The sequence below is a fragment of the Lepisosteus platostomus genome, chromosome 13 (genome assembly GCF_059453375.1).
Source record: "Lepisosteus platostomus isolate fLepPlt1 chromosome 13, fLepPlt1.hap1, whole genome shotgun sequence".
Lineage (NCBI taxonomy): Eukaryota > Metazoa > Chordata > Actinopteri > Semionotiformes > Lepisosteidae > Lepisosteus > Lepisosteus platostomus.
The window spans coordinates 10,945,255-11,191,447 of NC_142623.1; the positions used below are offsets into that span (position 1 = coordinate 10,945,255).

The 246,193-nt window shown below is 42.1% G+C and overlaps 9 protein-coding genes and 2 long non-coding RNA genes across 13 annotated transcripts; 7 read left to right on the forward strand and 4 right to left on the reverse strand.

Annotated features, from left to right (window-relative positions):
• Positions 1 to 5,183: 5,183 nt before the first annotated feature.
• On the forward strand, positions 5,184 to 56,419 carry cnksr1 (connector enhancer of kinase suppressor of Ras 1). 2 transcript variants are annotated; one of them, XM_088603102.1, is made up of 21 exons: positions 5,186 to 5,413; positions 9,551 to 9,708; positions 12,879 to 13,081; positions 14,384 to 14,468; positions 24,102 to 24,143; positions 25,057 to 25,176; positions 31,308 to 31,367; positions 34,374 to 34,442; positions 35,973 to 36,101; positions 37,171 to 37,244; positions 38,233 to 38,384; positions 38,854 to 39,005; positions 41,323 to 41,347; positions 43,826 to 44,001; positions 45,961 to 46,034; positions 47,319 to 47,390; positions 49,286 to 49,359; positions 51,846 to 51,919; positions 52,766 to 52,886; positions 53,187 to 53,371; positions 54,966 to 56,419. In XM_088603102.1, the coding sequence occupies exons 1-21, from the start codon at positions 5,362 to 5,364 to the stop codon at positions 55,371 to 55,373; spliced, it is 2,505 nt and encodes an 834-aa protein (XP_088459228.1). In that variant the 5' UTR covers positions 5,186 to 5,361; the 3' UTR covers positions 55,374 to 56,419. The 2 variants fall into 2 exon arrangements, with proteins under 2 accessions (XP_088459229.1, XP_088459228.1); XM_088603103.1 differs by lacking the exon at positions 9,551 to 9,708 and having other exon boundaries at positions 5,184 to 5,413.
• A 1,623-nt stretch (positions 56,420 to 58,042) lies between these two features.
• LOC148649889 (cation channel sperm-associated protein 4-like) lies at positions 58,043 to 69,053 on the forward strand. 2 transcript variants are annotated; one of them, XM_088603105.1, is made up of 12 exons: positions 58,043 to 58,193; positions 59,567 to 59,659; positions 60,176 to 60,319; positions 60,410 to 60,511; positions 60,625 to 60,722; positions 61,727 to 61,856; positions 62,298 to 62,431; positions 63,142 to 63,316; positions 64,413 to 64,630; positions 65,075 to 65,237; positions 66,426 to 66,615; positions 68,855 to 69,053. In XM_088603105.1, the coding sequence occupies exons 1-11, from the start codon at positions 58,158 to 58,160 to the stop codon at positions 66,522 to 66,524; spliced, it is 1,392 nt and encodes a 463-aa protein (XP_088459231.1). In that variant the 5' UTR covers positions 58,043 to 58,157; the 3' UTR covers positions 66,525 to 66,615; positions 68,855 to 69,053. The 2 variants fall into 2 exon arrangements, with proteins under 2 accessions (XP_088459231.1, XP_088459232.1); XM_088603106.1 differs by lacking the exon at positions 60,410 to 60,511.
• Positions 69,054 to 69,058: 5 nt separating this feature from the next.
• On the reverse strand, positions 69,059 to 72,799 carry cldn23l (claudin 23-like). The gene is made up of 2 exons (XM_088603110.1): positions 72,607 to 72,799; positions 69,059 to 70,121 (listed from the first exon to the last, which is right to left on the reverse strand). Exon 2 carries the CDS (start codon positions 70,045 to 70,047, stop codon positions 69,445 to 69,447), a length of 603 nt encoding a protein of 200 aa, XP_088459236.1. The 5' UTR covers positions 70,048 to 70,121; positions 72,607 to 72,799; the 3' UTR covers positions 69,059 to 69,444.
• A 3,567-nt stretch (positions 72,800 to 76,366) lies between these two features.
• cldn35 (claudin 35) lies at positions 76,367 to 81,856 on the reverse strand. Its single transcript, XM_088603109.1, has one exon. It carries the CDS (start codon positions 81,338 to 81,340, stop codon positions 80,663 to 80,665), a length of 678 nt encoding a protein of 225 aa, XP_088459235.1. The 5' UTR covers positions 81,341 to 81,856; the 3' UTR covers positions 76,367 to 80,662.
• Positions 81,857 to 85,235: 3,379 nt separating this feature from the next.
• On the reverse strand, positions 85,236 to 94,608 carry LOC148649892 (pancreatic secretory granule membrane major glycoprotein GP2-like). Its single transcript, XM_088603104.1, has 11 exons — positions 94,456 to 94,608; positions 93,469 to 93,584; positions 92,281 to 93,036; positions 91,982 to 92,086; positions 91,527 to 91,729; positions 91,225 to 91,382; positions 89,729 to 89,974; positions 87,621 to 87,780; positions 86,591 to 86,657; positions 86,456 to 86,494; positions 85,236 to 85,463 (listed from the first exon to the last, which is right to left on the reverse strand). The coding sequence occupies exons 2-11, from the start codon at positions 93,536 to 93,538 to the stop codon at positions 85,399 to 85,401; spliced, it is 1,869 nt and encodes a 622-aa protein (XP_088459230.1). The 5' UTR covers positions 93,539 to 93,584; positions 94,456 to 94,608; the 3' UTR covers positions 85,236 to 85,398.
• A 3,961-nt stretch (positions 94,609 to 98,569) lies between these two features.
• On the forward strand, positions 98,570 to 118,558 carry dhdds (dehydrodolichyl diphosphate synthase). The gene is made up of 9 exons (XM_088603111.1): positions 98,570 to 98,658; positions 101,593 to 101,674; positions 104,805 to 104,921; positions 106,399 to 106,541; positions 107,361 to 107,477; positions 111,271 to 111,372; positions 113,446 to 113,560; positions 116,204 to 116,311; positions 118,130 to 118,558. The coding sequence occupies exons 2-9, from the start codon at positions 101,612 to 101,614 to the stop codon at positions 118,379 to 118,381; spliced, it is 1,017 nt and encodes a 338-aa protein (XP_088459237.1). The 5' UTR covers positions 98,570 to 98,658; positions 101,593 to 101,611; the 3' UTR covers positions 118,382 to 118,558.
• Positions 118,559 to 120,754: 2,196 nt separating this feature from the next.
• hmgn2 (high mobility group nucleosomal binding domain 2) lies at positions 120,755 to 130,834 on the forward strand. Its single transcript, XM_088603112.1, has 6 exons — positions 120,755 to 120,916; positions 122,771 to 122,806; positions 123,225 to 123,251; positions 123,546 to 123,596; positions 128,477 to 128,554; positions 130,137 to 130,834. The coding sequence occupies exons 1-6, from the start codon at positions 120,902 to 120,904 to the stop codon at positions 130,170 to 130,172; spliced, it is 243 nt and encodes an 80-aa protein (XP_088459238.1). The 5' UTR covers positions 120,755 to 120,901; the 3' UTR covers positions 130,173 to 130,834.
• On the forward strand, positions 123,603 to 127,644 carry LOC148649895 (uncharacterized). Its single transcript, XR_015925961.1, has 2 exons — positions 123,603 to 125,038; positions 125,411 to 127,644. It is a non-coding gene; the product is annotated as an uncharacterized LOC148649895 (long non-coding RNA).
• A 20,929-nt stretch (positions 130,835 to 151,763) lies between the features above and the next one.
• LOC148649896 (uncharacterized) lies at positions 151,764 to 162,600 on the forward strand. Its single transcript, XR_015925962.1, has 3 exons — positions 151,764 to 151,917; positions 153,367 to 153,496; positions 159,609 to 162,600. It is a non-coding gene; the product is annotated as an uncharacterized LOC148649896 (long non-coding RNA).
• Positions 162,601 to 175,801: 13,201 nt separating this feature from the next.
• Positions 175,802 to 186,860, forward strand: LOC148649897 (uncharacterized protein C1orf232). Its single transcript, XM_088603113.1, has 4 exons — positions 175,802 to 176,398; positions 181,381 to 181,458; positions 182,999 to 183,102; positions 185,260 to 186,860. Exons 1-4 carry the CDS (start codon positions 176,315 to 176,317, stop codon positions 185,564 to 185,566), a joined length of 573 nt encoding a protein of 190 aa, XP_088459239.1. The 5' UTR covers positions 175,802 to 176,314; the 3' UTR covers positions 185,567 to 186,860.
• Positions 186,861 to 203,434: 16,574 nt separating this feature from the next.
• fam110d (family with sequence similarity 110 member D) lies at positions 203,435 to 225,725 on the reverse strand. Its single transcript, XM_088603114.1, has 2 exons — positions 224,965 to 225,725; positions 203,435 to 208,418 (listed from the first exon to the last, which is right to left on the reverse strand). Exon 2 carries the CDS (start codon positions 207,685 to 207,687, stop codon positions 206,461 to 206,463), a length of 1,227 nt encoding a protein of 408 aa, XP_088459240.1. The 5' UTR covers positions 207,688 to 208,418; positions 224,965 to 225,725; the 3' UTR covers positions 203,435 to 206,460.
• Between the last annotated feature and the right edge of the window lie 20,468 nt (positions 225,726 to 246,193).

Sequence of the window (246,193 nt, forward strand, 5' to 3'; positions counted from 1 at the left end):
CGTTATTTTATTAAGTATATTTCTCGAGTCTTGAGAGCTGAGTGCAAACCGGTCTGAGCTGAAATTGCACAGAAGAAAAAAGAATGACAAAAATGAAATAATGAATCGCAGTGAGACCTAACTGATCTTCTGTCCCTTCATTTTCTAACTGATTCTTCCAATTCAGGATCTCAGTGGAGCCGGAGCTTATCCTGGCAAGCAATAGGCACACGGTGGGACACACCCTGGACAGGATGCCAGTCCATCGCAGGCAACACACAGATACAGATACACACACTCACGCCAGGGCCAATTTTCCCAGAAGTCAGTTACCCTACCAGTATGTCTTTGGACTGTGGGAGGAAACCGGAGCACCCAGAGGAAAGCCACACAAACACAGGGAGAACATATAAACTCCACACAGACAGCACCCCAGGAATTGAACCCAGGGCCCTGGCACTATAAGGCAACAATGCTTAACACTGTGCCGCCAATGCTACACCAAACTAATATTTTTGTGTTTCAAAAATACATTGAAATCCAGTACAGAATTTCAGTGATGTTGAGAGATTATTCCATCATTACCGAAAGCCTCGAGGAATCTCAGGATCTTCATTCGCATGAGGGTTATGACTCAGCCAGATCAGGATTCCCAGGGCTATGCCACGAGCTAGCATAAATGTGTACTGCGGGCTCCTCACTTCAGACTAGAAATGATGTGAGTTATATCGAATGCTATTTGTTATGGAAACACTATTGAATGCCACTGGACTAATAAGACTATCTGTCAGGTTTCTGCAGTTACTTTTTCAAATAGTATTATCTGGAATAAATTCGAATTTTTTTGTGTGTTGACTGGAAGAAGTGAGGCTGCCTCTTTGCATGTCAAAACTGAAAATATACACCCACAGGCATGGTAGGGGTCCAACTGCACCGAGACCCTTTCAGGATAAATGTAGGAAACAGGGCAATACAGAAAACTGGTTAGTTAGGGATAAAATACTGTGGAAGATTTCAAGTCATTTGTGTGATAACTGGGAGGAAATTATCATTAGAAAAAATAATAATATTAGCAAAGCTACTGTATATGTTCAGCTAGTCCATAATCAGCAGGATTTATAAGTAGCCATTAATCAGCTCTTTCTAAAAGCCTTAAACAATTTGTGATTAATGAGAGGTTACCTTACGTAATTATCTGAAGCCTAAAATATATGACCATTCAACCAATGAGGCCCAGAGTTCTATGAACAAATTGCTTGCTCCATTGATCATTATGGGTGTTCCTGCTCTTTAGAAGCAGGTACCCTTTGAGACAAACTGCACTGGGGCTCGTCTGCATCAGAGCGATCAAATGTCTTCAGACAATTGCACAAAAAAGAGAAACACGACACAGGTTCTCATTCTTGCTTTTGCTTTAGATGAGCTGTAACCTGGCAATCCAAATGAAAGAGCAGCTGTAGCCGGATGGGCAAAAGATCTGCACTTCACAGTTTTGCACTGGCAGGAACTAAACATTCTCAGAGCCTCTGATGGCTGGGAGTCCGAAAACCGTTTGGAAAGGCTTTGTGCTGAGGTCGAGCTTGTCTCGACGGGAGGAGGAATGTGTGGAATTTCAGAGCGATTCCCAACTTGCCAGGCAACACCTGGCAGGGTCAGACAGCTGAGACCACAGGGGAGGTAAATGTTGGTACCGGGGGAGGCAGACAAAGCTCTCTTGATAGATATGTCATTTTACCAGAAAAAAAAAGAAGCAATGAGAGAAAACGAGTAACACATAACAGCCCTTGTATTAATATTTATAGCTATGGTAGTTACAATAATGGTAGTTATTCAAGGGCATATACAACAAATATGTAAACAAGTTTACAAGAAAAATGAATGGCATGATAATAAGGCTGATGGAGCAGCGTGTGGAACAGTGGTTAGCGCTGCTGCCTCACACTTGCTGGGCTCTGTGTTCAGTTCCAGGACCTGGGGTGCTATCTATGTGGCGTTTTACACTCTCCTCTTGTTCACGTCGATTTGCTCTGGGTGCTCTGGTTCCCTCCCAGCAGTCCAAACACATACGGGTAGGTTAATGAGCTTGAGGTGTGACTGTGATCTTGTCTGTGTGTGTCCTGCAATAGACTAGCGTCCCATCCAGTCCTGATTGTAACGGAACGTTCTTTCAGGACCCTATGCAGACAACACAATCCGGGGAGGAGTGAGGAAAACACAGGGGGGAAAAAGCATGCAGGGTTCAGGAATTCAACTAGGGGGCGTGTCCATCGTGAGCAGGTGTTCTGGGGGGTGAGTCCGGGGCAAACAATCCAAAGCAGAAGAGCAGTGCAGGAGCTGTGCTGGATGAAACAAAAAAACAGCGTAATGGTATGTCATCTCAGTTCACAGTGATTCAGACCATGAAGCAAATCACATTGCCGGTTTAAAAGTTAAGCACATTGGTGCAATGCAGTGTTAAGAGTGACCAAACAACTAAATTGAGAGCTGAGAGATCACAGGTGCTGTCTGAGCAGGTGGGTCTTGAGCAATAGCAGAAAGGACAGAGCACTTCTGATTACTGAGGAACAAGGGTGGAGAATGAAGGGCTGTGGCAGTGGGAGAATGCAGAGGGGCCAACGGAAGTCTGGCGGAAGAGGGGGAGCGGAGAGGGGGTGTAGGGAGAGATAGGACCCTGAAGATAGGCAGAAGGAGACTGGGTGTGACAGTGAACAGGGGGTACTGAATTGGATGCATGCAACCATAGGAAGACAGTGGAGTAACTAGTGTAACACAGCAGTGTGTGAAAAATTAGGAAAAACAAGGAGATCTGCAGGATTCTGGATGTGTTAGAGATGGCAGATGGGCTCAAGAGTGAAGAGAGAGTTACGTTAGTCCAGGCAGGAGAATACCAGGGCCTGGACTAGGAGCTGAGTAGAAGAGCTGGTAAGGAAGGGGCGGCTTTTGTGAATTCAAGAAGAACCGGCACGAGAGTTCCATAGAGGAGACTGTGAGACAGGCAGAGATAAGTCAGGAGACATGAGTATCAGAGGAAAAAGAGAAGGAAATCTGAGCAGCATCAGTGTGTGAAAATCCATGGAGAGACAGCTGCAGAGACATCAAGAAGCGTTGAGATAGAGGGCAGGGAGACAGCTTGAGTGGAGTGAAGAGAATTGATAACAGAGAGGAAAACAAACCTAGCTGAACCTGCGGAATGAAAGCCAGACTGAAGTCTGTGAGTGAGGGCTGCACGAGGGCAGTGCAGAGCTGGCAGTGCACGGCCCGCCAGACGATTTTAGAGAGAAAGGGGAGGGGGAAGACAGGATGAAAGTTTGGATGGGATGAGGGATCAAGGGTATTTTTTTTAGGAGGCGTGCAATGCCGGGCTTTTTAGAAACAGAGGGAAAACAGCCTTGAGAAGAGGAAACACAGTATAGGGAAGGAGATCCTGGAGGGTTAGGAGTCGGAGAGGAGTGTGAAGGAGGAAAAGCAGAGAGAATGGAGGGAAGAGGAGGGGGTGGAGAATGGGAAGGCTGAGTCTGGTGGGTGAGGGAGGGGGGTAAAGATTTTTCTGTTGTGAGAGATATTGTAATGAATATATAGATAGATAATACTTTATTAATCCCGTAGGGAAATTGATGATATATGCATTTATCAATCACAGAGTCATGAATTAATTCGGTAATTAAAACACAGATTCAGTGGAAAACATCTGAGCAAGCATTTGAGGCGGTTTTGTAAAGAAAGACAGCACGAAAAAAATGAAATGTCTAGAGTATTCAGCTTGGAAAGGGTTCATGTTAATTCTAACGACTGACCCCTTGTTAATGATACTGGAGTACACAATGATAAGCTTATGGTTCATAAACTACTCAGATGACAGTGAGACCTATAATTTTCAATATTATTATTTATTTGCATAGCACATGGTCTTTTCCAAAGAGATTTGAGTGTTTTAAGCCTCATGACATTGTTCTGAAAACAGACCGACAGGAAAACAAAGCCAACACTAGGTGGAGCTCCATCTCAGCAGGGTTTCCTTCATGATAACCTTGTAAGAATCCCAGTCCTTAGCTGCCCTGTAGACTAGGACAATCCACGAGCACAGGTTGCGATACTGCACATGAGTGACAGCAGTATTACAACCAGGCTCTCCCCTCTGGACCGGCGTTGTCAAATCCATGTCCCGGGTATGCTGGCTGTTGACACTGAGCTGCGTGTGTCAACTTTGTGGTCCTGCCTGAATTCCACTCTGAGTTTACACAATCTGGCAGACTTGAAAGGTGTCCTTCTAATTTAGTAGGTCAAGAAGACTTCCCCACCTATTGTATCGGAACATAATGGGTGCTGTGCACCCGGGTGAGAGTTGCTCCTTATTGGTCGACAATATTTCCCTGCTGTATATAAAGCGACCCGTCATCTCTGGGGATTGAGAATAAATAGAATGAATCATTATCCGGACCAAGGGTGAATTACAGCATGCGCGATGATTTATACTGTCCCATAGGCAGATTAGCTTCACGATCACCCTTCACCACACACAGGCGATAATATAAACGTCGTGTAGCCCACTTTCTCGGTGGGATTAGACAGGAATTGAACCCTGAACCTTGGTGATACCAGAGCTATGCTCAACCCAGTTCCCTCAAAGAGCTGCGGCAGCCTCAGACCAAAGTAACAATAAAGGTGTGCCTCTTCTTTGGCGCTTTCGTGGGGAAGGTTTTTGAGAAGCTTTTGGGGTAGGTAATTACGAGCCCTGTGCTCTTTCCGAAAATCAAATAAATCATTAGTTTACCCGTACATTTTGTTGAATGACAGTATGCCAAGCGCTTGACAATACTACACGGCGAAGCTAACGCTATAATAATAATAATAATAATAATAATAATAATAATAATAATAATAATAATAATAATAATAGGCTATTGAAGAAAACTTTTATTAACTGGTTTGATTTCTTGAAGAGACGAAAGCCTTGTTAGTAGGTTGAGTTTTTTCCCACAGTCGCGAAACTACAGTATTAGCCCAGTGAATCAGAATATAATTTTCCACGCAAATCAAAACAGCTCGCTCAAGACAGAGGTTTGATCATGTAAATAAAACCCAACCCTTGTTCCCAAACTTACGCGCGTTCTCTAGCCGGGGGCTAGAAAACAGCCTAGAGAGAGAGAAGAAAGGTGGAAAAGTAACTTTTCAATTCCCTCCCTCAACGCATAACTCAAGGGTTTGGAGAATTGCTCCAGCCTGTAAGGAGACGTGACAGGGCGTAACATACCGCACAATTGGTCAGCCTGTGTGGATTACCTGCTGGTGGGAGTGCCGTGGGAAAGGCATTTTCCCTGAGGACTTTCGGGAGGGTCTGGTAAGGAATACAGTGGGGAGTTTTAAGTGTCCCGGACACAAGATATGGAGCCTATTGCGTCCTGGAGTCACGACAGAGTTAAGGACTGGCTAAAAGGTAAGTAAGAGCTGGATGTGGGGATCTGATTTATTTTTTTTACAAAATCGTGACATGTAACTTGACAGGAAAACCGATCTAAAACAGCAAAAACATATGGGACAGTTCTCGTCGGGACTGGAACGAGGAAGTGCTTTTAGTTATGCGCAGGCGTCGGTGCAGTAAACTCAGGATAGACGCACTAGGCAGGGAGCGCACAGACACTAATTTTTCAATTTCGTGCGAGCAACCGCCCCTCTTAAATTTAAAAAGCACCCCAGCTACTTTACACTTATACGGACGTTTTATTGATTGTTTGTCAAATATATTTGGGAAACGCTAGTACGAGCAACACGAATGTCAACATGAACTTTTTTGCCCAGCAGGATAGCATGTGGTATGTGTTCAAAGTTCATAATTGGGTTTTTGAATACAGAATTTAGTTTAATTCCTTTTGTCAACCCGCACATTTTAACCCAAACTGAGGTTAAGTTAACAGGTCGTATTTTCCTCATATGCAGTAGGTTATTTTTCTTCAATGAGGACTAGCTTTTTATTCAGCGTTATTGAAATTTAGGAGACTTTTTATAAATCCCACGTTTTTATTGTGGTTACTGCTAAGGAATTCATTTTTCGGAACTATTTTTGAATTTGCACCCCAAATTTCATCAACACAGTCCGTAATTTATTCCGAAAAGGGTAAGGGACCCAGTGCCTTCTGATTCATAGGATGAAATCTACAATTTAAAATGAAACCAATGAAACTGGTGATCTGCCTTGAACGTGCTAATGTTTAAAGGACTTTAAAGGTTTCATGAAAGTTTTCCACATTATAGGTCTTACCTTCTCTAAGGGTTATCTGCCAAGAACAAGTTTGTTTTTAGTTCAGGATATACTGGTCTGTTTTTAAAAAGCCTGTTGTGTGATCAGTACGTCAATCAAGCAGCTGCTACAAAGTCACTTTGAATTGCACCCCAGTTCCTATGTCACCTGAAGGGCTGGGGCCAATAACTTCAGTAATAACTTCAGTAAAGGTGACTTTGTTTCAGGACTAGAACTGCAGCTTGTGTCTGGAACGTCCTGGTAACCTTTAACCACATACCCACCCGAAGGCACCTGAATTCTGTTTTGCTGTAAACATGACTTTGAAAAGCATCTGTCTTTAGCCCGTTCTTGACTTACATTAGACACAAAGTCAAAACTTCGCCAATCCAGCTAGCTCAAGTAAAGTCCTTGTTGCTTAGTAACCAAACGTAAATCCTAAAGCCGTAAAGAAATGTAAGTTCATGTTCCTGTTTCATTTTCTGTACATAACTCTCTTTAAAACTGCATTTAAAATTAAGTTATAATCAATCTCAAACCTTTGAGAAGTGATTCCATAATTGTTTAAGAAAGCACATACAGTAGATAATTTTTAATTTACAAAACACATATAGGGCCATGTTTCATTAAAAAAAAACAACTGGTAAAGTGTTTTTGTTTTATTTCAAAATTCCTTGCCAACAATTTCAGTTTTCTGTTTTATCTTTTAATACCACAACTTTTTTGTCACTAAAATGTAATGTGAAGGTAGTGTAACAGCACTTTAGGGATACAGCTCTTACTGTGATATTGTGTCTGGTTTGTTATTTAAGTAGTAAATGATCTTCAACATCTTTGCACACGTGGAGGTACAGTACGTGATTACGGACACTTAGCTTCTGTATCTCTGTCTTGGTATAATATTCATCGTGGGCCTTGTCAACTGCATTTACTTTTTTATATAATGTGACCTCATTTGTGTGTGTGTGTGTGTGTGTGGGGGGGGGGGGGTCTCATTCCCCTGTGAAAAATCTGTCTTGGGTCTAGTTTTAATGCAAACTCTGATCTGCAGACCATTTGCAATTTACAGACATGGTTTGTGGTGAAGTTTGGCTTCTTTCAAGAGCCAGCTGGATGAGATCCTCCCATCAATTAGCTACTAGTTACCAAACCAGCTAGATGGGCCAAATGGCCTCCTGTCATTTGTGACCTATGTCCTGCTAATGTTTGATTAAATGATTAATCATTAAATGATTTTGTGTGTCTCTGATTGAAGGTCCCCTGTAATGGATTAAGTTATTTTTGAACCTGGTGGCATGGTGGCACAGTGGTTAGGCTTTCCGCCTCATAGTGCTGGGGCCCTGGGTTCAATTCCAGACCTGGCAAGCTGTCTGTGTGCTTGCACTGGGCTCCAGTGTCTTCCCACAGTCCACAGACGTATTGGTAGGTTAAATGACTTCTGCGATGGGCTGGCATCTCGTCCAGGGTGTGCCCTGCCTCATGCCTGTTGCATGCCAGGATAGGCTCTGGCTCCAGGATAGGCTTAACAATTTAAGATGATGCTATATAGACTTTAAAATACAGCCTGATATTCTATGAGGGAGGATTTTAGTGTAGAGATGTGTATGACACTTGGCCTATTTCAAAAAGCACAATATTTTTTTCAGGATGCTGCAGTAATTTGAAACTTTCTGTTGGAAAGATTAATGGGACTTTATTAGCTGTATCATGCTAAGTGCAGGTTTTTCATGTGTCCACCAAAGTGTGGTAATTTTACTATGGTGGGAAACTGATATATCTCCTGGTATGTGCCAGTGCTACATTCGTGAAAGACCTTTTTTTTACCAGGGTAACAGTTGATTCACCAAATGCCTTGGAATGTGAGTGTCCCCACTTTTTTGTAAACACACCCATCAAACTTTGATTTTGCTTTATCATACCCCCATGTAATCTTTATATTTCTGTTCTAAAGACTGAAGAACGGGCAAATTGAACCCTGTTAATCTTGACCTGACTGACCACTGTAGGATATGTCTTCATTCGGGCTCTTTGTTTTCAGCTCTTTGACTTCTTTGTAGTTGAATATTCTGTATCTTATCAGAACTATTTTAATATTAGTTTACCATCTAATATTTAGATTTTTGCAATCTTAAGAAATATAACTTGGTCTTGCGTAACCTAGTATTGTTGTGTATTATAATATAACACAGTGTATGTTATAATACACTTTCCCCTGTTATAACAATATAAATTCATAATAGGCCCAGTTAAATATTTCTTCTCTTGCCTGCCCTGGCTCAGAGTCATACTGTTTGTATACAAACAATAGAAAGGTGGCTGAAAGGAAGCTGTGCTCCGGTGTAGGCCCAAAAATGTTCTTTATCTGTTTTTCGACGTTCTTGAGCTTTAGGCAAAGATAAAAAAGGATGAGGAAGTAAACTGCTGAAATGCATGGTGCTAGTCAGCCCAAGGCACAGCTTTCTGATACTGAAATGAGTCTGCTCTGAGGGGCTTGTTGAGTAAATGGATTCCAGTTATCACACATCCTATTTTTTCTGCATTGTTTAAAACCCTTTGATTGCAATGCTCCTGTTGAAACAATAAAAAAATAGACTAACAAAAACCGGGAGTGGTGGTGCCTTTGTCTAGGGTTGAATTCCTCTCACACAAGGGACGAGTTTCCATGCGCAGAATGTGGGCGGTGTTGTTTGTGCTGTTAAGTGTACTGTGGTACAGCATTTTCCTAAGTTGGCAGTGAGTTCCCACTAGTTCCCACTATTCTCTGTATTACTTTTTGTTTTCAGATGCTTAATTGTAGATTCTGCTCCAGTAATAGAAAATGCTTTTTACTCGGGAACGTTATTAATAATCAGCCATTTTGCATTTTATCTCAAGTGGCTTACAGAGACCAAGGGGTGAAATTTACATTTGCAGTAGCACGCCTGAGGTCATGCCCAGTGCTTGAGAGGTGCGCACTTTACAGAAATGAAAAATAATGCTCAGATTAGGTCTCAGTGAGTCAGCAGGCTTTTATTTTACCTGAATCCCATAACTGGTAATTCTGAAAAGGGCATCGACTGACTGTAGCCTTTGGTTCCACTGGCTGTGCTGAATTGCCCAGGGCTTAAACAGACCCTGCTTATCACACAGTGCATACCTTGCCTACTGCACCACCTGGCCTCATGCATAGAATCAAATACCTACTGAAGGTGGGCTGATTCTCAAGATGGGATTGTTCCAAATTCAGCTCAGTGCTGCAGTGGAATCTCTTAGTGTGCCTAACGAGGATGGGCATGTAGGAATAGCATGCAGTCTTTGCAGAATTATGTTGCCAATGCTTGGCTGCTGTGCTTTCAGGTTTGGAGCCCAGCCTGCAGCAGTACCCCTTTGAAGAGTGGCACCTGACAGGGCAGGACTTACTGCAGCTGTCCTACAAGGATCTGGAAGGGCTGGGGGTGAAAAAGATTGGCCACCAGGAGCTCCTTCTGGAGGCCGTGGAAAAGCTCTGCTCACTGGTAAACGAAACCCTTTGCCGCTTTTATCGATCAGAAAATTCTTTTGCCATTCTGTTACAGCATGCACCATCTCTGACTTCGCACGGTGTCTCTGTACACCATGGCCGAGTGAATTCACAGCTCAAGAGTAGTAACATTAACCAGTGGGGAGCCAGTTTCAGGAATTGTAGGTAGTCTGTTTGCTATACATTTTCTAAAAATGGGGTTGTGGGGTTTGGTTAGAAAAGGTCATTACTGGATCTTCCTATGATCTACGAGAAATTGGATTTCTTCTTCATTTTACTAATTTAGTTTTCTAGATGTGGTCTAGCAATCACACAGAATGTGCACAGGCAGATTTACCGGAATCAAAATCGGAATCTTAAGAAGTCACAGGTAGTAATTATTTTATCTATTTTTCAGCAATGTAATTTCATGCAATGGTTGCGTGAAAATAATTCCTAGCAGATAATTCCTAGCAGATTCCTCTTTTAGTCATTTTCTTTGCAGAAACTGATATTAGCAAGTCATCAACCTTTCAGTTTACCTGAATTCCATAATGGCTAATTCTGAAAAGAGCATTGACCGATTGTAACCTTTGGCTCTTCTGGCTGTGTTGAATTTCAAGGCCATAAAGGAGCTACAGAGCATTAAATAGGACAGAGGACTAGTTAGCCATGCAAGTATTTTAACTCTGTGCAGCACTCTGTTTACCCAGCTGTTGCAGGCTTCAGGGTGAAAGATTTACACTCTGCTTCCTTTTTGCCACAACCTGCCACTTCGCACATTTAAATCCTTCACACTTTTATTTCTTTTAAAACTGTTTTCACCTTTCCTGTGATAAAAGTAAACAGGTCTTGGCACCTAGTACAATAGCTGACATCAGGTTGTCAGTTGCTCTCATCGCCTAGTCTGTGATTGGAGGAGAAATCTATTTTTCTCAGGTTTCTGAAGAGCTCTTTAGATTTTTACAGAAGTTCACTGTCAAGGACATTACATACCAATGTTAGTCAGGAATATGCTGAGTAGTGGCCCACAAAATATGCTTGGAGCTAAGATAATATCTAGTCCTTTTAAGTTGTTAGTTTATTCTTCTTATTTATGATAATAGCAGCTTTTTATTGCAAGTTTCCAGAATAAAATACAATAAAATATAAAATATATAAATATGTATCTTTCCAGTGATTTTCTAACCACTTCATCCAGTTCAGGGTTGCTGAAGAGTTGGAGCCTATCCTGGCAGGCAGTGGGTGCATAGCAAGATACACCCTGGCTAGTCCATCACAGGACACACACAGACACAAACACACACACTCACATCAGAGTCAATTTTTCCTGTTTAAGTCAGTTAACCAACCAGGAAGTTCTTTGGTCTGTGGAAGGAAACTGGCACACCTGGAGGAAACATGTGAACATGGGGAGAACATACAAGCTCCACATAGATATATGTGTATATATTTTAAATTACGTATATTAATTTCTTCAGTTTCAATAATAAATGAGAACACATCAAGAGCAAGAAGGCTTTACTTTTTTTTTTGCATTTCAAAATAGTGGAAAAGAATTTGCTGAGAAGTGTCAAGGGAAATTGCTTGCAAATTGTTTCCAGGTAGTACAAGCAGAACAAAAATAAATGAAAGGTTCTTTGAGTAATGAAAGAATTAGTCTTCATCTGTGAGTGTCACATGAGGACTGCACTAATGCCCTAATGACGTGGGAACTAGCAAGCTTATCTGATAACGTGTTTCTCCCAGATTCAGAATAAATATGAAAATTCTCCTGTTAAGGCTCTGCTGATTTGGTAAAAATTCGTTTTTAGTTCTGTACTTGTCTGTTCTTCTTATCCTGCTTTACCCTGTGCAGGGTGGCAGGGGGAGGCAGAGCCTATACTTATAAGCAGCAGGTGCAAAGCAGGATACACCCTGTTGTAAACCATTGTGAACCTGGGGAGAACATGCAAACTCCACACAGACAGCACCCCAGGTCCAGAATTGAACCCAGGGCTCCAAAACAGTTAGGCAGCAGTTCAATCCACTGCACCTCCATGCTGCTTGAGAATTCAACCTTTTATTTAATTCTTCATTTGGCTCAGCAGCATACAAGGATACTAAAATTCGAATGTATTATTAGATCACAAAGAAACGTTTTACACTCCTGGAAGTCTATGACGGTTTACCTTCTTGTTGAAAACTCCGTTCCACTCTCCGCTGTGTCTAGTTCTCTGTCCCAAATGACAGGTGACTGGGAGGGCACTGATCTTGAGTGAGAGAATAAAGTCGCACAGACAAGAGACTAGGCACCACGTAGTGATCATAGATACATCTGCCCCTGGGTGAGAGGGTCGGGCAGTGTGTCAATCATTTTTTTAGAACTGGGAAGAACCAAAGTTACTATTGTGTCTGCGGCATAATTTGGGACCTTAATCAGAACTGAAGCCCCCAGAAATTGCGGTATACTTCACAAGATGGCGGCTTTCTGTTTGGCTTGGAATGTGTGATTTATAGTTGGGTGTGGGAAGAAGGGGTTGGGGTGAGGGTGAATTGACATGGAGTTTAGACAAAAGCCTCTGAGAGAAAGCAAGACACAGCTTCTTAATGTGACGTCCTATATAGATAGGGACCATCAGTTGTTCTCTACCTCACCCGCCCTTGCAGTAAAGGCCCTTGTTCTGAGTACAGGTTGAGCTCAAGGATCCTGATACTGCATGTCGCGTCATAAGCCAGCTTTGACCAGAAGTCTGCAAGCTGCCACAATTGGCGGAGTGCTGGGAAGGGTCGGACTAGAACAGTAAGTTGTGCAATTTCCCAGAAGGCCGCAGGCTTGCAGTGATGTCAATGACGCACACCAACCCTCCTGACAGGTGCTGTGGAGCACTCATTGTGTCAGAAGATCTCCTTTTTCCATGTGAGCTACAGGAGTCATTGCTTTGAGCTGCTCCAAAAAGTTATACAACTGGCAGCTCCCAGTTACATAAAATGAAAGATCCCCCCCCCCAAAAAAAACTGTGAAAAATTGACTACCTTGTTCTCGTGGCCAGGTTGTTGCCCCTCAAATAATCAAGTCCATACCAAATAAAACTCTACTCCCTGGCGTCGCCTTGCAAACATGTTAAAATGGGGGATGATGTCTGCATTTCCTGGATAAGCGTGGAGAGCTGACAGCCCGCTGTGTGCTCTGTGTTTTGCGAACAGAATTACGGTATGTCTGGGGAGAGCATGCGCTCGGTGACGGAGAAGCTGCGCGGGATGGCCCACTCCCTCCAGATGGGCATTCAGAGCCGCTGGCGAGTCAACACCTACAACGGCCAATCGGTGTGCAAGCTGCCCTCCGAGACTCTCGTCTGTGTCATCGAGCTCATCGTGGCCGCCAGGGGCTGCTTCTCCTGGCTCAACAGGTATGCTTCTTTTAACGCACCTGCTTGAAGGGACCGGCCTTTTTTCTAGAAATTGTGTCAGTGTAACAGGACTCCATGACACTGAAGTGATATCTCCCCCATGAATTCCAGACAATGTAGGATTCTCCCTCTGCAGACAACCTGGTCTCTGCGCGTTGTGCAGTTTGCCACTTTGACCACGATCAGCTGCTCCCATCACACATGGACTAGTGTTAGAATTGCTCACAGCTCTGCAGAGCCTGAAATGCATCTATCTGCACATCTAAAAGTCTTTTTCATTCAGCTGTTCCTCTTTATGTTAATAAACCAAAGGAGAAGCAGGGAAAACAGGGCTACAACTTCAAAGACGGAGTGACCGAATTACAATCTTCTAAACTCTACATTTCGGGCATCTGGATTGCAGTGATGGTTGTTTGATCATATGACACACTTAAAAAATTTCTGTTCATTAAAATCCCTGAAGTCTTGAGAATCAAACAAAGTTCGTATCTCTTATGCTCGCAGAGAGTCTTTGCTGAGCCACTGGTTGTTTGCCCTTTTTTATTGGAACACAACTGCTCATCCTTGATCCTGTTTAACTCCTACTACCCATCTGCTTTAATAGGGGTCATATTGAGTGTTTTATATTTGCTCTTTATTTGTTTGCTCCCCTTGTTCAAAAAGGCAATGTTTGGAATTTGCAAATGTAGCGATTTTGGTAATTCATCGCAAGCCCGTCCGTTGTTTTAAGACTCTCCCGACAGCGAATTGCGTAAGACCTAGGGCAGAATGAGGCACATGGCACAGACATGCTCGTCTGACACGCCCACTTGTAGATTCACTTGTCATGTGACGCGCAAGCTTAGCTCCAGTCTTACTGACTTCACTGCCAGCCTTCGGCCTGATAAATCACAGAAGCTGAGTGGTGAGAAAGCTGAGAGCGCTGTAGCACACAAATCCCATCCCTGTACCCTCTGCCAATTGTGAACCACCACCCTTATGAATCCTAACCACAGCTGCTTTGAGTCATGACCCCAGATCAAGACCACAACATCGGGATAATAGAGCTCAGTGTGATAGAGTATAGTTTCTTTCACCCATCTTATAAATTTAATGATGGTCTTTTTGAATTTAGAAATATTCATTTTTGTTAGTATTCATTCATTCATTATTTTATTTTCTGCAGAATTTTTTTTTTATATAGACACTGTTCTTTTACTGAGGATATATTGGTCTAATTTCCCTTCCTGTAAAATATTGATATTAGGATGTGCTCACAACATTTTGAAGCCCACCTAATGGTGAAGTCTTTTCTTCTGTCAGGTACCTGTGTTCTCAGCCGAGTGACTACATTCCCATTAAAGACATTATCAGTCACTGCACGGAGCTGAGCTGTATTGTCCACAAGGTTAGTGCTTGGGGTTTTAATTCCAGGTTTCTTTATATATACAGTATATACTGTATGTGGTGTTAGGAGATTGAACCATACAGGCGAAGGCACACTCGTGTGGAGAGCCAGTTGGATTCACCAGTGTCAGTCATGGAGGTTCTGGTCTGTTTAATTCCTCATCTGCTACAAAATTGCCTGCAGTCACTCGAAAGCCATTATTAGATCTTAGTAAGGCAATGTCTTCAAAAACGAATTTCCTCAGGGGGAGTGAACAGGTACGGAGCTGTAACAGGATCTCCTGCTTCATCATGAGCCCTGGGGACACTCCATGGTAACGACAATTTAAAGGTGGCTGGCCTTGTGTAATTCAGTCACTGATCAAACACAGCGTTACTCTCTCTCCCCCAGCTAGCTGTGGGAGGCCGTTCATTTAAAATGGTAGGAGCTAACCTAGGACCTGCTGAGTAGGAGCACCCAGTGATCTCTGCTTTTTCAGGGCTTAATGAAGCTCCTTCTGCAATTCTAGCAAAATGAGGTTTAAACGTTAAAATAACCAGATGAAACTCACGCCTGTGACCCAAGATATACTACTGATGAGCTTGTTTAAAAGTAACTTTGTTTAGTGGTTTGCTAGTTTTTGTCATGGTCATAAGGATATAAAAAAGCATTGTGAGTGCGTAATGTGTATAGAGCAAAGGGTTTTTTTTACCAACAAAGTGTTTTTTTTTTTAAAGTACAGTAAAATCAAACAGCAGTTGTTTAGCATCTCTTTCTCTACACTTAAAGAGGTCAGTGGTGGTGCAATTTTGCAAAACTACCTCACCTACACAGATAGGGAGCGGAGGAGGAAATACAGTACAGTGCTGTACGGGAGTGTGTGTGTCTTGAATTCCTGGCATGATGTAACGCGTGCCCCCGTCAGAGTGGAGTGGCTGGCAGATCTGGGCCGTGGCTCTCTGCGCAGAGCAACACCCAGAATCTGGTTCGACAGGTTGGCAGGACAGCGATCCCAGGATGGTATTCACGAGGGAGTGTGCCTGGTTGTGTCGAGGGCGGCCTGTGGGATTAGGTCAGAAAAGAGCGATGGACTTTTCCATTGTAGTGGGGTACACAGCGAGGCTCGGCACTCTCTGTGACTGAGGGTACAATATTGCGAATGTCTGACTCGCCCCCTGCATATCTAGGGGGAGTTTTGTGTCAGGATTTGAACGCTAATGTGCCACAAACACCGACTGCCTGTGGGATATTGTAATAAGTTATTTAGTTAATTAGTATCCAGAGTGACTTACGGACACCAGGAGAATGTTAGATTCAGAGCGAGGGGAGAGAGAGCTGGAACTGTGTCTGGAGATGCTCTTCCACCTGGGGCCTCAATTCTTAGTCCTCAGAGCAGAAGATATTGTATTAGCTTTCACACACACACACCTGCAGTTTCACTGATTTCTCTGAGCCCTGATTCTGTGGTTTTTGCCTCTGGCCTGTGGGTTGGATGTCATTTTCACCTTGAATTGGTATCAGAAACTAAAAACTAAAAGCAGCCAGCAGCTACTATACATCACCCCACAGTATCTAACTGGCAGTCAACTGAAGCTCAGCAGGTGAGAGCCTGGTCAGTACCTGGATGAGAGACCTCCTGTTAAAGCTAAGGTTGTTGCTGGAAGCGGTGTTAGTGGAGCCAGCAGGGGGTGCTCATCCTGCAGTCTGTGTGGGTATAAATGCTCCAGTATAGTGATGGGGACACTGTAAAAGAAAAAAAGGCACCATTCTGTGGATGAGATGTAAGACTAAGGTCCTGACTCTCTGTGGTCATTAAAAATCACACTGCATTTCTTGAAAAGAGGAGGGGTGTATTAACCCGGTGTTCTGGCCAAAATTCCCTCTGGCCTTTACCAGTCATGGTCTCCTAATAATCTCCATCTATGAACGGGCTTATCACTCTGTTCTCCTCCCCACCGATAGCTGATGTGCGGTGAGCTGTCATTGCATCATCCAGGTGGGGCTGCACACTGGTGGTGGTGGAGGGGAGTCCTCACTACCTGTAAATTATTATTATTTTAAAAGGAGGGACATGAGCTTTGAAAAGCAAACAGAGATTTCTGCAATGCACATTGACACCTTTTGACAACTGTTTTTGTCTTTATTTTTGTCCAAGCCACAGACCTTTCTCCGTTTCTTTGCTGTTATATCTTTTTCACCCCAGATTACTTCTCTATCAATGCCCTGTGATTGTGCAGTATGAAAAGAATGTTCTGATGTGATTTTATGTTTCATGTCTGTGACCTGCAACATTCTCTCAGCTGTTCAGTCCTAGGGGAAGCAATTTCTTTTAATTTTTTACAGTAGTATGTGTAAAATAAATTTAATTTATTTAATTTCTTATAATTGCGTTCAGCATAAGTGCAAGAATTGTGAATACATTCAGTTTATTTTGTGAATAAATGTAATTCCTGGCTGTCCAGTAATTTAACCTTTCCAGTCCGCCCAGCTGTACGAGTGGGGACCAGCATTGCTGGGGTTAATTTCAGTGATGGTTGTGCGCCCCCTCCAGTTGGGAAGCCCCATACCCTCATGTCCACTTAACTGTACAGAACTCTGGCCCGATAAGCTACTGTGACTCTGGTGTTGACTCAACCTTTTTTCCCATACCCTCAGGCAGACTTAGCTCAGGTAGACTGCGTCGTTAGAAAACAGGCCATACGTGTCCTGGGTTGTACACAAGCTTCCAGCTGTCAAATGCAGACTTCCAGCCCAGTGCATCAAGGTGTCTTTCCCTTGTATGGACACAACATAAGAACAGGTTACAAATGAGAGGAGGCCATTTGGTCCAACTCGCCTGTTTGGTATGTAAATAGTTAATTGATCGAAGGACCTCATCCAGCCATTTCTTGAAGGAAGCCAAAGTATTGGCTGTAACCGCAGGCATTGGTGGGTTTTTTTTCACATTCCCAGAACTGTCAGTGCTGTTAAGAATTCTGAATACTTGTATCGGGTCTCCTCGTCATCCTATATGTTCAAGACGAATGAAGTTCAGTTCCTTCAGGCTGTCTGTCTAGAGCAGCAATATCTTGTTTTGTAACACAATGACCAAAATTGTACACAATATCCTAAATGAAGCCCAACTGGGATACCCTTTCAAAACAACATCACTTGATTCGAATTCTACACTTTTTGACTACGGTATGTAGCCTAACATTTTGTTTGCCTTTTTTTATGGCTTCCTCGCATTGTCTGGAAGGCATACAGTAAGTGATGTTTCAACACAAACATGTGAATCTTTTTCATAAGGAGAGACCCCTGGCAAACCGAACACGTCGTGAAGTTTGGAATTTCTGATTGCCAAGTTGGTCGAAGTTTTGTTTGCGATCTGAGAACTAGTGTGGGTTTTTGTTAAAGCCATGTCCTTTTTAATTTAATTGAATTAAACATCCCATAATCAGTTAATAGGATAATTGTTCCACTATAGGTCAAATGAGTTGGAAATAAGAATTAGATTAATTCACCCTTGTTGTGTTTTATTAAAAATGGCATGAATTGTAGACTTTTTCTTCTCTCTTTGTTTTCTTGTTGTCATGCAAAGCCCTGTACTGCACATGAAGTGAAGCTGAGCTTTTTCAGACAGATACGAGTTACAGCACATACTGCACCATGAGTGGGGAATTTAATTAGATTTGCAGAACAGAAATCTGCTAAAATTGTCCCAGCCTTCTCCATTGTGACTCGGTGCCCTTTGCAGGCTGTGTTTAACGTGTGTTTCCTGGAAAAACAAATATCTGCCGGATATTTTTAGAAACCTGCCCGGCCTCCGCTGTGTCCACTTTGTCCCCCTGATTAACAAGACTGAGGCTGTATAATTGTGGGATAATCTGGGTTCACATGTCACGTCTCTGGCAGAATAATGACGTGATGAAAGAGTGCCTCTTCACAGAAAGAGATGTTCTTCTGTGTAGGGCTATTAACCTGCGTAATAATCCTAATGTCATCTTTGTCTGTTTTGGGGAAAAGCACCAGAAAATGCCAACAGGTTTTTTTTGGAAAGGCTAACTAAGGCCACCATTTGTTTTAAAGATCACCCTGCCAAAGAGGCCCCTTTTTCCTCCTCCAAAATTCCAGCCCCCGTCTCTCATCGCGTGTTTATAACTTTCCCGGGTGACAGGAGCACCCAGACCATATTTATATCCCAGTGAGTCGGGACCAGCTTAAACAGGACGTCTCAGTTTTCCGAGCGGGACCGAGGCACTTGCAATATTTGTCCGAGGCTTGTCTTACACTCCAGCCACTTGGCTTGTCTTGCCAAAGGAGGAAAGCAGTCGTGGAACGAGAAATGTAAAATAGAACGAAAAAAGACAAAAAAGTCAAAATGACTTCTAGTAACCAAATGCCTCTGAAAAGCACTATTCTGAATAGCGTGTGGGTTCTTTAAACCAAGCAGCATGTTAACCTTCATGAGCTTCCTACTCAATTAGAAACTGCTGAAGAGTATTTGGCATCAAAAATAAGTGTGTCTTTCAGAAGTGACTTCAGAGTCCAGCTCAATATTACATCTTCAGGGTCTGTAGCAGAGGGTGCTTTCACCTGAAAGCCTTTTCTGAGGTCTTTTTCACTTGAAGGTCTACTAAGGATGTGAGACAAAAAAGAGGAAGATGAAAAAAGCCAAGAAAAATACACTCCTACTTTATAATGACTGACCTTTTCCTGTCAGTCATACGTGTACTGTAACTGTGGATTTCTGTGGATCGTACTTCTTTTAAAGCTTCTGTTCTGTGCCCTGCGTTGCATGAACTTTAAAAGAGGCTTTTAAATTTCACACAAAGGTGAGTTAGTGTCTCTTGCAATTACTTTATTTTAAAATTTCACTAGTGTCTTTTTGTATCTTTGCTGGAAATATCCAACGAGTTTTGTTTCTTAACCAGATGCATTGCACGTAATAATAGTAGGACTGTCTGCTTCAGATTCAAAAGTGATTTCCCTGCCTTTTTGTGTCAGGAGCAGCTACGAATGAGTCAGTTTTATATCTCAAAAGCTTTTTGTCTTTTGAAATCACTTTTTTGTTAATGACCCCCGCGTTTGAAATTTGTTTAATGTGTGAGAGTAGTGAATCATGCCGTGAGTTACTGTACAGTAAATGCTCCTTGTAGCTAATGTAGCTGAATAACTAATGTCATTGTTACAGTTGCAGTTGTTGGCAGATACTTATCCAAAATTGCTTAGAATTGAGTAGCAAAACATGCGAGAAACACTTAATAGAAATGCTGACTTCTGCTTGGTTGTTTTCTGCTGTTCTGTCGTGTTGTATGAGGTCTATGAAATATAACACCTTTGGCAGTTTCACAGCTTGATTTTCTAAAATGAGGTCAGGCTTGCTGAGGTCCTGTTGGAGAAGAAAGCTAGGGTCACCTTTTTATCTGTTTTCTAACATATGTGTGGCTGAAACAACCGTAGTCAATTATAGTAAAATAATTAAATACCAAACTACAGCGTTAATGTTGCTTTGTTTGTAGGTACCTGGTTTCAGGGGAAAAAAACTCTTCCTATACCTTAATGTCAAAAACGTGTTAAACAGTGAATTGGAATACGTAAGGCAGCACATAAATTAATTACATTTGAGCTACTTGTGGATGCGTCGTTTCTTCTTCTGGATGTGGAATGGTTTTTAATTTAACTGCAGACACTCTGTTCCATCAGTGAGTCAGCCCTGGCTATGCTAATCATTTCTGCTTTTAAATATAATGAAGTTCACCATTTTTAAACATTTTTTTTTAATTTCCTTTCGAGAGTAAATGCTTTAGGAAGTGCAATCAGCACTAGCTAATAGAATGTGTATATCTGCCTGTGCTTCCTACTCTGTGAGATTATAATGTCACATAAAAGATTGTGTGTAATCAGTCCAGCCATGTACTATAAAATAATATAATGTATCACTGCATTTCTTTGTTCACGGTTTTTGTCATAAAAATAGGAGTTGTCTTGGGAGAATGTTCTTCAGATCACTATCACACGCATTTTATAGCAGTTTGTAAGGAATTTTTCTGACAACAGGAAGGTAGTTTACCTAATTCAAATGCACCTGGTTATTATAGTCTTTATCGCAGTTCTTTGAAAAGATATTTGGACTTGAGTGGAATATCAAACCAGTACTTTGTGGAGTAAGTACCCTGGGCTTATGAAAGGCTGTGGAATACCTTCTCAGAGTAGTGCTGTACATGGTCACATGGTCTGTCTTTTCCCAGCATTATCTGTCATTGTCATTTATTGATTAAGTAACTCCTTATGCAGGGCAGTTTCCATTATAGGCTCCCATTATGTCTTAACGATGCCTGTAGAGGTCTCCTCCTGCAGGGCTGCAAGATCAGCGGGTTGATTCTGCACTACCTTAAGATTGAGGGAAAATTGTGCAACTGGTCCAATCAAGCCAGTCATGAATAGAGGTTTAGCAGATAGGAGCTGAAGTGGAGTTAAAAACCCGCAGACTGGGCAGCTCTGCTCTAATGTACCACATGATCACCAGCAGATTTACCACCCTTGGTTTGTTCAGCACACACATTTCTCCTCTGGTTTTAATCAAGCCCGGCAGTGAAGTACCGCATTGCGCATTGAACTATAATTAGAGACAAATCTATATCATTAAGTCACACTGTGAACCATCCATCCATTTTCGAACTGCTTTATCCAATTCAGGATATCCAATCTGGCACGGGAGAGCATGGGAGGTGCCTATTCTAGAAATCAACAAGCAACACGGGATGCCAGTCCATCACAGGTCACACACACACACACACACAAGGTCCACCCTTCCCAGAAGCCAGTTAACCTATCAGCATGTCTTTGGAGTGTGGAAGGAAACCAGGACACTCGAAGGAAACCCTCACGAGCACAGGGAGAACATAGTAACTCCATGCATATAGAACCCCATGTTCAGAATCGGTCCCAGGGCTCCAGCACTGAGAGGCAGCAATGCTAAACACTGGGAACCAGTGAAAGAGTAATCAGATTCTTAAAGCAAGCCAGGAAGCATAATCCCATGTATCCGCCTGTGCTGCACAGCCAGGAGATACTAACGCCCCCAACCCCCCATCAGGAAACATCCTTTGTTTTATAACATAAGTGGGATTTACCATGATGGCATGATGGTAGAGAAGAAAGAGGCATGGGGGTCAGGTGAACTGTGACACTTCGATTCTGTTTTTACCTCTTTGTGGGACAGAAATACTGAAGGCGTGAGCATGATGAAGGTTCAGATGGCACACACCATGGTTACTGGGTTTCCTATCTACCACCTGGCTTTCAGGAAACAGTTCTGGTTAGATAGGGGAACTTTGTTGTGCAAAACAAAACCTTTAGTATATCTCATTTCCTGTTGTTTTCAGGACTGAAGTCCCAATTATAACTGGAGTATAAAAAATGTGCAACCCTGTGGAACAAGAACACTTTCCTTCATGAGAAAAAAAGTCTCTTATTTCCCTCTGGCAAGTGGGGAAGAGATTCTGGATCTCTGTTGAATGTAACATGAGAAAAAACATCCACATTGAACAGGAAACACTGCACTTGTACATCGATAGCTGAGTAAAGATATTTAAGCCTTTAATGAGAGTTTACTAATCTTTCTGCTTGTCCCTAGGTAGTGTTGGTGTATCTGTTTGTAGGGATTAGATCTCTTGAGGAATTTGTGAAGTGTGGCAGATTTGGATAAGCAACATTGTGCTGGCACAAGAATTAGTGTCTGTGGGTGGCTCTGGCTGAACATCTTTGCCTTTGCATGGAAGGGAATTTATAGAAGAGCTCTGGGTCTCCATGCACCTGATGGTTTAACACAGAGGACCCTGACAATTTGATGGGATCCATTTCAGGTTTTACAAGCTGTAAACTCTCATACAGATTGCCTTGATAAAGAATGGACAATTCTATTGCAGCTTCGCAGGTCTGCCTGTGTAATCTTAACCAAATAGAGGTAAAAAGAAGGAAGAATCAAGCTCCCGCTATTGGTGTAGAGTGCAATATCAGGCTTGTTTTCATCAGGAAGAGCTCTGATAACAGGGGGTTAACTAATTCACAAGTTCCGTTGACAGATATGAATTTGAGAGGAGTCAATGAGAAAGAAAAATGCAATTTTTCTGCCTACCTGAGAGTCACAGTAAGTCTGAACAATCTTGACTTTTTCTCTACAGTTGCCACCAGCTTGCTATATTAGGGATCTTCTTTTTTAAATATCTTTTTATGTGCACCCTCTTTTAGCAATTCAATAATTTTCTAAAGGTTTTCTATTTTCATTTTAGAGAAATTTAGATTGAATTAATAATGCATTATGCTGGTGCATTTTAAGGTTCTTTAAGCCCTAGTGGGCTTTTTTGAGCTTGGTTTTGAATTACATGAATAAGAAAGTAATTTACTTTGCGAGAGCTTGTACAAATAGCAGCACAAGCCAATGTTATACTGTACAGTATGTGTGGTCTGACCCTACAGTATATGAGCCTATATTAGGGATGAGCCAAATTCTGCTCAGTTACCAATTTGTGTCCTAACTAGTAAGAGCCTAGGATGCTAACTGGTAATTTAGCTTATTTGATCCATATCCAAACAGAAAAAGAGAAAATGAAAGTGAACTAAAATGGGCAAGAAGACCTTTTCTTGGGTCAAGAGATTTCACTGGTAAAAAGAGAGATCTTGATTGTGGGATCAAGGTTTCCAAAAATATTGAGATTCAAAGCCAGCATCGCCTGTGTCTTTTTTTAGTATGGGGAGGCGTGACAAAGAAAAAAGCTTTTTTGAGCAATCCGACTTTTTTATGCCTTTGCAAACGAATATTCAAAAAAAGATATTATGTAATATATAATATTAAAAATATTACAAAGTAAGTGGGCTGACGGCAGTAGTCCCAGTCTGTGACCTTCTGTGTTATTGTGATTCAGTGTGTTTAGTGTAGAATCTGCCATTCAGAGGTGGAGGAAGGCCAGGTTTGCTATGAGCAGCTGCTGTGAAGTGAGGGGAGCCACCAAGCACAGCAAACTGAGATCGCTCGCTGTGAACATTTTTATCAGTGTTGTATCAGTGTATCAGAGCTGCTAGTCGCATCTGACAAGGGGGCTTGAACTGTAGCTGAACTGGCACTCTCTGCAATGGAAGAGGCTTTGATTGAATAAGCTGTTTCTGCGGAGTTATTTCTGATGTGTGGGCCATTGCATTCGAGATTACCCAGTGTTTTTTATCGCTTTTTTGTTTAGCTTTCTACACCACAGAGTGGTTCTCTATATGCTTCACCACTTCTGGCAAAGGATTAGTCCACTAGATCTAAACACAAAACATGCATGGTAGTATGTTGTCTGTTCTCAGCAGGGCCTGAGGTTGATGCTTATACACGAGGTACCTATGGGAGTCTGAAATCATTGTAAAAACTGTACAATTTAGCAAAGTTTTGATGGGGTGCTCACTAATACACCTGGGCTCTGTGCATATTTTGTTGACTAAAGTGTAAATATCAGTTATTAATAAAAGATAGTTAAACAATCCAATCTATTTGTTGAACCAAAACCCTTGGTTAGCTCCCTGGTAAAAATAATTTACTTTAACTTAGGCTGCAGGTTGATTCATTTTTCCTCTCTAAGACTCCTTGACTCCATTTTCTCTAACTCAACAAAATGCTCCTTTTCTCCTTTACAGGACATTAATGCCTATGAAAAAGAGAAAGACATCATATCGATTGTGAGTATCCTGAGTTTTATTCCATGACTTTCTGTTTTCTTTCTTTATACGAGTTGAATTGTGAGGATGAATTGTCCCGTCATTCCTTGTGTCTGTTAGGATTCCAGCAGACCTGGGAAACCATGACTATTCCTTCATTCAATTGCAAAGGAAAGGGACCAGATCCCAGCATAGCAGTGTGATCATTTATTCTCATTGATCATATTTCCTTCTCGACTGCAGCAGCCTGGGGGGATTAAGAGTTATTTGAAAAACCATTCCCAAACAGAAAATGAAAACGTTTCTTCTTTCTTAGTGATGCCAGTGAACCCACAGCCAGTATTGTACACACAAATGTATCTTGCAAGGAACACCTGTCAGATGGAGAGCAGATATTTGAAGAGCTAATAATATAAATAAGTAAGGTTCATATAAACACCCTCATAATTTAAAATGACTAATGCTTGCTCTTAGAAACACCATGGGAAAACTGAAATATGTTCTTCGTGCAATACAAATACACGCATATAGTATCACTGGCCAAAGTAAGGTGTGCTGCGTTGATAAGCTGTAATAAGCTGTCTGTGTTTGCTTGATTTGACTTTATACTCAGAAAGTTGAATTAGAAGTCTCTTTAGGTGGCTCTGCTTTCTAGTATTGTATAAAGGTCAGAGCTAATTAATATTCCCATTCACAAATTCATATGCTCTAGAGAAATCCCCATGGCATCTCACCAAGAGGAGTGCCTGAAAGTGCATCATGAAGTGCTGGGGTTCACATAGAGGGTGGTGGCAGTAGTGCAGGACAGTACAGCAGTGTGTGTAGAGGAGGCGTGAGGCAAGTGGGCCCCCGTGTGTGAGGTGCTTTTGGAGAGACAAGACCCTGTGCCCCCCCTCAATGGGACCTGATCGTGTTCCTTCTGCCCGTCCTGCAGTGCCGAAAGCTGGTGGCCATCTGTGACGACGTCCTCAGCAGCTGCCCAGAGAACCTCCTCAACCACACTACCAGCCTGGAGAGCGTTGACCTGGTGCCTGCTTCTCCAGGAGACAATCTGGTACCGTACCCCCCCCCCCCCTTCCCTTGCCTGTCTCCCCGGCTCTCTGCTGGACAAGCCGTGGAAACCTGGCAGAGCTTCTGTCTGGCTGCTCAAGGTTTCAGCCTCTGCAGATGACACCGCAGGACGATCTCGCCTCTCTCTGCGGGGGTGTGATGGGCGAGGGGCGAGAGGATTCTGAGACAGCAGCAGCCTACAAGAAGAACAACAGGCACATCTTTATCCAAAGGGTGGTGGGGGTGTGGAACAATCTACGCAGACATGTTGTTGAAGCTGATACCCTGGCTTCTTTCAAAAAACAGCTGGATGAGAAACTACCAACTAGCAAATTGGCGAGATGGGTGGATTGGCCTCCTACCATTTACAACCTTTCTTAAGATCAAACAAATGTAAAAGCAGCATAAAATGAAGTGTTTAACATCACTACATTACTACATTAAACTACATTTAAGAGTGGGATTTCTTCAGGTTTTATTCATTTTTCTGCTCTTCCTTTCCAGTTTAGGCTTTTAAAGAATTCTTACCTGCTTTCATCAGCTGTAACTTTAAAAATGAATTGAAACGCCCATACCCATACTCGCTCAAAAATGAAAATGTTCCTGAACGCGTTAAGAACTGAAAGGTTAATTCATGTTCGGTGGGGGTGACACATGGTGACACAGTGGTTAGTATTGCTCGCTTGCACCATTGAGGACCTGGGTTCCATTCTGGACTGGGGGTACTATCTGCATGGAGTTTGCATGTTCTCTCTAGTCTCTCGCATTGAGTTTCCTCTTACAGTTCAAATACATACTGGAATTGACTTCTGGAAAACTTGTCCTAGGTGTGAGTGTGTGTGTCTGTTCGTCTGCCCTGTAACTGACTGGTGTCCCAACCATGGTGTACCCCTGCTTGTGCCCATTGCTTGCCTGGATAGGCTCCAGCTCCCCTGTGACCTTGAACTGGATAAGGCGGTTTGAAAACTAATGGGTGTCTAGAGTGTGTCACAAGTCTAAAAGACCCTCTTTGCACATGGGGTATGGTTATGGAGTAACGCTGGGTGTATTTTTCCTTTTCGACTCTGTTGTTTTGAAGACTGATTACAATCAAGTGCATATACAGTCTAGAAAAGTATCTGTGATCTGGCACAGCTACAAGAACATAGCAACACCAGTATTCCCTGTGAGGCTCCACACAGTTACTGTATATGGAGAAATTCTCATTGCTTCATGTAAACACATATAACCCCAGTAGGAGTACTGTTATTAACCCTTTCAGCCTTGCAGGTTTTTTATGCACAATCATAGCGGTTTTCATTTCCACTGATACATTTCAAGTTACAAGACACCCTGTTTCTGTTATCCAAGTGAATTCTGCTCCCATGCTGTGATATCTGCCGCCCTGTTTGCAAATGGCTTCTGTTGCTGGGCTGCAAAAGAAAAGCTTTAATTTTATCTAGGTAAGATGCCAGGGCACCCCTTATCCTGGTAAGAGAATGGAGTGGTGGATGCAGTGAAAACGCATGCCAGGGAATGATTGCTTGGAATTTGTTCAAAAGCATCTTTACGGTAAAATGGCCAACATTGATGGGCTGAACTGTATCTTTTATTTTGTTCTTAATAGACATAAGTGAAAATTGACATGTTCTCCCAGTAAAGGTTTTATAAACACAGATTTGGCCTTGTTGGCACCAGTGATGCTCCCAGCATCAGACTCCGACATTGAAGTTATTTGTAGTATATAATTATATAAGCCATTTGATCCACATCAAGACATTTATTAAGTTTTCACTTTTTTAAGCAGAGAGTTTTCCCCTTATATTATTTTGTTCAGGTCAACTAGGCCAAACGTGTGTTTATTAAACATCTGGAGGAAGAACTTCAGTGTTCGCTTATGTCTATTAGGAATGAAAGAACAGATCGTGAAGACAACATACAGTTCAGCCCCTCACTGTTGGTTATTTTTCTTTAGACAGTGTCAGGCCTAGTTGTAAATGTTAGCAGCATTAATTATTTTAAGATAAAAATGCCTAGTAGGGAATTAGAACAAGTAATACCGTAGGTTTATTCCATGCTGAAAAGAGAAAAAAGAAAACACAACGTTTCGGCCGTGGAGCCTTCTTCAGTACTGAATTAGTAGTCTTTTAAAATATCTAGTAGTGCTAAATCACCTTTTAGTTTCCAGTTTCCAGCTGTGTACTGTTAACTGACCTTTAACTGTAATAACCAGAGGGACTTAAATTATTTTCTTTAAAATTTTAAGATCTTTACCAGATTCTCTCTCAGCCACCTTGTAATGCGACTGAAAAGTTTCTTCATCCTGTCCTCATAACTCATCTTTCAAAACCCTGGAGTTGCTCTTCTTTGGACTTCCTTCTGTATTTCTTGGTCCCCTTTGTAATGTTGTTTAACTACTGGAGACCAGAGCTATGTGCAGTACACCATATGTGTTCTAACTACTGGAGACCAGAGCTGTGTGCAGTATACCATATGTGTTCTAACTACTGGAGACCAGAGCTGTGTGCAGTACACCATATGTGTTCTAACTACTGGAGACCAGAGCTGTGTGCAGTACACCATATGTGTTCTAACTACTGGAGACCAGAGCTGTGTGTAGTACACCATATGTGTTCTAACTACTGGAGACCAGAGCTGTGTGCAGTACACCATACTGTATGTGGTCTAACTACTGGAGACCAGAGCTGTGTGCAGTACACCATACTGTATGTGGTCTAACTACTGGAGACCAGAGCTGTGTGCAGTACACCATACTGTATGTGGTCTAACTACTGGAGACCAGAGCTATGTGCAGTACACCATATGTGGTCTAACTACTGGAGACCAGAGCTGTGTGCAGTAGTTCAGATGTGGTGTAACTAATGCATTGTACAGTTTCAGCAGTCTCTCTCTTGACTTGTTTTCTATATCCAGAATGAAAGATTGGGTTACCAGCAGTGCAATCATTCCTGTCTAATAATAGTGGCCTCCAGGAGCTTAATGCGAAGCCCTGTCTGTCCAATGGTCTCTCAATGCAAACATTCTGAGGAAACGTGCGCCATCGTTAATGGATACAATAGAAATCACTGCCTGATAAGTGAATTTGTAATTTAATGTCGATCAGGGTGAACTAGCTTTTCTGTTTCACGTTATTCATCCTGGAATATGTTAAAAGCAGATTTGTAAACTTTCCTATATCAAGTTTGTTTTCAGTGTGCACTTTTTAGGATTTAAGGATTTGTTCTAGTGGTTTCTTATAAATTCTTCTAAAGAAATGTTTAGCGTTAGCTAAACGTTTTGCTTCCAGGAATGTGTGTAAGGTACAGTCTTATAAAATCTGACTGGGGTAAATTCACATGGTCATTTTCAAGTTTTCCTCTGCTTATATTGTGAATTTGCAGTGCCGTACCATAGACTCCATCATGTTTTTTATACTTCTACGTTATTTCACATTGCTTTTACCAGGAGTTTACTGCTTACATTTTGATTTTTCTGTTATATACACCAGTATTGTTAGGGATTTGTAAGCATCATGATATTCAAGAGACGTGGCACAAGAAAGTGTTCTGAGTTACAAGATACGAGATCAATAAGAAACAAGCAATATGAGCTTTTTTGCTCTCATTTTCACTTTTGGCACTTCCCTGTGAGACAACCGAACATATCTAGAGCATCACTTGTTTTCCTGAAACATGAGGAAGTGCAACTTTGTTTAGCAGAGAAGAGTATATAATTAAAGTAGAGTCTAGTCCGATTGATCTCACCCGCATGCAAATTTTATATCTATTCTAGTCTCTTGTCTCTCTCTGATACTACTGTCTTCTTGGGAAAGTCCAGATTCTTTCTTTCGGGAGGTATTATTTTAGTTGATTTTACTTGCTTATATTAAAAGGGTGAATATAAATATAAAATTCTTCTTTTGACCAGCATGTGGTCCGTTTTCCATGAGCATTAAATGGTGTGGGCCGATTTCTTTTGATAGAAGAGAAGTTGCCTTAAATCATTTTCTAAAGTCAAATATTAAGAGTCTGGGTGACTTAGGCAATGATGTTTGAATCATTTAGAAATCTGAGTACTACTCTCTTATTTTTACGCAAATAGTAGTCTGCCTCTGTATTTATTGATTTATCTTGCATCTGATTTGCATAGTTTTGTTTAGTTGCTCCTAGTCCCAGTCCTGTGAACTGTGAATTTATTTTTCGGAGTTTATTTAATAACAAGCTGTACCATGGTGAAGCAGAATGAATATTTGCTACACGTCCAGGTCCCAGAAGGCACGAGTGTGTTCATACAGCACAGATTTGGAAATGTGTAGAAACAGGTAATGAGACACTTTCTGGATTTCAAAAACACGCTGTGAGTTCCTAGGAATGTGCTGGAGGAAAGGCTGGTTAGGATTGCTGTTGAGTCACGTCCATTCAGTAAAAAATTACATCTGAATCCAGTTCTCACAGGTAGCTGCAGGAGAGGAAACTGAGAAGCACATCAGCGTAGAAAACCAATCTGAATCCCCTTGCCAAGGTATTGCACAACAGGCATGTACCTCACTTCCGTTCCTCGCCCGTAGTCTTGAAAATTAATGTCTGGAGCTATTTTTGATAGGATGTGTGCTGTGCTGTTATCTTAACAGCAAATTTTATAGGGAGCACCAATGGAACCAGTGCCTTTTCATTTCAGGTGCAATGCGTGTAAAAATTGTATCCTTGGCAAGCAGTACTCTCCACAAGCCCCTGCAGGCAGAAAGACAGAGGTTAATGGCTGAAAGAACTGGCATGGATAAGGCTTCTTGGATGCAGTTGCCAGCTGTAATGATTGTATTTGGTTCTGAGGTGAAGAAATAATCGTGCAACCTTATTTAGAAAATAAACAACAGGGAGGCCAGATTAGCTTTTAGGTTCCATCACAGAATTTCAGAATGTGGATGACATTTTGGGCAGCCCAGTGGTGTAGTGGTTAGCATTGTGGCCTAGCAGCGCTGGGTTCCTGGGTTCAATTTTGGAACTGGGGTGCTACAGTATCTGTGTGGAGTTGGTATGTTCTCCCCATATTTATGGGGGTTTCCTCTGGTGCTCAAATTGCCTCCCATAGTTAAAAAATGTAGTGATTGTTAATTGGCTTCTAGGAAAATTGGCCCTAGGTGTGTGTGTGTCTGTGGTTTTGTCTGTCTGCAGTGGACTGGCATCGCGACCGGGTTGTATCCTGCTTTGTGGTTGTGGTGGGATAGGCTCTGGCTGCCCCACAACCCTGAATTGAAGAAGCAGTTAGAGGATGGATGGATAACATTTCTGCACCTTGTCCCATGTTAAACAAATATTGCATGATACATGCATATGTCCCTGTCACATTTAAATGTGCAAGTTACAGTATAAACACTTGAGCCACTCGAAATGTGGTTTGGGGAAGCAGTTCCTCATGAACTTTTACTGCAGCACCACAGAAAGTGCCCTCACTAGTGGCATCACTGTGTGGTACAGCAATACTACCGTGCATGACAGAGATGCACTACAAAGGATATGATTTACCATCAATCAGTGAGATCCACACCATCCGCTGTTGCAATAAAGCCCAATCCATCATTCAGGATCCTAACCATCCCAGCCACAAAGTGCTCTCCCCCCTACCCTCTGGCAGGCAGTAACGCACTGTTAAAGCAAGGACCACTAGACTCAAGAACAGCTTCTATCCCACTGCAGTGCGCATCCTCAACAGCTAACTGCAGTTCCTCAGGCTCAATACACATCTGCACTACGCACTTTTTCACGGTCTACCATGTTTGTTTTTTTGGGGTCTCACTACTATATATTTATTATTCCACAACATATTTATTGTTCCTGTTGTCTACATTGTGTTGTGTTGTCTGTTGTATGTCCCGAGAGATCAGTGCGATTAAGATTTCCGATGTGCATGTGGCCCTACACTACTCTACTCATTAGCATTAAGCACAGCAATATCAGTAGGCATGAGGTTGCAGGTTTAGTTTTGTGTCGGGGATGCTGAGGAGCTGTGGGAAACTCTGGGGTGCTCGTGTTAATGTGGCTGTCATTCTGAGTGATAAGGCTGAGCCTTCACAGGCAGGGCTTGCTCGCTCTTCTTCCTTCTGCCGGACGGAGCCGGGTCTGACTCACTGATGAAACTGGCTCTGTTTTCTCTTGGCAGGGCATCGAGATTACATCCACAGGTTCCAGCCTGCACTACGTCACGGGCACCGCCACAGAGGTCAGTCGGCTGCCTTTCAGCTCATGTTCAGCTAATGGTTATGATTTGCAAGGGAGGGGAGCTCTCTTACGGAGGGATTTATCATTCTGTGTTGCCAGTGATTCAGTGCAATCCTGTTTTTCTGTGTTTGATGGATCATAATTAGGGCTTTCACAGGAGCACAGGTGTGTTTGTGTGGGAGCACAATTTTAGGACTTGTTCTATCATTCACTGTTTTCCTCCTATATGCATCAATTTCTATGTATTGTAATTGCGGAGCCCTGCCTTATTCCACGAATAAGCAAAATGTTGGCGTTTCGCTGTTAGTATGTATTGGTCATTATTTTCCTTGGGAGCCAATCACTCACTCCACAGTGAATGAATCCGATGGGTACACAGTGTGCCCTCAAGGCCAGCGTAGACCAAACTGTGAGGGTTGCTCATTATGATACCTGATTGTTTGTTATGAGATGGCAGGCCTGTCTAAAAAATTGGCCACTGGAAATTGTGCTCTGTAAATGGTTCAGGCCCTTGTAGACACAGTTAAAAATTGTCTGCGACAGGGGGCATGAAAAAGGCTGTGCGTTTTCCATGATGTCTCCTTCCAAAGTATTTTCCCATTAAAGGAATTTTTCTGAGCTCCCCTCCCCCTTCCACACTGCACACAGAATGACTTATGCTGCAAAGTAGTCCTTCTTGGGAACCGAATGCGTTTCCGAGGTTAAGCAGGCAGTGTGTAAAAAGCTCTAATTTAGCACACGTGAGCAGGCAGGAATATTATAATTCGACGAGGTTGTGATTGAGTGCAGCTTTGAAGCTGCACGAATGGGGTTTTCCTGTATTCAATGAATTTTCAGAGTGGGTAAGCTGTGCATGTTTTTTTTCATATTATACAGTATTTACCTACAGCACTGTTTTCTATAGTAGTAAGGTCTCCACACTGTGAACACCCCACTAGAAAATAGGGGATTCCATTTTGTCTTTGAAGGCCTCCCCGTTCTCTATAAGTGACTTTTGACCTAGCAAGCAGGGTAGGTTCACGAACACACTCAATTCTTCAGCAAACACTCACTGTGGCATCTCCGCCTTCTGCCTGCTTGACAATCAGATCTTCTCTCTTTCATTGATAGAAATGTTCCTTTACAACAGTCAGTTGCTGGTTGAGAGAGAATGGAAGATGGTTTGCTGTATGTAGAACACGGCCTCACGTTCTCATTAAGGAATCTTTGCAAATAATTTGCACTAAAAGGTTGTGGCTCTTCGGTATACTTTTACAAAGGGTTTACTGTGGGAAAAAATTGAGCTTCAAACATTTACTGTTGTCACTGGAACTATCAATTATTGGTGTATAGCCACCAAAACATCAGAACTGAAAATGTCACCTCCCCAGTTAGCACTCAAGAGAAAAAAGGAAATAAGAAAAGTTACAAGTAGAAGGAGGACATGTGGCCAGCCTGCCTGTGTTGGTTGTTAGTGCCGTTTAAGTGCGATAAACAGTGCAGTGAGGAGTAATGAAATTTGGCGCTAGCAGAAATAGGACCGAGAGCAACTCACTTCCACATATTGTAACTTGTGGCCATGAGCGTGGTCGATGATCCACACACTGTCCCCTTGCAGGAGTACTGCCAGTGTCGGGCTCGGACAGACCTAGTGTTTGAGGTCATCTTGAAATCATGACTAAACTCTGGTAGTATTGCAGTTTATAACTGAATGACAATAATGTGTCAAAAAAGATGTCTTTTAGCTGGCAGACATCTGTCATTGGGATTAATAACAAGGAACCGGAATGAATTTCTTGCATTTTATATTGCCTGTTCATTCCAAATACTCCAAAAGTGCGTTACCTATAGGAAGAAACCCACTTTTTTGCACCCCTGGAGTGCAGCCTCGCCTAGGTGACACAGCTTCCTCAGTCTGCACAGCAGAACAAGGGAGGAGAGAGGAATTGCTTTCTCAAATGAATTAAGTTAAGACTACAGGGAGCCAAGACCAGGGTTAACACCTCTACTCTTCGAAATAGGATATTAAATGACCGAGTGGTCAGTAATTCAATTTAATGTGTCATCCTTAGGATGGCAACTTCACCACAGGGCCAAATGCCCTCTACTGGTCTATTAACATCACATAAATCGGGTTCCTTAGAGACCCCCTATTGTAGCACTAGCCTGGCTCTGCCTTACCTTCTGAAATCCCACCAGATTAGCCCAGGGTGTGGGAAGGCTAAATGAACAAAGAAACATCTGATAAAACAAATCACGTGATTGCATTAATGGGGCACTGCTTCATTAAATTGAACAGGGAATTCAAAGCTCTTTGCACAATGATCTAGTCATAGGTGCTGAACATGTGAGAGCAGTACTATATACAGAGGTACCTTAGAATAGCTGGACTTGCTGGCAGTTAATCAAAGGTATTAAACTAAACGATTTCTTATTACTGCACTTTTCTTACTGATTTAGCGGCGACTTCAAACGCCAGGTTCGTCTCTGCGTTGAGCTTAACAAAGAAGCGCAGAATGCCAGTGGGTGAGACGGGGGCAAGCTTTAGTGTGCCTCTGGAGCGCCCTCTGGTGTTCATTGTCATTGCACACAGGGCAGCTTTCGCAATGCCGTGGTTTGATGGATGTAACTTCATAAGCGCCCCGTAATTAGTCAAAAGCAGAGTAGCCTAGACATTTTCTGAAGGATCCCAGACAATTTACGTCAATAGCACGGCTGGAAAGTTTGTTCCAAATACATTATACATTCAGCGCTCGAGTTTTATTTGACTGAAGCAAAGGGTTGTTTTGAATATGAAAGGCTGTCAAAACAAAAATGCAATTAATAAATAAAAGCCCTCCCTCATGGCTGGGGTTATAGATTTTCATGTGAAAAGCTGTGGGGTTTCCACAGCCAAAGAAGACATATGAGGCAAACGAAAGCTGCAGATGTCAAGAAGAATAAATGTACACTTTTTACAGAGGTAATTAGAACATGACAAACTTACTGTTGCTGATTAATTCCTTCTGTTACTTGTATTTGCATGCAGTCACCCGCAGAAGTCTGCGAGAAGATTCTGGCGGGAGATGAAGTGATTCAAGTCAACAACCAGGTAGTGGTAAGTACTGCTTGTAGGATTATTTTTTAATTATTGCATTTTGGCATCATTATAGTGATTTTTACCTTTAAAGACCCCAAAGTGCTTGAAATCAGTTTGGTTCCTGCTTAAAGTCCAACTCTCGCATGGTGGGGAGAGTATTCAGCATCTGTAGCTCAGCTAAACAGCTGACCGAGTGTTATTGGTGAGGAGGAGTTTATCGTTTTAGCAGAAAATCAGGTACAATAGATCCACTTGATTTTCTAGAGCAGCCTCTCAGTCCAGCACTGACCAAGCGCAGCTTATGAGATCTGATCCAGTTCAGGCTATAGAATAGTGTTGAACTGCCTGCAGAGAAATGCACTGAGCCGACTGATACCTGGTATTTCACCTGTATTATCAAAAAGCACATTCTCTCCCTATCAATCCTCCAATCTCACTGGATTGAATCAGAACCCATTTTCTCCCAAAACATCAGGGAACAGGTTTTGATACTGAAAGTGCATCTCACTTGTTTTCAGGAGGGAAGGGTTGTGTGAGTGTGGTGATCCAGATGGCTTAGGCACGCGAAAAAGATTTAAATATCTTAATACAGAGCTACAGTATATACGCTTGACGCACCTAATGACTATTAGAAGTATTCCAGTATTCTAATCAATTCATTTGATTTATGGAATGTGAATGACCAAAAATAATTTTGATTGCCAATGATAGGAAAGAGGTTAGGCAGATGAAGCCATCAGGCTAATCTTATCATTTCTTTGTTACTTGAGGAGAGAGAGCCCAGACAGGAAACGGACTCCACTCGAGTCAGTCTGTGGGCTTTCAGGAACCACCACAATTAGGCACAGGGCGAAGACGTTTCCTTTTCTGCCACTGCTGATTCCCTGTTGAGTGCCATTAAATATTTAACTCCACAATTACTGCCCGTGTGAGCATGCGTGTTAGAAGTCTAAAATCATCCTTCCTGTATAAATCATCTCCCAATACATTACCGGCTTCTGAACGCTAGAGAAAAATCTTCCAGTTTTTTTCAAGTAAGTCTTAAGATATTATATGGTGCATATATGATGAAAGACAGCTTAGATATGTAGAAGTTTTCTTTTTCCATTTAAATATTATTTGGATCTTTTCCACCCAAAGGATCACTAAACACATTACATATAACAGGGGACCCATTTTCCTGAAGTGGAGCCAATCTGTGCACCACCACATTCTGATCTTTATTGCTCACACCCGTGTAACGCTATCACAGTAGTTAGAACCTATCATGTCACAAGACACAGAAGTCAAAGCTTTGGGGGGGTTTGCTTTGAGAGATCCAGAAGTACAGTTAGCCCATACAGAGCATAACGCATCAATCGAGAGGTCTCGACAACAAAGCAATGTCTGGAGTTTTCCCTTTAAGACAAGAAGGATCAGGATGTTAATCAGCTGTGTTACTGTAGCAGCTGTATCGGCATGTGAAGTGTCATGCTCTGTTATCTGGAGTTATCTGGATGCTTGCTTACTCAGCAGTGAGTACCAGCTGCTGTGTGTATACCATTGTAGGTGGGCTGGACGCGAAGAAACCTAGTGAAGAAACTCCAGGAAAATCCACACGGAGTGACTCTGGTTCTCAAGAAGGTTCCTGTGTCAGTAGCACACCAAGATAGAGCCGCCAAGCCTCCACCTTCTCCGGTAAGCGATTTTGTCTGCGATCTCAACACCTTAGCCCTGACTTAAATCAAAATGTGTTATTTGGTGAGCATTTACAAATCCCGTCATAAACATCAACCAAGGTGCAGTGTGCACAAGTTACAGAGTGTGCAGTTCTTTCTGCATTCATGGCTCTGCCACTGTTTTTGCATTGAAGCACCAAATTAGGCACATTTGCAGTGGCTACATTATGACAAAGATTTTAGAAAACATGTCCAGGACCACACACATGCACAGCTCGTATGCACTCTGATACTAGTTTCTTGTTCATTTCTTTTCCTAGGCAGCATTGGGTTCCTCAGCTAGTAAACAACAGATTATTAAATGGAGTGTAAAGCTACTGTAAAATGACTTGCTCACACATTTTCATGTTATCTGGAAGAGTATTATCTTCTTAAAATAAGACGTTCTGAGCAGTCGGCTTCTTCCTTGGTGCTGTGGGACGGACTAATCATACTGCTTAATATTGTGAGCATGATCAAGATGAAAAATAATCTTTCCATTGTTAGCTTTGTGTCCATTTCTCTTTCTGTTTTATTAAACTGCACGTGAGGCATATTGCTGTAATTGCTAATATTAGACTCCTTTCTCTTCGGGCATTGGTTAAGGATTCTAATTTGTTGGTTTTCATTTGCACAGTGACTAACTCAAACACTAAAATGTGCGCGTCGCTCGGGACACACCAACCCAGCCCCAGCGATGGGGAATGTTTGTGTTCCCAGTAGTCTTCAGATTCAGTCCTCTGCCTTTCTTCTGCCTTCTGCCTGACATGTTGGGGAAGGTTATTTTTTTTATTGGTATATTATCCAAAGGTTGCTATCAGCCATAAGCCTCTGTCAGTGGTCTACAGTCTCTGAAATTTGCAGAACAGACCAAAAATAAAAACAGACACCTTGGCCCAACAGGAAACGGTTTTTGGCCTTTCTCTTATGTGGGTTCTGTGAGCTCAGCTAGCACTGACGTGGGAGATTTCCTTCCCAGTCTTCATTCTTGTTTTGTGGGGCAAAGACGTTGTAAGAGGGTCGGTTTCTTTTTTTGTTGTTGCTTTCAGAAAGATCCAGAAGTCCGTGACCCATCCTCAGTACTCCAGAGAGTGGCTGCCTCAGTACGGACTCTCTCTTTTAAGTGAGTTGCTGTCTTATTTGTGCGTTCAGAGCTGTTTGAGTGCAGGCTTGTGCACAGCTTAATTGTTATGTGTGAAAGGCAATGACTCTCTTGTGTGAAGTGTTGTGACACATCTTGTATGTTGGAGCATTCTGCTTGATTGTGAAGATAGTTGGTGGTTACTTATCTATTCAGCTAAGTGTTGATATTGAAAACTAGGTAGGCAGAATTTGTACATTTTCACTTGTGAAGACCTCTTTGGGACGAAGTTTTTACGTGTCCCTTTTAGAAATAAATGTGTAGGGACATCATCTGAGGTCTGACTGGAGCACTGGAGCAAATGTCAAAATGGAATTTGGGAGCACTGGCAGACATCCTGCTCCTTCCTGTTAAACATTTACTGTTGAATATCATGATAAAAGCTCAGGAAGGTTTTGAAAAGTGGCGGTGGGATCAAACCAATAAATGGATCTCCTCCTACACCAATACTTACACTGGCAATGTACTTTTTCAACAATGCATGTTTAAAAGCATGCATTAGAATAAATAGTAGTTTTTAAATTTCACATTCTAGTTTTTGGGCATGGTGATTCAGTGGTTAATATCGTTGCCTCGCAGTACTGGGGCCCTGCATTCAAGTCAAGACCTGGGGTGCTATCTGTGTGGAGTCTGTATGTTATCCCCACGTTTGCATGGGTTTCCTGCAGGTACTCCGGGTTCCCCCTGCAGTCTGCAAGAATGTACTGGTAGGTTAATTGGCTTCTCTAAAATTAGCTTTGGTTGAGTGAGTTTGTGTGTCTGTCTGCCTTGTGATGGACTGGCATCCCATTCAGGGTGTACCCTGCCTTGTGCCTGTTGCTTGCCGGGATAGTCTCCGGCCCCCCTCACCACCCTGAATTGGAAGAAGCAATTAGAAAATGTATGGATTGATTCTTGTATTTTTTTTATATATTTGTGATTCCCTTAATAGGTTCTGTGGTCTGTTAATGTGTCCCGATCCTCTTTTCAGAGCAGCAGTTCAGGAAGAGGAAGTAAAAGAGCAGAAGGCTCTGGAATCAGAACTAGGGGACAGAAACAGTTCCCCCGAGTGCGTGTTCTACAGTTCACACCCCAGCCAGGGGGGGGAGCCCTGGAGCAATGAGGGACCGCTAAACCAAACGGGTGAGAGCAGCACTGCTTTTGCTCAGATAATGACCTTTCTGATCAAGTTCTTTGTTTTGCCTGATACCTGTTGCAATTCCTATATCCTATATTCATGCCACTCAGTTTCAGATTTCTGTATTTTGTGTTAATCCAATAATGGTGTGTATGTACTCACCTCTACAAACGTTGTTATTTAGCATCAGTTTTGATTCACCCACAATTTGAACTATTTTCAAAAGTACATGTACTCATGTACATGAGCAAATTTGTGCAATAAAGAAGCATCATCTGTGCTGAACATAGAGGCCAAAGTACATTGCAAGTTTAAGACTGACAGTATGAGAAACATCTCTACTAAATGGAAGTGCAGACCTTAAACACCTGTGAGTGTTAAACTAAGTAATAAAGACTGAACCGATGTTGTTGGAAGTTGGTTGTAACAGCTTATTCTAATAATATTCCGTCTGCTGTTTGTGGTTGGTGACAGAGCGAGCTGATTGGGATACCCCCAAGTCTGCCTCCGGACCCGGTGACTCCCCAGTGTTACCCGACAGCCCCCAGCTGATGCCCAAGGAAGCCAGCCGCGCCAGCGTCACGTCTCGCAGTTCCTGCCCCGAGATGGCGGGTCAGTTGCAACAGGTGGGCCAGAACCGTTGTCACGCTCGGTCCCAGGCTTGAACCCGGGACCCTTGCAACCCAGAAAATAAAACACTTGGCTTGAGCTGGAGAGGAAAACCCTTGCAGTGGGTTTGGCAATTAATATGTACTGTATATGTGTACGAGGGACTTTGTTAATTCAGTGTTTTTGACATCACTGGGAGTATTAGTGCAGTAAGTTCTGTAATTTTACCACGCGAGAAAACAGAAATTCCAAAACAAATAATGCACTGTTCTGTTATAGACATTACAGCAGGGTTTACACAAGTATTGTACACTTGGATTTCAGAGCTCTGGCTGAAGGCTCTGCAAACCTGAATTGAGTAATGGATAGGAACTTGAACTTGAACTTTATTGCCATATGTAACTGGTACTGGTACAATGGAATTCTTACTTACAGAAAGTCTCTCGATTGTAAAACAAGTGTAAAAAACAAGACAAAGTGCAAACAGTGCATCAAGACAATATACAAACAAACAGTAGACAATGTGCAAGTAAACATGTAGACAGTTTGAATGTAAACAATACAGACGTGTAAACAATGACTGGAGATGTGCAAAAGAAAAGAAATCATGATGAGGTAGATGGTGATGGTGTAGGTGTGGTCCGAGGGGGATGGCTAAATGTGTTCGCCAATCTCACTGCTTGTGGATAGAAGCTATCGAAGAATCTAGTGGTAAGTGTCCGTATGCTCTTATATCTCTTGCCTGAGGGCAGTGGGGTGAAGAGCTCATGCCCGGGGTGGTGACTGTCCTCTGTGATGGCCAGAATTCTACCACTGCAGCGGTCCTCATAGAGCTGTTTAATCTCGGTGAGACCGCAGCCGATGATCTTCTGGGCCATATTGACCATTCTCTGCAGTGCCTTTCTTTCTCGCGAAGAGGTGTTGCCATACCACACGGTGATCCCGTTGGTGAGGATGCTCTCGATGGTGCAGCGGTAGAAGTTCACCAACACATGTATTGGCATCCCCCATCGCTTGAGGCACCTCAAGAAATAAAGGCACTGCTGAGTCTTCTTCATGATAGAGTCTCTGTCCACAGTCCAGGTTAGATCTAGAGATGTGAATTCCCAAAAACCTAAAGCTGGTGACTGTTTCCACTTCCGTTCCATCAATACTGAGTGGGCTGTGAGTGTGTGGAAATGGATAGATAGTATTTTTTAGAAGACGCTTGCAGTAATACAGAATTTTTTTTTTCTGTCGTATGTGACACTGCAGTAACACCAATCTAATGCAGATCAAGGGAAGTGAGTGAGCTTGTTACAGCAGACTGATGCAAGATCAGGCTGTCTTGGGTTCAGGAAAACTGCACAGCTTGGACTGCCTGAATGTGAGCACTTTGATATGAGAGCTGTCTCGTTGAATAAATAACTGCATTACCCACTTCCGTCTCTTCTGAATCAGATAGTTTCCCCTTTTTTTTTGCAGAAGTGGAGTGAGTTTGTTTTAAAAGGTACTTAATTACGTATTCATAAATGCAAGAGATAAATCATTTTGGGTCCCAAAATCCAGCACTGAGCGTAAAAATGTCTAAGTAGTGTACTGTAAGAATGCTAACCCTAACCCTAGCTGGGGTTTCAGCAAAGCAATCCTGCAATCGGTCTCTGAAGCCCTCCAGGCATCAGATTTTAAAATGTTCCCCAGAGCAAAAATTATGAGTCTAAAACAGTCAAAATCATTGGAAAAAGCTCCTGGAAATTGGTCTTCTTCAATAATCTATCTTCCTTAGGCAAATTTTTACTCAGCTGAAAAATGTTGCTGAAATTGTTTTTATGTGAGCATGCATTTCAGGCCAGTGTAGGGCTAGGGTTGCAAGAACCATTAAATGTTGACTGCAGTAATACTTCTAGTTGCTCTTTAAATGACTAAATTAAGAGAGCAGATCCAATAGAACATTTTTTCTTACATCTTTTGATTTGACTCAGTTTTGGAATACAATTACTGGAATACAATGGTGCAGTATACAATATACTGTAATCAGCCAAAACTCTCCCAAAAAATCAAATTGAAGATAACAGCAAATTATCACTCATCTTAAAGTTCACTTGGTCCCAAAAATCCAGCACTGAGCGTAAAAATGTCTGAGCAGTGTGGGAATGCTAACCCTAACCCTAGCTGGGGTTCAGCTGAGCAGTTCTGCATTCTGTCTCTGAAGCCATCGAATCATCAGATTTGAAACCAGCAGTGCTCTCTCACTGAACCTTTGTAATGTGTGGTTGCATCAACTGCCAGGTTGAGCAGAGTTCCCAGTGTGGATTTACAGGAATATTCATAAGCAAAAATTTTCTTCTTTTGCAGGATGAGAAAAGGCTAAAAACGAAAGGTAAGAGACTGGGTCATGTCCTCCTCGCTCTTTTTTCTTGTGGAAAGCTACTAACATCCTCAAAAGCTTAAGGGTTATTTCTTTGAAAGGTGCTGTGTTTGATCAGGCCTTTCAGTGGTAGTAAAGATTCGCACGTACTATGCCAAACTGGCATCAAGATAACTGTTCTGTTTGCTTATTTCCTGGTGTGCTTTCCCACAATTCATTGTGCAGCCTCAAAGAATATTCCAGTTTGGCACATGACCTCCCTTCCCCAAATATCCTCTCTTGACGGGAGGGCTCAGTTCCTGTTGAAGGGGGAACTGCAGTCCCAATTTCTCAGACCGGTTATTAAATCTCTGTAACAAAATAATTTCATTGACGTTATAGAACAAAATGACACATTTTGAATTAAGCACAAAATCGTGAACTTTGTGAAAGTCCTGTAAGTCACCATGTTGATGCAACTCAAGTTCCCATGAATTGCCCTGTGACGGGCCCTCTCTGCTCATTAGTAACTGTAATGAACGATGTGATGGAATGAACAAGCGAATAAATACAGGTTGTGCAGCAGACATTTCACTGCAGAAGTGTTTCAAATTTGATCTTCATGCAGAGTTAACAAGCGAGTAGTATTTGGTGGAGAGAATCAAAACCGCCTCAAAATCAAAAGCAATATTTCTATTGGATTATAGGAGGTGTATTCACAAGCTGCTTGTTTACGATGTCATAGGGCCACACATGTCACCAGACATTTTTCTTGCCTCATTCTGAATCGCAGAATATGGCTCTGCACATACCTGGAAATTTAATCTATTTTGAGATTGGGGGGTTTTACGAGTTAGTGTACATTTTACTGTTACTGCAGTTTGACAGGCACTCATCAATGCTGATTCTTTCTAACCCCAGAATATGAAAATAGCATTGCAGTTGCAGGGGTGGAAGTGACACATGTTTTTGGACATGTTGGACTGCATGGTGCTGCAGAGGGAGGTTCAGTGGTGAAGCACTGCACTGAGCAAGATGTCCATTAAGATGGTTCTGTTTTAGGTCTCTCCCTGGTGATATAGTCAGTGAAGACACTCTCAGAGTGCAGGCTGAGCTCCCTAGACCCAGACATGAGGGAATCTACAGTACATTCCCAACTGGGAGAGTCAGTTGAGGTGTCCCCGGGAGGTTTGTGTAGGGAGAAGTGCCTGAAAAGAATCGGGCATAGTAACTCAGTGCAAATGAGATTGAGAGGCCTGAACACATTGTTGACAAAACTGATGACCGTGATAAAGCAAGAGGGAGGAAGTGAGCAGTTCTTTGAGAAGAGGAGACTGGTGGTGAGAGAGACAGAGAGAAGTGAATTTAAGAAGTTTTGTTAAATCATTATCATTTTTAAGAGGTTTGGAATTAGTTCCACCGCCTGTACAGGTAGAGCAAAAGTTTATTTAAAAGCAAAGTTAGGACTCCCAACAGGTGTGAGGGTTTGTTTTAGCAATTGTGGTTTAAAGAAAAGATTTACTGAGAAAACAAGCTCTGTAATGGAACACTTTATTGAGCGGCCATCTGTCATCCGGGTCGTATTATATAATTCCTCAGTGGATAGTGCACAGCTGGCTCCCCCAACATAAGGTGGGACAACCAGCTTTTTTGTCGAGTATCAAAACTCCCCTAGCCTGGCTCTGGGAGTTTGCATTGACGTCGATCAGAGAGGAGTCGTTCCTCCAGATGACACTTACTGTACACCTGCGTAGGGCACTGAGGAGCTCAGCGATGAGGGGCCCGATAGTGGGGGTGTCAGAGCACAGCAGCCACATTTCCTGTTCCCCCTACAGGTATCTGGGTAGTGAAACAGTTGAGCCGTAGGGGCAGGTGTAAAAAGTATTAAAAATAAAACTCAGATCCAAGTCCTAGTCAGTATTTTTGGGTCATGTTTGGTCACCTGCCAAAATATTAGGATCCCCCTCAAATGAAATGTTGGGCCTCTGTGAGAAACAAGAGCGGTTTGAACATGAAATCGACTGGGCAGGGGAATATTTCATGTTCATTTCAGCAGAATAGCCTTTATTTGTGTTTTCAACTATTTTGGCCAGGCCAGGGAGCATGCGTATTCTATGCAAAAGGCTCTTGTTGCATAAGGCCCTGACAGATAGGGTGAGCAAACCGCTTGCACAAGCAGAGAGAAAAGCCAGTGGTGTAATTCTTTTGTAAGGCCCGCTCATGTTTTCAGAAACAAAAAGGAGCAGAAAGAGAAACAGTCCCTCAGCAGCGCGAGGTTCATGGACTCCAAGCGCTGTTGGGGAAAAGGGGCTCCTTCAGGTTGAGTCCTGAGAAATGGGATCCCAATTTTAGAGAAGAACGTAAGGGATCGTCAAGACGACACCCACACTTTCTGCGGCTGAGGGCGAGAGAAACCCGTCGAGCGGACGTTGGAAGAGCCCCGCGGGGGTGAGGGGAGGGGAGGGGGGGGTCGTGGCCCATGTGACTCACACCGCGCCTCCTCACCGGCAGGCACGCTCACCGCCATGAGCCGGCGGCGGGTCTCGTGCCGGGAGCTGGGGCGGGCGGACTGCGACGGCTGGCTGTGGAAGAAGAAGAAGGACAGCGGCGTCTTCGTGGCGCAGAAGTGGCAGCGCTTCTGGTTCGTGCTGAAGGGGGCCTCCTTGTACTGGTACGCCAGCCAGCAGGTGAGTCCGGGCTCCCCTGGCGTTCCAGTTCAGGTTTTACGAGCTGCCTGGGCGCTGTACAACCCAGCCCCCCCGGTGCAGAATGTGAATTTTAAATGTGAGAATCGGGCCTTTTTTCCCCCTCGCCAGTTGGCGCCAGGGCCAACAGGTTGTAAAATCTGGATATGTTTCCTGAAAAGAGTCTCGCCAGCTGGATTTGTGTCCGACCAGGATGCAATCTGCTGTCTCTCAGGCATCAGGCATGTCCCAGAGCCAAAAATCTGAATGTGCGACCTATCGGATCTGCCACACCTTTCAGGCTCTGCAAAGTTATGTCACCTTAACAGGCTCCGACTGGAGGAGGCTTCACTGAACATTACAGTAGTTAAAACAGTCGACTGCTAGGAGTTGTTTTCAGTTATTTCAGACTGGGAAATCGGATCTAATCAAACTTTAACCTGCCTATAAATTATAAATTGCAGAAGCAGGCCCATATTTGAGAGTGGATCTTGTTTGCCTTTTTTTCTAGCCAGTATAAAGCAGTCAAGTTCTGAGGCTGCAACTAGCGTGTGAGTTAGATTTAAAATGGGCCTGACTTCGGCACCTGCCACATAAACACACCAGGAGGACCTTGATTAAAAGGGGAGTCTGAGCTGAAATTATATTTTAAAAAAAATTAAATTCATTTCTTGACTAAAAGCATCTAACATCTTTTTAAAATTCTGTTTGATGCTCTTGATGGCCTCGAGCCTCATTTTCATTGTATTTTTTTATACTCTCAATAAAGCAGATTTAGAGCCCGTAACATTACTGGTAACAATTATGTGAAAAAGCACAAAATCGCTTGGTTAGAATGCTGCTAGTGTTTTTTTTTTGATGAATCAAAGCATTTTCAGATGTATTTCACAAAGAAAGAAAACCAATTCTTAGAAATGCACCTGACAGTAACAGTGAAGTCAGTAACATGTTTTTCCTTATATAGTGTACTAAATGGTAACATAGTTGTGCAGTGCATTTATTTCTTAAATACTTGGTCCTTGTCTTTTGAAATACCGATAAAAATGCCATCGGGATTCTGAATAACTCATTTGTCTGTGAAGTGTCTGCTAGTGCTCAGGCAGCAACCATGTCTGATCTGCATGAAGCTGTGTGTACTGTGAGCCACAACAAGCTCTGTTTGAAAGAGACATTCACCTGCTGGGCGAAGACGAACACAGTGACTTCAAGCTTAATACCTGGCAAAGACTGAGGGCTGAGAATATGATGTATGGAATCAGCCAGTATTCAACATAAATTTTTGCTTTATAGTAAAAAAAAGGGAAATTAATCACAGCTGAGTGGTTTTAATTTGCATTAGTGGAAACAAAGTGCTTGTCTTGGCAGCAGCTCAATTAATGTCTGGGCAAAACCAAGCTTGGCATATTTGAGGAAAACAAAACAAGCATGAATTAAAGCAGAAGGCGCAGATTAAATTTCTGAAATTGAAAGTTGTGGCTTTCACCAGACAAAGGATGGAGAGCTCTAGCATCCATAAGCACATACTCTACCAAATGTAGGACAAGTCACAGGTACCAGTAGGACCTAAAATAGCTGTGGCTATGTTAGACAGCACTGAGGCAAATTTTATCCCAGGTACATTGATGACAATGACTAACTGTACCGCTTTTTCTATGCTGTTCCTTCTCTGTCTGTGGCAGATATCAGCCTGTTATTTTGTAAGATATGGTGAAATGACCACATGCTCTTTCGCATTCAGAGTTAACCTCTGGTATGTGCAAAAGCTGAGCCTTGGGCACAGTTGTACCTAGTTGGCAATGTTGCTGATGCATGGCACAAACTATTATTAATTCTCTTGATCTCCGCATTGAGCAAAGATGTTGAGAAAGAGCTGATTGGCTTTGTTTTTTAGTATGTACTACAGGGTGTCACAGCACAGACATCACCGTGTGAATTTGTTTTGTTTCTTTCCTTCTATTTTAGGAAGAGAAAGCTGAGGGCCTGATTCATATATCAGCTTACAGCATTGAGAGTGCTGGGGAACACAAGAGGAAATAGTAAGTCTGCAATCTGCGTCAGTGTTAATTTGCTCAGCAGAAAGTCAGGAGGCGAACCCGACTGACTTGACAACCAGCCGCTTGTCCTGTTAAACCACATCAAAGTGGGAACACTTTGCAGAATATCTGCACAAGAAGAACAGGGAAAATGAGCTTTCCTGAACGGTGACTGTCCTTTTGTCTTTGTGGTTTTCTTGTGTATGAAGAAAAAAAAACGCTTTAGAAGAAAAACTTTGTAGTCATTTAACCCTGTTCGGTTCGGTGTTTTGGGAGTTTTCGTATTTTTGCTCTTGAGATCATAACAATTGCAAATAAGAAGTAAGAGGAGGCCATTTGGCTAATAGCTAATTACCCAGATCTCATCCAGCCAGAGTTCTTCTTGAAAGAAGCCAAGCTGTTGGCTTCATGTGCACATGTGGGCAGCCTGTTCTTAAGTGTAAATGCACCTCTTGCAGTCTGCTGCTGTCTCAGAATCCTCTTTCTCTCCCCTTTCCCATCACATCCCTGCAGAGAGAGGCGAGATCGTCCTGCCTTTCTCTGCAGTGTCATTTGCAGAGGCTGAAACCTTTAGCAGCCAGACAAACTTTCTACCCAGTATCCACTGATCGTCCAGCAGAGAGCTGGGGAGACAAGAAATAAAGGGTGATGGGTAGAAAAAACCAAATGAAAAGTGTTTTCCATTGCAGGACTGGCCTGTACTCATTTGAAAAAATACAGTAGAAACAGTGTCCTAATTTTATAAAGAAAGCATTTTAACTGTACATGTTAGGGACTTTTAAGTTGTCCTCTATTCATATTGACTTGGGAGCCTAGAATTTCATATTTTATGATCATGAGAAAAATGGGCAAGCTCATCTTGAGAGGAAGCTGTCTGAAAGGTTGTTGTAACTCTTGCATTTTGTTATGCTTTCTGTAAAACTTGTGCTGCTCTTCCTGCTTGCTTTATTGTCATTTGATTATGTATTATTCACTATTTTATTATTGTAATTTATTGTGTAGTGCCTGTATCACTGGATCCCTTTATACTTAACACATAATGTCGATAACAATAAAACGAGATTCTCTTTCCACAGCTAAAAACACATTTATAAGATTGAAACAGATGTGAAACTCCTTGTTGAATTGCGGTTCAGGTACGGAGGCTGGGGGTGTTTGCAGTGTTAATAAGCCAGGTTCCTCTCTTCAGTGTGACGCCTCTTGAGACTTCCCCCTGTGCCAACACTGAATCCAGAGTGTACAAGGTCTAACAGCGCTGTTTATTTTCCTTTCTCTCCTCCTCTCAAGCGTGTTCAAAGTGTGCCATGAGCGCTTCCAGACTTTTTTCTTCGCCGCGGACAATGTTTCAGACATGAGCAAGTAAGTGAAGCGCATTTTTCTTTTCCTTCCTGCTGTCCTGCTGAAATGTGCTGAGGGTCGGTGGACAGGGTGGTGGGGTCGAACTCTTCTCTGCCTGTTTGCTCGGACTCCGCGTCGTGGATTGTGGCTGGATCTGTGGTGCACAGTGTACTGTAACAGAGAGCTGACCAGCCGAAAAAGGGACCTTTTCTACTCTTCCAGTTCGGAATCGACAAGTTACTGATCAGTTTGGCTCCTAGATGCAGCACCTGTTCTGGCGCAGTGTTGTAGCTGTGCATATTCCTGACTGAGTCTGTGTAGAAGTTCTCATGTTACAAGAAATAAATCTGTTATGGTGATGTCACTCATTGGGTTTCTCAAAAGGCATTGAAGTATCCTGTGCTTTTAGCACTGCACAGGGGGTTCCAATCACATCCCTGTTGATCCCTAGGATTTTGTTACCCTTGAGCACTCATTTAAATTTTTTAGCATGATCTCAGGCCAGCAGGGCTCCCCGAGTGAGCAACCCTCACTCTACCTGGCACCCCAGAACTGCCGTTAGTACACCAGAAAGCAACTTGCACAGATACAGAGTGGAGGGAACCGTGGAAGGACATAATCTCTGCTTTCCCATCCAACAAAAGAAGTGTGCTAATTATCTGACTGAGAGGGCAAATATATTTTGGGACTTGGCTCGACATGATGTGTAATTAATATTTTAAAAACACTCCTTTTTTATTTGCCACGGGGGAGCCTTCGAAAGAACCAAGTATTGCCAGCGCCTTTTACCACAAATATTTAAGCCGACTCTGGATGCGGTTTTGTCAGGCCCGTTCAAGGTAAAACTAAACAAATGCAGTTGTACATCAAGGCATACTGATAAAACAGGAACAAATGGATAAAAGACAGCTAAAAAAGCAGAAGAGCAATTCATGGAAAAGTGACGTCTCTTCTCCAGCCCCTATCCAGAAACTCATAAAAGGATATAGAAGTGAATATAATCTGTGAATAGCTTGGGGAGTCATTTTTATGGGTTTTTTAGCTGATCTTTTCTTGCTGGTGTGGATCTAAAAACAAGCTCTGTTATCTTCACGAAGCATGGGTGCAGTTATCTGTCAGCAGGCTGGGCAGAGCACACAGCACAGACTGCAAGAGACAAAACAGGTTTTTCAGCTTCTAAAGTCGACCAGTGCCCCCTGCTGTCAGCTCATTATTTTTACTGTGAAAACCTTGCTACATTTTTTATTCCTTTATTTGTCCAAGTAAATGAACTGGTATATTCAGAAGGAAACCTGGAGATCCATTCATACAGCAGGGCATTTATTGGAGCATTTTGAGTGATATTTTTATTTAAGATTACAGAAGCTGTATCCCGCCTGGGTTTTGAATCCATTACCCTTTGATCAGGAGTTCAGATCCCTAATAATGCATTACTGTACTTTCAGTGGCACAATATTTTAAACGTGATTATAGGAGATTTTACGTTAACATGCCGCTAAACCAGTTGGTTGTTAGTCAGAGCCTTTTAAACACTATTGTTAATTCAGGAGGGATTTAAATTGGAATTAAAATTAATTTAAAAAAATGTTTTTTTGCCTTCCTAATGTGGAATCTCACCACTGCCAGGTCACTGCTGTCTCCTTTATCTGGGAGGTGTGAGTCTATCCACTTTGCTTTCAGAAACACTCGCCTGTCACCCCCACTTGCCAAGGCTCTGCAGTGCCTCACTGGCACCAGTGGGAGAAGAGACCACTCTCACTGGCTACACTAGAGGCTCACGAATCAGACCTCTGCGGGCCTCAGAGCTTCAGACCACTGCGCAGGGTTTTAACAAGCCAGGAGATATTGCCACCATTAACTCCCTAAAGCGTCTTTTTGCTGTTGATGATGAAGTCACCCTGGTTTTTCTCCTCCAGGTGGATCAACTATTTAATTACTGCGATACAAAAACACAAAAAAGACCACAACAACCCTCCAAACAGCGAAGAAGGTAGGCCGGAGTGTGATCTAGTCTTATCTGCTTTTAAAATTCTCAGAAATACAACTTTTCTTCTCTGCATGCTGATACATTGAAGTAATGCAAGTGGAATTTTCCTGCCCAGATATCCTTTTATCGTTTTAGCCGTGTACAATCCTACATGATAATGTGATATAATCTCCCACATCATTAGAGGGTGCCCTGACAGCATGTTGGTCCACCTGCTGTAGACAGATGTTCCCAGATGTCTGTGGAGATAGGGACAGCCCCAGTGGCATTTATTTTATCTGCCAAAGGGGAAGTCAAAAAGCTAAGTTTGTTTCACCCCGGCTTTTAAGGATTCCTCTCATATTCTGTGTGTTTGGTGAGTGGGTCATGGTGCTTTCCTTCTGTTGTCATAGGTCTTTAGCCTGGTACTAGCAGTTTGTGGGTGTGTGCAGTACCTGCCAGCTTAGGAGCTTATATTTAAACATTCTGATAGGGGCAAAACTGCACACAAAAGAGTGGCTTACTGTGCCACATTGAGAACAGTCTCGAAAACATCATAACAAGGAATTTATATTGCTATTAAAAGGTTTGGGATTTAAGAAAAGATGGTTACTGGAAAGAATAGTGCCAGTTGTGGGAGAGTGCTGTGTAGAGCTCTCCTCAGAAACAACACATGAGGTCTGTCTCAACACCCCTTTCTCTGCAATGGTTGCGCCTGAATTGATGACTCTCACCTGGGCTGATTAACAAGTCAGCAACACGCTTTGCTTTAATTACACCAGTTATTAAACATGTTGCGTTTCGGGTAATTAAAGCACAGCAGTAGAAGAGTTTCAGCTGCAGCTGGACCCAGTCCTGACAGCAGATGAAACAAGCTAAAGTATCTTGTGATGGCCTGCTAAATTGTCACTGGGGATATGTTGTTAAATACATTTTAGACTAACAATATGCTGCTGCTGTTGAGAAGAATGCCGCAGGGCAGACCTCTGGCACTGGGGGCTTGTGGTGGCATGGGTATTGTGAAGGACTTGGTGTGAAGGTATCTGGGTTCAACCAACAGATATGCACATGAGTTTGGTGGGTTCATATGAGAACCATCGAACAGTTACAAATGAGAGGAGGCCATTCTAGCCTGGCTGGTAGATAGTAACTAATTGATCTGAGGATCTCATCCAGCTGTTTCTTGAAAGAAACCAGGGTCTCGGCTTCAACTGCCTGTCTTGTTCCACACTCCCACAGCCCTTTGGGTAAAGAAGTACCTCCTGTTCTCATTTTTAAGGACACTTATACTGTATGCAGTTTCCTCTTGTGCCCTCTGGTTTGTGTTTCACTGTTTATATGGATGAAATCCTGTTGTTGTCTTCATCAGTGCCTTCAAGGATTTTAAATATTGGTTTTGTTTTCTCTGTTCAACACTAAAAGGGCCCCTGATATATGTAATTTATGATTATAAATTATAAAGATAACAGATCTGAAAGATCAAGTCATTATGTCATGACTTTTGTACATTGTGTAATGGAGGTCATTGCACTTTGTGTGCCCACTAGTCCTGGCTGCAGCAAAGAGAAACCATAAACCAACAATGTCAACGAAGGCCCGTTATTTATCCAAAAATGGAAGATTCTTTTCTCTGTCTTTGAGGTAGGAAAAGGGAAGTGCAAGGAAATTCTGTCATTTTGTATTAACTTTAATTATTAACGGAAGCTGCAACAGTAGGTGGGCCAGTGTTTGTGTGATTGCTAGAACTGAGCGAGTAATGGCTTCTTCCCCAGCATGTTTGTCCACCGAAAAGCCTTGTGCCTACATGACTTTGTGGCAGCTGGTGATTTTAATGTAGAGCACAGAGATCGTTCTGCCCCTTGTTAGTGCTGCCCCAATGGTTTCCCCAGGAGGAGGTCGCCATGGCAACCTGATATAGTCCTCCTCTGACTTCCAGAAGGCTGATGGCTACTTGTGGGAGAGATGGGCAACACTAGTCTGAACACTTGTGTCTGATATTACATTTCAAAGCAGGGAAGGGAAACAGGTGTTTTCAACACTTCCTGTGTTCCTGACAATAATCTTTAAAAATTCAGCAGGCTGCTCAGACTAGTGTATAATGTATAACCTTAAGTATAGGTTCTTTGTTTAAATGAACCGGAAAAACTTTGTACTGTTGTTCTAAAACAAATAAATAAGTGATCAGATATTTAAATTATTACTATTGAAGCTATGTTGATCTACAAGTGAGTCTCCCGATTTAAAACGAAACCAGTAAGTTTGGTCAATGCTCATAACCTGCCAACACTTTAGGTTACCTTCAAAAATAAATATTGCTGCAGGCTCCTTTGGATTCCAGTCCAGTCAAGCAGATACATGTTTAATTGAAGGCAATTTCAATGGCTTAATAGCTCCTGATTGAGTGCCTGAATGACTGTAGGCCTGGGGCTGTAGGTCTGCAGACCCCTGCTGCTCACTTTGGGTTTGGGTTGGGGTGTCAGTGCTGACTGCTGTCCTGCAATCTTCTACAGACTGTTACAGTGAGACGGAGCCTGAAGACGAAGGACCAAGGTCCCCAGGAGCCTCCAGGCGGAAAGCAGGGACAGTGAGTATGATGCACACAAGACCAGCAGATAGTGCCCCCTGCTGGCATACAGACCTGTACACAAGACCAGGAGATACTGCCCCCTGCTGGCATACAGACCTGCACCTTATGTGGCGCACCAAACTATCTGACTACCTGTAAGGCCAGTCAGGTCTTCCTGAAGCTCTCTTCCTCATCATTTGTAATCTTAAAGTAGAAGATTAATTAATCTTAAACTGGCAAAGTTATGTTACTGTTAACATAAACTGGCCTACCAAAATGTTAGATGATGATGTGTTCCATAGGAGTGTCCTGTCCTGTCCTCTCTGAAGAAGTGGAAATACTCAGTCCTTGGTATGTCCCTTGATTTCTGAGGATTGTAAAGTAATAGCACACCAGGCATTTTTACCTTTACTGTGAAACGAAGACTGATGACAGTGATTGGTGGTACATGCTCTTCTGCAACAGCAGACCTAGCAAATACATAAATTTAGACCCCTTTGAGGAATTGCAGGCGGTGGTTGACTAAAGAAAGCTCCAACAGGAAGTGCTATTCAGGTTACAACAAACTACTAGAGGGAGAGATGGCAATTGTCACATTCTATGAGAAAACCAGGGAGCTGTCCACTACCACCCAGTTTTCCAGGCGTAATCTCCAGTGGAGGTGGACTGACTCCCTGCTGGGAGTATACTCCAATATTTTGGTATGCCTGGAGGTGGAAATGTCCAGAATGACCTGTCTTTGGTGGGAGTGAAAATGTCAACCCAACTGCCTTCTTGGAGAAGTCGAGAGAAGGCACTCTCGTTTTTATTTATTTCATCCATGTGGTATTTCTTCCGCTCATTTTATTTCTTTTTTGTCTTCAGAAAAAGCCCTCTGACCGAGCTGTGAACACTTTGCCGAGGATGAAAGTCAAAGACAAACAGCCCAAAAAACCAATCCTGACCCAAGGAGTGATGACTACTGCCGCAGACAAAAGCCAGACAGGTAGCCTGCTCCCAGCTTTCTCCTGGAAATGCTGAACTGGTTTATAGGAAAACATTTAAGTATGTCGCACTCTTGTGTTGTGAAAAATGACTGAAACATCCAGAGAGTCTTTAATTTCACAGTAGATGAGATTGTTTTAGTAACCTTTTATCTCACTGATTTTCTGAAACCTCAAAATGTGATATTCAAATATTGCTTCTAGATTTTGAGTAGATTAACTCTTAACTACTTCAGCTATAATAACTGGGATATCAGGAAACCAGGATTTTGTTAATTTCTTATCTAACTTCATTTTTCTAGCACCTGCCCCTGAAGATGAGATGGGCATTCTTTTTCATCGTCTCAAGGAAGGGGGCGTGTCTCTGATCGGCAATGAGCAGCTGCTGACCAGAGACCACTTCCGGAAGTCCTTTATCAAGAGGTGCAAGAATCCAGTCATCAATGAGAAAATACACACCCTGCGAATGCTGCAGAGTACCCTTAAAGTAAGGAAGGTGCATCATTCCACACCCCTCATTTCCAACATCCACCCATCCATTTTCTAACGACTTCATTCAATTGAGGGTCACGGGGAAGCTGGAGCCTATCCCATCAGGCAACAGGAGCAAGGCAGGGTACACCCTGGGTGGGACACCAGTCCATTGCAGCGAACAATCGCCAGACACAGGCATGCACACACTCACACCAAGGTCAATTTTCTCAGATTCCAATTTACCTACCAGCATGTCTTTGAACTACGGTAGGAAAACAGAGCACCTGGAGGAAACCCACTTGAACATGGGGAGAACATACAAACTCCACGCAGACAGAACCCCAGAACCCCAGGTTCAGAATTGAACCTATGGTCATGATTCTGCAAGGCAGCAATGCCAAAGACCTTTTCTGACAATCAGACAAAACTGTAAGAAGTATAAGATGACATCACTCTCAATAGCTCAAATCTCCCTGTAACAGGGACCTGCCTTTTTGTGCATAGGGTGTTTACGTCTGATCTTTTTCTATGTTGGGCAAAGGAACAGTCTCGGGTGGCTAGTAAAGTCTAGGGCCTGACGGCTTATATTACACTGCATCTTTTAGAAACTCAGACCTGTAACATAAGTTTCAGTTAAAGTATTTGTTCAGATCGTGAGACATTTGGCAGCACCATGTAGTGCTAACTCATCTTAGATCATTAGGTTTTTCATATTTCAGCTTCTCACAAGAGAAGACAAGTTTGTTTTGGGCATTCTTTTTAAGAATTAATGCATAACTACACAACTACTAAGTTGTGTATTGCACTTCAAAAATCTGTTGTACATAAACATTTTTAATAGTGTATTTTTACAGTTTACCTGATGCTTGGTTTAACCGTGGTAGTAGACACAGATGTTCGGAGTTGTAAATACCAACAGCATAAGTATTTCAAGGGCAGACTGGATACAAACATAATGTAGTGACAAGATACAAGGAACAGGATTTAGAGCAAATGCAGAGAGTACAGTCTGGGCAGGTGGGTCGTGAGTTGACACTGTAAACTGAAGGACTGGGGGAACAGGGTTTTCAACCACTCCTGTGTTCCTTAATACAATCTAACCAGTTTGAGCATCCTGCTGGATTTCGACCTTCAGAAAAGGGTCTTTGTTTAAATTAAGCAGACAAACGTCTGTGCTACAGTTCCAAACAAATAAATAAGCAATCAAAAATGGAAGGGAGTGTCCTGATTTAAAATACAACCAGTATGTTTTGTCAATGCTGATACTTTGCTAGCACGTGAGGCCAGCTTCAGAAATAAATATAAAGGGCAGATATAACTATTTTGTTTTAGACTTCTGCAAAATCTTCCTTGCTATCCAGTACACACAAATGTGTACAAGGATATTTGGCTCTCTTTAATCACATTCTGTTCTTTAGCATTTGTATTTTGTGTTTTAAGGCTCCAGGAATTATTAATGTGGCAGAATGTACTTCATGCTGGAAGGCGATTAGAGATGATCTAGAGCTTTAGCAGTCTTTCTGCCTCCTGGGTAAAGCCGGCCCCACTGCCAGTGACAGTCCAAGGCCCAGCACTCCGCCAGCGTGATGGTAACTGTTTGGTTTCAGGCGAAGGAATCAGAGCTGGTGATCATCAACAAGATCCTGGACGACCCCCGGCTGACATCGGAGAAATTCCGGGAGTGGAAGCAGAGGAACGAGGAGCTGTGCCAGGAGATCGCCAAGCTGGCCAAGGCCAAGCGGGCCGTGAAAAGAGCCACACCGGGCGAGGTCAAGGGCGCGGGCGAGGACGAGAGCGGCCAGGAGTCGGGCCTGGACAGACACTGCCCCAGCAGCAACCAGAGGGATGCCTTGCTGGACGCGAGTTTCAGAGTGAGGCTGACCCAGGGGGAGCAGCTGGTGGACTCGGAGCCCGCGGGCCTGGACGTCGAGTCCTGCCCGATGGAGACGGACCCTGCAGACACATTGCCCAGCGGGACAGCAAACGTGTCCTCAGACAATTACTTCTTCATCTGAGGACTCCTCCTTCTTCGTGAAAGTCCTTCACAAAGCCAGAAGCCCGGGCTAGCTGACCGGTCTGGATACATACAGTAACTTGCTGGATGCCCATCATGCCCTGGCCATTTTGCCCGGCAGTATTTTCTTAGCCAGTGTTTTTAATTTGATGATAGAAGAAACAAATAAGAGGAGGTTTTTGGTTATCCTCACAAAGCCTTAGCATTTTTTTTTCATTCTTTCATCTCTAGTTTTTAGCAGGAAAAAAGACAAATGTTTTTTTTTAATGGAGGACAATCCTATTTTTTTAAATGTGTTGATATTAGGGAATTATTATTGGTTAAGGTTCTTTCAGCTTTTACGTGTGTATAATTTTGCCTTCAGTTTTGTGCTAAAAAATCTTTTAAGAATACCTGTATGTATATATTGGTTTTATATACAAATTATTGAAGCAAATGTGTCTAAAAGTATTACCTCTAATATTTCATGCCACACTAATGGATAAAATCTTGAGAAAAGGGACATGTGTTCACACATTTAACCTCACCGCCTGAGGAAAGTGACGGGGAATATTGCAGAGGCAACAATGGGGAACGTGATCATAAATCATTTACCTCCACGCTAAATTAGCAACTTTTTATTTCAAATGGAAAGTTAAATATAATACAGTTGTTAAATCTAATGATGTAAAAATCTTGAGGCTCTTTTTCAATTTCAAAGTGCAATAAAAACAAATGTCATATTCATGTTCCAGGATAGTTCATCCATTTTTAATGGGAAACGTTAGGAGTTGATTTTTTTTTTCTGTGCTAATGTTCGCGTGGCGGAAAATGGTTTGTGAACACGTTTACTGTTGGATCCTGTGGGTACAGGTAGATTAGATATTAGAGACTGTTAAGCAAATACAGCTGGGTGAATTGGCCTTCTGTATTGTGGCTTCATCAGCTGGTTACCACAAACTTTTTAATCAGGGTCTCTGAAAGTACATCAACATCTTGTAATCGTACATGTGCTACAACCCTGAATGGCTCAACCAGTAAAAGCACCTGCTCAGAATTCACACTGTGGCCTGTGAGGTCTGGATGTTTTTTTTTGGCCAGGCAACAGTGACTCCTTGGGACCTGCGAGGCATGTGAGTGCATGCAATGCTGCAAACTCTGCATGTGAGCATGTAACAGCTTGACCCTAGCCATGTTGGAGTTTGTCTGCACAGCCCTTGGTTCACCAGGGCTGGTGCAGTACTGGTACAGTAAGCACCATGTTGGAGATTTGTGTGCACAACCTTGGTTCACCAGTGCTGGTGCAGTACTGGGACAGTAGGCTCCAGTACTGTTACTGCTCATCATAACAGGGAATTGAGCTCTTGAACAATAGGTGATCTAGAGATTGGAACAGTGAAATCTAGATGGACAATTGAAACCCCAAAAACATTTTAGAACATCTGTCTTTCACAAATCAATGGGTTCACTGACAAAATACACTTAATAAAGCCGTTGTTTTAGTTACAGAGTGCCAGTTCTTACTGTATGTCTGCAATAACATTCCATTAAATGATCCATTGAAATGTCCAATGGTAAAGGGTGTATTATTTGGAAAAAACAGGCCTGTACCATATAATTGGTCTAAATTAGACTTACTTACAAGGATGCCACAGTTGGATGATTATCTGTCTTAAAGGGGAGGCCTGGTTGGAGGTTGTGGCCAACTAATAATTGTTAATCTATTCATTCATTTTCTAACCACTTCTTCCATTTTGAGGTCATGGGAGAGCTAGAGCCTATCCTGGCAAGCAGTGGGCACAAGGCAGGGCACACCCTGGACAGGACACCAGTCCATCACAAGGCACACACAGACACAAACACAGACACCCACACTCTCACACCATGGCAAGTTTTCCCAGAAGCCAATTAACCTACCACTATTTCTAGTCTTATCTTTGGACTGTGAGTTTCTATTTTACATTAAACTAAATTTTGTTCCCGATGACTCAATGTTTATAAAATTGGTGAAAACTGTACAGCCATCAGGTGCTGAGTCTTGAAAATCTGCAAAGAACAGATTAAAGTTGATCTAATTTGTATTAGTTATTTATGTTTTTTTATGTTTTTAGCTATAAGTTAATATTAATTTACATCAAATTAGTAATGCTCTATTTTTGATTTCCTTGGGTGGCACCTAATTTACTCTCGCTATTTAAAAAAAGGAAGGGTGCATTTTTTTCTAAAATTATACAGAAAAAATATTATGATAGATGCCTTTTTCCAAAGTAAATTACAACATTATGAGTACTTCAAAAAGAAGATTAACACAAAACAAGCTATGGATATATTACAATTAGCAGCAGATAATTAAGAACCTGAAAGAAGAAAGTTATGATCGTAGATTAATTAATGCTCTCTCAATCGTATTTTAACATTTTCGTTACTAAAAGTTTTTTTTTTTAATTTATATCTAGCCTGTGGTGATAACACGTATTGATAATTTGTTCTATACCCAGGTAAAACCTTTCCTATGTCAATGTGAGACAATAACATAGGTAGGGAGTTAACTGAAGAACATTTGTTTTCTGCAAATTAGTTTTCTGCGCTGCGCTCAGTTCAGTTTTAATGGGTGGTGACCCACTTTGGCTGACCTTCCCGCTGACGTAATCGCTGGGTCATTGTGACGTCACAACATACGAAAGTTTTAAAGGTTTGCTTGCAGACGTCACAGAGACATGCTGCTAAACCACACTAGAATAAGTAAGACTAGTTTAGTTCGTCGAAATCACTAGTAACGAAGAATGCAGTAGTAGAAACATGAAGAATGGAATCGAGGACATTTTCTAAAGTGCACACAAGAGTGAGTTAGTTTATTTTCTCTGATGAAAAAGCGGTTATTTAGCTGCTACTTTTATCATATCACCGGTATTGGTGATTTTTTCAAATATTATATTAATGGACGGACAGCTTTTGAATATTCAAAGGTGATCGATTAGTCTTTGTCAGGGTTTCTGTATGGGTATGCACTTTCCAAAGATGCTTTCTTCGAACGCTGTAACAGCTATGTTTATAAAGTAAGTGGGATTAGGTCGGATTCGTAGTTTCAGTACGAAACTCTTATTATTTAAAATAGTATGTATAATAGATTACGCGATTGTAATTTGTATACAGTATATGACGTTTAAAAATAATCAACTCGTAAACGTACAGTGTACAATATATTAACCAGTTTAGAGCACTTTATTTCCACCACTTTTTTAAAAAATTCTGGCTATCGTTTCTCATGATAACATGTTCTTGAATTAGACCATAATTTCATTTCACTACCTACTTGCAGGCACACACATTTAAACGCTGTGTGTCTTACATAAAGAGATCGGGGACTAAATTGATCTTTTCAAAACCTTAGCGCTGCAAAACTATTCTACGCAGAATTACCAGCAGGTGGCGTCTGCGCATTTTTGCATCCAATTTTTTTTTAGTGTGGAAATTTAAACGCGGGGAACAGTGGGCATAAATGACCTCAGCCTGGGAAGTTGCATTACAACAGAACACACATCTATACATGAATTCCTCATTCCAAGTCCAAGGCTTCATAAAGCCATTAAGAAGCATTCCGAAGCATATATGAAACAGTGACGAATTGAGCCTTAGTGGGCATCGGGTCAAAAAAATCAATGTCACTTGCTTTGCATGTGTAAGGTTGGGCCCCGTATCTTAATTTTGTTTTCTTTTTTACAGCAATATCTTTTTTGTTGTTGTTGGATCGAGTGTCCTCTTTATGAATATGTGGTTATTTGAGGAAAGCCATGATATTACAAAGTTGTAAAGAACATAAGCACACAGAACAACAATAAGGAAAAAGAGGACTCCCATTCACCCAATTTTACCAGTGCCCTTTAACCAGTCCAAAACCCCTGGTGATCCTTCTAGCCCACCTGCCCTACCTGCCCAGTAAACCTCAGGAATGGAATTCAGGATTGGGATGAGTATGCAGTTGGCATGAGCCACAGCTGTCACCCCTGAGGGCATCATGGGGGTTGCCTTCCTTGTGGGTCCCTTGACGACCTCTCAGCTGCCCCCAGGCTAGGCGCTATACTCTATTAGTGAATGACTTTGTTTCTGATCCAGGGGGGCTGGAGGTTATGTTTCATTCCTCTGACCTACCACGCCTGTCTGACCTGACTCCCCACTCGCTCTTTGTCTTTCTGCTGCACGGTTTGTGTGAAACAGCGTGGTTCGGAGTGGAGGGTCCGGAAGGGGTCCATACCAGATGCAGATGAAGAAGTGGAAGTCACCGACTTCAAGGCGATATTTCAGGTTAAGGTGAGTGAGTTAACCAAACCGGGAACATAGGATTCTCCTTTACAGTGCAGGAGTGAAGGATTAACAGTAGTGTGGAGGCGCAGTTCACCGCTAATTAGCAATGACAGGAGGTGACCCCACATGCTGAGCCTGTGCAGAGATCGCCTGGATCGAGCTCAGCCCTTTAGAGACTAGAGATCTGGAGCTACATCTCACAGGTTTAAGAAGAGGAACTCTCCGCTGTCTGAGGTCCCCTTATATATGGAGTACAAGAATGATCTAAACCAAGGTTTGAATTTAGTGTGGAAATTAGCTGAAAAATGTATAAAACTACTGTATACAGAACGTCTCCAAAACCACTTGCTTGACTAAAACAAGCTACATGTTGTTGAAGCCACAAATATGTGCAGTTCACTAGTTTTTATTAAAGAATACTAAATACATAACAATATATCTAAATAGATGTGGTGGATTTAAGGGTGGATGAATTGCCTGCCTGGATATTGAAGTAAAAGCTTTGTGAATCCTTTCTTTCAGGATGACTCCCATATAGAGACCTATGTTTCCCAGGAGCTTGTTGGAGCCGTTCTTGACCACTTTCTCTTCAAAATATTCATAATGGCCTCCATCTTGGGCAATTCCATCATCATTGCTTTCCAAACCAGCCCTTTCATAGCTGAGGTGAGTTCACCAGAATGTGTGGGGGACAGTCATCTTTAAAATTGCCCCCTAGTTATTTTCTCTAATGCTTGTGTCTTCTCTTTTTCTTAGAGATATGCCACAGTTTTCAATGTTTTTGAACAAATATTCCTGACCATATTTATCTGGGAGATTCTTGTCAAGTGGTACTACGGCTTCTACATCTTTTGGAAGGTGACTCTCCAGTTACTGATGGATCCAAAATAATTTGTGAAGATGTAGGCTTGTGTTTGTTCTGCTGATCGAAAACTCAAACTGACTGTTCAAAATCTGGATTCCTGTTTCAGGATGGCTGGAACATTCTGGATTTCATGATCATTGCATCTCTGATTGTGGGTCCAGCTGTGATGTCTCCGGGAAGCACCAACGTTCTCAGGATTCTCAGGTTAGTGCTACTAAAACTACTGCTGCTACAAGTGGATAAGTCAATCAATATGAGCATTTATAAGATTGCTGCCTCTACAGCTGCTCCTGCGTCTATTGATACTACTGTTACTGCTTCTACTATAAAGCTAAACACTGCTGCAGTTGCAGCTGTACGTTGTGTTGGTAGACCACTAGGGGGGCAATCTTACTACTGACTCAGAATTTCCAAATCCAGTACACCCTGCCCTTTAGCTGAAACATTAAAACTGAGGTCTTGATTATTTTGCTATGAAACATTCCAAGGCACCATTCGAAAGAGCAGGGGTGTAAACCCTGATGTCTTGGCTACATTCTAAAATCCACTCTTGGCTTGTACAAAGTAGTTGCCCCTAAATTTCCCCCATAAGTCAGTGAGGTATTTTCTCTCTTCTCTAACTGCTCTATACAGTGGGCCTGCTGGAGTGTCTCCCAGTGGGTCCATGATATATGTGAAGAACTACTGCAAATGCTACTTCTCCAACTATTAACTAAACATCCCATATATTTACGCATTTAGCACAGTGTTAAGCTATTTATATTAATGACAATCAACTAAAGAGAACTTTACGGTAGATGTAGCCAACAGCACACCTTCTTCCAGTTGTGACCACATATTCCGCTATTTGTGAAGAATATATTGCTGGGAATTATAAAGACTTAGGTAGTGAAATTAATCAAACCATTAGAACAGGATTTTATGGTTATGTACAGTACTGTATGTGTGTGGTCAGGGATAAAGCCAGTCGTGTTCTATTAGCTGGTGGACTCTTTCTCCAGGCAGGTTAGTTAGCTTAAGTTCTTAAAGTGGCACCAGGATGACTACATGCTAATGCTCATGGCAGTGTTCAGTTTGTTCACTTACTGTAGGAACAGTATAAGGCAACAGCGTCATCTGGACAGCACCTGTTCACAGGCAGGCAAGTGGAGTTAAACTGGTGCAGAGTCAGCTTGTCTTACTGGCCCGCTTATGTTCCGTGCGTGCAGAGTTCTGAGGGTGATCCGCAGCATCCGGGGCTTCGCTGCCCTGCGGGGCGTGGCCATGATGGTCCAGGTGATCCTGCAGTCTATCCCGGACATGGCCAACATCTTCCTGCTGCTGGTCATCATCATGCTGGTGAGATGATGACCTTTGGCTCCCGCTGGGTGCGACGCCAGCATATGCCTGCGTAGTGCTCAACCCCGCCACGTTACAGCCTGCCTTCTCTGACAAAGGCACAAGTACTGTGACACAACACTAAGCACAAAATAGAGCAGGCACAAACACACCAGTAATTGGTAGCCTTGTGGATCCAGAAGACTCCAAGCAAGATTACATCTGTTATTCAGTTGTTTATAGTTAAAACAATTGCATTTTTTAGCAATGGGACTTACAAAACAAGCCACGTAGTTGTAGATTGTTTTACTAATTTGTAGTACTAGTATGAATAATAGGACTTGTAAGAGCTCTATCTGAATCTCTCTCTCTACCTGAATCCCATAGAAACTGAAATGTCGCTGTGACTGATTTCAGCATTAGAAGGGGATTTTCATTTTGCTTGGGGTCATTTCCTCCCAGGTGTTTGCGGTGTTCGGAGTCACGCTGTTCGGCGTGGCGGTGCCCTCGGCCTTCGGGGATCTGGCCACGGCCATGTACTCTCTCTTCATCTGCATCACGCAGGACGGCTGGATGAGCATCTACCAGCAGTTTCAGTACGTACTGTACCACCAACACCCGGCCTGACGCAGCAGTCCTGTGGCATCACATTGCGCGCTTAGCGTAGTAAGCGGAAGGGGGTTAAGGCTATATAGCCGTGGTGCTTCCGTGAGTGAGGAGTGATGTTGACATTTCTAAAAAAAAAGGGTGCTGTTTTATCTGATTTAGAGTATAGTAGGTTAAAGCAGGATGGCCTTTAATTTGCTATTCAGTGTGCAGCTGAAGAAAAAAAAATGGCAACACGACACCAAGCATGGAGCAGGACAGATATCACCCTGGCCTTGTGCCCTCCTCAGCTCCCAGTGAGAACTTTTATCTAGCCTGGGGAGAAGGAGACACTTTAGGGAAACCTGGTTTGTGACTGGCTCACTCTCAGCTCACTCTCAAAGTGCAAAGTTTGTTTTTTTATTTTTATTTCACAATGTTTTCATTTTGTTTTTACCAGTGCAGCCTTAAACAGTCAGCAGCTTTAAATATGTCTAGTTCTGAGAGAGCAAGTCAAATATGGGACAACAGCACAACAGTACAACAATGGCCAAGTGGCACTGTCAGCAGTGCTTGACAGCTCAGCTGAAGACACTCTTTTTCTTTTGTGTACAATGGCCTATTCTTTACACCACCACCACGGCCCTCAGCACAAGGTCTCCTAGGCCAGGATTAATGTTCATATTTCTTTGTTGTTCCCTGTCTCTTCCTGTGTGGTCAGGACGGAGGAGGAGGGCTTGATGTATGGAGCTGCAGTCTATTTCTTTGTCTTCCTGACGGGCGGCGCCTTCATCTTCGCCAACCTGTTGGTTGCCGTGGTGACGACCAATCTGGAGCTCGCCATGGCTGAGTATGACGAGCACAGCTCCAGCCAGGGGGGTGACAAAGTCGCATTGGTCAGTGCTCACGTTTGCTAATGACGTTCAGGACCTCCCCTCCCCGTGTTCCACAGTCTCTGGCTTTTTCTCTATTTCTGTTTCAGCATCACGGTACAGCACAACAGAATCACTGTACATTGCAGCAAAGTACTGCACAGTAGGCCTACAACCCAGACTGTGTAAGGCTCTCTCTGTAAAAAGAATGAAAGGAAAAGTGTTGGTTGTGCATGTTGTTTGCAGTGTCAGTATGATGAAAAAACAATGCTGACCACAGGGAACTGATCCTAGATGGGGAGAACAGGTCAGACAGAGAACTGAATGTACAGCACAGCAGGGTATAAAACAATGCAATGGAGCTTAAGATCATATAGTGTAATTTGGTGCATCCGTTTTCAATAACCGATTAGTCTAATACAGGGTCACGTGGAAGAACTGGGTACAATACAACAAAGTTATTATATAAGTAGCGGGTAATTCTATGCTGTAGCATATAAAGAAAGGAGTAGAAAAACCTTTTTTCATTTGAGAAGACTTCTGCTGGTACAGTATGTAACTTTCATTTTTCTGTTTTGTGGTGTAGAATTAGTCTTTACTTAATCTCTTGCTGCTGGACGCTAAAACTACTCACCACTTGAACCTCTTTAAATTTCAATTGTGTAGTGTTGTGAAATACAGCAGAGGTAGACAGATGTGGTCCCAGATAACACAAGGCTCTTGTGATTCTCTCCTATATCTTGCTTGGCCACAGTTTCTGTTGTTTCTGACTCTTACTTTTTGGGAGATTACAACTGAGTGTGGCTGTACAAAGTGTTTGTCTCTTCACAGTGTCACTGTCCACACTGTAAAGTTTCACAGCAAGTTCTTTGTCTTCTGCAATCTTGATTGCAAACATCCTAAACCGCAATCCTTATACTTTTTGGAGGTACTGTATGTTTTCAAGGGTGATTGTAAGACTTTATGACCACTCTGTACTGTAGATGTACAGTAAGTAGAATGCAGAAGTGCACAACACAATGTACGACACCACCTTGTATGGCACAGTCACAGTACAATCCAGCACAGTCCAGAAAATGAGAGAGTAGTGCAGATCTGTGAGTGTGCCCTCTGGTGTTAGACCCAGAAACAGCTGGAGGAGGACTCTGTCACGGATATTGACACAGTGCACCTGGAAGAGGTGCTCCGGGAGACCAAGATGACCCAGCGGCAAAAACCATACAAGTACAGCTGCTTGGAGAACCTGACCGTCGAGTCCTATGAAGAATTCTGCATGGTGCTGGAGGCCATCCAGAAGAACATCAAGGATTACCAGAAGATCCGCCAGGAGCTGAACAGGTGGGGCCAGGTGTAATGCCTGGCAGAGAGCTGCTTGGTGTTACTGCACATGGTGTCCTGTCATGCTCATTCAAAATGGCACCACCATTATATGAGTCTAAAAAACCGAACTGCAGCATGACCCACATCAGAGATCACAGCACAGTTTTGTGTGTGATTAGAATAAACAAATAGAACTGCAGAAAAAATATCAAGCCTTTTTCTCTTCTCTGCATTTCTCTGACTTTCTGCAGTGAGTCAGTTTCTCTCATTTTTGTCTGCTTGTGCTATTTCTTGGTGTCTGTTCTTAAAAACCTAATGTTACTGAGATCAACATGGCCAGTGTCATTCAAACCCACCCATCCCCATGGGACACATTTGGATTGACTAGGTAATGATTTTGAGTTGATTAGCTATAGGAAATACTGTTGTTTGTGATGCCCTATGCTGTTTTCATCTCTTCAGTATTGTGGGAGAAGTACAAGGGATATCCTTCAACCAGGAGCAGGAGCAGGAGGTGATCATGAGGAACAAACAGGCCTCACTGTTGCAGGACAACCTCCTGATGAATGAAATTGCCACTGGCAGGACAGGGGACATGCTGTCCACACTCATGATCCTGGAGAAGGTAGGGGTATTAGCTGTTAAAGCCAAGGACTCATGTCCAGTGGAATAATTATAGTATAGTAAAGGGCAGCTATGTTATTAACTCTTCCTGAGTATGAACTCAGTGAATTACAAACAGAAGTTCATTTTCAGATTCTAGAGCAAATAAACAGCTTTGGCTAGGATGAATGGATTGCTCCTTGTTTCCAGGGAATTTAGGGAGTCAAACATTCACTTGCAAGACTTTGTTCTACTCATGGTAAAGGCAGCTAAGCACAACCTTGTTCTCACTAAGAGCACGTCTTGTGACAGAACAATTAGACAGAAAAATCAGGATGCAAATACAGAACATGGCAAAAATGTTCACGTGTACTGTAAAGACATACAGAACAAGTGTGGTCCAAGTGCACGCGTTAAAAATCACCAAGAGGCTTGGTTTAAATTGAAAAACAATGCTTTCCACTGCTACTACCTCAGGTGGAAGCTCTGTGTTCACCTCCTTGAATTTAAAAAAGTTAAACAGGAAGATTGCAGTGTGATGACATTGCTGGTTGGTTGTTTTCTCTATTTGTCCCAGTGAAATGTACCTCTACCTTAGCAAAATTCTAGCCAGGCAGGAATTTGCTCTCAGCTTTCAAAAGAGCAAGAGGAGTAATAATGATGGTCAACTCAGTCTCTGAGGTTGCTCCAAACCTTGGAGGAGAGGTTTATAGAAGTGTGTGTATGGGTCTTGCAGTGCCATTTGTCCTTCTGTTTTCATGCTAAGACATGGCCCTGTCTGACAGGAACTGTGACATCATCAAACAGGCGCACTACAATTGGTTAGAGCAAGAAAACCATAGCTAGTGCTATGCATATGAGACTGTGTATCACAATAACATTAACAAGGGTGTCTTCTGACCTCTCCTACCACATGGGCTCAATAGATAGGCTTGGGACCCAACAGATTCAGGTCAGGTTTGGAAAGCCAGACCAAACCCAAGGTCTGCATGTTGACACCCCTGGGTTGATACATTAAAGCTTATGGGTGTTATATTAAATGCCAGTGTGTTTAAAATCCCCCCCAGAAACTTTGTGCATGCAAAAGGTACTAATGCATCTATCTTTTTAATATATTGCTGTTTGTGTTATAACATTACTATATTTGTGTTATAACATTCTAGTAACATCACATGGTCACCCATTTCATTATTTTTTTTCCTTTTTACAGGCAAACATAATTGATTCAGCATCGCCCTCACCTGCTCTGTACCAGAAGGGGACTGTGCTTCAGGCGGCGATGAAAGCAAAAAGGAAGTCTATATGTTAGGTCCCCAACATCCTCTTCACCCACACTTCCACTGGGGAAAACCCTTTGAAACGCACTGAAGAATATTATGTACCTAAACCCATCCATATCACATCCCCACCCATCAAATCACTCCAATACTCTCAAAGTTAAACACCATCCTCATCCAATTCATTTCCCTGCTCTAAACCACAGTGTTCCTAGAATGTTGTCATTCTCATCAATTCAACTCCCCAGATGAATAACGCTTAAAACCTTACTCAAAAAAGAGGAAAAAAAAATCCTAACAATATCTTTACTGATATTTACAGAGGTGCACACAGGTAGAATCCAAGGTAATAGGAGTTCTAACTGTAAGAGTGCTCATTGGCACTGATCCTGTCACAGAAGGTGAGGTCTGCCCTTTTGATCCTGGATAGGGCTGAATTCTCTCACGGCAGGAGGCCCGGTCTTTTGGTGTAGGGGAATTCACCCCTATCTGAGGAGTGGTGCCATATGGCTTTGAACAGGCAGGAGCAACAGCTTGTAATCAGTTACACAGGCTGAGTTAATAATACTTTTCTGCAATGCTTTTTTAGGTGTAAGCCATCATCTAATCTTAGGAGATAATGCACTGCAAACATTAACTTCTGCTGTGGTATATATAATCAGCTCCCAACTTCGTCCCACCTTCAGCTAGTACAACCCAACCTCATACTGCACCTGAGCCCCAAATATTTTTAGCAGATTCCAAGCTGCATCTCAGCCCCCTTTCCTGCCCGTCCTGTGTGACACTAAGAATGGCGTAGCCTGGAAAGAGTTTGCATCACCGATCACACCAAAGCATCCTCTTTGCCACTGCAGAGCCAGAGGGTGGAGTAAAGGATGGAGTGTGTTCAGCATTCTCCAGTTTATAAGCAAAGGCCTTTACTCACCAACTATGCATACAACTCAGAAGAGCTCAGTGTTCCTGTGGAGGTCACCTCCTTCATGACCTAACAGCTCCTCTGAGTAATACTGTATCTTTTCCCATGACCCTCAAAGTCTGAATATTTAACTGATTTTGATTGGTATTTCATTAGAGCTCTCAGCAATTACTGACTGTTTCTAGCTGTTGCTGTATGGGCACATTCTTTCTGGATAGCACCAGAGGATGATTGGTAACATGCTAGCAGTGGCCAGTAGAGGGCATGCCCTGCATTTCTGGAGTAGAAATTCAGGTGGAAAATAATCACATTGACGTGCTCCAGTGAGTCCAGTTGCTGTTTATAGGAACTTAACCGCTTGTAAGCAAAACCATGTGTCTTTGCTCCAAAGTGTATATTTTTGCAATTCAATCCTATTTTCTTAAATCATTTACGTTTACCAGCTCCATGCACAAAGGGGCTTGTTGTACTGCATGCTCTGATCTACAATTCTCCCCAGTATGCTTGGCATGGAAAGGCCTTTACTTGTCTTTCGCCTTCTAACAACCCAGTTATAACCAGCAAGAAACTGATAACATTCATTGCAGTGATTCTGAATAGTTTTGGAGAATAACACAAATACTGTGCAAAAACCATGCAAAACTGTGTTTTGTCTAAAGCAGTGGTCTTATTATCTTTGGATCAATAAATAAATTTTACTTGCTTGAAAAGTGCCTCTTTGGTGATGAATATCAAAATTTTGAATTGTATTTTCTCTGGAACAACAGCACATAATGTCTAATAGTTATATTTGAATAGTAGAGAACTGTGATATTGGACTTTCTCTTTTATGCAGGGTGCTCTGTTTTACTCATCTGACCCAGTCAGAAAACTTTAATCACTGAAGTAAGATGATCTCAGTAGTGCATGGTGAAGCCAGGACAGGTGAAATCTTTGTGGAGCCATGTCAAGTGACAAGGGTGATCTATCCAGTCTTCCTACATTGATGGGGTGACCTAAAATGACCAATATGAATGATTTACTGCCAAAAAGCTCTTGGAGCATCATATCCATATCTGTCAATATTGTTTTTAATAATAATACCTATTTGGGGTGATACAGGAGTGCAGAGGTTAGCATTGCAACGCTGGGGACTGGGGCAGTGGGTTCAGTTCCCGACCTGCAGTGTTCTCTGTGTGGAACTTGTGTGTTTTCCACGTGTTTGCGTGGGATTGTACCCTGTGTCACGCATTCCGCACGCACTCACACTGTCACGCAGTCCCTCATAAACGCTGTCGCGCACCCACTTGAACAGACGCTCATGCCTCAACTAATCCTCCTATCGCCTTTCACTCCCATCACTACTTTAACCTTCCTCTTTTCCCTTACCATTGCTCCCCATTTCAGATTCTCCCCGGAGCTTCCTAGTGTGCGTACCCTCCTTCCTTCCCTCCCTCCCTTCATTCCTTCCTTCCTTCCTTCCTTTGCTCATGATCAGTGATCCAGCTCCCCAGGCAAGCTGTTCGACCCTGGGTTACTTTTTCCTGAGTTTCCCTTGACCTTGCTGCTTCCACAGCTGCCGTTCTGCCAGTGTACTGGAGTCAGGTGTGATTTGGAAGGATATGCTGATTAAATAAGGTGGAGGAGAAATAACCAGAAATAAGAACCTCGTGTTGTACCACTGTTTTCATTTCTTTCTTACAGAAGATCAAAGATTTCTTCCATTGATGAAGCAACTGAAATATTTCTAAAATAAATCTACAACAGCAGGCCAGAGAGAATAATGACATAACGAGGCCATCCAATCAGTCAACCACAGAGCTAGCTAAGCTTCTGGAAAACTCATGAGTAAACCCCTTAAATCAGAACAACAGGCTTGACATTCCAGTGGAGGGGCTGAGAACCTCTGCCACCCTGCTCCTTGGTCTGACTAGGACTGTGTGGGGCAGATCATTGCCACAATTGCCTGGCCTGACTTAAAGTACATCCCCTTTCAAAGTCTGACCTTGGTGTCCTCTGAGTAAAATCTAAGGAATTGTAGGGCTGTAAAAGCATCTTCAGTTAAGCTCATAGGCCTCTTTGTCCTCATTCTGGGTCTTTGCTGTGCACAAGGTGCATTTAGTGTGTTTGAAGCTCAGAGAGAGGGCCACCCCTCCCAGGAATTCAATACTGCCCCCCGCCCAGCCAAAATAGAGTGAGCTGCCTCCCCAGTGCTGCATGTGGGGGTGGTCAGGGGCTGGCACCCCCAGGTGCCACGCATAGATCCCCAGGGTGGCGAGGCACAGCAGCCCAGAAAGCATGATGACCACTCCGCTGGCGCCCGCCACATTGCGCTGGGGGAAGTCCATCCAGCAGCGGGCGCCGATGCCAGCCAGCACAATGCCCACCCCGGAGAGGAACAGGGAGCCCAGGAGCAGGCCCCGCGCCCAGAGCACGCCGGCGTCTCGCGGGTCGGCCCCCGACACGGGCCAGCAGAGCTTGAACTCCGGCTCGGCCACCCGCAGGCAGGACTCCCACAGCCCGTCCGTCCTCACCGCCGACCCCTTGCCCAGTCGCACGTGGCCCTCTCTCCACTGGGGCGTGATGACCGCCGTGAAGACCAAGATCAGCCCCACCGGCGTGCAGGCGATGCCCGCCATCATCGGCGCTGGGGTCTGCATCCCGGGTTCCGAGCCAGAGGGAGCCGGGTAGGAGGAGAGGAGCCTCCCTGGGCCAGCAACAGATTAGCAGAGAGCTGGAGAAAAAAAAAACTGTTCATGCAGGTATGTGCATGATCACAAAAATGGTCAATTGGCCCATCTACCTAATTTGTATACCTGATACACATTCCACTGTATAGGAAAAGGCTGTTCATCCATCGTCATGGTTGCATGGTGGTTAGCCTTGCCTTGGGTTCAATTCCTGGAGTGCTATCTGTGTGGAATTTGTATATATTCTCCATGTTTGTGTGGGTTTCCCGCCACCATCCGAAGACAAGCTTGTACATATACACAGGTATGCATGTCTGCTTGTGTGCCTGCCCTGCGATGGACCGGTCCCGTCTAGAGTGCATCCCGCCTTGTGCCCGTTGCTTTCTGGATAGGCTCCAGCTGCGCCGGGACCTTAAATTGGATGAAGTGGTTATGAGATGGATGGATAGATATTCAAACATTATAAACGCTTCTCCATGTGGCATAAATGTGGACTGGAGCTGGGGGAGCTACATTACACAACTAGGGTGGGCTTTCAGAATATTTCTGCTCTTTGCTCTGAGCCTTGTTTGTCATTGTTTCTCTTGTGTATCAGTGTTTACACTTTAGAGTTTAAAAGAACCGGTCCCACAGACAGGCATGTTACACGATATAAGGGTTTAATACCCTTTGTCTCTATATCACATGGACTAGGATTTCGCCCACAGACATTTAATACAAACACATGTAAGGTATTTATGATGTGCAGCTTCTTATCTGTGTGCATTGACAAGTTTCTGCAGCTTCCTTTTATGTTTTATGGAGGAAGCGTGTTTACTTTCCCAATTCTACCAACTTGTTCCGCATGTTACAAACAGAGGAATACGGAGATGAAGAAGAAGTTGCGTGAAAGCAGACATTGGCTGAGTCTTTAAACACATTGTTCACAGAGCCCTTTTATCAGGCACTTCCACAAGAAAAGCCACTCTAGCTGTGTCATAACGAAGAACAGTCCACTTCCACACTCTCGCAGATTAACGAGGGCAAACTGATTACGCAGAAGGACAAGAAGGTGTCGCTATGGCAACACGCTATCATTCAGAAAGTAGTGGAGTGAGCCTGCACTACTGGTTTCTAGGTATTTAAGGTTGTTTGCGCATCCGACACATTTTTTAGTTTGTAGTCCATCCATCCATTTATAACTGTTTCATCCATTTCAGGATTGCAGGGGAGCCAGAGTCTTTCCTAGAAAGCAATGGGCACAAGGAAGGGTGCACCCTGGATGGGACATCAGTCCATTGCACCCAGCGACACAGACATGCACGCACACTCGCACCAGGGCCAATTTTCCCAGAAGCCAGTCACAACTTACCAGTATGTCTTTGGACTCTAGGAGGAAACCCATTCAAACACAGGGAGAGCACACAAATTCCACACAGACAGCACATCAGGTCCAAAACTGAGTCCAGCGCCCCTGTGCTGCAAGGTACCAATGCTAACCACTGCACCAATGTGCCACTCCCTTAGTGTGCAGTGAACTCTGTTCCTTCAGGGCTCCACACAAGTCCTATCTCCAAAGGCAACAGTGCAGTAGTTCTGGCTCTTTGTTTCTTTAAGTAATGAAATAGCAATTTGGAAACATTTACTTTGGCTGCGGCTATTGAGCCCTTCCAAATATTTTGTTACGATGTTTTACCACGTAAAAACAGACTATTAGAGTTACATGCCAAAGACATCTTAAATAGGAACTGCAGTCACTCGTAAATTGGTAGAGGAAGAATTCCTGTTTTATTCTTTTTAAAATATTTGTCCTGAAGTGAGTGGAATGTGAAGGTTGCTCCTGAGGGCATTGTCAGATTAAAATCACAACTGCCTTAGCAGCTAAATATTATCCATTCTGGGTTGAAGAGTTATCAAATGGGCAAATCACAGCATTCTGACTATTTTCTGATTTTTTTGCAAGCACACCGTGATGGATCTTGAAAGTAAAAAAAGGACTAAATAACTGCAACAGCTGGGATCCCTGGTGCTTACTTCTATATTTGTCGAAGAATGTCCATATTAGGGTACATACCACTCCTATCTTCATACTGAATTGCCCTTTAAATTAGATTGACCTAATTTCAGATTGTAAAACCTCAAGCATTTAATCATCTCCAGGGACATCCAAACAACTGGAAATGTAATCGAAGTAAAAGTGTTTGATGTAAATTCCTCTTTTATAGTTGTTCCGTTTAAAATTACAGAGCACTGTCAGGATTGTACAGTAAGACCTACAGTAGCATTGTGTACTTAGTCTTCAGGCAGGTGCTATCAGCCTAACATCTAGCTACACCACACTCTCACACTTGTACGTCTTGAACACAGAATCGCTTCAGTCTCAGCTTTAGCTGAGAGCTTTTTGGCAGGTGTGACAAGAAGCAAGTCTTAGTTATCACTGTTTTTTAATTGTCAGCATTCACCTGTACTGCTCTCTGAGTCAATTTCAGACACATTAACCCCCACTTAAACCCAGTACATTGATCCTTGAGCGAATAAACATGATCTTACCTTGTCACAGTAGCGGAAGATGGGCTGTCTTCTGTATTCTTCTGTTCAGCTGACCAAGCCCGCACCTGCTACATCTTCTCTTCTAAGAGACACTTTGTTGTTCAGGGCTGAGCAGCGAGCAGCGAGAGACTGTGAGCCACAGTGCTGCGCTCAGTTTGTGCGGGATGTGTTCACTTCAGATGCGTGGATCACAGAGCCCTGAGGAAAGAGGAGAGGGAGGTATAGTGGTTGTGGCGGGGGGGAGGAGGAGTGTTATTAAGCAAAATCATTCACATCACAAGACACAGAGACATACTGTATCTGTAAGACCTGTGGTCCTGCAACTGCAAAATCAGAGCTGTCCTTGTATTGTCCCTCAATAGATTTGACATTGGGCATTTACACAACACGACTTTGTTGCTGGACTGCATTTCAGAGTATAGCTTTCTCTGCATGATGACAAACTGCCCTGAAGGTGAGGGCTCTCATATTTTAAAATGCAGATTTGTGGCTCGACACAGAAGAAAAAATCAATAGCAATCACAGAATTCTCAGCAATCACAGAACTCTCTAATGAAATACATTTGTCATATCACCTAATGCTGCTGTAAACTAAGGCAAAAAGATTTTCAGAGAGGCTCTTAATTAGTCTCCTGAAGAAGTCTATAGGTTCATTGCAAAGGTTTCTCATTATACCAAAAAGACGGCTGGAAATGTGTTATCATTCGTACTTTGAGATATTAAGAAGCAACTGTGAATATTAATGTTGCATTAAATGATAATCTCTACTAGTTCCAGGACAGCAATAATCTCCAGCAGAGCCAGGACAGTGATAATCTTTACTAGTGGCAGGAAAGAGATAAAAGGTCAATTAGATGTCAAGAGAATGTTCATTGATGAACTGGGGTGAATCTGTTTTTTCTTGCAGTGGATATTTAGATAATTTGTAAAGTCACAACACTAAGCATTAAATAGAGCAAACACAAACACCCATATCTGTCTTAAGGTATTACGCAGAATTTGATGAAGACAATCATGCAGAAGCCTAATATTAATGCCATGGGCAGATGGGCGGCTGTATTATTTGGAGGCAGGAGTTTTTTTTAATAAGGCGGTGCTGTGTACTATTCATATGGATTGCATTTCTCAGAAGCTCAGGGCCCTAGGAGTGTTTCTGCTGAGGAAAGAGGCTGGCAGGATGTCTGTGAACAATCTGCTGTAAGAGGAAGTGGGCCAGGCAGTAGGTGATGATTTCTGAGGAGGAGGGTGGAAGTGTTTAATTAAATCATAATCATTATTTTCATTTTGAGAGGGAGAGAGGTGAAGCTGTTTCCTGGAGAGAGCCAGACAAATCTTGTTCTGTGAATTGCTAATTTTAGAATATGCTCGTCTGGAGGAAAAGAAAGCATAGAGTCAGATGAAGCTGAGGGAAAGTCAATGAGTTTTACCCCTTGAGTGCTGAGAAAGACAGAGAAGAATTCAGTCCAGTTTGAGTGTTTTGCTGTCTGTGAGTAGTGTGAATGTCAAATAAACGTCTCTGATCTCGAAAAAGCAGCAAAGGAGAAAGACTTTTGTTTTTGTATTTTACTGATTTAGACAATATTGGAAAGCAATGGAGAAAGAGACCAGCATAATGTTTGCAAATACCTTGAAAATTGCAAGAGGTATATCTAGAGAAGCCATTTGCAGTACCAGAAAGACGTCACCTAATCAACTACAGCAGGTTGGTGATACCTTTGCTGATCACCAACCTTATCCAATCACTAATTTTCAAGACGTCCTAGACAATGAAACACAACAAACACTCAAAGATCGCAAAACATGGGATCTGACAGGAGACAACAGGGAAAGAAACTCCCGGATGCTTCCAATTGTTCTTTGAAATATCAAAAGGAATCACTTTCAATAACTAGCTGAGGAGCTTGATTCAAACAAACACCCACCATACTTTGTGCATGAAAGTGTTTCCTTTTCTCATCGGTGTGGACCTTGATACTGGAAGGTGTATCGCTGTAAAATCACAGAGCCTGCAGCTGCCCTGGAGACCCCTGTCCCACAGGATGACAGACCAAGCCTACAGCCTTTTCTCTTTCAGCTCAGGAACAACAGCTGTGCACACAGTAAGTGTAAAAGCGACGGAATTTCTCAGGTAAGGTTTAGGGACGAAGTAAAGACAAAGGACAGGACTACTTAAACTCACATTGAGCCAGGGTACAATGTAAGAGTTTCAGAAATGATCCCATGAACATAACAACATTTCAAAGGAATAAGGACAAGTGAGGCAAAAATTTAGAGTCTTAAATGTAATTTAATTTAAATTTTCAGATCTAAAGGACACAGTTTTATTCAAGGATTTGTTTTGGACTCCTTTACAGATCGTATGACAATGCTATTGCATTAAGAGCGTGTAATTTTATAGCTCATATCAGACCATGTTTATGTGAGTATTTACCTAGCTTTCTCTTTTTTGTATAATGGATTTCAGACCTATTTAGGTATAATTCAGGAATTTCATTATGCAAAACATCCTGTGGTGCATTTTCCTATCAAAACCCTTAATGACAACTTCATCCCTTCCACTGATTGAGAGCTTTCAGTAACCAAGGAGACAGCAGTACTGTCTTCTCCATACCTCTTTATTATGTGTTGTTAGTACTCATACATCTAAAAGAAGGTTGCGCCAATAATTGAGGTTGTTTTGAAAAAGGCTTTTTAATAAGATGTACATCTCGGCAGACGCCTTTTTTTCTGGCATTCATTCATGGTCCTTAAATAGAGGCTGAATAAAAGTCACAGTTATTTCTGGCTTCTTGTGAACTTGGACGTGTCCATTTGTGATGTGACTGTAAAGTCTTTTCAATCCAATTTCCTAGCCTCATCATATTATGGTTCAGGAAAAAGTCATTTCCTTGTTATAGAGTCCACAGACAACCAGTTCTACTCTAAATGATGGAGAAGGGGCCTAGTGAAAAAAATGGAAATGCTTACAAATTATAGAAGGAATATATTATGAGGGGCAATTTTAAAGCAGGTTTTTTAATTATTTTAACATATTCGTACTTTGGGGTAGATACTCAGAATGGAGTATGTTTTATAAACAATGGCAAGTTATAGGGCAAACTATTAACCTTTATTTTCTCTAAATGTGGACTTTTTACTTTTGTTATGTTAAGAGACTTGTTGCACTTATTTATTGCAGTTATAATTAAAAATCTACGCAGCAGCCAAGTTCGCTTTGCAAAATAATTAGAACTGATTAACACTGTGTACAGCTTGGTCCAAGGACATTTTTGTTGAAGCATCTAAGTATATTCAGTATATGACTACTGGGTCATAAAAGCTGAGACCAAAATTGCTTGCATCTGGGAATGTAATGGAAAAAGGGAAGAACATTCCATTTAAATAAAATAGCTTCTGCTTTGATGACTTCCATGAAACTTTTGACTACCTACAGGAAAGATCTGAACGCCTTGGCCTTACTCTTCCAAGTATATAAAATTAAATGAAAAGTTCTCCTGTCAAGGCACACAGTTACCATTTTAAATGCGTGCAGCCCTGTATGTGCACTGCCGGCTCCTAGCATATAATTTACGCACCTAAAACAACAGAGTATCAAAGATTGAATATCATTTCAGCTCCAAGGTTTGTTGTGCATAGTTTCTTTCCGTTCCTCTTTGCAGAACGAATCCCACTCCCAAAACTGAAATAGTGAAATATTTGTTTCTCCTGCTCTGGCCTGTATTCTTTCAGTACGGTAGGTTTAAAGAGCTGTAATTGTTTTTAGAATATGAGTTTGATATCTTGCCCTCAGGTAAAACTCACCGCTCACATTATAAGGCCATGTTACAACAAAAGTGAACAAAAAAATATATACACCTGTGGTAAATACTGGGTATAGTGTGGTAAAGCACTGTAAACTCATGGTAAGGAAGGGAGGTACTATATAGTTAGCACTGCTTGCTGGGACAGAAGGATTGGGAAATCATCACCCATTTTCTCTTTACTCCTTAGGGCTGAGCCACATTAATACACTGACTGCAGAAACCACTGTCCATTCAAGACCCTGAAACGTGATTTCAATCTAGTCTTTATTTGGTTTGTTGCAAAAGGTGAGAATGGATTCTCATTGTAAAAGTTAATGGACATTTAATCACACACAGCAGAACATTCACAGAACAGATAACACATGACAACTGTTTCCAGCTGTTTCACTGCAACCTAGACCAGTGATGACCGCAGTCCCGCAGTTACTGCAGGGATCTCTGTCGCAAGGGTGTTGTAGGTTTTTTTAAGTCATCAACAGTACAAGACCTCAGAAGGATGGTTAACTAAGCTCAGGTAAGTCTTGATTGAACTCTTCTGCAATGGTCTGAAGACACTAAGATTTGAAAGACCTACTGGTCTGTTTCCTTTGATGAGTGGACTCGGGGAACCCTGAGGTCTCACTGGCCTGACTGATCAGCATGAAAGACCTAGGAATGATGCTGAATTTGGCCGGTCCTCAAGACACACTGAGGGATTTTCATCTCTTCTCTGCTCTTAGATTCTTAATTGATCTAATCACTTGACCAACTTGCTGCACATCTCCCCAGTCTTTTAGCCAAAATACCCGAAGGACTGGACATGATAGGAGGGATAAACTGATCCCTCTGTCCCTTGTTTGAGCTGGTTTCACACTCTTCCTGGGGTCTTGTGCTGCCGATGGTTCAAAGAGACCTACACAACCTGCTGCCACAACAGCGCAGACTTGGACAGTCCTGATACAGGTCGAAAAGAGACAAGAGGCAGTCGTTTTCTGTAAGAGCAACACCCTTTGATAAAAAAATCAACCTGACAAATGCATTCCCCTACCACCCTTCAATCCTCAAAGTGAGAAAAGAACAAGCACCACACACTGTTCATTTTGCATTATGTCCCTTTACTTTGTTCCTAGTTATTTTTCCCATTATTAAATGCACTAAAACAATGACAGATCAATTAATAAATAAATAACTGATGAATAAATGACATTATTTAAAAAAAAACTTCACCTTTTAGGTTCATGAAGGAAAACACAAATGAGAAGAACCCAAAAGCAAACTTAAGTAGCATTTGTAATGAAATCAGGCATACAGTATATCTGTCATTTCACACCAAAGCTCTGAAGTGATCTGAGACTGAAGTCTTGAAGGAACTGTTTTGGTCCATCGCCCAGAGGTTGCACATCTGTTGCCACTGAATGTGGTGACAGAAGCTTTTTTCTTGTCTGTACAGAAGAGACTGTCAGGCCACAGGAAACAGGGAAGGAGCCAGTGGGGTTAGTGGAACGTTTACAAGCCCGCTGCTGGCCGACAGAGGGAGCTGACACCCACTGCTTCACACAGAATGCAGACGGGGACACAGTCTTGTTCACAGTGATGATCAGAACCGCCATTTTACACTAGTGCTGGATGTACTGATTCTCAGTCATGTTTAAATATAGTCATTCATGTCACAACAGTTTTCTTTTACCTTACGCATTTTTAAATAGAACTATCCCAGGAATTCAATTGCTGCATTATTATAATTATTATTTTCTTTTCCATTTTGTAACCACATCCAATTCAGGTTGGAGGGGTACAGCCTGGGTACACAGGATGCCAGCCCATCACAGGGCACCCGTAGTCACACACAGGCAAGCCAGGACCAATTTTCCAAGAAGCCAATTAATCTACCAGTATATCATTGGACTATAGAAGGAAACCCACATAAACATGGGGAGAACATGCCAATGTCATACAGACAGCACCCCAGGTCTGGAATTGAACCCAGGGTCCCAGCTTTGCAAGGCAACAATGGTAACCACAGCACCGCTATGCCACCCTTTTATTAGTAGCAATAATTGCAGTAGTAGTAGTATTTGCTTTGTGCCCTGTACTTTGGTTGCCACAACTCTTTCCAGAAAAAAAAGTCTCCTTCTGATAATAGAGGGGTGGATTCTGTCAGAATAAATCAGAAATTATTACAAATAGGAGCAGGTTTGTGAGGCAATAAAATGAGCATTTTCACAGTTTCATAGCATGAATTGTGCCCATTGCTTTCTGGGATAGGCTCTGGCTCCCCCGCTGGATAAAGTGGTTGGAAAAAGAATGGATGGATGGAATTACATGCATGGAAATCAGGAGAATTTCAGGGAAATTGAAAACCTGCAATGAGAATCCTAGGTTCCAGTAGGTATTTCCCTCAGGAAAGCAGTTCTGCTGGTTGAGCAGTAAATATTTATATATAATATTTATATCCATTGCAGAGATATATCCCAGAGGCAAGAAGCTTTGGTCACTGTCATACTATTTAAAAAAACTCTGATTATCACTGGCTAAAAAATCACAGATTAAATCAAAATTATATCATTGTCATTTGAAATATAAATCTGAAAATAGAAATGTAACTTGCCATACTTTTAATTACAAAAGGTAACAGTATATTAGCACTATATGTGTAACCCATATTTTAAAATACATTAGATAGAAAGATTGATTATTTCTGTTTGCTAAATGACACAGGACCATATTCCTTTAGTCACCAGGACAGTAAGCTTCTGCTTAAAAGACTCACACTTAATATTATTTAATGTTAAAAGACATACCTCTTAATGTTACAAAGTTGAAATCAAACACTGAACTTACCTGTAGAAACCCTTAATTTAGCTGAGTTCATTTAATTTGAAGAGTGACTGGTTTATGTCATTATGCTGTTCTGTTACTAGAAAAAGAAATGTAAGAGTAAATTTAAGAGTGATGGTAAATGTTTAGGATGTTCTGTGTTTTTTTCTTCTTAGCTTGATGTAACTGCACGATGAGGTCAGTAATGCAGACTGCAGTTGTACAGTTTGGGGTTATGTTTACCGTAATTCTGAAATGTATACATTATAAATAACTTCTGATACTCTAGCTCTGACAGCTCGTAAGAGATTAAAGTCCCAGACCATTTTGATAATTTGGCTTGGACCTTTTAAACACTTCCAATTACCACAAAAACTATGGTAGGAAAAATGGCACGTGAAATCTCGTCTTTACATTGCAGAAACGGAGTTTTACATGAGTACGTTGTTATCGATTTGGTAATTGTCCTCGTATTAACAGTGGTAAAGAAACCTTCAGAAGAAGAAATGTTGTCTCTATTTTGTCCAGGAACTGGCTTATTCTGAAAAAAAGGTTTGCCGTGTGACAAACGTTGGTCACAGCTAAAATGAATCTCTAACTAGTGCTGCCTGATTTACAGTATTAAGAGGTGAGCAGACAAAAACACCTATATCAATGCAGCAATTGAAATGTTTGAAAAATTAGGTGGGAACTACGGTATGACATCACACAGAAAAGTTATCGGACTGAAACGTTTTCTCCTTACAAATATTGCATTCTGAAGGTGTTTTACAGAAAGAGAAAACGTTCCTTTGAAGTCTCTGAATGATGGTGCGTGTTGTTTCTTTTCTTTTTTAATAAGCTTTTTGTTGTTTTTTTGCGGGTCACAAAACCATGTTCCCAGGGAAAACTGGGTTAAGCACATCCTGGGGAAAAAAACACAGTTTCATCAGCGAACAGAATTTAGGAAACGTTCAAATAAATCAACGGCAGGTCAGTTTGAAATGTTAGCGTGTTAGCGTTGCCGAGGAGAGACTCTCGTCGCTCATCAATAATTCTGTGTGAAGAGATGCTTCGGATTATGATCACAAATGGGGGGGAAAAAAAAAGGTTTTTTTCTCAGTGAACGAGAACATGATCTGACTTTTTTATTTATTTATTGTGCTTCTTCTTGACCGGATTTTGTAAGCCGGTTGTCACAGCCCATAAGGGTTCACAGTACAGGCATGCCTTAGTATGGCTGTATCACATTGCCCTTCTCAGATCATTCAGTCCTGCAAACCTTAGTAGCTGAATTTAAAGAAAATAGTTGCAACAGAGAGTAGCAGTGGGCTAGATGGGTTTCAAAGCGGTGCATGTTAATTAGCTCTCCAATAAATAAATTGACGATTTCGGCCCCAGTTCTGATTCCTTACCATTGAGAGAGAGCCTGTAACAGCACAGTTCTCCTGAACAGAAGCCAGGATCTCAGCCCTGGGTCAGACGTACTCCTTCATGGGCAGGCTGGAGGTGGAGATGGGCTGGGGTGGCGGAGCGGAGGCGCGGCCGCCGGTGAAGTTGCGGGCGTACCCCCGGCGGTAGTCGTGCCGCAGGCCCTGCGGGCAGGTGCTGCAGAGCACGGCGCCGCTCAGCATGAGGATGACGGCGGCCGCCCAGCCCAGGTAGATGGCCTGCCCCAGCTCCCGCTTGTGGACGGCGGGCACCATGGGGTTATTGAAGTCGCTGACGACCGTGTGGGCGGTCCAGGAGACGGGGATGAGCACGCAGAGGCCCGTGACGATGAACAGGACCCCGCCGGTCAGGGCGATGCCGGCCTTGGTCTGCTTGTCGTCCCCGGCGCAGGTGGTGCACTTCATGCCACAGCAGGACACGGTGCAGGAGAGCCAGCCCAGGAAGATGGACAGGCACATCAGGGCCCGCGCCGCCTGGATGTTGGGCGGGAGGGCCAGCATGGAGTCGTAGGTCTTGCACTGCATCTGCCCCGTCGCCTGGTAGACGCAGTTCATCCAGATGCCCTCCCAGACGATCTCCGAGGTCAGGATGTTGTTGCCGATGAACGCCGTCACTTTCCACTGCGGCAGGGCTGTGACCGCGATGGCCATCACCCACCCCGTCACCGCGCAGATGAAGCTGATGAGCTGCAGGCCCGTGTTCATGGCTGCCCCCTCTCGGAGCCTGGCTAGGGTGACACGCCGCTACCACGTCTCCCAGCTCAGTGCCAGCCGACCCTTTCCTCTCGCTCTCCTCCCTCGGTTTGCTTTGCCGGTTTGCGATGTCCTGCTGTCCCTCTCCCACCTGCTGCTTCCTCCCCGCCTGACCTCTCCTCCTCACACCTGCCTCTCAGGAGCTGCGAGTCAATTATTCAGCAACTCAGAGCAACAGGAGTCAGATAGTCCAGTTGTCAGAGCTGAGCGAACCAGCTGGGGAACACAGGGCTCTTCACTTCAATTTAAATAGGGTTCAAATGCCGTCTAATTAAAGGCACCACCTCTTCACTTCCCACAGATTATCATCGAACAGTTTCTTTGGAGTTTTTAGTAAGTGTAGTAATTTGTTCTAGTCTACTGGGCATATGCTTTCCGTAGTGTGGCTGATCATTTGATTTTGAATATCATTCCCATTAAAACTGAGGCATCTGAGGGAATCCAGATCACATCTCCAGAAAACAAGACAAATTGAGAAGTCTTAAGTACCTTAAAAAAACAGATGAGATAACAGAGACAACCAAAGGCGTAATTTAAATCCACTTCATTGTTGCTTCGCTAAATGTTGCCCAGGCTTTGGAGTCATGTACTTCTTCTATCATTCTTGCACAGCTTTCAAAATACTAAAGACCTCAGCTCTGCTCTGCACTGTTTAGGAAAAGTCCTTGTTGTCGCAATATAAATGAAGACGTTGAGCTGTGAAGCTGTTGAGTGCAACCAGGCCGGTGGACGAGAGGTTAAGTGTTACAGGTATCCAGGCTTCAGCATGCAGAACCGAAGGTGTTTCTGTTCCAGAGCTGGTCAGAACAGGCCTCAGTGAAGCTGCAAATGTCCCCCCTCAGACAACGGCTGTATTCTTGTTTGCGCTGTGTGAGGCTGCTTCACAGTTCTGACAAACGCGATTTCGATTACCCTGCGATCGGGGGTGCTGAGGAACTGGAGACCTTCGAGGTACTGAAGAGCTGCTCTCTGCTCAGAGAGAGAGAGGGAGAGAGGAGTATTGAGAGAGAGAGAGAGAGAGAGAGAGAGAGAGAGTGTGTGTGTGAGGGAGACAGAGTGATAGCTGTAGGTGGATCAATTAAACACAAAGACAACGTTGGACTGTAACAATGGAGCTCCACTCACTCTGCCTCCCATCACAGTGCTTTTAAAATAAGCTTCCAGAAGATTGTTTTTGCTCTTCGTTCTGCCATGTCAGTGCGGAAGGAGTAACTGATGGACCTGTGGGGTCACTCAGTAGAACTGATGGCAGGGAACTCTGGGAAACCTGGAAGAGAAGACCCATGTCCCTAATCTCTGGGCCCCCAATCTTTGTCACTGAACCACTGGGACACGGTCACAACACTTCAGCCTTCGAAGGGATGGAGGAACAGAAGAAAGCAAAGTTTTCAAAACCGGGACGCAATGCCTCTAAAACTACCCCATGTGACACAGGGCTATTGTGTATTCCAGTTCCTGACAGCACAGATGTGTTTCACAAAAAGAACAACTGGACGGTGTGCATTATCAGGGATAAACTGGACAGTGCAATGAATTTTCTTTCTTTTTGTCACTTTCCATTTCCCTCTGGTTTGGAATATTCTTAAACATTATTAACAATACTCCATAACTCTGTGTCATGTCTGGACAAAGAGACAAACCCTAGATTTTGTATGACTCTGTCTGATGCTCAGGACCTGGGTAACTATAACACCTAGTGATCATCAGAAAGACCCCACAAAAGCAGTACACTCTAAGACACATAAAAATGTCTCCTGAGTTTCAAGACGCAGGCTTCACATGCAAAGACATGTAGGTACTGATGAGATATACAGTATAAGTCCCTTTGATTTGTTTTTCAAAAGTATACCCTTCTAACACATGGGAGCAGGAACTTTGTTAAACTGCTAACAACACTCTTTGTAATTACAGAGACTGGTGATCCTCGACTGTCTTTGAATTGAAATAGGCAAGGCTGTGCTCATACATCTGGAGCTGTGCAGTGTGCCTGTTTTTCCTTTTCCTGGGCTTGATGTGTTGTGCAGTTGTAAAATGGAGTAGGAGTTGCACTGAATATGTCTGTGGCCATTATGCTAGACAGCGGCTTTTATGTATGAAGCCTTTGCTCACTTGCTGTTTATAGCATTTCAGATAGAAGCTGGCTTGCAAAGGGATGTCTGTCCCTCCTCTGTAGTACTGAAAGAGCACCTGGCCTCACACTGATGAATTAAATATAACGGGACCATTGAATCACTAGTTCATGTTTCCTTTCTCTCAAGGTCTCTTTTCCTTAGCAACTGTGGTCATGACAACAGGACAGGTCACAGGAAGAGAGAGAAATTTAGGTGGGTGAGGGGGCCACTGTTTAAACGGACCTGAGCAGAAGGTGAATAACCCCAAAAAAAAACAGCTTTCATCTTCCTTCTTCACATTTTAAGGCTGCACCCTTAGAAACGTTTTAAAAATTCTGGGCATTTTTGGCTGCATTACTTTTGTTAATATGGTTAGTCAAATATGAAAACCTTTGAAAGCTTTCTCATGTATACAGTATGTTTTCTGTTAAAGTCTGTAATCTGTTTGCATTTGACTTGCAGATTTCAAACTTTATAATAAAAGATGGGAAAAATAAAGTCAATTATCTCAGAAACTGAAGGTTTCAGCCTAAAGTTCAACAAAACTGGAGGTTACTAATACATTTGCATAATATCAATACGTAGATCTAGAAATACATATAATAGCATATGTATTAATAACACTTTCACTGATTTCACTGTCTGTAGGGGATATTGCCATTTTAGCCATTTTGGAGATTTATGATGTATATCAAAGGTAAGAGGCCAGTAATGGAATATCAGTCTCTCCTGGCTTTTCCTGCTGTCTGAATATGATTAGGATGGTAAAATGATCACTTTATTATAAAGATGACACAGACTTATATAAAAGCTATAAAAGAATGTGGTACTGTGCAGCACCACTTTTAACACCAAGATACGTGCCCTGGGTTTTTCAAAATTTGTCTCTTGTGACAAATGATTAGAATAGTACAGAAGATTAACTCATACTGTATTCTCCTTGAACCCACTGTAATTAAATCTTGGTTTTGATATCAGAGATGAAATGCATAGAACTCAGTCTGATAAATTATTGAGGCAGCCAGGTACACTTGAATACCTGCCTTTGAATCTGGCTTGAAAATGCATTAGATGACGAAAATCCTCTTTCTATCGAACCGTGTCCCATTACCTATTAGGGGGTTTGCTGTGCCTCTCTGTTTAGCACAGCTCTACACGTCGGATAACAGTATAAAATACCTCTTTCCTTTCTCCAAGGCCTGTAGCTCTTATTGATTTAAAAAGACATGATAAAACCTGCATTAGACTGACATTGTGAGTTTCTTTCTTTTTTGCTCACTTCTACTTATACCAGCGCGAAATCTGATTTTGTTTTTCAGATTTTGCAGAAGTACAATGAGGAGAAGAGCACTGCCTTTCTGTATTTCATTTTGTCTCCCATATGCCTACGTTTCAACCTTCAGATTGGTCGCACAGACATTTTGTTTTTCTTTAAGTCCTCAGCTGGGAGAGACACGAGTGAAGCACGTCTCTTGGTTACGTGCTGATCAAGTGATTAGTTCAGCCAGGGCCCTGAGAGCACAGGGGAGAAAACTGAACTCCAAAGGCTCTCTGGAGCATCAGCCGATCAGATATCTCCTGGCCCTCTTCTCCTGCTGATCCACCAGGCAGTGATGGCCAACTGCAGATTCCTGGATTCTCGTGATCGACTGCCTGTTACCCTTCCCCAGGTCCTCCAACAACAGAACACAAAGGGCTTGACTGGATTCCACCTAGGGAAAGAGTTCAATGTGGCAGACAGGGCTATTTTATTTTTATTTAATGTGTGAAGGTGAATCACAATCAGGCAGAGCCATTAAAACACGAAAGCCTTTTTGATCAGCCCCTCACTCTCCTCCCCATGTTATGTGCTCCTCTGGGACTGGACAGCTCCCCCTTTGTCTTCTTTCCTTTTGTCTTTCAGAGTTTGTGGAGGAGCAGCACCTGAATGAGGCCGCCGAAGATCACCCAGGGCCCGGCTGTTCCTGAAAAAACACAGCCCCCTGGTAAGTAGCAGCTGAAGAGCACTTTATGCATGTTCTCAAGGCTCTTTTTAATTATACTGTACTTATATGATAAAAGGTTCATACACAAATGAACCTGTGAATTGTGCAGCACATGCTCATCAAGGAGTCTTTTTGCACATTTACACACTCCTGCCAATATTTTTCAAGGTTGGCTGCCCTACCCCTGTACTGACACCCCTGTAATCAGTGGATACTGATTGGTCACATCCCTGAAACTCAGAGCTCAGTCACGTCCCTGCAGCTCAGACCTCAGTGTCTCCCTGCAGCACAGACCCCAGTGTCTCCCTGCAACTCAGACCTGAATGACTCCCTGCAGCTCAGACCCTGGTGTCTCCCTGCAGCTCAGACCTCAGTGTCTCCCTACAGCTCAGACCCCGGTGTCTCCCTGCAGCTCAGACCTCAGTGACTCCCTGCAGCACAGACCTCAGTGTCTCTTTGCAGCTCGTGCTAATCTCAAAGTCTTAACGTGTATTTTACATTTTATTGTGCTTGTCTGTAGTGCTTTGAGATGGTAGTAAAAGTTATTGTACTAAACCAGAATTCTGAACTGCAGGCATTCTGTTTCGCATTAAGTTAAAATCCAGTCAACTGGATCAGCTAAACTAGATTTTCCCATATTTAGCCATTCTCTACAGTCTCAAGCCTTAAGATCCTTTAAAATCAATTTACATTTTAAAGAGGTATAAAAATCTGTTGGACTCTGGATTACGAATTCTCCAGTTGGGAATCTGTTAAATCATTCTCTTCCTGATGCTGTTTCTGGGGAATCTTTTTTTCAGTTTGAGGAAAACTGTCAGGATTAATACCAGGCTCTGAAGAAATGTCCTCTATAGGCAAGATTAAATAAACTAAATCTCATGAGATGAGGGGTATTCTACATCTTAAAAATCATCTCCTGATTGATTGATTGGTTGATTGATTCTCTGTTTCTGTAAGGGGCTGTGGATTACCTGCTGAGGCTGAGGACTGCTTTGGTGGCTCCTGAGACCCTGCAAGAGAGATGAACACCATGACGACATACTGAAAGTATCCCATTGACAAGACAGAGCATACGGTATCTCATTCACATTACAATCCAGACTTACGTTGTACAGGTCCAATCGTGAGGATGTCAATGAAGGGAACTGATGCTGACCTCTTTGCTGGACATGACTTCAGGGGAAAGAAATGGAGAACACAGTCAGTATATTAAACTGCTTTTAGTCTAGTATACAAAGTGGCACTTTTATGTCCCATACCTACAAAATATTTTACAATGTATAACCTCTGCATACTTATGAGTAATCAGCGATCACAATATTAGGACCCCACTGCATGCTGATTTGGGCTTGTTAAAGTAGAAGGAACAACTTGAACAGACATGATGTGTCGGCTCTTTGCACAAAAGAGATTTAACATGATTTTCGTTTGAGGCTGTAATGAGAATAGCCGTTTGTGGGGTTGAAATTCACATTCCACTGAGATCCTTGGATTGTTCTGGCTAGATGAACATACAGTTTGTAAGGTGATGTAAGTTACCTTGGTTGCACAAGGTATGCATGTCTTGACTGACTCCTGTTACAGTGGAAGGAAAAGGGATAGCAGTTTGGGCAATATGATCCCTGCTGCACTCCAACACACACCATTTCCAGCACTGCCTGGTGCATCAAAAAGTGTTTCCTTTATATACAACTATGTTACTTTTAGGTGGATCACATTATCCCAATTTTGTAGTAGTCTCAGGTTGCAGTTATGGACATCCTTCTGGGTTTTAAAGCTGTCTTCTTTCACAGACTAAAGACAATGTTTATGTTGACCAATTTAGGTATATAAGGACTGAAAAGACCAGAAGACACCTATTTTTAAAAAAGATGGTTCACAACTGTACTTAGTTGCACATTCACTGCATTGTATTTTTATCATGAACAAAAGAATGTATTTCTGAGAGTAAGCCTGACAGTGAACTCAAGTATGGAGAGTGCTTTACATTTTGGATCACACAAAGTGACATTTCCACACTTGTATCTCAGAGTACAAACGAGTGCAGATGTTGAAGCTTGTGTAAAGTCCCTGGAGTTTGTGCACTGTGAAGGGAAACGCACACGAGCTGTCCATGATGAGATCATGTGTACTCACTGGTTTACAGGAGGCCATTGTGCTGTCACACACCGTGATTGCACAGTGCAGGAAGACGGTGTCGTAGTTTCCGATGAATCTGAACAGCTTGGCTGAGAAAAGGGCTTGAAGGGAGACTCCGTTTTCAGGCACAACCACAGAGGCGAGCTCAATGGGGCACCTGGGAAACCGTGGCATACATGCAATGAACGATACACAACTGAAAACTCCATAACAGCATTTCTCTGCTTTATATAACATCCTTGCATCCACTTTCTAACTGCTTCTTTCAATTCAGGATCGCAGGGGAGCCTGTCCCAGCATTCAACGAGCACAAGGCAGGATACACCCTGGACAGCACACACAGTGGAAAAACAAACACACACACTCACGCTTGGGCCAGTTTTCCCAGATGACAATTAAGGTACCAGTATGTTTTTGGACACAGAAAGAAAGCAGAGCACCTGGGGGAAACCCATACAAAGACAGGTAGAACATAAAATACACAGATAGCACGCCAGAAATGGAAGCCAGGACCCCAGCACTACAAGGGAGCAGTGGTAACCACTGTGCGACTGTTGCTCCTTTATATACTGATGGAAAAAAGAAACGCTACACCTCCTCCTCCACACTCTGGCCCTCCCGTCTGCCTGGAACAGGCTGAAGAGTGACTCTTCTGTGAAGAGGACCTGATGCCACTGCTGACGAGTCCATCGCAGCCTCTGTCTGGCCCAAGGCAGTCGGGTGTGATGTCTAGGAGGTGTGAGCAGAGGGCCTCTGACAGGTCACCTTGCTCTAAGGCCAGTAGCATGGAGCCTTACTGCCCTGTCACTGTCTGCTGGCAGTTTCAGCAGCAGTAAGGGTGGCAGATCTAAAACGATATCTCAGATGGACCAGTCTGATGTGTCGGTCTTGCTCTGGCGTGGTCACTCGAGGGCGACCAGATCTTGGATGGTCATCTGTCCTGCCGGTCTGCTGAAACCTTCTCTACAGTTGGGACACAGTGGAGCGGCTTACTCCATAGTGTCTGGCAACACTGGCACATGACATGCCTGCCTCTCCCTTGCTTCTGGTGACATTCGAGGCATTATGGAATGCAGAGCAAACTGACTAAGTGTGGCCTTTTTTTTGCAGTGACCTAAGCTTTGAATTAAGGCCTTTTTAAAGGTGACCTGATCAGGCATTGTTCTACCTGGACCTCGTTGGTTAAAAGTGGACCTAACGAGCTTTCATTTGATTGGCAAGTTGCAATGCCTCACTGCACAAGCTGTATTGCTGGTCAGAGGGCTTAAAATAAATTGACAACTTTCTGTGAAAGTACATAAGCTATAACTATAGTATTCTCATTCCAGGAAAAGCTGTGTTTTCATTTTCCATCAGTATATAATGTATGTATTATAATAACAAAATCTCTCATTTAATTACACACTCCCACATGTATAATAACACGCTCTCATATTTGTATAACATGCTCTGTTATTTATAACAACACTATCATTTGTATAAGTCTCTCATATTTAAAAATATGTAGTTCAGGTGGGTAGCTGCATCAGCATGCGTAGGCTGCAAAGGAACAAGTAATAGGTTTATTCCATGCTGAAAAAAAGAAGCATGGAATAAACCTATTAATTGTTCCTTTAAAAATATGCTCCCCCTTGTGTAATAACATGATGTCACATTATGTCACAGTTATCTGCAATCTTGAGAATTTATAAACCTTGGTTTAGTGTGTAGACAAGAGGCTTTTTACACTATTGGTTTTACTCAGTGAAACATAAAGAAACATTAAGAGCTCTGGTCTTTTAAAGCAGCAGAGATCAGAACAAATCTTCTAAGTAAATTTATTTTCATTAGACATGCAACCTAAAAAGTCTGATGTATATTTGCAAAAACAGTGTTCTTGCGGTTTAAGATTGTGTTCTCAAGCACACACACAACAGTATAAACCACATACTGTACATGTGCACAAGCATACATATACAGTATATGTACATGCAAACACAGACAGGCACATACAGTACACCAAGTGCATGTCAAGGATTGGCCAGTCTGATCCACTAGTTCTCAGGGAGAGGGCTGTTGTGCAGGGAGCAGGGAACTCTGGGAATGTGGAGGCCCACCCTACAGACCTGTTCTGGATCAAGAAGAAGTGAACGGGGTCCAGAGCGTCTTCCGAGGGGGTGGCATAGCAGTCCTCCAAGACAACTGCAAATCTGTCCTCCTTGATGTCCTCCACGAAGACCCCCACAAACAGCGGGGCCATTAGGGGCAGGTTGACTTCCCCGGCGGGGTAGGGCTCAGTGTAGCTGGAGTTGCGGTACAACGACATGGTGGCTTTGGTCCAGCCCAACCCCGAGACACGCAGCTCCACCGTGCTGCAAGACACAGAGCCAGCCCAAGTTTTAGGTGTGCACGAGATACCACAAGGGCTTTACCAAAACTCTTCCAAAGCTGTTTCAATCTGTTTTTCAGATCCTTAAAAACTTATTAGCACAAAGGCGGTGCTTTAAAAGCCACATTCACAAATTGTGTTCAATTTCATATTCATTTTCCTTTTCACTAATATAATAGAACATTAAAAGACTACAATTAACCACTTGGCTCTCCAAGTCTGACTTAATTAAGTGAATCTACATAGTTATAGCTGTTTCCCTACTCCCCTCCCACACAAAGAAAGAATAAAACAGGTCTCAAACTTGCCTTAAAGATGAATTGGAGCTTTACAGTTACAGAACTTTTACTCCTTGCCAAACAGATGCTCAGGCCCTAAACTTCTAACTGGAATTGACTGAGCCCAATCTGTATTCGATTTGGCTCCTGTGTTGTTAACCTCTTTATTAGAAACCACCAATCTCAGAGTTATAGATTAAGACATAGCTACCGAGCACAAACTCTGATGACCACCCAGATCTTCCTAGCAGATTAGGGACAACATACTCTTGCTAATAACTAAAATATCTGACCATCTCCTGTCTCCAGATCCATTCGGCGAACTGTACAGGGACTGCACCAAATGTACTGTTCTGAAAGCACATTATCACTACCCAAATAACTGTCTTTCCAGTTTCCACCTGCCAGCAAACATCTGAAACTGTCGAACAGGATCTAGACAAACGAGGAGCGATGTGGTTATTTAATGTGGGAAATCAAACAGTGCCTTTCACGCAGATGTCCTGGCAAGGCTAAAACCATTGAACCCATAGCACAATATTCAAAACCCAGCATGAAGGGCAACATTCATCCACATTACTTTAGCATATTCTGGATGCCTTGTGAGAAGAAAAAGTAGAAAACAAGATCATTTTAAGCATAATTTCCCAAAGCCCATCAATTAGACACCTGCAGTGGGACTGAGAGCACACAGTGACTCTTTCCCTGGACAGGACATAATTTCACCGCAGTGATATTAGAAAAGGGACAGCTTAGATGTTGAATTACATTTTGGCAGGATGTGTTTCAGAGGAGGAAACTGGACTGCTTGGAGAAAACCCACTCAGGCATGAAGAAAACGTGCAAGCTCCACACAGACAGGCTGGCAAGGCTGGACTCAGGAACCCAGGAATGCAGAGCTGTAAGGGAGTCAAACCCAGCACCAAGGCTTACATTCAACTCTTTAAAAACTTACGTTTTAATGGGCTTGACAGCAACCTCGAGGCTCGTCTTCAGGTCCAAAGGATACGCGCAGGAAAATGGGATGCTGACTCTTGGAACCAAGAAGACATTGCCCACCATCTTCCCTTGGATGCTTAAGGCGTTTGTGTAGATGGCATGAGTGCCGTTTGTCTGAAATGAGAGGGGGAACAAAACAATTCACCAAAGATCACAGAGGCGGTTCAGGCTTGCCCTTAACCGAGATCTGAGACTCTCCTCTGTCTGCGCCTGCACAAGAGTTCAGAACGGACTGGGAGGAGTGCTCTGGGTCCTCACCGTCAGGTTGGTTCCACACTCGCCCTCCCTGCGGCCCATCGTCAGCCATGCCATCCCACCCTGCTCCCGGTGGCCCCGACAGCTGCTGTTCGCCAGGTGTGCAGACGAGGTGTTCAGGCCCCTGGCCTCTAACTGGCATTTCATGAGGCCAATCTGTATGAGATTTGGCTCACACTGAAGCTCCGGGGTGAGGTCTGACATTTCTGGAATTGCACAAACATAAAAAAACAATATGCTGTGATCCACATCTGGGAATGGTAGGAGCTGTAATTCTGGTCTGGCTTTATGGATAACCCGGATGATCTCTAGTCTGAATGTATGGATAACCTATGGGATCCCTGGTCTGATTGTTTGGATAACTCAAAGAATCTCTGGTCTGATTGTATGGATAAACCACGGGATCTCTTGTTTCTGATCTGGCAGAATTCCTCTACATAGACGTTGCACACACTTACCATCATTGGCTTTTGAATCTTCGCATTCACAGCTCCACTTGCCTTTGTCATCAGATCTACAGGTTTCGTATTCTTTACAGCTTGCACACACAGCTGTATTCACATCTGAAAGAAGAGAACACCCCAGGAGTCTGTGAAATCACATCGCCAAAAACAGGCCACCATATTCTCAGGAAAATGAGAGAGATTCCTTTTTCAGTTACAGTAGATCACAGTTGTCTTACATTTATTCTTAAATTCCGTTTCTAGATATTCTCTAAACTTCATGGTAGAAGACAGAAATGAGTGTCAGACAGTACCTGCGCAGTAGACTAATGAACAGCCATTTGTGCTTTGAATCTTGTACACGAAATATCCTCCTGGACAGGCTTTAACATGAACTGGATGTCGAAAATTGCAGCAGTCACCAGTCCAGTGGCCACAGGTCTCCCGGCTCACCACTCCGTCTTCTGGCTGTGGATGAGCGCCATTGAGCCACACGGGGGCATGTGTTCCACATTTGTGAGTGGGAACACAGGATTCGGGCATCTGCACGCCGGCTGACCCTAAAAACCGAAACCAGCCATTCAGATTTCTGTCACACCTGAAGGTGCCGTCTGTGTAGTTGGTGGCGCGCCAGGGCTCGTTCAGCACGGCGTAGTGCCGGCAAGGGTCGGCGCAGCGGGAAGAGCCGTTAATCTGCAAGCAGTCTTGCCCCGCTGGGCACATCTGGCCGGAGCACATGAACGTCACGGAGCGGGCGCTGCGCTGCCGGTCGCCCCGCGCCAGGCAATGGAACGAGCCGGCTGCGTTTTCGCAAACGTAAGGGGAGGGGCAGGTCTCCTCGCGGCCGGCGCACTGGTCCACGTCGGCACACCCATCCTGGCTGGACCACTGTTGGCCCGGGGCACAGCACCGCAGGCTGCTGCTGCAATCCGTGATGTTGTAGCAGGTGGCGCCACTGCCCACGAAGCCTTCCCTGCAGCTGCATGTGACAGCCTGGGAGGAGGGCTCAGGGTCCGAGGGAGGCAGGCAGATGGCGTTGTCCGGGCAGTCTGAGCAAGTGCTGAATGTCCCTGCCAAAGCAAAAACAGGGAATACCTGAGCACATGGACAGTACATCAGGAGCCTTCCTGTGTTGGTTGCAACTTGAAATAAACAAACAATTCATGCAATGGCACCTTCTGAAAGTACCAAAAAGTCAATCATGGAGAGACTCGGGTTGATCACAGGCACTGAAATGAATTATGAGGCAGAAGACTGCACCGCCAGCTGTGCAGTTTGTCTGAAAATTGAGACAGTGGGCTGCCAACAGAAGTGTTTAACAATATCCACATCAACACCTGTTCATATTGTTTCAGAAAGGAGATAGCCCATCACGAGCCACTCATGAGCCCACCAAGATACACGTTTTAACCTCTAAGATCTTTTTCTTTTCTCGTGTGCATATTTATGCAAGAAGGCGAATTGCTTTAAGCAAAGCCTGATTCGGACGATCTGCACCATACCTGTAAGGTTAACACAGAAGGCACCAGTAGACAAAAAAAGGAATAAAACCAAACGCCTTATCACCAGCATTCTTGGTTTTCTTAAGACCAGCCTTAAATTCTGCAGTTGTCCAAACCTGAGATGAAAAAGAAGCAAGACTCAGAGGAGCAGTTACTGAGAGAGATGTTTGTTTCGTCCATTGCAATTCTCATGGCACTTAACGTGAGGAACATCTGAGCTGTTAGCACTGAATTTTTTTTTCTTTTATAGGTTATACTAAGCACATACTTGTTTTTTTCAGTGTAAGCAACTAGATTAACACATACTAAAGGACATTAAATTCACCTGTAACCTGATTTACATACAGTAGGTACACTAGCGACTGTGGTTGCCTTCCATTCCACAGTGAAATCACTTCCATCACTTACAAAGAACTATGCTATTTACAATTTTAAAAATCTATCACTCTAGTTGACACAGAAGCCTGACACTTTGTAATTATTACTGAGGGTTCCCTAAACATTGTTTCACAAAACTGTTTGATAGGCTTAAGATAAATATAATTAGTAGAAACGGTTCAAGGTTACAGTTGTTTAATTTAAAACAAATACACTCAGTTTTCAAACATCTGCTCCATCTGCGTGTCTTGCGATTCTGTTTCTGTCAGCTGTGGTTTACCTGGAAAATACACAATTTATGGACTGTAGCATGCCAGAAACAATTATTTTAAAATTATAATTTAATATGCCTCCCTGGGTGAATCTGATTGAAATCCAGGTAACGGTAATTTGAACACCACAAAATGATACTGACATCTAGAATCTGACCACAGCGCAATTAAAATTATTGTTAGTAGATGCTTTCTGTAATAAATACAAGTATTTGTATGATGTACAGTACCTCATGTCTTGCTTTCTACATGACTGACACACATTTTGAACATGTAATAAATACTTATTTTAAGATCTTAATTTTCTTAAATTGGTCTCCCGGAGTTAGGAACTTACCTGTAAGCAGTTGTGCTTCGTCTTTCTTCTCTCCACAGGGTTAAATACCAGCTCTCTGAAGTCAACAGGTGGTGTTTTACCCCTGGTCACAACACTTATCTTTCTGTGATAAAGTTCTTGGCGAATGGTCTGCACTGTAGAGAAATAAAAAGCCAAAGAATTTCATTTGACTAGGTCACTAGCTCTTACTACCCCTGGACTCATCCCACTGTCACCATGGTACAGTGGTACCATCCCACTGGACCACTTTACTCTGAAACAAAAACTGAATGAAAAAGGCACATTCTGTTAGGGACCACATTTATTTCCCATGTGTTCTTAGTACATTGAATTCTCTATACTAGGAATCGGTGCTGTGGTATTGTAAATTCTGTTCATATTTCAGACTTTTGTTTATGCAAACGTTAAAGGGTCTCCAGATCATCAGTATTAAAAACAATTTGTTCTCAATTGGCTTACCTGCTAAATAAAGGGTATTATTATTGGAGGTGGTGTTGCTGCATTACACAAGCAAACCTTTAAACCTATAGGAATAATGAGGGGTACAATCTTCTGCCTTCCAAAAGGCTAAAATATTCCCATAAGCATAACGCTCACGTTTATTTGTTTTCTTAATTCCTGATTTTACCAGGTTGTGAAAACTCTTGTACCTAACCTGTAACTTAAGCTTAAATAAAGTGAAATATCATGATATCTTTAATATGGAAAGAAATATTTCATTTGACATGGAATATGACATTTTGAAAAGATGTTTACTAGGGTTTTTTTTTTATAAAGATTGGCATATTTTAGTTCATATATGGTATTTTAGGTTTTGAGAAAATAAATAATGTCTATCTTTCAAAATTACTTACATTTTCAAGGCACTTTTTACAGACGTTTATGTTTACTCCATCAGGGAAGAAGGTGGCTCTGCTTTTCTGATGTCCACTCACAAGTGGATTTTGAAGTGGGAAAATGATACATTTGTTTCACCCACTCTGGATGTGTCCTGATAAAGGTTTCAGCAGAAAATCATGCCCATTTATTAGGACATACTGTAACTAGTTGTTGTTCATAGGTGTCATGTGCTCTTATCCCACGGTTCTGGCACTAAATAAAATCTCGTTAAACGAGGTCTCGTTAATGGTACACCACGGACGTACAAGCTGTAGGCTTGCTGACAAACAACTTGTATAAAAACAAGGCGAGGTGGAGACAGAGGGGAGGCAGATGGAAGTTGTCTCAGCTTCGACCCTGACCTTGTGCTGAAAACAACAGCACCTTCCTGTGTCCCAGAACACAGGAGGAAAAAGTGATTGACAATCTAGTCAGGACATACTCTTTAACAAACATTTTAAACACTCAAAATCAAAAATGAACACAACAATACACAATCCTGCCCTTGCAGTACTGGGGTCCCTGGATCAATTCTGGACCTGTAGTGTTTCCTCCCACAGTCCAAAGACATACTGGTGGGTTAATTGACCTTTGGGAAAATCGGTGTCAGTGTTTGTGTCTCTGTGGGCCCTGTGATGGGCTGGCATCCCGTCCAGAGTGTATCCTGCCTTGTCCCTTGTCCTTGCCCAGGGATAGGCTCTGACACCTCTGTGGTTAGAAAATGGAAGGAATACATAATTCTGTCACTTACTACATGGTTACAGGAAACCAAGTTTTGGTCCTGGTACATATAAATAAATAAAGGAAAGGTTAAAAATAAGAGATCAGTAGGCTCATAATGCTTTTATGGTTGGTCATTGATCCCAGTCATTCATAAAGCTGTTGCCTGAAGAATGTGTTTGAGCAGGACACTGTGTTGTAGGTGCTGTCTTTTGGATGAGACAGACCAGAGATCATGACTACTGGGTCAATGAAGATCCCTTGGTGCTGTTAGGAGTAGGGTGAGAGCAATATCGTTAAAGCTCACTCTTAATAATAATTCTTAACACTTCTTTGGGATCCTTAAAGATGAGTAGCTTTATATAAATGCAAGCAAATAATTCTAATTTGATTTTTTGCAAACAATGTCTACTCTTTGTTGTCAGTTTCAGTTTCGATTCAGTTTCTTGTGTTCTTGTTTTATCGTATCGTTAATCCTGATGAAGTCGTAGGGGCTAATGTCATCAGCGATCCACACAGGATGATTTTTTTTATCCCTTTGTATACTACCAAATTTCAAAGACATCAACTGCAATTACCTTGAGAAATGTATAATTATGTTGTGTCATACAAATGACAAAGTCCAGCTGTCTGTGAAGTAGAAGTCTCTTTATTTCATACGCATACGGCTTGCAACCACTGAACTTGAAAATAAGTAACTAAAGATGGTCTTTTATATGGCGAAACAAACTAGTTACTACGACATATTCTGAATGAATGATAAGACAACAACACATCCCTATATGGTTATTAATCATATGTAAGTTGCAGACGTTAGTTAGTTCCTTAACTAAAGTTAGTTCTAACTAAAGTTAAAGTTTAACTAAAGTTAAAGTTAGTTCCTTTCATATGTTCTGGGCATACAGCCAGTTTAGACTCATACATGCCCTTTTATCCTATTGACCATATTGGCACAAAGCTGATTTCAAGCCACTAGACGGCATAGTTTGCAAAAATATAAAAATGATATTATTATCTCACTTCCCAGGTGTCTACCTTGTCTCTTAAATTATAAACTCCAGTGTTCAGAGCTAACCTTTGGAGCTCTAACTTGTTGTCAAGCATTCAGATTGTTTTTATCTTGTTGTATTTTTTTCAGAGAGCAAATGCATTGTTCAAAACAGAGCTTTGGTTGTTATTAACATTAAAAATTTAGTTGACTGAGGCTTTTATTTGGAGTGACTTAAATTTACAAGCATCTACACTGCAAACAATTTCATGGGTGCTGATTTTACTAAATAGACACAGAGCAGGTGTGGTTTTGATCGGTTTCTAAACCAATTTCAATCCTGGTCATAGAAGCCTGGTGTGTCCACAGAGGGTCCAGTTCTGGTCGTGGAGAACTGGACCCTCTGTGGACACACCAGAGAGTCTGTGTCTGCACAGTGTCCAGTTCTGGTCCTGCACAGCTGGTGTGTCTGCGGGCTTTTTATACTAGGTTTCTATAAAGCAACAGCATCTGAAGAGCTGGATCAGCTTTGCAACACTCAACCAGCAGCCCACTGAAGCTCAGCAGGTGTGAGTCTGGCCAGTGCCTGGAAGGGAGACTTCCTGGGAAAGCTAATGTTACTGCTGGAAGAGGTGTTAGTGGGGCCGTGTAGGGGTCTGCAGTCTGTGTGGGTCCTTATGCCTTACTATAATGGCAGGGACACTATAAAAAGAAGATGTCCTTTAATAACAATAATGATAACACCTTTGGGGGTGTTAATCCGAGTTTCCTGGCCAAATTCCCCCTAGCCTTCCCCATTCATGGCCTCCTAATAATCCTCATCTATGATTTGGCTTCATTACTCTGCTCTACTCCGCACTGGTATCTGATGTTTGGTGAGCATAGTGGTGTACTTCCAGTACACCATCCAGATAAGTTCTACATAATAGTGGTGGTGGAGAGCATTGCCTGTAAAATGGTATGAATGGTGTGATCACCCATGACATACTGTAAGACATTCTAGAGCAGGAGTTTCCTGCACAGGTGCTGGTTAGACTTAGTCCAGTAAGTCTTACAGGTCACCCTAAATCACCTGTTTTTTTAAATTAAGAAAACCTTTTTTAATTCGGAATTTATTGATCAATTAAGCAAGCAATTTATTTATTAAGCTTAAGGGACCTGTGGTCCTAGAGGGTTGAAGTATTACCGTTTTTTGTCCTAAATTAATTTTAAATTAATTCTTTAATTTGGAAACTTAACAGTTTAAGTAATCACAACTAAATTATTCTGGCTCTTTAGAAACTTGATGGTCTAGTGGCTAGCTGTAAATCTGCAGAAACGAGACTCCGGGAACAAGGTTGGAGACCACAGTTTCAGAAAATGCGTCCTAGTTACCCTAGTAGCATATGCCCCCTAGTGGTCTTTTTTCATTCTTGCACGTTGCAAAGCTCATCAACCAAATACGCGTCCTTACAAAGATGGCCGCTGCCGCCCTGCCAACGCCGGCGACTGCTTTATACGTCAGAGGAAGCGCAGTTCCTTTAATTACGTGTGCTCCATACGGAAGAATACGTCATCTTAAAGGCAAGCAGTGTGAGTTGGAAGTCTACAACAAAATCTCTTTTTGGATAAGCAAAGTGAGTTACGCATTGCGTTGTTTTATTTAAATGAACACTCGTTATGTGTGTATTTGCCATATATTTGATGCGTTTTAATTTCTTAGCAGTTCGAATGGACTGTAATGGCTGTACAGCTTTTGAATGAAATGTGGGGTACAGAATTGAATTGAACTTGGTTTAGAGGTAAATGGTTTCTGTACAGTAATTCCAAGACAGATTGATACAAAACGGTTGCAATGTTAAACCCTTTTCACATGACGCGCCTTTTTGTCTACATTTTCCTCCGGATAATTTACAAACGGAGCCAAGCTGACGTTAGGACTTTAGTAGTTGGCGAAGGCTGGGTCTGGCAAACTTTTAAGATTTCATTGACTAAGCTGAGTTTCTTCTCTTGCCTCTACACTGAAAAACCACAAACGCCCCAGAGATGCTTTGTACTGGATATTCGTGGGCAATAATTATTATCAGGTTGTTATAGGTTGTGAATTCGGCTTTAATGGGATCACAGTATTCTGATTCCATAGAACAGTAAAACAAGCTACATATTGAGCTGCTGTATCAGTGCCGTATAGTAGCTGAGACATAATGGACAGATTCAAGGAACAGTGTTTCTTACGTCCTTGAGAAGTGTGCGGTGGACATTGAGGCTGTATTTTTAAGTCTTGGAATCGTGGACGAGTAGGTGATGCCGAAGTGCGTGGGGCTGAGAGTGGGGAATAACACAGCCAAGCGTGACACAGACTAATAGTCTCTTGACAGCAGGAGCCAGTGACAGCAACACCCAGTCCCTTCCAGTTCCATGTGTGTCTTGGAGCTCTGCATAAAACGGTGTATGCAACTCAGACTTGAAGTTTAAGAGTTTTGATCTTCTCTCTGGGCTGTTTTTGAGATTCTGGGAAACGTGTTGTTTTCAAATAGAAAATTCTGATTTTATAAGAATGAAAATGTATTGCAAAAGCAATTATTTTTAATAATGGTGACTAGTAATAGTAGTTTACTAGTTATCAACTGTTTATTGTTAGTTATTATTTATAGTAATTAACCGGTAATAGCAATCATTTTTAGTTGATTTTTTAATGAACGTCCAGTGTTTTATTTTTAGCAGGGCTTGTATCCATACAGACTTACAGCAACCATGGGACTGATGACACAAGGGATCTGCAGAGTCACTTACATGTGCTGTCTATAACTGGGAAAGCAGGCATACTGTATATAGAGGGAAAATAAGACTCTAGTCTGTGCGACTTGTCCATATTGCCTTCTTTAATGCTATTTTAAATGATTAATGTGGGGATTTACCTTGAAGTTTCTTGTTCCTGGTTTTGAGAACATTTTTCTCGATAAGCACAAATGTAAATTAAAAAAAAACATAAGCCAGAGAACAGAGTTGTAATTCTGGGGTACACACACACACCCATCCGATATTGTAGGGACCCACATGGAGAAGTTACATGTACCCGTGTTTGAAGATTGATTTGCATAGACGCCAGTGCCTCAATATAATTCAATATCTATCAGACCCGTGCATCTTCTTATTTTTGTGTGGTGGGAGCATTGAATTGACATGAGGTCTGTTATTTTGTTTTTTTTTCAGTCTGTGCCAGCAAAACGCTCAATATCATGAGCTCTGAATTAGCTCCCCAGTAATGGTAGAGACCAGTAGCCGGCGTGTGTCTTCCTATGGCCATGTTAATTAACTGCACCTACAATCCCACACGATATCATCTGTAATGTCCATCTATCCTTCCATTTTTTAACAGATGCTTCCAATTCAGGGTCATGGGGGAGCTGGAGCCTATCCTGGTAATCAGTGGGTGCAAGGCAGGGTACACCCTGGGTGGGACACCAGGCACCATACACACAGACACACACTCACAGCAGGGCCAATTTTCCCCAGAGCCAGTTAACCTACCAGTATGGTGTCGGGCTGTGAAAGGAAACTGGAGCACCTAGAGGAAACACATGCAAACTCCACACAGACAGCACCTGCCCACCATGCCGGCCTATAAATATACATATTTATCATACAATCTGAATGGAGTTTTATCCTGAAACGCAGTGTCCTTTGGCAGGCATGCTGGGTAACACTGCTGTCTTACGGTGGGTCCTATTCTAATTTAGGTGCCTTCTGTGTGGAGTTTGCATGTTCCGTGTTATTCGCCTGGTGCTCTGATTCCACAGACGTGCATCTGTGCCCTGCATTGAACCATCCAGGCTCCAGCCCTGCCTTGCCTCTGTTTCCAGGATAGGCCCTGTGTGGCTGTGAGCCTTACAAGAAATAAGCAGCTTTGAGGTAATGGATGGGTGTCATTCCTAAGAACTATTGAAAAGGTGCCTGCAAGACTGGAGAGGTTGGGCCTGGAAGTCATGGTTGTGGTGCTGAGCTAAGGTCTCTGGTCTAGGAATATGAGAAGGGAGGATTCACAAGTTCTTGTCCTGGTCGGTTTTGTTGAGCCAAACCAGTCAGCAGTCGGCAATTCCAGTTTTTGAAAGGTATGGAAAAAGGGAGGTGATGGGTGACTTCAAAATAAAATAGAGCTCCTTACTGAGCTTTGCATTGAGTCACCCACCTGTCTTGAACTTTGAACCGTCATAACTAGGATTAGGAAATAGATGTGCCATCTGTAGCTGCATTGACATTTTTGTGGGGTATGTTTTCATTTTATCTAGTCTCACTGTTACTTATCTAATTTCTGGTTTGTGTTGGGAAGGTATGTGTAGATAAATTGGGGGGGATGCTGTTTTTTATTGGCTCATAGTTATATATCTGTATTGATGTCGTTTACTTGTAGGAGCTCATCCAACAAATTCCATGCAACTGGTTGTTATGGCAATAAAGTATTGAACTTGAGTTTGCAGAGTCTCGGGATCTATGCAGTTAATTCTGAGAGGCCTGAGGTGTTAACCTGATATGTAATAACCTGTATATTCTGTCTTTATTTCTTTTTGTAGGAAGCCTGTATCTTAAATAATGTCGTGGATTAGGGAGGGGGAGCTGACACTGATTGAGAGATTTTCTGCAAATATCTTGAAGGTATGTCTCTTATCTATCGACCACAATGGGAAATGATAACGTTTCACCAAAACAGAGGAGATCTAAAAAAAAACATGAACTGGACTGTGACTACACTTACATAATTTATTTTACATCAGTTTTGAATTAAGTGTGGCTTTTTGATCTTTAGACCTAAAGAAGAGAATTCAGAGATCTGAAACATTCTTTGTTTTGTTCAGATATATGATGAATTTGTAGTGCATTGTATCCGGTAACCCCTTGTTATTAGATCCTTGTAAAAATGTAATTGATTCTATGTACTGAGACATTATCCTGATCAGATCTTAAAGAGTCAATCCCGCATCAGCAGGGTCCCCTTGTCGGAGGGGGATTATTAGGAGGCATAGGAAATTTGGCCAGGACGCCGGAGTTACACCCCTACTCTTTTCGAGAAACACCCTGGGATTTTTAATGACCACAGAGAGTCAGGACCTCGGTTTTACGTCTCATCTGAAAGACGGCGCTTGTTTACAGTATAGTGTCCCCGTCACTATACTGGGGCATTAGGATCCACATGGACTGCAGGGTGAGCGCCCCCTGCTGGCCCCACTAACACCTCTTCCAGCAGCAACCTTAGTTTTTCCCAGGAGGTCTCTCAACCAGGTACTGACCAGGCTCACACCTGCTTAGCTTCAGTGGGCTGCCAGTTGTAAGTTGCAGGGTGACATGGCTGCTGGCCATCTAGCTGCACACCTATGTCATCTGAAATCCCGGGGGCCTGATTTAAATAGCTGCTTAACGCACTAGCCTAAAACTTTCTAAATGAACAGAATCTGATTCGTCTCCCAGTGCTGTGTGGTTGTTTTATTGTAGAGTGTAGCTTTTAATGATCAAAAGTAAAAATCGGCCAGGGGGCCATATCATGGCGTAAGGCGTGCAGAGCAAAAGAGTACCCAGTAAATCCCCCTCCTTTTCTTTCCCAGGCCTCGTGACCTGGGGGAGTTCTGCTAACCCTTCCCATCATTCACCTGGGCACACACTTCTCCCACCTTTCGGGGGGGGGAAGACAGGAAAGCGCAGCTCAGGCCTGGCACAAAGCATTGCCTGACTCTGTTTAGCAGGGTGAGATGGGGCAAGTGCGCTCCAGAGATCAGAAAATTAAGTTTAGCAGTCCTATGGTGGCTGCATTGCTTGAGATCTTTAGGTGAACTTTGGTAAAGGCACCTGTGGGTAGCACTGCACTGAGAGAGGGGTTAATACAGACACTGAGCACTGTGATACTTTCCTTGAGATATGTAGGTAAACTTTGGTGCAGAGCTCCTGTCGATAGCTGCTACTCATTGAGGACAGGCAGTGAAGGTTGATGGCCAAATGAAAAAACAGCTACTTGTTTTTTAAAAAGCTGTTTCAGGATTTCCAAGGTGTGTTTACCCCCCAGGGCGGGGTAATTAATAACACCACCAAAAAGGACTGTTTTAAATGTGTAAAAGTTATAAATATAGGTGCCAGTGCAAGGAAAGGTAGATGGCAAACATCCAAGGATAAAAAAATGCATTAAGTATGCTGTGTGATGTTTTTCAGCAGTTTGAATTTAAACATGATGTAAACACATTGGCACACAGGAAATAAGAATGTTTTTGTAACCTAGAAGAACTAATAGTAATAATGTGATGTATTTGAAAAATGGAGTTGTCTGTTTACAAATGGGAGTACAGGAACATCCAATTTTCCAACAAGGATCTTGAAGTCCTTTACCTGAGCAGAGCTTTCTGGGTAATAGGCGAGCATTCCGAAATGTCAGATTTTGATTGGTTGCTGAAAAATACCCACTTGCTGCATTAGTAGTTTTTTTTAATTTGGCTGATGCTTTTGTCCAAGGTGAATTACAAAAAAACGCGGTACTAATAAAAACACACAGTACAAATTTGTATATAAATATAACAAGTTAGCAATGTAGAAAAGCCGTATTCTAACACAGGAACTTTACATAATTTAAAATAATGATGCCCAGAGAACTTGGCTCAGTATTCCCCTCTGTTCAATATTCAGCACCATGCATCCTCCTGCTTAAAAAACCAGTGGTTTTTAATATTTTAGTGGCTGCTTTAGAGTAAGATGGAAAGTTTTTAACATGATACATTTAGTTTTTCCCCACAGGTCATAAGATAGCAGATGAAGCTAAACCCGTGTTTTTTTTCAGAAAAATCCAAAGAGAATAGCGAAGTTACTTAACTTATCATACGGCACGGCACACGTCTGATGTGATTTGGCCAAGAAAGCAGCAGTGTATTTTATTTTTTTTACTTCCTCCAAAGGCACTGGAGCAGAACATATTCTGGTTGTGCTTTTATTACCTGGGCACACAAGAATTCTAATTATTTGCACACAGGAGCAGAGTGGTGAAAACGTAATTGGGAACGTTTATTAAGACTCCAGGGAGGCTGAAGGCGTTGTCCGGCTTGCTGTGTTCTTCGGTGAGGTTATTGTTGAGGAGACAGGAGGGAAGAGGCAGTGGCACCACCCTCAGAATAAGATACGTCACTCACTCTCCAAAATATGGTCTGAACTACATGTCCAACCTTAGCACTTTGTGGGTTTAATGACTCTAAACCATACTATAAAATCCTCGGTTTACGGTTTTAGGTATTCATATGAAAGAAAACAGATCTTTTATGGCCGATTATCAAACTTTATTGAGACAGAAAATAAAGAAAAGCCTAGAAGAAAAAGAAGACTATTGGACACGGTGCAAGCCTGCGTTCCCTCCTCAGTTGTCCACACCACACCATCCCCTAGGTCAGTCAAATAAAACTGCCCTCACACTACACCAATTACCACAGTAATAATAACCCGAAATAAGAACGCAAAATACAAAACACTGAATATGTTTACACAAATTAAATATGTCTCACAGACAAATGGCACAGGGTAGCCATTCTGAGGGTATAAAGATCAGTAGGCCTTGAAAGGCGGGACTGGGCTGAGAGTTCAACAGGTTTTTGTCGGGTTTTCATTGCTGTATTTCTTTCCTGAATCCCAAATGACATTTGTGCTCTGGGGTCCCGCCGCGCGCGCTCGCTTGCGTTTGGCGTGCTCTGGTGTGTGTGTGGGTCCGCGTGCTCCGCGACTGGCTCACGGATTCGCGCGCTGTCCCACGCCTGTGCTGCAGGCCGGCCCGATGCCCAGACACATCGCCTTCATCATGGACGGCAACCGCCGCTACGCCCGCAAGCGGCACGTGGAGAGGCAGGAGGGCCACACGCAGGGCTTCGACAAGCTGGCGGAGGTGAGGCCTTGCGCGCGTCTGGACGCGGTACAGGAGGCCCCGGCCCCTCTGGGCTCATTCCCCTCCACCCCCGTTTCTCCGTTTCCCCTCTTCCACAGTTGCCGTTGTGAATTCTCTCTTCTTCGGAAGACCAACTAGGACACACACGTTCGAAGGCGCGCTGTCGACTGTGACATGCTGGATTACCTACTCCCAGAGTTCATACGCCCCCAGACTGTTTTGACAGTCAGCACAGCCTGTGTCTCACTTCTCAGGGTTTCTCTTTTTCCCTGGGTTGGCTCCTGATCTGCCTGTTTACTTTCAGTCTGCTCATTTACATTGTACAAATGAAACTTGGACTTGTGGGTCTTTACTACTTGCATGCTGTGAGCTCTGATTGAGATCTGTTACGCTGACATCTCAAGTATCTGATGACAGGCACTCTAATGTATTTGCTTGCTCCTATTGCTAGTCCCTGAATTCTGTAATCCAGAAAATGTTCTAGGTCTCTTTATCAGCACCTTATGACCCATGGAGAAGGGGTCAATCAGTCTAATTAAAAGGGGGAACTGCCCTGTCAAATGTCTTGGCATTATAAGTGTAATCAGAGCATATCTTATAATGCCATGCTTATGGTCTCAAAAACCAATCCTGTCAGCGTGGAGCTTCCAGAGCCACTAAAACCACAGTGTGTCATCTGCAGACACAATAAGACGTATTATAAACTTGGGTATTGTGGAAAAATGTGGAAATGTTTTGGAGAATGCAATTGTCATACAGTGACAAAATTCAGTCTGGACTGCAGTTTGGATCCATCCATCCATTTTCTAGCCACGTTATCCAATTCAGGATCACGTGGGAGCCAGAGCCTCTCCCGGCAGTCAGTGGGCGCAAGACAATAGACAACCTGGACAGGATGCCAGTCCATCACGTGGCAGACAGACACAAACATGCACACACTCACACCAGGGCCAGTTTTCCAGAGCTCTGGGGGGAAACCCACATGAACACGGGAAGAACATACAAGCTCCATGCTGACAGCAGCCCAGGAATTGAACCCAGGGGCACAGGGCTGTGAGGCAGCAATGATAACCACTATGCCACCATGCTGTCCCAGTTTGGATCCATTTATCTTTTTTGCTTTGCACTTAATGCCCCCTTTAAGCCTCTGTTGCACATCTCACATCCTTCTCCCAGCTGTAAGGCTGGTTGCAGCTCAACAAGTTGTTTTATGTCCAGCGTAGAGTGTAGGATCTCATCCAGCTGTGTCTTGATAGAACCCTGTGTATCGGCTTCAACAACATGGCCTGGTAGCCTGGTAGCTTGTTGCACACTCCCACAACTCTTTGTGTAAAGATCTGCCTCCTGTTCTCTGTTTTAAAGGCACTTCCACCTAGTTTCCACTTCCTCCCTGTTGTTTATGTCTCACTGTTCAATTACCCAGTTCAGTACCTTCCGACTCAGACTGGGATTGTGCAATTCCTCTCTCTACTGATAGACGCTGCGCTGGTGTTTAAATCTGGAGATCCAGGAGGTGACTGTCTACGCTTTCAGCATCGAGAACTTCAAGCGCTCCAAGCAGGAGGTGGAAGGGCTGATGGAGCTGGCACGGCAGAAGTTCAGCAGGCTCCTGGAGGAACAGTAAGGGAGCCCAGAGTTCATGTCTTAGGGGTTGGGCTCTTCCGGTTTCCAAAATCTGTCTGGTCATAGCAGAATCCAGTAATTTTGCCCGAAAGCAGAGCTACAGACATGGCGCAGCATTTTTGTTATCACTGGTGCACTGGCATGGTGACTGAAGTTGCAGACAACACCTGAAGTGGTTCTAACTATAATTTTAAAGCTTCTTACAGAGCTGAAGACCTCTGGACCCTAAGAGTGGCAGGGTTCTGGGTTTTTTGTTTCAGCTCTAAACTTAATTGTTGATCTTGTATAATCACATTGTTGCGTAAGCAGTTATATCACCTGTTTTGGGGGGGGTTAATGAATTGTTAGTCAACATCATGCAATATATATATATAGAAATGCACCCTGCTTCCACTGGAGGCTTTGCAGTCTTGGAGTAATGACTGTAACGTCAGTCGCTTTGGAATTAGCTGTGCCTCTCAATTTATATGGTGAAGATCAGGTCATCAGGGACAAGGTGATTTGTTTTATTTTATTTAAAACAAAAGCCGAAGGGCAGAGATTAAGCAGCATCTTGCGGGGGAAAAACATGGAAGAAAAAACGATAGATCTTTCAGGAGAGAAAGCAAAAGAATTTCTTTAAATAACCATATTTTGTGTGTCTAAGGTCAAATCATTTGTTCAAGTTACGTTTTCACATGATTCCATGGTTAGAATAACTTGACAACAAAAAAGGAAAATCAGGTCATGGATTCTTCAGAATTAGTCATTTTCACCTTCTAGTAAATCATTTTCCATATAATCAGTCTTTTCCTTCTTTCCCACTTTCCTCCCTAGGGAGAACCTGGAGAAACATGGGGTCTGTATCCGGGTGCTGGGAGACTTGGCTCTGCTCCCTCGGGACCTCCAAGAGCTCATCGCCCAGGCTGTGCTGGCGACCAAGACCCACAACAAGTGAGCAGAGTCTCGGGACTGACTCACCGACTGGACCGGCCTGCCTCGCGACTGACTCAGCGATTGACTCACCGACTGGACCGGCCTGCCTCGCGACTGACTCAGCGATTGACTCACCGACTGGACCGGCCTGCCTCGCGACTGACTCACCTACTGACTCACCGACTGGACCGGCCTGCCTCGCGACTGACTCGGCGACTGACTCACCGACTGGAGCGGCCTGCCTCGCGACTGACTCACCGACTGGAGCGGCCTGCCTCGCGACTGACTCACCGACTGGAGCGGCCTGCCTCGCGACTGACTCACCGACTGGACCGGCCTGCCTCGTGACTGACTCACCGACTGACTCACCGACTGGACCAGCCTGCCTCGCGACTGACTCACCGACTGACTCACCGACTGGACCGGCCTGCCTCGCGACTGACTCACCTACTGACTCACCGACTGGACCGGCCTGCCTCGTGACTGACTCACCTACTGACTCACCGACTGGACCAGCCTGCCTCGCGACTGACTCACCGACTGACTCACCGACTGGACCGGCCTGCCTCGCGACTGACTCACCTACTGACTCACCGACTGGACCGGCCTGCCTCGCGACTGACTCACCGACTGGACCGGCCTGCCTCGCGACTGACTCACCTACTGGACCGGCCTGCCTCGCGACTGACTCACCGACTGGACGGGCCTGTCTCGCGACTGACTCACCGACTGACTCACCGACTGGACGGGCCTGTCTCGCGACTGACTCACCGACTGGACGGGCCTGTCTCGCGACTGACTCACCGACAGACTGGGCCAGTGTGTCTCGCTGCTGAAGGTCTCAGATTGGACTGGTTTGTCTCCCTACAGTTCCCACTGTTAACTGCTCCCTCTGTTTTCACAAGAATTGAGTCAAGGCTTCTTGAACCCCGATTCTTCCATCCTGTTGTGTTTTGGGACATTTTTGGACAATTGTTTCAGAAGTTAAAGCAATTTAGAAGACGTAATAAGCAAGTTATTGGTTGGTCATTGGTTACTGGTTGGTTTTGGTTAACCCAACAGTATGACTGAATTATTGTGAGAGATTTCCAAAAGACACCCGAGTCACAAGCACTGTGGTGGGAAGCTCTTGGACAGAAGAGTATTGTTGGTTAGACATGTAATTGGATTACATGAGCACTAGGTTTTTTCAAAATGCTTTAAGGTTATATAGTGTTTTTCTTTGTCCATTGTTTTATTATTAGTTTGCATTTTACTTCGGTATTTTTCAGACTTGGCAGTGTTGTTTCATTTCAGAAGAGGTATGACATGCACGGTGTGCATCATTAGCTTGCGTATCTTGTGCGATGTGTAAACTGGTACAGTGGATATAGTATATTGAACTGTGACACGCAGCTACACGGTTTTACTGAGGAGTTCAGGTCATGCCTGGGATTGCTGAGTGCTGTGTGATGTGGGGTTGAAGGAGGTGGTGGTGGGAGAAGCCGAGGAAATGAACAAGAGGTAAATGAAAAACCTTTGTTTTGTAGCAGCAGCAGTTATCTTTTATAGGCAGATTTTGGAAAATAGGCACACAAAACACAGCCCTAAGGTAAAATAAGCAGTGCCTTTTATTTATATGCAATGCTAATGAATTCCAAACAAAGCAAAACTCTCTCAGGGAGCTAACTACATTTCTTTTTTTTTGGTCCGCTCTGTAAAGAGCTGAGCAGCTAAGCTGCTTACTGGTAGCAAAACCCCAAAACAAACAATTTCCAAAATGGTTGCTTCCTCACTCGCTCCCTTCTCCGTCTGATGCATCTGTGAGATTCAGCTTTTCTCTTAGACAGCAGAGGCTGGTGATGAGCAGAGGCTGGTAGCCTCCTCTTCCTGGTTTTAGCTGACACCTGACCAATTGTCTTTCTCAAATTGTGCATGTGACTGAGGACAGCAGGTCATTCCCCATTGCTCTCTGGGAAATGCGGTCCAGACCAGAACCTCCATCTTGTCTCCATCTTCTACCTCTTACAACCTGTAGAGACTGTTCATTTTGTTTTTCTGGTGTGGTCCACAGCCAATTGACCCCTTTTTATCATTTTGTCTTGTGTGCATGTTACAGTACGTCTATCTTTTCGAATTGGACAAGACAAAGGGAAGGAAATAAGCTCTGTGTTTAAGAATTGGCCAGTTGTGGGGAACCCTGTCAAAGGCATTTCAGAAATCTTTTGAGTTCTGTCAGATGCACTATACATCCATTCTTTTTTGGGGTTCTTTAAAAACAAGGGAAAAAATGATTGAGCAGGCTCTGTGGGACTGCTATTCACTGTTCCCATTAACGGCGTCCCTGCTGTTGATGTTGGTGATGGGCGCGCACCAGGCCTCCGGCAAGCTGGTCGGCTCTTCCTCGCTCTCCCCTTGCAGTACCAAGAATGCTTCCTGTGTGCCGAGACACATTCATTACACTCCATCTATCCATCTATTTTCCAACCTCGATATCCTATTCTGGGTCATGGGGGCCAGAGCCTATCCTGGCAAGCAAAGGGACCAAGGCAGGCTACACTCTGGATGGGACACCAGTCTATCACAGGGTCTATACAGACACACTCACACCAGAGCCAGTTTTTCCAGAAGCCAGCTTACCTACCAGTAGTTATTTGGACTGTGGAAGGAAACCAGAGCACTTGGGAGAAAATCCATACAAATGTAAGAAGAACATAAAAACATGCGACAGCACCCCGGAAATTGAACCCTGGGTCCTAGAGTTGTCAGCCAGCAATGCTAAACACCATTGTGCTGCCCTGTATAATACTCAGTTATTTAAAATGTTTTTTTTTTAATTCTCTATATGTGTTTAATTGGTTGAACAGTGCTGTGGACTGCTTTCTCTTAATTTGGAGCACACAGAGCTGCCTTCACAGATGAGCGCTTTTGCAGACCCACAATGCTGCTGGGGCCGGATGCAGATTTTTGTAAAAAACATTCCAAGCACAACACGGTGTCAGGATTTTCATATATAAAGGGTAACAGCCAAGCCTGTGCCCTTTTCAAGTTGTTGCTCTGAGCAAAATACTGCGTGTCCTTTCAATATAAGGGGTTTATATTAAATCACTCATTTAAAACCAGTTAAACAGGCCATGTATCTCAGTGCAGCATTTAACATTTTGCAAGAATTATAATCTGTTAAACCTGTAATATAGCCACTAGGCAAAATAATAAATGTAATTGGAATAATTGAGCATTGCCTTAGATTGACACAGCCGGTGTTTCAAAAGGTGGCAAAGATGTAGGTCTTCCAGATACAAATAAATTCAGAGCACTTTTAGTTTTAGGATTGAAACCGCTTTATACAGAAGAGATAAATGCCTAATAATGCAAAACATATCACTTTAAATGAACTTCATAAAGCAGTTTTTTTTGCCATGGCAGTGTGTTTTTCTTAGCAAAAAAACATTCTGAGCAGAGCAAACCTACTTCAGTTTCGGCCATTGTTGGACATGTTATTACGGCAGCCTCTTGTCTGCCTTATCACACATCCTCCTGCAGTCCTGTGTCTTTGGAGTCCAATAGGAGGGACCATTGTGATTTCTTCGCCAGGTACAGCTGTGGACTGCAGTACTGGCACCCTGCTACTGAAACAGCTATTCTGTGATCTGTGAAGAGCAGTGATTCTTAAACACTATCTGAACTCTGGATGTAATCGTCATCATTACTATTTCTTTTCCACTCACATCAATGGCTGGTAAGGTGCTGTGATAGATAAACTGGTTTAAAACATGAGATGCCAGTACTTACCTTTAACTTTTCATTTTTGTTGCCCCTCCTACTCTCCCAGGTGTTTTCTGAATGTGTGCTTCGCCTACACCTCCAGACACGAGATCAGCTCTGCGGTGAAAGACATGGCCTGGGGTGTGGAGCAGGGGCTCATCAGATCGAGGTGAGAGCATCCGATCTTTTCACTGCTCTGCAGTCTCCTGCATCCTGGATTTTACACCGAGAAAACCAGATAATACTTTCACAAACCATGCTTTATCACTGTGTGGTGTTAACATTTGGGTTAGAGATCAGGTTAGAACTCTGTGTGTGGTTTACTTGCTGGTTAGTGATACTGCTTCATGGAACTTGGGCACAGATATAAAATATATCATAACCTGGGTTAGGTTCTGGACTGGTGACCCATCCAGGGTGAGTGTGTGTAGGTATGTGAGAGTCCTGCGATGGGCTGGTATCCTGTCCAGGGTGTGTATGTGGGTGCCCCGTGATGGGCTGGTGTCCAGGGTGTGTATGTGGGTGTCCTGTGAATTGGCTCCTCACAAACCTTAAGGATGAGAACTGAAATTGGGTGGCCTAGTGGCAGGTGTGGTTTTGTTTCGTGAACCATTTCCTTTACAAACAAACACTACACTTGACTGATTGCAACATGGCTGTTGCAAAATTTCAATGAAATAACCATCCATGCTGTACATAAAAAGCGTTCTCAGTAGTTCTACGAACTCGGCATTTAATATTTATTTCGGGTCAGACAGCAATCCAATATTTGTGGATCAAAAAAGGTGAAATGCTAAGGACAGCATTTTGAACCAAAAAGCTTTCATTGTTAAAGGTGAACTGGAAGCACAATTTTATTAGATGTCATTAATAAATTAATTGACATTATAGATTTTGTTTATTAATTTTGAAATAAGCACAAAATCATGAAAGTACTATATAACTGCCATTTTATTCGCTAACTGCTTTTTACTGGCGATAGCGAAAATTTGCGCAGATTGTGCCATGCCCTTCCTGCTCACTAGTCCCTGCAATAAGTAATGTGATGAAAGAATGAACAAGTACAGGTTGTCCGGCAGACGTTTCACCACAGAAATGTTCCAATGTGATCTGCATGCAGAGTAAACAAATAAGTAGTATTTGTCTGCAAAACCCTCTTGAAGTCAAAAGCAATATTTCTATTGGATTAAAAGAGATGTATCCACAAGCTGCTTTTTACAATGTCACAGGTTTCACCTCTCCGGAAGTTTGGTTGCCTCTTTCTGAGTACCAGAATATGGTGCCGCACAGACCTGCACAGACCTGGAAGTTTGGTCTATTATGTGGTGTAAATTGGAGGTTTTACTGTGTACATTTTACTTTCATTGATGCCCTCATCAATGCTGACTCTTTTGAACCCCAAACTATAAAAACAGCTTTGCAGTTCCCCTTCAAAAGCATTTTGGGCTGCATTTGCAATTTGTAATTGTACATCCTGGTCACAGCAATGAATCCTGTGTGGCTTTAGGTGTTAGTTTGATTTGTTTTTGGATTGAATAATCCAGATGGGACTTTAATGTGGACTTCAAGTTGAATTGAATGGATTCAATTGAGATATTCAGTTCATTCACTTTGGGGAAAAATATAATGAGTTGGATTCTGTGAAAGCCCTTTATGTAATGCATTGAGATTGAGTGGGGAACCTAACCAATGTTTGCCAATTAAGAACAAGCAGTAAAGCTGGGATAGTGCTTAAATGCTAGTTCTGCTTGTACAATTTCTTGCTGTGCCTTGAAGTGGAACCAGGAGATGGAAAGCCGTAGTTCTAATATTCGACTTCTTCAGTTTGCTTGTGTGAGCTTTTCACTTGTGCTGAACCTTTCATTAAGTATGGAAGAACAAAGTTTTTCACCTTAATAGTGCCAGGATACATGTGGACCTTCGCTGGGCTTGCTTTAATTGTTTTCTGCAGTACAGACTTGCATATTTTGTAACTTGTAACTTAACTTTAGGTGAATTGCTATGCTTTTTTTATCTTTCTGCACTGTTTTAAGATTCACACTGTTAATTTGTCCACCTCAGTAACTATTTTGGGTAAAATGTGAATTACTTTTTAAGAGAACACCTGAGCATAGGCTCTGTTAAGGGTCTGTAATAATAAATGTTATCAGGAAGTGAAAATCTCAATTAAATTCTGCAGGGATTTTTTTTTTACTTTTGAGGCAGATGGGAGGAGTAAAACGGAGTGTTTGTTTCATTGCAGTGATGTGTCAGAGTCGCTGCTGGGCAAGTGTCTGTACACCAGTAATTCCCCTGACCCCGACCTGCTCATCAGGACGTCTGGAGAGGTGCGGCTGAGCGACTTCCTCCTGTGGCAGGTAGGGAGGTTCCCCATGTGTTGTCCCCACCAGGGTTGACGTTGCTTCCGGAACCGGACCACCTTCAGCAGGTCAGCTCTGGCTGCAGCCTGGCTCCGGGGCCAGTCGGGAAGTCAGGCTTTAGGACTGGTTGGGAGCTCCAGGTTGCCCTGCTCCCAACTCCAGAACTGCTCAGACTCCAGCCTGGGCCTCATTATAAGTGCTTTGAAAAAAATGATCAGCTATTTGGTGGCTTCCAAAGATAGCATGTGATTTAAATGAACTGGCAGTTAAAGTTTTGGACTTTTATGTAAAATGTACAGCTTTTCACAATGAGTGCCGTGTTTTAAGAGTGTAAATGTTTTGGAAAAAAGAATCTCTGAGTATTGCTAAGTGAGTTAAAACCAGTAGAATGTACGTATTGTTCTGCAGTCTGCACAGATGGCTTATGTTTCTGTGATGACAGCTAGAACATTTGATCACTTGGTCAAACCTTGTAGCCACTTTGTGTAGGCTAATAAGCTACACTGGTGTTGTGGGATCAGCAGGGGGCGCTCCCCTTGCACTCTCTGTGGGTCCTAATCCCCTAGCATAGTGATGAGGACACTGTACTATAAAAAAGGCTCCATTCTTTAGATGAGACCTAAACCCGAGGTCTGTGGTTAGGGTAGGTGAGTTAACCGCAGTGTTCTTGGCAGATTTCCCCTGGCCTTTAGAAGTCATGACCTCCTAGTTATCCTCATCTATGACGGGCTTCATTACTCTGTTATCAGAAAGATAAACCCACCACACAGGGGATTGCACACAGGAAGCGTTTCCTCAACTGGTGGTGATGAAATAATAATGAAAAATGGTTCAGGAGTAGTGGATCGGGTTTTCTAAAATAAAACAAAATTGCAATTATGAATTATATGACTAACATAAACTACAATTAAAAAAATATACATGGCATCCCTTATGGGATTAATTACAAAAGAGAACAAAGACCTAAAAGGTATAACCAACGTTATATATTTGAGCTCTGCAATGATAATACAGCTGTATGTGCATTTAAAGTACAGTATATAACCGATAGTGGTGATAGAGAATAACAGCATTCCTTTCACCATGAAATCAGCAGTAATTAGACCTGCATGCACTGGAACATCCATACATGGAAACTCATTGAAAAGAATCAGTACTAGTAACATATTAAAAGTGTTACAAACAAAGCAGAGCAGTAAACAATATGACATGACAAACTAAACCATCTTGCATCTAAGACACAGTCTCTAAAATACTTTATGATAGTCAATAGTGAGAAACTGACCATTTTAGCCAGCAGTTATATCACCCTGCAGCTCACAACTGGCAACCCACTGAAGGCCAGCAGGTGTGAGCCTGGTCAGTACCTGGATGGGAGACCTCCTGGGAAAAGCTGAGTGGTGTTAGTGGGGCCAGCAGGGGGCGCTCACCCCGTGCTCTATATGGCTCCTAATGCCCCAGTATAGCGACGGGGACACTATACTGTAAAAAGGTGCTGTCCCTCAGTTGAGACGTAAAACCGAGGTCCTGACTCTCAGTGGTCGTTAAAAATCCCAGGGTGTTTTCCGAAAAGAGTAGGGGAGTTACCCCGGCGTCCTGGCCAAATTTCCCATTTACCAGTCCAGTCCTAATAATTCCCAAATATGAACTGGCTTCATTACTCTGCTCTCCTCCCTGAGGAGCTGAGAGCTGAGAGTTGATGTGTGGTGAGCGTTCTGGCGCACTATGGCTGCCGTCGCATCATCCAGGTGGGGCTGCACACTGGTGGTGGTGGAGGGGAGTCCCCACTACCTGTAAAGTGCTTTGAGTGGAGTGTCCAGAAAAGCGCTATATAAGTGTAAGTAATTCATTCATTTTAAATGCATTCACAGTATGAATGCGTGGGGCTGGAAATTTATCTACAGATAAGCATACAATCTTTCCGACATCTCTTCTGAAGTCTGTCATTTATATGTTAAACATCTCGGTTAGATCACAGTGGGTGTGACTCTTCTGTGGCAGACGGGTCCAGTCATGATGGGTAACCTGTTGACTTGATTGTTTTGTGATTGTTGTGTAAACTTGCGTGTTATGTTGCAACAACCATTTGATTAGTTGCAGTGATAACATGGAGACTTTAGCCAGAGGTAGCCATTCCCCAGAAGGACCCCTACAATTGTGTTGTCTTACAGTGCTCTCAGTTTACTTTATTGTCCCAGATGGGGAATTTGCTTTGCAGGCAGGTAAAGTTATAACACATTACACGAGACATTTAACACAAAATATACATTTAACAGATCTAACAGTATTGTAGGGTTCCGGAACTTCAGTGCAGCATGGTTCCGGGCTCCGGAGCTTCAGTGCAGTTCTGTTCCGGGCTCCGGGCTCCGGACTCCGGAGCGTCTGTGCAGTTTGGTTCCAGGCTCCAGGCTCCGGAATTCAGCTGGCAAAAACTGTCCGGCTCTGGTCCCTGAGCAGCTCTGGAGCCAGAGCTTTGCCAGATCTACTTTTCTTTTAATTTAACCAGATTGAAGATCCAAATGTTCTGGAATCCTGCAAGAGGCCAGATAAGATATTGAGATCATGCAGCTTACTAGCAGTCAAATGATGAAGATGAGCAGTATATAATTTCTCTTGTTGTTTCCTAAATTGTCTCCCCAGACCTCGTATTCCTGCTTGGTGTTCCAGTCTGTGTTGTGGCCAGAATATTCCTTCTGGAATCTCTGTGAAGCTATACTGCAGTACCAGCTGAGCTACTGTTCACTGCAGGTACGATAATCTTCATCTTCATCCTTTGGCAGCCTCACTCTACAAAACTGGTCCAGTTTTTTTCCCAGATCCAGATCAGGAGTGCCCGAAATACAAAACTGAATTGAAATCAATTAGCCTCAAAGCTCCAGAGCTTCAGTGCAGCGTGTGATTGATAAATCAGAAGGGCAACAGGGGTGCCCCAGGGCACGAGCTGGGAACCAGAGGTTAAAATAAATTATCCATCCATACATTTTCTAAGCTCTTCATCCAGTACAGGGTTGCAGGTGAGCCGGAGCCTATCTCGGCATGCAATGGGATACATCCACGGACACACACACCAGGGCCATTTCCAGAGACTGCTACAATTTAGAAAGGGAAATTAAAAAACCGGAAATGACATAGCTGACACAGAATGGAGCATGTGCTAACACATATCGATACAACCTTGAGTTTGTGAAGTGAGAGCTCTATGGAAAATATCAACCGGATCTCCAAAGTAATCAGCAAGTTTTAGATATTTACAAGTACATTCCCAATTAGTTTGCTATTATTTTTTTTATTAAATGTTATGTTATATCACTGTGCTGTTTTTAAGTTGCAGATCCTACATCTGCATACAAAGCTAAAAAAATAGTGAGCAAGTTTAGCCCAGCTGTGTATGGGTGTCTGCAGATTTTCATTCTAACTTAGTTACCAACCTCAGTCCTCAGCCAGTTGATTGTGGGTTTAACAGTTTTGCTCTTGAGGTCAAGTACTGGGGCCTTAAGAGACCAGGCAAACCTGGCAGACAAGACAGGCCTTCAGGTCGAGGGCTGAATACCCCTAGTGTAATAATAATAAGAATTGCTTACACTTATATACTGTAGCGCTTTTCTGGACACTCCACTCAAAGCGCTTTACAGGTAATGGGGACTCCCCTCCACCACCGCCAATGTGCAGCCCCACCTGGATGATGCGATGGCAGCCATAGTGCGCCAGAACACTCCCCACACATCAGCGATCAGTGGGGAGGAAAGCAGAGTAATGTAGCCAATTCATAGAGGGGGATAATTGGGAGGCCGTGATTGGTAAGGACCAATGGGAAATTTGGCCAGGACGCTGGGGTTACACCCCTACTCTTTTCGAGAGGCACCCTGGGATTTTTAATGACCACAGAGTCAGGACCTCAGTTTTACGTCTCATCCGAAGGACGGCGCCTGTTTACAGTATAGTGTCCCTATCACTATACTGGGGCATTAGGACCAACATGGACCGCAGGGTGAGCGCCCCCTGCTGGCCCCACTAACACCTCTTCCAGCAGCAGCCTTAGTTCTTCCTTTCAACTGCAGCCTAAGGCTCGCGAATGTCTTGTTACATGTCAGCAGAACAAGGAGTTACCCAGTTTCTGTCCAGAGAAGAGCAGTCAGATCAGTTTTGTCTGACGATGACGGGCAGAAGGAAATGGCCCTGCTGAGTCTTGAAAAGAGAAGACTAAGAGGGGATCTGATTCACATATTCAAAATCCTCCAAGACACTGATAAAGTCAACCCAGAGGATTTCTTCCAAATCAGCAGTGAAACATGAACCAGTGAGGCACAAGTGGAATTGCAACTCTTAACTGAGAACAGCAGGCACTTCTTTACCCAAAGGGTGGTGGGAGTGTGGAACAAGCTGCCCAGCCATTTTGGCTTCTTTCAGTAAACAGCTGAGTGAGACCCTTGGATCAGTTAGCTCCCCACTGACGAGATGGGCCGAACGCCTCCCTGCTGTTCGTCTCGCGCTCTGTGCTTGCGGCTGGACCCGCCCGGCCCGGTCACTGAAGCCGGCTGTTGTCTCACGCCCCTGTCCCTATTGCAGAAAGCCCGAGAGCATCACAGAGAGGAGCAGGCCCGGCAGCAGCTGGAAGCGGACCGGCGCTGCGTGTCCGACCTCCTGCAGCAGAACGGGTCGGGCAGAAGCCCGGATGCCCGGCAGAGGCAGGAGCTGCTGCAGAAGTACACGGTGGAGAGGGAGAGGAGGGTGCAGGGCTTCCTCGGGGCCTTGCAGCAGAGGCGGGACAGCTTCTTCACCGTCTTGAGCGAGGCGTCTTTGGCGTCTGTGAGCGCCTAGCCCCGGCAGAGGCATGGGGGGAGGGGCCCCATTTTTAGTGACATGTAATTGGGAGAGGGTGGGGTGGGGGAGTCAGCTGGAACTACCAACACAATTTTATTTAAATTCTGTATATATGGAGACGAAGGAATTTTACCCCTATGGGGCGTTAAAGAATAAAAGTTCTTCCTGTGCTGACGTGATGAAGGAATTTCTGTCGCTGTGCTCCCTACAGTGTGGAAACGTATCCCTGTGCTGATGTTCCGCCAGTTTTCCGTTTGCTGTCCTCTGGCGGAGGGCTGTTTCTGCTCTGGGGGAAACGCCCTCCGTGGTGTCTGCGGTTGCTGTTCGATCATCGTGTTGTGACCCCCCCGATCACAGCCAGGTGGAGACGGTGGCGTTTATGGATCAAGCCCCTCTCTTCTCTTTTTTGCAGCACTTTTGTACTTTTCAGCAGAGTTTTTGCCGATATGCCATTTGTTCACAAAATGTAAAGCGGTCTTTACTGCAAAAAGCCCTTCATTCTTCACGGCTTCAGCCAGCATTCTAAAGAGCACAGCAAAGGTCTTGTAAGTGTATTACGGTTTGGTTTTAAACCACAACATCTAAAGGCAGTGAATTGAAATTGAAAAGGCAGCGGGTCGTTGTCTTCCCACCTGTGAGGAGCGGTGTGTGTTCTGATGGAAGCTCTCAGGCTGCCAGAGCTCCTGAGGGTTCGGAGATCTCCTGTCTGCTCCAGATCTGCTGAACTGATGTACCTGATCTTCCCAGGAGCACTGTTCTGGCCATCCAGACTCGTGCTCCCCCTGTTAGGAGTGTTTGTTTTGAAGCAGACATGTCCCTGACAGGTTTGCAACAACAGTGTGTTGTGAAAACAACATTGTATATGTTCCTGATGTTTTCTTCATAATACTGAAAGCCATCCTCAACAACTAAGTATGGTCAAGAGGGAGCGGTCAAAGCAGAAGAATGTTTTCGGTTTTGCTAAGCTTGGCTAGCTCGTCGCATGCAAACGCTCGTGCCGGTTAAAACAAGTGACCGGCTCCTACATTGTCGTCCTAACAGCTAGCAATCTTTTCGCCTGGCTGGGGCTGTGCAGTGTTTCCTGTCGGGCGGAACAGGGGAGGGCGGGACGCAGCTCAGACCGCCAGGTTGGCGAGACCTTGGCCAGGCCTCCGAGCCCATGGGCCACGCAGGCTGGATGAGCTTCGGAGCTCCGGCTCTGAAGGCCCAGCTCTCAGCCACGCTCTCCAGGCCAGAGGAGGGGCTGGGGCTTCAGGCTTCAAGTGGGCTTTAAGCTGCTTTGAGAGTGGAGCCTGATAGTCTGAAGGGTCCGTACCCATCCCGGGGTTTCAGTAGATTGTAGCAGTGGGGAGGCTTGACAAGGTTTTGTGGGACCTGTAACTCCCCTGTCTCCTCCCCTTGCATTCTCTAAATGGGCAGGGGCAGGGGCGTGTGCTGTCCTGGATCGGTGTCGCCGGTCCATCGCACTGTTTCATGCAATAGCTGCAGCCCAGGGTGCTGGGGGTGGTTGCAGTGGGCTTCTCCTCTTCCTCTCACGGCAGCGAAGAACACCGTTTCACCGACATGGAGACAGTGGATAAGCGCCAGAGTGGAACATGGCTCTGCCTGTGGGTTTCTCTGGCAGTTGTCCCTCTTTCACCAAAATCAATGGGAGATGGACAGCCTGACTTCTGTGAACTGAACTGTTATTTTTAGCCAAATAAAGTCATTATCCTACCAGCTGCGTGATGCCTGGAAGGTAAGTCCCAGCGAAGACGCACATTTCCATGCGTAAGTGCCCCCTCCACCTATGAAATACACACTTTGAGCTACGTCTTACACATTTTATTAGGACCTCAACCTATCATTTCTAAAATTGACTGTTTTTGTAGCTTAATGTTAATCAATTTCAAGTTATTTTGTCAGGTGAAAGATTTCCCATTGCTATATGAGAGAAAAGATTTAAATGTTGCCTTAAATCAAGTGCTTAAGTCTCTCCTTGATTCTGAAATGACTGAATGTTGTTGGACAGTATAGTACATTTTTGCACCTGGGATGTGGATTGTTTAATTTGTAATTAATTTAAAGTTGAAGTATTTAAATTAAATAGGCAGCAAATGGTAGGATTACAAAGTAGTCCCCGCTGTCGAACACATTGCTGTGTATCTTAAACACTGCAGTCAGTAGTCAAATCCTTCGGGTGTGTAGCACTGTATCGTCATAAATGTAACTCAGCAGCGCCATACCGAGCGCCCCGTCCACGCCGAGCACTGCAACTGCATAAAAAAGGCGCCTGTCTCTTTAAGGGAGGTGCTACACCCCCTAGCACGTGATGCGGTTTCCAGCCAATGCCTGCGTCCGAGATGCAAAAATCTGGTTCAAACCGGTTTCCATCTTATATTTCTATATAAAAACTTTATAAAAGATACAGCCATTATATTACATTTACCATTGCTTAACGGTTTCCTCCGGACCTGCCCGCAGCGGTGAACGTGCTTTCCTTTTCTCCTAGTTGTGTTGCAAGTGAAAGCGGTTAAGATGCCTAAAAGAAAGGTATGAAAATACAGCAACTGTATCGTATAGCAACTATCCATATTGTTAATGTATATTTTGAAATTACCGAGCTTGTTTTTTTCGTGCAGTAGAAACTCCTTTACCTCTTGCAAGCGTTTTGCAGCATTTTAAGATGAGACATCTGCACTGTCAAAATTATGAAGAATATTTCCGAAAATGTCATTTCGCTTTTAAAAATTATTTGTTTTTGTTCCTTTTAATTTTTAAATACATGCGTGGTAGTTAATTTAAAAAAATAAGTTGCACTGGGGTCTTGGCGCGCTGTGATGTGGTTAGACACCGCTCTCCGGCTGGGCATTGGCACAATTTTAAGAGCTGCGTTTTATCTTTTTTTTTTTACAGCACACGTCCTTATTTTTCCTCATCTGTATCTCAAATGTGCGCATGACCTTATATTTATTTGATCACAAATTGTAAATTTTGAAATGTTTGTAGGTTATCTCAAATATTTTACAAGCGTCGTTAGAAGTTTGGTTTTTAATTTTTTTAATGCATCGATTAAAAAATAAAGTAATCTTGAGGAATTATTAACTAAGATAAATGTAAAATTACAATTTTTTTAGAAAAATGTATTTTTTCGGCACAGCACATTAGGACCGCGTTATTAAGCAATTTTTTTATTTTCTCGATTGCTTGCTGGTCTTCAAGCTACCTACTCGGTTTTATTCGGGCTGCCATCTTTGTTATTGTTGTTTCGGTCAAACTAACGCTTAGTTGGGAAAATGAAATTATTTTATTACGAAGGCCTTTCCTGAGACATTTATATTCAATTCGGGTGGTTGAATAATTAGTTGGTCGATTTCTTTTTTATTCCTGGGGTAAATATTAATTATGAACATTTACTACAAAAGCAGGGGTCGGTCAAGTTGACTTTAACCCGAGTTTGTTGCCAGGCGCTTCGTCTTTCGAAATTAAAAATAGACGACTTGGGTTTTTTTTTTCCTGTTGGTGTTTTTGTGTTAATATGAAGTGGGCGGTTTCGCCGTGCAGTGCAGCTTTCCTTCTCCATAAGTCAGAACGAAAAAGAGCACGTTTACACTAAAGTCCGAGGGAAAAAAATGGGTGTTAAAAAATAAATCTTGTGGAGTGCGTCTCCTTCGCCGTGTGAGGGTCTTAGGAGAAATAACGGTTGTGCAGAAAGTGCAGTTTTCTTTTGTTCAGCGGTATTTCTGGGCAGGAGCGCGCGCTGACAGGAATAAAGGAGGCGCGCAGGGCTCGAGCACCAGATTTGAATTTGAATATGGGCGGGAGATTTTCAACCGCCAACTCAGCGGCCGCCAAAAACAGTGCCGCGGAAGTGCGGCCGCAGCTGCTGGGACGCGGAAAGTGATGATGTGCACTTATGCGTTTTCGATAAAACCGATCTTATATCTGATTAAGTTTGATATGAAACTGTTCAAAAGATAAAACATGTAAAAGACCACCCTGGGACCTCATTAATATGCATTATTTGCCAGGTATCCTTCATCCGTTGAACTTGCCGCTAAATTATAGAAGTTTTATAAAAGCAGTAGGTTCTGATTGCAACATGATTGATAAAAATAAAGTTTTAATATGAAAGGATAAAAACAAACGGCTTTTTAGTCCATCGTATATTTATAAATACACATTTTGGGTTATTCGATTTTTTTAAAGGGTTTTTTAAACAATTTTATATTGCAGGTAAATGAATTGACGTTTCTAAATGAATCGATTGTAAATCTTGTAGGTTATTGGTTTCTTGTGGAGCGTTTTGCAACTTAAGTGCAATCCACAAAACAACTGTTAAAATGTCTTTAAGCTTTTATTTTTAGTTGACTAACTTTATATAACAACATTTCTTTTTTTTTTTAGATGGAAGTAGATAAATCTACCAAGTCCAAGGAAGAGGTTGGTAATGACATTTTAAGTTTCCAGAAGAGACATTTTCAGTTTTTATTGGCTGTAATCGAAAGTGTTCTCATCAGTTGTGTATGTTCTTTTTCGTCTGTTTTGCCAATCTAGCCATTATCAATTATGTAGATTTTGCATGTCATTGCTCTGTATTGATCTGGTCTTAATATTTTTTCACATACCACACACATCCCGTGAAGAATAAGCACACTGAATCACAGTTTCGCTCATCATATGCAGTTTGTGTTCTAGGCAGAAAAACTTGGTTGTGTCTAGCCTGATGTAACTACTTGTTCAAAAACTGACCCCCATATAAGCCTCAGTGAAGTTAGACTTTTTAATGTTTTATCAGTTTTTAGTTACGATTGAAACTAAGAGGTTTCTAATGTTTTTCTCTTTTCCCCCTATATCACAGCCAAGACGTTCTGCAAGGTTGTTGGCTGTAAGTATGTTTTTAAACCTTTGGGGTGCTCTGGAGAAGATTTCTTGAACACTTGGTTACTTGAACTTTTGTGACGTGTTTCAGTGGTAAAATTGCTAGTGATTCAGCAGATGTGATCAGAAATTGTGCAAAAATGTGTTATAGTTTTCTTCACCTTTCCTTTCACAGTGTTGATTTTGTATCTTTTTAAACTGAAAAACTCATCATATGGGGTCTGGAGTTAATTAGTGATGGATACTAAATGGTTTTGTGCAGTAACTTCAGTATTTTTAATATTTGTTATTTGGTTACTAGAAACCTGCTCCGCCAAAGCCTGAGCCCAAACCCAAAAAGACTGCACCTAAGGTATGGCATCTACTTCTTTACATAGTACTGTCAACTGAAAAATGTGGTAATCGTTCAAATGTTTGTTTGGCATAGGGAAAATATAAAAATGGATTGTGTTTTACAGTTGATTGAGTGCAGGTTGGATTAATTTTTTGGTGCCTTGTCGAGTGGTAGGATGCCAGATGAATGTGATATTGGGAGCCAGGGATACTCCTGCAGTTTCAAGGAGGGGAAATCCTTTGTTCATTTTTTTTTTTTGCTTAAACATTGGCAACAAATGAGCAGTTACTGCTTGTTGTTACTCTCATGTGTTTTATAGGCAGTGCGTTACTGCAAGCACCAACCACTACCGGATAGCGTTTTGGTTGTATTCGTAAATATTTTACTTTGATCTGAAACAATGAAGTTTCTTCAGCTGTCACTCTTTTGTTTTAAATACCCTAACAGACTTCTGTGGGACAGTGCCTGAAAGTTACACTTTACATCATCACAATGTATTTTGTAATCGGAACACACTGTTGCATGTGCAAGTGATCTCCCATGTCCTGTAATTCCAGTGGCTAAATTTGTTTTCATGGCAGTGAAAATAAAGAAACAAGACATATTAAAGAGGGTGGAATGGGAGAATATACAATCCTAATAATCGCTTTCATCAAGTTTTAACAGCCAAATGAAATGCAGAACAACTATAGGAAACTATATATCGTAAGAAACAACACGACCTCTACTTCAAGACTGAATATTTAAATCCCAATCTGGCAGTACAATATTTACATGAAAGACCATTTTCCTGATTGAGTAGGATACATGATGTTGTCAACATAATGAACGGATACTGCACGTTTGTCTTTTTTACAGTGAAAATATTATTACATATCTTATATTTCATAGGATTGCCTAAATAAAACAACCCTGCATCATTACAGTAAAACACCAAAAGAATTTTCCAAACACGCGATTCCATTACTGAGATATCCCCGTTGCGGTGTCTCCAGTCCTTCCTGGTATGATAAAAGCTGCAAATGATTAGTGGTGTGTTTTGCTGCTTCAGTAGCTGAACTAGCTGTCACTCAGTGAAACTCTGACCATTACAGATTTAGAAGAAGTCTAAAGTTGCCCAGTGATATGTTGAGGCTGTCTGTAGTCTAATCCAGTGATGATCTATCAACACATATAACCTTTCAGACCCACTTCAATAAGAAAGAGCAAGCGCATCAGTACACAGCAGCGAAAGTTAAAAACTGTTCTGTGACACCTTTTCACGTCCGTTGCTTGAAAAAAACAAAGAAAGTGGCATGCAGAGAACCAAAGGAGTAGGATAAGGACAGTATTCCTGAAGTTTGCGATGAGATTTGCAAGACTGACAGCGATGCTGAAAACGGTGAGCTCTCTGTTCTGGAGAGCACCAATTCAATCTCCAAAGCAGCATTTGAAGATGGATTAGATCCACTTCAGGATTGGTAAGTATAATATTATTCATGTAATAATAAACACCATAAATAGCATTATAATTACTCTAGATGTGATTGTTATGCATATTTTTAAATATGCGTGTTTTAATGTAAATATTACTATTTGAGTCACACAGTGTACATAGAAATACATTTTAGCATGTATTGTCATCTGTAATCTACCAAAAAGTTTTTAGATTTGCATTTTACATTTTTTTTACATTAGATTAATTGTTTTCTTAGCTTTTCAATGGCCAAGGTGTTCCTTTGTGTCACCTGTCCATCAGATAGAGATGAAAGAAACATGTCTTCTGTAGTTCAATGAAAATAATGGAAATTTCCAATTATGTTTTTTTCTAAATTTCATTTTTTTATTTTCAGTGAAGAGATTGAAGAAGACACCCCCACTACCTCAACTTATCTGAGTACTAATGCTCCTCTGAGGAAGAGAAGGCAATTTGATTCCTACACCTTATCCTTGTAGCCCACCACCCATGTATGCAGAACCATTGGTGTGCAGCAGGGTGAGCTCAGTCTCAGACTTTGAGGAAAGGTGGAAAAGTGCAAGGGAAGAAGATGTGAAACCTGTGTAGTTCCGCTTCTGTCCAGCATGTACACCTGGACCACAACTGGACACCACAAAGAAGTATTCCCCGCTAGATCTTTTCCACCCTTTTTTCAGTATGAATGTTGTACAAAGTCTGTGTATAAACACAAATAAATACGCTGAGCAGAAGGCTAAGGGAAAACAAGACCATTGGTTCCTGTTTCAGTGAAGGAATGTATCAGTTTCATTGGTAGTATAATTTTCATGGGGCTCCTAACAGCTCATAGTGTGAGAGATTACTGGAGTCCGCGTAGGCCATATGGAATTCCATTCTGCTGTAGTGTTATGTCCAGGAAAAGATTTGAAGCCATCTCCTGGAATCTACACATAAGTGATCCAGAGGAAGATCAAAAAAATAATCAGACAAGAGGAACTCAAAAACACGAGAGCCTTTTCCATCTCAGACCTCTTTTGGATTCCTTGCTCTTAGCCTGTCGGATATACTATCACCCCCGAAGGCAAAGCCAGCAAAATGGGGCTTCAAGCTGTTTGTGCTGGCAGATTCCAACAGTGGATACACCTGTGACTTCAGTATCTACACAAGGAAATCTCAGATTGCTTTTGGTAAAGGACTGAGGTATGATTGTGTTATGAACCTTATAAAGGTGTCATACTTAGGCACAGGGCGCCATTTGTATGTTTACAATTTTTACACCAGCACAGAACTGTTTCGAGAGCTTTACAAACAGAAGTTTGGAGCTTGTGGAACAATAAGGCAGAATTCTCGGGGCTTCCCATACACAAAAGAAAATTATCTCCCTAAAGATAAAAGAGGGACATTGCGCTGAATAAGGAGTGGTGAACTGCTGTTCACCAAATGGATGGACACACATGAAGTGACAGTGTGCAGTTCCATCCATAAAGCATACAAAGGAGAAACAGTCCAGCGATGAGTGAAGAACCAAGATGGGACTTGGAGGGTGAAGTCTGTACCTGTCCCTGAGCCAATCAAGGCCTACAGTCAGCACATGGGAGATGTGGATTTGTCAGATGCCCTTATTAAACATTACATCACGGCACAGAAAACCATGAGTTGGTACAAGAAACTTTTCTATCACCTCGTTGACATAGCTGCTGTTAATAGTTTGATCCTTCACAAGGAACTCTCAAGATTCAGAAATATCGAGCACTTACTCAAAAAGGTTTCAGAGAATTGCTGTGTATACAGCTTGTTGACAACGAGGGTTGAGGAGCAGGAGAAGAACTGTCCAAGCACTGAAAAACCGGCACTGTGTGTCCCTGTAGCCATCACAGAGGGTATGGTACTAAAGTCCTGTTTGAAGTCCACCATTCGATGTAAATATTGTGTTCTATGCACTGAGGAAAAACGCAGGATGAAAACGCCCTGGAGGTTTGAAGGTTGCAACGTACCTTTATGCTTAATTGTTGACAGAAACTGCTTCAAAAAGTGGCACATACGTCTGAAAAAGAAGTAGGACCTTTGAGCACTTCGGCCTTGTGGAACAGGAGCCACTGCTGGCACCAAAAAATCTAAAAAAAGACTTCAGCAACAAATAATGCCGCAGTTCACTGTGTGCACTTAGTGTTGTTTGAATATGTACGATGTTATGTACTTTATGGATTTAAATATTTTGGTCCATTTTGTGCTTATCATGTTTCTTTTTTACGTATTGTTTTGAAAAGTAAATTTTGGTCGAGTAAACACTAATTTGAAAGAAAAGCCTCATTATTTTTCTTTTAGACATTTGCACCATTTCAAACATGTCAGCGACAAAACTACTGTTGGCTACATGGACATTCCAAACTTCAAGTGGTTTGATTAGTTTAGGGAATTTGATTGTCTTACTGTTTGCATTTTTTTTAAGTAGCGAACAAAGGTAAAGATGGCTGTGGAGACCATGAGTCTGTTGGCCGGCTTGTCTTGAAAGGATTAAAACAAGCTTATCATTACCTAGTAAAGATGCATAGCTTGTTTGTAAATATTGTGACTTGTATGTTGTGTGTTGCTTAGTGTGTGAATTGCATTATTAAATGTTTTAAAAAAAGATGGACTACCTTGAAAGGCTGAGAAAAGCTTATTTTGAAAGACTAAAAAAACCTTGTTAGGTTAGTAATATCACTACTTATACTGATGGAAATACATAACAAGACTAATGAGTTAACAGAAAAAAAGTGTCTTTTCAGCTGTGGCATATGAATTGAGGGTATTTGTCATGCATACGTATTGGTACATTACTGGCCCCTTAAACCTCTCCAAGAAGGCCTCTTTCTATGAAAATTTACCTTTATGCAATTACAAAAATCACATGCCAGAAGGTAACATCGTTAATAAAACTTGTGTAAAAGTGGTCATAAAGATTTGCCCAATTTTACATTTTGGAGATGTCTGGAGACCGACCCTTAGACCTGGCTTTATGAAACCTCACGCAGAATTTGATATCTTTGTTCTGTCAGTTTCAGATTCAGATACCCTAAATAGTAGGCATATTTGAGAAAAAATCTGGGACTTGAAATGTGCAGCACACCTTTAACAGTCACAAAGTAACTTTTGAAGAAAGAAAAATAAAAACATTTTGTTTGTTTTTTTCTTTTGGATATTGATGCCCAAGGGGTTACCTTGAATTGAGTCCCTGGACCAGGCCTGTTCTGTTTATACTTTCCAAAATAATGCGAGATGTTTAAAGGCACATCTCTTCTAGGCAGAAGTGGCCTGTAAGGGGCTAGCGGTTTAGTTCAGTTTTAACTGTTCTGTTGGTACTTCTTTAAATTTATTCTTTCAGTGAAATAAAATACATTAAAATTGTAGCTGATTTGTTCATATGTTCTGTAATCTCCAGTGTGTTTCCTGTACTGTATTTAAGAAGTATTTTGTTTTGCAGAAGGCAGTTAAAGGGAAAAAGGGGAAAGGTGATGCTGGAAACAACCCTGCTGAAAATGGTGATGCCAAGACGGATCAGGTAAGTGATCCGCTCACACCTTATACACACCCATTAGTGATTTGTGTTAAAAGAGACGGTTTGATCTCAGGCTGCCTCCAGGACTACAGTAGGCTGATTGCTTGGTGATTGCCCTCTCCCCTTTTGTCCTTGTTTACCCCCCTGACCACTGACCACAGTGTGCTGTCTACATTTGGTAACATCCTTGAAATCAAGAGGTAATTTCACTGGACTGTGGTTTTTGTAGCTGGACTATGTCTTCACTACAGATAAGAACAGGAAATAAATTAATAGTCTGCACTGGTGAACTCTTGACTGCAGTAGTAGGCTTATCTATGTTCTTTGCTGTAACATGTTGTATGATCAAAAACACAATTATTAGGATTACAGAATGTTGTTTAAAACATAAGTTATAAATAGGAAAACTCATTTTTACACATATGCACTCCCCAGTTGCTAGGATAGGTTAGTGTATAATTAAAACTGAAAGCTTTAGATGTGTGTTTGCCATATTTGTTTTTGCTGAAATTCTAGATATGCTCTCAATGCCTGGATTTAAGTATTTTCCATTTTATTTTATTCTATTAGATTCTTCCATTTCAATTTGATCAGATTCTATTACAGAACAAAAAAGTGGTTTAAACTTAATTTTGTCCTCAAATTCAAGAGAGTACATGTGTAATAGTAATGTTTTGTGTACTGGCTTCTTTTAGCCTAGTTTATCAACCACAAATACATCTGAAGTTTTACAGATCGCTTGATGCTGTGACAGAGAACTTGATCCTGTGAAGTAGAACAGCCGTATTTGATAACACTTCACCCTCAATTTCTTCACTTCATCAGCTTCTGAAGTTTTATAGTAGACTTTTTGAGTGAAGAAAATTAGATTTCACTCTAGCGTTTTCTATTTCATTTTACTGTGTACTTATTAGTCAAGTGGATAAATCTTTTCAAGAGGTGAAATTGTATGTAACTGCAGAGTTGTATTTTTCTCCCTGAATATCTCTCTCCCTTTGCCCCACAAGCTTACCTGCAAAGCTGAATTGCAGTTTAGAATTTCAGAGTCCTCAAATGATCAGATTGATACCTCTGAAAGTGTCACAAATATATTAACTTTGCAAAACTTTGTTCTATTAACAGTGAAATTGCATTTTAATGTTGATAAGAACTGGAAAATACGGATGTGACATTTGTTCTCAATACAGAAGTAATCCCAAAAAATCTCATTTTACAAAGGTGCAGACAGTGCAGTCTCATTGACCTTGAAATTTCCAGCAGAAAAAAATGTTAATGGTTCCTAGAATGAACACCTAAACATCAGTACATCCAAATAGAGGAGAATGGAAAATATTTTAAACACAATTGGTATAAACTCACAGTTTGGTCTATGAAAGCACAGAAAGTTTAAATTCGTTGGTGTATCTAAATAGGATTTTTTCAAAAGGTGTCTGGAAGTTCAGAATTACATTCACTTTTTAACCTTAATGATAATGATACTGACTGCTGTATTTGGCTGAATTCAGCGACAAGAGATTTTTGTCCTGTCCAGTAGTGTTTTATATGTGGTGTCTGACTCAGTGATAAACCTTTGTTATTTTTATAGGCACAGAAGACCGAGTCGGCTGGCGACGCCAAGTAAACTGCGTTTTAATCTTTTGATAATTCTATGTACTTGGTGACTGTACAGTTTGAAATAACTATTTTTTATCAAGTTTTATATAAAAATGCAGTTGTTAGAAATCCATTGTTAGCTTACATTTGATGTATTTGAAACTGTGTGCAAAAGGGGTTATTGTTAGTTTAAAACTTTTTTTATGCCATTGTTAGAAAAACTCCGTCCGTACAATGTTAAAGCAAGGTTGTGCCCTTTGTAATAAAGTTTAAAAACTGCTGAATGTTGATTTTTTTCTCTACATTTTGGTTTTTAAAATACAAGTTTAAATACCAAACCTTATCATAAGGCAGCTAACTTATATTTTTAAAAAGTAGATGTTGAAGGGATAACCTTTTTCCCTATCAGATGTTTTTTTTAATAAATATATAATTTCAGCTAAGTAGATACAAATGTGTAGTTTAAAATCCAAGCACATCCACATATAATGAAAGTAAAGAACAGCAGGAATGGCAAAAAAGTAAAAAAAAAACAACCCTCTTGTTAAATTTAAAATGTGAACTTAACGTCTTTTTAAACCGATGGAGTTGTTTTGTTTTTGTAGAGATTGGAAGGAAGCTTCAGGCAGCCTCCCAAAAATCGTGACGTTCTTTGCAAGTTTGCATTAATAAAAGAAATACAGAAAAGTCTCTTTGGCTTGGTTATTTGGAATTTGTGTGCGTTTTTGTGAAATGGCATAAAAATTGTATTTTGTTTCTCTTGTTCACTACTGTATCACAACAGGAATTAAATGTTACAGTGTCTTGAATAAGCCCTACAATTGTAATCAACAGTTGTAATAAAGCCATGTTTCATAGTTTTCTCATTTATCCAAATGGTCTGAGCAGTATAAGTTCACATATTTTACTGAACTTGTATTACTTGAGATAAAAATGCAGTGCAAGTTTTGTAAGACATTAGGTAAAAAATATTCAGGGGATACATCAAAGGAGTATTTGAAAGTTGAAAGGTTAATTTACTATGCTTCCCCAACATATTTTTCTGACCTTGGTTTATTGTCAATTATTTGGGTTGTTTCATGAAGATTAGTTTCTCTAAAGCGCACACACACCTCTAATTTAACATACTTTTCTCAGCAACCCAGTCATTTGTGTTTAAATGCACAGCCAACTATATTGGGGTAGAAGTATCTGTCTTTATATCAAATAATTATTAAAATACATTTGAACTGTAACAATTTGAAACTTATTTAAAGCATTTATGTTACATGGCTTTAGCAAGATTTGTTTAGATTAACTCACTGTTGTATAAATACTAAAGTGCTTGTTAAATCAGTATCTGTTCAGTAATGTAAAATAATGGGGTGGAAGGACATTGAAAGTCATTTTTTAATTGAAGGCACTAGTTTAGACATCAGGAGAAAAAAATATTTAAACTCATAAAAGGTCCTTCCAGTTCTGAGTAAAACTAGTGAAATGTGTTTTTAAAATCTTCATCCTGAGTCTGCAAGAAGAATTTTAGAATAAAAAGTCTTCTACCTTTTTAAAGCACAATGAATTGTAAGTAGTTCAGGTGGGTAGCTGCATCAGCATGCGTAGGCTGCAAAGGAACAAGTAATAGGTTTATTCCATGCTGAAAAAAAGAAAAAACGTTTCGGCCGTGGAACCTTCTTCAGGTGTTTTTCTTTTTTTAGCATGGAATAAACCTATTACTTGATGAATTGTAAGTATATTATTGGTTGAAGTCTTATCTTCCAGTGCATAAATTGTAGATTAAAAACTTTGAAAGACATTTTTTCTATCTTGGGAAGAGGTTTATCTTGTTATAGCAAAGTTAAAAGGTTTAGAATATAACTTATCAGTTTTAGGTATAGTGCCTTATTTTAGAAAGGCCCTGAGCTAACAGCAAAAATAAGAAAAGGTTTATATATTTGGCAGCAAGGCCTTTAATGTGAAACAGCTAGAATTCTCAGGAGAGAAACAGGTGGATGTCTAACTACAGCACTTAACTGGAGAGATGGTGCTAATTGGCTGCCACTGCAGGTCACAGGAGTTAATATATTGGTCAATATTCTGAGCCCTAGTTAACAATCTCAACCCAGCCAGTTTTGTCACTATGCCACTTGTGCACTACTGCTCAGGATATGTCTCATGACTTGAGCTCAATGCCAGGTTCAACCTGAGGTTTGACACATTTGGGAGTGCCTGCTTTTTATTTACAGGGGCATAAGAGAAGCTCAAAAGTGAAATTTCCCATAGATTTTTTGACTGTAGAGCATACCTCGGCAACATTCTGTGGTTGGAGAATCCGTTTTCAAGAAATCCCTTTCAATAAGGACCCCCAGTTTAATCTTAAAGCAAATGAATGTATCATTTTTGGTGTAAATGTAATTGCAGGTTGAACATCTAATAAATGTAACCAATAATACGCTATTAAGCAAATCTGAAAACTCGGTTTCATATTCCACTAGATTAAGAATGGAACTCTTCCCTTTGGGATTTCCTGGAAATCTGTGATTTCTGTGATTTGTTATTGGTTAAATTGTCTAGATGTAGTATCCATAGTCCAAACAGTAAGTTTTTGGTCACTCACAGTTGGCAGCATGTTCTAGTGGCCTATTGTTTACAGTATTGTGATGAGTCCATGGGAGCCACTTGTTCTTGAGAATGGAAAAGTGTCCTTTTGAATCTGACCACCTTTCAGTAAAAAGTTTTGCCACTAACAAAAACAACTATCGCACTTGCCTTGAGGCAACTGGGATGGTAACTGGCCGAACAGGTTTTTTCTGAACATTTTTATGTGTCTATTAAACGTCACATTTACGTTCTAGCAAGAGTAATGTTTTAAATAATGATGTCAAAGCACTTTGTTTTACAAATACTTTTTAAAAAGTTTTAGAAGCTGTGCTCATTGAAATCATTGATTTATTAAAAAAGAGCAGAAAATACAATTGCAAGATACCTGTCAATTTTCATAAAATCTTCTTAAACTTGTTTTGATTGCATTCTTGATTGCTAAAAATCAACTTCATTTTTCATTGCTTTAAGAAAGTAGCCATTGAGCAATGAACAGAAAAGTTTTGAATTTTTTTAGTAGGTATACTAGGAATTTATTTTTAGTGCCCATTAAATACAGTTGGGTATTTACATGTGATACTAGCAATTTATGGCAGAATCCAAGGGTATGTGACTCCTAAAAGGAAATCGTCATAAATCAATTATCTCTTTAATAATAATAATAATTGCTTACACTTATATAGCGCTTTTCTGGACACTCCACTCAAAGCGCTTTACAGGTAATGGGGACTCCCCTCCACCACCACCAATGTGTAGCATCCACCTGGATGATGCGACGGCAGCCATAGTGCGCCAGAACGCTCACCACACATCAGCTATCAGTGGGGAGGAGAGCAGAGTAATGTAGCCAATTCATAGAGGGGGAGTATTAGGAGGCCATGATTGGTAAGGGCCAATTGGAAATTTGGCCAGGACACCGGGGTTACACCCCTACTCTTTTCGAGAATCGCCCTGGGATTTTTAATGACCTCGGTTTTACGTCTCATCCGAAGGACGGCGCCTGTTTACAGTATAGTGTCCCCATCACTATACTGGGGCATTAGGACCCACATGGACCACAGGGTGAGCGCCCCCTGCTGGCCCCACTAACACCTCTTCCAGCAGCAACCTAGTTTTTCCCAGGAGGTCTCCCATCCAGGTACTGACCAGGCTCACACCTGCTTAGCTTCAGTGGGTTGCCAGTTGTGAGTTGCAGGGTGATATGGCTGATATGGTGATAAGGCTTTAGTGTGCTTATAAAACATTCAGGTGTTTTCTGAAGGATAACAGGTTAGGGAATGACATTTACTGTATCGCATGTTTTAACCCAACTATCCCTCCATTTTTCTTACCAAGTAGCGTTTTGTGTTAATTAAACAAGGGCAGTGTTTCAGCTTGCTTAGGAGCCCTTTGCCCAATTTTGATCCAGCCAGTAACTTAACAGGCGTCCTGCAACCCTGAATTGCGGTTTAGTAAATGGGTGGACAGTAGGGTTGCGCAATGATGCGCAGTACTTTCTTGCAGTGCCCTGGGTTCAGTTCTGGACCTGGGGTGCAGTTTGTATGTTCTCCTCGTGTGTGCATGCGTTTCCTCCCACAGCTGAAATACGCACTGTTTTTTTTTATCTTGCTCCCCGTCTGCCATGTGCAGACCGGAGTGTCGACCTCCACAGCCCCTTATTAAAACACGTATGCTAGGTGTGTTGACAAAGCCACGGAAATAAAACAGAACTAAAACATTGTTTTATACAAAAAAAAAATATAAAAGCCCTTTTGTGTTCTGCTTGGAATATTAACAACCATGTATATGACCCATGAAATTGTGTTAATATTAAATCGATTAGACATAGTAGTAATGCTACTGCTAAAAATGAATTGCAATAAAGATGCAAATTCCCAATTTGTGTATTTCCTCTGTCGTATGTAACCAAACAGTGTTTATCCGAATTAATTTTAAACCGTGTTTTATTTCAATCCAGTAAGAGCAAAGGGTTTTGAACTGACTTATTCACGTCATGTGGCCATGGTGTCCCGGGATGGAGTAGGCGTGGAAGTACAGGGCGGAACCAATCAATTGTAACGTTATTAAGCTTTTAAGCGGATAACAATCCTGCTGTTTTCAATTGAAAACATACAAGTTTGTTAAATACGTCTCCGCCAAAGGCAAAAAAGTTCAAGCTGGACTGCACTCCTTCCGGATGGAGCTCGGGTCGAGCCACACTCAAAGCGCTGGACTGACGAGTACAGCGCCGCTGGGCCGTGCCCCAGTGTGCACGCTTCTGCAAGGGCCCAGGGTGCCCCATTTCTAAATCTGTTTCACAAGGGTGCTCCCGAGTGCCCCCGGTGAGTGATGTGTCACATGTACTATTGTTTGTATTGTATCTATTTTTGTTGTTCAAATACGTTTTTAAAAAAGCGCCCCCAGCACGCTCTGCACTGAAGTCCGCACCGGGCTCTGCTGAAGCAGGGAATCACCCCCATTTTTTTGCGGAATGGTGACGTTTCATGTCCTAGCCCATCAAAGCGGAGAGAAGGTGCCATGGAGAATGAAATATTCACGAGCTAGAAAAGTTTAACTTCCTTCGTTACAGTTTGAAAACTCCTATTTGATATAAAAACTAAATTTCATTAGGCTACTTGAGATTCATACTGTGTTGCCGAGTCCCCCTTGTCGCACTACGCCCTCAGCCCTTCCTCCAAGTCCGCACGTCTGTGACGCAGCGCAAGTGGGGACTTCAAGGGCGCGAGGATTCGAGGGGGCACCCTCGCGTGACGTCACGTCCCGCCGGTTACCGGCTCACGGTGAAAATGGGCTCGACTCAAAACAGGCGAAGTAAACTACGGAAAACCTGGCAATACCGCTCTCTATTCAAAGCTCCATCCCAAAAGAGTGAACTCTTAGAACTCTTAGTGAACCCTAGGATCAGGAACTCAGAAACTGTGAAAAATTTGGAAATGTCTCTAGACGACACAAGGAAACTATCTGGAAGTGCATTTAAAATCGGGAACAGGAGACGCTTGTTTATCCAAAGGGTTGTAAGAGTGTGGAACAAGCTGCCCAGTCATGTGGTTGAAGTATACTTCAACCCCGGCGTCCTGGCCAAATTTCCCATTGGCCCTTACCAATCATGGCCTCCTAATAATCCCCCTCTATGAATTGCCTACATTACTCTGCTCTCCTCCCCGCTGATAGCTGATGTGCGGTGAGCGTTCTGGCGCACTATGGCTGCTGTCGCATCATGCAGGTGGCTGCTGCACATTGGTGGTGGTGGAGGGGAGTCCCCATTACCTGTAAAGCGCTTTGAGTGGAGTGTCCAGAAAAGCGCTATATAAGTGTAAGCAATTATTATTATACTTCAAGAAACTCATAATAACTACCAACAGGGCCAGTGGGGCTGAATGGCTTACTGGCTTGCAGCCTTTCATACTGTTCTTATGATTCATAAGGGAATTAAATATGATTTATGAGAAGATAGGTGATGTTTGGTGGTGTTTGAAGTTCCTAGTGCTGCTTCAGAGTGCTTGGATCTTGGGTTTGATTCCAGATGGACACCTTCTGTCTGGCGCTCAGATAATCACGTGAAATTGATTATTTTCAAATCTGTCACTCCAAATAAGTACTTCATTTATACAGTAATTGTCCTCCTGCTGTCAGCCAGGTTAGCCTCTCTCCCTGTCTGTTACTTTTTTATGAATAACAGTTTCACCTGCTTTTTCTTGTTTTTTCTTTACTTTCCCTAAAGGTTTTTTACATCAAGGGGCTTCCATTTATTTTCAAGTATTAAAATTCCAAGGGATGCAGTTCTCCAGACCCTGAGGAGCCGCAGTCCCAGTCTTCCACAGTACCAGGCCTGCTGGGTCACTGTAATATCAGCTGGGACTCACCATGGACATTAGGGCAAGCAAGCACATAGAGCTGGTGTTGCCAATAGAGAAATACATGATATTGGAGTCAGTCACACACAGACATCCCTCAAAAAATCCAATCTAATATGAGAGATGCTACAATCTTTAACTTTTCCTGTGAAAGCAATCCCGCAGTATTCTGTATAAGTCATTACTGAAGAGATTCTTTGCAATAGATAAGGATGCCAGTTGGCCATCGCTAATGAACCTTAAAGTTCTAAGCATACTGGTATTTGGATTTGATTGCCAGTGGGGCACAGTGGAACGGCAGCAAGTGTCGCTGATTCACAGCTCCAGGGACCTGGGTTCAATCCCTTCTGTGTGGAGCTTGCATGTTTCTCTGCTGCCCCTGTTTCCTCTCATATGGCAGAGACATGGTGACTAGGTGTCTCCGAACTGTCTGTGTGTGTACACCGTGATGGACTGGCGTCTTGTCCAGGGTGGAGCTCTGTCTAGCAACCTGTAATTCCAGAGCAGGCTTCAGATGGGCCCGACCCTTATCAGGAATGAGCAGCTTTATTAAATAAAAGATGCATGGAAGCAACTGAAAGTACTGCTGCACAATCAGAATGAATTACAATAGAGCAGAACACTGTAATTGTATTGTGAACTGCAATTGCATATTGAATATTGAATGTTAGTTGAACAGGCATCCTGTCTAGAGTGCATCCCACCTTGCGCCTTGCTGGGATAGACTCTAGCTCCCCCGTCCATCCTGACTTGGATGAAGTGGTTAGAAAATGGACAGGATGGATGTTGATTGATGGCAGGATTTTTTGCTTTCCTCTGATGGTGGATCTGCTGCTTGCAAACATCAGTCCTGTGCCTGTGATTAGGAGCTTCTCCTAATCATCTAAAATCTTCCATCTTCATATTGGCATGACTACACCTGCATCACCACTGCAGCACTGACATCTGCTCTAGTTTCTCAAAGCTCATTTACCTCCTGCAATTACTTTTACAGTTTTAATTTCTCATATCCTGTCCTACGCTGTTCCGTTGCACTACTGCTTAACTGTTGCTCTAATCATGCAGTACACATGCCAATATATTTTTAAAGTCTTGACGATCATTATGTATATTATTATACAAACGTATGCTTTATAATATAATATGCTTTTTTAATCTTTTGACTTAATGTTTTAACAATTCCAGTGAACACAAAGTCAATGAAAATTGTACCTGTGCCCCCTTTTCATACAAAAACAAGCTCTTTATTTCAGATGTTTTGAAGAATGTCTAAAATTTTCCAGATCATGTGAAACTAAAACAACACTCATCGTAAGCAATTGATCTACCCCGACAGGGCTCCATTTATATTTCTGAATTTGAAACCTTTGTAGTATTTATTTTTACCTTGATTTTTTATTTGATAATTTCCCCTTTATCGTGGGAAAGTCCGGTATTTCTGATTTTAAAGACAAAATTCCCCTTTAGCAGATTTTATCAGTTTGATGTGAAGTCTGTTAAAGCGAGGGTTTACAATTCTTCTGTTAAGGTACTGATATAGCGAGCAAATTATTTAATTTAGTAGATGATACAAAAATAGGGTGTATGGCAAATAAAGAAACAGAGGCAAGGGAATTAAAAAGATAACGTCAAGTACTGGTTGGATAGGTGGTAAATGAATGTGGCAGGGCTGATTCTGGTTAACATACATTCTTCTATGTCCTTGTCAAGATAATGTGGGGAAGCAATAAAAAAGCAACAGACAGAATGCTTGGGTACATACCATAGCGACAAGAGTGGAATTTAAATTGAGGAAAGCTATGTTCAAGTTTTCCAGTGGTCCAGTCAGACCTTATTTAGAATATTATGTTCAATTTTGGTCACCAAATCACAGAAAAGGATTTTCAAGACCTTGAATGAGTTCAAAGAAGAAAGCAAGACAGATACCTGGTCTCAGGTGACTGGTACTAGACAGATTTAACAAAACCTAATCTCTTTAGTTTAGAGCCAAGCAAATTTGTCAACCCTAGGGGACTGTTTCACACTCGGTTAAAACGGACTCCATTTAGGTCAGAGAACAGGAAACACACTTTTACACAAAGCATTGTGGGTAGCAGGAAAAGGCTTTCCAGGTAAGTGTTTCAGGCTGAGTTCTTACCTTCTTCCAGAAGCAGATGGACAACATCGTAGATGCACATACTGTAGCTACTGCCTAGCAAGTGAGTAACGTGGACCACATGGCCTCCTCTTATCTGCAATCTTTCTAAATGCTCTTATGATTTACCAGCTTATGACACTCTCTTTGCAGACCCAAATCAACTACTTTTTCTGCTGTTTCCTCATTTTACAGGTGTTTATCTGTATTAAGATATGGATGTAACAGAACTATCTTAAGCTGACTGTGCGTTGGGTGTGCCGAAATCAAACCTCTACTGAAGTTAGAAACCTTGGTGTGAACAGTGACCCTGCGTTATTATTTCAAGCCGTTGTTAGGAACAAAGGTGTCTTTTTTTCTACCTGTGTAACATTGCTTGGGTAAGGCTTTGTCTGCCTGTCTAATGTTATAATATTGATATAGACATTTTAATTTAATAAGAATTAGACAACAGTAACACTTGATATATTGGGGTGTCTTCTGAGGTTCCAGCTTTCAGTGGCCTGTGTACTAACTAAACATATTCTGCATCAGTACATAATTATTGTCCTCTGTGAAGGGCAAATGAAGATGAGTATTTAGTGCATGTGTGCAGTCTAGCTCTTAACCTTAGAAATGCTTATCTAGGCCTTCTTACTGTACCATAGACTAGGCTTCCCTCAATGGAAAATAGTTTTCTCCCTATGCCAAAGACCAGGCTCCGCTCAGTGGAATATAGAGTCTTCTCACCGAAGACCAGGCTCCACTCAGTGGACTACAGAGTCTTCTCACCGAAGACCAGGCTCCACTCAGTGGAATACAGAGTCTTCTCACCGAAGACCAGGCTCCACTCAGTGGAATACAGAGTCTTCTCACCGAAGACCAGGCTTCACTCAGTGGAATACAGAGTCTTCTCACTGAAGACCAGGCTCCACTCAGTGGAAAGTTTTCTTCTCACTCTGCTGAATACCAGACCTTCTTATGTGTAGCACCATGCCCGTGGAGATTGCTGTCTACCTTCATAAATGTACTCTGTGACTGCCGACATTTTTATAACTCGGACTCATGCCTGTTCACATTATGCTATTTAGACACACTCTTAGTAAAAGCAAGTAAATGTGCTGTGCTGTGTCTTTCACTATGTTTTTTGTGTATACAGTATATTGTATGCTATTACTCAGGCCTGAGTTTCTTGAAGAATACTGATAAAACTGTAAAAGTATTTAACAGTGCTCCTACTAATAACAATAAAATAAGGAGTGTTAAAATGTGACACAAAGTCTCCATCCATAGTTGCAGGAGCTTCACAGTGAACAGTTAAAATCTTTTAAAATTGCAGAACGCAAGCAATATAGCTACATGTGCTGAAGTAGTTCAGGTGGGTAGCAGCATGCTTAGGCTGCAAAAGAACAAGTAATAGGTTTATTCCATGGTGAAAAGAGAAGAAAGAAAAAATTTTTTGGCTGTGGAGCCTTCTTCAGGCCGAAACGTTGTGTTTTCTTCCTTCTCTTTTCAGCATGGAATAAACCTATTGTTCCTTTGCTAGCTACATGTGTGTTGTTCTCTTATGTCCACCAGGAGGCAGTACAAGACCAGTAGTAAACATAGTTACCATAACAAACCTGAAAGTACTTCCCCTGTGGCAGACTGTCTTTGCCCAGTTTGCATTACAGACCTAAATGTCCAGGCTTTCAAGTATTAAAATAAAATATTGTTTAATGGCCATGAACACATTATCTCAAATCAACACACAGAAGGTGAGCTTAGTGCTGAAAAGGAGATCATGAAACTTGATAAACATAATGGTGGCAATTTCACTCTTTTCTAGCGTAGTTTTGTGTATACACCGTACGTGTAAGCCCTGCATTGAAAAGACTTATGGGATGCTATACGTTTTCTGACAAGATTGTATTTAACCTTTTTAAATCACTGGAAAAAATACAGAGCCAGTAACCTGAAGAAATATGTGCGATATAGGTATTCACTAAAGTATCAATATACTATCTTTATATCACCATATTTCCACATCACTTCATGAACTGTTCTGAAATAAACTTCAAACCCACAACACAAACATTAAAATATGTACATTGATGTATATTTAGATCATAGTAGTTTAGGTACAGTAGGTAGCTGCGTCAGCTTGTGTAGGCTGCAAAGGAACAAGTAAAGGTTTATTCCATGCTGAAAAGAGAACACACTTCATTGGTGCGTTCACACCCGAAGAAGGCTCCACAGCCGAAACGTGGTGTCTCTTTTCTTCTCTTTTCAGCATGGAATAAACCTTTACTTGTTCATATTCAGATCATACTGTATATACTGTATAGCATCTGGTTACTTTTTCTAAACTACTACACAGTATGTACTGAGACCATGAGCAGGCGAAGAGTGGTTGGATCTCCAGGTCCAAACCTGTGCAAGGGAGACTGGCGAGCGTGAGGAGTCCCAGCAGGCAAAGCAGAAGAGCATGAGTGACGAAAGGTAGAAAAGGTTAAGTCCTTGCACCACCCAACCCGAGAGAAGTCGGCCTCTTGACAAGACCAAAACGCCGAGTGTGAGAAAGGTTGCGTTTAACAGGCGCAGGTAAAATACCGGTGTGTGTGTGAGAGAGAGAGGGGGATTGCGGGGGTCAAAATTTGACCTGCTCTGGGAGTGCTGTTTAAAAACTCATTTTGCGACGCGCCATTGTTAAAGAGAAGAGGCTGAAATTGCAATGGGCCAAGCGCTGTGTAAGGATCGCTAGTGCCAAGAATACCCTGAAATGGAAGTCAGTAAGGAAGAAACAACCGGGAAGGAAAGCCCTATGGAATGTCAGAATGGCAGGACTAAACTAGTAAATCTGCAGGATTACGTTGGATGAAGAGAGAATCGATATAGTTGACAGAAAGTTCGACAGAAAAAAAGACTGCATTTGATCTGTCAGAGGTGATACCATACAGTATGTAGCATGTGGATACAGCTCATTTTACAGGTGTTTATCTGTATTAAGATATGGATGTAACAGAACTGTCTTAAACTGACTGTGCTTTGGCTGTGCTGAAATCCAACCTCTACTGAAGTTAGAAACCTTGGTGTGAACAGTGACCCTGCGTTATTATTTCAAGCTGTTGTTAGGAACAAAGGTGTCTTTTTTCCTACCTGTGTAACATTGCTTGGATAAGGCTTTGCCTGCCTGTCTAATGTTATAATATTGAAATAGACATTTTAATTGACATTGAGGCCAAGCCAGCAACTTGATCATGACTGGTTTGGTAAAATGCTATCTTTTAAAAAATCACCTGCAACCTTTTTTTGCTCATTTGCATTGGATCCGTGTTAAAGCCAAAGATAATTATCTTGGGCCAATGCAGAGGAAGAACAAACAGATTACATACAGCATCCCGTATTTAAAAATGGGCTCCCTCAGTTTAATATGGACTTTTTAGCACTTCTAACACCTTGGATGGGCAACCAACATTTACCTACACAGCCTGTTTTACACTAAACAGCACCTCAGGAAACAGTTAAGCTTTTTAAATGGAAAAAGTAGCACCCTCCCCATCTACAGTATGTGCCTCAAGCACTAGTGAGATTGAAGTGTTATGAAAGAGGCATCTGTGTCATGACAACTCCACATGTTCCTACACAGGGCTCGATGCTGACAAATGAGCGAAAAGGTTGTTAAGCTGTAGGAGACTGCAGAGCAGGAAGTGAAAAGGTGCAAATAACATAATTACGAAGATATCTGGGCCATAACCAGGAAGGCTGGCTCGTAAATTTGTGTAACTTCCTGTTTGCAGTGAATTTCATCCTTTGTAGTTTGTTTAGAAAACTTCAGCGTGCTGCAGAAGGCACCAACCTTTAGGACAGGTTATAGCAACAGAAATCAATGTCGTCTACTGCGTTCAATTATTTTATTTTAACACGTTGAAGACATCAGATCAGAGTACTACTTGGTAATCGAGTGTCCAACAGGCCAGCACTCTTTGTTTTCCAAAAGCCTGTGCTAAGCTTCATCCAAGCTGACCTTCAACGGTCTTACATGTCAACACTGAAGTAGAGTGACTCTACTTCAGCACAGGCAACTGACTCACTCACTGTTCATTAAATTTAAATCACAGGAATGATGCTACTTACCCACAAAATCAGTGAGGTGCCCTCAGTTGGTAAATCCTAAATTTGATTATTTTTTATATTTAATTTAATTGAAAAAAAAGGAGCTGCAGGGGAGCCTTTTGGGACTGCAAGACAACATTGATAGTTTCAAGGATGTCGCAAGAGGGAAGAGAAAGTCTTGTTTGGCTCTCAGAGGAGGCGGTTTATTACGTGTCTGGAGGCAAAGTTTGGACTTAAACAGAGTCACAGGTCCTACATGTCAGGAAACAGAGCTTGCTAGTACATTGCAAGGTTGGACAGGGAAAGACTACAAAAAAAGCCTTATCTCCTTCAGGATCCAATATATATATATACAGTAAAGCAATATAAAATGTCTGTTACTGTACCATCGGCCTGGAGAAACAATTCCAGCAACATACCAATGTCTTCTGTAACGTTAGACTTATTTATTTAATTTTCACATATTGACAACACTACTCTCCTATTTCCAAAAGTCAACCCAGTGGATTTCTACAGAATGAGCCCGGAAACATGTTCTACAGTATACAAGTGAAAACTACTTGCTAGTGCTTTTAAAATCCAGAACAGGAGAGAGATCTTTACATAAAGGGCTGTGGTAGTGTAGAACAAGCTCTCCAGTCGTGAAGCTGCAGCTGATTAGCCAGGTTTCTTTAAAGATATGGCTCAATGAGATCTTTGTCTGTTCACTACTAACTGCCAAACACCATAGATGTGCTGTACGTTTTAATACTGCGGACTGTATGTTCGAATTCAACAGACCCACACAGAGTTTATATTTTATATATAGGTTTTCATCTCTGTGCAGAAAATATTTGCCTTGCTTATGTGGCCACTGCAAAATGTGGTATTTCTATCGCATTAAGGGAATGCAGTCAAAGATCCCACAATTGCAAACTCCACTAAGTTTTGTACCTAGAAGGTTGTGGGTTTAAATCCCACTAGAGACACTTGAGCAAGGTTCTTCATACCAAAAATACCCAGCTGTATGAATAGATGCAAATATAAATCTCTTATTTGTAAATAAGAGGTTTTCAAGGTCAAATAAATTAGACCTTTGAAGGACACTCTTGCCAAGCAAGGCAGAAAAGTGAGGGAACAGAAGGGGAGAATGACCTCTGAATACTATATAAATGTAAGAACCACGCTAAGCAGTGGACCCACCAGAGTAATTGACATCGTCCTGCGCACCTTTCTGTCTCAGTCGTCTGAAATGGCACATCGAACCATACTCGAAGCGTGTGCCCAGCGGAGTGTCCGGCTCATTCCTGGGCAGAAATAAGTCCCGAGGTGACCTGTGTCCCCCAGCTGTCTCGAGCTGCTCGTGCAGACTCGTGGGCTTCGTGAGTGGGGCAGAAACCACAAGCACGCCTCTGGACGGGATGGGCAAATACGGTATGTTGCAATGCGAACCGCTTAACAGGAGCACAAGAACGGGTGTTTCTCCTCACTAACACAGGAGGGGGACGTAAAAAGTAAATGAAATAGATTTGGAAATTGAGGGAAGAAAACTAAAAAAAAAACTCGCGTGGTTATTTAATGATTGTATCATGAAGGCGGGCCAAAGTTTAGCTTCCCTAACATGTTGGGAGGCGGAGTTTAGTAATTTCACTCTTTTTGTTTGGGACGAGACATAACATGCGCTTGTAGCAACTTAAGTGTAGAACTTAAGAGTCTTCCAGCACTTCTCACAGCTTAATACCCACTCGTATGTGGTTTTCAAACTTCGCCGTAAGAAAAGCTTACAGTCCGAAACAGTTGTGGAAGAGCAGAAGGAGGAGTTTGAGCAGAAGCAGGGAAGTCAGGTTAGTTCGTTTTCAGCATGCTTTTAAAACAGCGTGGTAACCACGTCTTTCATCAGAAAACGACGCAATCAAAATAGTCGTCCTTTAGACAACTTTATTTAAACCATCTTTTACTGTGACATTTGTGAGATGATACATTGCATCGAAGCTGGTGTGTAATTAGGGGTGCCCAACTTAAATTTTTGTTTTACTATGTTGAGTATGAATGTGTGTAGCTCTTAATGAATTGATTTTGTTCACGTAGTTGCATTCACAAAATTATGGATTGGTCCATTTTTGAATAATTATAATAGTGTCATAGTTTCTTTAAAGAGAATGAAAAGAGGAAAATCCTTTTAGTGAAATCGCTCGGCAGTGTGAGGCACCAGATTGATCATCTGTGCGGACTGTCGGACGGCATTGCATCATGATCAGTTATAATCAGTAAGCGACCACAAGCACGTGCGCAGGTACTCCGGCTCCGTGGAATCGATTGATCCAGATACACCTTAGATAAAATACACCTTTACCAAAAGAAAAGCTTTACCGTCTTTTTGTGTGTGCATACTATGTGATGAACGTGAAGAACTTGGTTTGAGACAAAAGGAAAACTATTCTCATGTTACATGTGCGAATGTTGAAGGAATAATATTTGCAGCCACCAGAATCGATGCAGACGAAGGCAGATCTGCCCTCGGAGGTATTTCGGCAATGTTAGCCTTTGTTGTAGCTGGTGTGCTTAGGTGTGGTGTTTCAGATTCCACTGTGCAGTGTCAAGGCAAAACAGCTCTGCCATGTCTGCCTTTAACAACAGCACCAACCATTCTGCTCAGAGTTAAATGAGTTTACCAAGGGAACTCCTTACTAAAGGAGTGTGGACTAGGATTGTACTTTGGTTTCCTTTACTTTTTGGTTCATGATTCCTGAAAAAAATTTCAAACTGGATTTACGGTGATGAACTGTCATCTCAAATCTTGACCTTTATCGTCGTAGTGATCAATTGATCTGATCAATTGGAATTAAAGCTCGAAAAATTATACACCTGATTTCTTCTTGCTCTGAGGTGCCTTATTAACAGTCAGTTGTTAGAATGGTAGAAAAGACTCGTGAATTAAATTTGTGATGCTAACAACATACATTACAGTATTGTAACTCCTGATAGTGTACAGGATGTCTAATAAAGTTGTACAGCTGTTTACTTAAACTGGACTCTCCATCCATCCATTTCTGAACACTTCATCCAGTTCACTGGCTTGGTTTCTTTGTGTCTGTCTGCCTGTGAACATACTGTCACGCAAACATGCTGCTGACGTGATGTAAACAAGATCAGCTTCAACCTTTATTTGCCATTTGTAACAAGTACATAGATGTTCTTATTCTCACCTGTACTCTCCATTTACAGATACAGTAGGTGAGGTCAGCAATGAATACAAATGGTCAGAGAGCAGTGCAAAAAGACAGTGTCATCCAGCATGCAGTATGTTGCAACATAAATATAGAAAACAGAACACATCTATCCATCCATTTTCCAACTTCCACTTCAGGGTCATGGGGGTGCCAGAGCCTATCAAGGCAAGCAGCGCGCACAAGGCGGGGTACACCCTGGACAGGACACCAGTCCCTCACAGGGCACACACAGACACAAACGCTCTCACTCTCGCATCAGGGCCAATTTTCCCAGAAGACAATTAACCCATCAGTATGTCCTTGGACTGCTGGAGAAAATAGAGCACCTGGGGGAAACCCACACTAACACTGGGAGAACATACAAACTCCACACAGACAGCACCCCAAGAATTGAACCCAGGGATATGAAGCAGCAATGCTAACCACTGTGTCTCTGTGCTGCCCAAAACAATGTACAATTTACAGTATATAACAGTAAACTACAGTGGCCACTGTACCACCTGTGACATTGTTATGTTAAGTGACATTAGGACAGTGCCACAGACAGCAGCCATATCACCCTGCAGCTCTCAACTGGCAACCCACTGGAGCTAAGCAAGGTTGTGCCTGGTCAGTACTTGGATGGGAGACCTCCTGGGAAGCTGTGGTTGCTGCTGGAAGTGGTGTTACTGGGACCAGTGCCCACCCTGCGGTCTGTGTGGATCCTAATGCCCCAGTATAGTAGCAGAAACACTATACTGTAGTGGGCGCCGTCTTTCGGACGAGATGTTAAACCGAGGTCCTGACTCTCAGTGGTCATTAAAGATCCCCGGGCATTTCTGGGTAAGAGTAGGGAGTTACCCCGGTGTCCGGGCCAAATGTTCCCCCTTGGTCTTTACTGTGGCCTCCAAATTGTCCCCATGTATGACAGGCTTGCTCTTGCCCTGTGATGGACTGGTGTCCCATCCAGGGTGTACACCGCCTTGCGCTCGCTGCTTGCCAGGTAGGCTTTCTGCGACACCGTATGGTATAAAGTTGACATGACAGTGCCACAGTCCTGACAACTCACACGCTGTTGAAATGGGGGAAGATCAGAGTGAGCCTTGCCACTGTACAGCCCCCTTGACTTTTCACCACGTCTAACTGTTCAAGCATGTTTGTGACCTGGAGCAGTTTGGGACAATAACACCTTGGTGCTCATTTCATACATACTTCAAATACTCACCTTTGGCTATTTAGATCATCTCTCTGGGGCCTGAACTGGGGGCTTGTACACACTGAGCAGGCCGTGTCCTGTCTGATTCTGTCTCTGGTCCTGGGCTGACAGAGATCACCTGGGTGTCAGTCTCCTCTTGCACCGCAGTTTGCACGTTTTGCAAACCACACTGTTCTGCATGATCCCTGTCCAGACGCTCAGTGCTTCGTGCTTGTCTTGCCATTTTGAGTATATTTGCATAAACAGGGAGTTGAAGTTAAAATGGTGTGAGATGTATTTGCTATGATTACTTGAGTAATGTGGATGATTTCTGCATGACGCCCAGCTGGGAGTGAATTGAAGAGGAGGACTTTAACAAAGCGAGTGTCCTGCAGGGATATTTAAGTGCTGTTGTCTTTGCAGGTGTGTCAGAGAGGAGTCTGTGTGACAGCTTTGTTCTTGTGTCAGTATGGGTTTGTGCACTAACTTGCTAGGAGGGAGAATGTGCCTATAGCAGGTAGAGCTTGTATTTACAAGAGCAGCACCAATTTTGGATAAAATTATTTCTGGCAGATTGGCTCCCCACCTTTGTGTCAATGTTAATTCCCTGTGAAGGTTGTGCTTCACCATAGGCATCCAAAGTAGCTTTCAAATTCCAATGTACTGTACATGTGCCATCTCATAGATTCTCTCAATATCTCATTCTTCATAGATATTGGGCTAAGCCAGTGTTTCAGAAAACCTAACTAATTCCCTGTCCAGTCATTACAGTGAACCTTTTACAGCATTTACAGTAGATTTTCTTTACAATGTAAACAATCCATTTGTTTTTTGTATAGCAGATAATAATGTAAAGAAAAGCATAGCATGTTTGGTGTGCTAACCGTGCCCCAGCCACTTACTGACCAGAATTTGTTGTTCTAAACATGCATTGAAGGAACTCCTTGAGTTAAAGGACAGTCAAGAATGATGAGGCCCACTATGTTTAGGGCAAGTTTTCTACCCCTCCTCACCGAAAGGCTGCTCAGTCACAGTTACAGCTGTCAAAACACACTACTGTGCCCAAACCCATGGGTTACAGAGTCCCCTGAGCCACATCAATGACCGTGAGCCATCCCTGTCCTGCTGCTGTCACCATGAGCAGGTCACCAGAGGACTTGCAGAAAGTGTGTCCATAAAAGGCATTTTTATGCCGGGGTAGCTTCTGCACATATCTTGACTGCATGTGACCTTGACCCGATGGCATGAAGGCCAAGACCGTTGCTCTGCAGCTTCTGTCTGCAAGAACAGCTGTTGCGATATTTTGGGTAGTACGCTTTCTTCCGCCAGTTCTGCCCTTCATTCCTTGGTGCCCAGAGTGCCCTTTTGTGTTGCTTTTATCTTATCAGTAAGAAACGCCAGTGGAACAAAAGAACTCAGCCAGGTAGGCACAACTCCAGTCCGCATTAGAGTACTCAAAAATCTCTACACACCGGCACAGTCACCCCAACAGATTTCTTCAGAAGCACAGTGAAATGTGAACCAGAGGCCACCAAAGGAATCTAGGTGGGCGTGAAAACAGGAGGCACTTCTTTACCCGTAGAGGTGTGGGAGCGTGGAACAAGCCACAGAGCCATGTTGTCGAAGCTGATCCCCTCTTTTCCATTAAGAAACAGCTGGATGAGACCCTTGGATTAATTAAATGGTAACTACCAAAATGGTCTCCTCTCACTTGTAATCTTTCATGTGTTTTTTTATGAAACTCGCCAGCTTACTGATCATATTATGGATGGCATGGATGGCAGAAGACATCATTGCATGACTAAGGCTGTGCTTGCATTGTGACCGACCAGGTTCAGTGGTGAGCTGTGGAGACCGAAATCCCGAGCAGACCTGTGCTCCGTGTCCCCTGTTGTTTAGGAGCTCCAGCTCTGTAGTGCCTGCCACATTCCGGAACCCCCACTGTGTGTCCGTGTTAAGTCCCTCTGACAGTGATCTTCTCTAGCTTTTCAAGAGGTGTTAGGGCAATGTTGATGGACACTTCACACGTCCCTGCATTAGGCAGAGAGCACTAATTAGTGCTGCTACTTGCTGTTCAGACACTTAGAGAGTCAAGAAATAAACCCAAGATCTTTGGTTGTTTCTATTGTGAGAAGATCCTCTCCTTATTTATAACTGTAGAAATTGTCACGTGTTTTATTTCAGGGGTTTGGACCTTTAATTTGGTTTAGCTGTTATTTCCCCTTGTGGGTGACCCTATATATATATATGTGTGTGTGTGTGCACCTACCATTTTTTGCATTCAATGGGGAATTCTTGGCAAAATGTTGTTACAAAGCAGTACTTAGTGAACTTATATTAATATATTAAACATAGACTGTGTATTAAATAAATATATTTTTGTTAAAACAAAGAATGTGTTCACCTTGGTAATTTGTGGCGTGGTTATTTAGATTTGGAAATCTATTTTGGATGAGCAATGTGGCTGGTCATCCGAAAGGTGTTTGTAAAATACTGTTGGAAAGGATGTGGGCATCTTGCCATGGTAGCATCAACTGAGCTACGACCACAGAAATTATGCCAGAGATTGCTAGTCCCGCGTAAATGCTTCCTGTGTGGCTTGTGGGAGTAAAAGTACAGCAAACTAAAAATCACAGTGAAAGATTGCAAAGCACAGAGAGATAAAATGATACGAACGTGACAGCAAAGCAAATGCATGATATAAACAATTGGAGAAAGGGCAAATAAACTGTGCACATTTCGTGTGTTAAGCTACCACGAGGAATGTCTTGTGTTGCCAAAGAGTAACAGTTACCCCGTGTTATTTAGTTTGAGACATAAGTACTGACACCTTGAATCTTAAATTAGCTAATCCTCTAGAGCATCTTAACTGACTCTTCTGAGAATAAGTAAGTCTGTGAGATGCTTAGAAGAGGCATCGTTGACAAGGCCCAGTGTAGCAAACAGTATTCCATAACAAAGAGGAGTGGACACACGTATTTCAAAAGCAAGGTGGTGGTTAAACCGTGTGCAGGTTTGTAATGGTTTGCAGTGACATTTGTGTCTGATGACTTACAGCAGAAGCGAGAGATGAAATGAAAAGCAAGTCTGTCCGGGGCACCAGAGGGACTCTGCTACTAACACTGTGGCACTGACTGCGTGTTTGGATCCCGGTTCGAGCCCTAGCCCAGCCATATCTGGACCGAGCGCGCAGGGAATAGGACTCACCAGGGTGCAGGGTGCCGCTGAGGTAGAGTGGACCTTCAGCTAGCCAGGGGTCACTCTGCTCTCTATGAAGTGTCCGGTGGCTGGCCAGGCAGCAGTGCTCTTACAGAGGTGTCAGGAAGGGAAACTGCACTGCTCTAGTTGGAGGAGTAGGTGTATCAGAAGGACTGTCTGTCCTTCCTCCTTCTCTCTGCCAGAGGGCCAAGTCTGTAGTAACTGTTTTTTTTCCACTAGGGTAGACAACGTGGATTATGAAAGGAACAAAAAGTCAGTAGATTTGAAGAAAGACCGATATATAGGATCCTTGGAGGCAGAAAATAAAGAAGATTAATGGAGCTGTGGAACTGTGAGTCCTTCTCAGCAACAGCACACTTTTGAGAATGAGGGTGTGGATATATATAACAGAATGTTTTCAGATTGCTCTTGAGTGAACTGAATCTGGGGGATAGTGTAGATTTCCCAATACTGCATGGAAAGAAGTACTGTAGCCAGAAAGAAGCTACTGTTCTGACTTTCAAGTGTCTTTTTAAGTCCATAGATAAGCACAAAGCAAACGTGAATCGGCAAGGAATTCAGATGTTAGGCAACTGTGTCTTTGTTAACATATCAGTGTTGATTTGAAGTGAACGCTAAATGTAGATATGAGGCTTTTAGAAGGGAACCATAAAGCTTGAATTTTTTCAACTCCAAAAAGTCATGTAGTTTTTGGAGTTGGAGTTGCACCAAAAAGTTAGATTTAATATTGGAAAGAGGCCACATTTTCAGTTAGGAATTATGACATCATGCATCAAACAAATCAAAGTCTTCTTGTATTGCGATAGTAACTGCATTAATTGTGGGGAATTTTGCTATGACGGCTTATTGTGTTAAATTAGTACCAGAGCAGACAGCTTGGCTGAAAGTTGCTGGGGTTGACTAGGCACGACGGAAGAGACGAAAACCTATTTCTGTGATAACACCTAATATAACGCTAATTGCACCAACAACTGCTCTGGTGTTTTAGAAAGAATGCCAATCCACAGTCAAAAAACTGATTAACCTGGCATCGTTAATTTAAAATCTCTCCCCCCACTCAGCCTTTAATAAAGCCACATGTGCTCTAGGTAACAAGCATGTGGAATTTGGAAGCAATGTTTTTGTAAAAAATGTGGTGGTCGTTTGCTTGTTATTTTATGAACTTCATGTTGGCCGTCTTATGTAACCCTACACATTGACACACGTGTTGCTTGAGGCATGCACAGCAGCATTTAAGCACAAGCCCTTTTTTTTTTTACCCCATTGAGTAGATGCACAAATCGCTCCTGACAGGTTTAGGAGGCTTTTATCATGTTGTAGGGGGAGCCACTCTGTGAGAGTGATGTGCGCCGACAGCTGTTCCTGTGTGCGAGTCCGTGATCCCGTCATTCTGGTTGGACGGGGCAGGGCTGTATAAGAGCAGAGAGCAAGGGAGGCACTGTCAGTCTCCAGCCGAACAGTGAGCGGAGCTCGGCAGGCAGTTTGCGCGGTCAGTACCCGGTCCGTGGAGCACTGCCTGGACGGGGCACGAGGTGAGGATCTGGCTGGCTGGACTCTGGGGCTCCACACCTTTGGTTGGATTGCTTACTCTCTTAAAGCCTCCTCAGGGTTCTCGTGCAAAGGTCCAGGGCGACATTTTTTTCGGGACTTTTTGGAAACGGGTGCCACAAGGCTGGGGAAGGGAACGAAAGAGGTGATGTTATCGTCGCCCGATTTCTGGTTCTTTTCTTCTTCGTTTCCCGTTATGCCCAAGGCTGAGGGAACCAGCTGTTTTGAACGCTTTTAGGCTCTCATTCGTGTGTTTCGGAAGGCTGAGGTCTGCAGTGTAAAGTTGCTTGCTGTTGAGAGTGCTCAGGGCTTGTACCCTGGGGATCAGTCAGCCAGTGTATGTTAGCATTCTTGTCAGATCTGGCTTCCTGACGACAAATCAAGCATTTTTCTGTTTTTGACCACTTGCCCCTGATCTTGTAAGTTCTTTTGGATATGACTGGCATTGCAGATTAAGCCTCATTGTTGAGTTGTTTTTGTTAGAAAGGTCTGCCCTGCGATGGACTGGTCTCCTGCTCAGGGTGTAGTCCTGCTTTGTGCTCTATGCTTCCAGGATGGGCTCCTCTTTTCCGTGAGTCTGACCAGAATATTGGTGGCTTTCCAATTGGGAATAGACAAACTTGATAATATTGAGATTTTCTTTTCTGTTTTCTTTAGAAACCTGTCTCAATCTGCATTACACGCAAAATACTTCCTTCCTCAGACCATTTTCTTTTTAGTGCAGTCATCTTCATCCCCACTGTTTACCTAGCCCTTTCTGTCAGTGGATACCAGGTGGTTTTAAAGAATCCTCCTTCTTTAGAGAAAAGAACAGAAAACTTGTTTCCCCTCTCTCAAAAATACTTTGTGCTTTTGAACAGTTTGCCTCCCAAAAAGGCATTTCTCAGAAGAGCTCAGAAATGTTAAACCCAGGCAGTGAGTTGTTGTTCAGAACAGAAACAGATGTAATTGAAAATCTCGGGGCCAAATAAAGAATTTCCTCCTCAGTTGCATGTGCCTGGAAAGTTCAGTGTGCTTATTATCGGTTCAAAGTTAGAATTTTCGTTGTAGCCCAGGGCAGAATTTCTACCGGTTCATTCCGGCATTGTGCTTGAAATTATTCTGTAGACCCAGTTGGGTGTTTTAGAGGCACAAGAAGAGGTTTGCTAGGTTAAAAACTGAACTGTGCACAAATAATTTCAAACCCTTTGTTTAACACGGAATGATATACTTTTTTAATCCATCGCTCATAAGATCAGAAGGGCTGATCTCTCCATCAGGTGGGTTTTAGGATGGGATAGATATGAATGCGTTTAGTAAGTTATAACTATATTCATATTGGTTTCAGTTTTGGAGTCGGGGAGGGCTAACATGGCAGGCTGGGGATTGTGGAATTTTTGGAAGCTCGGGAACTCTAATGCTGTTTTTTGTTTGAATCCCGCACTTCTCTATAGCCTGAGTCCCTTGTTGGGAGGACGAGGGAGCTGGCCGAGTGATGATCGCTGCTCTCTGAGTCGGCACATTCCCACAAACATGATCATCCGGCTGGGAAGACTGACGCCGGGATACTTCCGCCTCTTGCAGGTTTGTCTTTGAGTAGAAGATTCAAAGGGACGTGCCGGGGCTCCTGGTCTTAGTTATGGTGCCATGTGACATGAACATCCCAACCCTTTCGTAGGAATTCAAGGAGTGCCCACTGTACTGGTTCCTTTAATGCTGTAATAGTCGCATCCCTGCTCTTAAGGGGATCAGGGGCGTGCGCCCCAGGTCAAATAAAGACAAGGATGAAGTGCAATGTGTTTTCTTGTAAGGAGTGGCAGTTCTCTTTCATGGGGACTGAAAATGAAAGGAAATGAGCCAGTGCTCACTGGTCAGTTCATTGGAAATACACTGTCCTGCTTTTCTTGGGCAGTAATGGCTCCTGTACGCTCAGACATGGCTTCCAGCTGCTCCAAACCCCTCGACAGAGACCTTGTGTTCTGTTCTCAGAACGCCATCTCCCCGACAGCCAGCCATGCCTGGTTTCCTTTCGTGGACCGCTGCACGGGATGGGCTGTTAGTCTTTGTGTATTCCCACCAGGCTGAGCAAGCGCCCGGGTTCGAGGCGGCCTCTTCCAAGTGTGGAACCCGATTCCCTTTGTCTAGAAAGGAGAGTGGTGGGGTGTCAGTGCGTTATTCCCTACACAACTATAACTCACTGTGTAATTAAAAGGAACCCAAACTAAAACTGGCTGGTGAAAAATATGAAATGAAATTGAAATATTGATAAACGTTCTCTATTTTAATAGTTTGTCTTTTCTTTACCAGTTGTTAAAGGGATCTTAAGATCACGTCTTGATCAGATGTTTTATTTTTTATTATTATTATTATTGGGCTGACACCTGTGTCCAGGCAGTCTAACTTCAAATCTTACAGCTGCTGCAAGTTGTGCTTTGGTAGTTGATCAAATGCAAGAAACAATGTCCCACCAGACTGGGGGTCTTCATCTCAGGGCTGAAAAGCGGGAGGACGTGGCACTGGAGCTGGGACTTCAGGCCCATAACACACCATAACATACCTGCCAGTGTTTCTGATCCGCTGTCGTTATGAACAAATTAGCTGACACCTAATTGTGCAAGCTTACAATTGAAAACAACAGTTGTACTGTACAAAAGACTCGTACAGCAATTAGATAATGCAGAGTTGTAGCAACAAGACAAATCCAAGAAACGGAGCAAGAGAGAGGAAGAGGGAGGGCGGATGGCAGAGATGTGGTTAAAGTATTGGCCAGTGTTGTGTCTCCGTCTTGTTTCCTGCGTCCAGAGTTGAGGGGCTCCGTCGATTGAAGTGTTTCATATGAGGAATAAATGAATGAGTAATCAGGGTTACTGGCAACACGCTGGGGAAATGAAACAAAAGCCCGATGCATCAGAAAGATGCCATCTGCTTGCTGTTAATGGGAACAGCAATCATAATTAACCCATGTTGTTTTGCCAGGAATTCTTTAATATAATATCTAAACAATGAAATTCTCTTCAGCTTTTAAAAATGTGTTTACTGTTTCTGGAGAATTTTCAGAACAGATCCAAATGCCTACGAAATGACTTAAGGCTAGAGTTCAGAGAGCCTTGACTAGGACGATTGCATTCTTAGAATGTCATTCTTCTCTTTTTCTTCCTACAGCTTATTATTTGATGTAAGAGTTTAGCATAATTGACTAGCTAGAAGATGGTTGCTGATCACCTCTCTGGGTTTTGTGTTATACGTGTGCTTCTAATAAAGTAGCTCAGAGACCTGAGACAACCAGACAGGCCCCAGGAATATGCAGAGCAAACCAAAGCTTTTTTTTTAAAAAAAAAAAACATTTTCAAGGTCAAAAATAATTTTATAAATTGAAAAACATACATGACAATTTTATTTTCTAATTTTACATAATTCTACAAATTAAAGAAAATAATCTCTCCGTGGCTCTAAGGTCAGAGAACTTTGGCGCACTGTGAAAAAGCAATCAGACAGTGAAAACCACAACAAATCTTAATATCCGGGAAGGTTTATTGGCTGGTCTCTGAAAGCTAAGGAAATCCATTTTTTATTAAAAGCACTGGCTACAACGTTTAATATTTTAGTAGCTTTATTATTTGATTTTATGGCATGTGGAAGCCATGTGGAAGGCACACGAATGGTGGAATATGCTACATGATTAAATCGGATCACATTAGCCTCGCTTTCCTGCTAAACCCCAGGGTGAGCAATTCATCCATTGATCCAGGGATGTGTGCGGAGCATATCACTAGATAAGCAGGAATAATAAAGATTTTTGTGTTTATTTACAGAGCAGAACCTTTGCCCTGAAATATCTAGGCCAATCAGTCCTGTACCAATTTAACTAAAGTTTCAAGGCATTTTGTAGATAAGGCAACAACCTTCAAACAGAGGGATACAACTGTGCCACTGCAGGGTGCCACAGTGGTTAGCATTGCAGCGCATGGGCCCTGGGTTCAATTCCTGGGGTGCTGTGTGTGTGGAGTTTGCATGTTCTCCTCATGTTCATGTGGTTTTCCCCCCACAGTCCAAAGACATACTGGTAGGTTAATTGGTCTGAGGGGAAAAAAAAACTGGCCCCAGGGTGAGTGTGTGTGTTTGTGTGTGTGCTGTGCGATGGACTGGCGTCTTGTACAGGGTGAATCCTACCTTGTGCCTGTGTTTTGCTGGGATAGGTTTTGGCTTCACCATGACCTGTTACAGGGTAAAGCAGTTAGAAAATGGATAGATGGATGTTTGCTGACACTCGCTTGACGTTTGTTATGCTGAATAATTGACAGACAAGTTATGATTATGCAACACGGAAAAGGTTTTAAAATATTAAAAATGGTGTCTGGGTGGTTAAAGAAAAGGGCTTTTTACCACGACAGTCTGGTTCATGTCACCGTCTTTAATGTTTGCCTTCTTGAACTAACTGCTGAACCTTCTTGTGTTCTGAGCTTCACAAGAACAAAGCCGGTCTGCAACTGAAGAGCAGGTCTTTCTGCTCATCCAGCTAGGTCAGTTGTTACTGGATTAGTAATAGAAGAACATAAGAAAATTTGCAAAAAGGGGAGACATACGCATGATATCAGGTAATCAGTAATTCCAGATCTGTTGTTAGTGCAACAGTTTACTCAAGTGACTTTGGATAAAAGCGTCTGAAAAGAGTTTTGTGGGCTCCAGGTGTGTTTTAGGGTTTTCTGTTTGAGAAGGGACTATGGATGTGTTGAAGTGTGGGGTATGGGGGGGGTAACAGTTTAAAACACCTCTAGAAAGCTACAGTTTGTACAGTATGTGTATTTAATGGCTGAAGACAACTGACCTGGTTTTCTGTTTTGTGTGCAGTATAGCATCTAATTATATCACATCTCTGAGCAGTTAATATAATCTCCATTCATCCTCAAAGACTGAGCAGAAATGTACAGTATATTTTTAATCATGTCCCTTTTTAGCCACGATGAGCTTGGTTATATAACTGCTGCTGAATTAAATTCATATCTCTCAGTTCTTATTAGCGTAGCTAGTGGGAGCTTTGATCCAGAAAAAGCTTTTTAAATGAAACTAAATGAAACAGTTACAACCCACAGTCTGAACGAATGTTTGATGTTCCCCCTTGTTCTGTACTCTATACACTGTCCTTTTTCATAAAGCAAGAATAAAAATAAGCAAGAAAGGAATCTTATTGTACTGACACGGACACATTCCACTGTTATCCCACTAAGAGATGAGCTCTGTGCTTCCTCACCGACAACCTGATGACCTCTGCTTCACACAGATATACAGGGATATCCCAGAACTTTCAAAAACTCTTATATCTAGGTAACACCTTTCCAATAATTAAAATGCTCCGTTTCATCAGTGGTGGGAGTATATCTGGACGTCACAGTATAAAGGGAAATTGCCAAGTATTTATTTCTCAGTTTCTTGAAACAGCAAGTTTACTCTAATTTAAAGTGTCCTGTCCAGGGTGTATCTTGCCTTGAGCCTGTTGTTTGGTGGGATAGGCTCCAGCTACCTCACAACTGAATTGGAAGAAGAATTAGAAAATGGATGGATAGAAAGCTATGAAGAATGTCCATATAGACTCTAAAATGCCCAATTTGTGTACTACCGTGTCATGGCACCCAATCAAAAGTGGTCAAGTGTGAGCGTCTTCCCTGGCTCCCGTCTTTTAGAGCAGTACTTTTATTTGTCTCTGTGTCCAGGGCTCTTTTTCCCAGTAAACAAATGCCAGCCACCCTGTACCTGCTGTAATGGGAGCTGATGGCATTTGTCTCAGGCCTCTGCCAAGGATCCAGCTTTGAAGTCACTACTCAGCTGCATCCAATCAAACAGATATTGGGGAGCTGTGAATTGCAGTTCAGCGAAGGAGGTCTCTCATTTTGAGTTTCCCATCTTCTGCTTTTTTTTCTTTCAGAGGCAAGCAGCACCTTTTAAGCACGGAGAGAGTTCACATGCTTGCGTGCACTGAGCCCATCAAAATCCCTAATTTCCTCTTGAATATTTGATGCAGCAGTTAACCGGGTCTTGTCAGAAAGGAAACAAAACAGTCAGAGCTCGTGACTTTATTTTTTGCTGCTTGCGTGTGTCTATATGCCTTGGGTGATGATTCATTTAATGCATGCTCGCAACCGTGCAATCTTTTAATTGACCGCGTTTCCATTTTGCACCAGGCTGTTTTTTTTGTTTATGAACTAGAAGACATAACTTCCTAACTGAAAATTTAAAAAGAGAAGGAAAAAACGATTCTGCTGGGGGACTTTCTCAGGTTTGTGGGCAACTGAGAGCAGGAATAAGAGATAAAAGGGGGAGAGTAAGGAAAACAAAAAAGACGAACACGACAGTGAGCAAGAGTCGAGATGGAGACTAAACATGGAAATGTGGGAGATGAATTTCAGGGGCAGTGTGGAAGACGGAAATCTGTCAATGAAAAAAACGATGTGAAAGTACAAGTACTGAGGACTGGAGGGGATGTGTGAAGCTAGTTTACGGATGATATTTGATAAGATTTTTCAAGTAGGTATCATAAAATAGCAAATATCAAATGATCCTCACTCCTCTGACATGTTCCCTGACAGTCTTGTTCCTGTTTCACTACATAAATGGCAACAGGCTTTCTGAAAGAGATGCAATAAATTAGATTTCTGCATGAGCAATTTCGTTGGATAGATCTTAAAATGGCCAGAGGGGCCATCTACAGTACCCCCCATACGTATTGGGACAGTGAAGTCAAAATGGCTTTTGCTGTATACTCAAGCAATTCAGATTTAAGATGAAAAGATGATCATGAGGCAACAGAACAGAATGTCTAGTGTTCATGTCGGTTTAGGTTTACTAACTCTATAGGCAAACACCAAAGGGTAGAGCAAAAGCTAAATCCAACACTGCTCATTTACAGCTCTTTTATTTGTGCATTGCAACATTGCATTAATCATTGCACCAGGAAACACTTAAGCAATAACAAATACCTGGCAGCCAATTGTCTCAATACCTGTGTTCACCTGAATTGGAGGGATTGAACACAAAAAGTGGTATTATTCACTGTCCGAATACCTATGATAGGTATTTTAGAATTTGTGTGTGGTGCTGGATAGGCACTGGCAGGCCATTTCACTCTTTGCACAAAAAAACAAGTTTTTCCATTTTTTTCAATTTTTCTGGTGAATGGGATATACGGTACACTTCCATTGTGCTTCTAAAGATTGGAATGAGCACATGAAGAACTGGCAATTGATTATTTCTCACTCTGATCCCAGGGTTAATATTATCACGTCGTCCCCGAACACAGCACTATAACACGGTCCTCTTTGATACTTTTTTATATGCACTGGTTTCATGCTGGTTGAATGCACAGTTGGCGAGGCACACTTTAGGGATCAGGGCTGGCTTGATCAGTACAGAAAACTGCATCAGAAATGGCTCTGGAAGCCTGAAAACTCCTGCTGTTTGATTTGAAACAGACCAATCCTTACTCCTGCAAGGCTGCAGAAAATGAAAAGTAGCTGGTGTGAATTGTGGGGGGGTAAAACCAAAATGTGTGCAGATAGTAAATCTAAATAAGTTGTCTTAGCTGCCATGGCCAAAGGCTGAACGATGTCATCAGCTGTACAATGTCGGGTCTATGGGGGGAGAACAAAGGGGAAAGGCCGGACGTCTGCCTGACTCCACTGCTCTCTCTCTTGCGTTGTTCCAGAGACAGGTTGCTGGAGAAGTCCAAATGCAGCCGAAGGACCGCATGGTCAACCAGATAGCCATGATGTTAGCCATAATGGGGCTGGGGCTGTCCTACTACAGCACCCGCAGGATGACGGAGGTGGTCGCCACGGAGCCGGGAGACTGAGAGGACGCAGGAAGAACACAGACGGGGAGATGCCACATCCACACATGTGCTGCAAAATGGGTCACACAGGGCAGTACAGCACAGATCTGCTGTCAGGAAGGGGCAGAGTTCCAAATCCCCTGATCTGGGCTCTGTTGTATTCCCAAATCTAGGTTTGTAATCCCAGCATTTTAGTATGACGGCCTGATTTTCAGTCTTTGCCAAGCTGTGTTAAAATTGTCAGTGTTGCAGATCCAGAAGTGAAAGTGGAATAGATATACAAGTTTAACATACAGGCTGCGGCAGTGCAATCTGCATCTGAGTTACTTTGGCCAGTAAGTCATTAAGTGATCATGCATCTAAACATCTAAGCACTTTAAAACTGAAAACCAGGCCTACAACCACACAAAAGAAACATATCATCTCCACGTGGTGTTTTTTTTTAAATTGGCTTTTATTTCCTAATTCAAATCAGGTCATTTCTTTATTATAAAGCAGGATAGAAACCTCATATTTGAGATTTAACAGTGTATCGATGAAACTGTTTATCTCTGTGAATACTCCAGCGCAGTCAATTCTACAGTACTGTTGGGAGGCATTTTTTCAAGACTATTACAACACATTTAAGAATTTTGAAAGTTGTTTGTAATGTTTTAGGGTTCAAGAGGGATTCAGTCAAAATATATTTTGTTATAATGCATTGTGGAGTAAAATTAAAGATCTTGTACAATAATGTACAATCTAGATGTGTAAAAACCTGTCACACTTCACAGTGCATTGTGACTCTTTGGTTTTGTAACAGGGATTTAGGTTGTGATATAAATGTATAGATAGTTGCTTAGAACTTTAAGAACAATAGTGACCAATGTTTGTTCAAGTAATAGAGTTTGCAAGCAGTATGTACAACACTGTGAAAATGATGGAGGTATGATCTGGAAGAGAGAGGCTATTGTTTAAGTCAAATTGTAGTCTGGAGCAGATTTCTGGAATCAGAATCCTACAAAATGTTATGAAAAGGGTTTATTCCTCCTACAATTTTAGAGGTATACTTGTGTTACTTTAGGAAGCCTATGCACAGCCACAAAAACACTGTGCCATTTCAGCTTGCGGATATTGAACCACTTCCTGTCCTGAAGGCCAGACTCTTATGCCTGTTCCTGTCCATTACGGCCAGGCTGTGGTACACAACAGGAATTTGCGAGACCTAGTAGTTTTAATCAGACGTAACTCCATTCAAAGTGGGGAGTGCAAACAAAATGTGAACCTGGTGGCTTAGGAGAAAGAAACATGAAAGCAGATAAAACTGAATATGTTTTGTAAAGGATGCTGTGGTTTTCAAGAGCATTTTTTATGATCATATTGGTAAGGTAAATCTGAAGGTTAATGCTGGTATTAGCTCTGTACTACCATGGATAGAGGAAATAAGAACCAAATATGGGAAGTAAAAGGAAGACAGACAGGTGATCCAATTCTAAATGGAAACATTTTAAATATCCTCTCTCTATTACATGTGGATAGTAATTTTGATGGTTCAAATTTTGATGATTTTTTTTTCAAATTAAGGAATTCAGAAGCAGACCATTTCATCAGTGAGAAAAGATTGCATATCGGACATTTAGCTGTGAAAAATAAAGAACTGACAGACAAAATGCTGTCACGTTAGCTGTGCTCCATTTTGGTATTTTGGCATAGTCAGGGCCTACTTCTCTTTGTTTTGAAAATTCCCAGTGTGCTTCTGGGCTGTTATTTTAGGAAGACCCAGCAGCGAAAGAGGTGATAGGATGGGAAAGTGACAGGAAGGCAACCCGTGAGGTTGTGTGTTTTCAGCACAGATCATGTCTGGAGCCAGAGGCCAGAGAGGGGAGGGGGGAGGACTGGCCTGGAAGATGTCTTTGTTTTTATCCAGCTCTGAGAGCGCACGTTTTCAGTCTGCGGATGTGATGCTCTGTGACAGGCGCAGTCCTCATTCGGGGAAAAAACGTGCCGTACTCTGCCGCCCAGTCTGTCTCGCCTAGTTACAAATCACTGGGCAAATCAAATCTCTCTGGGAATGTGACCGCAGCAGTATTAGTGGGTAAGTTACATAAGCCACCCAGAAAGCCATAGATACAAGGAAATGAAAACAGTTCTCAAAAGTAGGACACTACCGAACTGCTGTTGACTTATCATTGCGGATTTTATTTTTCAATAGTAAAGAAAAAAGGGATTCACTGTTAACAATAACAAGCAAATATAATGAGATTGAAGCTTACCAAGGTGCTGAATATCAAAGTCAACATACTGTACAATACAGTCAATCTGAATTTTGATAAGTACATCACGCTCAAACCTTTATATTATTAACCATTAAAGATGGAACCAGAAAAGGGTGTGTTTTTGGGGGAGGATACTGTTTTGAACAGAATGCTGGAAGTGCCAATCTAAAAAAACAAAACAAAAGCAAGATTTCCACAGCCAGACCAATTGAAGACAGAGGCTGAAGTGTGGATTTCGAAAATATTTTGCAACATAACTAAGCATGAGTACTTTATGAGCAATTGTACCTTATTACAAATGTGCAGAAGTTCAGAGGGGAGTTGCCATGTTCAGGCTTTTAATTTTTCTGTCATAATTTTTATTACATGTTCAGCTGAGCCAAAGTCAAGAAAAGAGGGAACTCAATTTACTGCAAAGTTTGTACATGTTACAGGGTAGGATGCGACACTGTGAATATTCTTTGGAGTGTTCTCCTGATGCTGTGTTTATGTGGCTGTGCTGTGAAAACTGCAGTCACTTTAGAGTCTGGTGCCTGAGCCTAGTGAAATCACTGACACGGTGAGTTGTGCTTGTATTGCTGCTACACGTGCAATAAATGTATTTAACTTCACAGACTGCAGTGGTGGTTTTTTTTTTTTTGCTCTTCACTATACGTATCCACTTGCTTTCATGCTGAAAAAGGAGTCTTAATCAAAAGGCCAGGTCTATAGTCCCAGCAAATTCAGACATGAAAAACATTCAAAGCATCTTTTTTAATTCTGATGAGGTGTGGTCTTTTTGTCAAGAGGATATTGGCATGTTTTCTTGTATCATTACCTCTGCTGGTCCAGGGGGAGCACAAGGCTCTGTTTTTACATTAATCTTGTAATGAATGAACTAGATGGATAATTTAAAATTTAAAAGTCCCCACCTTTCACAGATGTGTGCCTACTAAGGAGCTCCAGTTGCCTGAGGAGCCTGCAAGGAGAGAATTGGTATGAAGGAGCAATAACAGCCTGAATTCTGGATTGACATTGGTCAAACAGAATGACTCTTAAACCTTGACTTCAAACATGAATAAATCACTAATCACAAATCACAGTGCTTCTGTGCTGCGCACTGTTGATATTTATGTTTCACAAAGATTAAAGTAGAAATCTGGGTGAGATGAGTGTAAGTCTTGGATCCTGCAATAGAATGGTGTAGATTGTGTCCAGTGATCAGCAGCATAAAGTGCCTTAGATTACACTCCTCCATGATTCGCCCTTAATTATGATGCCAGGGAGGCATGAAGTTACATTTCCTGTTTGACACTTATGCTCTGCTTGTTTGTGGGAATTGCACAAAACAGCTTAACAACTTAGTTAAGGGATACAAATACAAAATGTATTTAATTATAAATATTGTACATCTTTATGCAACCAAAGGCCACAGATGATGTTCTTAAATGTCATACTTAAAAATGTGCTCTGGTAGGTACAACAACGTGCGTTTCCTCTTTCTTCAGGATAATTTTCCTTTTCCATTCCCATTTTCAACAGCAGTTTATTTTATTCTCTGATATCAAGGCGAAGGTCAGTTTAAATCTTGTTTTATGTTCCTAATGATATTTTGCTTTGGCACTGTGACTCTTAAGGGATTCATATTTGTTTCTATTAAAGATCTCCAAATTAAGGGCATTCCCCCCCAGGGTATTACAAGAAAAAAGAATATTGCTATTTTTACAATTTATTAAAATTTGTGCAATTCTTAAAGTGACTTTAATAAACATTTACTATCACTGAAAGATTCATATTAAAACTGAGAAAGATGATTCCATTCAAATTTCCAACTCAGTGTGATTTTTCATTCTATCTGATTACATAGGTGCATATTCCATAATTATTATAACCGCAGTGATATCCAGCACATTGAATTCGGAGTTTGACAGCTGCATAAAAGCTGCTGACTAAGCCCGGTAACTTTTTTTTATAATTAACAGAAACACAACCGTTGCGTTTTCCTGTCAGGGCGGGGCCTGCCAGAAACCCGTTCCGTTGTAGTGTTTGTTAAGAGCAGACCTGTCGTGCACAGCGCCGCTGGCAAGACACGCGAACAGAAGCCAGAGTCACGCCAGCTACTCACGCAGCGGGGCAGCAAAACCCCACGGCGCTCTGCGGACCACACCGACAGAGGTCAATTCTCCACGCTTCCCCTTCTACAGCGACTGACTTGTCAACAGGCAAGCCGCAGAGCCTGCAGAAGCACGCACAGTGCTCACCAGCAGACAAAAACGCCAACCGCCAACCAGCATCAGGAAGTGACAGAAAGTGTCGAGATCACAGAGTCCTAACAGGCCACAGTGACCCACCTCACCCCTGCACAGCATATTAAGATGGCCCAGGATTTGCAAACACTAGCATGCCCCTAGGTAGATAATAGTACGATATAAGACATGACTTCATGCACATAGTGTAAATTGTGATTTGGAACAAACGTGTTTTTAAAAGGTTTTTGGACAACCCAGGTCCCTTTTTGAATAAAAGCAGATATTACATTTAGTCCCCTTAGTACCACTATTTTATTAAGAAACACTCATCTCACCTAACTCTTAAGTAACCCTCTTTATGTGTTGTTTGGTAGTTATTTTCAGACGTACACAGACCACAACATACGCACAAGCACCTGCTTCAGAACGTGACACATAACCTACAGCTTACTGCTGCCTTGTTGTCTCTTCCTGCTTTGTGTTGTGTGGTGTTGCTGACCTACTGTATCGCCACGCTCACAACTGACTGCTAATCCCGCCTGTGACTAGGGTCAATAAAACATACATGCTGTACGTGAGGCACGTTCAGATGGAAATCAAGCTGCTCCTGGCACACAGCTGGTGTTACCATGTGGCCAACACCCACCTGATTCTGGTCAGCAGTGTCGATACATGATCTTAAAAGAAACAGAGCTCACACTTGATGCTCTTTTCTAGCTTTTCAGCTGTTGGCTCTATGGTGACTCTGGAAGTGAATGAACTCGTTATAAATATGATGTTGTGCTAAGGTACTCAAGCAATCTCTCATGCGTCTGGAGCTGCTATCTCTTGTGGCCAAGGTTTCAATAATATCTTCAGCACAGAAAACAAAAAACCCTCCATTACCATGATATTAATGATATTTTAAGCCTTAGGTTACGGCTATAGTTGAGGCTATGGCCAGAAATTTCATTGGGGAAAAAAACAATTAAAACTTTATCTAATTATTTCATAAAATGTTTTAAAATGCCACCTTTTCTAAGGACTTAACACATACTACACGTGTAAATGAATACAGTATTTGCTAAATTTTTCCATTTCAATATCAGCTGCTCTGCTCTCACCAGCCAATCACTTCCACCTCTCTTATATACATATATGTATACATATTAGCTTGCAGCCAAATCATCTACCAGACACTGCAGTGTTTGTGCCTGCTCTAGTTTGTGCTCAGTGTTGTATCACATTAATATTTTCTTCTTTCCAAGGATGATCACTGTAATGTGGTAGAGCATCTGTGTTTACATGGCACGTTTGGCAAGGTCTCATGAAGCACAGCAAACAGCATTTCCTTTTCGTTAGTTTTTGGTTTGCTAATTCCAAAACAGGCAAGAACTATTTGGTATCGAGAAGCTGTTGGACGACTGCAGCTCATGTACGTTTCTAGTGCACGTCTTGCGATTCCAGAAATTTGAACAACTTGTGGTTAAACATTTGCTTGGAGAACTTTAGTCTTCATTCAAGGGCCAAGTTAAAATCACAGGCCTGTCAAAGGATCAATCAACTGGAGGTGAATAAATAGTCAGGTAACAGTAACTGCCAGAGGCATACAGAGCTGATCTGGGCTTTGAATGTGGTCTGGCTGGAGCATCATACTGGGCCACATTCCAGAGAGTAATTTACATAGTGAGTTCCTAACTGTCCCTGCTCTGTAGAAATGATTTAAAGAAGGGGGAGTGGGGAATATTTCGCCTCAAACAAGAAAGCATGTAGTCAAGGCATTACACTATGTGTTTGAGCAACTACTGGAGCTTTGACACCTTTGGATTGGGAACGCTGACAGCAGTGTCCTGGAGGCATTTTGATAATGATAATGCCCTTTCAAGGAGGTGTCAAAGCATTTAATAAAAAAATAAAAATGATGACTACTAACACTATTCCCACCTGTTTCTTTGCTCCAGGGCCAGTCTTGAAGATGACACATTTTCTCATGGAGACTTCAAACAAGCTTGGAGGATCAAGTTTGCTCCATTTGGCATTAAATCAACGTCTCAAAGCTGAAATCACAACTTTTTGTGTTGCATAACTTTCTGTTTCAAAAATATTTACTCATTTGAAGAAGTAAATGCCTTATATAGCATAGAAAAGGGATAGCTTAATATAACTATTCTTTATCTATATTAATAATCTATGATATCTATATTCCTCCATCCCAAGAGCATGGGTTCCCACTTCTAGCTTTCAAAAACCAGCCAAAGAACTAATTCAAACATGGAAAGAACATGCAAACTTCCAAGAGTTGTGAGGCAACAGCCTTCAGCAAACCTTACCTCATTCATTATTCAGATCAAAAACACAGCAGAAAATTGTAGTTCTCCGTCTTGCATTGAGTTTCCAGTAGAGGGTGGGTTTAATTCTGCCTTATATAAGAGATGGTGAATAATGAAAGTATCAAAACGTAACAAACAAGACATTTGCAGGGCCAACATTTCTGCTAGTTTTGACTTTCACCAAAAGGAGTCTGTCTACATTTTTACAAAGCTCAAAACTACAAAAAATAACAATTTTACTCTTGCAGACCTCTGTTGTTTCCTCCTTATTGTGCACCTAGAAACTTGTCACTCAGATGCAGAAAATAGGGGACAGATATTCCTGTGAAACAGAGAGCTCCGATAATGGTCTCGGCCTTGAATGAACCATGGTGGAGTATATGGTTTTTGTATCGCAGCTCAATGGCCCTGGGTAGAACTCTAGCCTTGGGTTCTCTCACTTTTTCATTGGTTTCGATGGTTTGTGCCCACATCCCAAAGACATGCCAGACAGATCTGATTACCCTACTGTAAGTAGCTCTTCCCAGGTTTTAGAATGATCAGCACATCAGGTACTGGTCCTGTCTGTGGCGTTAGTGTCCCAACATTCAAGAACAAAATCCTTCCAGGCCCAGCGCCAGCTGACAAGTCAAAAAATGGGTTAGGGGTGATGAGAGAAGGACAGACAAGTTCTTCTCCGCATATTAGGTGAAAGGTATTGCATTTCCTTGACCATTCATATGCAAAGTTGGCATCAAGAAATATTTCAGGTTTATTTTCATGCTCCCTTATGGAGAAGACAGGTGGTGAAAGTTATCCGACACTATATAGGTTTGCAAGCACTGGGAGAATGGAGTATTAATTGGACATGTGCCATTTTCTTAGCCAAGTGACACAGCCAGCATTACAGAACAGGGGCCAAGCTAACCCAATACCAATCATTAAACATAAACAGTCTGAACAGACCAGTGTTTTGTCAATCACACACCAAAAGGACAATACTCTGCCCTGGAGTGGACAGATAACAGGGTTTGGGAGGGTTTTAACCCTACACTAGGCTCAAAATACTGAGTCAGTCCTGATCGCTCCTGGCCACGGCTGTGAACAGCCGCAGTCCCGTAGGTTTAACTGGGAAACTAAGATTTGTGACGCGCCAACCTCATCGTGGTGATTACTCAAGCCGAGGTAGTGATTCAGAACTCAGAGAGAATGAAAAGACAGAAGACAAAACAGTGAGAAGCAGGGCAGAGAATGTCGGCCCTGTACAAACACATTGAGTGCAGAAAAATTAAAACAAGGTCAAAGACAAAGGGAGCTGGGCAGTCCATCCCATTGCTCTGAAATGTCTTTGGCATCAAGCTTGAGATCCGAGGATGAATTGAGAACAGGACATTAACACAAAATGCCACAAATCATTCAGAACCAAAACAGAAATCAGTTTATGAATACAGATGAGGAAATATCTACCTGGGAGTTGAAAACTACACACCCAGTGCTCAACGGCAGGTTTATGCAAAGAGCCCTGGCAGACACTGTGTTTGTAACTTGCAATGCATGAAGCAGCATAAAGATTGACTCATGAGAGAATGAAAGAAGCAGTTAGGGAACGGATGAGTAGATGTTCTTTTTTCTAAATTAATGTTGTATCGTACTGCATTCTGAAGGATACTGTCTTTTTGCACTGCTCTCTTGCCGTTTTAATTCACTGTTGTCTTCACCTGTCTGTGCACTGAGAGAACAAGGGAGAATTTGTACTTGGCACAAAGAGCAAATAAACTTTGAAGCTGAATTTGTTTACATCACAGAACAGCATAGTTGCATGACAGTATGTTCACAGGCAGACAGAAACAAACCATTCAAACAAACCAAGCGAATGATCTGAATAGCTCTGCTGGCATTTTGGAGCAGCTGCAATACTCAAGCGCCAGGTGTGTACAGAAAGATGCTGAGGCCTAATATTCTCTTTGAACAAGCAGTGCTAGAACAGCACAGAGGTTAATGCTAACTTACACGGAAGTAGCACCAAAGATGTTAAGATTTCCTTTCACCAGAAAGGAATCTGAAATTACCTTGAAGACATAAAATGTTAATATTTGTTTCATTTCCTGCAACATCAAAGCACTAGATCATGAACTGACAACTTCACACAGAATGCTTTACACAGGTCTGCTTTTTATGCAACCACTGTAAAAGAAAAAAACTTAAATGACCCTGTGCGAGAGAGGAAGACCCAAGCTGGCAAACCTGCTTTTAAAACAGCCCAATAGGCAAATTTTCTGTTCAATTAAGAACCAAAAGAAAGCTTGGAGAGCACCGAGCTAAGTTACAATACAGAAAACTCCAAGCAGGCTGATCTACAGTGGCTGGTGAGGGGCCTAATGTTGAGGGCTAGGGAAGATCCAGTGTCACAGCTGTCTTACACTAGAGCCTCTACACTACTCCCCTGTTTTCACAGATAATTATAAAGTAGGTTTCTGTCTGTTTGACCACAGTGGTAATGACAAATGCAGTCCTGTGTTTAGTATACGTACTGCAGGCCACCTCCTGCTGTTCTGATCTGCATTTCTTAGTGTTCAATTAGGCTGCTGCCAACACATCGGCTCTGACCTCATTCCAGTTCGGAAAGATTGGGAATGTTCCCCATTTTCGCCAGTGACCAGGGCAATGTCTGTCACTGATCCTTCATTCGCAGCTTCACAGCAGGTATCGGGGTGCCTCAAAGAATTCTTACTGCTGACCCTGCAACGTCACCATTTCTCATTTAATTCTTGCATAGCGAGAGCCCAGCTATGTTGTTGCCATTTTTTCCTCTGAATCACAACCAGTGACAAATATTTAAAGGTGTCCAAACTCGTACAACCAAAATAAAAAAAAAATACCAGCTCTCTTGACCTCGGTGCTTACAGGAAAACAGAAGCTATTGACCGACACAAGCGCTTTTCTAATTTCACTTTATTGTTACTGAGCTCTCGGTTCCTGGGTTGATCTACGTCCCTGTCCCCACCTATGGTCACAAGCTTTGGGTGACTGACAGAATGGGATTGTGGGTACAAGTGGTGGAAATGAGGTTTCTCCATAGGGCTGCTGGGCTTGCTCTCCGGGACAGAGTGAGGAGCTCAGCAGTCCGGGAGGAGCTTGGAATAGAGTCACCACGCCTCTGGATCGAGAGGAACCAGTTGAGCCACTGCCAGGAGACCCTGAGGCAGACCCAGAACACACTGGCCTGTTTTTATTCTGGCCTGAGAGCACCTGGGAGTCCCCCAGGAGGAGCTGGAGACTGTCGCTTGGGAAAGGGAAGACTGGTCTGCTCTTTTCAGCCATAGCCCTCACCAGTAATAGTGTGTGAGCCCCTGAAGAAGGCTCCACGGCCGAAACGTTGTGTTTTCTCTCTTCTTTTTTTCAGCATGGAATAAACCTATTGCTTGTTCCTTAGTACAAAGCTGCAGACTAATTTCAGCGGCCAAATTCGTCGCCATTAATCTTAAATTAGCGCACTAGTTTAGCACAATGCTGTGTGATAACCACGGTTTACACTCCAGTTTACACTTTAGTACGCTGCTTCGGTTCATTGCAATTGACTGGTGGCATCTTACCAATCGTGTTAAAGAAGCAAGAACACGATTGCAACCCTATAGTTTTAGTTTTAGGACTTTTAAGAACAATCATCAAGAACATGTGACTGTTTGGCTTACCGCAATACAGAAAACGTACCTGAACTCATCGTGAAGCAGAAGGGGGTGGAGCTCCGTGACGAAGAAGAGCAGGAAAGCGAATCAAGACCTGTTCTCTCGATGATGTCAGCAATTTTAAAGCTGCTGTGGTGCACGATTGGCTCTCTTTACATGAGACTCAACCGCGAGAAAATAGGAGTCTCAAAGTGCAGTTATCAAGTACAGCACGTAGGATCTGAATTGGATGTCTTTTAATTTTGTTTTAAAGAACTTTGATCACTCTGAGAAAGTTATTTATCCCTCGCATTTACATTTTGGAAACATCATCGCTATGGGTTCTTTCATCCTTGTAATATTGGTACATTTAATATTTATTATATAAACAATCTAGGTAGTCTATTTTATTATTTTATTTATTATTTTATGCATAAGTTATTACTGCAATTAACTGTGCTATATTTTACATTTTCAGTGGGAACTGACCCTCAGGTATACACACTGCTGTGGTGATGGAAAAGAATCCACACAATAGGGTTGCACTGCCATCGTGTGGCACAGAATTGGAGAGCAACAATAATGGTCCTATTGTCGTTATGTGTTGTATCATTGTAATTTTACAATGTATCAATGTAAAATTTAACATTTACATTGTATAAAATATATTTGTTTTAATACTGTGATGTTCTAATAATATATTATTATTGTTATTGTTATTATTGTTGTTGTTGTTGTTGTTGTTATAGAATTATGCAGAATACCTCAGTCCAGAATGAATTTCAGAGAGGTCCTGACTGCTGTCCTTGGGAATCCCCTAACCTGTCAATTTTCATTCTACCTGAACTCTCAGTTACCTAATTTAGGAACAAGTATAGGTTTATTCCATGCTGAAAAGAGAAGTAGAGAAGGAAAGAAACACAGCGTTTCGGCTGTACACATCCTGACAGAGCTACCTGCTTGAGTTGCCTAATTTAAATCTTAATTGAACAAAGTGATTGCTAAACTGGAATATCCTCAAGGTTTTCCGGCAATTCAAGTCAGACTGCTGCAGGATCTACTTTTCCGCTGCAATAGACAAAAGGAGATTAAACACTTACAGAGTGCAAGTTCTCTTTTAATTCAAAGTAGGGTTCAAATACATAACTGGGAGCTCGGTTAGACCTGGAAGAGACAGAGTGCTAGGGACTAGAGTTGGAAAGCACTCGACACTATGAGACTAACTGGACAAACTGGACGGGGGCTTACCAGGCACAGAGCTGAATGCCCTGTCGTGCAGAGGGAACAGTGCTGTGACAAGGCACTGGAGAATGTCCAAAGAGTGACCACAGAGTGTCTGGAGAGTGTCCGTAGAGTGTCCAAGAACTCTCCAGGGATGTCCGGGTCATGTCTGGGGAGTGTCCAAAGATTGTCCGGAGAGTGACTGCAGAATTTTCAGAGAGTAACTGCAGAGTGACCAGAGAGTGTCCAGGGAGTGTCCAGAGAGTGACCACAGAGAGTACAGAGTGTGTCCAGAGAGTGACCACAGAGACTACTGAGAGTGTCCAGGGAGTGTCCAGAGAGTGACCACAGAGTGTCTGGCAAGTGTCCAGAGAGTTCTTGCAGTTCTGATGTGAGGTTTTCCACAGACATTAGGAAGGTCACAGAGGTGGACTATCTTGGTCATTTGCCAGTTTCGTAATGAACTAAAATTCCCACCACCCATTTCTCCAAAGGATCCCGCATACTGTATATTCTCACACAGCCTGCTATGCTCTAGTCTATTCCCTTGCGCTGCTCAGTGTCTTCCTGAGTATTAAGGGCTGTTTAACTGATCTGTGGGAAAAATATATTACGCTTAAACCATTCATTCCTTTATCTTTGTCTGTCATTTCAGTAGCTTTTCTTATTGCATTGAATAATCCCTCCAGGGCACAAACGAGTCTGTAGACATAGGCTGGTTAGATAATTTAGTAAAATAATTTAATGACTATAGAGCTGGTATCCACCCATTGACTTTGTGTGGTAATGTTTCAGTCCATTGCCCCTCCTTTCATAACCAAAAGCCTTTAGATGCAGACAATCATGTTCTCATTTTAGTGGAATCTAACTTCACTCCAGAAAACATTTAATGGTCTAACTCACCTGCTACACGATTGATTTTCTTCTGATACGCTTTGTGCCCACATTTATAAAATGATCCCTCTGCCCCAAGGTTTCAAAGTATTTTCTATTAATTGGCACGCTTCTTCTAAAAAAATCTTTCCTGAGTGACTGGGGAGAAGTTTCAACACCAAGTGAACTCATGTCACACAATATCAGGTGAAGGTTGTGTTCCTCCCAGTGGTATCCTGCTCTGGTCCTCTGCCTGTTTTAGGGTTGTCCCTATTCTTCAGGGTTTTCCTATACCCCATATGTACCCTATCGTGTAACATGCCATTTCTCTCTATGCCTGGCGTGAGAATTTGAACTGTTTTCTGTGGTGATGGAATCTGATACCCTTATTTAGAAAGGACATATTAGAACATATAACCACAGTGGAGGCTAGCAGCCTCACAGTTCCACCTTTCTGGATTCAGTTCTGACTTTGAGCACTGTCTGAGTGGCATCTTCAGATCTTTGGGCTTGCTGCCAGGGGTTTACTGCCTTACCTTTCCAAAGGTATGCTGGCGTCTCTAAACTGACCATGTGTGTCCTGAATGGACTGGCATCCTGTCACCATGGCAACCCTCCACCATACACAGCAGAAGTATTCCTTGGTTGGCCCTTCAGGCATGCTCGTTAGCAAACACCCTGATCTTCTGTGTAGATGAGCTGCTGGCTCTCAGATGCTGCTGCCAAGCTCCCACCGAAGTAGGCTCTACTCTTCAGCAGCAGTTGAAATAGGTCCTAACCTATTTGTAAAGTGGATCTGGATAAGAAATGCTGGCCGACATATGAGAAATTATTAACGCAGAAGGTGTCTCCACTGAGACATCAATGAATGATGTCTTTTTAAGAAGAACCCTCACCGCAGAAAATATTTTAAAGCTGATAAAAGGTAAACATCAAGTGAAAGTAACTCCACGAGCTGACCCGGAAAAGCCTTGTGTAAAATCTGGAAAACCAAAATGCTTTTGCATGGTGTTTCCTTCACCCAGAATGCAGGCCTGTGGTTTAATAAGTTCGTAGAGTGAAGGTAGTTTACTTTGATAAGCAGGCTAATGTGACTTCGGGCCCCTTATTGGTTCATAAGAAAAGATGATGCCAGGTTGTGGTGCTTGGGAATGAATGGAATTGCAGGCGCCTGGATGAATAATGGATGGAGGTATTCGGAGGTGTCTGTAACACAACCGTGTGTCTCAGCTGCAACAAGGTTTGGAATATATTTGGTTCACAGTCAGAGTGGGCACCAGTGATGCTTTCACAAGGGCCTGCTGCTGAAAGATATTGAAATAATAACACACTATCCAAAGGGATTGTTAACTATCCTTCTGATGCAAGACATATGGAAGACGAGATTGTTTTATTGTTAAAAATACATATGGTTCATCATTAGCTCTTGTAAGCATTAATTCGGCATTTTGTCTGAATGTTTTTTGACTTCCCACTTTCTCTGGAGTTGGTCAACGCCAGTGGATGTCTTCATAATCAACAACGATGCCATGACTAAACGACTGATTCTTGTCCCTTTGCCTATTCTCTTGGTGAACCCATGGCACCTTTATTCTGAAGGACATAACTGATCCTGGCCTTTATTCTCTTAATCTTTTCCTTTTTTTACACCTCAGACTTCATTCATCTGTTTGTGCTTCTGGAGTCCCATGGGATTCACTCTCTCACCCACTGTTAATACCTCATAATACCTCAGTGAGAACAGGGTTCACTTCAGCAATTTGCAATACACTCAATTCTCACACTGTAAAACCCCTTCCTGAGTTATCAACTTGGGATAAGAGGGAAGTCACACCAGACTGGGAGGTGATCTGGGGTAATATTTTAATGTCCTCTGAAAACATAGCACTCTACCTAATCCATTTTACGTTTATTCACATGCATTCACAGAGTTCAGGTGAAGTTATTGACACACTGTACCCATCTGCTCTGCACGTCAGGGGTAGTGAGCAGTTATCTGCACGTTCTGGGAAGGTCATAAAAATAATGTTTTGTTATTGAGCGGGGTTGCTATATTAGTTACTATTCTCACCCAATCTGCAGAAGTTATGTTTTCAGCTAACACTGTCAATGCTCCAAAGGGCATTTTGTACACATTGGGCCTGGCACAGGAACGACCACACAGGTCTCTGGCCAGAGCTGGGCGTACCCTGATACAGTGTAGGTTCTACGTTCTCAATCCTCCTCAGTTCACTGTCTGTGACAGGCCTGTAAGGCAGGTCAGGTCATTCCTAATGAGGTCTTTCCTCTGGGCCTCCTTCCTTCTCCCTCCTTCCATTTATCTTATTTGCCCCATAATTAGCCCTGAAGAGTGGCCAGTTCCACACAGGCCTATTCTGACAGATCCTGTCCCTCACCTGAAAATTCCTCCCTCATTCACACCAGTTGTGTCTAGTTCTACAGGTGTTTGCTTTCATGTTTCTGCAGGACGATGCTGTCGTCTTTTTAGGAGGATGACGTGCCAACTTCACTGCTTTCACAAAGCAAACATCCGGAAGCAAACACATATCTCTAAACTTCGATGCATTATTAATCATGTTTTTAAATATGTCTTCTGTGAGCAATGCTTAGAGTAAAGTTGCAGTTTTATTTAAAAAAAAAATAAAATTCATTTTTCGATTCCAAAAGCTAATTTGTGAAAATTCTGCAGTGATACTAAAATGTCCAAAGAAGTGAAAAAGAGCCACAGATGAACAACAGATAAAATCCCTGGAAAAGAGGGCCTCACATCCATGAATGACATTCCTGCGTACTTCTTAGTCCGACTGTTTCCTCTTCTCACCAAAAAAATGAGACAGAAAAAAGCTCAGAAATTCTTAATATTTACATACATCAACCATGCACTTTGCCAGCAGAAGAAACACAATAGGAGGCTAAGAACTAATTAAACTTTTATGGCATCTGTCTCTGCCTAAAGAACACCCCCCTTAGAGTCAATTTCAAACCTTGTTGCTTGATATGGAGCAACAGGAAACCTTTCTCTCTTCTTAAAAATATTATCCAAAATAAAACCTGGCAACTGAATAACTGTCCTAATAGGCTACAGAAAGAGGAAGGGAACTTGTACAGATGAGAAAAGTCTTTATGTTCATCAATTTATGGATGCATATCTTTTATTTTTGTAAATATATTTGTACTTTAGCATTTAACGAAACCTGGGCAAATACATCTTTTACTTAGGAAGGCAATTGCACAAATGAAATATGAAACATCTTGCCATACAAAAACAGTGCTGAATTCTTTGGCATTTTCAAGACCCCACTGTTAGCGACTGATTCTTTTCTACACATGGATTGATTCTTGCAAGATTATTGCACTGTCCAGGTCCAAAAGTCCACCATTTGAGTAGATGGTAACATTTTGTTTTCAGTTCATTTGTTCAATCCTGGGTTTTAAAGGAAACTCTCCAGATAGGAAGGAGGCACCTCCCTTCCAGAGCAGAAAAACAAATAACTCCCTAAAGAAACATTTAGTTGCACCTTCCCCTATTGACAGCATTTATGCTTGGCCCGTTTTGGAGTTCCTGAGCTGTGAAACTGAATGGCCTGTCCAGGCAGTATCAGTCAAAATGTCAGGCTTATTCTCAGATTGAGTTACAAGAGCAGTCCTGCCTGTCGCTCTGACAATGGACACCGGCACTGAATAAGAGGCTGAAACTTTAATGAGAAAAACTCGATCCCATTGCCAGGTAACCAGCAGAACCATGACAGATGCCCCTCACCGGTCTGGTTATCCAGCACAGGTCCTGCATTCAGGGAGCACCAAACGTAGGGTGAGATCCAACATTTTAGGTTAGTGGGATCCGGGATGAAAAAATAAACAGGGAAGGAGACATGAAACAACACATGATTTTATAAAACGGGATTCGAAAATCCAAACAGTTTAATCTGACTCCAGAATAAAACTATTCATTACTGGGTTTCTGGAGGCAGAACCCAGATGAAGTGAAGAGGCAGGAGACGACGAACGTTGATGGTGTTGAAAAAGCTGTGAGACCTTTCAGGAGTAAACATGAACCCGGCACTTTGGAAAACCTACAAGAGCAAGGTGCTGAAAACCTTGAACCCAGACTTCGAGGAGGACGCAGTGGAGCAGGTACAGAGAGCTTCCAGCTTAACTTCCACCTCCACGCTTCTTCCACAGATCACAGGAAAGTCTGGACCTCTCCCTGGGCTCAGACTCTCTTCATGTGTAATGTCTCTTTGCTTATGACAGTGTAACAGATCTGACCTGATCTTTGAAAGATCTCTGAAGATGAGCTTTGAACGGTATTTACACGCGCGTACAGAAAGCTTTTAAAAGCAACGTTTGATCTGTATTCATTATAAAGTTATTCATTTGAAAAACTTAAGGTTTCAGAAATTCCCAGTAGGAGAATATGTTTAAAGTGATGTTTTTCTTTAATCTTATATCTCTTCCAGGAGATTTTACAAAAAAATAACATGATGATGAGAATATTTTTTTCGGAGCGTTTCTTACATTGAATTCTGATGTGTGTTTTTTGCCGTTTGCCAAAGTTAACCTGGATTTCTGTTGTTTCAAATGAGACTAAATCCGACTGGGAGTTCTCGGAGAGATTTGTAAAAGTACAGTAGTCTAGCTAAATCTGTTTTTCTATCATCTTTGTATTTTTTATGATGTTGGTCTAGAGTAACTCAGACTATCATCCTTCCAATCCTCTCCATTACAATTATAATCAGAAGGATGAATTTCATAATTAAGCAGCTTGTTGTACTAATGTACTACCTACAGAATCTATTGTATGGGATTCACATTGTGTAGCACTGGTCTGTATATTACAGTTCAAATAAAATTGAGTCTAACAGGTAACTACAGAACTCCCAGGTGTTCTGACCTATTTCAGGCTATCCTTATTAACCTCAGTCATAGTGAAGATCCACAAACCACTCATTAGTGCCATGAGTGACTAGAGTGGAATGAGATAGCCAAGCTCAATTGGAAGTAGGTCATGAAGCTGGCACTATCTTCTTTGTCCTTGGAAGAACAATCCAGGCCGTGTTAGAAAAGTTTAAGTGACAGACGAGACAGGTGAAATATTTGATATCTGATCGGAAGTACTTGTCTGAAATAAGGGTTAAACTCAAAAACCTACTGTTCCATATGCTCACTTAAACAGTACTTTGCACTTTTTCTTCTTTCAATCAAATCAGAAAAAAATGGGAATTATCTTTTGTCACCCCCACAGCCCAGTGCAAAAAAGCACAATGCAGGCATGTTGAAAGAACAGGAAAACTGAGAAAATGGTAAACATTTCAAAGGGACATCGTTGAGTATTTAAACCTTTTAGATTTGAGAAAACCAAATAGCTTTCTGACGTTAATAGAGATTGTAAGAGGAAGACACCGGGGCCTTTTTTTTTTAGAAATGCTTAAACTCCTAATTTATAAATGAGGAGAAGAGCAGGACATGGGGCATGATCCCAAGGAACCAATGAAAAAAATGTTTCAGTAGTAGAAAGGGCACAGTGTGCTTGGCGTTTTATTTCCAGTTTGTTAGTACCGTTGGCTCCGGTGTCTCTGATGGCTACTGATCCAGTCTGCCAAATCATGCTCCTTGTCTGACAAACCTCTGAGGAGCTGGGTCTCAGTTTTCTCCCCTTCACAATTTGGAGACGGCATTCAGTTTCAGCACAGAGAGACAGAGACCATTCTGTGGGTGCAGTGACTGGAACACACCCTCAGTGCTGCTGAAACTGGAGCCCAGTTGCTGCACAAAAGGTTTAACTATCCATGTGTAATATCTTCCTCCGGTATAGGGCTTTGCTAGGCATCCATCTTTGAGTGAGCTTTTTTTTCTTCAAATGTCTACAAATAAAGATGAAGTATTTTTCTGAAATGATGGTGCTAATGCAGAAAAGCATTTTTTTACTTTAGACCAAAGCAAATTACATTTATACATATTTATAGAAGTGGACATTTTACGGGACCACTCTTAGCAAAGCACTATGCGCAAGAGCACAATAACAGTGCCACACCTAGGATGTGAGCCCACAGCCTTCCAGTTTTGAGCACAGATCTCTAACCACCACTCCACACTGTTGTTTAACTCCCCCGAATGCTGCCTCCAGAAATGCAAAGATCAGAAAATACATTTCAGCAATGCACTCTCTTAAACCAAGAATAGAAGGTAGTAGTTAAAATCCGGCCATCCGTTTTCTATCCACTTTATCCAATCACGGGCCACAGGGAAGCTGGAGCCTACCCTGACAATGGGCGCAAGGCGGGGTACACCCTGGATGGGACGCCAGTCCAACTCAGGCCACACACAGACACACACACTGGGGCCAATTTCCCAGAAGCCAATTAACCTACCTGTATGGAAACCGGTGCACTCAGAGGAAACCTATGCAAACATAGGGAGAACACACAAACTCCCTGCTGGGCATTAAAAAATCAACTTAACAGAATCGTTTGGTGTGCATTTCGTTATTTCCCCTGCACACTGGTTCAATTAATTCTTTTTGCAAGAGAACACTTTAAAAGGAATACTGTTTTTTCCCCACATATGAAGGATTCTTGGAAAAAACAGCTTTGTCTTTTTCACATCTGATTTGTGCAAATAGCTGTGAAGGGTCCAACAGCCAGTTAAGAAATTAGTTTCCTTCAGTTCCCAACGAGAATATAGCCCATGAAAGAGTTTTCCACTCTGGGAGACACAGCTTGTGTTGCATTAAAATATGCAAGAGATGTTAAAAACATTTATGAAATGATTCACTCAGTGTGTTTCCATTTTCTTCAGTTCAGTAAATAGTTGTTTTTGCCTTAACTGTTCCTTACAGTTACTGGGATATTGACTTGTTCCATCCTGTCTACAAGGGTTAAATGTGTAACTGTAGAACTTTGAAGTCTACGGGCAATGTCTTTGCATATAAGGGACCATTTGTTTTACAAACTCAGTCATTCTAAATATGAAAATCAAAATATAGACCCGCCTGGATTAGATTTGTCTTAAACTACCCACTGCAGAGATATGGAGGATTTTTACAACACAGGCAATTCTTCAACTGTTTTTGTAGAAAGCCACTAATGAAAAGTGGCAGAAAAACGAAACTGCAAGTACAACTTGTACATTGTGTGAGTATCAGCTGCATTCCTCCTTGCTGTAATGTTTTTGAAAGAGGGGGCTTAAGAGAGTCAAATTAAAAACACATTTGAGTGGAGACCACTGCCTTCACTGTAAGACAGCAAAGATCAGGTGTAGCCTCATCTTAAATCGGGAGAAGACAAGTTGCTTTGAAAAAATCTAAATTGAAATGTTTAATTTTTGCCTTTTGTATGTATAAGACATTTAATTGGCCAATAGAGAAGTAAAGAAACGAATGGATGACTGTGCTGGGATTGACATTATATGGTATGTCATAGATCCTATATCTTGCATCGTACACCACACATCACACAACATACATCATACAACACACATCATACATCAAGATCAGTCACTCAACTTTTTTGTTGTCGCTGATCGCTTGTTTTCATCAGGGCAATCAACTGTTGTGGGCAGGCATCTGACAAACCTACTGTTTCCTACTTAGCTGCAGGGAAATTATGTGATGGGTGTAATGGATGCAATTGCTATCAAACAGCTTGCAGAGAAGTCTCCTGTGTAGCCCCTGCAAACACATATGAAAAATCAGCTTTCATAAAAGATGAAGAGAGCTATTTCAGCTGTGGGCACTGTTGTGTGTTTGCGTGACCCTTTGCGTTATATGACTTTTCCAGATTAAAAAAATATATCATCTATGTTTTTTTATAGCATCTAAGACAACACAGAATAATTCTACACATATCAGGGTTTAGAAATTAATTAATTTGCTTTAATTTTTCTTGCCTGTGAAAATAAGGTTCACTTTGCATTATTGGTATGATTAATTTAAAACAGCTGTTCTTCTGTGGGATAATTCATGTGTGAATGGCACAGACTGTATATACATAGACACAAATGCCTTACATTACATAGAAATACTACTGTACAGATACAGGAATCAAAGCTCTCAAACTTATTAATAGGACAGAAGCTCAAAGTGATTTGTAGGCCTTTATATGTGTAATACATTTATCAAGGAGAAATGTTATTTTATAGACTCATCTACACTGTCTGAACAAGCAAGCAAAGTAGGCTGGAAAAGGAGCTGTTCTCATTGAATTTCAATTCAGAAAGCTTCCAAATGATTTCTGATTCCAGTCATGCAACATACAAGAATATCACAAAGTAATACAATTTCATTGGCTCCAAAACAAGAACAAAGTTTCTTCAAAGTAGTACTAGTAAATTTTAATAACACCAGAGGGAGCTGTTTACTAAAGAAAACCAGGTCCTCTTCACCATCAGAAAGGTTGCCCAGTACAGAAATAAACCAGAGCAAACCCAGGCTGACCTTGGGGAACTTTCAAACTCCACACAGAAGGTGTACCCAGCTGGGATTGAATCCAAGACCCCCACATATCTTTGAGGCTGCAGCTTTTAAATACCATGCTGCTGTTCTGCCCAATCTCATTCCCCTAGGTCTAAATTGATAACAGCTGTCAAAAAGGACCACCGAAACATTACCGCAAATGGCAGTTGACAGACATCCTGTTCTTAGCCCTCTATGGGGGGGGGGAGAGCCTTCTAAAGTTGACTTCTTTATGAATTTCCTTTTTATACATTTGAAGGCAGTTTACGCAGACAAGATTGCCTTCAGGAATTACAGAGCTCTCTCTGTACCATAGTAGGTTTTGGGTCTTGCACAGAAATTCTCTGGGGTTTTCTTACATGTTTAGTCCCAACCATATACAAGTAGGGAAACATTGAGTGTTATAGTGAATGGCATAAAAACATCCATATTGTCATTCTAATCCTGTTCCCAAAGAGGTTAAGGAATGGATTATTTATCAGTAAGACTGTTGTAACTTTGGCAATCTTGTTTGTATCTGGTTGGAATATGATTCCCTGAGGTTGTGGCATCATTGTCCTGTTAATTGAATCATTGATACAAATCTTATTTCGGTGTAACTGTATTCATAACCAAGACTGTACGATCTAACATAAGCACCATATTGTGCTGGGTTTGTTTCCAGAGCAATGAAGTTGAAACTGACCTTGCTTCTACCCCAGAAGACGAGGGTGCGAGTGCTGTCTCCCAGCTTGCAAGAAAGGTAAGGATAGTGGTTAATCACAATCTGAAACACCGACAGCTCTATTTAAAACACTGCAATAAAATGATACAAATGATCTTTATTTATAAAACATCTCCACTCCACTCTTAGCACTGACTGTATAGCCACTCAAGATGATGTATAATGCATAGAATCCCTATGGCATTGTATATAAGTAATTATGCAAGTAATTATTATTATTAAGAAGTAATAATCAAATATTAATCAAAAGTAATAATAAGGTATATGAAATTAAGAGCAGCAAATGAATCAGGTCTTATAATTTCTTTGAAATGAGATTCCAACTGAATCTAAAAGCATAAAAACAGGTCCTGTCTCTCGCAATTTGTAGTCCGATCCTGGACACACATACTGTAAGAGCCTGGCATCAGTGAGCTAACGTTTAAGTCTGGGAGCATAATTAAACCAAAAATCAGTAAGAAAGAAAGGGGAGAGTCATTTAAGATCTTGGGCATGAAAAATAAGATATTGAAATCACACACACCACTGCCTGGCGGCTCAGCTGAAAGAATGAGGTTGGACTGAACTGTGTGTCCTATCCTGCCAAGCTGCTCTTTGCAGAGGCCCAACATGTTATTCTGTGAGTGTTCCTAATTTTTAGGCTGGAGGGAATACTACTGCAAAACATTGATATAGATACTTTTAAGAAAGGGTATTTTAGCTGCTTCTTATTGAACAATGTACTGCTATTGTATAACTTTCTGCATGCATGCTAATAGTATAATAGACAAGGGTGTTGCCTTGCTGGGCCCCACTACCCTGTGCCTCAGTAAACCTGAGCATATTGATGCATTTTAGATGTTACTCTAACTGCAGTGCTCACCCTCATGCTAAACACATTTCTATACATTACTGTACCCAGGCACGTTAAGTAACTTTGATTTTTGATCTAGCAAATAAAAACATTGTAATATTTCTGTTCTCTATAGCCTATAGTAACTATAGTTTTCTCAGAAGGTCTGCTGCAACCCTTGAGGTATTGCTGCTAAAACTACAGTCAACGTTGGTTCAGAAGGCTGGTGAAGCACCAGTACAGAGCCACAGGACCTGCTGGAGAGCAGTGGTAGACCAGATGGAAAGAGGAGCTGCACAATGTTTATTTAATAAAGGCTCTTATTGCATTACAATGTCAGTCGGGCCTCCATTTTGGCAGACTCTTCCCCAGAGCTATTGCAGTAGCTGAATCAACACAGTCACTAAAACCTTTCTTACTTCAGGAAACAGAAAATCCATTAAATAGCAGAGCTATTGCAATACCAGAGAGCATTTGAAAAACTGAAAACATGTATCTCTTTAGGGAGCACAAAACACTCATTTAGCTCTTTACTGAAGCCAAATTCCATAAAAATGATATCATTCATATGGATTAATTATTGAAATCTGCAGTAGCCTGCACAATGGAGTCCAGGTTAGGAAATACCATAGGGCTTATCACCAGTAACAGGCCGAGAGCGCGGTGTGGAACCTGCATGGTCCCAGTCCGAAAACGCGGAAGGACCACCTGTTGCTATCTGCTCAGATGCAGGGTGCTGGTGCCAAAGGCTGGAAGAGCATGTCTGCGCTGTTCAGCAGGGAGGATGAACACAAGCTCCTGGCGTCCGAGAGCCAACCCGCGGCGGACCAGTGAGTACAATATCTCCCACACACCGTCCCCGAAACGCGCAGCCGGGATGACATCACAGCGATGGGACGGAGCAGCCCCCCCCTGGACTCCTCTTCCAAGCCTTCAGTGTGGCACGGAGAGGCGGGAGTGTTGAGAGAATGCACGGAGAGCGCAGGGCGGTGTTTTACACGGCTGTGAAAGCTCGGAGCAGTGCAGTCAAACTGGCGAGTGAGAGCCAGCGTCATGTATCAGCTCAGGGAGTGCTGCGCAAGCTTACTCTGTCAGCCTCAGAGAGGTGGAGCAGGTGGACAGGTGGAATAGCGCTGACTACCCACGATAGGATACATGATTTTTTACTGGACAGTATATAATGGGGGGCTGAGTGGTGGCTCTGTGGCTAAGGCTCTGCACCTGTGGCTGAAAGGTTGCCGGTTCAAATCCCGCAGCCGAGAGGAATCCTACTCTGTTGGGCTCCTGAGCAAGGCCCTTAACCCCAACTGCTCCAGGGGCCCTGTACAATGGCAGACCCTGCACTCTGACCCCAGGCTCTCTCCCTATCTGTGTGTCTCATGGAGAGCAAGCAGGGGTATGCGAAAAGATAATTCCTAATGCAAGAAATTGTGAAGGGTTAATAAAGTAATAAAGTAACGTTATATAATAACCATAGTAATTATATTGTACAATCAGAAGTCCTTACTATTTAGGAATGACTTATTGTTGTAATAGTCATTCCACAACATATGCACACTTATACACTGTGTTTAGTAGCAGTGCATGATTCTATGATAGTACTGTACTCATTTACTTGAAGATGTTTTCTTGTTCCCTCCATTTTCACTCAGATTATGTACAGTCTGATGCAGTTGCTACGAGTAACACTAAAAGGGTATCCATTGAAGCTTTTTAGCACCATGGATAAAAAAAAGTATTTTTTGTATTTTTAGTATTTCGTTAAAATGAGATAAATATTTGCATTTACACGAGATAACATTGCATTAACACTAGATCATTTTGGCGTTTATACAAGATAACATCGCTTAAAATGTGATAATTAATTGGTGAACAATATTACTATATTAATACAGTATCTTGCAAGATCTATGCAATAATATTGTCCCAAGCAAAGTAACATGACCTTAACATCAGAAGAACATCGTCACACTTATCTTTGTGCAAATAAATTAATCTAAAGGAGCATGTGTACTGTCTATTGCGTACAAGAAGTAGAACACCCTGTGACTGAGCATTCCTGGGAAGTATGCCTGTCTTTTTCACCATTTCTGTGAGAAGCACAACTGACATGGGTTTACAAACGTGTGTTTTTCTACCTGTGAAACTGCAGGAATGTGTACTGTACATAGGTTGTTGCCTTCTCTTTAAACATTGGACGGAATACATTTATGATGACTTGAAAGTCAGATTTAGACCTACTGTTGACTTACTGTTGCTGTTATTGTTGATCAGCCTTTGAATCTTTAGGCACAAAAACCTCAAAAGCTTTTAGACTATGCTTACATCAAATACACTTGTATATGGCAGTTCAACCTATCTGTGTGTGAGCCAAATGATGGTTCTCCACTGTGCACAGTTTTCATAGAAACGTGTGAAAAGGCCAAATGGTGTTATAAGCAACCCTGTTTCAAATTTGACTAATGAGGTCACAATAACAGTTAATGGCCTCTTATTAACTGGGGGCCTCCCTAATTTTCTCTCATAGGGGATCTTTACTAAGCTCACTGTTTGCTAGTAAGATGCTAAACCATGATAAGGAATTGTCTTTGAAGTACGCATTTAGCATTTAAAAGAAATTCAGTATATATGAAGGTCAGCTTCAACTTTGAAACTGAGCTGTTAAACACAGCCTCCCTTGTTCTGAAAGCTCTTTGTTGACGGGAACAATTTTTAGCTTGCTGTTTTTTAAGATATTGCACATTCTTCTGCCCGTGGTCACAAGCAAGCACACAACACACCGATGAAGGTCTGCCGAGCTTCAAAGAGTCTCGTAAAATCAGAAGTGTTTTTCAGCAAAAAATGAAGCAGAGACCCGTGCTTGTTGTTTTAATCGCTCTCTGAGCCCTGCAGCTCATCACGTGGATCCTACTGACAGATCCGGTGTGGCACAGAACAAACAGTTCGAGGAATTTTTCAGCCCCGATGTGTTCATTATTGTCTTCCAGCCCATTGGCACCGAAACAGGAGGAGCCTCGTCCGAACAAGAGGGCCACAGGATTCTGGGATAGCTTTGCGACCAAGTGGCAGCAGCAGTCCGCCGCAATGAAGGAGGCCGAGAGCGAGCTCGCGGGCGAGGCGGTGCCCGAGGACGCCGGGTCAACCCCGGAGGAAGGGGGGATAGAGGAGGGGGAGAGCAACAACTCCACCAAGTACACAACACTGGGAGGGGCCGAGGACACGGGCTTCAAGTGGAACTTTGTGACCAGCAAGCTGGCTGAGCTGAAGAGCAAGAGCCAGGCAAAGACCAACTAGCCAGCGACAAGGAAGAGAAAACTAGGAGACCCACAAAACCCCCCTCCTTTTCCCCATCCTCCAAACACCAGGCTGGTTTCCTGCGTGGAGGCCCTTATGCAGTTTACTGTGGTAAAATCAGAGTAAAGTGTAGTAAAGCACAGTGAAATGATGCTAAAAGCATGGTAAAGCACAAAGCAAGCCATGGAAACTCAAAGCAAAGCATAGCTGAATCCATACGAGCATGGGAAAGCTAGAGATTTACCATAGTAAACGTGTGTAAGGGCCATGCCACCTTTTGACATAAAGGCTGACTGGTGCAGTAGTCTCAGGTGATTGACAAGACTGTCTCTTATACAGTATAGTCTCAGGGCAAGATGCCTCTTATCTGACGTTTTAATCTGTGAAACAATAACATATTTAGGGAAAGAATTACTGCATTTTGGACACTCTTTCTACTAATACAGAAAATGGTTACCAGCATTTCTCCAGGAAGGAAAAAAACAGTAAAAAGAGAAAGTGGATTTGTCAAAAATGCAGCTTTTCTTTTGCTGCTCAGATAAAGGAGCACAGGAGAACAGTTAGCTGCGATGGTGGTCTGTCAGCTCTGTATTGATATAGGAGGGAGTGGGGGAACCCAAATCTTTCCTATAAAAGACAATAAAAATGATGGCAACATGGGGGGTGAGGAAAGTAAATATTCAGACAGGAGTTTGAAAGAGAAAGGCAAGGGGATTTGTGCTGAACTACTATTCAGATGCAGTTGACGTGTAACTACTTACAGAGGGTATGTGTTAATTCAGACCCAAATGTGACACATACTGTATGACATACCTGTAGACATTCCTGCACTGTGGATTTAGGGTCTTTTATTGAAATGGTAATGACAGGGAACCACTGCTGTACTTATTATTGCTGTGTTTTAATTGAAATGGCACAGTGAGTAGACACAACATCATAGGGGGTCTGCTATTGTTCGTTTTTTTTGTTTCTTGTATTTTTCTCTTTGTTTTGCTACTTCCTCTCTGGTGTTTTCTTGAACTCACTACAGCCCTCTTTCATCCGCAGGAACCTGTAGCAATAAGAAGTCACCCACAGTCACTTTCGGGGAGCTGGGGCCCAACTCTGTCCTCTGTTGCAGTGGTCTTTTTTCACCCCAGCACCTTATTGGTATAATTTTATCGTTAGAACAAGGCTAAAAATAGTATTTCTGACTTTCCAAATGTTGTTTCTTTGTTTCTGGTTATAAAAATGTTGCCTGAATACCTTATTCACCCAGTAGTGAAGAGTGTCTGTAAATTTAGAATAAAATGTACTGTACCAAAGATATCATGAAGTCTTTCTTGCACAATTGCATGACGAACAGTTACTTCTAAACTAATTTTACTTCTCAACTACTTTGTGAAACCAGCCTTTTCTCCACAGACAGTGGGGCTGCCCAAATCGTGTCACAGTGACTTTATTGTGAAAAGCATTGTGTTGCTTGAAAATAAGATACAGCATCCCTAGATAGCAAGGGAGTGCAGGACATCATAACCTGGCTATCAGAGTCTGAGACTTGCTGTGAACAGTCGGATGCTGCACTCCCACTGGTCTCCTCTGCTTCTGTCTGTGATACTCAACACCTTTCAAATCAACATGGAATGGGCACATGACACTGCAGATGGTTGCTTCTTGATGAGGTTTTCTGCATTGCTAATGAGATGGACACCTTTGATCAATAAGAACATAAGAAATGTTACTCACAAGAGGAGGCATTTTGTCCCTCAGTTCTATTTGATCATTAGCAGCTAACTGATCCGAGAATCTCAGCTGTTTCTTGAAAGAAGCCAAAGTACCCGCTTCAACAACATGGCTTTGTAGATTGTTCCACACTCCCACAACCCATACATTCATTTTTTAACTGATTCATCCCATCCAGGATCTCAGGGGGAGCCAGAGCCTATCCCAGCAAGCAATAGGCAGGATACACCCTGGACGGGATGCTAGTCCTATCATCACAGGACAAACACACACACATACAATCACACCAGGGCCAGTTCTCCCAGAAGCCAATTAAACTACCAGTATGTTTTCAGTATGTCTGGGAGGAAACCTAAGCACATGGAGGAAACCCACGTGAATATGGGGAGAACATGCAAACTCCTTACAGACAGCACCCCAGGTCCAAAATCAACCACAGGGCTCCAGCTCTGCAAGGCTATGCCATCTACTGTGCTACCGTGACTCACACAGGTCCTTCTTGCATATTTGATCACTAACCTCTTTCAAGATTAAATTATGTTGGGGACAAATAGCAGTGGTACACAGTCAGTGGTGAAGCAATGACTATCGCTTGTACTTGGCAGAATCACATGCAGTTGGTGTGATTGCAAGGGGGAGACTGCACTTATCCAGATTGTTGATTAGCTGAACAGGGTTGATATGGTTGACATCTCCTCATCACAAGCCCCCCACCCCCAAACCCTGGCGTAGACCACCCAGCACAACAGCCTCCTGTGTGACTCTCTCAGCACAAACAAACATTCGCTCTTAGTCGCCAGGCTGCACTGCAGGTGACAAAGACGCGCCGCCTGTCTCTCTGTTAGCACCCTTGTTAACAGCAGCACACAGGAGCAGCAAGCTTTCTAATGAGGAAAAGCAGACGTAGATGAAACAAGAAACTAGCCCCTCTGTCACAATTGAAAAGGGTGAATTTATTCCAGTTTGACACAACAATATTTCCTATGTTATTATTACCAATTTGTTGTGTCCCCCACTAGTGTGGTATATAATACTTTGTATACTTTCTCACAGTATTTTAGTCTGATAATCTGGCTTCATGTGGGCTTATCATGGAAGAAGCATGGTGGTAAGGCAGTATGTTTTTAGAGTGGCTGTTACTGCTAACAGATAGTGGCAGGGTGGCGGCTATCATGAGTGTGATGTTTGCTGTCAGTCTCAGTGTGACTGGGGTGATTGAGGACTGACCCTGTGTGGGGTGCTCTGCTACTGTGTGGATCACAGCTACCCCTGTGGAGCAGAGTGAGCACTCTGGCACATCTAGCTCCTTGACTGACACTCAGCTGCAGTGTCAGGTTTGAGAAATGGCAATAACTCTGCAAGCATGTTGCTCTGCACACCCAAGGGGAACCAGGGCTGTGCATTGCTCAAACATCAGACTTCCTTTAACTGCCAATGAAACAGCTGAGGAAATATCTCCGGAAAATAAGGTATTCTATCAGGCAGCAGGGAAGCTGGGATTGCTGGGCCTGGAGTAATGTTTTGTTTAGAGGTTGATACAGTATATAGTATAGGAAGAATTCAACTTTTGTAATTAATCATTATTAGTAGAGCAGTTACTACTAGGTTAGGGGCACTATATTCACATTCAGTCTTTAGACTCCATTTTATGTACTTAATTTGTTTTGTGTCTCCAAGAAGTCATATTTTTAAATAAAAATGACATCCCAGGACATTCTAATCTAGTCTCAAGGAGAAAGCAAATTGTACCATACAGACCTAGAAAAATAAGTGCTTTCTGTCAAAACTAGCTACAGTATAGGATATTACATTATTGGCGGAAGCATTTCAGCCTAAGTAAAAGTTCAGGAAAAAAGGTGTCTGACATGGAAAAATCAAATGGATCTCTCATATCGGTTTACCACAGGATTAAAATGATCATTAAAAAGTTTCCTGAAGCAACAAAACAGAGGTGGTAAACCAGTTGTGGTATTCCTGCCATTAAAGTCAATTAATTAATTAAATGGAATCTGTGGGACATGAACAAAAAATCCAACTCTACTCAATATTTGAAATGGATATGTTTTAAAAAATAATAATAAAGAAGCCTGGTGAACAAGATGCTTAAGCATTTAAATCTCCAATGCTTCCTGTGAGCATTTGTATCTTGATGTCTTTTGAATATGGACCTTATTTGTTGAGATTTATTTGCACACATTTAGATTGTGACATTCCAGGGTGAAATAGATTTTTCACTGAAATACAGTTAAAAAGGAAACAAAAATCTTACATTCTATTCAGAAAACATTTTTGTCCTACAGATATGAGTTACAAATAAATATCAGAAAATTTAATTCCAGAAACTCCTCTTTACTGTCTTCCCATGTGTTACTGTTCTTTATTTGTGGTTACAGCTGCCATATGTCCCACAGCTCTGTGAGATATTACTAGAAACTATATTATGCTATACTATCTTACGATACTAAATTACTGAATAATATATTACTCTAATAGTATAGTATAACTATATTATACTATACTATATTACTGAAAAACAACAACAACAACAAAAAATGTGTTTAAAAATGTTTTGTTTTTGCAGGGGGGTGTGAAATACGACAGAGCTGCGTGGAAAAGCAATGGAGCTGAGACGAGCTGTAAAAACCGATTTAACTCATGAATTAAAAAAGCCAAACCATAAACTTGTCCAAAGTTTTTTTTTTTCAAATTTGTAACTCTGACCTCTTTACTTAGTAGAAGATTTTGCCCCAGATCAGCTTCACAGGGCAACGTGTCCTTCAGCAGACATATGGTGTGTGAGAGGCCCTCATCTTGCCTTGAGAATCCAACACCTGCAAGCTTGTTTTCACACACAGGCCTGCTCCCAGCTGGTCTCCACACCTTGCCCTCACAGACTTTTCCAGCTTGTGCTTTACCAGTTGTCAAAAATAACTCCCTGGTATCCCTTTCACCCTTGAAAACAGGTCCGAAACTGTGAGAACAAGAGGAGGCCGCAGTTTTCCACACAATGGGCTTGGCAGAACTTTCTTACCGTTTTCTTACAAGCATTAGACTTGAATTTTGGTTTAACTGGCTCTTGTCCTGAAAGCTCTCAGTCTTTTGGGGTGCCAGACCTGTTGGCGTTCAGTGAGTTTTATTTATAAAGCATGATGGATTTGACTGCAGGCGATGGGGTTCGAAGATTACTGGCTTAATTAGAAAATGTCACCTTTACTCCTTTATTGATGTGTGTATTTCAAGGAAAGCTAGAGTGAATCAAAGCAGGAAAGAATGGCATAGAAACTCAGCTCGGAAACATACAGCGCAAATATGCATACATATATAGTTAGTAGGCGTAAGTTAATGTATATGTGAAGTTAAAATTAAAGTCAAATACAGATGCGTTTTGGTTTCCAAGCATGAAAATAACACAACATTTTTATAATGAACATGCTGCTTGCTTAGTGTAGAATTAATAAATATAAATACACTAACAACATTTTCATTATGGAATTTTACAGCACAGACTTTGGCCTGAAGTAGTGGGACTATTTTCTTATCCTGAAAAAAGACAGATTGGAGATCTGCCAGCAGACATGTAATGTACTATATATTATAGTTCGCATTCACACTAATTACAGCAAGTTAAAACGATGTCAATTATAGGGCCCAGAATAACTTGTTTGCCAATATTCAGCGAGGCTGAACCACTGTCCTTCCTGTTTTATTTAATACATTATCTAGGTCAGAATAAAAATCGCCTGTCAGCTGTTGAAAAGCTTCTGTTACTTATTATTAGGTAGCAGGTCCTCTAAGTGAAAATAATACAGTTACAGCATGTGGGGGTGGGGGGGGGGGGTTACACATAATTTTAATTTTTCAAAACCTGGTGGACTGCAGCCCTCCAGGACCATGAGTGAATATTGCTAGACTGAGTGGTTATTGAAAATGGTTTGAGATTCTTCCACCTTTTGGGTGTTCTATACTTAGAAGTAACACCATATTAAACACTTATGGAGAAGCAACTTTGTTCATTCTATCCATTTTAATATGATCTAATTTAGCACTGCTGTGTTGACAGCTCTTACAGAGGAGTCCAGCCCTGGTCCTGGATGGTCTGTGTCTGCAGGGTGTCTAGTCCTGGTGCTGCAGGGCTGGTGTACAGACGCCCCAACTTAATCCACATTAAGGACACAGGGGCTCTTGATTAGGTCAGGTCCTAATCTCACCTACTTCTGCTCTCCAAAGTATATCTTTGGAGATATATCTTGTCTTCCGGACTTCCCTTTTCCCTTTTCTCACCCCCCACCAGTCTGACTACCAGTCTCTCTGCTAGGAAACCTCTAATACACCCGTTCCTCATTCCTCATAGTCATTCTGATCTAACCCAGCTCCTGAAATCATGTTTCCTCGAACCGTAGTTTTCGTTGGACATTGCTTTCTCATTCCTGGTTGCCCAAAGGCCACGCAGTGTGCTGGTGGTTACACTGGAATTCTGGAACTTGGACCTTTCCGAGCCCAGTGGTTTAACCACTGTACTGCACTGCTTCCTTTTGGTGTGTCACCCGTGGAAAGAGCCCAGCCCCTTGGCACGTGTTGCCCAGGAATCAATGCAGTCTTGTCTCCAAAGGATTCTCTCCCTTTATTCTTATGTTGCATTGTGTTGTTTTGTTTCTATTTTGTTTCCACAAAGGCGTTGCTGTCCCCTTCAGACGGGCAGACTCTTTCACCCCAGGGAGATAATTTCAGACGCATGGTGTCTAGGCTGAGTCACCAGCCTAGACTGGCCCATCTGGTGAAAACCTGGGCTTGTTTCGAAAGTGTTCTCCCACAACAAACCTGCCCAAAACAGATGTGCCCTATCTTTCAAAAACAGATACGCACGAGCTTGAAAGACCTAGCTTTTTAGCTCAGTTTTCACCCATTTTAAAACACTGACATGCAAACGAAAGGAGTTAATCACTTTGTAGAAAAACAATTGTTTTCTGAAAGCTGTAAATAACTTTTTATTGTCATTCTTTAAGATCTTTTTTTTGTGTGGTAAGATATATCCACGGCTTTCTGTAAAAACACAAGACACAGCAGGTTGCTAAATGTTTGCTTTTCATTCCTCTATTTCTGTGTTCAAATATGTTTGAAAATCAAAAATATTTAAATACTTTGCATGCACAAGAATTCTTAATATAAATTGAGATAAGGGCCATACTGCTTAATTCATTGCTATTGGCTTGATTATCCCACACTGTCGGTCAACTACTTTGTCACAGTTCCCAGACCATAATCCTCAACGTCTGTGTAGCTACTTACTGTACAGATACCCATGGCTCCTTAGTGATGAGTCGTGTATTGACTCCTTTATTAACAAATATTACAGAAAATCCAAGAAAAGAGATGTACAGATGAGGATTCCATTAATGGCTACTGTTTTCTATTTGGTAAAACCTCAAATGTCAACAGTAATCATTTAAGTTTCTCATTAGTATCAATGCCGTGTGTTTGCTTTATTGCATTTTGGAGACTAATTTTTAATCAGTAAGAAACATAAAAAAGTATTCTGTAGTCTGTAGTCTAGACAAGGTACAATCAGATAACTCAGTTTACAGCTTCACTCCCAGAATGCTGCACAGTGTGTTCACCAGCATCAGAAACGATACCCTCTCTCGCGGTGCACACATAAAGTTCTGTATCACCAATGATGTCATAGCTCTTTCTTTTGTGTGTAAACTTATTAAAACCCTTTATCAACTTCTTTATCCATATCCCACGTAGTCATGCTAAAAATACCTCAAATTAATTCAAAAGGTTCAAAAGATTCTTTAAATTCCTGAGGGCTACGAGTATATATTGCTTGTCATGTTTAAAGGAAGGCGTCCAGTCCCTGCCTTGTGCCTGTTGCTTGCTGGGATAGGCTCCAGCTCCCCTGCAACCTTGTATTGAATGAAGTGGTTAGAAAATGAATGGAAGTTTAAAAGCAAATGAAGATTGGTTTACTCTAGATGACAGCACTATAGCACTTTTCTTCAGTCTCGCAGAATTTTGTTACACTGAACTGTATTCTCTCAAATTTTCTACATTTTGTTTATCTCTGCCTTTAATCCCACCCCCAATCTAGCACCCTGAGCGTCTGCAAGCTACTGCACAAATAAGCCAACAGGGGTCAGTACTGACAAAGTCAAATTTATCACCTTTAGCCAGTGTGGGACAATGGAGTCCTCTGTCCACTTGAGGATTGAGTGAAATTAAACCAAATTCTACTACGCCATAAACATCCTCAAACTCATCTAATTCTTGGGTCTTATAGTTCCCTTTAAGTCTTAAGTCTTGTAGACTCTGTTCATTCTTTGTGCCTATATAAAGCCACAGGTCACAGTGGTGGGGTGGTAGTTGGTGCCCTTGTCCTAGCAACAGAGAGTAATTTATAATAATAAAACATTACAGAGTCTTGGTGGCAGAGTAGCACAGTGGTTAGCATTGCTGTATTGAAGAGCTGGGACCCTGGGTACAAATGTGGGGTGCTATCTGTGTGGAGTTTCTGTATTCTCCCCACTTATGTGTGGGCACCCACTGTGTGCTCCTGTTTCCTCCCACAGTCCAGAAACACACTGGTATCTTGATCGGCTTCTGGGAAAATTGGCCCCGGTGTGTGTCTGTGTTTGTGTCTGTGTGCACTGTTGTGGACTGGTGTCCCATCCAGGGTGTACCCTTCTTGCGCCTGTTGCTTGCTGTGAGAGGTTCCAGCTCCCTTGTGACCCTAAATTGGACAAAAGGGTTAGAAAATGGCTGGATCCACGGAAAAGTTCTTGTTTTAAAAATACAGCTATCTTTAATTGCATTTTCTGTGTATTTAAATTCACCACAATCAAGCTGTAGCTGTGTCGTACAGGGTTATCGTGTGAGTATAATCAGCAAGGCGGACCAAAGTCTTCTTACAGGGAACCCTCTCTTTAATTCCTTTAAATTAGTTCTTTGAACATGTTGGAAAAGTGTAATTTTCTAATTCTTTATACAGAAACTTCCTTGTTTTTTTCTGTTCATCACTTCGCTGTTGACTTGTGGAAACAAAAAACCACATCAAAGCGAGATCTATTTATCAGCCATGGCTAAACTGTTCATTCCTTCCTGCGTTTAACAATATTAGCTCTTCAGTTTGCATCTGTTAGGCTTAATTAGAGCCCTATTCAGACATCAGGACATTAGATCTTTGAACAATCGCACGTGTTCTTTCAAAGTAAGGTGGGAAGGTGTTGAAGGTGAAGATTGTTGGCAGAGAACAAGCAATTAGCGCTGACTGTCTTTAATATGGAGGTGCTGTAGCTATAGGCACATTCTGCCTAAGAATGTCATTTTTGTGCCTCATACTGCAGTTCTGCCAGTTCAGTAGTACCATTATTTATTAAAACAAACTCTTATCAGGAAATGTCATGACAGGGAGGTATGACTTTAGGTGTACAAATGCTAATGGGGCAGAAAACTAATTACATCAGTAATAGTTCACTACACACAAAGCTGGCTATCTTAACTTTTTGTTTTAGTCCTTTGAGGAGCTTCAGTCACCTGAAATAGTAGCTCATAATCTAGTCCCAGATCTCAGATGATAATCTCCTGGCGTCTTAGAGTGGATTTAGGCAATTTATCTCACTTTTTCTTCAGGCTCTTTCAGTCTAAGAGGGGTATTCGCTCCTCTGTTCTGAGTTAAACCTACTCTTAGAAGCTCTTTGCAACCACCTCTTTCTTTGCCCTAGTCTTGCTGTCTTCCCATATGGAGAATCCCTCTTTAATCCTTCACAAGAGCCTGCTTACTCCACCAGAAATGTAAATAAAGCGTTTATTTACAGTCTTCTCCAGAAAATAAGCAGATCTGATAGAATTAGCCCATGAAAGATCTTTTTAATATCTTTACACAAGACATTTACCAAGATGTTTCAGACATAAGGCAGAAACAAACATGTTAAACAGTAACAAAACAAACATGAAAAAGCTATAAACTTAAAGGCATTTGTGACCTTTGACCTGGCATAGCTTTGCATGGCTTTTAACCCAGCTGGATGCAACTGTGAAAACCTTCAATGTCATGGGAATTTGAAAGAATGGAGTGGCACCTTTTACATTAATGAGAAACGTGCTGTTGGAATGCGGTAAAACCTTTGTCGTTTCAAAGGATGCTCTGTGAGGGTACAAATGTGCTCCATTGAAACCACGTGATAGTCATTCTTGTCGTATCTCAAATCTTAAAAGACTTGTCTTTCTTAACATAGCACGAAGTGGGCCGAGCCAGCGGAGTTCCGGAAAATTCTGAAAAGCTCTCCTACAAATTCACACACAACCTGTGGATAAACTGAAGTACAGCTGAGGAACTAAAGAAAGGAAAACAGATTCTGCACACCTTAAAGCCTGAACTCATCGCCAATGGGCACAGAGGTCCTCAGGATTTCCTATTGAAGTGCCTGTCAGGGTGCTCCTCTCAGAGGGAGATGAAAGGCAAACAGGGGCAGAAAGGTCCTGATTGAAGGACTGAGATAACTAGACCTCAGGGCCTGCCTTTAATTTAAGACTTTGTTTTTATTTTCTGCCCCTCCCTCAAACCACCTTTCTACATAAGCCTACAAACCAGAGGTGAAGACAGAGACAGCGGTAAGGAAGATGTGCACAAGATGAAGAGTGTTTCTAAAAAAGTTTCTGAGTGAAGTGGTGGAGGGGGGGGTTATCTGCTATCTCTCAGGCCTCTTTGTCCACATGGCCGTATCTGGTTTCTGTTTCCACAGCTGTTGCGATGTTAGTTTTGCTGAGCACTGGTGCGAGACCCAACACACCCCTCCCCACTGCCCCCAGTCCCTTGGTGCCTTAAAGAACATTTAGCAGCAAAAGTGGTGCATGACATCATCCATTCTAACTGCTGGCTAAAGGTTCGCCTCATACCTGTGGACTCACAACAGAACAATGGAGAATACAGCACAGTCCAACACAGGACAGCCTGGGGCCTGACTGTGGTTTTCCAATTGGGTGCTAATGTGCTTAAGCTGTTTATGTCTTAATGTGTACAATCAAGCTGTCATTTAGTCAGAATTCCTTAATTTTAGTGGTCAAACTAAATGATTAAATGGAAAGTACATGTAAGTACATGCAACTAAAACTCAGAACAGGAGATGCTGCCTTACCCAAAGGACTGTGAGAGTCTTGAACAAGGTATCTTTGTTGAATTTGACACCTTGGCGTCTTTCAAGAAACAGCTGGATGTGATCCTCAGATCAATTAGCTACTAGTAACCAAAAGAGTTAGAAAATCCAAAAGGCTTCTTCTTGCTTGTAGCTTTTCTTATGTTCTTAAATGCGGTTTGAATTCAGTCTCACTTATTGAGCCTGGGATTAATGAGCAATGAGTATACTGTACGCACCACTTTTACCATTTTGGGAACCATTAACAAATGTTGGAAAATTGGATATTCTGATTAGACCTGCTTGCAAAATTTTGAGAATTTTGCAATTGCCTAGTGAATGAAAGATGTGCAAGGTGAGAAACCTAGTCTAATGCCTGATTTAAAAAAAACTCTTATTTCAAAAACAACTCTATCTTCAAATACATTTTAAGGATGTCTTCTAAACCATTTTAGACTTTAGCTTGCATGGACTGAATTATCCTGTTCAAACTGTCATCACATACAGTAAATCATTAGATTCACTGTGCATAAGAGGCACACATACCAAAGCACATTGCGATGTTCATGGGAATTGCACTGGACCATTCTTTTCTAGAGAACTGTCCTCCAGTGTCTATTTCCATTGTGAGAACAATGGTATGTACAACAGAGAATGGGTTCTGACTTCTGCTCACGAATGATTCCAAAACATGTGTGGGAACAGTGTGAACAGATCGGAGAAGGGAGGTCAGGCTTTAGTTCAAGCGAACTAATCAGAACAAGATGTTCCCTTAACACCATCGCTTCTTGATGTTCTGTTACATCCGCCATTGCCTTCCTTTGGTGTGAAAACAAACCAGGGGAAATGCTTGGTGTGTGGATTGAGTCCCCCCTATATCATACCCACTCTCGTCACAGTGCCTAGAATTCCATCAGGATCACTAATGCAACAGGTGGACCTGCTAATCAGCCAATTACAAGCCGTTTTGTGAGAGGATCTGTCCTACCTGTTCTCAATCAGTCTGGGCTATTTAAGATCTGTCTTTGCAATGCTATGATGCTCAGTCATAATGATTTGTTGCTCGTCTCTGTGTCCTCATTGTACTAACCTTCTGAGCTCCAACTCTGTTTGCTTGACCTGTGTTTTGGATTTCCCTTGTACTGCTTTGCTGACTTTCCCTGGCCTTGATTTTGCTTGGACTACCTCGATTCTGTCTGCGGAAAGAAAGTGACAGATTTCTGGCACAATCCAGGATACGTGATGAAAGCACAAGAAAGCATGTCTTAGGAAGGAAACCAGAGCACCTGGAGAAATTGAAACATACACAGGTTAGAACCCACAGAAAAGACATCATGCCAAAATTGAACCCAGAACCCAGAATCCGTGAGGTAGCAATTCTACCTCATGCCATAACGTCACCTAGAAAATAACTTTGAGAGTTAAATATGATTTCTCAATATCAACATTTAAAATTATTTTCATTTGACCCCAGATAACCCTGGTCTCATTGGTATGGTGATTCTGCTGTTTCCCTAGCAGAGCAATAAGGAATAAGAAAGGGAACAGAGGCAGTTTTTACTGATAATGCCTCAAGCTCATTACCTAGCTTGTCTGAGGATGGAGCGACTGTTACACAGCAGGCTAAGGACACCATGGTCAATAAAAAGTCTCACAGCCAGCTGTATGCTGCCATTTTGGGAGAGCCAGCTGATAACAGGTCAGATTGAAAGAGCGGTTCTACAGTATGCGTTAAAGTGCACCTCCTAGGGCTCAGCTGGGCTTCTCTCCTAGTTGGGCTGGTTCTTGTGTTTTGCCCAGGCAAACGATTGGCACAGCATTGATGTTCCACTAAATCTGATTATTTTTTCAGGTTCTGGGAAGAAAGGAAGGTGGAGATCCACCACTGAAGATAAAATGCGCAAAAAAACCTGAAAAATAAAAGAGAGGACTTTTGTCCTGGAAATCTTAAGCCTATCTCCTGCTGTTTCACTGGGACAGCCCTCCTGCATTAAAAAAGGCCTATTATTCACAGCCCCAGGGTCAGGAGAGAAGAGTCAGGATACTCACCCACTAGACCCCTGAGCTCATAAGGTCACTGAAAAAAGGGGCTCCCTCTGATTTATGGTCATATCAAGCTATTAGATCTGCTGGCACTTCAAGCTGTTCCTCGTTATTAAGGGGTATCAGTGGAGGCCTCAGGGTGTCTAGTTACCAGGCCCATGCAGAGAGCAGAGAAGAAATGGAAGAAACCCCATGGTATTGAGCCCCATTTGCTCTAGAGTGACAGCAGCAGAAAGACTGATGAGCAGTTCGTCCCTCTCACTTTTCAAATACTAGCAAAACCAACAGCGCACCCCAGATTCCCAATATGTACAGTCTATTTAAAAGAGCAGTCCAGTATGGCTCAACATGCCACAGTGACTCCTGTCCACATATTATTCTCAAATGCTCAGAAAAACACAGTAGCTATCTCTTATTAGGAAACTGCTTATTCCTGATAAAGACACTGTGTTTGTATAAAGACGCATTTATGCACCTAGTGTGACTATATGTGATGTAGCACATACATGTAGTGTAACATGATCCTTATTAATGAACTGATCATATTTCTCATCATGGACCGACCAGGCTCGACCCCTGTTTTTTTACAAGGAGTGTAAAAAAAGCACCAACCAACCCACCAACCTATGTGCTTGACTCCTCCTTGTATTTAGATGAAATTACAGTAGGTTTAAACTGATTTTGTGCGTTTGGGAATGATTGTGTGTACTGTTTTCTTCTTACTTTCCTCTAAGGCCCATGTTGGCATCATGCTCTCCCATCTCAGAGCTGGAAAAAGATCAAGTATTTGAGTGGGCCTAGAGGAATGGTGTGAGCTTTGCTTCACCAGCTGGGCCTGGACCTCTGTGATTCTGCTGAATGCGGCGACTCTGCCAGCAATCTCTGGAAGGACAGTCGCCACATTTCCCTCTAATCTCTGCCTTCTGCAACATGGATTCCAGCCACATGTTTTCAGTGCTCATGCTGTAATTGAAGGCTGTGGCACAATGCATGAGTGACCCACTACACTTGACTTCATCTCAACTATTAGGCTGCATTTAATGGGGATGACAATCTCTGATGTCCAAGATAGAAACCTAATTAGCTAAAAACAGCAGAATATGGGGATAGCAAAAAAAGATTCTCGTTGCAAAACAGAGTGTAGTATTTCTGGCATGATAAGATGGAGACCTTTGCATATAAAACATATTTTGTGCTTGGTTTCTTTGCAGGTACATTTACAAAGATGTGAGAATTTTCAGAAATTGTACAGGAACTGGCAGCTTGTAGAACTTGAGAGAGACCAACCATCTGTGCAAAAGAAGTCTATTTCCAGCACTGCAGTATAGATTTCATATTATATATGTCAGACACCCCAGCTTTCTAAGGTCAACAAGGATACAAATATATCTATCTCGATGTGACATACTGTATATTTAGTACAATGCTGCAGATGTTTAAATAATTGCAGCATCTTGTGTTGTTTTGTGGTATCTCATTGCATATGGTTGAATGCTCAACTTCTTTTGATGCCAGGTTGCCACTCAACCTCTGCAGTTAAAGTACACTTTAACTTTAAAGTGCATGCTTTATTTGAATATTGTTGCATAATAGCTTCATGACTCCTTCACAAGTGCAACACAAGATGTTATAATTACATACCTAATGCTTTACAGGGAGTGATCCCCATACATTATGTGCAAATTAGATAACCTGGGCATAAGAGGTCATGACATTTGTTTACGCATCATTTATGTGCTTGGTATGATGCTAAAACAAATTTCTAGTTTGCTGGCTGGGATAGGCTCCAGCTCCCCAGCAGCATAAATGGTTTGGGATGAAATGGATGGGTGGATGGATTTTAACTATCACTTAGTATAGGAGGAAGGCGCATTGAGTAAACCTGGGTGAAGTACCATTTAAAAATAAGCATAGCCTAATGAACAATATTGCATACTCCAACTTGGAACTTGCAAAGTTCCAAATACTCGTGTGAAACAGGCTGAAGTGTATCTGCATCTAAACCAAAGCACTAGAGAATTTTATGTTCCATAGAAGAGACCTATCCTGTCCAAAATGGGAATGGACAATTATTTGGTATGTCCCATGATTTGTGAGCACTGTAAAGTAGTAGCAGACCTACCCTTTCCCCCTGTATGTTGTGTTAAAAGAAGGAAGACTGGCAAATGTGATCTCAGAGAAAGGCATGACTAGTATATCACGGAAGGCAACTTTAGACATGGATAATGGATTAGTTCAGGTAGACTTAAGGACTTACAGAAAATGATTGGTGGATAAAAAACAGGAAGTATAGTTCAAGCTACAGGAAGCTGCAGAACCAAAAAGGGACAAATATGACAGGTCAGTGACAAGACCTCTCAGTTGCCCCAGATCTCTGCAGACATCTGTGAATGTCTAGTGGAATCGATGTTCTGCCATGTGGTATTATTGTCATGGGCAGCAGACTTGATTTTTGTCAAGGGTATTCTCCATTTTTTTTGGTAACACGTAGAAGGATAGATGACTGATAAATAAATGAGTGAATGAAAAACAAGATGTAGCAATAGTGCGAGATATTTTCTAAATCTCTTTCCAAGTACAGCACAAAGAAACCATTGATGTGTCAGTCCTGAGGCCCGAGTTCCATGAAATTTGGAAGGTTTGAAAAACACCTGGCATCGGCTTTTAAAGTCTCTTTCCAGCCAGCTCTGAGTCATCCTAGAAGACATGGTTCCTGACAGCTTCTATCAGGGAAACCAGCTGTGCGGGCCTTTGTAGACAGCCCTCTGTTCCCCCAGAGTATACGGTGTGCAAAATGAGGAATGTGAAAGGTGCTGTGCAGATAAACAAGTTCAGATAATTGTGGGCTGGTTTAAAAAAAAATGTTTAGATATTTATGGCCACCCATGCTCTGACTCTGGGAGCAGGGGGTGGACTCGGGATCTGTAGTTGTCGTCTCTGGGTGTTGTTTGTCAACTAGCGTTTGTCAGGGAAGCAAGAAAAAACACTTGTAAAGCTTGTTCGACAAAGCAAAGCAGGCCGTCACTGCGGGGACTGCAGCCTGACTGACAGAAACAGAGAAGCCGTTGTCTTTAGGAAAGGATGCAAAAACATTGTGGTAAAAAAAAACTTTGCAGAAGATCCTTTGTAATCCAAAGTGTTTCAGGTAATTTGATCGCTCCAGGCTGGATTTCCTTTAGGTGGTTGTAAACCATTTTGTTTTGTAAACAGGTCCTGTGGGCTGCAGTCTGTGTCACTTAAATATCACCCGTGACAGGTGTCCCTTTTGTGAAATGTGAGACTGCATTGGAAGGACTGACCCAGCAGAATTAAGAAACTGTAACACCTCTATAACAAAGTTACGGGTGAGAAAACTGTCAGGTTTTTACGATCTGTATAGCTCGGCCAGGAGGGCAAAGGCAGACATGAGCTCTGGCACAAAGACGCGAGCAAGAGTGGAAAGCAAGAGTCACACTTCTAAACTGAATGCAGCAGAAGAAGGTAGGAGTAAAGTAGAAGTGGCACTATCTTAAAACCAGAATTCCAAATTCATTCCAAACTCCTTAATTATTCTTATGATGCTTGCAATGTTGTCAAGCTTAGGACTTATAAATGTAGTCACAACCTAGGTAGGTCGTTCAGGTGACAGTTGTCATTCAGTTTTATCTTATATTACTTTAAAGGGTATCAATATTACCTGATATATCAAGACATCCACAATATCAAGACATAAACAATTTCCCATTGGCCGTTATCAATCATGGCCTCCTAAAAATCCCCATCTATGAATTGGCTTCATTACTCTGATCTCCTCCCCACTGATAGCTGATGTGTGGTGAGTGTACTGGTGTACTATGGCTGCCGTCGCATCATCTAGGTGGTGCTGCACATTGGTGGTGGAGGGGTGTCGCCATTGCCTGTAAAGCACTTTGAGTGGAGTGTCCAGAAAAACACTATATAGGTGTAAGCAATTATTATTATTATTATTATTATCCACATCCATTCCACCCATTTTCTTACTGCTTTATCTAATACAGCGTTGCAGGGAAGCTGAAATTTAAGACAGGGTGCACCCCTGAACGAGACACCAGTCCATTGCAGGGCAAACACACAAACTAACACACATTCACACCAAGAGAGATTTTCCCAAAAGCCAGTATGTCTTTGGACTGTGGGAAGGAAACCGGAGCACCCTGAGGAAACCCACACAAACATGGGGAGAACATTAACAATCCCCACAGAGCACCTCAGGAATTGGGCCAAGGGGCCCAATACTGCAAGGCAGCAATACTAACCAGTGTGCCATGGACGTCCACCGACACCCGCAGCTTAGTGCAAAATGGAAGGTGTCAGGAAAGCAATCTTTCTGACCCAGAAATTAGCATGATGCTGGAGTCCTAGCACAATGATTGTGGGATATTATGTGACTGACTACAACCAAACTCAAAATCAGTACGACCTGGATAACCTCATCTTTTTTAAAGGCTTTCTTCTTGAGTCTCTACTGTCCTGTACATTGGACTGACATCAGACTTGTCCAGCACTTGTAAAATGTAAAATGGCCCAGGCCCACAAAGTGTGAAAATTGAGGCCTACTGGTCTAAAAACACTGAATGTGTTATGCTCCAAAGTACAAAGGTATAGACAGTATCTATTATGTTCTTTATTATCACAAGCAAGCACAGCTGAAGTGACACACTGTTGGAAGTTTTTGAAAATCTTTGGTGGTAATGAAACATTAGAACTTTCATTTTGCGCCGAGTGTAGAGCACAAACTCTTCTGTACTCTAGAGGACAAGCCAGAAAGAGCCCAGCCGAGGTGACCAGCATGTCCAAGGTGTTACAGTGCATTACTTAACTTTTCTGCCAGTTGGATACACGGGCAAGTGAGAACCTTCAGAATATAAACCGGAAAACCACTAGACACAATGTTATTCTTTTTGATTAAGATGAGAGGCCTTGAAGAAAGCTAATTCCAAAAATACAAAGTTGGTTTTTAAAAGAAAACAAAGTCTTTATTTTGGTTACATTTATTCTTTTCATAAAACAGACACACATTTGTCTTTGGGGAAAAAAAAACAGCAACTTATCCTGAAATAAAAAATATAAGTTAACGGTCTGCTGTAAGGCATCGTAAACTGATCGTTTGAAGGACAAAGACATAACGTACAGAAAAAATAGAAGAAAAAGAAGTGCCAAGCTGGGAGGAGGGTGACAAGGTAAAAAGGTCAAAGGTGACATGGGGATCAGTGGTCTTTTTGTTTTCAAGGGGCTACTTGTTCAATGGAACTATTCGTAAGTGTCATTACTGCACCAAAATAGACAAGGACACAGGAAAAAGTCACTCATACTGCAGGAGTCTGAGATTCCATGACTACCAGTCTTCTCTTGCCTCTGACATTCTGACAGTCAGTTACAGATGAATGCGACATGACGGTGGTGACAGTTGGAAGCAAATCTATCTTTCACAGATGATTTCTTAGATATGATCAGATGAGACCGATTCAGAACAAAACAAAGGCAAAGGCAAAATCCATATCGGGGCCATTTATCAGGTCAGAGCTCATGGGTGAACCAGAGGACATGTGATTCCCTCCCTGTAAGAGGGTACAACAGCAGTGTCTTCAGCAGTGACCTGAATCCTCAGGTCCAGAGGCTTTTCCAACTATTCAATACCATCCTCTCTTTAGAACAAATAGTATTATGTATCTGTTTCTCTTTTTTTCACAGTGTTCATCCAGTTACCTCTGTCAAAATTAAAACAACAAGTTCATAGACATGCATGTTAACAGAGACAGCATGAACAATTCACCCTCACCCTCCAGGCCTGTTGATGTGTAGTGGGGGCCTACTACATGCAAGGCTGCCACAGTCATGATAAAAATTCCATTCGAGTTTCCACGACTACGACTGGACTAGTCTATGTTTCCCAATGTACCTTAGAGTGGCAGTACCTTTACTGAACTCTTCTAGCGCCTCCAAGGAATATTTACACCTTTACTCATTGGGAGAAAAGATGCTCAGGCCACAGTGAAAATAAAACGTAAGAATTAAATACATTTTTGTTTCAAATGTTTTTTTTTTGCACTTATGCTAAAGGTACTCAGGTCTTTCCTGGCTGATGTTTTACACACTGTTCCAACGACGATTGTTTTTGTCTGAAATTTAAATGTGTGCAGATACAAGAAATGTGTCCCATTATTATTTATAAAGGGGGCTGTGAACACATCCATTTGGGTATTCTGTACATGCTGTATTCTGTGTATTCTGTGTTGTTGGCCAAACGGAGGGAGGACATTAACAGATGAGCAATTTTTACAGTGAAATTCAGGCAGAAGGAAAAGCAAAATGGTTTCTGAATCATTGCGAAGTGTCCACACACATTTAAAATTGTACTGTGTCACTTCCAGATGGCTGCCAATTGCAGAAAAATGTTCTAGCAGATGCTAAAGTTACAGTTTTGAAAAAGATGTATGTGTGAGCTACAGACTGTCCCCTCAGTAATGTGTGAAGGATAACACGCTTCCCAGTTTTATGTTTTGCCTCCCACTGTGTTTTGTTTGCAGTGTTTGCTACATCCTTAGAATTTGTTATTTTTGTGATATTTATATTTCCTGTCTCTTAACAGCCCACAAACCCTGCTTATGACACAGATCATTCTCCTGCTCCCTCAGGTCTGTCAGCTTGCTTCCTACTTTGTGATATAATGTGATCATGAAACGCCACATCACTGACAGAACACACAAAGGCACAGAGAAAAGCTCCAGCTGAACTCTTGGAAAAGGAGCAGAGCAAATTGGCTGTCAATTTGATTTGTTAATGAGCAACAGTTTCTGTGACTTGCCGAGATAAAACCTGCAAGAAAAAAAAACGCCAGAGTGTCCCTTAAGGGCAGTCCATTTTACAACAATTTTATAAACATAGTCACCATTCCTCAGTCACAGTTCAGTGCTTTAATACTCCCAGGGGCAGACTTATATTGTGTTTTCCAAAGCCTCCCCCTTATTTAAGTAACAATGTGCTCTGACTAATTTATAATTGAAGAAGGCATGTGTTTTCAACTGCCTACACATCACAATCACGATACTAATCTCAAGACCCTTCTTAATGGTTTGCCTTTAAATACCATTGGATTTCTAGGAGAATGGGCAAGAACATAGAGATTCTTCACATTGCGAAAGAGTTAAACCTGGCTGACAAAAACAGCTGCTCAATAAATTCTGCAGGTATTGATCTTCTTCTCATTCCGTAAGGCCTGCGGTTTTTACTTGTAGAATAGACACTCAAAAATAACAGCATAACTGAAGAGAAAACCAAGTTTCTTTTATTGCGCACCAGATCTGAAATATGAAAACGTTAAAGAAAAAGAAATAATTGAGGGAATCAGGACTTTCATTATCATCAACGTGACAACAAGAGTAGGTTTACACATTTATATATACACAAGTAGTGCCTGTAAAACGATTCCATTTATCAAGACACAATTCACATCTACAAATAAATATGCCAGCTCACTGGGCCTAGTTGTCCAGTATCGTACATTATCAGTAAGGCTGCCTGTTTTTATATTTATTCCCACCCATATAACCTTGCTTTAAATGTATCTTGTGCTAGCAAACCAACTAAGAGCAAAGGTAAAATCATCTAACTTTGGATCTAATTAAATAACATCTGCTTACTACAGTATATGAGACACACTGCTCTCTAAGACATGATCATAATTTAAAAGCTGTTTATAAGTTATTATATCTTTGGTTTGCGTGTTATGAACTCATGTGGTATGAACTCAACTTTCATGGGTTGGGGAAAAAAGAGATCCCCTTTCTTTTAATGAAACAGAAAATATATCTGAGCCTCTTTTGAATTCATTGGTACTAAATCTCTGATTTCATTAAGAAAGAAGATGCGGCCTGATAACGGTTTTTCCATTTAAAGACAGGTAGAGAGGGTGGGATTAAACATCAAAAGCTGGCAACCGTAAGCTTCACTGCGGTGTGTCATAGTTACAAGACTTAGCTTCTATACAGTCGATTCTTTGGGAGTGTCCTTGGCGTTTCTGCACCCATACAGCCACTTGATGACCCGCGCATTCCTCTCAATCACAGACACGACCGAGGGCACCTGCTCGGTCAGCTCCTCCTCGAACAGTCCCTCCCCAGAGTGCCGGGAGAACTCGCTGGCCTCGGAGCCGCCCGCACTAACGCTTCGCAGCATCAGAGACACCGTGTCCGAGCTGGCACTGAAAAAGTTCTCCAGCCCCAACCGATCCACAACTTCCAGGTCCAGCCCGCAGTAGTTGAAGAACCTCTCTTTCTCAGACAAGGCCAAGGAGTAGCGTAGCCTGAGATCTGACTTGGAGCGCTGCAGCCCCATTCTTCTCAAAAGAGTTTGCTTGCCGGTGTCCCCAGCGAGACTGATCGCAGACTGACTGACCTCGAGGACCATAGTCCTTCGAGGGGTCCGAGGGCTGTCGGGAGCTACGAACAGCTCTGCCTCCGTCTTTGATGAGTCTCTTTCTAAGCTCACTTCCTGTTCCCTGATGGGCGTCTCCTTGTCATTGGTCCAAGACATCCGAGTGTCCTCTTCTTTGGAAGGGGACTTCTCCTCATTGATAATCATCTTAGGTGGCGATTCCAGGGAAGATTTCTCCCGCATGGAGCCCTGGAAAAGCCGCCTAACGAAGCTGTAGCCTTTAGTCTCGCCGCCTGCTGACGTCTTACACTCGCGTTTCTGTCGGTAGATGATTAGAGAGTCCGGCCTCAGCATGCGTTTGCCTGAGCTCCTCCTCAGTACAGGTGTGTTCTGCACCACTGGTGTGGCCGGGGTTGTTCTGGCAGTGTTGCCTTTGAGCTCTTTCAAGTTTTGGTTCTCCTTCTTGGCCTCAATGTCCTGCAAGGCTTCACTTTTGTCCCCTTGTGGGGCTAAGGTTCGCCCCAGTGAGCTGAGGGGCGCGGAGCACGGCACTGTGAGAGGCCTGCGTGGTGGCAGGGGCACGGTTGCACAGGGCACTGTCAGAGGCCTCCTCGGCTGTGGGGGCGGGGTGGCGCAGGGCACAAGTACAGGCTCCTGTTTGCTGTTGATCACCTGTTGGCTTTTGACGTACTTGGCCTTGTCGGCCTCCAGGCGCTCTACGGCACTGACAGAGCGCCCCCTGTCGCCACTGTCTATCTGCCTCCGGAGGTACTCAGGCCCCTTGTTCAGGAGCCTCAGGGGAGAGGGTGAACCAACTGGTGTGAGGGGCTTCATAATGGGCCCTTCCCGATAAAGACATCAAAGCGAAAGATTTGCCACACCCGGAAAAAATGGAGGACACGAAAAACCCAGATCCTTCCTTCTGAATCAATATCCCAAAATAAAAGAACAAAGGTCTTCCTCTTTTCTTTCTTTCGGAAAACTAACCGAATCCTTCTGAAAGAACAAAAACGTAGATTTTTTTTCTGAACTGGGACACAGTTCCCAGAGCTCTAAAAAAGTCAAAATACTACAACAGAAATCTGTTTTAGGATCCCTACTACAGTAGAAATTCTACTGACCGCACTGGCAGAGTGGGTTTGGCTAAAATTAGTCTCTTTGTTGGGCACTGGAAAAGCTATACAAATTGATATCTATATCCAGTAGTTACAGAGCCACTCTGATAATTGGGTAGGGAAGTCCTTTCTTCCTCCTTCCAAATGGAATCCTTAATGAGATGCCTGCTTCCCACAAAAAGAATAACAAGAATGCCAGAAATAGTAGGAAGAATTTACTTGTGAATGGAATTTTTCTGTCCACATTTCGGCTGCTGTCTTCCATAGATATCTTTTCCCTAACCCAGAAGGAATGATCTCAAATATTTGCTCTCGATTCTCATCTTTCAATCCTTTTGGATTTATGGAAGACGTGTCAGAGAAAACGCAACGTTAGCGGCCCATCCTTGAAAGACACAAATGCCAAAGGGATATCTTCACTCCAAGTGTGACTCTGTCCCAGTTTTTTTTCTGTGGAAAAAAAAGACGAAAAGCCGTGTTAGTTCCAACACTACTTCCAGTGAGGGTATTTTGTCTTGGCAAGATTTGATAACATGACTGAGTTACTTCCCACACAGTGTCACAGGAAACTTCATCGTGTTTGGCTTGTTCCCATCTCTGGGAGTTTATACCATCAGTCAACCAGTCAAAATTCATAAACTGCATGTTCTTTTCACGGTATGTCACGGTGCATGGTACAGAAAGATTTTATGTGCAAATTTGCAAGACAACGGATAAGCCTGTGTTGGTGAATTTTAAAGCCTTTTTTTTTTCCAGACAGAAAAAATTGTTCCCTCTTTTCTGAAAGGCGTTGTAAAAGATGAAAGGTGAAAACTCAGGAAGAAACCACAAAGCAATGGAATGAATCCAGTTTTTATCACTGAAACACACATTGCTCACAAAAGAGTTGGACTTTTTATATGGAATTAGAAAATGCCGAGCAACTATAGTGAACAAGAAAGGCTTTCACAACAGTTTATTTCAATCTGCGTCAGTTTATCAGTTCTATGTCTTTCCTGTAGGAAGGCCCACTTTAGTCTAGTACAAAAAAAAAGCCATTTTTGTGCCAAGTTGAAAATTACAATTGAAATCATGTAGTGCTTTTCACTTTGATGGATGTCAAAGTGATTCATATACAAAAGGCACAGACTAGGCTCAGGCACGTGTCTATGTAAATATAGCTCTGAGCTGAATATAAAGTTGTACTGCTTGCACATTTCTAAAAAATCCCCATCAAAAAATGACATGTGAATAGCACTTTTATAAAACCACGTTTTGGGCACCGAGCACCAAACTGCGGGACAACCTTCTCGGCTTCCTGCAGTGCTGTCACTGAATGTGAAACTGAATCATACATTAACCAGTCAATATTTTAAAAGCTAAAATCTGATGCAGTGGTCTTTTAGGTGAACTAAAAATGCAAAACCCATTAGGCAGACATCTCACACAGAACCTCAATAGGAGCCAGAAACTTAAAAGGCCTCTTATTAAAGATGAATGAAATTACAGCCAAAGCTAGAAAAGGCAATAAAGTTTAATCGGGTCTTTTTTAATCACAGAAAGACAAGAGTGCTATTTAGAGGGAATATGAAGAGAGAGTTGTGGGGGCTGGGGTGGGGTCCTATAGCTGAATAAGACTAACCCATGCAGGCCCAGAAATAACTCAGGAGTATTTATAGCTAGAAAAAAAAGTTCCTGCCTGCGTCCGTTATTGCGTCCGTGTGTCAGCACGCTTTAATAAAGGAGAGGGCCGGAGATGAAAGGGGTTTGTTGTCTGCACAGTTGGTTGGCGGATTAGCATTGCAGACCGAGCCAAGGCCTTATGAGCAGAAGGAAGACCTGGGCCCTGGGCATGTGGCACAGTCACAAGCATGAGGCATGTTCCACTGAGGTGGGGAGAACCTGGAGTGCAGAGGTGTTTAATTTTTTTATTTAGTATCCGACTAATCGTGTCATTGCTGTAAAAACCCATGTATTGTTTTTTTTTTCTCCAGAATGTTCCATGAGAGCCCCCAGACTTTTCTGTATTCAGCTTCCAACTTGTCATCCAGTAACTATCAATGTAGCTGCTTATTAAATTGTTTTAATAAGATCTCAGACAGATTGTAGACCGCTTCATTTAAGAAATGCATTTAATTAAAGACCTTATCATTTAGCCACCACAGACCATATGTGACCATACAATAGGTTTCAAGGCTTAACCAGCAAAATAATAAAAAAAAGATTTCTTCTTGTTCTATGAATTAACCTGTAACAGACATGATTGAAGGTGTGTTTTGTTCACTGACTGGCCTGATAGAATAGCTTAAGAAGGAAGGTACTGTCAGGCAAACTAAATCCTGCATATTTCGGCAAACTAAAAGCTTGTTTCGATTGTTTTTAAAAATAAAAACATCTGTCCTCGAGTGTGCCTCTCTTTCATAGATGAAGAGATGAAAGACTTTCAGAATTCAAATAATGTAACTGGGCTTCGAGATACACCTCAGGTGCTGAGAGGACTCCACAGCAGACTGGCCAGGAATGCTGCTTTTAAGATAAAAAAAACATTAAATATTTCAACTTCCAGTTTGTTGGACAAACTTTAAAAATCAATAAGTTTAAAAGATTAAAATCTGAACTTTCAAAAGTCACTAAGAAAGTCTTTCAGGAATGTGTCTTGCCTTATAAATGTTTATGGTAATATACCTTAACATGGGGAAAACATAGCGAACTGCAAACAGGAACAGTGGAATCATGGTAAGCTTTGGTCAGGCATCTACAGTCTAATACAAGCTGCAGTGGTGCAGTGCAGTGGCAATGGTAACACAAAACTGACCTGTAAAAAATCAAGGAAGAACAAAATGGAACCAAAACTACTTAGAGCACACTGGCATGAGAGAAAGGGTTAAAGAAACGGGATACGAGATGACAAGAGAAGGTTTGTCAGAAAAAAAAACTTTAAAAAAAACAGAGTAGTGAATCATCAGAGAAGTACATTACACTGGAAGCTATATTTAGGGCTTCCTTCCTTTCTCTGATGAGCTGGGGAATGAGCCTAGACTATAGAAAGAAAGACAGGCCTATTAAAAACACCAGACACCAATTTTAAGTGTCCAGGTACTTGTTGGGGAACTTTGATTGAATGAAAATAAAAAAACATCTGAAGAAACCAAAACACACCGAGGTCCAACATTAACAAAATCCCTGCGTGTTTACCTGCCCGTTGGAAATCCGGAGGTCTGACTCTCTTGCTTGACCAGGATGTGAGGTACAGTAAATGCAGGTTTTTCTAAATAAAACCACAGAGGAGCTATCTGCACAATGAAAGCATGAAGGGCATCTGTGTAACTACATCACAGACAAACAACATGTGGACCTTCGACAAAAATGAAGCCTAATATCTATCAACTACCAGCTTCTGTTTTCTTTCCAGAACTTTTTGTACGAAGCCCAAAAAGGGATGAAACATTTTATGACTGACTTTCCACTGGCTTTAATGGAATGCTGGGAAATAGTACAATGGGCTGAGAAACGTCCGGTAGGTTATAACAGAGGAAGAGTCTGGAGTCACCTGAAGTCACAAATGGACAAGCCACCTCTTATCAGAAAAATATCACATTTTCACAATCACAAAATAACAAAATCACAATTTCCATTATTTCCATAACACAATGGTTCCATTATGTCACCACGAAACACCAGACTAGTTTATTTTAGAAACCTTCACTGTATTTCTAGTAAAGGAAAGCTGGCAATAAAAATGTCACATTGGGAAAACCTGTCCCCTCATAAAGTAACTACGGCACTCATTTTTCTAACCAGAGCTTAGCTATGTCTATTTAAAGATAATATGGAGACAGCTTAACTTAGACAAAACACCAAACATGAAATAGAGCAGACTCAAACACAACAGCTTTGTATTACATCATAGATGCTTATGAGCTAAAGTCAAACTAGATAACTCCTCTATTCTGGAAAGTTTTGTTCTCTTGGGATTTCACTCTTCACCTCATGTCCACTATTGCAAAGAAAAAAACCATATTGACAACAACCATCTGTCTGAATGACCTTAGCATTTCTAAAGCATTCAAAGACTAAAGAAAACAAGACTAAACATCAGGAGCAATTTAAATACCAATCAGAAACAAAACAGGTCAAGTCTGTGGATGACAATGTATTTTTTCATATCCAAATGAAACATCACAAATACACAAATGTATTTTTGTGATTAGATAATACATAAGGTTTGTGGTACGGTTTTATCATGCAGTGGTATGATTTGTGATCATTATAAAAGCATGCTGCCATATGCCCTTTTTAATGAATTGGCTCTCTTTGATCTGAGAGCTTTGGCAGATACCCTTCAACCCAGCTTGTGCGACTCTTTCAACAGGTACACATTTCCACATTTCTCAAAGGCCAAGCCTATACACTCTCTTAGACCTGGTAACTGCTCATACCGATTTGCTTTTTACTGTAGGTTGAGAACGGCTGAAATAAAGGCGTCAGTAAAAGTTGTGCGTCCTGTTGTTGCTGGGATTGCTGTTGAACAGATTACCGTTGCAAAATCATGATAACTTCTCTGAGCACATAGCTGTAAAGAGTAGGAATCCTTTTGATTTCCTATGCTTTTTGTATTCATGAATTTAGCTTTCTAAATTCAGAGGTATTTTTACATGTTAGCAAAAGTAACTTTTATTTGAGCGTTTAAAAGTCAGCATTAACCTAATCACTGTACTATGAAGCAGTATGACTGCTTAATGACACTATTCTCAGCTGTTGGTTCCTGCAATAAGTCATGTGAAAGTTTTAATGCACTAATCAGAACAGGCACATGTGCCTAACATTGAAACTTAAATGAAAGAATTCTCTGCTTTTTTGTCTGAATGCTTTAACCTCTGCAAAATTTGTATTGTTATTTGTCCTAGAATGTGTATGCATTATAATACATTATAAACATCTTACAGCAGAAATGTCTAAAAACTTTAGTTGAGGGGTTACAAATTGAACACGGACCTACATGAAATTGTAGTTAGAATGTGTTTGCAATAGTGAATGGCAACATGCAATTCATTGTTAGGAGAAGCAGATAACACGTCATTGACACACACAAAATCTATATTTTAATCTAGGCCATAATGACTTAAAAAATGCATTTAAAGGCTTAAAGTAATTTAAGTGCAAGACTAGGTAAGCTGATCTACTTTACTACAGGACAGGAAAAGGAAAATCTCTTCTACTTCTTCCTCTTATGTCTCCTAATACTTATTGACAAACAATTCATATCTCTCCAGAGTCTTAGGCTTAACACTCCAAGGCTTCACAGGTTTTCAGGTTCCATTAACATCTAGCAAGCAGACTGGCAAGGTTGGGTGAACAAGCTGCTCGTATTTGTAACTTAATTCCTGTTCTTCCAGCGGGAAAACGAGGAGAGCTTCCCAGTTAGTGAGGAATTCCCTGGAAGTTCAAAAAGCATTCACTACCTCTAATGAGGCGAATTAGCAGAGCTGTGTGCTCCTGGCCTTTTACAACACCCTGTAAAACCTGGCCAGATTCCCAGCTATAATGACTGCTAGTCCTTTATGTAGCAGACGCTGGGCTCTCCCCTCTTATCGCCCTCTCTAGGGTTCACTGCAGCCTGGCCTGTGAAGCTGTCCTGCTGCTGCAGGAGAAGGGCTCAGGGCGCTCCCAGCGTGAACAGGCTGCAACATAAAAGGAACCAGATGGTTTATGTCTCAGCGGCAGACCAGAAAATAAGCACAGATCCTCTTTAGGACCCCGGGAAACCAGCTACTCACATAGCCACTGATTCTTGGGTCACGGACACCTGGAGTCTAGGACAGTACGGTACAGGACGCCAGTACATCACAGGGTGCACAGATCTAGACGCCAGTGCACACAATCTAGAGACACCAATTAACCCATCTAGCTAATGTAAACATGCAAACTCCTCATAGAAGGTATGCCAGCACAGAACCAAGGACTCGAGGTCTCTAGAGGGAGCCACACTCACAGCCACACAGCCATGAATCTTTTCAAACTGGAAAACGTCAACTTTTATTCAACTTATCAGTATTATTTGTTATTGCTAGCAATGGATGATTTCAATTACCCATTTTACTCCTTCTACAACACTTTACAACAAAATGTTGTTGTCCGTTTGTATAGGTAGGATTGCTGGAGCCACATGAGTAAAAGGTACAGCAGCCTGGGATGTGATCGTACGACAGTCCAGTTAGGAATCTAGAGCCACAGTATCACTATACTGCATTACTCCACACTGTGTCACCAAAACAAAAGAGAGCTTTCATCAGAGTCTCATAAAATAAATCGCCTAAAGCTTCATGGGACATGAAGACATGGGAGCAATAACAACGAAATAAGCCTGCATTGTTGAGCGTGTATTATTGTACAATGGAGTGGTTAGGACTTTGAACTTACAACCTTCCAGTCAGCAGTCCAAATCTCAGGTTGGAGGCTGGAGACACTACTATTGCATTCTTGAACAAGATATTTTACTAAGATTGACTTAGTAAAATATATGGCTGTATAAAAGCCTACAAAAAAGGAAGGTGCTTTGAACAGAAAATCAGCCCAATGCATTCAATTATCAGTTTGTGCACCCTGTTCCCATTTTCTTCTGTAGTTCAAAGGTTGGTTGTAGACCCTCCCAAATAGGGGGCTTTAAAGGCTATCAGATGCCAAACACCTTCCGGGTACTTCCTCACGTAAATGAATGCACTTTTGCAAAGAGGAAACATTCGGCTGGGCCTTTTGAAGTGACCCTTTCCACAGCTCGGCCCTCCAATTGAGCCCCAGCCCCGCCCTTGCTGAAAGGCGCCTGCCGCGGTGTTTTTTAGATTCTCGAACCAGGTGGAACATTTCAAACGCACCAACATCTGGGGCTCCTTTGCGATTCCCATCTTGTAAAGAGAGCCCAATTACCGGAGCTCCGTGTTCAACCGTACATGTGCTGACAAAGGATTTAGGCTGGAAAGGGGACTGGGTTAGTAATTCAGCAATTAGAAACGTGTGCAGGTCTGACAGAAATAAATTAAAAGAACAGGGGAATCTAATGTTTTATAAATGCAGTATGGGCACTTAACTATAGATACTACTTTTTGTACATTTCAGTGTAATTCCGAGGGGTATGTGAATCCACAGGCTGCATTATTTGATGAGAAAACTCAATTGAACCTAGGGCTTTGGATGATCGGTGGCTTCAATTCCCATCAAATGAAGCAAACCACAAACAGAGCAGCTGAATCCCCATGGTGTTTTGGTGTTTTGCAAGAGGAATGATTAGGCCACGATTGAAAAAGCAAAAAACAATCCCTCTGTTTTAAAACTTGCTGCAGAGGAGTTTAAAATGAAGGTGTGTAACACGCTCCCTCATGCGGGTGCCTGTCCCACACAGTTCCCAAAAGCTGGGAAAATCCACACTATCAAAATGCCAAGAAACATAGAATAGAATAGGAATTTAGCTGCATTCAAAATACAGTCTACATCAAACTTGAGTTTTAATGTTATTTGAAATGCCTTTTGTGATTCCCAGTGAACAATTTACTCGAACTAATTTACAGTATCAGTTACAGTGTCTCCAAAAACAGCTTTCCACAATGTCTGGGACCTCTATACTCACGGTTGTGATTTTGCACAATTTAATTCATTAGTTTACATAAGAAACCAAGCAAGAAAAAAAAATAGTCAGAGAAAGCCATTCAGTTTTGATGGAGACAATCTGGGCCTTAAATCTGCAACCTATTGTATTGGCCTGACTGCTATTAGTGCAGTGATCTATGGCCCATTCTCACATTCTGAATTAGTAAAGGCTAGCAGCAGGTCACTGCAGACAAGGTCGAGACACAAGAAAAGAGGCACAAATTAAGAGATGGGTACTTAACCCTTGAATGACTCTCTTTTGTCATTCAAAGTTAATGATTATAAAAAGCGAGAGAGATGAACTATCTTGAGGATGAGGCTCATTTACACACATGCATGATCACCTGGGCCTGGCTATATATTGGATAAAGCAGTCAGAAAATGAAAATTTGACATAGCGACAGGGAATCAGGAAAACGTGTATAATCAGCTTTGACCTGATTCTTTGTTAAGAGGTACAAAATGGCAGGGCTTGCTCACTTGAATGGAACTAGAGGCCATTTATATTAAGACAATTAAAAAAATGAGTGTGACTACATTCACATACTTAGACTATCTAAGTCTATGCTGAGTGATTATGTAGCTGGAAGGAGCAAGAGGTTATAATTTGGGACTAAATCTCCACTGAACCTCTCAGTTTTCTCATGTGAGCGCATCTTAAACTTGAGTGCGACAGAAAAGCAATTTCTAAGGGCTATTTCTCAGTGTAGACACACAGCTGCATGTGATGTGCATGAAAGAATAACAAGCATACGTGATTATTCATATTTATATAAACCTACCTACATGCATGATTCTTTCACAGACTCTTAAGTTAAAAACAACGTTTCTATGAGTGCAGCACCTCAAATGACAGGTTACTGGTACTTGAGAAAGCTAGAGCTTTCTTTAGTAGATTCCTGCCCTGAATGTATAAGGTTTACCTGGACTATGTTCATAGGTTGTTGACTGTTCTGCATGTAACATCAACGTAATTCATTCTTGCATTTGTATAGCACGTTTACTCCCAAAGGATCTCATATACAGGAGGGGACACACTTCATCCTCCATTGAATACAGCACCTACTGTACCTGAGTGACACATAGCAGCCCAGCTGCACAGCAGACATGAGGAAGTATTTCACCGGTTGAATTAAGTAGAATTATCTAGGTCAATGTGGGTTAATAACACTACTCTTACAGATATTACAATGGGTTCCTTCATGACCAAGAAGTTGGGATGTTGGTTTAAAGGGCAGCACCTCCTCGAGCACAAAGTCCTCGGTCACTATACTGGGATGTTGGCATTGGTCAGCTTCAGGTCCTAAGGGAAGCGCACCACCTGCTGGTCCACTTACAGCAGCAATCTGATTATTCTTGAGTAATCTCCCATTCCATTATTGACCAGACCCAGTCTTGCTTAGCATCTGAAATCCGACAACATCAGGCATCCGGTGGCAAAGCCTCTATAATCAGATGACCGGTAGAAACTGGGATTCCTTGACACTAGTGAAAGTGCAATATTATGTACTGATTGCTTGTTAAAGGCTTATGGCGTAACCATTTAATCTGTCCAGTTTGTAGGCGTGTGACTCAGATTTATCGGTTTTCTATTTAACGAAGGCAGAGCCCATACAGGGAGAAAGACATCGTCCAGGAAAGAAAAACAGCCACACCATACAGGACTGCACAACAGGAGCTCCTTTAACAATACTTACTGTATTCTGTCTGCAACTTATACCCTTTCAGACAGCAAGTAGGAGCTTCCAAAAACTTAATTCAGAAAATGCACTAGGGTTAGTTTCTGTTGTTAGATGTTGGACAAACAAATACAGTTAACAATACCGTATGCAAGTGGTTAATTAATTCAAATCACTTATCACGAAGGGCTTTGTTTTATTTGTGACTAAAAAAATTATTAAAATCATTATCTGTCAGAGTTTTATTGCAATGCTCTTATCTCTTCCCCCAATAACTCTTTTTCTTGATTTTGTTTCCAAAAACAGGATTTGTATTTTACCAAAAAGTCATGTCCTCTTTCTGAATGCTAAATGCTCACGTTTTGCTTTCTGTCTGACAGAGACTGGAAGAAACCCAAAGCCTTTTATTTAATAGTATCTCAAACCTGGACAGCAAAATAAGAAATAACCAATTTTTGTACTAGCAAGTAATTTACTCGGGCAGTTTAAGATTCCCGTGTAATTTAAGATTCATAGCAATTCCACACAATAAATATTACTGTAGCTTCAGCCGCACACTTTTGCTTCAAGGCATCCTTTTTAACAATAATGTGCACAAGCTGGAAAAAATGGAAAATGAAGATTTTTTTCAATATTCTCATATTCCTTGGATGGACTGTTTTGTTTTGACTGTTGAGAAATTAGAAGTACGACCTAAACACAACAGAATGACCATCTCTAAAACAAGGAGCACACAGCAGCTGCACAGAATGGAACTCTGCCCCGGCAGACGAAATGCCTATACTTCCAAGACACAGGGAAGCTGCTGGCTTGAGTATTCAGCTGTGTCTGTGCCGGTGAGCGGAGTCGAAACGAGGGGACCCCCAGAGGGTTGCTGCTGTTGTAATCCCTCTTGTTAGAAAACATGTGGATCATACAGGTCACTGACCCCAGGCAGAGAGCACAGTTTAAATTTGTGAAGGGACGGCATGCCAGGGTCGCTGAATAGCCCACACTCCAAGACAGCAAGACAGTGACTGTGCAGCACTGAAGACTCTAGAAGCAGCCAAGCATGTCCTGATCTTGTAGGCTTTAGTTCCTAAGGTTATGATCTTTTCCCATATGGCTGCCTTCATTAAGATAAGAGAAAAAGCCTTCCTTTAGATTTCATTTTTGACACTTCATATTGGTCACACCTCCAATTTCTACTTTACTGTGTTTTAAGACAATCTTTCTCCTCATAACCAGCTCTGCCATCCTTTTCCAGGAAGCTCTTAGGGATAAAACTAGTGTGTCTATGGCCTGAAGGACCAACTCTTCATATGAAAATAAAAAAAGCTTCACAATGATTAAAGCGAGAAAATGTTATTGAAAATCCAACAAGACAAGTCAGTATAGCAGCATTTAACACTACTGTGCAGAACTAACCACAAAAGCCCATAGGCTGCTGCCACCTGATTTAATACATTTTGGCAGAACACACACTCTACACAACTGTCTGCAAAATAATTATAGGACACTGCTACTATGCTTGAAGCACTCTTGACTCCTGAAGCTCACATGTGGGCAAATGACAGGCCATAAACAGAACTAAAACTTACAGCACCCATGTGCTGAATTTAAAACAAATCCCCCCAAACACAATGAAAACCTCAGATACTTCACTGAGGGTATTTTTCCTTCCACAGGAATGGATTAAGAGAAACTGAACTGAACTGCTGAGCATAAAAGTTAAATATCACTCAACATCCCTGGAAACAGATTGCTTCCTTAACCAACATCTTTCAAGGTCGTTTTTTCTCCCCCCCCCTCCTAAGTACTCCAGAGAGAAACTCACAGGAGACAGTTCCCTGTAATAAAACGGGGATCCTGGGAATGGGAAACAAGCGGAAATGGAAGCTGGCGATAATCCGAGCAGCCCGAAAAAATAACACACAAGTCACACTCTTTCCGAGTTCATGACAACCCTGCGGGTGCACGGGTTTATCTGGAGACTTGCCGCTATTGTTGTCAAACCACCCAAAACAGCTGCCTGCTCTCGGTACAAAAACATAACCTTTGGCTGTTGTGCTGCGGGCTGCTGATGTCATCAGACACACTTCCCCTTTAATTGGCAAGCCAAGGCCTTCACTGGGACCAGAGGCACAGACCAGCTCAATGGCAGACTCCACTTCAAATATTAGATGTTTCTGTGAGGCTGGGGGGCTCAGGGGTGTTCACAGATACCATGGTGGGGGTATTTTGGTGATCTTCTGATTTCCTTTGTAGATGTGTGCACCTTGCAAACTGCAGTCATGATTGCGAACAAACGTTTTAGTATTTCATTTAGACCACAGTATAACAAGAAGCAAAGAGGAACGATTGTGAATATTTTTTTAGAGAATTTGACATTCCTACATGATATACCCCTTTTCTTAGTGTTGGTATTAAAAAATAAAAACAAAGAACACGTCTTCACACAGTAATATATCAGAGGAATAGGTTGTACCCAACCAGTTGTTCTCGGTTGTTCAAAAAAGGGGGACCTTTTGAACTTAAACACTCAAGGGGCTGTATCCTCTGGATTTTGTCCTAGCTGATATCTTAATTATTGAATTGAGCTAATTATGTATTTCATGGCTCAGAACTATCATTTGTCTTTGGATGCAAGCCAGCTAGGAATGTTTTAAATACTGTATTCCTATAATACTTGCAGGGTTTTGTTTATATAGAGCCAGAGTAGTTGCCAGTTAGTACCAGCTTCTGCCCATGTGCTACTAGGTGCTGGTTGCAGGCCTAGCAACACATTCAAGAGACATCCCTAGACATTCTGGTGCCTTCAGAAGCCAATCCTGGCTGCTCTGTGGTGAGCAAGCTTTCCGGAGTGCCCGGGCAGTATGGCGCAGTTGTAATTGCTGCATGTTGGTATGGGCAGCCTACAGCTGTGGAGAAGCCGTGTATGTCTTTTACAGAGCTCAGGATGAACAGACATCTGTCCCGCCTTCTCCAGCAACACGCAACTCTGTCCGTCTCACTCACAAAACAATCTCAGTGGAAAGGCAGCTGTGCAGGAATCTAGGTGGTTTAGTGGTTAACATATTGGCTCTTTAGTAAAAAAAAATTGCCTAAGCAAAGTTTCACATTTGTTGCCAAGCACAGCTCAACATGTGTCCTTAAATGCACACAAGTACAGTATGAGAGAAGGACTTTCAATCCCTCTCGGGTAAAACAGACACCTTGTATCAGAAAACCTAGAAATTGAGAAAATAAATTTTTGACTCTTTATTACAGAGGATCACTGGTTTTTACCATGCTAGTCAGCCATGTGTAAGGTACACACTGTGAGGCTGCACATTTGTTAAGAAAAGGCTAGATTCTCCAAATGGTCTCCTCCCATTTGCAGCCTGTCGTATGTTATTATTATGCTATTAAAGGTATTTATACTAATGGGCACCCATCCCTGGCACTTCTGTCCTGTAACCTACAGTGAAGGATGCATTAAGGGTGCTGCTGTGTTCAGCCATTAAAGTAACAGTTTAGCTGTGCTTCACTCCAGCGAAGCCTTGTGATGTGCAGATGTACTGGCAATAGCTCTGGCTAGTCAGATACCCTGAGGGGAGGCCTGCGCAAGTCAAACAATTTCCCTTCCGCCTTTCAGACTCTCAGAGGAACCGCAAGAGGGGACTCATTAGCGTAACACAGCCCCCCTCGGGCAAAACAAATGGGGGCGGAGCGGTGGTTCTGTGGCTAAGGATCTGCGCCTGTGGCTGAAAGGTTGCAGGTTCAAATCCCGCAGCCAGCAGAGGAATCCTACTCTGTTGGGCCCCTGAGCAAGGCCCTTAACCCCAACTGCTCCAGGGGCGCTGTACAATGGCAGACCCTGTGCTCTGACCCCAAACTTCTCTCCCTATCTGTGTGTCTCGTGGAGAGCAAGCTGGGGTATGCAAAAAGAAAAATTCCTAATGCAAGAAATTGTAAAGGGTTAATAAAGCGATGTTGTTATTATTATTATAAATCCAGAAGGTTCTGATCCAGAGGACAGCGGTCAAGACCAAACGTGATCCACGCACCCCCGTATTAACGATTTGAACTCGCTCCAACCCCGACTCCTTCATTTGATAATTGACAAGGATATGGTGACAAATCAATTATTTCCTGTTTCCATTGGTATAAGCTAAGCTTGCCGAAGGCCTGCTAATATAAGCAGCACTTTCCTGAAGACCCTGCAAACTGTGTGAATAAGTCAATGTACACCAGCCGGCTATATGTCTCTATGGCTTTTGGGAATTTGGGGAAAAAAATCTGAATTAGGATTGACAGTTTTAGGATTGGGAAAAGCTAGTCTACAGGACAAGGAATTAACCTGATGGTTTTAAACCACAACTTACTGCGTCTGTCTCCAATGATACTCTCACTATTTCATTTACCCAGTCTAAGCGCTTCTTGTAATTCCGGCTCTCCTGGTAAGCAACAGGTACCAGGCCAGGTGAACCCTGAACGGGACACCAGCCCATCACAGGGAAGACAGACGCACACACTCACACCAGGGCCAGTTTTCCCAGAAGCCGGCATGTCTTTGGACTGTGGGAGGAAACTGCAGCACCTGAAGGAAACCTACTTGAACACAGGGAGAACATACACACTCCACAAAGGAGAGCACCTCAGAAATTGAACCCAGGGCCCCAGCTCTGCAAGGCAACAGTGCTAACCACTGTGCTGCCCACCCTCTCTATTATTAATTGTTAATCTATGTGACTCACTGCAGGTAATTATTATTTGAATATATTATTAGAATGGTGAAAAAAAACAGCAGAGCCCAGGTTCAAACAAACAATACAAAGGTCTCAAACAGTATGCTGAACACGTAGCATTACTTAATGAACTATCATGGAGTCTCTTGATTTGATTTTCAACCCCCCCAGTTTGAAAAAACTTAGTGAAAATGTTAATTCTTGACATTTCACGTTCCTTCATTCTTCAGCTGTTAAATCCACAACAGCAAGGACTTGTACTTTGAGCTCACTCACATTTGTGGGGGGAGGGGGGGGGGGTTCTCAAACAAATTGAATATCCCAAGAGACATTTCTAGATTATTTGTTTCCTTTTTTGTAGCAAAGCATCTATTTAGCTTTGTGGCAATTGTTGCGGGACCAATTTTATTACAGTGAATAATCTGTGACCGTCTAGTCCTGTTTTCAGTTTTGACAGCTGAACACCAAAACACTAGATCATTTTCCAGTCTGGTCATAATCTATTCAGACTCATTGGTGCGATATACATGTACAGTACAGTATATTTTTACAACATAACCATTATTTGGTGTTCGTAGTGCCTACCTTTGCGAAAATAGGAACAGTCACAAATTGATGGGTTTTGAGTGTTTGCATTGTTTGAGACTGCTCCTTGTAGGGCTGCATGCTGTGTCTCCATGACAAAGCTGCTCGTTTTGAGCCCCAGGAGTGTGGCAGAATCATTCAGTCTGAAAACATCAGTGTTAATTTTCCCCCTCTTTCCTCTTTACATCCATCCACTTCCTTCAGCCTCCCCCCCCCCCAGTTCCCTGGGGTATCCCTTCCCCCCACACCTTTCCAAATGTTTGGAGCATTCCCCAAGTCACCAGCCACCCATCAGCCCCTCCACCACCACCAGACCACATGGGACTGAGCCAAAACATTCCAGTACATTGGAACATCTCAATTACCTTCTTCATTTCGTAATTTGCTTTCCCAGGCCCAATTGTCTGTTATCAAGTAGGTAATTGAGAGCTCACTTGGAACGAAAATCAGAGAAGACTCGGGGGTCCTAATGGAGATCTTCAGCTCCTCTTACCTGCCCTGCTGGTACAGAACATGGCTTTAACCTTCTACTTTCCAGACCACGGCCTCACAGCAGCGCCTGACTTCGGGGGTGCGCACTGATACTGCCACCGGAGAAGACTGCTTCTATTTCTGCCCGAGGGCACGAGGAACGATTTCAGCCCAGTTGAGAAAGCCCGACCCCCGCGATGGCTAACGTTACCTCTGAATTCTAGAGGGCGCAATAAATAATAATCATAATTTATATCGCGCCTTTAAAGTGGCTTCAACAAACGCGAGAGGTTGCAAAAATGAGATGCCCCCCTCCGTCGACGGAGTTCAAATAGTTTTCAAACTTTTGTACACGGCAAGAATGGAAGTTGTTTCAGTCTCTGCTTCTTTCATCTCGCTTTAATGACACATGAGAGCTCGCTTAAAGCTGCGCTCAATGCAAAGACTAGTTTCTTGGAGTGTCTCTTGGCTGTACATTTTGACCCAATTCTATATTTCCCTTTATTCACTGTGTTGAAAAAGCCAAGCATATTTTTTCATGATGCTCAAACTTTAACCCGCGTCCCCGAACCCATATTATTATAAAGATGGGTACATTTGAATTTGACTTCCAAGAATACTACAGCTAATTTTGAAATAAAACAGTTATATAGAACAGAAAACTTGAATTTACAAGGACAACCCAACTCTGACACCCGAAACCTGGTTCTGTTTTTTTTTCAAGGCTGCGAAGATGTTTTATTTTATCACTCTATTGGTCTAATTTAAAATTAAATGTAATGTCTGAAAAATATCGCCCTCGATCTGTAATACGTTTTTATCTTCACAGTATAAATGGAAATCAAACAGCCAGCCCCCAGTTTCTTCTCGTGAAGGTTTTAGCGTCAAACTCTCAAGTACTGTAGAGTCCCATGCCTCAGAAACTAACTGAAATCTGTCATAAAACGAGGCTGGCTTTTAACAACAGGAACAGAACTGCATCTAATTGAGGTCCTATAAGTTTACACACCTCAGATGATTAATTACTTCTCTGACCGGGTAACCGCGGGCTGCACACGAAATCCAAACCGTGACAAATTAATCAAGAGATTTGGAAAAATGTACCGTTTTATGGGCGTGCTGAAATACGAACATAGGTGAGAGCTATCAATAAATTTATTTGTAAAAAACTACAGTTAATACATCTTGATATCCGATGCTATTCTCACTCAACTAGTTACAGTACATCAGAATTATTTACTCCAAAATAACGACGTATGTGTATCAAACGATTATGGTCTACGGGTTACACCGTGATAACATCGAGGTGAAATATCATTTCTTTGTTTCATTTGTTTCAGTGAAATAATTTGGGTTTTTACAGCCAGGGGTTACAATGCGATGCAATGAAACAATTCTAAGTTTGAGTACCACATTGTTTTCAGTCATTATAAGCGAGTTGATGCAAGTAATGTCTTCCCTTACCTATTTTGCCTTTGGGTGTCTTTGAAAACCACAGTGTACGGAAACTAACCGAAATCCCATGTTGATTTAAATATTTAAAACGATCTCAGGTCAATATTCTAACGTTAAACTGAGATTACAGCACTAACTCAATTCATTTCAAAATGGTAATTTGACTGCAATCTTTGAAGCGGTTTTTAAAACCATTTAAAGCCACCAGGTAGCATCATTTTTGATAACAAGGAAACATGCTTTTAAATAAGCTATCAAGTTGGACAGAGGCGCAGACGTCAAAAATAGGGGTAATAACTGAATTTTAGAACTGCAATACGTTTATTACGATCACGTAGTAAGATATTTTGGAAGCCGGTGAATTACACTTAATAAGAACAAATAATCTAAATTGTACACGGTCTGCACCGTTAAACGTTACGCTTCTTTTAATCTTCGATTTTTGTAACTTGATAGAGATATAACAACGGCTCTTACCTCTGAACGCCGCTCTCCCACGCCTGGTCTCTGTTATCTGTGTCTCCGTGTCCCCTAGAGTCCCGCTACAGGAGCGCCTGTAACTCTGTCAGCCGCATCAGCTGAGACCTCCGCAGCGACTGACTGCAGTTGGCTCATCAGCCCTCGATACTTGTGCTCTGCTCCAGTCTCTGCGTTCTCGCTCAGTGCCAGCCGGATAGCTCCTGGGGTCAGCGAAACGTTAGCTGCAAGCCGGGACAATCCTCTGCGAACGAGGAGTGGGCAGGTACGCTTGCTGTAAACCGACGCCTCTTCCCACCTACCTGTATGGGCTTCCGCGGTGAGAAGGGGGCACTGTTGTTGGAAACGCATTTTCCAGCTACTGTTTTAATTCCTCGTTCCCGGCGTTGTGTGGCCACTGCAGTTACTGTGTTTCCTTACGGGACGAACCCGTCATAAGCCTCCACGTAGCTCTCGCAATAAAATAGAGACTTGGGATCCCGGAGAGGCAAATAAAGAAAATAGCGCGTTAAAGCAGTTGGCCTTTGAGCCTTTCATTCTTGACATGATATCAGCTCCGGGGATCATTAAATACAATCTTGCTGTTCATTATTCGTTTTAAAGTCTGAACATATTTAATGTTTTAACATGTTTAATAGCTCTTTAGCCGTATTAGTTAGGAAAGCCACTTATAAAACTCGAATTTGATAATTTTATACCGAATTAATTATATGAAATATCATGTAATATTAGTCTTACAGTTTCAACACATTTGAAAGCATTTATGAGAACATATATCATCCACCCTCTAAGACAATCACAGCTCTCTAATGCTGACCCGTTACTTTGAAACAATCTTTCCCTTACGTAGTTGGTTCTCTGACTACATCTCCGTTTAATTTTAAGTATCAATCAAATGCGAGTCAGGTTTCTTGCTAATTATTCGTGCTGCGCTGTCTTCCTGTCCTGTTATACAGCAAATTAAATATTTTTAACTTTTGAAAAGAAAGTCTACCATCGAGTCTGAAGAGAACTAGTCTGCAGCAAACGTTTCTGGTTTTGTCTTCTTGAACTATTCACTTGAAGTGGCACAATATTTCTTAAGCAACTTTCTATTGAAATCTGGTTTGTTTCTTTGTTCTTGAAGAGACCAGAAGAGACTTGTCGCATTTGCAGTAATGATTAATAATAACTGCAATGTTTTTTTTATCAGTGAAATACCAAGGCCAGCACAGAAATAAATAATTAGAAGTACAAAACACTTTGGTAAGTGATTTATACTGTGCACAGCTGGGTCCAAGGACATTGCTTTAATTGAATCGTATATCACAGTACAAATATGACCATTGGGTATATGATGACCGCTGAGAAAAGTTAGTTTTGAGAACATTTTCTTAACTAGCATTTGAAGCACTCAGTGTAAGACATAATCAGTCCTGAATGAGCTCATTCTCACAACGCAGTGCAGCATGCCAGTGTGAGAGTTCTCAGGACACAGAGATCCAGGTAGAGCTTTATCTTGAGCTCTCATCTACATAAGCTGCAGACATCACGCAGAGCCAAGCCAGTAAGAAACCTTTTGGTGTCTGCTGGAAGGGGGAAGAAGGCAAGGAGTTAGTTTGACCTTTTTAACTGGGGTCTTTGAGATTTCAAACAAGTCAGACCACAGATGGTCAATTTCAGCCCTGAAGAGTGCAAGCACTGACTTGTACGGATTTTCCAAGCTGGTACGTTGTGAAACTGTGGCCTAACTCTTGAAGGCTGCGGGTCTTGTAGCTCGTCATATCAATCTGACCTGAATACTTTTATGAAACCAGGAATGCTTGGGGCTCTTCTCTGAGTGGCAGTGGCTGAGAATCCTTTCTCTGTGGATAATGCCTGCCAATTGACCTGCTAATGAAAATAAACCACTTTTGTATCTTCTGCTTCACTGAAGTCATGGGTTTTCCTTGTTTCGGTCAGAAGGCCAGGCCTACAGTTGTGTGAAACGTGGTCATGTGTTGAAATTGCCGCTATCATGATCTCTTATCAGTCCTGCTGGATCCCTCTGGCCACCTTGTTTGCTAACCTATCTGGCAGAATGTAGCTTCTCTAGAAAAGCACAATACAGCCTGCGTGGTCCAACTGCCTGATTTAAAGCAAGGAACAGGAGTTAATGTCCAGCTTCTGTTTCAAAGGAATCTCTTTGAGGGTCTCCCTCCTGAAGGTCCCAGACCATGAGATCATGAGGAGTGATTGTGTAATTGCTGAAGTGTGCCTTATGTGAAGCAAGGGGCCAGAGTTCAGGTGGTACTGTTGCAGAGCAAAGAAGTTTGAGAAAGGAAGTTCTTCACATATTAAAAGCACAAGACCCATTTGACAGAGACATAGGGTTTTGGAAGGAATGTTTAATTGGAACAACATGTTTCAGATACCGGCGGTATCAGATCCTTTTCTGCAACGGATACTTGCAGGTCTGCAAGTGGATGTTTGGAGTTTGTCTGAAGTATACAGCGTGACATGATCTGTGAATTCAGCCTGAAGGTGCCAGGATTCTTCCCTCAAAGAATAACAGAAGCTTTCTATCGTGAAAAGCCTGAGATAAGCCCTGAGAGCTGCACATCTCACACACCTGTTTCTCATTTTTCACCTTCTTACTCACACGGGGAATAAAGCTGCGTTTATTTCTGTAGTGGAGAAACTCTGGATATTAAATTTACAGAGCTTGTGAAAATGTGTTCTTAAAGGAATTTGACTGTGCATGGGAGCAGCCAGGACTAAAAGCTCTTGATGAACTCTGACAAGGTCAATGACACTTTTATTGGTACCCTATCTGTGTTTATAATAAAGTGTCTGTATCATTTAACTCAGCTGCAGCAAGGATATTTCATTGCATACCTTATTTTTTTATATCAGGCTTTCATACCAACCCAAGAACAGGTGAGCCAGAAACTGCAGTGTTTGTGCCTCCTTCTCTCTGTGCTTTGTGTTGTGTCCTATACATCTCTCTGTGCAAGGCTATCTTCTCAATACAGAAAGCCTCTTGTACACAGTATTACCCTGGCAAATTCTGAAAGTTTTGTTTCAAAGCCTTAAGGATGTGAAACACTGGAGTGGACTATTTTTTTTTGGGGTCAATTTATGTACACAGCTGAAATAAATTATTCACAATTTATTTTGAAAAGAAAAATATATGCATAACAAATACACAAATAGTATATATGACTACAGTATATGGATGTAACAAAGACATTCATGTGGATGCACTAACGCCTAACCAGCTGTTTTGGAAATGTGCTGTTTGAGTGTGTTTTTGTGAAGCATGGCTATTTTAAGGACAAACCAGAGCTGTGACTAACATGTTGATATTATTTCTCTTTTGAAGCAATTTAACATATCAAAATATCCACTTCAGGGCAAGAAAATAACACAAATGTGGACCTCAAAAGTAAATGAGTCAAAAACAAGTATTTTCATGCTCCAAGACATTGTTCCGTCACTGACTGGAGATAATCCCCACTGTGCCAGGAAAAGGCAGTAAATGCTCAAATGCCTGCTGGAACAGTGTCACGTTGCAGGAGGAAGACAGAAATGCTTTGAAAAATTAGTACCTGTCATATTTTGCCAGTGTAACAGTGGTTCCTAAAGAAAAATATGTCGTCGTCACAAAACTCTGTCTTTTTATGTTCACTTTGCCTGCACAAGAAATTGGTCAAAACTCTAGATCAGCTCTCCAATCTCACTGCCCAGTTTTTGGTGTTCTCGTAGTCAGACAGGTACTGTAATTGCATTTCAACAGCTGCACCTCTCTCTGACAGTAACCCAAGATGGCACCTCCTGTCTGTACTGGAGCGCTGGCAGCCTAACTTCCTGCTGGAGAGGCCATGACCTGCTTGCATCTGTTCCCGTAGCACGGTATTTAGTGGAGCGTGGCCATATTTTTCTGTCTCGTGAGCTGTAACTGGAGTAGATGACAAATCCAAATATATTCCCCCCCCCTTCATCAGCTGCTCTGTTCCTTTTAACAATAAAAAACTTTTAAACCTATTCCGTCATAGGATGGTGATGTTCATATCAAAAGTATATATTTTCAAGCCAGGGCCTGATATGTTTCTACCTGGTGTGTTACGTAGGAAACAAGGTTTTCAGGTTGTTTAATGGTGCAGGTGTTTGACCTCCAGAGAACATTCCTTCATCTACATGGTCTGTTTTGCCTGGCCGAGGCCTAAGAACTCACAAACATCACACAGAGCTCATTTCAACAGAAAGGTTAATGGATTATGCCCAGAGTAACACAGTGCGTTTCCTCTTCAGGTCTGACTGGGAATTCACTGACACACAAACAGCAACAAAATGTCTCACTTTTCATGAAGCTTTTTGACAGTTCTTTCTGAAGAGAGAAGAAACCTTTAGAAGATCTCATGTGTTTAGCCTTTGTTTCCTCCCTAACTTAGAGGTCTTCTTTACTTCAGTTTCTTTACAATTCATTCCACAGCTTGTTTCAGACAGTTTACCAAATCAGAGTACACCACACTGAGGGTTAATACAAGAAAAACTAACAGAGAGCTCAGACCTCTCACCTTCAGCAGGAAGCTTTGCAGAGGCTTCAGTGCTGTTTATATGAACAATGTCCTCTTAATCCTGGCCTTCACTCCGTGATTTGTCTCTGGGAAGTGTTTATTTTTAGTTCTCTTTCTTTGAATAAGTCTCTGTCCTGTTATGACCGCAAGAGGATCATGGATTGACATTTCATTGATTCTGTTTGGTGTTTCCAGGTTGTATTTACCGGGGAAGTTTATTTTCTTTGTCAAATCAATGTCTGTCAGCTTCATGTCCTAGTTACAAGTGAATTGTCTCGGTATATATCTCACCAACCATTGCTTGTATTTCAAATAAAACAAACATTAATACACTCTGAAACATCCTTGTAAAAAGTCTTTAGGGAAATAGCTGTCCAGGCTATTGAAGAGGAAAAATATGATATTGTAACCAAAAGCCAGATGAGTGTGGATGATAGTTCAGCCAGGCACAGGTCTGTGAGAGGAAATGCTTTTATTTTACAAAGCTCACATCCTTGGTTGTGAGACAGAGAAAGGGAGGGTATTGAGGGGTAAAAGGCAGGGGGTAAGACTGCTTATTTTACGAACAAATGGCTTTTATAAGAGTCTTGATGGTCAGTAAGTTAAAGACCCAGCAGAAAAAGACCTTATGTGTTGCTATGCTTTCATTACTCCAGGAGTTGCTGGCCCTAGTTATCTGAAAAGCTTTTCTTTTCCTCGTTTGGTTGATTAATGACACCTTGAGGGGTGGGAAGTAATGTGAAAGCTTTCTTCCTGGCCAGGAACATTTGTACCATTTGCTTGAAGCTCATTCCTCTGATTTCTTACTTATTAGCCATGTGGTGGCTATTTAGAGGTGGAAAGTGATCAGGTGAGACACAGAGGATTCATTTTCGTCCGAGTCAACTGCAGCTGACAGGAAAGTATTAAATACCTAAAGGGCTTGGGCCTAGTGCTACGTTATGAGAGCATTCAATCTTGTTTTATAATAGCACACAGCCCCTTTATATTAGATTGAAAACCCTTGACTTTACAATAATATAAACCCGTCACAGCTTGAAGTGCATGAAAGAGAAGAGACCCAGGCACACAAGTAACTGGTAGAGTGGACTTGTCATGCAGGTCCAGATGAAGACGCTCATGAGCAAGGCTGATACTCGTATCACAGTCATGTGGCTGTGATAATCACCCACATTGTGTGGTTTGTGTGACAGAGTCACACTTGTATTATATGTATTGAAAACTGTTATAGAAGTGTTTAGTTTGCAAAAAAAGAGGAAAGTGTCATGTTGTGTACGTTTGCGTGGTTTCCTTTATTAGTATGAGAGAAAGGTTAACCGAAACAATTGTGGTTTACACAGAGTGTGTGTGTGTTGGGATAGAGGGTGTCCATGTTGACTTGCAAAATTTCTCTTTATTTTCATAATTAGATCTTTCTCCAAACCTCAACACTTTTTTGCTTTTTTGTTGTCTCCACTGTCCAAAGGCCTTGTGCTGAAAACACAAAACCAGAAGAATGCAACTGCAAATGCAGAAGAAAGAGTCTCAGTTCACACCTTGGTTCGGACATAGATTCTGTGTTAATTGGCCAAGTAACTTATTGAACCGCTCTACGCTCTGTCCTTATGGGTATTGTAAAACTGTGTTCCTATTGAGTGACTCTGTAGTAGTTGATAAAAAATGTACACCAAAGACTATGCTCAATATATTATTATAGCCAAATGAAAAGATAAATAAAGATCACTATTATTTAGGAGAGTAAATCATTAGGCAGGTTTGGTAGATTTTCACATGGTTGTTTTGATCCACATCCTTGAGTCACACAAACCTTTGCATTGTATTGTAGTGTCAGTTTCTAGGAGCCCTCTGGAGTCTGAATGTGTTGATTTACTCAAGTTATCACTGAGTAAAAACTGATTTCAGACTGAATTATTACATATAAACTTGGAGCTATCTTCTCTTGTCCCAAAGTACTTCTGAGAAGATATATTGGTGTACACAAAAATAAGTTTGTTTCTCAGTCATGTGCTTTTCATGTCCACATTGTGTTATTCCCCTGCCCTTAAGTGAATATTTTTGTGTCTTAAATTGTTTTTAAAGCAGAAAAAATGTCAACATGTTGGTAACAGCTTTGGTTTCTTCTTAAAATAGCTATGCTTCAGAAGAAGACTCCAAAACTGTATTTCTGAGACTGCTGCTGGTACGTATTTGCCTTTTGAGTTTCGAAGTTAATATTTTGTTCGTTTCACAGTGTTACGTATGTTATTTGTTATATTTATGCTTAGATTATTGGTTTTGAAAAAAAATCAGTTCTATATTTTACCTGTGTGGACAAATTGAAAATAACCAATTAAAATAGCCCAATCTAGTGTTTCACATCCTTAAGACTTTGAACCAAAACCATAGGAATCTGCAAGTGTAATGCTGTACTGTATATAAGAGCCTTTTTTTGTACTTAGAGCCATACAACAGCCTTGTACAGTATGTATTGAGAAATCATATTGAGAAGACAGCCTTAACACAGAGAGGTGTGTATGACACAACTCCAAGCACACAGAGGAGGAGGCACAAACACAGCAGTTTGTGTCTAACCTGGTCTTGCACATTTGGTTGGTATGAAAGCCTGATATTCATATTCATATGGATGCAGAAGCATGTTGGGAATTCTGGATAGGTCCCCTGTGCTTGGGAGGGTTAGCTTTTATGGCAGAGATTCTGTAAGAATTGTAGAATTTTCACCTTTCCCGTATCTATAAAGACTCTTGTGTGATCATTGTCATCTTCACTGTTAGGTCCGATGATATACTGTATCATGTAGAACTAAAACCTATACGAATAGTTCCTGTGATTACAATGAATCTATAAGCTACAGTATGTAGACTGGGATTCTGGTAGCATTCTAGCTTCTGTTTTTTTTTCTTTCTCTGCTTGCTTTCTTACACATTTAAGACAAATACTGTACAGTTTCTTAAGTCAGCCATTAGAGAAAGGTCGTACTGCTCAGAGTGGAGATCATTGTTTCTGCACAGCTACATGATTCAGGAGTTCTTTACTTCTTTTCAATTCCAAGCTTTAGAAGATTTTTTTCTTTTTATTTATTAGATATCTTTTACTATGGTGGCACAGAAAAGACGAATTCCTAATGCAAGAAATTGTATAGGGCTAATAAAGAAACATTATCATTATTATCATTATTATTACAGTGGTAATCATTGCTGCCTCTCAGTGCTGGGGTCCTGGGTTCAATTCCAGACTGGGGTGCTATCTGCATGGGGTTTATATGTTCTCCCTGTTTTTGAGTGGGTTTCCTCCAGGTGCTCTGATTTGCTCCCACGGTCCAGAGACATACTGGTAGGTTCATTGGCTTCTGGAAAATTAGGCCTGGAGTGAGTGTGTGTTTGTGTCTGTGTGTACCCCACAATGGACTGGCATCCTCATCCAGGGTGTACCCCGCCTTGTGTCCATTGCTTGCTGGTTAGGCTCTGGCTCTTCCATGACGCTGAACTGGACGATGCCATTTTAAAATGGACAGATTTTTCTTTTATTAATTTAATAAGTATGAAAATCCCCCACATATTATACGGTTATATCAAGCAGGTGCTATGAAAGTAAAAAAAACTTAAGCTATTTCACAAAAATATACTTCTTCCATTTCTTTTGCTCTTAACAGGGGCATTTATTATTAAATAAAATGTACATCACTCAAAGACAGCTGAATAAAGGCAGCCTAGTGACAAGAGCTGAAAATGAAGTGCATTATAGCTATACTAATTCACTGAAAAAAGCCCAGGGACTGTGTTCTGTGTATTTTGCTGACATTTTGTTAGACTCCAGACTAAGCAAACCGCCTCTGTATCTGGCACAGACTTTCACATAGCTGTGACCTTTTCTGTGTTTCATATTGTTTTGAATCTGTTTGGTGAGAAATACCATTTGTTTCTCTTGTTATGGTTGGTCCTTGTACTCTTATTGCTTTTTTAACAGGCTCCCAGATTCCCTGTAAAAGTGTGTGCCCTCTGATATCAGGGACTTGGCTTGTTTGGAGCTCTGGAGATAAGGGCTGTGTAAAAACTCAGTTATTTCCACTTACCCAGCAAGGGTTTCTTTCACCCTTAGTTTGTAGGGTGAGGATCCATGATTTACAGTGAGCCCCATAAAACGTGAAGCCACTTGTCTGAGAAGAGTAGACTTTGCAATGAAAGTTCACGGTTTTCAACCACTGCCTTAACAAATTCTGTTATTTGTTGGAAGGTTGAGACAGTTTATCCTTCCACTATCAGAAAGTCTCTTATCCTAGAAAGGGCTGGGGCATGAGGCGAGTTATTGTGAACCAATATCACCTTAAGTACACAGTGCAATGTTTGCCTTATTAAAAAATAATATTTGTACTGGAATATCTCTCAGGGAATAACATTCTCCAATGCTATGTTTTCTGCTATTGGCAGCAGGTCCAGATAAACAGTTTCTCACGAAAGCACGCAGCTTTTCTGCGGAAACAACGTCAGAGACTGTATTATCAGCAGAAAAGGTGCTTTTCTGAAATGTTCTTTGTCCCTTCGGTACATATTTCAGGGAGCAACTATAATGGGGGGTTTGTCTAATTTGACTTTTGAAAGCTGTTTCAGCTTTTGAAAAAGGAAACAAAATATCTGGGTTACCTTAGAATTTGTTTATAGGTGTTCATTAAAAAAACATACCCAAATTAAAATTTAAACCCAGTTTCTGAGTGGACTCCTCAGGATTTTCTAAAATAACATAAAGGCAGGAAAACAACAGAAATACCTTATTTCATACAGTGGTGTTCAATTTAACTCAGTTCCCTTTGCATATATATATAGGTATCTAGTGTCTCCAGTATGGCCTGTGCTATAAGTAATAAATAAACGTGCTCAGATTAACATGCTGTTTTTTCAAGGAACTTTTAAAATTAAATGGATGAAAGACCCTTCTTTTTAGGAGTAAATGATTGCATTCATTTTGTATGAAACCAGACACGATCACATTTTTGTCTCACACCTTTTGCATAAAACAAATTACTTTTATTTTAAAGCTCATCTTGTCAAAGGTGTCTCTACAAACACATCATTCTGCTCTGAAGAAATCCAGTGGAACGTCTCTTAGCAAGAGGCAGAGGTGGAAAACAATGTGTTCCAGCAGTGGATTATCACTTCATTGCCCACTGCAAGTCTAAAAATAAGACGCTTCATTATTTATTAAGACACTTAATTTATTCTGAAACAAAAGCATAAGGTTTCAGAGGAGAGGAGGCGATCTGGCCTACAGTATGTAACTCTTTTGGATGCTAGTAGTTAAGTGATCTGAAAAGCTCATTCAGCCATGTCTTGAAAGAAGTCAGAGCCTGCTTTAACAACATGACTGAGTAGCTTGTTCCACACCCCTGACACTCTTTAAATGAAGAATCACCTTCTCTTGGTTCAAAATGCTCTTCCCCATAGTTTTCACTGTTCCCCCTGCAGAAGCTCATTTGACTTTGGGCTGACTTTGTTAATGCATTTAAAGGATTTTGAAAACTTGAATTAGGCCCTCTTAACGTCTTTGATTTTCAGCCTGTCAGAATAGGACGTCATTTGAAGTTAATTGTTGTATCTCGTTGCTGTTCTCTGGACTGAGTCTAGAGCAGTAATATATTTTTTCAAATATAGCGGCCACAAATGTACACAGTATGGCAAGTGAAATCTTAGTAGCACATTCCACTTTTTAAAAATACCATACCTAGATTTTAACTCTACGTTTTCAACTACAGTGGGTGACACAGTAGTGCAGTGGTTAGCCTTTCTGCCTCATAGCTCTGGAGCCTTGAATTTGCTTCTGGACATGGGGTGCTATCTACCTGGAGTGTTTGCATAGGTTTCCTCTGGGTGTTTCTGTTTCCCCAGTAAGTTAATTAGCTTCTGGGAAAATGAGCTCTGCTGTAAGTGTGTGCATGCGTGTGTTTGTGTCTGTGTGTGCCCTGTGATAGACTGGTGTACCCCACCCTGCTCCTGTTGCTTGCTGGGATAGGTCCTGGATCTCCCATGACCCTGAATTGGAAAATGTGCTTAGAGAATGGATTGATGGATTTATATCCTAACATACTGTTTGCCTTTTTATTGTTTCCCCATATTGTCGCTAAGATGTAAATGACCTATTTACACAAATATTCTAATTAGAAAGGCCAATCTAGTCTATATAAAATGTCATTCTCATAAGCAGCCTCTTTAGGTTTGGTGTTTCCCATTTTATACCTGAATGCAAAATCATATAGGGAGTTCAGTGGACAGTGAAAAGCTTTATACAACTGTGTACCAAGACCTTCCACATTGACACTTTTCATAGCACAATCATTAGAAAGGACAAGCTAGCTTTTTAACACCCTTGCTCTTTATGCACAACAACCTGTTTTATTTGCCAGTCCTATCAGAAAGGTGGTGATGCCCTTGCACTGACAAGCATTCTAAGAGAGCTTGGGCCTGTCTTGTCCTCTGAGTGTATTTTGCCTGTGAATTGCGGAGAGAGAGACATCAGAGACAGCTGGCCTGCACAACACAGGACATACTGTACGCCTCCACACCACAGAAGATATCATCCACTTCCTTTAGATGAATTCAAGCTCCCTGATGCTTTCATCTGGCACATCACAACTCCTAGGCCTTTTGGGACACTGGTGCCAAAAAAAGAATCTGGACCTCTGTTCCTCTGGTTCCGTTTTGAGGATAAACCTGTACAAATAGGGACATTAATGGGAAACCTGGCAGACATCAAAGGAAAACATATTGACCCAGCTGAAAACACTCCAGATAAACTCAGAGCACAGGTTGTCTGTCAAGACATTAGTCAAATACAGATACAGGGAAAAAAATGATTTGAACCTGACGACATCACTTCTGGAGGCTGTATATTATCTTTGTGAAGACTGGGAAGAAAAAATCTGAATGTCCTTGTTGGTCTCTTACACAATACCTCGAAAGGCTGATACTTTTCTCTTTATGTCTGTTTTGTGAAATTCCGTTTTGATTTTAATCCTTCAACAACTTTCAGAAGCAATGTGGGATGTATATATTCAGTATATGTACATAAAACCCCAGCAAGGCATTAGAAAGACAGCTCTAGAAACATGATTAAATTAATTCTTGATTTGGGAACACATGTGTGTGTTCAGGGCCGCACAGTGGTACAGTGGTCTGCATTGCTTCCTCACAAAACTGGGGTCCTGGTTTTATTCCTGGGGTGCTGTCTGTGTGGAGTTTGTATGTTCTCCCCATGCTCGCTTGGGTTTTGTCCAGGAGTTTCTGTTTTCTCCCACAGTCCAAAAACATCCAGTAGCGGTAGGTTAACTGGCTTCTGGTAAATAAAGCCCCGTTGTGAGTGTGTGTGTTGCCGTCTGTGTGTGCCCTGTGACCACGTCAAGGTTGTACACTGCCATGTCTCCAGCTCCCCCGTGACTCTGTATTGGATAAAGCAGTCAGAAAAATGGATGGATGTTTGTGTGTCCAGACCAAGCGTAACCTCAATTGTATGTTGCTTTCAAGGCTGGTTTCCTAACCCACAGGATTGTCCTGAGCCAATCAAGGCCTGACAGGAAGGCTAAAGAAATTCCGATTCATTCTAAAACTGTTTCCACTGGTCATCATTAGACTTGGAAGAAAGAAAAAAACTAAGAGTGTTGGCACTGAGACGGTGGGGGGGCTGGAGGAAACACGCTCTAGGTGTGTTTTCCTCTCTGAAACGGGCAGCGTGATGGTTACTGATGCAGAACCCCAGAGAGGCCCGGCTCTGGCCCGCTTGGTGAGTCACTGTAGCTGTGTGTCTGCAGGCCACTGGCGCTGGCTGCATTGTTCAGTGTGTCACTTAGCACCTGTGTTCCGGGTATAGAGGAAGAGAGGCTAAGTGCCTGCCTGACAGCTCCATTTGTTCTCCGTCTCCTCCTTTTGTCCGGGCCCCGGAGGAGAAGGGACTGGGCTATTCACTGTCAGGGGTACCACCTGTACCAACATGCATCCCCTTCTTGACAATTTGTTTTCTGATTGTGGGTATTGACAGACGTGCTTGTCGGCATATTTCAGCGTTTTCAGTTTCAGTCTTCTATCTAAAGGTAGATCTGATTAGGCTCCCTAGTAAAGAGAGATACTCTCTCCTTCTGAGTTGTGTTCCGCACAGATTAGTAAAGCTTCCAGGTGTAAAGATACAAGCATTCTTCCTCCTGGGTAAGTTGTGCACAAACTGGGTAAGTTGTGTAACTAAAGTTATAATAGGCATTCGGGGAGAAGGGTAGATTCTAATCTTGCACACTTCCACTCACCTACATATATAAGTCTCGCACCCAGGACTTCCTTTCGAGTATCTCTCTCACATTCCCCCACCCCCCATATACACCCTTGCTAGATCACTCCTCACAACAGTTGGGGGGGGTTGGGCAGCTGAGTCAAATACTTTATACGGTACACATTCATCTCTCTCTCTCGCACTTATTAGGATCTAACCGAACTACTGAAACAACTAATATTCAATACAATGAAGGTCACAGTGACAATTGTACATGAAATTTAAAGACAAATACAAAAGTACAGTATAGGTGATACTGTAGGTCATTTTAGTAGTATCTCTAATACTCTAGTCTCACAAATTCCCTCTTGGTGAACTTGATTCAGCTAACAAACTTCTGTCTCTCTAAGATCTGACACTGGGAGACCGTTGTCTTATAAAATAATAAGAGAAATAGGTTGAATGCTGATCTTGTGTGAGTTAGGCTTTGAAGCATGGCATCCATAGTAAGACCACCAATGCTCACTTTAACCATTGGTTAGGTTGCATCTCCTTATCAAGTTTGAAATAGATGAAAAGGGTTTTGAGTAAACATACTATAAAAGAGCAGTCGGCAGACTCTTCCCAGCTCCACTAACTCTGTCTGTTGGCCTGAAAAGTATCAGGATCATCCCATTTGCAGACTCTTGGCACAAGGACCGCTGGATATGCTTAAAGAGGAAGGGAGGTTTTGGACTGATACCAGAACCGCTGAATCCACCTTTTGAAGTTTTTTTGGGGTGTCTGGGCAGCATGTGTAGGGCAACAACTCTTCTGGATAGCAAGAAAATCTACTAAATCAAGGCTAAAGTGCTTTTACTTTGAGTGCTATACTAACTGAGCTGAATGGACTGAGCACACAGAGTTCCTCCACTATTTAGCCAATGCCTATCAATAATGATTTTCTTGGATATGTTTCAAGAAATCATGAATCATGAATCCAGTGGAAAATCGGTACCATGTGGCTTTCACTGAGAGCCCGGCTCTCTGTCTCCATTTCAGGATGGGCCAGAGTCTATCCTGGCAGGCAACACACTAAGGGCAGGATACACCCTGGAAGGGATGCCAGTCCATCGCTGGGCATACACCAGGGACACGTGTCCCAGAAGCCTAATTGGTCTGTCAGTACCTCTTTGGACTACGGGAGGAAAGTGGTGCACCCAGAGGAAACCCACACAAACATGGGGAAATGTACAAACTCCACACAGATAGCACCCCAGGAATTGAACTCAGGGCCCCTGTGCTGCGAGGCCGCAATGCTAAGCCACTGCACTACACTGCCGGCCTTATGGTTCTGCATCGACAGTTTGGAGTTCCCCATCTCTACCATCATATGTTCTGGAAATGGTCAGAAAAACCAGGGAATGTATATAATTCTACTCGTATAGTACTATATGTTTTACTTAATGACAAATATCTAGTAATGGAGAGGACTTGGTATGGATGCTAAGTTTGAAATTTGCGTTTAAACAGAGAGTTGAATTAAGGCAGAGCAAAGTGGAAGAAGAAGGGTTAGCTGGCAAGGAGAGGGTCAAACATTTATGCTCCACACTTATGACCTGGGGCTAGTGAGATACTTTCATTGCAGTGACAAACCAGGCTACTGAGACAAGGTCTCTTTGAATGCAAAGACTGTTTTATCACTCCTGAACTGCATTGTCAGGAAAATAAAAGGGAGATCTGTTTAGTGCTGCTGTTGACACAATGGACTCCAGGACCTCCAGGGCCAAATTAAACGTAAGAACCTCAGTATGATTTGTGCCTCTACATGTGCTGTCATTTCATGTCCAGTGTTATATATTTAGTTTCCTGAATCCCCCTACAAAAACAGCTCTCTACCATGGATTTGTTATGTTGCTGAGCAGAAAATTGAGACCTACTTACCAAAGAAGTTCATGTTAAATATTACTTTAAGTATCACTTAAAGTATACAGGATCGTTTTTACTAAAAGAGACCATACTGGCCATTGAAAGTGAATACATTGTTTTCTGGTTTATTTCTGAGTCTAATTAATTAAGATAGCTCATTTGTGTCTTTAAATGGGATTTCCAATCTCTTTCTTTTCTTGAAAATAAATATGCCAATGCCATAAAATATATAAAACATTAAAACCTGCATTTACACTGATTTGTTTTTCTGTCTTCCTCTATGACAGGCATAGAAAATGTTTAGAAAGACAGTGCTGAAAACCACAGGTGCAAAGAAACTGCTGGAGAAATGGCAGCCTTCTGAAATTTTATAAGTTTTTCTTCAAGTACAATTTTTTACATCTCCTTTGATGGTAGATTCAGTGAGTAAAATGATATTATGTTTTTTGCAAAAAAAATCATATTATAGGATACATTGTACACCTCCACAGAGATAAAGATATTTTAAGAGAGATGGAAGACTGGTTGGATTATGGCCTTCAAGGTTCTGGATTGGTGACACCCTGTTTTAAAACGTTGCCATCTATACTGATTATTAAAATCCATCCATTTTCTATCCCCCTGTCCCAGTCTGGCGTTGCAGGGGAGCCAGAGCCTATCCCAGCAAGCAACAGGCACAAGGCAGGATACACCCTGGATGGGATGCCAGTCCATCGCAGGGCACACACATACAGTACTCACACCAGGGCCAGTTTTCCCAGAAGCCAATTAGCCTACTGGTTTGTTTTTGGAGGAAACCCATGTGAACACAGGGACAACATGCAAATAGCACCCCGGGAATTGAACCCAGGCCCCCACACTGTGCACCACTGTGCCGCCCCAGAGTTATTATTTTGAATCCAATTAAAGACATGAACCAAATCATTAAGAAGGGTTTAATGACACTGAGATGAGTGGTGAGCTGCAGGTATATATAGAAGATCACAAAACTATCTAGCGGCTTTTAAAAAAAATCACGACCTGACAGGAATTTTAAGTGCCCTGCTTTAAAGATGGGCTACCATCCCCTTGAATTGCAGAGACCCTAAAAAATTACGAACCCGCCAAAGTTCAAGGATGGTATTTCACACCTGACTGTCAAACACAGCCTGTTTCTGTCCTCACACCCCTGACCGGGGCTGAGCTTGAGGAGGAGTGAGAAAACACTGTGCCAAGTTTGCGTTTCGTGCTGCAGAGGAGAGGTGCGCTGGACACATAATAACTAGTGTTTGCCAAATGCTCTGTTTAACGTGCTTTAATGGTATTTCTGCGGTGGGTTTTGGTAGTGGAAGAAGCTGAAGAGCAGCTGACGTAATGCAGGAGGAGAGAATGAGATTGGCTCAGGAACTCAACCAACATAAAAGAGAGAGGCTGGTGTTATTTATACTCCTTTTGAATTTACAGTAGGAAATCTGGTGCCGGACCACAGCACCAACTTGTATATCTTTTCTTTACTTCTTGGTAGCTGGGCTGAACAGCCTACTCTTGTTTGTAACCATTCTTGTAACACTTGAGCAGTCCGGAGTAAGAGGACACGTGAGCTGTACAGTATATGAGGGCAGCAGGCAGTATTTTCAGCCAGATTCTGAAGGAAACCCCAGAGCCAATTGTCCCAACTGTTTCAAGGCCCTTGTGGAGCAGAGACAAACAGTAGTCAGCTGCAGTCCTGCTTTTAAAGGTTGCTTTGCTCCGTATCTGTGCTTCGTCCTTTGCAGGTAGACCATAGCATAACTAGTAGGCCTTTGCTGTAAAACTGGAAAACCGAACAGTACTATAAGCGGTTAAGAAGAAAGTATTTGATTTTTTATTTCTAGTATTATTCTTGCCTTGCACCCACTGCTTGCCAGGATAGGCTCTGGCTCCCCTGTGACCCTGTACTGTCTGTATTGAAAATGGATGGATGGATTTCTAGCATTATGATCTCCCAGCAAAGGTAAATCGCTGAGGACCAAGAGATGTAAAATATCATGATTTCCTTTCTGATAATGTCTTACACCGTATTGCAATGTCAATAATTGATTAAGGCCGGAAAAAAAATTGGAATCACCTTTGTTCATGAATTCCTAACACAGGTCGATGACAGCTGCGTTATTCTTTCATTGGCATACGAATGTATTTGTCTGATGCTTTTATTCAAAGCAACTTAGCATTTATACTGCAGGGTATTTTACCGGAGCAATCTGAGTGCTTTGCTCAAGACTGCAAAAAACAGCAGCATCCCACATGCTTTGGATAACCAAATCCCAGCCCAATCAGGTCATTTTCTAAATATAGAGTCATCATTCGTTCAGGCTGGAGGTAAATACACTCGTCTCTCCTTGGACTGCAATGGGCTTTAGCGCCTCAGCTCTAGCCACTGTACCTGCGGAAGGGGGACGAGGGAGGGAACAGCAGGAGTCCAGAGAATGAGGCGTAGCTAAATTGAGCCAAAGGAGGGAGATTCTGTTGTCTTTCCCAGTATTTCCTGATGCCAGGTTCTCTTTCCTGCCTGGGGTCTCGCGGGGATATTGGGTTCCTCTGCTGGCTCCACAGCTCCCATGAAGATGAGGGGGGGGGGAGTGGAGGGCTGGGGAGGGAGGGCTGAGGCTGGCTAACACAAGCTCAGCCCTCAAATGAACCTAGCATTTCCTCCAGCCTCTTATCAGCTTTTCCTGCCACAGCTGCAGCTGCTGTGTCACCGACTGGCCTCTAATGAGCACCACATGTGTGGATGTTGTGAGGAGCGAGCCGGGATGGGCAGGAAGACAATAAAGAGGGAATGTGAGCTTTTCAGGCCCCTGCACCACATGTCTGGGTATTGAGGGGTTACGGTCCAGCATCTTCGATAGTGGGGAAAAGGATTAAACCAGCTCAATCCAGTAATCAGTACAATTATGTAAAGAATGCCTCAGGTGAACAAAGCCCAGAAATCATGCCATCCCAGAACTGTTCAAATCATTACAGCAGGACAGGACGGCTGATCCTGAATAAATCCAGTCATTTTATGTTAGTTAGAAAGTCGTTGACTCAATGAGAGGTAATTTGACAAGCTGCTGATATACAGTACAGCAAATATTGGAGTTTAATGTGTCTGGATTTTTCTGGGGTCCCTCCGGACCTCCTCTTGGGGCTTAGAGACCCTTTGCCTGATGATGGCTATCCCTGCCTCTTGGACATCCCCTTTTGATTCAGTTTTCCTAATTGAACCATTTACTGCATTTGCTGAAACTGTACAAATGAAGCCCTGTTCCCTGATGCTCAGCAGGAGGGGTTTAAAGACCTGTGTTCGTTCAGTGGTTTGAGATTTCAAAGACAAATCAGGATTAAAACTGTAGTTGAAAAGAGGCAAATTAAATAAAAGGTCAATGTATTTTAGAGACAATACCCTTTTGCAATTTGATTTAAAGTGATTTACAAATATTGCAAGGCTGCAGATACTCTCTGCATCCAACTCTACACAACTGCAGATATTCTGACATCTGTTTCGATCTCCTCGCAGAGTATGTAAAATTAAGAAGCTTACCAACATAGTTTATATAGTTTTGTTTTAAACCATAGCGGATATTTGGTGTGCAATTCAAATGCTCTGTGTTGGGTTTTTTAGACGACATTTAAATTCAGTCTCTTCTGTGTCTAGGATGGGAAGTTGGGTATTATTGTAAGCAAGGGTTTCATTACATTTCCAAATAGCTATTTTTGTTTGTCATTTCAGGTTAAGTTCCTGCTTTCTCTGTTATATCAGACTGTTGACATAAAGCCTCTACAAGTTTACTGTTTAACTTCCATGACGTTACAGAGCCGAATTCAGAAACCATTTTGGCACATCTGGCCTTTTTTAAAACATAAACACTAATTCCTGGAGGCAAGTAACGGCCTTTATTATCTTGTTTAGATTTCCTTGCTCTCTTTGATCAAAACTGCTGCAGTGTAGGAACAAAGAGAACTTTATTGTGAAGAATAGTTAAAATCCCATTTGCAGCACTTTGTCATTTTGATCATAGTTTTTAAAATGTAAAGTTATTTGTTTCCAAAGGGCCAAGGGGGTGTTGCAAATAGATGTGTGTCATGCTGTGCTTTTTTTTTTCCTAACGGGACAGAGTGTCCACCTTTCCCAGTAACTGAACACATGAGCCCTTGAGTAAAGCTACTTCATATCCAATCAGCCCAAAGATTGTGCTCACCCAAGGCTAGTTTACATCGAAGGTAAACAAACCCAGACGCCTGAAAATGTTGAAAGCTTGTTATGTTCTAGAGGGGAATGCCCTGTTTTGTTTCAGTTGCTGTGCTGGTGGCATTAATTGCTCGCTGTCTTCCTGGGAGCCTGGTACGAAGACTCTCTTCCTGTTTAAAAATAGCAGTGTTAACACTTAAACCTGGGAACACAACACAGAAGGTGAGGAGAGATTAGGGCCGATGGTCTGGGCCTGAGGCGAAGGGAAAATGTCAGACATAAATAAATAAAGGCCCAGATTAAGTGGCCTATTTTGGGACTTCTGGAAGGTTAGAATCTCAGAATCAAATCAGTCGATCCTGGGCGAATTCCCATTGGACACAACTAAGACTTAAGTGTCCCTAGGCCTCTTCATACATGACTAATGGCTTCTTCCCTAGCTGAGTGAATGACTTCAAGATCTAATCAGAATCAGAAGCACCTAAAAAACATGTTTTCAGATATCAGTACTGGTGGCCTGTCTGTGAGCTAGATTTTCTTGGTGAAAGTGGTCAAGATGTTTTGGGGCCTCCAAGAGTACGTGTGCGAGTTCCAGGGGTGTCTCTTGCTCTCGTTGTCCTGACATGTTCCCCCGTGGCTGGGGAAAGAGATGGAGGAAAAATTAATGCGATACGATTTTTCATGTGACTTTTAATGACTCACCCCTGCAGTGAGCCTACTAGGAAGCAAGGATGTTCACTAATTTACTTGGTATAATCAATGTTTTTATACAATATTATGAGCTGTACCTCTTTCAGACCTACTGTACATACACCCTGGCACTAGGTACACCGGAATACTGACAGATGGGAAATGTGCTTTACAGGCAGGTAAAAGATAGAATACAATACACAATACATTTAACACCACCTGAACCCATTAACAAACAGGAGGCATACATGTATGATGAGAAAGAAAAAAATAAGTATTTAAATTGAGGTACAGTAAACATACAATCACTTGCCCAAATTAAGCAGGTTGATAGCTGTGGGAATAAAAGATAACTTAGTTCAATTGCATCTGATATCCTTTATCCTTAAAGTGTTAGTTCAGTGGAGCATTTTAACTGCCTGGATTCAGGAAACTTAAAAGGCATTGCTGACCACAGAAGTGAGATGCTCTTGAAAAATGTTGGCAAGTGCATTCAATAATATTCAATTTTACATGATAAAATTATCTTATCTGCAGGCTGTCTAATTTTGTTCAAACATCAAGCATCAAACATTTGAGATGTAAAAAATAGGTGGAAGCCTTATGTGGTGACAATGCAGTCACTTGTACAGTTGTGGATTTTGGCTAACCAACAGATGGCATTCTGAGAATATTAAAAATGTATGTGTGAAAGTATTATGAACACCAACTTCATTTTTACCCCTGATGGAATGCAATTGAAAGTTGGTGTTAGCACTATTTGTTGCATACATAGAGAACAAGAAAAACTGTAAGACTTAAGATATTGGATAAGACCTTAATACAGTATATATGCTCAAAATGATTGCATAATTAGTTATTGAGCTCCACAAGTTGGCAATAGCTTTAAAAGCTTCGCAAGAAGTTCAACAACCTGGTTTCAAATTGAGCATCAGTCATCCAGGCTATAGGAATTCTATCAGGAAGAGGATGCTAGACAGTTTTATTCCTGTGAAGAGTGGTTTGGAAATTAAATGAAGCCCATGTGATGACAGGAGAGCTCTGAGAAGCTTTGGCATCAGCAGGGTACCAGCACTCCAAAACTAGTCAGCCTCTGCATTTGTGGTTTCCTTGGCAACATGTAACAGACTAAAACCTCTTTCGAAGAGGCAACATAAAAACATGGGTCCATCTTTCGAGAGTGGATGGGACAAATTTTCCCCATTTGGCGCAGAGACAGTTAATCTCTTGTCAAGAAGAATGTCATCTCTTCTGTGAGGTAGGAATGTTGTGAGTCCTGGCAGTCTTGTTAGATCTGTGGGATGGAAAGTACATCAAGATATGTAGACTAAAAACCTGCTGCTAAGAATCTCATGCATGGCTGCAAATGGATGTTCCAACAGGACAGGCCCTCAAAGCACATCTCCCAATCTGTTCTGAATTGACCACCATGATCTCCAGACCTCCAATAGAAAGTTTCATTTGGATGTGTCATCGGAAGCAACTGGAGATGTTCTGCATGGAGATCAGAAATCCCCACTGCGAGGACTCAGAGTCTCACAAAAGGCTACAGTTTTCTCCAGCATGGGATAGTGACTATAGCTTTAAATGGAAATATAGTTCAGTGCTTTACTGTGCAGCAGTGTGTTTGACCTACAAAAATCTCTAAATTAATCATTAGTTA

Coding starts and splice junctions, on each gene's coding strand:
- cnksr1 (XM_088603102.1), top strand. CDS start 5,362: ATGGAGCCTATTGCGTCCTGGAGTCACGACAGAGTTAAGGACTGGCTA. Junction 13,082..14,383: donor TGCTTCTCCTGGCTCAACAG/GTATGCTTCTTT, acceptor TTCTTCTGTCAG/GTACCTGTGTTCTCAGCCGA. Junction 39,006..41,322: donor TGGCGGGTCAGTTGCAACAG/GTGGGCCAGAAC, acceptor CTTCTTTTGCAG/GATGAGAAAAGGCTAAAAAC.
- LOC148649889 (XM_088603105.1), top strand. CDS start 58,158: ATGGAATCGAGGACATTTTCTAAAGTGCACACAAGA. Junction 60,512..60,624: donor GCTTCTACATCTTTTGGAAG/GTGACTCTCCAG, acceptor TTCCTGTTTCAG/GATGGCTGGAACATTCTGGA. Junction 63,317..64,412: donor GGGGTGACAAAGTCGCATTG/GTCAGTGCTCAC, acceptor CTCTGGTGTTAG/ACCCAGAAACAGCTGGAGGA.
- cldn23l (XM_088603110.1), bottom strand. CDS start 70,047: ATGCAGACCCCAGCGCCGATGATGGCGGGCATCGCCTGCACGCCGGTG.
- cldn35 (XM_088603109.1), bottom strand. CDS start 81,340: ATGAACACGGGCCTGCAGCTCATCAGCTTCATCTGCGCGGTGACGGGG.
- LOC148649892 (XM_088603104.1), bottom strand. CDS start 93,538: ATGCTGGTGATAAGGCGTTTGGTTTTATTCCTTTTTTTGTCTACTGGT. Junction 91,730..91,981: donor AGATTCAAAAGCCAATGATG/GTAAGTGTGTGC, acceptor GTGCAATTCCAG/AAATGTCAGACCTCACCCCG. Junction 91,383..91,526: donor AGTGTGGAACCAACCTGACG/GTGAGGACCCAG, acceptor CTCTCATTTCAG/ACAAACGGCACTCATGCCAT.
- dhdds (XM_088603111.1), top strand. CDS start 101,612: ATGTCGTGGATTAGGGAGGGGGAGCTGACACTGATTGAGAGATTTTCT. Junction 106,542..107,360: donor AGCAGGCTCCTGGAGGAACA/GTAAGGGAGCCC, acceptor TTTCCTCCCTAG/GGAGAACCTGGAGAAACATG. Junction 116,312..118,129: donor TGAGCTACTGTTCACTGCAG/GTACGATAATCT, acceptor TCCCTATTGCAG/AAAGCCCGAGAGCATCACAG.
- hmgn2 (XM_088603112.1), top strand. Junction 123,597..128,476: donor CCAAAAAGACTGCACCTAAG/GTATGGCATCTA, acceptor TTTGTTTTGCAG/AAGGCAGTTAAAGGGAAAAA. Junction 128,555..130,136: donor GTGATGCCAAGACGGATCAG/GTAAGTGATCCG, acceptor TTATTTTTATAG/GCACAGAAGACCGAGTCGGC.
- LOC148649897 (XM_088603113.1), top strand. CDS start 176,315: ATGAACCCGGCACTTTGGAAAACCTACAAGAGCAAGGTGCTGAAAACC. Junction 176,399..181,380: donor AGGAGGACGCAGTGGAGCAG/GTACAGAGAGCT, acceptor GTTTGTTTCCAG/AGCAATGAAGTTGAAACTGA. Junction 181,459..182,998: donor TCTCCCAGCTTGCAAGAAAG/GTAAGGATAGTG, acceptor CTATCTGCTCAG/ATGCAGGGTGCTGGTGCCAA.
- fam110d (XM_088603114.1), bottom strand. CDS start 207,687: ATGAAGCCCCTCACACCAGTTGGTTCACCCTCTCCCCTGAGGCTCCTG.